General features: G+C 39.9%; 5 protein-coding genes across 8 annotated transcripts; 1 reads left to right on the plus strand and 4 right to left on the minus strand.

The window, feature by feature from the left end:
• Nucleotides 1–26,895: 26,895 nt before the first annotated feature.
• Nucleotides 26,896–28,861, minus strand: LOC139445004 (ADP-ribosylation factor 1-like). Its single transcript, XM_071226052.1, has one exon. The coding sequence runs from the start codon at nt 28,791–28,793 to the stop codon at nt 28,248–28,250; it is 546 nt and encodes a 181-aa protein (XP_071082153.1). The 5' UTR covers nt 28,794–28,861; the 3' UTR covers nt 26,896–28,247.
• A 47,640-nt stretch (nt 28,862–76,501) lies between these two features.
• Nucleotides 76,502–169,218, plus strand: LOC139444883 (synapsin-like). 4 transcript variants are annotated; one of them, XM_071225887.1, is made up of 13 exons: nt 76,502–76,902; nt 101,862–101,919; nt 107,921–108,012; nt 125,206–125,356; nt 126,286–126,390; nt 151,995–152,057; nt 156,253–156,395; nt 160,092–160,166; nt 160,872–160,974; nt 161,238–161,353; nt 162,619–162,753; nt 163,074–163,231; nt 163,594–169,218. In XM_071225887.1, the coding sequence occupies exons 1-13, from the start codon at nt 76,667–76,669 to the stop codon at nt 163,611–163,613; spliced, it is 1,455 nt and encodes a 484-aa protein (XP_071081988.1). In that variant the 5' UTR covers nt 76,502–76,666; the 3' UTR covers nt 163,614–169,218. The 4 variants fall into 4 exon arrangements, with proteins under 4 accessions (XP_071081988.1, XP_071081989.1, XP_071081986.1 ...); XM_071225888.1 differs by lacking the exon at nt 156,253–156,395 and adding an exon at nt 155,551–155,693 and having other exon boundaries at nt 126,286–126,375; XM_071225885.1 differs by lacking the exon at nt 156,253–156,395 and adding an exon at nt 155,551–155,693 and having other exon boundaries at nt 76,586–76,902.
• Nucleotides 135,615–143,349, minus strand: LOC139445357 (uncharacterized). Its single transcript, XM_071226489.1, has 5 exons — nt 143,222–143,349; nt 140,522–140,644; nt 139,783–139,874; nt 138,022–138,157; nt 135,615–137,047 (listed from the first exon to the last, which is right to left on the minus strand). The coding sequence occupies exons 2-5, from the start codon at nt 140,637–140,639 to the stop codon at nt 136,926–136,928; spliced, it is 468 nt and encodes a 155-aa protein (XP_071082590.1). The 5' UTR covers nt 140,640–140,644; nt 143,222–143,349; the 3' UTR covers nt 135,615–136,925.
• A 4,495-nt stretch (nt 169,219–173,713) lies between the features above and the next one.
• LOC139446316 (uncharacterized) lies at nt 173,714–197,577 on the minus strand. The gene is made up of 4 exons (XM_071227664.1): nt 197,500–197,577; nt 196,631–196,998; nt 194,966–195,083; nt 173,714–174,166 (listed from the first exon to the last, which is right to left on the minus strand). The coding sequence occupies exons 1-4, from the start codon at nt 197,500–197,502 to the stop codon at nt 173,714–173,716; spliced, it is 942 nt and encodes a 313-aa protein (XP_071083765.1). The 5' UTR covers nt 197,503–197,577.
• LOC139445582 (ninjurin-2-like) lies at nt 188,437–193,684 on the minus strand. Its single transcript, XM_071226739.1, has 2 exons — nt 193,374–193,684; nt 188,437–189,203 (listed from the first exon to the last, which is right to left on the minus strand). Exons 1-2 carry the CDS (start codon nt 193,413–193,415, stop codon nt 188,835–188,837), a joined length of 411 nt encoding a protein of 136 aa, XP_071082840.1. The 5' UTR covers nt 193,416–193,684; the 3' UTR covers nt 188,437–188,834.
• Nucleotides 197,578–222,491: the final 24,914 nt, after the last annotated feature.

Below are 222,491 nucleotides of genomic sequence, written 5' to 3' on the forward strand. Positions count from 1 at the left end.
AGCGCAAACGGTCATACCTAAAACAATTGTAAACTAGTTGCGTAATGGTTCATATATTATTTCCCCATGTATTATATATATTTCAGATGCAATTTAAAGCACATTGGGACGTGCGGAATTATACAGTATGACTGAACACATTTAACTGTGTCTTGGGTATATTTTTAGATGCAAGACGTATGTAAAATCAAAAATTATTTCTGAGGGATTCTTTGACGAAGAACTTGAAATCATACGCGCATTCTGGTTGGTTTGTCGTAGTTTCGCACATAACATTCATCGATAGGGGGACGAGTCTTGTTGCAGGTTACGGGAAGGGGCGAGTGGTGACGAATGTATGATTTGATGTTATCCACCACGCTGTCTACACATATTGGAAGTATGTCATTTAAAACTCGCTAAACCGGACAGTGAAATGGTCAGGTGGTGATAAGAGTCTGGAACAATAAATATTTCGTCAAACAATATCCTAGCACTACCCCCAACCCCAATTTATTAAGGTTGTTTGTTTGTTTGTTTGTTCGTTGTTTAAGGCCACACTCAGCAATATTAGAGCTCTATGACAGCGGTCTGTATATAATCGAGTCTGGACCAGACAATCCAGTGATTGACATCATGAGCATCGATCCACGCAATTGGGATACGATGACATGCATCAACCAAGTCAGCGAGCCTGACCACCCGATCCCGTTAGTCGCCTCTTACGACAAGCATAGTCGTCTTTTATGGCAAGCATGGGTTGCTGAAGACCTATTCTACCCCGGATCTTCACGGGTCTTTTATTAAGTGTTTGAGTATACAGATATATGTTGTCTGGACCCAAATAGAAAACCAGAATACCACACGTCTTTGCAAACAAGGCGTATAAAACGAACGGCAAAGTGTTTATTGATTATCAGTAATTTGTTTTTCATTTCATTACATCTACCAAACGCCCAGCGTGGGATCGATGTCAATCATTGGTATTTTATCTTGTCATTGATGTGCTAATATTTGATCACGTTTATTGCAAAACACTGATTCAGACCGATCAATCATGTGTTCCCAATGATTCTCCTGCTAATCAGATGATTGAGTCTGACGTTAACAAAGTTTAAATGTTTTTAAAGTGCGAAAAAAACCATGATCAGTTAATCGCAAGATAGGTATTAACGTAACGTTTAACATATTTAAAAGGATAACAAATCATCGCACTTGAAATTGTCCATTTTTTTATCGAATTGATCGACGCAGAGCCCTCAAGACAGAAAAAGAACTTACCTTAACTCCAAACAAACAGAGTAGTCCGAAGTTAAATATTTGTTCAGATGGTTATCATGACATCAAACATCATCATAAGTGTGTTGGTTGCACAACACTGAAGTCTGTACATACCCAGACTACCAACTCCAGGTAGACAGCGTTTAGTTTGCATTATCATGACTCTAGCCAGGTGTGCAAGCAGCAGGGGTCATCAGACGGAGCACACTGGAGGTACTTTACAGGGAGATAGCATCTCGGGGTATGTCAGCTCTATCATTATATACTTCAAGGAGGTAATCGGGTGGATCATCGCCTTGGTAGACTTGGTGCAAGACTCCTTATATATCACAAAGCTGGTGGAGTTATTTTAGGACTGAAAATATTCGAGGTGTAATGCCGATTTTAACTTTTGTTATTTCTATGTAGATTTCATTGATATTAGGCCGCTATCAGTCCTTTGCTGGCCTTCGGTCATTCTGGGAAGATTGGTTTGTTTGTTTGTTTGTTGTTTTACGCCGCACTCAGCAGAATTCCAGCTAAATGACGGCGGTCTGTAAATAATCGAATCTGGACCAGACAATCCAGTGATTGACATCATGAGCATCATTCCACGCAATTGGGATCGATGACATGCTTCAACCAAGTCAGCGAGCCTGACCACCCGATCCCGTTGGTCGCCTCTTACGACAAGCATGGGTTGCTGAAAACCTATTCTACCCCGGATCTTCACGAGTCGGGAAGATTGGTAGCCATTTAGATAAGCGTTAGCTCTTCACGCCGAAAGTCCGGGTTCAATTACGTGTGAAGCCGATTTTGGTATTCGCTGTCGTTTAATGTCTGGAATACTTCTTAACTTGCTGGAGAACCATCTTGGGTCGTTGGTAACACGACAATTGCTACTCTGCCTATGGTATATGTTGTGTGTTATAGTGCCCCATAGTGTGGCAACGTTTAAGGTGCGTGTTTTTGTTTGTTTTGTTTGATTGTTGATAAACGCCGCACTCAGCAATAATCGAGTCTGGACCAGACAATCCAGTGATTGACATCATGACCATCGATCCAAGCAATTGGGATACGATGACATGCACCAACTAAGTCAGCGAGCCTGACCACCCCATACCGTTAGTCGCCTTTTACGACTAACATAGTCACCTGGGTTGTTGAAGACCTATTCTAACCCGGATCTTCACGGGTAAAAGCTGCGTGTATTCTTTATTAAGAGGGTTATGTGGGAAGTCCTTTCTCACTCAAAATACAATACGTGGCAAAACGTATTATCAACATGGTGAAATAATTGGTAATGGTCATTCAGCACTAACAGAGGAATACCTCAGATATACCACAGAAACATTAGAAACTTCATACTATCACCGGTGAGGTGAGGTGAAATGGGGTTTTAACGTCGCGTCCAAGATTATTGCAGTTATATAGCGACGTGCATGTACGTGTGTGTGTGTTTGTGTGGCTGCTTGTACTAGTCCGGACTGATGCCGATTTATAGTGCTAGCTCACTGTGATGCCATGCCGCAGTTTAACATGAATATCCTACTCAGACACAGTATACTGACTCCGAGCCGACCTTGTCTTATCCCCTTAATGCCGAGCGCCAGACAGGGTAACAACAAGTACCATCTTTTAACGTCTTTTGGTATGACGCTGTCGGGGATCGAACCCCGGACCTTCCGCTCTCCGGGCGGACGCTCTACCACTAGACCACGGAGGCGGTCATACTATCACAGACACATAAGAGGTATAGCTCAGCTATATCACAGAAATACCAGGTGATTCAGCTTTATTAGCGAAACACATGTTATATCTCAGCAACGTCACTATTAAGAGGTATCTTAAGTATATAGCAGAAACACCGTATGTCTGTTTTAGCTAGATCATATAAACCTGGACATGCTGAGTAGTTTCCCTTAGCCGTTGCAGGATCTGCTGATCATGGATTTGCGTTTCGGATTTGAGCTCATAATGATGTTTGCTTTAACAGGACAATGACTTTGTTCTTCTACCGTATGCGTTGGGTCTACTCCCACATCCAGATGACACGTCATGATATAACTGAAATACTATTCAAAGTGAGTAAAATAAAATTCACTCACTCACAGAACAAAGGTTTAATCGTGAGTATAAGAAGCACAGAAATATCACCAACCATTTCACCAATCATATAAGAGGAGCGTCTAAATACAAACGACAAAACCCTTTCCATAATCATCAGAAATCTTTGTCGATCAGAGTCGATTGTAGATTCCGACTATTTGAGCTATCTTGACGACTCTGGAGCAAGTCTATGTGTGGTCGTCTGTCGGGTTTGTCGCGAGTCAAACTACGGCTACACAACACCGCGTCGCCATTGTCATAAAACGGTCTAGACGGAGTGTATACGAATAAATACACAGTTTCACTTCAATACACTGCCACTCAACGCAGGTCTACACGGGCACCTGCGTCAGTATGCAAAGGTCAGCTGTTTGATTGACAGGTCGTCTTTAGCCAATCAGTTTCACAATGACTGAGTGCTTCAGTGGAAAGTAAATGCCATTACTTTCATAATGACTACTTTTAGTGTTGTCGATATCTACTTATCCAAACACAACGCTGATTTATATGAAACTTCTTTTGTGTGGGTATAACAATTCACCGAATAGAATCCTCCTTTGTGTTGCGCTAGAATTTATTAACAACAGTTACCCCTTAAGGCATATGATAAAGGAACATACGACGGAAGGCATACCGCACACACGTGTGTTTACCCGTAAAGATCCGGGTAAGAGTAGTGCTTCAGCAACCCATGCTTGTCTTAAGAGGCGACTTAAGGAAGCGGGTGGTCAGGCTCGCTGACTTGCTTGATGCATGGCATCGTTTCCCAATTGCGTGGATTGATGTTCATGATATCAATCACTGAATTGTCTGGTCCAGATTCGATTGTTTGAAAACCGACGTCATGTAGCTGGACAATTGCTTAGTTTGGCGTTAAACACCAAACAAACACACACGTTTGCGTAATGGGTTCTGGGGTGCATATCGTAAGCAAGGTTGACCACGAGATGACTGCCTATTTGAGATAAAAAGTACAATCAGTAATTATGCTTGTGAATGTTCTTTCATACACAATCACCACTCTTCCTGCTGCATCACTGGTGCCTACAAATAATCCATTCAGTGCCAGCAAGCCAGTGGTTGATAGCATGAACATCTATACACGGCGTTATGACACACAATCAGCCTTGGGGCGGTCGGGTAGCCTGGTGGTTAAAGAGTTCGTTCGTCACCCCAAGACCCGGGTTCGATTCCCGACATGGGTACGATGTGTGAAGCCCATTTTTGATGTCCCACGCCATGATATTCTGGGATATTGCTAAAGGCGGCGTAGATCCATACTCACTCACTCACTCAGCCAGGTCACACACTGTTAACCATCCGATCCTCAATTCAGTCGACTCACAGAGAAACATAGGTAATGGGGACGTAATCTGCACGGAATCCCAACAAGGACAGTAGTTCTCTGACAACAGTACATTTATCTGACGACGGACAAGAAATAATTCTTACCAAGTGTTAAGAAATACGGAAGCTTCGTGTCTTCGTTTTCTAACTTGGTGCACAGGGTTGCACATTGGTCTAAGGCACTATTCGGTGTTGCATCTCTGTGATGCCAACTGGCTTGTCATGGGTTCGAATCCCACAATTAACTCCGTGTGTGGTCTATCGACTGCCAGCACCATACCCATTCTCGTGATAAACAATAATATCTTCGGCCAAATCTCTAGGTATATTGCCATACGACTTTGAAATTTTGTGATGCAAGCGGAGTAACACCGTATTCCCTTAGCATGTTCCATCGGCGTAAAACAAATCTCGCTCACTCACTACCTCCAGGTAAAGCTAACAGTATTTCAGGTATATATATAGATATATATATATATATATATATATATATATATATATATATATATATATATATATATATATATATATATTATTGAGTGCTAGCTTAAGGTGAAAGAAAGCCAACAGTAACATAGGTCATTTCATAAGTGTCGGATTACCAGCAAACATACATTTGTTTAGCGTTAAGGGGGTAAGGGTGACACTCACGACAGTCTTGACATTCTCATAAATAAGCATAAGAGACATGTCGAGAACACCGGGAAGAATTATCAGCCATTAATACGTAGTCCCCAGGACGTGTGGAGAAGATTTACCCCCTCCTCTCACGCCAGGGTGTTTGTGTTTTGGTTGTTTAACGCCGCACTCAATATTCCAGCTATATGACGGCGGTCTGTAAATAATCGACTCTGGGCCAGACAGTCCAGTGATTGACATCATGAGCATCAATCTATATATGCAATTGAGATACGTTGACATGCATCAACTAAATCACCGAGTCTGACCACCCGATCCCGATAATCGCCTCTTATAGCAAGCATGGGTTGCTGAAAACCTATTCTCAACACGGATATTCAGGGGTCTCACACGAGTGTGTAACTGTCTGTACAATAAGACTCCCTGGTGGAATGGGGCCTTGGATCCGAAACGTATCAAAGCATTAATGAGAGTTTGTGGCAAATATACACAACAACATGGAACTGTAGCTAAACGGGTAATTATATTAATTAAACGTGTCTATTGTGTACGTCGCCACGTCAAGAAGGTATTGACAGGTGATGATCTTGTCCAAGAAAGAGATTATCGTTAGTCGCCTCTCATGACAAGCATGGGTTGCTGAAGACCTATTGTAACCCGGATCTTCACGGGGCCAGGGTGTTCACGTGGAGGCAGGTACAGAGTTCCTTAGGCCGGTGTATAGCAAACTGTACCTGGAGTAAAATGTAAGCTTGAACTTCTTTCTAGAGCAGTAAAACCTCATAAATCCGGAAAATCGACTTTCCGGACAGTATCGTTGGCCAGATTGACAGAACTCCCTGTCCATGACTCGTTAATCTCAAGCGTTTTGATCCAGACATCCAGATAGGTGTAATTTGTATTAAATGGGGACAAAAGTACAAAGACATTCTGTTTTTGTCGTGAAGAACAATTTGTATTTTGATTATGTATATTCTTATTCTTTACAATTTTCAATGTATCATCTTCGTTCAAAAATATCTTACTGATAAAAACTACAAATCTGAGGAGAATGAGAATGTTTGCTGTTCATTAGCTGTGTACATATTTTCTTTGTTGGGCCCTCATAATAACAGTCAGATAATTATTTGATTCTTACATCTTCATATACTGGACACATTAAGATAATACGCGCACATGAAATTGAAATCTTTTTCCGTAATATTTGCTGTAAGGAGACATCGATGTTAAATTTAATTTAATTCACTATTTGCACGTTGCGTGCTCTTGAATTACATCTACTTGAACCCATTTAAATTATATTCTAAGGTAGCTAATTCTACCTTTGACTTAATGATAAAACTGTCAAATTGAGCACACAATGCCATTTAGACTGACTGACTGAGTATGTTTTTACGCCGCTTTTAGCAATATTCCAGCAATATCACGGCGGGGGACACCAGAAATGGGCTTCACACATTGTACCCATGTCGGGAATCGAACCCGGCTCTTCGGCGTGACGAGCGAACGCTTTAACCACCAGGCTACCCGACCGCCCCTGCCATTTAGAAAGCGGTAAAAAAAGTAATAAAATCTGTACTTTACGAAGAAAGTGATATCCAAGTTATAAAATTTGTTACAATTCTGTCACATTATTTTATTTGGCATTTTGTAATGCGAATGGGACACACAGAGGATGAGCCAAAGTGAAATAGTTTTTTTTTAAATTTTTGATGCGAAGCATGTGTGCGTGTGGTCTCCTCCCATTAGTAAGACAGCCCAGTTGTGAGACACCTTAAAACAACAAGGTCATACCTGGTTGCACATGTTAATCAGGTAATTAACCCCTATCATGAAAATGGACTTGTCTTATTATAGACAAAAGAAATGACTCAAGATGTTTGATACCCTCATTTACTTTATTTAATTCAACATTTTAATTCATCCATCCCTTAAAATCCATTAAAATCCAGTTAAAGTCCACCTGGAATGTCTCTGGGTTGAATGGTTGGTTCAGCAGTTGTTGGATGTGGACCTTCAACTGAGCAAAGAGGCGTTGGTAAGTTGTAGTCCGACGATCAGGCATCAATGCATAGACTAGGGGATAGGTAATGCTTCCTTTCCGTGCATGCAGTATGTAAAGCTGATTCCAAAGATCTGGGCAGGTGGAGAAAGTACCATCCATGTAGACAATGGAAGCTGACTGGAGGACTCTAAGCTGATCATCAGTTGCAAATACCAGTATCTTGTCTTCTTCACCGTCGGCAAAAAGCAGAAACCGCTCACCATCATGGGTCTCTCTCCAGGGTGCTGCAATGTCGACTTCAGCTCTGGTTTTATGGAGTTTCGGGATGGTGTGACTGCGGTGTCTGTACATGGCGCTGCCGGGTGACCTGAAGGAGGGAAATATAGCTGCAGCCTCCGGATCATGTCTCAAGACCTCGTCGTTGTAGAGGGCTGGCATAGGAGTGGTTGGTTCTTCTCTTGCTCTCTTTCTTAAGCTGCCAAGGATCTTGATTCTGCTGGTGTCTTCTGGTGGGTGGTTATGTACAGTGAAATTTCTAACCAAATTTCCAACTGTTGTACATTTGCCAATGCAGGTCTTAACGGCACATCGCCAATGAGTACCAGTTTGTCTTACTTTGTTCTTGTAGTGGAGATATCCCTTAAAGAGGACCTGGAGAGTACCTCTTTGACTGGTAATGAACTCAGCCTGCTGCAGACCTGCCATGATTGTGCATGAAATGTTCACTTACTTACTTACTTACTTTGGAGATTTAACGTGCGCTTTCCGACTGATGCGTATTTCGCACACGGGCCCGGCCAGGCCATTTAATGTGTTTCCGAAAGGGGCGAGGGTGGTCTGTGCAACCCAAGAGGGGGCTTTAGGGGTTGCTTATATAGAATTTGGGAATTTTGAGATTTGGAATAGATGCCGATGGGGTTGGGGAGGAGAACTAAGGGAGCTGGGTATGGTGGATGATTGTTTGTTTATGTGATTTTGATTTGGTAGATTATTATGGTTTTAGATGCGTTTTATTAGTTCCGTTTTGATTAAGAATACGCCTAAGGCCTTGAAGTTTTCTAGTTTATTTTGTGGGTTTAGTATTGCTTCTAGAGTGAGAGCCTTGTTTAGATTGAGGGTGGTTTGTAATGCGGTTCGATGTGTTAGGTAGTGTGTGCAGTGGATGAGTGCGTGTTCTGGGGTTTCTGGTTGTTTGCAGTGTGGGCAGTTACCTGTAGTGTGTTTTTTAAATTTTTTTAGGTGGTTATTTAGGTTGGTGTGTCCTGTTTGGAGTTTAGTGATTACTCTGTCGATTTTTTTTGATGGATGGAGAATTTTTGGTTTGGTTAGTGGTTTGCTGAGCACTCTTTTGATTTGGCTATTTGAGTTTAGATATAGGTTATGCCATTTTTTGGTGATTTTTTGTTTGTTTACACTTTTAATTTCTGATTTTGAGATGGGTAAGTTTAAGCTTATTTCTGGGATTTTGAGGGATAGTTTAGCTGCTTTATCGGCGTTTTCATTACCGTATATTCCTACGTGGGCGGGTATCCACAAGAAGGTTATTTGTTTGCCTGCTTTTGTTAGGTCGTTGGAGCTTTTAAGTATTTGATTTATTAATTTAGGTCGGTTTTTGGTATTTTTGTTTTGGAGGGCTTGTAGTCCACTTAGGGAGTCAGTAAGTATTAGGATTTTTTGGTTGTTTTTGGATTCTTGATTGTGGAGGGCTGAGGCCATGCCCATTAGTTCGGCCGTGAATATTGATTGGTTATTTGGGAGTCGGAAGGATTGTGTGGTTTTAGTTGGTTGTGTGGTATGGACTCCGAAACCCGTGTGTTTGGAGGTCGGATCTGAGGATCCGTCCGTGTAAATGTGACACCAATTTGGCCAATTTTTGTGTATATATGCTAGTGTGGTAGTTTTAGCTATGTTTGGGTCGGTTTGTTTATTTATTTGGCTAGCTAGTGTTGTGTCTATTTTGGGTATTTTAAGTTTAGGGGTGAAGATATTTGATTGTTTGCAGTTTTGTTTAAGATTTTTAATTTGGTGTTCATTTAGGTAGTTTGTTATTCTTTGGGATATTGGGGTAAGTAAGGGGTGTTTACGAGCTAGAGCTTGGTTTTTAGGGCTGATGTTTTGGTTTATTAAGTTTTGGATGAGAGGGTTTGATTGGGACGCGGCCCAGAAATTTAAGCTTAGCTGTTCCCTGCGTAGACTTAGTGGCATTTCTCCTGTTAAGGCCTGAAGTGAGGTGTAGGAGGTGCCATGTTGGGTGCGTGTAATGAGTTTGAGAGCCTGATATTGTATTGAGTCAAGTTTTTTAGATAGAGAGTTGTTTAGGGTGTTGTATATGGCGCAGCCGTAGTCTAGTTTTGATCTAATTAGTGATATATAGAGAGAGAGGAGAGTATCTTTGGAGGCTCCCCAGTTAGAGCCAGTTAGGCATCTTAGGGTGTTTAGGTCTTTACTGCATTTAGTTGTTAGGTTTTGGATGTGAGCATCCCAGGTGAGATGTTCATCGAAAATAAGTCCTAAGAATTTGGTTTGTTTTTGAAATTTGATTGTTTGATTGTTTAGCTGGAGGATTGGGGAGGCGGGTTTCATGTTTTTATGTTTGAATACTATTCCTGTTGTTTTTTCTGAGTTAAGGGAGAAGCCCCATTTGTCAGCCCATTGTTGTATTTTATTAAGAGATTTTTGGAGTAGATTTTTGGCCATTTTCATGCTTTTTGTGCGGATCCAGATGGCTCCATCATCCGCGAATTTTGATGTGTTTACTTTAGGGGATAGACCCTCGAATAGATCGTTTATCATTATATTGAAGAGGGTGGGGCTGAGGATACTGCCCAGTGGAGTGCCATTTTCTAGGGGACATTGGTCCGATAGAGTTTGGTCTATACACACGGTTATTTTACGATTGTTTAGGAAGTCCTGGATGTAGTTTATTATCTGACCTTTGAGTCCTATTTTTTTAAGTTTTTGTATTAGCCCATCGTGCCATACCATGTCGAAAGCTTTAGAGAAGTCTAAGAAGATGCCTGTGGTATATTGTTTATTTAGTTGTCCTGTCTTAATATCTTGTTCTAGTCGGGCGAGGTTATCTAGGGTTGAGCGGCCAGGAGTGAAACCGCTTTGATCTGGGTTTATGGTGTTATTTTGGGTTAAGTAATGTTGTAATCTATTTTTAGCCATTGATTCCATTACTTTACATAAGTTTGAAGTTAGGGATATTGGTCTATATGAGTTAGCTTGATTAGCTGGTTTATTAGGTTTAGGGATTGGTATGACTAGGGCCTGTTTCCAGGGAGTAGGAACCTGTCCGTTTAGGTAGATGAGATTGTATAGTTTGAGTAGTGCCTGGAGCAGTTTTAGGGGGAGTTTTTTAATTATTTGGTAAGAGGTTAGGTCTAATCCTGGGGCTGTGCCCTTTTTCCTGTTTTGGATTACGTAGAGGAGCTCCTCCATTGTGTAGGGTTGATTTATTTCTAGATTGTTATTGTTTGGTTCTTTTGTGGGTTTGTTTTCTGTTTTAAGTTTATCTTGGAATTTTTGGCTGAAGTTGCTGTTTCTGCTAACGGCCGAAAAGTGGTTGGCGAGATTATTTGCTTTTTGGGCGGGGTTGGTTGAGTTGTTAATGTTAGGGTTTTTTTTATGTCGTTTTAAGCCTCTAATGGCGTGGATTTTGCGCCAGACCGTTCTGGCATCTGTACGGTTATTTATACCTTCGCAGAATTTTTTCCAGTCTCTACTTTTGGCTATTTGGACTAGTTTTTGAACCTGGTGGTTTAGTTCGTGGGCTATGTTTAAATATTTGTAGTTGCGTTTTGCTTTATTGAAGGCTGATTTACGTTTTCGTCTAGTCTGTTCTATTTCCTCATTCCACCATGGTACCGTCGGTTTGCCTGTCTTAGATGTTTTGAAGGGGATGGAGGTTTTGGCTGCGTTTATTATATAGTCTGTTAGGTTTTTACAATAGGTTTCTGGATCATTATTTTCTATTTCGTTTAAGTTAGCTTCGTTGCAGATATTTTGGAATTGGTCCCAGTTAGCTTTGTTGTAATGGAATTTTGGTTCTTGGTTTTCTGTTTGGATTGGTACGTTTGTATTTCCTATGGTTATGTTTATGGGGAAGTGGTCGCTACCTAGCGGGACGTCGTGCACTTCCCATTGAGTGCTTTGGGCTAGATCTGCGGTGCATATGGTTAGGTCGATAGCCGACATTTTTTGGTTTATCTTATCGTACCTCGTGGGTTGGTTGCTATTAAGGAGTACTAGGTCGTTTGTTTCTATCCATTCGGAGATTAATTTGCCATGATTATCTATTTTATCATCTATGCTCCATGTAGGATGGTGAGCGTTAAAGTCTCCTAGGAATATAGTAGATTTATCGCTTATTTTGAGTAGTTTGTTTAGATCCTCAGGTTGGACTTTTTGTTCCGCCCAGTGGTAAATATTTATGATGTTTATGTTTCGGTTATTTAATGTGATTTTAATGCCGTTGGCTTCTAGGTTTGGCGTGTCTATTTTTATTTCTTCGTAATTTATATCTTCCCTGATACATATGATTAGTCCTCCTGCGGCTCTTCTTGTTTTCGGTTTAGCTCTGTCAGTTCTAACTGAGTTGTAGTTAGGTAGTGTGAATTTCGATTTTTTTGAGAATTTGGTTTCCTGTATACAAGCAATGTGAGGGCCTTTATTTAGTTTAAATTTAGTTTTTAGTTCATGGCCGTGGGAGGTGAGTCCGTTGGCGTTCCACTGAAAAATATTTAGTCCTTCCATTATTGGTTTCGGGTGATTGGTGATTTAGTTTTTAGTTTTTATTTTATTCGGTGAGTTCTTTTAGATGGAGGTTAAAGAGGAAGAAGGGAAGATCGGTTAATTTTAGATTGAAAGCTACTTTGTGGAAGGATTCCATACTAGCTTTTGGTGAGTTTTGACTATGCATATATGCTAGGAGTAAGGTGAGGTTATTTAGGTTTGGGGTGTTGGCTGGTTGGGAAGTTTGGTTTGTTTTAGTTGGAGTAGTGTCTATTGTTTCCTCAGTAGTGGAGAAATCTTCGTCATGGGTTGGATTAGGTTTAGCTGGTTGAGTTTCCATGGGGGAGGCATGTGATGTGGAGGGTTGTGAAGGTGTTGGCGGGATGGGTGTAGCTGATGTTTTCTTAGTGTTTGTGTTTTGTTGTTGTGCCTGCTTATGGGAGAGCGTTGTTGCCATATGGGCTGTAGGGTGCTTGGATGAGGGCCGTGTTGTGGTGGTCATTTTGAGGTTTGTTTTGCATGCGGGGGTTGATGTTTTGGGAGGGTTCGTGGTTGGTTGAGTGGCTGCTTGTGTGTGTGAGGTGGGTGTGGTTTCTCGGTAGGGGTCCCAGACAGAGCTGTCGGTTATGGGTGTGGTGTTTGTTTGTGGGATGGTGTTTGGGTGTGGTGTAGGGAGGAGTGGTTTAGATGCAGGTGTAGCAAATTTTCGTGTTTGGATTTTAGCCGTTTCTATGTTTATGTGTTTGTTGGCCTGCTGGGTGAGTGTGTGTCTGTGTGGGCATTGGTTTGAAAGTGAGGTGTGTTGGGTGGATTTGCAGTGGATGCACCAGGGTGTGCATGTGCCTGGGCAGTCTGTTTGTGCGCATTTTTTACATTTAGTTTTAGGGTAGGTGCATTGGGAAGCAGTGTGGTTGTATTTGAGGCACTTTGAACATTGCTTAACCTGCTTTATATAGGGTTTGACTTCTAAGTTGGTGTGGGCTCCGAAGGATATGTGTTTGGGGGCTTCAGGGAATTTAGCGGTTTTTTTAAAGTTGATTATGACAATGGAGGTTGGGACCGTTTTTCCGTTTCTAGTTGAGGTTATTCTGCGCGTGCTGGTGATTAGGGGTTGAGGGTTTTGGTCTTGGTTTATGTTAGCTTCTAGAGAGTATAATTGTAAGTCCTCAGTTGTTTCCCTTGGGTTAACCCTAATTACGCCTCGTGTATATTGTTGCCAATTAGGTGTTTGTTTGATTACCGTGACGTGGAATATTTGAGTTATTTTATTTGCTGCGTTGTAAGATTCTCGGTTAGGAAAGATTATCTGGTATCCTTTGTTGGCTTTTTTAATATTGTTGTAATTTATTTTTTGTCTTTTGAACCAAAGTCCTATTTTGTCTGCCGAAAGTTCTAGTGAGAGAGTGGTGCCTGAGCCTGCTGAGAAGAAGTAGAGGGCGAAGGTGGTGAGGAAGGCGGCCGGGGAGGGTGTTGGCGATGGAGGTGGAGTGGATGTGTCGAGTTTGCGTTTTTTGGTGTTTTGTGGTGGCGAGTTAGCTGGTTTGGTTGGGGTGGTGTATGTCGTGTTTTCGCCATACTCGGTCGGGACGATGTTTTCGAGTGACCTCCCAGAAGTGTTGTGCGCTTCCGCAGGCGTGGGTGAGTAAGGAGCTGGAATGTCTGCGAGTGTGGCGTTGCGGGTGTCAGTCATATTGTTTGGGTGTTGTGTTGGAGAGCGTGTGTTGTGGTGAGTGGTGGTGGAGTGTTTTGGGGAGGTGAGTTGGTTTGTTGTTTTTACTTGGTGATTTGTGTTTAGGAGGCGGAGGAGGTTGCGGTGGTTATTTGTTGTTGGTTTTAGTAGGAGGGTTTGGGAAATGGATTATTTATTGAAGATTAAGTTTGATTCTGGAAGGCTGGGATAAGGTGACACAAGTGGAAAGCGGGGATTAAGAGATATTAAGTCGAAGGAGTGGAGGTATGTGAGTGGTGGGCGTGGGTGGTGAGTAGGAAAGAGCGAGCGTTGTGTTTAGGAGAAGGGGGGATTAGGTGTTTTTTGTTTTTAGGAGTTGGACTAAGGGTGTGTTTGAGTGGTGGGCGTGGGTGTGAGTAGAAATGAGTGCGAGCTGTGTTAGGGAGATTGGGTAGGATAAGGTGTTGGTTATTTAGTGTTGTTGTTTTTTAAGGATTTAGGGGTTTTATGATTAATTCGGTGAGAGTGATTTTAAGAGTATGTGAATAAGGATAACGTGATAATTACCGATGATGGAGTTTCCTTGGCTGGCTATCAGGCAATGCTCTGTGCTGGCTTGGGAAGTGTTGCTCGCTGGGAGTACAAACTGCAACTGATTGTCTGGCCAAGACTCGTTTATTTTCAAACCGCTGTCCTGTAGCTGGAACACTGCTAGGTTCGGCGTTAAACAACAAACAAACAAACGATGAGAGTGATTTTAAGAGTATGTGAATAAGGCTGAAAGGATGAAATGTTCACAGACTAGGGGGAATTTATATGCGTAATAAGTAAGTTTTATCAAAACATGCATCTCAACTTTTTTAGTAAGCTCCTAACTAAGTTATTTCCTGAGAATATTCAAACAGAATTACTGGCCTACTCTTATTAATTAATCCGCTAATCATGGGCTGTGACCATTGTTAAGTGGGTAGACTGGCTGTGTCAGCTAATTAATCCCACCTACTCCACTGTCTTACAATGGGAGTCTCACTAATGGGATGTCTCACTAATGGGATGTAACCTGTCTCTTTACTAGTTCGGACTAATGCCGGTTTTGTAGTGCTAATATACCATCCCGTAGTTAAACATTGATACCTCACACTGACACAGTATATTTACTGACTCCCGAGCCAGATCCAGGCAGGGTAACAACAAGTACCATCTTTTTCAGGTCTCTTGGTATGACGCGGAAATGGGATCGAACCACCGATCTTCATTTTCACTGTGTAGTAGATTTTTTTAAATGTTGGGATGTCTTACTCTAGATCGGGTTCTATTTCTTCGTAATCTCATGGCTGGCTTGCTTGACACAAATCTTTACACGTATTTATGTATTTCATTTCTTTGTATGAACATAAGATCGACTTTTGCACACTTTTGCCAACCCATACTGACAACAGGACATTATTGTATGACATTTAATGCATTTAATGAAATGTATTTTATCATTTTTGTACTTTGTACCCCCACCCCACCCCTATCTATTTACCACTGTCACAACATTTTCAGTTTTGATCGCATGATATCCCCCATGATATCTGATCTAGATATCATACCATAGAGAGTCAAGGCCGATTAAATGGGTTGTATGTTAATGGATTTTATCTAGCCGTACAGCACTAACGTATTAGTCATCTAGGAAGAATGAGCAGACAAATGGCCGGCTCTCCACTCCGGCGCACCGTTTATATTTACATCCCTCAGCGCTACGGCATAAACACGGGGCACAATGATGGTTAGTGAAGCTTTGTTAATTTCAACAAATATCTGTGATTACCTGTCGTTGGGGAATAAGCCTGTTCAAGTTAGCTAGTTTTCTACAACGAACTGGTATGGTCGTTTAAGTACATGTGTCTGAATTTGGCAAAGAGACGTCCCTGTTCATAGCTGCATTGATGACTAAGAAACACATAAATGGAAGACGTAGATATGCCATCGAATTTGCTGAGTTCGTAGTTTTCCATGAATCAAAATAGTTAGACTACATAACTACTGTTATTTGGCAGAGCATTTTATTGTTTAACCAAAAAAGTACGAGAATCTGTACTTTACTAAGAAAGTGTATTCCCAAATAAGTTACAGTTGACCACTTTCTAAATGACACTGTGCATTAAATGATTGTAACTATATTACATTGTTTCTGTTGAGATTCGATAGGCGCTCATTGCATTATGTTTGGACAGCGATTAGTCGTCAGGAATGTCATACTATTTAATGTAAGCAGTCGTCAGGAAGTTACTATATTTAGATGCTAGTGCGGTGTTCAAACTTCCAATCCGGTATACCACGGACGGTTATAGTGTGTTATAGAAACATGTGGAATGATCTAGTACCGCTAGACTGGTGAGGCACTGTGTGGAAATTTTCAGTAGCTAGTTAGGCTGTATATATGGGGACAAGAGTCTGTTTATGCATCTCTGTCACACTTTTCAACTCATCAAGACCAGCTTTCGTGTGTGGATCACTCATCACCCCTAAAACCGTGCCAAGGCTTGTCTCGGAAGCTTGACCGCTGTCGCCGCTGGTTGAATATATATATTATTATCACTGACTTTTGCTATCACCATTGTATGGTTTTATTTGATACTGACCACTGCCATCATATTATGTATTGCCACTGAATATTGTTATACCACTCTATTGTGTAGCGCTATTGTAATTGCTGTGCAGTAATTTGTATTGATTTCAAATATTTGCATTCTTCGTGAATTTGTGTAATGCATTTGTTGATTGCATACCGTTTGTTTGTTGTTTGTTGGTTTCACACTACTTTCCTTTACATACAGTATTCTGGGTGAACATATTGTTTCAATTTGGGAATCGACTCGCAACACTACTAACACCCATCTTCCCAGGGCAAGACTGTCATCAAGCCATATCAAAAGCCTAGTGAAACTTGCCTCGGCGTTACATCCCCTCAATGTCAGAGAGAGAAAACGCAGGTACATCACTGGCCTAGGTCAACACGGCGCGCTTGTCTATCAACACGCGGCACGGCTCTATTGACACAATGAGAAGAATATACATGCATACCTAAGTACAAAATACAATGTTAACAAACTGTACAGTGATTACACCCAGTTGGGGGAAGCTGGAGTGTGGTATACTAGGAAAAGTAGGTTAACCTTGGAACTTTATTAACTAGCTAGGCTAACATATAGTCCCCGAAATAAAGTTATGTATAAGTTTAATAAAAATTATTCTACAAGGCAAGATTAACGGACCTTTAAGTTTGATTTCATCTTAGAGTTGAAAAGGGGATGGGTACAGACTGCTAAAGTTGAGTAGGTGTTGGAGAGTGTAATGGCGGTGAATGTTCTATGGTGAGGTGAGGTGAAATATAGCGACGTGCATGCACGTGTATGTGTGTGTGGCTCCTTTTACTAGTCCGGACTGATGCCGATTTATAGTGCTGGCACACTGAGATATCATGCCGCAGTTTAACATGAATACCCCACTCAGACACAGTATACTGACTCCGAGCCGACCAGTCCTTGTTTAGCCCCTTAATGCCGAGCGCCAGACAGGGTAACAACAAGTACCACCTTTTGACGTCTTTTGGTATGACGTGGCCGCGGATCGAACCCCTGACCTTCCCCTCACCGGGCGGACGCTCTACCACAAGACCACGGAGGCGGTCCTTGAATGTTTCATGAAATATGCCGGTATGCACTGTAGTCTGTGATTGAAACTAGTAAGGAGCTTACATGACAGGTTAATTAGCGACTACTTTTTATCAATTAGGAAGTAATGTGACAGTTCCAGTTTGTTAACGAAATGCTAATAACATATACCTTGAGAAAACCATAACCATTTAAAAATACGATCCTTTGAGCAGGTGCTTGTAGTCAGTGTACGACAGACTGGGTTGTATTGATCGTTTTTGCATAAAACCGGTCATCGTCTTGAAATGACAACACCGTGTTGAGGCCTGGGGTGTAGTCTGCCGGTATGCCTAGCTCAGATCTGAATTGAAAGGTGTGTTACTTTGTTCCTAATATGCAGACGGACGTGTGACAGTATCGTACGTGACTGTTTCAAGGAATAGTGTAGTGTCACGATCATGTTATTACGTAGAGTTCGAGATTTCGCGATATTATCACGCAGTGCGTTGTTTGACGATGGTGTTGGGTGCAAAGGTGGCCTAGTCGTCTAAGGCGCCGCAATTCGATGTGTAGTGTTGCGTCCCTTGGGCACGCCAGAAACTAATGATTTTAATCCCGGTTCGTCCCGATTATGTTTATAGGTGTATCAGCACCACACCCTTGCTCGTGGGTTTCACCAAAAGTGGTAAATGTCTAAGACCTGCATCACTTCGGGCTTTCCGCCCACATGAAGCTTACATGCCGTGATATAACTGGAATACTGTTCAAAGCGGCGTTAAACCAAACTCACTCACTTACTCTCTCTCTCTCTGACAAGAAGACCCGTGTGTACGACAGATTAGCACGGCGGGGAAGTCCAGCCTAGTTATAGTTAACCTTTGTTTGGATAGGATGGGATTTGACCCAGCCGTCTTAGGCGCCGCAAGTAGTTATGCAGAGTCATGTCCCATGGTTGTGCCTGAAACCTACGATCGTGGGTTCGAGTCCCGTTTCGCCCTAATCATGTTTTGTGCTTTGTTTCCTCAAAAGTGGTAAATTTTAAACCTTCATCACTTCACATCAAGCTGACAGGCCGTGACATAACTGGAATATTAAATCATCCGGCTAGCTAACTCCATCTCCCTACATAGGAGAATGAAACGTCGCTGCGAGAAAGACCTCTGAAGTGCCTGTCCTCTGATTACGCCCGATAGATGACATATTTTACGCCCGCCTCTCCACACTGTGACACTATCAGTTATCTCATCAATACTGCAGCTGAAGAGAAACTCTTTTCACAACCGGAGGTTCAGATAAAAGAACACATATTTCCATTCACCATTATAAGTAAGCAAGCATTCTCGTTTGTGAACGTTTATCACCTGTGACAAGTCCAAACCCTACAGTAAACATGCATGGTCGTATTATAGTAAAGCAAGAGTTGTCTCCCATGCACCCCTAATTTCCAAGCTCCTTCCCAGCGCGTGACACCTTTGTTACACTCTCGGTTGTAGAGAGCTCGGCGCCCGTGCTATCGCAGTGAGGTGCTTGACTACTTACATTGCCATACAACTTGAATCTTTTGTGAGCACATCGAATGTTGTTGTCCATATGGTCCGCTTCCGTGGTCTAGTGTCCGGAGAGGTCAGTGGTTCGATCCCTGGCCGCGTCACACCAAAAGACGTTAAAAGATGGTGCTGATTAGTTGTTAACTTGTCTGGCGCTCGGCATTAAGGGGCCAAAAACATGGACTGGTCGGCTCGGAGTCAGCATACTGTGTCTGAGTGGGGTATCCATGATAAACTTTGCACGGTGTCACTCTGGGCTAGTATTATAGTCCGAACTAGTACAAGCAGCCACACGCACTTGAACACACACGTGCTTACACATCGATACATATGTGTAATAAGCTGGAAAGCGATGTTAAACCCCATGTCACCTCATTTCACTGAAGTGGTAAACGTCTGAGACCTGCATCACTTCGGGCTTTCCTATCACATTAAGCTGACACGCCGTGATATAACTGGAATACTGTTACTAGGGGCGTCAAACCCAACTCACTCACTCACCTCTTGCCTCTATGGTTACTGTGAACGTACAGCGCACTTCTTGAGACATGGTGAGGTTAGGGGTTACTAAAAGCTCATCTGGAGTGTGCTGGTTCCCGTCTAGACATTGTAATCAGGGTCACGAATAAAACCTGAGACATTGCCTCTGTGTAATTAGAGTTATCAATAACTGTTAGATTACGGTACACTATAAAAATGAAACTGGGAGGCAAAGTGATGGTAGAGGTAAATATATCCGATCTGTCTGGACCAAGATGTGGCTTCCGGACTGGTCATGTAATCTAGAGGTGGGTAAACTGATTGTGAAATGAGAGGGGATCGCCAAAATTGGGAGGGAATGAAAAAATGACGGCCCCCATTTTTAATTTTATTTGTTTATAAATTTGAAGATTATTATTGGACTGGTAACTTATTACTGTGGGGATCATGATCGAATGTTGTATTTTTTATTATGTTTTGGGGGGAGAGGAGGCATGAAAATATCTTGCATAAAATTGGGGTTGGGGGCTGTCAGCAAAGTCCTGAGACCAAGGTCATAAAGGAAATACGACTTTAATAAACTTTATTTTTTAAAGTATCAGAAATATTATTATTTTGTATTATTGTTTAATGACAATATTTTTTTTGACCATTTTCAAAGAGGATCAGGACAAATGGGACCAATGCATGTCACTTGTCGTAACAGGCTATTAAATAGATTGGGTGACTTGGTAAATTGCATGTCATCGTATCCCCACTTGTGTGGATCGATGCTCATGATGTCAATCACTGGACTGTCTGCTCTAGATTCGATAACTTACAGACCGCCCTCATACAGCTGGAAAGAAACAAACACCACCCCATACCTAGTCACCATCATACAACTGGAATATTGATGAGTGTGGTGTTAAACAATAAACAAACAAACAAACACCACCCCATTCCTAGTCACCATCATACAACTGGAATATTGCTGATTGTGGTGTTAAACAACAAACAAACAAACAAACACCACCCCATTCCTAGTCACCATCATACAACTGGAATATTGCTGAGTGTGGTGATAAACAATAAACAAACAAACACCACCCCATTCCTAGTCACCATCATACAACTGGAATATTGCTGAGTGTGGTGATAAACAATAAACAAACAAACACCATCCCATTCCTAGTCACCATCATACAACTGGAATATTGCTGAGTGTGGCGTTCAACAATAAACAAACAAACACCATCCCATTCCTAGTCACCATCATACAACTGGAATATTGCTGATTGTGGTGATAAACAATAAACAAACAAACACCACCCAATACCTACTCACCATCATACAACTGGAATATTGCTGAGTGTGGCGATTAACAATAAACAAACAAACACCACCCAATTCCTACTCACCATCATACAACTGGAATATTGCTGAGTGTGGCATTCAACAATAAACAAACAAACAAACACCACCCCATACCTAGTCACCATCATACAGCTGGAATATTGCTGAGTGTGGCGTTCAACAATAAACAAACAAACAAACACCACACCATTCCTAGTCACCATCATACAACTGGAATACTGCTGAGTGTGGCGTTCAACAATAAACAAACAAACAAACACCACCCCATACCTAGTCACCATCATACAGCTGGAATACTGCTGAGTGTGGCGTTCAACAATAAACAAACAAACAAACACCACCCCATACCTAGTCACCATCATACAACTGGAATATTGCTGAGTGTGGCATTCAACAATAAACAAACAAACAAACACCACCCCATTCCTAGTCACCGTCATACAGCTGGAATAATGCTGAGTGCTGCCTAACAACAAACAAAATGGTCAGCTGTGGAATCCACACTGGATAAAATTTATAGTTAAAGAGCCATTAACATTGTTGTACCAGTAGTCAATTTGATAAATTATACAGAAATAATGGCCCCTGGATTCCAGCCCATTATTATTTATGTACATACACCAAACAGACTAATACAGAAACTCAAGCTGGCCTTTATAGAGTCACTTCAGCTGTCACTTGAGGATGTTATTTTGTCTCAAAAACATTATCAAATTTCTTTACCCGAAATATTGTGATGTATTAACCATTTTTAATTGTTAATTATCAACTACTTAGCCACATTTCCCTAATGTCTACTACTAATTATAAATAAACACGCAGTTGAGCCATGGAAACTTTTTTTCAGAAAATTAAAAGAATGTCCAAACGGTTTTCTGAAGTGAGTGGGTGAGTTGGGTTTAATGTAGCCATGAATTGAGGCAGGTCGGAGACATTAACAATTTTCTGGAAAATGTATATACTTTTACAGCAAATGTACATATTTATGAATCTGAATTTTTTTGTAAAAACACTTTCTGAAGGATATGTTTTTGTATAGATATATGTACCACGGGTCTATTGTGGTACCTTCTCAGACAACCATATGAACAGCACAAAGACCCAGAAATCCTGTTTAATAGATGACCATGTGCTTGAAAACTGCATTAATATTTTGCATGATGTATACATGTTTGCAGCTACATTAGTTTGTCTGGCTAGTATTTGTTTGGTTGTTTGTTTAATGCCACACTCATCAGTATTCCCCGGATCTTCACGGGTCAGGACATGATGAACCAAGTCACCTGATCTAGCTAGCTACCTCTTACAACCAGCATAGCTTGCTGGAACCTATTCTAACCCGGACACCCCATGAGGAAAATTAAGTTGCGAGTTCATCAAGCTATTGATAATGCAGCTACATGCTGATAATAATGACAAAGATGGCAGTCTCATCAAGCAACCTCCCTGTCACATGTCAATGCAACTATTCATGCCCGGGAATAACAGAAAACAATGAAAACACACATCTTTTTGTTGTTATTCAAACAGAATATTTGAATAGAATTCCTTCATCATGACAGTTGGCATATTCTAGAATACCCAATTGTACAGAATTGAGTTGTGGCATGTTGTATATTCAGTCATCCACTGATAGACAGGCTGCTGGTGTGTTGCTGCAGTCAAAGCTGTATAATCACTGATAATTAGACATGTAAAGAGTAAGGAAAGCTGAGGATATCTTTTTTCCCAGTGACTACTAGATCATTTCTGTTTGGAGTCTCTAAACTCATTGCACACACAAATAGGGTCAGCACACACACACAGATAAGCAGTATGCACACATGGATAGGGTCAGCACACACACACAGATAGTCAGTATGCACACACATATAGGGTCAACACACACAGATAGTATGCACACACAGATAGGGTCAACACACACACAGATAGTCAGTATGCACACACATATAGGGTCAACACACACAGATAGTATGCACACACAGATAGGGTCAACACACACACAGATAGTCAGTATGCACACACAGATGGAGTCAGCACACACACAGATATGGTCAGCATACACAGATAGTCAGTATGCACACACAGACATAGTCAGCATACACACATACCGGTAGATAGTCAGTATACACACACAGATAGTATGCACACACAGATAGGGTCAGTATACACACATAGATAGTATGCTCACACCGATAGGGTCAGTATACACACATAGATAGTATGCACACACAGATAGGGTCAGTATTCACACACAGATAGTATGCACACACAGATAGGGTCAGTATACACACATAGATAGTATGCACACACAGATAGGGTCAGTATATATACACAAATAGCATCAGGATGAATGGTTTATCTGGCCCAGACAATTATTTTCCGGCTTCTCTGATGTAGCTGGAATATTGATCAAGGTGTCAAAACAGGCGTCACACTGACAGTTAGCTGTGTACCAATATTTATATTATGCAGTTGGCTCCTGGAAACCGCAAAGGCAGCTCAACAATTTGCATTTTCAGTTCATATTCATTTCCAATATACATGCATCAATGGTTCGTCGCATATCAAATAGTTGTGGTTAGTCAGTTACCATGGTTCAGGGATGTGAGCAGGTTTATTCGAAAAAAGAGGAAAAGTCTAGGGGGGTCTGGGGGCATGCAACCCCAGAAATTTTGTAAACATTTGATTGCATTTTAAGCAATTCAGTGCAGTTTGGACAACATTCGCACTAAGAAATGTATTAAGTCATGGGCAAAAGTCAAATAAACAAGATGGCAGATGCAGTAAAATTTCGAAGTTAAATCAGTACTTTTTAAAAAAAGGGGATAGCTTTCGCGCACATGGCTACCCGCCAGGTCTGGGAGCAATACTGCCATAAACTTCAACCCCCATCCCCCAGACACAAGGACAACTGTCACAAGCGTGCAATGTCTGACCCTTTCCCCATGTTGAAGCATATTGAAAAAAACTTACCTTGTACTTACCTTTTGATGAAAAAAAACAAAAATCCATTGCAAACATAAGACATTAATACAATATATATCCCCTATGTTATGGGGTTTTGGACGCTGAAGAAACATTCATAGTTTTCTCGCTAATCACATGAACAACTGTAAAACATCTCATTGACTTACAGGCTTAAAGACAACTTTATCTTAAACACAAGCCATCAGCTGACTCTGAGTATTAACAATTTCTGTGTGACGCCACACCCCACGTTATAGTGCAAGTATTCGTGATAGAAAACGTATGATGTTCGAAAACCTATGCTGGTGAAAGCTCTGATCGAAAACAGGACAATAAGCGACGGTTGTCCGGTTTTCGATCATATTTTTCGGAGTGTTTTTTTTTAAAAATTTGATTAATTTTTTACGCGGAAGATGATTTTTTCCGAAGACTAAAGTTTTAAAAAACGCGATTTTCCGCGTTTTCGCGAAGATTTCACATCCTTGATGGTTACCCTATTCACCTTACACTTTACAGAATAATTTGGTTCTGCAACTGACTATATATTCACATAAATACAATGAAATTGCCAGTTCTGCCCTTTGGAATCATTTTAATCCTTTCAAATGTGTCAAATGAAACAGTGTTCAGTGTCTTATATTATTAAAATAGACCGGTACCCTGAATGAGGCCTCGCCACATTGATACCTACAAAATGTACAACCCATTCCACTTAAAGAAACTGGATTTCTCATTGGGTGGAATCAGACCATCGTGACATTGCTATGCCTGGCAAGACAGAAGGCCAGTGTTGAAGTGTTTCTTGGCCTTGTCCATCTCAACAGTTTAGGCCTACTTGAACATGTATCACCTTTTCCTCCTCGATTACAGGGCATAGGATAGTGAAACGTTGCCTGGACCATCCCTCTAACAGCCTCTCCTTCTGTCACTCCAACTGTTGGTGGTTCCAAGTCAAGTTCGGTTTCCATGGCAAACATATACAAAACCTACTTTTTGTCATTACTAGACAATGTTCACACAATGTGAACAATGAAGCTTATTTCCGAAACACAATTACGAGCTAATTTACTTTCCGAGTCAAGCCTGTATTTAGAACTGTTATATACACCTAAAACATTATTTCATTTTTTTTTTAAATCTCAAAATGCTTACTCATTTGGGGAAAAACCAATAGAGTGATGAATAGATTAGTGAAAAATTTAAGGTTACCCAATGAAAAACGTAATGACCCAATTAAATAGAAACCTTCGAGTAAAAAATCGATTGCTCAAAATGTTATCTAGAGCTCTAACATAAAAATAAAACAAATGACATGCTGACCACTAGAAGCTACACATACCATACAGCAATAAGTATCTCACAACAGTAAGAATCCCCAACCAACTTTTAGACCAATGTGAAAGTAATCTGTATCACTGCCCCATACTAAGCCCAAATATGACCTTCTTGACTTTAGTGTGTACAGCTAAGACTAGTTTAAAGAAAACAGCAGTGTAAAAGGGGTATCCCAAATATTTCAATGTTGTTGATAGGAAATCTGTGAGCACACAAAAGATGCCATAGCTCGAGTCATTCCTGCAAAACTTCAGCTTCATCATGTCAAAGGCCTTCTAGTATCAGAGATGTTCCAAAATGTTAACGTCAGATGGACCGCCAGACCAGTCATGTTTTAGCTCATCGGACTTTGTCAGGTGAACCATCAAAAGGAATTTCATACCTTTATGAAAATGTATCTACATGAGAAAGGAGTGGTGTATGTTGCTTTGAACAGTTTGTTTGTTTGTTGCTAAACGCAGCACTGGCAATATTCCAGCTATATGACGTCGGTCTGTAAATAATAGAGTCTGAACCAAACAATCAAGTGATTGACATCATGAGCATTGATCCACGCATTTGGGAAACGATGACATGCATCAACCCAGTCAGCGAGCCGTTAGTCACCTCTTACGACAAGCAGTCGCCTTTTATGGCAATCGTGGGTTGCTGAAGACCTATTCTACCCTGGATCTTTACTGGTCATACCCAAAAATTATGTACAAGAGAAAGGAGTGAGTGGTGTTTAATGTTGCTTTGAACATTATTTCAGTTTTATCATGGCGATTCAGCGTAATGCAAATGGAAAGCCTGAAGTGATGCAGGTTTTGGACGTTTACCACTTTTGTTATGGTGTTGACAGACCTACAGCCTCAATTGGGGTGAACTGGAATTCAAACCCTCGATCATGAATATAGTGCTGACAAAGCCAGTCCTCTAAATAGTGACCATATTGGTGGCCAAATGTGACTTAAATCAATGATTAGCGACCTAAATTTATCTATTTTTTGCCACTTGGCTACCTAAAGGTCAACATTGCTGGTGACAATATCTGTTTAGATATTTGTTGGCTCCTAAAATATTCATGTCAGGAGCTGCTTGGCTCCATAACAAAAAAAAACAAACCTAAAGGGCTGAATCCAAGAATCATGATATAGGTGAATCTGAGCGAGTGAGTGAGTAAGTTGGGTTTTAATGCCGCTTTTAACATTATTCCAGTTACATCACGGCGTGTCAGCTTAATGTGGGACGAAAGCCCGAAGTGATGCAGGTCTCAGACATTTACCACTTCGATGAAACCCACGAGCACGGGTATGGTGCTGACAAACCTAGAAACATAATCGGGGCAAACCGGGATTCGAACCCACAATCATAGGTTTCTGGCGTGTCCATGGGACGCAACTCTGCACAGTGAATCGTGGCACTTTAGAAGACAGGGCCACCCGTGGCCCCTAGGTGAATCCGAGATTCAAACCCACAGTTAATTGCAGAGCCACAATGTCAATGACTGGAACACTGATGACATAAGAAAAAGGCAGGGATTTATCTAGGATACCAAACTAAGTGACCCCGACAGGCAAATTGGGATATAACCAGATATTTTGTCCATAACAGAGTTTTCTTTTTAAGTCCTTATCTTTCTTATTTTCAGAAGTATTTTAACACTGCATTCAATAAAATCATGTAAAATTAAGCCTCTTCCTCATTTTTGGTTCTATAATCATTGGAATACGAGTCACCTGAACATTAGTTATGACAATACTTACAGGAAAAAGACCTTTTTAATTCTCATTTGAGCATTGTTACAGACAATTGCTGCTGAGTTTCGGCTGCATACGGGCCTCTGGGCAGGTCTAGATAAATCCCTGAAAAGGTTATTTTTCTAACAAAAAAGTAACATTGTCGCAAAAAGACAACACAGTACTGATTGTAATACTACGTACCATTTATTCCATGATTTCAGTCCTTCAAGTTCAAATATACACAATACTTTTGGATTTTCTAATTGAAACATCAGTTGGCTTTCATGATGCTTGGACTAGTTTCATAAACATTCATAAAAATCTGATTTCTAAAATAGTGATTTTTTTGGGGGGTATCATCAATGACATCAATGTGACTACCTGTAATTCTCTTATGCTACAAATGAATAAAAGAAATATATACATCTGCAAAGAGTTGTCCTTATTTCTCTGTTGTTTCGAGTCTGATACATATATACATATTGTGAGACACAGGCTTAATGAGATTCACTGCATACACCATGGAAATGGGCGATCTTTGGAAGCATGAGCATGTCCTGGGACATGTTGCCAGTCACACAAACGGTAGACAATGACTTCTTGATTTTTCAGGGTCTTGATTATATTAATTACTATTTCGCAGAGTACACACACTTACACAAGTTCCATACATTGTGCCTATTTTGTCAAACATGTTTCTCTAGTTGGCAAAGTAAGTGGAATGATAGGTAGAATCAGTTGAATAGATTGTATCATAATCTCAACTCAGGTATTATGATGAAACTGACAGGTAGCATAAATGCCATCATACCATTATCAAGCATCTTCTTTTTCCAAACAGCTGTACAGGACTGATGATTTTGATTGCGTAGACAAGCATTCCCTGAATTTAGGCAAGATGAATATCACAGGGCGAGATAACATTTTGACAGGGCATACTTCCAAATACAGGCTTGTAATAGAAATTCACCAATAGAATATGTAATTTGATTTGCAGATAACTTGGTGAAATGAATAAAACACTGACACCTAATCATCTAAGAACACACACGTGACCAATTTTGCAAAGATCGCCCATTACAAATATGATCACACACTACAACAGGTAAAGCGAGGTTGGAGGTGTGAGATGGACATCCGATCTGCTTTCAGAAAAGCGGTTTACTTTTAGCATGTTTAGATTCTAAATGTCCATGCAATAAATAACGATATTGTTTTCAGTTCTCTTGTCGTCTTGAAGTGTTGATCTTGACACCAGAAAAAGCTGATCTCATTGATTTGAGATTCTCAACATTCACATTGGCTTCCCATAGGGCTTCCACACATGTAAAAGACTAGGCCATATAGATCGTTCTTGATGAAAAGTTAAAGAAAGTGTGTGGTCCCCATATCTTCACCCCTGACAACACCATATACACATGTAAAATGAAACAACGTTGAAGCTTTTTCTTATTTCTTATTTTTCAACTTATTTGAAAGCCAATCAAGTCCCTCATATAATCCATCTCCACTTGTAGCACATGCTGACTGAGTGTACCATTCTCTGCCTTTCAAGGAGGGTAAGGCTAGCTTGTCTCTGATATCATTCACGGACATTGCATTAGGCAAATCTTGTTTGTTTGCAAAAACCAAAATGATAGCTTCCCTTAATTCATCTTCATTTACCATTCGGGTCAACTCCTCCTTCGCTTCGCCGATTCTCTCCCGATCGTTGCTGTCAACAACGAATATCAAACCTTGTGTATTCTGGAAATAATGCCTCCAAAGGGGTCTGATCTTGTCCTGACCGCCAACATCCCACACTGTGAAGCTGATATTCTTGTATTCAACTGTTTCCACGTTGAAGCCAATGGTTGGAATTGTAGTGACGATCTCACCGAGTTTCAGTTTATAAAGAATTGTTGTCTTTCCAGCTGCATCAAGACCGACCATCAATATTCGCATCTCTCTCTTTCCAAACAAGCCAGTGAACAATTTAAGGAAAGTATTTCCCATTTTGGAAACGTGGAATATGCTGGATGTAAATATATCTGCACAAAATGGCGAATTGGGAAGGCTATCCAATGACGTCACTGATACTATTCAACATGCAACTATTGTTATATGCCGTGCGGTACCTCATATAATGAAGTAAAATACAAATAGAGCCTAGTCTGTCAATAAACATTTTCTGGTGCAACAAAGTAATATAAAATCGAATACTCATAACACCAGCAGAAGATAATTTAGAGTGAAGAGGCATATATATTATTCCTAAGTGCGTGAACTATTAGATTTGCGATTGGATTACGCAGTTAAATTTGTTTACTTAATGGACAATGTTGTCGATGCGATCAACCAATCTTATAAACTTGATACGAATGTCTACTTGCTTAAAAACTATTGACAGCGTTCCCAATTTTTATTTATTTTATTTACATGATACGGAAACACACTCACCAAATAATCTTTATTTATCGGCGGTTACTGCACGTAGTTATACCAGTTGAGAGGGCAACGTGAGGCTCAGTGTTCAATGTGCAGAGTCGCGTCCCTTAGGCGTCCCAGAATCTTATGGTCGGTGGTTCGGATCCCCAATTAGAACCTTTCCCTTGCTCTTCAACCTCATGAAATCCCCCCCTTTCATATTAATTCTTATCAACAACATTAGGCTGACCATGGAAAGTTATGTGAAACAAGAAAACAATTCGGAGATACACACTCTGTCTTGTCAATGTTGAGCTGGACTACATGTAGATATGACCGCGCTAGATGGAATTTGGAACTGAACCGAAATGGGTACGACAATGACTGAAAAAGAATTAGTACTAATCTGTAAATATTAACTTCGGGGTGATGCGCCCGTCAAATCGTCTGTTCAATCAGAGAGCGTTTATTCTGATTACATAACTTCAGATTGACCACTCAGAATCGAGTTTTTTCAAAATTTGTGGAAGAATTCCTCTTGCACAACTTCCAATGAATATATCTATTGAGAACGGGCAACGTGTAGGCTCCCGCAGCGATATCACTACTCACTGACCTTGGAGTGAGTAAGAATGGTTTTACACCGCTTTTAGCAATATTCCAGCAATATCACGGCGAGGGACACCAGAAATGGGCTTCACACATTGTACCCATGTCGGTAATCGAACCCGGGTCTTCGGCGTGACGAGCGAACGCTTTAACCACTTGGCTACCCCACCGCCCCGATTGAGCTTAGAACCATATATAGCACTAGTCAAGAAAGTTCTTGTTTATTGTTAATCACCTTTCTCATACGTGAATGACATTTGTTAAACGATGAACATTTATACATATTCTATTGAATAAGCACTACAATCAAGAGGTTGCATTGGTGACAGCCGTATACAAAACTCGTATAGCAATGCAACAACTTAGTCGGTGATTTGTACCCGGGTTAGGATTTGTCTTCAGCAACCCATGCTTGTCGTAAGATGCGACTAAACTGATCGGATGGTCAGGCTTGCTGACTTGGTTGATGCATGTCATATATAAGCATAGATCAATGCTCATGATGTCAATCACTGGATTGTCTGGTCATAGATAAGCATAGATCAATGCTCATGATGTCAATCACTGGAGTGTCTGATCTGGACTCTATTGAATACAGCCCGCCGTCATACAGCTGGAATATTGCTGCGTGCGGCCTTAAACGACAAACAGTTGGTGATATCTTCACCATGAGCACCCGGTTGGTGAGACCATGAACAAAATTCTTTTGCTGATTATTTGTTTCTATCAAGTACCATGGTAACTTGTGTTCAAAAACAATACCCGTCCTTTTCAATCAGCGCTTGGGTATGACGGTGTACTGTCTGCTGGTATCGACAGTCAATTGGACACGGGGTGATTCCAGGGTAGAGAAGGGGCCTTCCACCAAGTATGTGCCTTAATGGGGACTATAAAACCTGGATCTCTATGTGTAAACTTGTCGTATGTATGTTGACGTACGCGGGGATACTTTCGCCAGCCTTGATTATATCGCTATGATATACCGTATTCGAGGTAATAAGCGCACAGGGCGCTCTCAAAATTAGAAATAGGGGGCTCTTATTAGAAAATAATTTTGGCGAAAGAGTTGGAAGATCGTAAATTTCGTGGTTTATGCTGACAGCCTGAAATGATACACACAAAAAAAGTTTGTGGGTATTATAAACGACAGACATATTTTTCCAGAATTTAATTGCCCGTAATTAAGGGTGCATATAACACACGAGTGCGTATTATACACGAATAAATAAGTCTTGTGTATACATTGATCAATCGGAAGGGTGCTAATTATGATTGTTCATTAGCCAATATATTTGGCTATCTTCACCGATAATTGCTTTCACAAACTGTGTAGGTCACTGCTACACAAAATAGGTTAGTAACGATATTTTATGCATCCTTAATCGCCACATAGTTCGCATCACTAAGTGCCATTTAACGTTCTTCTATCTTCTGAAAACAGTCGTAAGGGAAACAGAATGCAACAAGCTTGAACAGAGTTATTTCCCTTACCCTTACACGCTGTCCACGCCTTCTGTTGCTGATCATCATGATTGCTCAGTTTCGTTTACAGTGAAACGTGATAATGTTGATCGGCTTATTCGGACCACACCTACATAACGGTTTCGGATACTGTTGGAACATAACACTTGCAATGGGACCAAACACGTTTATATGCTCGTGGGAATTCAATGAACCATTTGCGAAATATTAATATCCCAAATGAATGTGAATATCGCAATTGTGAATCTAAACCAGGAGCATTTTGTCAACATCGGTTATCAGTTGGTAATGTCAGGATCGTTTCCTTGTGACAGAGACGTTTTTGAACACAATCAGTGGGTTACGCTCATATTTTGTTTGTTTGTTTTTCATGATAAATTGTGAAATATATTGACGAGTTGGTGATAATACATAACATGGTGTCTTTATTTTTGATTACAGTTTTCATGAAAACATAAACGTTTTAAATGCCATAGTCATAATTAGACATGAAAAACAAATTGGAGGTCGTCACCATTATGGCTAAGGGACGTTTTACTGCATTGAAGGGGAATATTTTTGACCCAGGAAAATGAACCCCAAAAAATAAAATCCCGCGATGTACAGAACGAAATCTCCCTTTATGCTGAGTAGACACCGATATGCAGAAAGGATACTTTCATAGGGATCAAATTTATATGGAACCGCTATTTTATGTAGAAAACACATTACTTGTAAATTTGCTTAACTTGGTGACTGAAGAATATGTACACATTCATGAACTCGACACTTCGTCTACTTTTCTATCAGTTGATATGTAATTTGACTGACATCGTACACATATATTTCTGTTTGAGACAGAATTAGTCAGCGTTTCCAAATATTCACCCTTTTCTCTGAATGGGAGCAAACACTTTTTTGGGATCCACGGCACTTTGAGTTAGAGTGAGTGAGTGAAAACGTCGCATCGGCATTATTTCAGCCATATATCGACGAGAACGAATTTTAATAACTACAAGCATCATATTTAAATACATCAAAACTATTTATTTATAGCGGGTTTTTTTGCTCATATGTATGCCCAGTAAACGATTTATATATATTCAATTTATTTAATTTAAATCACTTTTCCAGCATTTCTGTTTCCATTCAGGGTTTATTTTGGTCCCCAGCCACGGCTTAAGACGCGACCTAATGGATCGGGAGGTCAGGTTCGGTGACTGCGTGTCCTCGCGCCACGACTGTGTGAATCGTTGCTCATAATATCAATCACTGGATTGTGTGGTCCAGGCTCGATTATTTACAGGCTGGCGCCACATGGCTGAAATTCTCGTCTTTAACCAACGCACAAACAAATCTGTTGGCTGTATAGCCACTGCTGGAATTCAAAGGAAACACTATATAATTGCGTGGATCGATGCTCATGATTGTCTGGTCCAGACTCGATTATTTCCAGACCGCCGTCATATATCTTCAGGTGTATAAGTTTTCTTGTTTGTTTGTTACCGCCGCATTCAGGATTATAACAGCTATATTACGACAATTTGTAAATAATCGAGTCTGTACCAGACAATCCAGTGATAGACACCTTGCATCAACCAAGTCAGCGAACCTGACCACCCGATCCCGTCAGTTAAACTCCTTTGCCTTGGGAAGATGTCAACACTAAACCACTCCAATCTCTAGCTTTGCTCAACATGTCTGTGGATCGTGAGAGCAATTTGATTGGACGACTATTTCTAATATCATGCTATCCCTATCCTGTTCGCCGTCGAATGGTTTCCGGGTATATCACGACAGTATATGGATATAGTACCCTGGATAATCTGGAGAGGTTAGGGTTTAACGCCGCATCAAGATAAATGCACTTTTATAGCAACGTGCATGTACTTGTGTGTGTGGATGTTTGTACTAGTCCGGACTAATGCCGTTTTTATATAGTGCTAGCCCACTGAGATGCCATATCGCATTTTAACATGGATACTCCACTCAGACAAAGTATACTGACTACGAACCGACCAGTCCTTGTTTTATCCCATAAATGCTGAACACTTCAGTGTGCAATCACTAACGGCCAATATGTATAAAGATAACCTGTCCTTGGATTCATGGAGGGTACAGTCGTTACCAGGGCCCCATTCCTCAAAGCGATCTTAGCACTAGGTGATCGTAAGTCCCATACTTTAACATAGGCTTACGGTCATCGTAGTGCTAAGATCGCGTTGAGGAACGAGGCCCAGAACCTTCTATTTTTATTAGACAGCAACTCATCGGTGTCATTTTGAAGCAGGGGCCACAGGTGGCCTAATCGCCTATGGCTGTGCAGTGTTACTAGAAAACTATGATCATGGGTTCGAATCCTGGATCGTCCTGATAGTATTTCTAGATTTGTCAGCACCAACCTGTGATCATGGATGTCACCAAAGCTGCAAACGTCTAAGACCTACATCACTTTGGACTTGCCTCCCGCATCAAGCTGACACGCTGTTATTTAACCGAAATACTGTTCTAAGCGGCTCTAAATCCACCTCGTTCTCTTGTTAGGAAGACCCATGAAGATATTCAGCAACAAATGCTTGTCACAAGAAGCGACTATCGGGATCGGGTGGTCAGACTCATTGATTTTCTTGGTGTTCGTTGACTTGGTTGATGCATGTCATCACATCCCAATTGTGTGGGTCGATGCTCATGATGGCAATCACTGGGTTGTCTGGCCGAGACTCGATTATTTACAGACCGCCGTCATATAGCTTGACTAGTGCTGCGTACGGCGTTAAACACCACCAACAACAAAACAAACTTATATGGAACGTACCTTTAAAACACACTGAGAATGATTAGTTAACGATGCGTTCATAAAATCCTACGCATACGCGAAATGACTTGTGCTGATTCTTGTTCAGTCAACTTTAGACTGACTTCGATATCGATTGTCGGCGGTTTAAGAGCCTATCTCGTATTGATTGGCAACGTTCTTAGCTGGCAGTATTCCACCGACCCACGCGGAACAATAGTCGGAATTCGTTCTGGATGAAACTGGTATAACTCGTTTCAAAGTTTGCCGTTGACTTATCTGGAATTTTTGCTTAGTATTGAACAATGATCGATTACAGAGAGAGCGAGAGAGAGAGAGAGAGAGAGAGAGAGAGAGGGCTTTGGTCGTTCATAGCATAAGAGAGATTTATCGCCTACCGAGCAGATGCGTACCGTATACCCTATCTAACTGTACTTATACATCTGACTGACTGACTGACTGAGTATGGTTTTACGCCGCTTTTAGCAATATTCCAGCAATATCACGGCGGGGGACACCAGAAATGGGCTTCACACATTGTACCCATGTCGGGAATCGAACCCGGGTCTTCGGCGTGACGAGCGAACGCTAGGCTACCCGACCGCCCCCTTATACATCTGAACATATTATCTACAGTTTGTTGGTTTGTTGTTTAATGCTGCACTCATCAGTATTCCAGCTGTGAAATAATCGAGTCTGGACCAGAATATCCATTGATTGATATCATAAGCATCGATCCACGCTTTTAGGATACGATAACAAGCAACAGCCAAGTCAGAGAGCCTGACCACCCGATCCCGTTAGTCGCCTCTTACGACAAGTATATAGTCGCCTTTTACAGCAAGCATGGGTTGCTGAAGACCTATGCTACCCTGGATCTTCACGGGTATGTTATCTACAGTGAACGGCGGCTGGGGGGTGGGGGTCTCGTATTCCGGGTTGGAATTGGTCCACAGCAGCCCTTCTTGTAGGAAGAGGTGACATAATGGATCCAGGTGGTCAGACTCGGTTGATTGCGTGTCATCAATCCCCGTTGCGTGGATCGTTGCTCATGATATCAATCACTGGTTTGTTTGGTCCAAACATGCTTATATACAGCAACAAACTATTTAGTTTTAGATATATTGGCAGTAATATTTAGCCGTTAAATTTAATTTAATCAAATATTCAGTGTGAAGTCTATTTTATGGATACATGTATTACATCAGGCGAGTCTATTTCCTGTAGTCATTGAGTCATAGACAGTCTTGGGCACATAAACATATCTCGATATTCAGTGAGTGAATGTTATTTAACGCCACAGTCAGCAGTATGACAACTGTTTTACGACTGTCTGTAAATAGTATATTATTGAACTGACTACACAGTGATTGATAGAACGAACAACGGTCTAGCGTCGGTGTACGGTAAATACACCATCCCTTTGGACACCGTTGTGAACTGCCTCCGTGGTTATGTGGATAGAGCGTCTTCCCAGAAATCAGAAGGTCTGTGGTTCGATTCTCTGCCTGGGTGGGGTGGGGATACCCATATTAGGATGTGTCATGGTATATCAGTGGGTTTGTTCCAAACCTGCAGAAGTCTGGACTAGTACAACAAGTCACACACAAATGCATACACATGTCTATACGAGTGAAATAATCTTGATAGCCACTTCAAAAATAAAATGAAAATATTTTACAGAAAACACAGTTGTTAAATTATTTTCATAAAGTATAATAACAAGTAGCCCAGAGAATTTCTTCATTTTCATAAATTGCAGTAATCTAGACTTGACATATATACTGAACAACAAAAGTTCCTGTGACACTGAAAAAGATTTCATGCAAAGTTATGTTTTTTACCAAATCTGAAACAATTTCGGTTTGCAACAGAGAAAAAGACTCCTGTAAGTATTCAAATGGTTTAATTTGCCATACTGACTTCAGAAAATGCGTGATTTCATAAAAAAAACATGAACATGCCAAAATGTCAATTTACAAATCAATAGCGTGTGTGTCCACCTCTGGTTGCGATGCAAGCAACACATCTACGTCTCATGGAATGGACCGGGCGTCGCACAAAGTCCTGTGGGATATCTGTTCATATCTGCTTGAGCAAGTTTCGAAGTTCCTGGAGTGTCTGTGGAACACGTGGTTGACGTCGAAGGCGCCGATCCATCTCATCCCACATGGGCTCGATTGGTGAGAGGTCAGGGGAGCGAGCCGGCCAGGGGAAGATGATGGTTTTGTTGAAGAGAATCCTGAACAAGTTGAGCAATATGAGACCGGGCGTTGTCATGTTGAAAGGTAATGCCTGGGCCATGACGACGCAAAAACGGTAGAACAACAGGGCCGATGATCTCGTCGCGGTAGCGCTGTCCATTCAGATTTCCCTCTACCACTATCAAACGGGTCCTCTGTCTTGCTGTAATCCCACCCCATACCATAACGATGCCGCCTCCGAACCGATCTCCTTCCATGACACAATGATTGACGTAACGTTCACCTCGACGTCGGTACACTCGAATCCGTCCATCGCTGTGGCTGAGGTGAAAACGAGACTCGTCAGTAAATAGAACTTGTCCCCATTGCATGGCCGTCCAGCGTAGACGCTGTCTGCACCACTGTAAACGTGCTTGACGGCGGTTTCCTGTCAAAAAGGGATGTCTGGCGGGTCTTCTGGCAACAATCCCTGCACATCTAAGGCGACGACGTTCGTTTTGTGAAGATATTTGTCGAAGGCCAGGGATGCTTCTTGCAGTCACTGTTGCTGACTGGAATCGATTTCGTAGGTGTGGGGTGTTCGAATCCAGTTGTCTTGTCGAATATTGGTTACGCGTGGCCTGCCACTCCGAGGATGGTTGCCAACTTTGCCATAAACACCAAATGGTGTTTCTGTGGACGTTAAATTGTCTTGCAACATCACGTTGACTCGATCCTGCTTCAAGCATACCAATGGCTCGCAGACGCTCATTTCGGACAGGCGTGACATTTCGTAATGTTGAATAATTGCGTAATTTTGTTGTTTTTCTGAGTGGTTGTTGTCAGCACGATGCTAAACAATGCATATGGAATCCCGTTAACGCACATGTTTTTATACCCCTTCTCGTGTAGTGAAATGCATGGGGCTCGCATAAAAGTCAACTTTTGCATGGAATGCATACTTTTCTGTAGCAGTTGCGTTTTTGTGACTTGATTCCATACATGTACTACAATATTGAAAACCAAACTTTACTTGTCTGAAAAATACACTAAAATATTGGTGTCACAGGAACTTTTGTTGTTGAGTATATAATATCCTCAGATAGTGTGCACGTCATAAGAGTCCGTTTGTCATGCGACAACACGTAAGTCGTAAGACGATGCGTGCGTTATAAGACGGTGCTTACATAATACGGTAGTGCGTACGTCTTACGATGGTGCGTATAATGATGTCATTTAATGACATCATTGTCATTCGAGAATAGAGATAACATGTGTACTCCATAATTATACTGCCTCGAGGACAACTGGCGAATGTATCCGACTTATGAACCTTCAGCAATCCATGCTTGCCCTAAAAGGCGATTATGCTTGTCGTAAGAGGCGACTAACGGGACTACGGAACAACTGACCACGTGAGATCGGCCACTCACATGACCTTCAACGGAAGCTCAATTTTTGTCCCAACAGATAATGTATATTATTTTGTAGAAACAAATATATATATTTGGATTTCTTTTAAGGTCATACTGGTGCGTATTCACACTAACATCCAATTTATTTTCACAAGGCTTTGTGGGATAAAAAACGATTTTTTTACAAAGGTTACATAAAATACATGCTCGGGTATGCCGATTTCTAACACCTGATCTCGCGCCCATGTGTTCAGTCAAAAAGAACTCCGTCTTCTGGTCGTTTTAGGGATGTTTTCTTAAATGTAGGCATCCACGAACAGGAATCTGTAATCGTGATAGCCATGGTCTTGGATCGTGGTTGATACTAATGGAATATCGAACAAGCCCGTAATGTTCAACCAGACACTTTACATTGCATATTCCCAGTTGACGGATCTTTCCAAAACACCGCTGACGGCAATTCTTCAGTCTACATCTCTAACGCAATTGCATGCAACAACGATCTTGAATTATGAAGGGCTTTGGTCTAATTGTTTCGGAATCGATCTGCCACCCCTCTGGCGACAATGGATCTGTCCATGGATGGCAACAGTTCTGCATGAGCAATGGGCAGGGAGAAGGCTCCAATCCAAGACAGGGCTGGATCGGAGAGGAGCTTGCGTCAGGAAAAATCAATCTCTATCGTTTGAGCTGTGCCAAGGCAGCTGTCATCGGGGAAACGGACCGATTTGAGGTAAGCTCACATTTTCCTCACGTTCCACTCGTCAAACGTCGAGTTTTGTTCTAATTTACGCATTATCATGGTTGTGTGACTATAAAGGAAGATCCTTCCAACTGTTGTTCTTATGTTGAACTCGATTATTATGAAAATGACCCCAGAGCGGAGGGATATCCCGAATTGTCCGTTAGCATTCTACAGCGTTCTTCCATGCAATGCCCCTCGTGCAAACCACCCGACGGGAGTGTCATCAGCGCCGTGAAAGACCTCCATCGTCCACTGCGGCGCAATGTGTGGAAGGCTTTGCAGACCGTTTTCATCAATCGGCATGGGGTTGTATTGAATTTTAGGAGTACGAGAGGGGGGAACTGGTTACCATAGCAACAGATAAGTTATTGATTGGGGACTGCACTAGTGAATTCCTGCCATGGTCCGGTATCCTCCACCAACGACATTCGCTCAGTTTTGAACCATGCTGCTTACTCTCAGCTCCCCCAAGATCAATAACCTCGAGATTCCAGAGGATATCCTGTTAGGTCATTTGGATGCCTGTCGGTTATCAGATGTATGTGTTGTAGCCTATTCACGTCAACTCTAGACTGTCAGTACATGGGATGTGTCGTTACTCATCTCAGTACAGTGTATTCACAATTGGTTACTCACCACTAAACCAGTGGGAATCAGCCAAAGTGCAGGATATGTGTCATCAGATCAGGATATAAAACAATAATATATGCCATGAGAACAGAACCATTCTGAAATATTATATACCTTGAGACCAGAACCATTCTGAAATACCATGTACTTTGAGACCAGGACCATTCTGAAATATTATGTACCTTGAGACCAGGACCATTCTGAAATATTATGTACCTTGAGACCAGGACCATTCTGAAATATTATGTACCTTGAGACCAGGACCATTCTGAAATATTATGTACCTTGAGACCAGAACCATTCTGAAATACCATGTACCTTGAGACCAGGACCATTCTGAAATACCATGTACCTTGAGACCAGAACCATTCTGAAATACCATGTACCTTGAGACCAGGACCATTCTGAAATATTATGTACCTTGAGAACAGAACCATTCTGAAATATTATGTACAATGAGATCAGAACCTTATACAATTTTATGTACATTGAGACCAGAACCATTCTGAAATATTATGTACAATGAGACCACAACCATTCTGAAATATTATGTACAATGAGACCACAACCATTCAGAACGATCCTACAATGGTTTACGCCATGAGATCAAAACTATCCTACAGTAGTATATGCCATGAGGTCAAAGATATCCTTCAATGATATTCGCTATGAGGTCAGAGAAATCCTTCAATAGTATACGCCATGAGGTCAGAACTCTCCTTCAATAGTATACACCTTGACATCAAAACCCTTCCATCTTCCCAATTCAAGGAAGTTAATAGACTGTAAAAGTCTAGTTTTCACCCTTGACGAACTAGGCTGCAATTATGGAGTTACGTTTTGGCTAGGTTTCGCTTAATGAAATCAACACCCGGTTTCATAAAGTGCACTGCAGACTTCAGTTGATTGCAGGATTTGGAAAGCGTGTGTACCTCCAACGGGGCATCAACAGATATTTCCAAATCTTTTCATGTTTTGAATCAAGGTGATGACGTGATTTGATGCACTTCGTGAAATAAGACCCTTTATATTACAAAAACGATTGTTATTATCGATCAGATCGTCTTGACTGGGCGCCGCCATTTTGTTTGAAACAAATGCAAGTGATATGAGAGGTGGAATCTGATAGAAGGGATATAGAAGGGACATACGATCGAGGTGGCGCTACAATCAAGCCCAGAAATTCCAGCCTAGTTTGGCAAGGGTGAAAACTGGACTTTTACAGTCAGTTAACTCCCTTGCCTCGAGAAGATATAACCATCTTGCAATAATATACACCTTGAGATCAGAACTGTGACAGACTGCTACAGAACTTGGTCAATGACCCTTCAGATATTTTCTCCTTCAATTCTGGCCCCTGGGGCCCTTACCCTGTTATGGATGCAGCCAATGCTTCACTTGACACATTGGTCCAATCAATCTGTAGCTCTCCCCTTCTCTAATCAGGGGTCACTAGGGCCAATGGGATTCAACTGTTCTTTAATTCAGTGAGAAGGTTTGATGGCTCATTCAAGAACAAATCTCATTAACATCAAACCATTTGTTCAGATAGGATACCTTTCTGCAGGAAGATGTGACACACCCTATTTTGGTAGTTGTGCCAGCTGATTGCTGAATGGACTCTTAACCCCTGATTTAGGCCTATTAACCATCTTGATTTGGAAATTAACAAAAGACAAAAGCCATGCAGAACACAATTTTTTGCAGAATTGTAAACCCATTCGGGTGCAGATGCCATGGTGCTCTGAAACAGCAGGTGTATAAATATCCACAATTGTCACCTTTGGATTTCTCTAAATGTTTCTGGGGGTGATGCAGTAGCCTAATGGTCAAGGTATTCACTCTTCACGCTAAGGGTACAATTCCCCAAATGGGTACAATGTGTACATGTCTATTTCTGGTGTCCTTTCCCCGCAATATTGCTGGAATATTGCTAAAAGCAAAACAAACCCCAAACCCAATGCACTTTGAATGTTTCTCTAATATGTGATATTGTTAGGTTGGTCTAATTAATAACTCCCTGTTATTAGCTTTTGTTGTGTCACATCGTATACATTGTCACCACGGAATGGTCTGTGAAGCTTAAAATGTACCTTGGCAGCTATATCAAATATGTTTGATTTTAACCCTGTTATAACCCTGCCGTCCTGTGTTTGATAGTCAGGCCATACTATTTACATAAAATAAAACATAATAAGTACTTTTCTCTTTGTTCTGCCAACTGCAAACTTATATGCTATTCCGACAAGAAATACATTGGCATACCTTAAGTGAAAGTGTGGCACCAGAAGACCTGCTTCATAAGCACTGCATATGGCAAAATATTCCAAAAATTGGAAATGTCTTTCCAAATTTTTTATCAAACAAGAAAAAAAGGTCAGTCCTACTTGAACAATTTTTATACACATGTGCTTATGGATGATAATCTCAACTTATCAGAAGTTACGCATCGGATGTCATCCTTGCTCATCTTGGACCGGGGTCCAAGGGTGGCTAGGCGTTTAAGGCGCCGCGATTTGCTGTGCAGTGTTGCGTCCCTTTGGCACGCCAGAAACCTGGTTCGAATCATGGTTTGCCCCGATTATGTTTCTAGGTTTGTCAGCACCATACCCGTGCTTGTGGGTTTCAGCACAGTGGTAAACGTCTAAGACCAGCATCACTTGGGTCTTTCCTCCCACATTAAGCTGACACGCCGTGATATAACTGGAATACTGTTAAAAGCGGCGACAAACCCAACTCACTCACTCACTCACTCATTTTGGACCGCCTCCGTGGTCTACTGGTAGAGTGTCTGCCCGGAGAACGTCCGTCTGCGCCATACCACAAGACGTTAAAAGATGGTACTTGTTGTTACCTTGTCTGGCGCTCGGCATTAAGGGGCTAAAACAAGTACTGGTTGGCTAGGAGTCAGTATACTGTGTCTGAGTGGGGTATTAATGTTAAACTGCAGTATCTCAGTGGGCTATAAATTGGCATTATTCCGGACTAGTTCAAGCAGCCACACACACACAAGTACATGCACGTTGCTAAATAAGTCAGTAATCTTGGACACGACATTAAACCCAATTACACCTCACCTCAACCTCGCACATTTTGAACCTCATCAGAGCTACCAAATTGATCGAGGAGAAATTTTGTGATGGTGCAAAGGATCAAAGTGTGAAATTCACTTTGATCATAAGAGTAAGATGTCTGCCATACATAGGCAGGATATGCTCCCCCTTGAACACCCGGTATCATCAGTATTTGATAGTGATTCATAAACACATGGTCATTATATTGTCGGAAAAGTACAATGACTTTTAGTAGAGATTTCTTATGGGAATGCTGTCTGTCACTTTCATTTATATTTGTATTCCTGTGTTCTGAGATTTCTTATGTAAAGAGTTATGTTGCTGTTGTTTATTGAACACTGTTATTTATTGAACATATGTATTTCCGTGTGGCCAAATATCTAGACAGTTGTAGGCATTAATCAGCAGTAATCTGGAATGAGATTTTCAACCCCATTTAACCTCACCTCAAGATATTTTGTAAATCAATAGCAAGTCTAAGATTCAATAATGTCCTAAAGCATATTATTCACACTGGGATTCATTTCTCTGTTTTGAAAGTCTACACACAAAAAAAAGAATGTATGTGATCTTTGTTTCCAAGTTTCTTGACATTTGTTAATGTATTTTTCTTTTTTAGCTTTTTATATGCCAGACAGATATCACTTTGCAGAAATTACCAGATGAAACAATTTTAAGATTGCAGCCTTTTATTTCTTTGCTTTTCTGGCCCCTGGGAAGCGATTAACATTTAAGATCTGTAGGAATGTGCTCTCTTATCAAATGATACAGTTCAAAGAAAAGGATGAATGTTTTCTGTTGGATTTGCTTTCCCATTTATTTTGGGTTAAATATCTAGTGTGTTTAATCTTTGACCTACTGTGTTCACCCTGGGTATGATTAAGGAGATGGTAGGGATATGAACCACCAAACAAACAAATAAACATGTGTGGGTTGGGTCTATTTCCATCCACCATTGTCCATCCATCCATCAATCATGCCATCCATCCATCCATCATCCATCCAACCATCCATCCATCCATCCACCCACCTACCCATCCATCCATCCACCCACCTACCCATCCATCCATCCATCCATCCATCATGCCATCCATGAACCATCCATCCATTCATCCATCCATCCATCCACCCACCCATCCATCTAACCATCCATCCACCCATCCATCCATCTAACCATCCATCCACCCATCCATCCATCTAACCATCCATCCACCCATCCATCCATCTAACCATCCATCCACCCATCAACCCATCCATCCACCCACCCATCAACCCACCCACCCATCCACCCAACCATCCATCCATCAATCCATCCATCCATCCATCCACCCACCCATCCATCCACCCATCATTCCATCCACCCACCCATCAACCCATCCATCCATCATCCACCCATCCATCCATCCATCCATCCATTCATCCATCAATCATGCCATCCATCCATCCATCATCCATCCAACCATCCATCCATCCATCCACCCACCTACCCATCCATCCATCCACCCACCTACCCATCCATCCATCCATCCATCCATCATGCCATCCATGAACCATCCATCCATTCATCCATCCATCCATCCACCCATCCATCCATCTAACCATCCATCCACCCATCATTCCATCCACCCACCCATCAACCCATCCATCCATCATCCACCCATCCATCCATCCATCCATCCATTCATCCATCAACCCATCCATCCATCCATCAACCCATCCATCCATCCATCCAACACTGAACTTTGAAACTCTTCTTCCAAACCACAGAACAATCCCATGTCATATTTGTACAACATGTGAGAACTGGTATCATCACTATTTGAAAGCAATTCATAAGAACATGCTCATAAGATTTTTTATGAATATGAAGTTGTGTCGCTTTTATTCGCCTGTCCCTGGCTGACAAAAGAACACTTGTCTTATTATTTGCCCCAAATTGATATATTTCTGTCAAATGGTTGGAGAATGTTCATGACAAAGAATTTTATTTTGAAACAATCAAACTGGCTACTGGGGCTGTGTGAAATAGGGTTTGTGTAACTAACTGATTATCTGGATTTGTGTACCACTGCAGTTTTCATGCTTGATATATGCCCTATACTACTCAACACATGTTAAAGAATGTAACAAATGTTATATTTGGGATAACACTTTCTTAGTAAAGTACAGATTCCAGTACTTTTTGTGGTTGATTTCCATCCAGGATTCGAACCCACACTGCCAGAGTGGGGCACCTATTCGCGATCACACAAAGTCCCACTTTCTACATGGCATTGTGTATTTATGTTAAAGAACACCCACAGTTGGAAGAAGGCTGTGAGTGGCAATGGCCAACAGCCATGACAGCTTAACTATAGTCACATGAAAAAGTTGGGTGTTCTTTAACTTCTTTTGAGTAGTTTATGTTGGTTATCCTTCTGGCTTTTGAACAGCTAACTTTAAAGTTCTGTCCATAGCTACATATGAAAAATACGTACAAATAACTTCTGACCTAAATATTTTGAGATTATATTATTTGAATGTCAGCAAAATAGATATACATGTCATGATGATTTGTTAGACAAGGTCCCTGGTTGGTCGGACTGTAGTTGTATTATGCTAAAACATTGAAAATGAGCAAAGTTTGAAATGCTTTTATAGTTAAATATAAATTCATATGTGTGTATTAAATTTCATTCACACAAATCAAACTACAATCATTCATAAAAATGCTGGAATAACTGGTGTTTTGTGTTTATTCAATTGCTTATTTTAATGCTTTTATTTCGATCAATTCAGAATATTTTGGAATTATTTTAGTTAAGTATCATGGAAGCCAAAGAAAACAGTAAGTTATTCCGCTGCCTTTGACCGAATTTCTCATAGCGACTGTGCACGTATTCCGGCGCCGACCGCTGTCAGATCCGATGATATGTCTCCTCTTTCACATAGTAAATGCATTCAGTTCCACTACGGAAGCTATGCTATTAATATGCCTTCATTTTAATCTCATTCAACGCTTTTTAGTCAAATAGATAAGAGGGCCTTGTGGTTCAATTCTTCACTCAGGTACAATGGTGTCCCCCTGCCATGATATGCGTGGAATATGTTTAGAAGATGCGTGGAACTCAAATCACTCCCCTATACCACTATGTATAATGTATAACTTCCATACCTCTCGTACATTCAGCAGATCAAACGGCAACTGGTTTGTTAACATATGATCAATTTCTCATCCCAAATCATTCTTCCAACATTTTCGGTTTGTAAACAGTACCTAATCCCGCTACCCATGCTTGCCGTAAAAGGCGATTAATGGGATCGGGTGGTCGGGCTCGCTGATGCATGTCATCATATCCTAATTATTCCATACTCAATTATTTACTGGCTGCCATCATGTAGCTGGTATATTGCTTAGTGCGGCGTTTAACAAAAAAACAAACTTAAAAATCAGTGTCTTGAGTGTCAAAAGTGCAGCTCATCAGCATCATTATCATAGAGGTTAGTGATGTCATTTGAGTGTGTAATGGTAACCGATGATGACATCACAATGGTTTCCAAAGCATTGTGATGCAATTTCATTGTAGAGACATTGCCTAGGATGATAAATATAGTATATAGAATACTAAACAAGCGCCTGTGTAATACCAATTTTATGAATCAAGTAAATAGTTCTGGTATCTGATGAGTGAAAACAAATCAGATACCAGAACTGTTCATGAATTTCATAAAATTGGTATTGTACGGTAGCGAGTTTAGTATTTTATTTATTACTTACTGTTAATAACATTTTTAGAAATTTCACTGTCATGTGTGAATAGGTAGACAGATCTATGTGATCCACAGCATAACCCAATTAAATTTTAACATGATAATACTTCAAACATGTCAAAAGTTGAGACACATTTATTAAATACCTTACAAGGCCTACTTTTAGAAGTTTGGAATAGTTCCACAAATCTATCATAACCCTTATTCCATACTATGACATAGACTTATCGTCGCGTGCACCACAAAGTCACAATACCCTAAGACGTAATTTGTGGAATATTTTGCAAGATCCACCAGCTAAAAAAAGCCATGTGACGTCTTCCGTGCTGCAGGGTTACTGGGGTCATTGAGTGTGCATAAGCTCCTCTCAGTGATCTATCATCTCTACACGCAATTTCGTTGAATAAGCCAAGGATGTTGGGAGTTTTCAATATTAGTAAAACTTGTTCCATAGTATATAAGCATGCGCTTTGGTATGACACAATGGGTAATACAGCTGTATGTTTTTTAAACAGGTGATCTCTTCAAGGTCGAGTAATGAATATACTTTTCCCCATCAGCCTCAGAGTTGATGCAAGTTCCTGTAAATGATTTATGCAATGCCTTCCAGTGAATGCACAAGGAGACTCAGTGTATACTTCCAGGTGCTTTAAAGTCCCACGGGCTTATCTCGCAACAATCAAACATCTGATAGTCCACATCTCCATATGCATATGCTTTCCACATCTGGACTTTTGACAAATACATATGACAGCTGAGCATAAAATATGGTTATTCAGCCATTGAGAAATGTCCTGTATTTGAAATGGTGGTATTCAATTTACAAATGAAATGAATACACAAATACAAAATGTAGTCCATTCTGGAAAGTAATGAAAAGCATTCCCATTGAAAAACTGAAAAATCGTAGTTCTTGCTATAGGAGAGTAGTTCGGTTTATGGAAAAGGAGATCGTTTTAAGTGAAAGGAATAAAACAACAACCAGTGCCTTTGAAATTGAAATAAAAGTGACAAAAATATTTCCATAATCAAGAAATCATAAGAGTCCATTTTACGATTCTGACTGTCATGAGCATTCTTTTATGAATAACTATAAAATAGTGATGACACAAGGTCTTTGCAAAAAGGTAAGCATATCCTGTTGTACAGTGGCACCCATCACAAACACATGCAAAGGCAACTCAATTGTTCACCTGAAGAAACATGGGAACAACAGACATAATTTTGGTCTCTGGTCCAACAAATTTGGAAATGTCATCCAACAGTGGAACGTGTGCTGACTTGCCATGCAGCTGATCTAGATGCTCATTACTTCTGCATATCCGCAGACCGTGCCTCTATTAACAGTTTGTAGTAGACAATATCACTTCCAAGTGGCAGATATTTCACTGCATCAATGCTCCCAGGTTCAATCAATAACAAGGAGCTAATCTATTTCGGATAATGCAATGCTTAATCCACTCGTGTTGAAAAGGCCAGTCAATAGCGTCATTATGGCAGTGTGGTTATATTTAGAACTATACCAGCTGATCAGTAATTGCATGCTTAAACAGATATGGTGTCCTCTGCTTCACCGTCACATAGGATCAGTTTCATCAAAATGTTTTTCAATATGCCAAAAGGCAGTAAAAATTCTACAAGGTTAATGTCCTTGAAAAAGGTTGAAACATTAATGTCATGAATATAGGATGTTAAGATAATCATTTTTTCACTAAGCATTTGTCCTTTTGCTCACTTTGCAAAAGTTTGAGTACCGATAGCCTCATATCTAGGCCAAAAGAAATTGACATGGTTCTGATTATGAGGGGGCACAGGTGGCCCAGTCGTCTGAGGCACCCTTGATTCGCTGTGCAGAGTTGCATGCCTTGGGCATGCCAGAAACCTATGATTGTGGGTTTGAATCCCGGTTTGCCCTGATTATGTTTCTAGGTTTGTCATCACCATACCCGTGCTCATGGGTTTCACCAAAGTGGTAAACGTCTGAGACCTGCATCACTTTGGGCTTTCCTCCAAATATTATGCTGACATGCCGTGATATAACTGTAATACTGTTAAAAGCGGCGTTAAACCCAACTATCTCACTCTGATTAAAACTGACTGACCAGAATTAATGGTGATAACCCTCGCCCTTTCTCAATGCCACACTCACTGTTCCTGACAAAACACAGAGCACACAGGAATACATATATAAATGAAAGCACAAAAAGCATTCCAAAAAGAAATCTTTACTAAAAGCAGAGTCCATTGTGCAATTCCGACCATATTATATTATGAGCATGTGTTCATGAATCACTATAAAATAGTGATGATACCAGGGCCCACTTGCACAAAGCGATCTAAGCTCTAAGACTATTGTAAGCCTATGTTAAAGTATGGGAGTTTCGATCACCTTAGCGCTAAGATCGCTTTGTGCAAGTGGGCCCAGGTGTTCATGAAAAAGTGAGTGTATCCTGCCCCACCTGTGGCTCCCCATATAGATGTTAGATATAGATATATGTTTCAATGCAAGCTCTGTTGATCCAGTTGTTAAAGGCAATGCAACTAGTTCATCAGAGTGGTGTCCACGGTTCCACAAAGAGATATTAGCGCTACGACTGTGTTAAAGTGTGGGAGTTACGATCACCTTAGCGCTAAGATGGCTTTGTGGAATGGGGCCCAGGTCCTGCTGTTCATGGGTTCAAATCCAAATTCCGATCCTTGGGGGCTCCATACCTATTGTGCCTTTAGGGACATTAAGGTAACAGTGCACACCAATCTCATTTAAGTGCAGCTTTCATTCAAAACATTGCTGGGCCCATCTTTAGTTTACAAATTTTTTTCAAAACTTTGGGTAATAAATATTGTTAGATCCTTAAAAAACTCAAATTGTGTTTGGGTTAGGAGATGAAAAAAATAAAATCCAAATGATCGGGAATGTTTTGAGAAAAAACACAGGTCCAAAAAACTTCCATAATCCACAATTGCATGCTTTAGTCTGCACAGCTTATGGTGGTACCTTAGTCTGCACAGTCACTACAGCAGCGCCTTAGTCTACTACTGAATACAATTTAATACAATAATTGGTTGGAGCTTGTGGTAAGATATTCCTTAGGATTTTCCCTTTGATTGCAATGTGCTGGAGACTGTGATGTAGAAGGTGCGTGCCAAACAGTCTCCCTGTTCACTTGATCAAAGACAGGATACAAACCTACAGGGAACACATTTGTGTTGTGTTAAAGCATCAAATGCATAACCAATGCACATTACACATGATGACCTGTGAATGCACATCAATATTAGCAATGCACAGCCATCAGACTACTACCAATAATATTTGGTATGCAATAATGGTCTGGAGACATTTCTATGGAGCTTCATGTGAATGACGCTGTAATTGTGTTTATCAATATTTCAGTTGTATGTTGATGTCACACTGTAATATGTCGACATCGCAGGCAGCTTAGCTGTGTGACCAGATGATAATGGAGACTTCCATCATGCATAAGGATTTGTCTATGTGAAATGAAAAATTGATCAGATTGTAATCATTGTTGGTGATATTGAAACCAGATTATTGATTTGCACAAAGAGGGACACTTGATGTAATCTGTTCGGTGAGGATGAGCTCTACATCGTGGATCGGCAGATGGCCATCTTCTAGCCTTGTTCCCGTCTTCTGTGGTGTGGCTAAGTGCTTTGTCTGTGTTTGTACAGCACAAGGAGCCAGAATACCTGTCTCAATTTGAAGGACAATCCTTCAACTACCTTCTTGGGGTACAGACTGCCTCCTTAGTCTAGTGCATAGAAAGTCAACCTAGAGAACAGAGACGCGTGAAGATTTTTGGGTAGGGTAGGTCTTCAGCAACTCATACTTGCCGTAAAAGGCGACTATGCTTGTCGTTAAAGGCAACTAACAGGATCGGGTTGTCAGGCTCGCTGACTTGGTTGATGCATGTCATCGATCCCATTTGCGTGGATTGATGCTCATGATATTTTTCACTGGATTGTCTGGTCCAGACTCAATTATTTACAGACCGCGGTCATATAGCTGGAATATTGCTCAATGCGACGTTAAACAACAAACAAACAAACCTAGAGAACAGAAGGTTGGTGATTCAATTACCAGCCAAGCCATAAAGGATAGTACTTGTTTCCTTGCCTGGTGCTCTTCGTTATGGGGATAAAACAAGGACTGGTCAGCTTGGAGTCAGTATACTGTGTCTGAGTGTAATATCCATGTTAAACTGGGGTATGGTATATGAGTGTGTTAACACTATAAAACCAGCCACACACACACATACACCTGTGCATGTTGCTATATAAGTGCAGTAGTCTTAATTTGCATACTTATGTCTCAGTAATATGTGATCCTCACATACCAATCCCGACACTGACCAAGCGAATTAGTTCAGAAATTAGAACTTATGGTAGAACATCTGAGTTTTCATGCAATGCCTACATTAGCAAGAACACATCTTCCCGAGGCAAGGTATTACCTCACAACAAAAGTCCAGCTTTCACTCTTCCCGTTCTACGCTGGAATTTAGAGGCTCGATTGTAGTGCCACAAGTGACCATTACAAGTTATATCCCTTCTATATCCCTTCTATGTCCCTTCTATTGACCAATCGAATTCCACCTCTATCCTCTATCTTCCACCTCTATCTTCCACCTCTTCGGCGCGAAGAGCAAACGCTTTAACCACTAGGCTACCCGACCGCCCCGATTCACTTAAAGAGTCCATGACAAGACAATAAGACAAGAGAGGTATCAGAAGAAAATTGGCAGCTCCTGTTTTTCTTGGTTCTGCATTCTTCAAAATACTTGATCATCATTTATGTTACTCTTGCACATTTAGGGACAGGTCAGATCAAACTACAAACGGACATATTGAGTATCCTATTACTTTTTAATCAGTAATGGCTGGTCTAAAAAGACATTTCCTGTATTAAGAGTGATTAGCTAAATATGACCACCTGGCTTTACAGGATACTGTCTGTGACACTGAGATAATAGAGGCAGATGCTGGCTCATAATAGCTGTTCTAGTAGGAAAACAACATGCCTGTCAAGATAACCATCATTCTACAAAGAAGCTGTAATATTTCAAACAGTCTGAACAGTGAATTGATATCTTTGTTTGACACCAAGCTCATGATGCAAAACAAGAAGAAAAACAGTCGAAAAAATCTTTTTCATAATCATAAGAATCTCAGCTTAAAGAAGTCTATTGTACAATTCAGACTACATCATAATGAATTTATGAATCACTATGAAATAGCAATGATACCAGGTGTTCACACAAAAAGGTGAGCATATCTTGCCACACTTGTGGTACTATCACAAACACATGCAAAGGCAAGTCAATTGTTCAAGTGAACATATGGTGCAAATCAAAATATGAAATAACATCAGACGTAAGTTTTGTCACTAATGAGTCAAATTTGAAAATTGTTCCCCACATGTCTGCCATAAAAGATGTTGAAAGCTTTACTAAGGCCTTGAATGGTGTAAGTCAGAACATTTTACCCAACTGTGGCCGATACTGTAAGTCCTCCTTACTCGAAGCCTTGCCATCAGATTCTGTTGAATATTGCCAGTTGTTGTGTTAAGCAGCTTACTACTAAACACGCCTCAATACGTTTATATAAAAATCAATATTTGTACTTTCCTGTGCAGTATAAAGTTGTATTTCAACTAAAGTTTGAACTGCATCCAACTTTTGATCCTAGAGCTCATTGTTTTGCATAAATGCAATATTCAGGATCTTCTGTCTGCCAGGTTGTCCTGCAATGTTTAGACATGAATATATAACATGGCTTTACATGCCTGACTTTTCTTGCCTGTATTACAAACGTGTCACCCCATCTCAAGGGATCTATAATCAAGCCTCTAAAAGAAGCTTCCGTATTGATTAGTTGAAATATGATTTGAACAGGAACTTATTACTGAATAGTCAGAAATGTGCCAACTCAGCATATTCCGATGCAGGCCACGATTGTGAATAAATGGGTAGGACAGAAGAACAGAGTCAGTTGTGACATGACTTACATGCAGCCATCGGTACCTTGTCAAAATAAACGTGTCTGTCTTGCAATTTAGAGGCCAACAGTATTCGAGATCAATATCGTTTGCTTGGGCAGGATTTTCTACGTGGCGAGAGTTACAGAGTTGTACATTGATTGTATACTCTGAATAATGAAGGATTGGCTCAGATTGGAAGGGTCTGTGGAGGATACTAGCAATTGGAGTGAAATGCAAGAAATTAGGACCATCAAAATAAATGAAGAAGGCAAAATGTGGTTTTATTTGCCAGGTGTGAAAACTATCGATACGTAGTACCCATAGACAAGGTCATATAACCTGAGGACCTCTCTTGCTGTTTTATTTCACATGATACTGCAGCCGCCATAAAATTCAGTGATGGGATTCGAACCACAGACCATCAGATTCGAGGTCGGACACCTTATCCACATGACCAAAGAGGTTACCATATTCATTGCAATAAGTGTCCAGAGCATTAAGCTACCACTGTGTGTGCTTAGAAAATTGCCAAAGGGGGTGCTTTTTAAAAACAAATGAGTTAAATCTGATTTGAGATTAAGCAGATTAAACACTTTCAATAATAAGCAATTATGGCAATTATATACCTCTTCTGTGCTGCTGTTTTGTGTGAAATGAATATGTAACATAAACAAGAAAATATGGCCTGTCATGTAAATGTTCGGCCTTTGTTGGGTGCGCTTATCAGGATGACGTACAGATTGGTATGTTGGTCCTCTTATTGGAGTAGGACGCTTAATGCAGCAAATACGGTAACCTTGTGAGCATCCTGATAAGGTAAGGATGTCATTTGTGGGATGAATCCAGGTTCTGTCGCAATACTGGGACACATTTAGAAGAGGCAAGATCACATTTCCAATTTATTGAATTTAATTTCTATCTTGGTAAATATATAAACATGGAATTTAATTTACTGCTAGGTTACGAAGAAATCAGGTCTGGGGACAAAAGGAAACTCCAATGTGGCTGTCAGCAAAAAATTTAACATGTGACCAGAATTTGTCCCTCTGTATTAACGAAAAAATCTGCTGTGAGGTGAGCAGAACTATTGCTCTCATTTTCAGCAATATTCCACCACCTTCATTTCCAGGCTCATGTCTGAAATATTGCTGCTCTGAAGGTGTTGAAGACCTGTGATAATGCAGATTAAATTTGTGAGATATTGCTGATATGAGATGTTGCTGATCTGTGAGATGTTGCTGATGTGTGAAATGTTGCTGATCTGAGATATTGCTTATCTCTGGGATATTGCTTATCTGTGAGATATTGCTGATGTGTGAGATATTGCTGGTTTGTGAGATATTGCTGATGTGTGAGATATTGCTCATCTGTGAGATATTGCTGATTTGTGAGATAATTCTGATCTGTGAGATATTGCTGACCTGTGAGGTGTTGCTGATTTGTGAAATATGGCTGATCTGTGAGGTGTTGTTGATTTGATTGGAAAAGCAGGTCACTCCTTTGCTGGACAAGGAATAGCTGAAACTGAACACGACTTTCAATGGGCATCTTCACATTAAATACAAACTCATTTTCCAATGCCCATCTCTCATTTCTTCTTTTCACATTTTGATTGGCACGTAATCAAAATATTGCAGAATTACTGCGAGATTGAGTTTTCAAAACTAGAATTTCTAATTATATTTTTAATGAAATGTCAGTCACATCATTGATCCCCTAAGGCATTGGACATGTTTGCTCATAGCAATGTGTGTCTCCTCTAGTTGTATGTCTCCCCTAGATGTGTCTCCTCCAGTTGTGTGTCTCCCCTGGATGTGTCTCCTCTAGTTGTGTGTCTCCTCTAGTTGTGTCTCCTGTGGTTGTGTGTCTCCTCTAGTTGTGTGTCTCCCCTGGATGTGTCTCCTCTAGTTGTGTCTCTCCCCTAGATGTGTCTCCTCTAGTTGTGTGTCTCCCCTAGATGTTTCTCCTGTGGTTGTGTGTCTCCTCTAGTTGTGTGTCTCCCCTGGATGTGTCTCCTCTAGTTGTGTCTCTCCCCTAGATGTGTTTCCTCTAGTTGTGTGTCTCCTCTAGTTGTGTGTCTCCCCTAGATGTGTCTCCTGTGGTTGTGTGTCTCCTCTGGGCATGTGTCTCCCCTAGATGTGTCTCCTGTGGTTCTGTGTCTCCTCTGGGTGTGTCTCTCCCCTTGATGTGTCTCCTCTAGTTGTGTCTCTCCCCTAGATGTGTCTCCTCTAGTTGTGTCTCTCCTCTAGTTGTATCTCTCCCCTAGATGTGCCTCCTCTAGTTGTGTCTCTCCTCTAGTTGTATCTCTCCCCTAGATGTGTCTCCTCTAGTTGTGTCTCTCCTCTAGTTGTGTGTCTCCTCTGGGTGTGTCTCCTCTAGTTGTGTCTCTCCTCTAGTTGTGTGTCTCCTCTGGGTGTGTCTCCTCTAGTTGTGTCTCTCCTCTAGTTGTGTCTCTCCCCTGGATGTGTTTCCTCTAGTTGTGTGTCTCCTCTAGTTGTGTCTCTCCCCTAGATGTGTCTCCTCTAGGTGTGTATCTCCTCTGGATGTGTCTCCTCTAGTTGTGTGTCTCCTCCAAGTGTGGTCTCCTCTAGGTGTGTGTTATCTCTAGGTTTGACTCCTCTAGATGTGTCTCTCCCCTGTTGTATGTGAGAAAACAAATTCCATTTCATGTAATTTATTATCCTTCCCTGTGCGAAAATAGAGAACAATGCCAGTATGGTTGTCAGCAAAGATAGATTCATCAGCAGACACTGCAGAAAGCATCTGTTTCAATACATTATGAACATGATGCAATGCAAAGATTACCAGGAACCAGTCTCTGTATGAATGGCTGCATTATCACATCCTGCACATCCATTAGGGAAAGAGATACCTTAACATTTTCTTTCTAATTTTATCAAACACAGTTTTGTTTGTTCCATGAAACCGATTTCTTGTGATTGAAATCTAAACCTAGATTTGTGAGATACCTGAATGAGAAATAAATGTGGGTTTATACCTCATTCATCAATATTGCAGTTATTTTATGTAGACATGCAATGTAATCAGCCCTGAGGCACCTGGTGTTTGATGGTGCAAGCATCGATCCACAGACTGGTAGTCTGTCTCACACGCAGCAAGGTTATAGCCAACAGAAGGTCTTTCTCGGTGTTTGAGTGGGCTAGGGTGGAAGAGAGAGGTGCATTTGAGTGGAGAGGGGTGGGGTGTAGTGGAGTTAGGTAGAGAAAGGTGCAGTGGAGAGGGATGGGGTGGGGTGTAGTGGAGTTAGGTAGAGAAAGGCGCAGTGGAGTGGGATGGGGTGGGGTGTAGTGGAGTTAGGTAGAGAAAGGTGCAGTGGAGAGGGATGGGGTGGGGTGTAGTGGAGTTAGGTAGAGAAAGGTGCAGTGGAGAGGGATGGGGTGGGGTGCAATGGAGTTAGGTAGAGAAAGGTGCAGTGGAGAGGGATGGGGTGGGGTGCAGTGGAGTTAGGTAGAGAAAGGTGGAGGGGGATGGGGTGGGGTGCAATGGAGTTAGGTAGAGAAAGGTGCAGTGGAGAGGGATGGGGTGGGGTGTAGTGGAGTTAGGTAGAGAAAGGTGCAGTGGAGAGGGATGGGGTGGGGTGCAATGGAGTTAGGTAGAGAAAGGCGCAGTGGAGAGGGATGGGGTGGGGTGCAATGGAGTTAGGTAGAGAAAGGTGCAGTGGAGAGGGATGGGGTGGGGTGTAGTGGAGTTAGGTAGAGAAAGGTGCAGTGGAGAGGGATGGGGTGGGGTGCAATGGAGTTAGGTAGAGAAAGGTGCAGTGGAGAGGGATGGGGTGGGGTGCAGTGGAGTTAGGTAGAGAAAGGTGGAGGGGGATGGGGTGGGGTGCAATGGAGTTAGGTAGAGAAAGGTGCAGTGGAGAGGGATGGGGTGGGGTGTAGTGGAGTTAGGTAGAGAAAGGTGCAGTGGAGAGGGATGGGGTGGGGTGCAATGGAGTTAGGTAGAGAAAGGTGCAGTGGAGGGGGATGGGGTGGGGTGCAATGGAGTTAGGTAGAGAAAGGTGCAGTGGAGGGGGATGGGGTGGGGTGCAATGGAGTTAGGTGGAGAAAGGTGCAGTGGAGAGGGATGGGGTGGGGTGCAGTGGAGTTAGGTAGAGAAAGGTGGAGGGGGATGGGGTGGGGTGCAATGGAGTTAGGTAGAGAAAGGTGCAGTGGAGAGGGATGGGGTGGGGTGTAGTGGAGTTAGGTAGAGAAAGGTGCAGTGGAGAGGGATGGGGTGGGGTGTAGTGGAGTTAGGTAGAGAAAGGTGCAGTGGAGAGGGATGGGGTGGGGTGCAATGGAGTTAGGTAGAGAAAGGTGCAGTGGAGAGGGATGGGGTGGGGTGTAGTGGAGTTAGGTAGAGAAAGGCGCAGTGGAGGGGGATGGGTCGGGGTGCAGAGTCAGCTGACAGGAGAGGGGTAGGCTGTGGTGGGGAGGGGCAGGGTGCTGTAGGGTAGGGTGGATAGGATTGGATTTGGATGGGATGGGGTTGGGCAGGGTGGAGTATGGAGGAACGGGGTGGGGTGGAGTTAGGTAGAGTAGAGTGGAGAGGGGCAGGCTGGGGTGGAGTTATGTGGAGAGGAATAGAGAGGGTGGAGTAGGGCAGTTAGGAGTGGAGTCCGGCATGATGGGGTTTGGGCGGGGTTGGAGCTGAGGGGGAAAGGCTGAAGTCTGTGGGGTGGGGTGGAGAATGATTGGAGTGGAGCAATAAAAGAATGATGAAGTTTATTAGACATCCACTTTCCAAGATACCAAGATGAAGAGTTAGGATGCCATTGAGTTGTTCTTGTGTCCATGCCGTATCATTCAAAATGAAGTTGAGATAACTTAAGAAACAAATCTTGAAGTGTTATCATTGATTGGGATATGTCCCTTGTGTGTGAGGTGTTGATGTAAATATGTGAGTGAGTTAGTTGGGTTTAACGCCGCTTTTAACAGTATTACAGTTATATCGCAGCATGTCAGCTTAATGTGGGAGGAAAGCCCGAAGTGGTGCAGGTTTCAGACATTTACCACTTCGGTGAAACCCACCAGCACGGGTATGGTGCTGACAAACCTAGAAACATAATCGGGCCGAACCAGGATTCGAACCCACAATCATAGGTTTCTGGCGTGCCTAAGGGACGCAACTCTGCACAGCGAATCGCGGCGCCCTAGACGACTGGGTCACCAGTGCCCCCCTGTACATATGTACATAAAAGTGACAAAGCTGTTTCTTCAATCATGCAGAGTCCATTGTATGATTCTGACTAAATCATAAGCATGTGTTTATTAATCACTTTCAAATAGTAATGATACAAGGTGTTCACAAAAAGGTGAGCATATCCTGCCCTACCAGTGGCACCCATTACAAACACATGCAAAGGGAAGTCAATTGTTCACCTGAAAAACATGAGAACATATGCTACAAGTCAAACTGGGCAATTGCACCTGACATCATGTTTGTCAACGATGCATCGAATTTGGATTTCTGAATTCCATATTTTTTTCAAAAGATTTCTAATGCAATACAAAAGTATGTTTGTGTGAGACTGCATCAAGTTTACAGACTTTGAGATACAGGATACATTTTTGCTCCATTATAAAAGCTTTTAACACAGCCATAATATTGTCCACCTTAGCAGTCTGTAAAATAATGTAGTATTAAGTCATCTGACAGTATTTTGCAACACTTTATCAATTTGCTCATTAGAAACAAAGCTGTATCAGTCAATGTTGACGTTTCTGAAAATGTTTGTTGACAGAAATAAATCACACTCCAAATGTTGTAATGAATTGCCATTATGCTCTCCCAATCTGAGACATACAGCTTGTCAAACAACATCTTATTAACACTGGCTATCGGTAATGGATTTTGCCTTGGGTTTTTCATCCACAGGCTTGTTTACTTGGCCATAGCAAGGGAATACAATTAGAATTGATTGTTACCTAACAACTCTATTGATCGACGCTTTCCCCGATTGAATAAAGCAGCCAAACTCTCTGTTGATAATACTAATTCATTTCTCTGTTTTATGGATAGTTAACATGCTAACTGCCAACATTGTTGTTTGTCTAAGATCCAAAACCTGACCATTGTCATGGTGGCTTTCTTTCTCAGATATTATATGTACTGTGCTGTGTTGGAAGCCTATGCCATTTTTCATCTCTGAATCAACATCTTAATGATAATTTGAAATATATTGAATTATGAATTGATGTCCATTAAGAGAAGGTCAAATTGGAAGAATGCTGGAGGTTGATGATGTTGCTATGAATGTTCTTTGAAAGTTGGGCTAAACATAGGTTATATGGTATGAAATTGAAGCTTTATGGCTATGGATGTTCTTGGAAAGTAGAGCTAAACATAGGTTATATGGTATGAAATTGAAGCTTTATGGCTATGGATGTTCTTGGAAAGTAGAGCTAAACATAGGTTATATGGTATGAAACTGAATCTCTATGGCTATGAATGTTCTTGGAAAGTTGAGTAAACATAGGTTATATGGTATGAAACTGAAGCTTTATGGCTATGGATGTTCTTGGAAAGTTGAGCTAAACATAAGTTATATGGTATGAAACTGAATCTTTATGGCTATGGATGTTCTTGGAAAGTTGGGCTAAACATAGGTTATATGGTATGAAACTGAATCTTTATGGCTATGGATGTTCTTGGAAAGTTGAGCTAAACATAGGTTATATGGTATGCAACTGAATCTTTTTGGATGTTCTAGGAAAGATAAGCACACATGGGTCAAACAGAATGAAATTGGTGTATTTTGATGAGGCTATGGATAGTCTTGGAAAGCTGAACTTTGTGGTTAGTGATGTACGAGGGGTGTTCATTAAAGATTTCCCCTAAACCACTGAGGGTTATCATATTTGGTTGAAATTTCACATGTGTAATGATACATGTATCTATGGGTTATGTCTGAATTTGCAGCACCGAACTATAAATCTTACCACTTTTACAGGTGTTATGATCGAGTAGGGTGTGACAATGGAGCCAGTAGAATACTGAGCAGTGATTAGGTTTTTATATTTGAAAGGTCGCGCACCAAAAGAAACTTTCGATGAAATGAAAGCAACTGATGGGGAAGATGCCCCATCATATGATGTTGTTAAACACTGGCATCGCCAGTTCAAGTGTGGTCGGACATCTGTGGAAACAGCTGCTATTCCTGGTCGCCCCCATTCAGCCATTGATGAGGACACTATCCATCAAGTGGATACCGCCATTTGGCAGACCGACGTATAACTGTTCACCAGTTAGCACAAGATGTCAAGATCAATGGAAGCATGTGGAGTCACAACCCCCAAAGAAGGCACGTGTCCAACCCTCTGCAGGCAAGGTCATGCTCACGGTGTTTTGGGACCAGCACAGAGTAGTGATGATGGATTTCTTGGCAAAGGGTACCACAATTACAGGAGCTTATTATGCTTCACTGCTGCGGAAATTGCGGGACTCTATCAAGCTTAAGAGGCGTGGCATGCTGACCAAGGGTGTCCGTCTCCTGCAAGACAATGCTCCAGTACACAACTCTCATGTTGCCCATACAGAAGCGCGGTCCTGTGGCTATGAAATCCTTCCCCATCCTCCTTACTCTCCTGACCTTGCACCATCTGACTTCCACCTCTTTCCAACCATGAAGTCATTTTTGAAGGGAAATGTTTCACAGATGATGAAACACTGATTTCTGAAGTCAAGTCCTGGTTTGAGACGCAAAATGAGGGCTTTTACAAGCGAGGTCTCCATAGGTGCATAAAATGATTGGAGAAGTGTGTAACTCTTGGTGGTTCCTATGTTGAGAAAGACTAATACCTATGCCAAGTTTCATTCCACTAGGTCCATCGGAAGTGGGTCAGGGGAAATCTTTAATGAACACCCCTCGTATATAGCATTGCCTTTGTAGACCGCTGCTTACCCCAAACCAATTTATTTATATTCTTATTGTGAAAGACTTAGTTGGCTTTTGTTTTAGCACTGCATCAACAATATACAATTTGTTAAAAAACATATGGATGGTCTATGAACTTGAATGCTGCCCACACATGATTCTACAGGAGAGTCTCTTTATGTTTGAAATATCATGTCTTAATTTACAGGTATTTGTTATTTAGTCTTTGTAGTGTTAACAGAATGAGATTCATATTTCTGATATGAAAACATTTGTGATGAATTATGTCTCTCCTTAAACTAATGAATAAAAAATAAGTTGTGTAAAGCTAGAAAAAAAATAATCAAACTTTAGTGACTGTTTCAAACAGAATATTCTTAGGAATAATAAATAGAGCATCTTCCTTGAGTGCCTTTTGATATCAAATATGTAAATAACATTTTATTACTCCAAGGCTTGAGTAGTTTTAAAATTATATTGACTCATGTATATTTGATATAGAAAGATACACGGGTGAGATTCTATTTGTCATTATCCAAAATCATAATTCCAACTTTTTCTGTTTGTAAACAGAAAATAACCATTGAGTGTAAAAAGTATAGCTAACCTGAGCATTAGAGTGGCAGACAAATAAGTGATGTCATTTGATTGCGATGTCATGGCAACCGATTAACCGGTCTGCAAAGTAATTTGATCCACTTTCATCGTATCAGTATCTACTGTGGAAGCTGGTTGAATGATAATTTAACTCCTATTGAGACTTTCTGCTGCATATATTCAACACCATTTCTTTTGTAGGAACAAGCAAGTTAATTGGAAGACTAATGTGACCAAGTTAATTGCAGTTGTTATGAATATGTTATGCAGTTTGTTATGTCATATGCAGTGATCATTGCATCATTCTGACATGACCTTTCAGACGAGCGTTACATCAAAGTAGTTCGGCTTCTTAATTTGAATACTTATGGGAATTCTGGGTAGAAATGGTTTAATGTGAGCTATTCTTATTGTAAAGAAATGGAACTGGTGTCAAGTCGGTCATTGTGACATTTGGCCCTAATTGGTTCCATGTAACCTGTGCTTGTTATCACTGAATGGTATCATACGATGCTGGTGTGGACATTGCTCACTGTTCCAATCACTGGATTGTCTGGCCACAATTATTTACAGGCCATGATGTAGCTGGAGTATTGTTGACTTCAGCCAGCGTTCGAAATACCTGCCTGCCCGACCGTTCGAGACGGGTTGATTTCAACTCGGGCTGCCAGATTTTCAAATCCCACTGCCCGATGGTCGGGTTATATTTCATAGGTGAAAATATTCTAAATATTTCCCGATGATAAGCATTAATTCACATGTAAAGATGAATGATAACATGTAACCAAAAAGAAACCCCTTTAGCTTTTAGACAACCTAAAATTTAGGCCCTATTTATTGATAAGGATAGTTACATGATGTATTCTAGGATATTAAATACAAATCTGACCTAAAAAGTGTTTGCTATTTCTTTTCTTGCATTACTTCATGTTCAATGAATTCGATTTAAAGTTTTAATTAAATTATCCCGAGAAACATATGATTATAGTGGGCGGGCAGGTTTTGGTCAGGGCTGGCAAGCATTTCAGCTAGCCAGCCCTGTGGACTGGCGGAAATGTTTGGGAGTTTCATTCCCTGCTTCAGCATAAAAAACAACAACAAACAACCAGCTTACTAAGGTTCTGTACCAACAACATGTTTCTGTGTAATCCAGTCGCTTGCTATTGGACCGCCTCCATGGTCTAGTGGTAGAGCGTCAGCCCGGAGAGCGGAAGATCCGGGGTTCGATCCCCGCTGCGTCGTACCAAAATTACCCTGTCTGGCGCCCGGCATTAAGGGGCTAAAACAAGGACTGGGAGGCTCGGAGTCAGTATGCTGTGTCTGAGTGGGGTATTCATGTTACACGGTGGCATGGTATCTCAGGTTGCTAGCACTATAAATCGGCATCAGTCCGGACTAGTACAAGCAGCCACACACACACACACATGCATGCACGTCGCTATATAAGTGCAACAATCTTGGACACGACGTTAAACCTCATTTCACCTCACCTCTTGCTGTTAATATTTCACTTTGCTATACATTTGTGTTTAAACTGGCCAAAATAGACCAAAGGTTTACTAGATACGTGTTCTGTTAACATGATTAGTGCTAGTCAGGAAGCATCTGTTTTATGTGTCATTAAGATTTAAAGACAATATATACTGTGTCTTTTTAATGGTCTCCAAATAGGTCAGTACTTATTAATTCATGAGAGAATATCTGACCTTTTAACAGACAAGGGACAATGGACACTGCCATTTTATGAAAAAATGTTATGAACTTTGTAAAGAGTATCTATTTTGAGATTCCCCACTGTAGTTTTACAATAAAATATTCAACTCATCCATTCAGGGGGTAGGGTAGCCTAGTGGTTGTAGTGTTCATTTGTCAGGCCTCTAGGCAGAGGTTCAATTCCCCACATGGGTCCAATGTGAAGCCCATTTCTGGTATCTCCTGGCATGATATTTCTGCACATGCATTTATATCAATAATAGACAAAAACAGTCATCTGGGTGCAAGTTGTTGGCAAATATTTGTCGATATATCTTCGACAAAACTACAACCCAGAGTGAATTTCCTTTTTCTAAGAGGATATTTGCTATCTGTGACATGTTAACGTCAATGCAAGTTATCAGTGCTAATGAACTTAAGTTTTACATGATAAAAATGGCCTTGTTTTGCTGTAACAATAAGGAATATTTAAGTAAGGATTTTTTCCATGTGGGCATCGGTATTATTTGTTCAAGTATATTTACACTATAATATAACCTCACATTGTCTCCGACAAAAGTCCCTATCCTCAAACCACCTGTGATATATGACCAGTCCCTAGCCATGTGAGGCCAGTCCCTTAGCCATCAGTATTATTTGTTGAAGTGTATTTACAGGATAATATATATGGCCTGTAGGAAGAGGAAGCATCAGCACCAGGACAATCAGTGGAAGACCTCAAGGTGTTTATGAGCTTGGAGAGACAATTTCCAGTATGGTCTAGAAGTGAACAAGTTGATTGAATTGATCTGTGAACAAACACTGGAAGAGGGTGATAACAGTCTTACTCAGGCCATTTCCAGATCAATATACTGCTTTGCTCAGTTTCCTGCCAAATAATCTCTAACCCAAATCCTTCCCAAGTAATCTCTGACCCAGGTGAAGATGTGGAGGAATGGCAGCATATTCCGTGATGACCTTACCGAATGACCTTGAAATGGCGGCCTTAAATTTTCAAGAGTACTTGAAAGTAATTAATTAATTGAAGACTAGATGTTTGCTAGAATTCATGATGCTAACATAATGTGATTTTCATAAAGGCAGCTGTAGATTCTATTTTTGGTTTAGTGAATATATGTTGTTTCTTCAGATTCTGGTTCAAAGAGAATGTATAATAAGGATAATAGACTGAAATTTTGTCTTATTGGTCATCCTGTCCAATTTCAAAAGTTACAATGTTAGTAATTTTAAGGTTAACAAACACATACTATAATGTATTATTTTTGAGGATGTATGTTTTTCCTGTATTTCAAAAGTTGTCATACAATCACATTTTTTGTTCAAAACCAGTAAAATCTGATGGCAATATAACCTTGATGAGGTGAGAATAAATCCTTAGATCCTGGTGCATGTTTAAGATTAATCAATGATCATCTCATATAGCATCATAAGCCACTGAGACACATGAAAGCCATCATACTCCTATTATGCTATTAGATTGTCCTCGGAGATGGAGGTGATACTCAAATCTCGCTTGAATATAACCTTTTCAACTCGTTTTTCAAATTTGCAAGTCTGAAATGTCAAAATTAAACTGATTTATTCATGCCCTGTCTGGTACATAATGTTCTTCCCTTAATGAGAGTGTTTGAAAATATTGACTTATTTTTAGACCAATTAGAAAACTGATTACATGTCTTCAAATAGTTCACTCTGTTGGGGATTCTGATCCGGGGAATTTATTAATATTCTTAAAGGTGAAAGGTCAAATTCCTGTATGTTTTTCTTTCATCAAGGTTTTATTAGAACCTCGTGACAGTTTTGAGTTTTTGTCAGAATTTGAATAATGCCAGTAATTTTTCTTATGTCTTCTATGCCAAAATCATTGACATCGGCGACTTTTTTTCCATGGACTTCTACCAAATGGGAACAATTTGGCACATGCAATGAGGTCAAATATTAAGGTAACAAAATAGAAAAAGCTGTCTTACTTTTACACTTTCTCCCAAATTATTGATGCATTTATCTTTCAACTTAGTAAATGCCTTATCTTGGATGTGGTCCTGCTTTGAAACGGTTTTGGAACAGATTAGTAAAAGGTCAAAGTTTTTCTTAATATGTTTATATCATTATTTCTGAGGCATGGAATTCTCTGTATACATGGTAACAAATCCTATGACATGAAATCACATTGCATTATGTCAGAGGTAAAGGTCACCATAAGCTGTTTATGAATAGTAGTTATATGATTCATAAACTGTAACCCTAACTTATACATTTTGAGAAGTGGTAATTTTTGCATCTGAAGAAGATGTTTTGATTAAGGTCATTAAGCATTGTTTTTTTTTATTATTGCATTAAATGCAATCTCAAACTACCTCTGAATTTAAGAAAATAAAAACTTTGAACTTTGAATGAAATTTAACTGCTCAGGGGCCCCTAGTGAAGAACCCTAGATAAATACCTGACCAATTCTACTAATTGGGACTGTTTGTATCACATCATTGTTTTTGTAGTTGTTGTGTAGCGGCCATAAAATTTTCGTGTCCCATTATGGGATTTGAACCACCGATCATCTGATCTGAGGTCAGAAGCCTCATTCACATGACCAAAGAGGTTAACCCCATCAGCAGGCTGACCAGGTAAGGATGTCATCTGTGGGATGACTCCACGTCCTGCTACATACTTCCCCGTCAACAGAAGGCACGTCCCTGGCCGCATAGTAGGGTACTGAGACTTTTTTTGCTCAAATTTAATATGAACGTGCTCAGCCCCACGTTGGGCGCCAAGGTAGTGGCCATAAAATTTCCGAGTCCTGTGATGTGATTCAAACCACTGACCTTCTGATCAGAGGTCGGGTGCCTTGTCCACATGACCAAAAGAGGTTAACCCTGTCAGCAAGCTGACAAAGTAAGAATGTCATCTATCAGATGACTCCACGTCCTGCTACAGTGGTATTATACAGTTTTAGGTTACATTTCCTTATAATAATTAATGATATGTGTACACAGAAATATTTTTGACAGAAAAGATATTGTATGAAGAAAGCAGTATGGTACATTTATGTACGGCTTTCATACCATTGGTGTTTAAAGTATTTTCTTGTTAGACATTCATATTTACTGCAGAATAACAAAAAGTGAAACTTGTCTTACATTAGTACATTTGAGTCACATTGTTTACACAATTTTATTTCTATTGGTATATTTATGCATCTGACTGTTCAATCATTAAACAATCTGAACTACATCTAACTGGGCCAGTGAGATTGGGAACTTTTTCAGATTTATGTCAAAGAGATATCTTTGGGTATTTTGAGAATATAGATCCATAAGTCTTTGGCTATTTGTTTTTGATATTTATATTGATAATTGAGGACATCACGAAAGCTGCTAAGGCTGTGAAATATGCTTTGATTTGGAGAATGACATCTTCCTGAAGTCTGTAAATAGCTACAAAATGCTGGAACAGTGCATTCTTGCAAAAACATCTGTGTATATTCCAAAGTTTAGCTAAAACAGTTAATGACATAACAATCAGGGCTGTGTTAAGGGAACAATGTATTCTTTGCAACAGTTGGCTAATAACAACATATCTAAAGCATAGACCCTACCAGAAGTACCAGTTGTAGAGTTAAAAATTCTTGCTCGTCTGAAGTTAATGATAACAAAAAAGTTTTGCTGAATGAAAGTCAACTCAAAGGAGATTTTCTTTTTTCAAATTATTGTTTTACCCACTGATCAAGTAGCAGAAGTCCCTTGACATGGGGGAATTAGCTTTTTGCTCCCAATTGTAATTTCAAGAAAGCCATAGGCTTTAAAAGTAATTTTCTTGGAACATTTGAAACCCAAGGGACTAAAAGATTGAACCACTCATGTCGTTTTCAACTGATACAGTTCTTTGTTAAGATCCTTTCCTGCTGTTTTCCAAACATTAATAGTCATATGTGCAGTGTCATGGATTTAGGGAAGATTTCCATAGGAGGAAATGTGTTAATATTTTCATTCTTTCCATCATTTGAATCAACTGAGTTGAAGCCAAGCAGTGTCCTGATGTTGCACTGCACTCAGACGGAAGAACATGACTTATGATCCTATGTTGGCCAGGAAATTACAGTTTAGGGAATCTCGAAGTATTAGGCAGTTGCATTAGTGATATAGAATTACACACAATTGAAATGAAGGTGTGTCAAGAGTTCAAAGACACACATAGGTCAACCATCAGCACATCCAAAGACAAACACAATGATCAACCATCATCTGACACAAACTTGATGGTCAACCATCAGCACATCCAAAGACAAACACAATGATCAACCATGACCTGACACAAACTTGATGGTCAACCATCAGCACATCCAAAGACAAACACAATGATCAACCATCATCTGACACAAACTTGATGGTCAACCATCAGCACATCCAAAAACAAACACAATGATCAACCATGACCTGACACAAACTTGATGGTCAACCATCAGCACATCCAAAGACAAACACAATGATCAACCATCATCTGACACAAACTTGATGGTCAACCATCAGCACATCCAAAAACAAACACAATGATCAACCATGACCTGACACAAACTTGATGGTCAACCATCAGCACATCCAAAGACAAACACAATGATCAACCATCATCTGACACAAACTTGATGGTCAACCATCAGCACATCCAAAAACAAACACAATGATCAACCATGACCTGACACAAACTTGATGGTCAACCATCAGCACATCCAAAGACAAACACAATGATCAACCATCATCTGACACAAACTTGATGGTCAACCATCAGCACATCCAAAGACAAACACAATGATCAACCATGACCTGACACAAAATTGATGGTCAACCATCAGCACATAAAGACAAACACAATGATCAACCAAGACCTGAGACAAACTTGATGGTCAACCATCAGCACATCCAAAGACAAACACAATGATCAACCATGACCTGACACAAAATTGATGGTCAACCATCAGCACATCCAAAGACAAACACACTGATCAACCATCACCTGAGACAAACTTGATGGTCAACCATCAGCACATCCAAAGACAAACACAATGATCAACCATGACCTGAGACAAACTTGATGGTCAACCATCAGCACATCCAAAGACAAACACAATGATCAACCATCACCTGAGACAAACTTGATGGTCAACCATCAGCACATTCAAAGACAAACACAATGATCAACCATCATCTGACACAAACTTGATGGTCAACCATCAGCACATCCAAAGACAAACACAATGATCAACCATGACCTGAGACAAACTTGATGGTCAACCATCAGCACATCCAAAGACAAACACAATGATCAACCAAGACCTGAGACAAACTTGATGGTCAACCATCAGCACATCCAAAGACAAACACAATGATCAACCATCACCTGACACAAACTTGATGGTCAACCATCAGCACCTCCAAAGACAAACACAATGATCAACCATTACCAGACACAAACTTGATGGTCAACCATCAGCACATCCAAAGACAAACACAATGATCAACCAAGACCTGAGACAAACTTGATGGTCAACCATCAGCACATCCAAAGACAAACACAATGATCAACCATCACCAGACACAAACTTGATGGTCAACCATCAGCACATCCAAAGACAAACACAATGATCAACCATCAACCAAGAAAGACAAATAAATCAAAAGAGAAACAGGACAATCTACCCATCAACCCACATCAATTCAACCATCTTTCTACCACTGACAAATATGACTTAGAAATCATCTGATGAAGTTTCAAGAATTAACCAAGAAACGCCCACACAGAAAATTACTGAGGATGTCCTACATGAATGTGATATAAGTGATCCTCATATAATTTCTGAGAAAGTGTAGTCCCAAACATAAAATGTTACATTTGACCTCTTGCTAGAAAGCATGGTCAGTTCATAGCTTTGGTTGTGTGAACTGTGCACATGTCAGAGGGGTACACAAAGTACATGATCTAGACTACCAGTTGTCATATTTTCATCATTGTGAAAGCCTCGGTGGCTGAGTGGGTTAGGTCACTGACTTTGTGTGCTGGTGGTCAGGTGCCTCACTCTGGGAGTGTGGGTTCGAATCCAGGATGGGACTCCACGACAAAAGTACCAAAATTTGTATTTTACTAAGAAAGTGTAATACCAAATAAAACATGTTAAATTTCAGCCCGATTCATATACTTCTGTTCTACCATCATCTTAGTGCTTTCAAAGACTGTTTCAAGAACATGTGAAAGGTCCATTGTGCAACACATTTATCTCAGCAAGACATTGATACATCCGTGAAAAGGGAATACACAGTCTATTTGAGGCACATCACCTCCACCATGCCAGTGTTGATGAAATGCATGGCAAGTGTTCACACAGTTGATCATGTTTAATGTACAACAGCAGCCTCACCATGTCAAGGGACTTGCTTATCTACATCCTCTCTCTGGGACTGGAATCCAACAGATGCTTGCTAATTGATTTTTATGTGCTGAAGAGAAGTGAGAGAAGAATATGAAGAGCTTCTACTTCTTCATCCTTTTTAGCATTACCAGAGTTCATCAGAAAATGGGGGGCACGGGTGGCCCAGTCGTTTAAGGCGCCGCAATTCGCTGTGCAGAGTTGCGTCCCTTGGACACGCCAGAAACCTATGATTGTGAGTTCGAATACCGGAACGCCCCAATTTTGTTTCTAGGTTTGTCAGCACCATACCCGTGCTCGTGGGTTTCACCAAAGTGGTAAACGTCTGCGACCTGCATCACTCTGGGCTTTCCTCCCACATTAAGCTGACAAGCCATGATATAACTGGAATACTGTTAAGAGCAGTGTTAAACCAAACTCACTCACTCACTACTCGTATGATAAGAGACTTTCTCTGATAAGGTTTAAGGTTTATGCCTAGTGACTCCATGTAAAATCAATGAGCCCTTACTGTGCATTTTATTGTGAGTGCAAAACAATGTAGTATATCATGTTGAAAACCTTTTAGCTGTACAAGACCTTTGGCATAAAGAGGTTCAGAGGTGTATTGGATCTCCAAGTTCTATTTTACATGTTTGCATCCTTGGAGGGGAGAAATGGCACACTGAGTTCCTACTTGTCAAGTCAAGCCTGTGATTTGTGGGGAATTTATTGATTTTTCTCCCCTCCAACTGTGACTGGACTCTTCCTGAGCTAGAATATGTGTACTATGAAGACTGAACATGCTGTGAACCTTTGAATCATTAATACAGCCTCATTTATCAATGGCATGCTGTGTTGCTATTTGTCAAAAGGCCATTGGACAGTAGTAGGAGTCATTTGACCAATGGCCAGACAATCGCTTCCTAGCTAAGACAGTTGGCTTCAGGAGCTATTCATGACTTCAAATGTTCAGGATTTATGTCCGCCTTCGTTGAAGACTGAAGGATTTCGGGATTAATTAAGTGAAGGTATTATTCTTAGCCAGAGGGAATTTTTATTGAATTGACAGAGAAAGTGATGGATACCACAGTCCAAAAATTCTAGTGGTGGCATTCTATTCTAAGCGTGCCTCTGGCAGATAGGATAGTGGAATCCCTGCAACGTGGAAGGCATTATGGAGTCAAGTAAAGCTGTATTATACATCACCTGACTCTGAATGAAAGAGAATTTTAGGACATGCTGTGATCCACAGATACAGGCCTTTTATTAGGATTTTGCATTTCATTTTACAATAATTGTGCAATTTCTTTGAAAATGTGTCACCAAAATATCACAGTCACACTGTTATCCTACATTTACTATTAGTATGCCCGATCGTCTGTAAAATCTCTGAATCAATTAAGGTATAGTATGCTTCAGAAAGGGGATTGGGGAGGGGGGAGCTATATCGTTTAGGAATCTCATTTGTTTTATGATGATGATGATGATGATGATGATGAACTTTAGTTGATGATGATACCTATGCTGCTTGATGTATACTACTCCAAAGAACTTGAAGAACACCCAATTATTTCATATTACTATAGTTCGTCTCTCATGCCACGGTACCCACATTTTGTCATTTCATTGATCGTTACTGAGTAAAATGTCAGATGTCCAGGGTTTTCACTCTCTAAGGTTTCACTCGATCCTATATCACTGTAAGCACAAGATATGGGCATAACACATATTACCTATATTGGGAGTTGAACCCTGGTTTTGTCATGACAAGCATCCACTTTACCAACAAGGCTACCACCACCCCTCACTACAAAAAGTGCAATGAATACAAATCCATGCAATCAACATTTTACATATAGACAGGTTCTTGGCTGTGTGCTTCATCACCTTTAGACAGCCTCATCGCTCCAGTGGATAGAGCATCTGACCAGAGAGCTGAAGGTCAGTGTTTAGAACGCAGGCCACTTCATATCAAACATCCTTAAAAATGAAACTTGTTGTTACCCTTCCTGGCACTCACATTAACAGGATGAAAAGACTTGACAGAATGAAGTATACTGTGTCTGAGTGGGGTATTCATGTTAAACTATTCATGTCTACTACTACAAAACTAGACTGCCATTAGGACAGTTCTGTCGGTGACATTGTTTGTCGTTCTGTTTTATGTTTACAATCAATTAGATAATTGGGACAGTGAAATGAACCTTCCTTCCTCAGATGTTGGTTTACTTTAGATTGAAGAAGAAAGCTTATTTCAGTCTCACTTGTTTTGCATGAACATATACCACAGTGTATGCATACTCATTAAGTAACAAATAAAACAACCAATCGCTCAGCGATTTATGAGAGACATTAATTGTAAAATACAAAATGTGCTAAAATGTACATATATACAGATATAAATGTCAAGGCAGGTTCTAGCAGTGTGAGAGATAAGATCAGGGTGGGCTAAAATATGGTTAGATATTACTGTTTGTTAAAATGTCAAAATCTGGCCACATTTCCATGCTAGCCTTGATGAGATCCCTGCGATGATCTGTTTAAGGAGGACATGTTGAGAGAACATGGTTTTCATCTTCAATGGTATTTATAAGTTAAAACACAATATCTTCTCTAAATGAATGTTTTCATATCGCCCGGTTTCAATTTGTAAGGGTGCCACTCCACATCTAAACTTGGCCATAGCACTTCTATGTGCTTTTGGTATGCGGCAGCTGGCATAACTCCCTGTTGTATAGCTTTCAATTCGGAGATATCCGGTGTTTTAGTAGATCTATACTTCCTCTGAATGTGGGCCTACATCTGCAACCCCCCAACCAGCTAGTAAGTGGTCCATAATTAAGTAATGTTGACAAACACTTCTAACGATCGTAAAGCATAACACTCTGTTCGTATTGATGGTTATGTTTCAATAAATAGAATAACTTGTGCAGTTTTAATGATACCCGAGTGACAGACAAAACAGTTTATGGCTTTCTCATCACCATGTTATTCTTGGATACGGAACTAAACAGAATAATAAATAAGCTCCAATTGGATGGGCCCAGGTGGTCTGCTAGCACTATAAGACCGGCAATAGTCTGGACTAGTACAAGCAGCCACACATACACACGTTACACTTACACTCCAATTGGGTGGGGCCAGGTGGTCCACTAGCACTACGAGACTGTCATTAGTCTGGACAAGTACAAGCAGCCACACATACACACGTTACACTTACACTCCAATTGGATGGGGCCAGGTGGTCCGCTAGCACTATAAGACCGGCAATAGTCTGGACAAGTACAAGCAGCCACACATACACACGTTACACTTACACTCCAATTGGGTGGGGCCAGGTGGTCCGCTAGCACTATAAGACCGGCAATAGTCTGGACTAATACAAGCAGCCACACATACACACGTGCATACATTTCACTATATGAGAGAATGCAATGTTATACTCCATTTCATCTTTAACACCTTGAGATGATTCTATTCTGATGAACCTGTTTTAGTGGACATTATCCGCTGGATTTCCATATGTTTTAAGCCAGAAATCATTGAACTGAAGGTATCCAATGGCAATGAACCAAAAGTGGGATTTCAGTAGCCAAACTCCATTTCCAAATTGCACCAGGCAGGGGGGATGTATCATCTCTGGATGAGGCTTGTTTGGAATTTGTTTCCTGAGCCGCACCTTGAGTTTTTAATTGATAGTGACGGTTGGGGAGTGAACATCCGTATCAGCTTATTATGGCCGCTCCATTGGCTTGTTGAGATATATGTAAATAAAGGCAACGAAACGTGTTCAATAATCGTAAGAAATCCTCGAGTCCATTGTATAAGTCGGACTACATCAGAGGCATGTGTCCATGAATCATTAATGAAGCCCTATCTGTGACATTGTACATATATATATCCTGGTATTCTGCTTGTGTTGAGGCTGTCATATAATTCTTGACAACAAGGTAGGATTCAGTGGGAATTTACATGAATATTGTCATTCTGGTGCTAGTGAATGGACATAGAGGAAAAGAATGGTGACATTATGATCTGTCACTGTGTGCTTCACATACACATTGATTGGCAGTATGACAAATGCATGCGAATCACACTTTCACACGTTGACATGACCTTCCCTTGGGATCTATTGCTACTGGCAATTCATACTGAGTTTGTATTGCTGGGTATTGTCTGTTGGTCTCCTGCTGGGATCTGTTTGTGACAATCTTTATCATTTGTTCTTCCATTACCCCTAGGGATCCACATTTACCGTATAGTCTGTCACTGATGCATAGTTAGTCTATTGGTTGGTCTGGAGTGACCATTATGGTCATTGGCATGTGAAGGTCATGTGAAGGTCATGTGAAGGTCGGTATTATGACATTGACCCATTACCCTTGGGGATCCAGCGGCACCGTTGGTGTAGACTCAGTTTGTTGGTTGGCCTGGAGTGACCATTATAATATTGGCTTGTGAAGGTCATGTAAATTTATGTCCCATAAATTTATCAATGTTGAAACATAGGCTGGTCTGCTGCCAGTGTCACATAAATTACTGCTGGGAAACATAAGAGGAACATGTGCACATAATATTGAAGTACCCACAGTTTGATGACGTGAAGCCCAAGAAAGCATGACAAATTACACATGACAGGGATTAGTGATGTAGTATTGCAAATAGACTTGAGAGGAATTGAGTGTGAACAAAGATCGATTTTGGGTGGACAGGAATTAAAATATGTTTGACATGCACTTGGTGTATGAGGACATAAATATTAGGTTGCATTTTGCAAAAATAGGTTGCTCTGGTGCATGTTTCATATAGCAAACTCAAACCCTGCAATACAATATTTACTCTCTAATTAAGCTTTCAATTTTATGATGTTCAAGGACACTTGCGATAAGATGGAGATGTATGCCATGTGCTCATATTCACTGAAAAGGTAATTAGGGTAATTATGCTGATTACGGCAACTGATGGAAGATGTAACATTATCGTTCATGAATTATATAAACCTGATATTAGCTGGAAAATTAGGTTTACAGGGTGCTTGTGCTTAAAAATTGATTGGTATTGATCAATGAGGAGTCTTTGTTCATCGTAGAAGAATAAGCGCATGATTAAGCGTGAAGGATAGATTCTGAATAATATTAGTCAATCACGAAATTACTGTGAGCATGACATTTGTGCAAAAATAGTGAGTGTTCCTTGTTCACATTAATAAAGTGGTGCATTGTTGTCTTGACATATTGGAGTTTATTACCCATAGGGTTAGAAATAACCAAATTCACGAAAATCGTATGTGCACTAGTGCAAATATTAATTCACGTGCGCCAGTGGATTCTTTACGTCACCCAGATGGCCGAGATGGCATTGTTGACATCATTCTAATCTTATAGTGACATAATGTTGGCATGACGTCATACTAGAAATGACATCACATGTGAAGGATGTTGATGTCATTCGACAATTATTGTTTTCTAAGAGTGCATTTTTTTAGAATTTATTCCGTTTGCATGAGAGTCAAACTAATTTTACGAAACTTGTGTAAGAGTTTATGTATTACCCTCGCTCTCACTCGGGAAATACAAGAATTCTGACACTTTTTTCACATAATCAGTGTGGTGCATCATATAATAATCTCTATATATACAGTAGGACATGGATATAACAAACTACAAAGGACTGGAGAAATCAATTCGATATATACGTTGTTCGTTATATATGCTTTCACCATCTTGGATAATAATAAGAATCAAAATATGTACAAGGAGATGTGTAGCTGCTATAGTCAGTGATTTTGCTGACGCATTCATGAAACTGCATTGTCGAGATCAGACAAAATATCAAATAATTGCTGATTGTGTTGTTTCGCCTCGATTGTGTTTATTTGCCGCTGATTGTGTGTAGCCAATTGTCAGTGACGCTTGACACTGAGTGAGATTTCTCAATTTGCTATACGCATCATTAATTAGTGGTATTTGGGCTTGCCGGGGATCAGATATCACTTGGCTATGAATGGTTGTTCGCTGTGGAGAGTTTGTTATGTACGTAAATTTTATATGATAATATAGAGGAGATAAATCGGTGATCTTGTAACAGTTTGTTCTATCCGTTTATTCACTCTATCCATATTTGTAATATCTGTGTTCTACTGTATTGTCATGCCAGACATTGATCATCTTCCTGAGGAAACAGTTAACGGATTGTAAAAGTCCAGTTTCCATCCTTGCAAAACTAGGCTGGAATTTCATGGCTTGATCGTAGCACCACCATGTCCCTCCTATTGACCAATCAGATTCCACCACTCATATCACTTGCATTTGCTTCAAACAAAATGGCAGGACTCCAGTCAAGATGATATGATTGATAATCAAGATCTTGATTGCAATAAAACGGATCTTACCTCATGAAGTGCGTCAAAACACTTGAGCACCTTGATTAAAAGCATCAAAAGATTTGGAAAATATTTGTTGATTCCAAGTTGATGGTACACATACTCTGCAAAACCTGCAAACAACCCAAATCTGCATGGCTGTCGTCATGGTGTTTATGAACCAGATGTCAATTTCATTACGCGATTTTGATTGGACTATGCATAGACTCATTAGTCCAGACAACATTTAACTCCATAATTCAAGCCAAGTTCAGCAAGGGGGGAAACTGGACTTTCAGAGTCAGTTAACTCCTTGGCCTCTTCTGGAAGATGGATATTGATTGACTCCACTATATCAATATATCGTTTGACTCAACTATATCAATATTTCGTTTGACTCCACGATATCAATACATTATTTCACTCCACAATATATCGTTTGACTTCATGATATCATTAATTGTTTGAGACAATGTGCTAAATGGCCCCAGCAGAATCCTTAACATTACTACGGCCTCACATCAGCAGTCTGCTCAGCCTCATACTATAGATAACAAGACATATAGTCATGGTCCCCTAGGACTTGAGGTAACGAGGTATCATTGACAAGATTTTGTCTGTGTCGATATCCGGAAACAGAGGAGATTGAATTGTACCTGGATGTGACGAGGTACATCTGTTATATAAGAGTTGGTGTAATTCGAGATTGAGATGGAGACTGTTCAGCAATGTCTTGTATATGTGACCATTTATCATGATTTGCTTTCACAGATTGAGTGAGATGTGTGAGTGAGCCTGCATATCCTCCTTAGATGCGGAATAGGACAGTCATCATCTGAACATTCCGTGAGCCAAGTGAAGCGGCAGCACTACTGTCAGACTGTCCGTGAGGGGACCTGAGTGGGAGATACCTCAATAACACTCGTTCAGGTATGTCTCGTCATTCAATCTTACCTGCTCGTTCAGGTATGTCTTGTCATTCAATCCTACCTGCCAGGCAAAATAAAACCTTGCAGTGTTTTGACAATTCTTTTTAGAGTAATGTTTTGATAATGTTCGTAATTTCTTTATCAAATGCAGTTTTCAAGTGTGTACTTTCAGTTTATGATCAATATTTCAATCTAAGAGTTTGCAAAGAAAGTATTGTGTTCACTTTTTTTGGTGACTGTCTGCAGGGATGCCCAAGCACTCTACTGATTCTTACCAGTGACCCTGTAAGAAGTGGTCTTCAAAAACCCATACTTGTATTAAGAGGCGATTAACGGGATCGGGTGGTCAGCCTCAAAGATTTGGTTCATTCGTGAAATTGTATCCCAGTTGCATAAGTCGATTCTCTTGATGTCAATCACTTGATTGTCTGATCCAGACTCCATTATTTACAGACCGCCTTCACATTGCTGAGTGCAGTGTTAAACAAACACACAAACAAACACATACCATTTGTGATTTGTTTGGTTCAGGCACTTACACTTTTTTCACGATCTGTAATCCACTTGATACCCGTTCCCCACCTCCTTCAAACTCACATACAAACCCATTTGAGAACTACCATACCCTAGATACTATACGCAGCACTTGAACCTTGTATGAGAAGATCAGTGAAACGTTTAGTCAGACTTTTATGCTCGCAACTTATGAACAAGATACAAAACATTTACCCTTCATTTTATATAAACATCATGTTTATTTCAGAACTACACCCTCCAACACATGAGGCAGGATTAACTAGAGGAAACCACCCTCACCTACACTCTAAGGTCACTTCTGTCACCAAGGTCGTGACAGTATTACAGATCTGTGGGTTTTTTTCTCCAACCGCCAAAATTTCGTTCAACACGTTTAAAGATAATTTCTCCACGGGCATGAACTTCCTGAAAAGGAGGTTCAGCTCGGGAGATCTACAAGGAGAACTACGGGATGAGGACTTCATACCTCCCGTGGCACCCCGGAAAGGCCCCTCGCCAAGTGCCCCAAGCTCGCCCTCAAAGACAACATCAGCGCCTGGTATTGGAAGGGGTTTTTTCTCGGCAAATAAACCTACATACAACCGTGATAGGTGCAAGACCCTGCTTGTCATTGATGACTGTCATACAGATTGGTGAGTAGAAGGCAGAGTTGTGTCCCTTAGATGTGCTAGGATCTGATGATCATTGGTTCATTGGCAGATGGTAATGACCTGCAGCATTATTGACTTGACAACATTAAGCTGACATGCTGTCATAGAACTGTTAAGCTGTTCAACACAGTGTTAAAACATTGTTAAACTTTATTGTATTTTTCCTGTTCTCACATTAGGCCTTATGCAGCCAACCAAAATGACACTGAAATTCGAAAAGATAACAAGACTTTTGACAACTTTTGGAGTGGGTGACTTGTACAGTTAGGTAAAATGAAAAAAAAATTGGCCCTGTAATATGTATAAAAAAAAATTATCCCAACAAAAAAAACCAATCAATTACCTTTCGTTATCTTGTCATGTTAAAACTTGCTTGATTTTCGTTCATTAGCAGCAATACTAATCTGGAAAATCATTTTTATGAATTTATTACCAAATTTGAATTTTAGGCCAATTTTTGTTGTAAATCAACTAATTAAAGGAAAGGCTGTAGGTAAGACCAATATTCTTTTAACATTGGCATGCGAGTCTGAGAACGAATTATGCTTTACTTATTTTGTAGAATTTTCATTTAAAACCTATTCATTCAAAAGTTTCTTTTGAGGAAAATGGATTAAGTGACCAGTGATGGAGACACAATACAGGATAATGACATTAAATCTTAATCTAACGGTAGTAAGTTTGAATGTGTTTTATTTGGTTTGTAGTTAACAAGCAGTCAATATTATGTTTGTGCATAAATGAATAAAAAATTCAAGTCAAAATAGAGAATTAATAGGATTTTGATAATTTATTTCATCATTTAAATATAACTGGTACATCCAACAAGATGTTAAATTAGCACTGTTGATGGAGGAAATGAAATGTGAAACCTGTTACTGATATCAAATCTTTATTCTGGCATCTTTGTTCTGTATACACGATGCTGACTAAGACATTGTTGTAAGAAACATTATTAATCTGCTAAAAATGTAACTATTCAAGTAGTTTTGTTTGTACTTTATTCTTCTTGTACTGTAAATATGATAGTTTCACTACTACTGTATAAGAAATGCATCCTTTGAGTCGAGCAAACAGGAAAAGTGACATACATCAACCAAATCACTGAGCCTGACCACCCAATCTTGTTCATCACCTCTTGTGACAAGAATTTGACCAATTCTAACCCGGATCTTCATGGGTAGTCAGGGTGTGAATTCATCATGGGGAGACACAGGTTTATTTCTCCGTGGATTCAACATGCAAAGTTTCTTCTTCTCATCCCCCAGATCCTGGTTAAGAGCATCAGTAAACCGTTATAACACAGCTGGTGTAAAACTTGACAAAAAGTTTCACGATTTGCTATCAGGAAGAACTAAGACCTTTAATGACTGCATGTTAAACAGACCATGTGTCTTTAATACAGATCAGCTTCCCAACAAGCTCTGACATGCTAGCGTCAGTGACACCCAAGGAGCCCCTAATGCATTTAGAGTGGCCCTGGCTTGGAGAGAGACCCTGCCGGTTCTAATGTGTCCTGTCACCGACCTCAATGTTCCTCAACATCACTCAATTAACCGAGGATGCAGTGACACTCTGCAGGCTGGCTCTATTTAATTGGATATTGATGAAACAATAAGAGAGCTGTATTTTTAACGTTACAAGGCAGACGTCCTGTTTGATCCTTGTCATAATATTCTCTAAACCATTAGGATTTGTATTGGCTCGACTGGTCGTGGATGGTTGAGGTAAAATTGCCATGCATTGTCTGTCATCATTCTGTACGTCATTCTACCCATTTTTTATTTTTGTATGTTTATTGGTGGGCTCCTAACCTAATTAATTTGGGTCTCAAACGTATAATTAGGGCCCTGGGTGGGTCTCAAAGTGGTGTCACATCTCTAGAGCCTGTAAGCCATTCTAATCAACGTTTCTCCTGTAGTCAACTAGCCAGAAGAGATACTGTTTTCCTTATCATCTTACCATTCATTGGTCAATTGACATGGGCAATAGCTTCAGGTTTATACGTTCAATTTTAACACAGTAGATTGCCTTTTACTTACAAATATTTTTTTATTCCAATAATGTGACATAATAACAGTCAAAATACCAAACTCCTTGGTAAGTGTGGAGCCGGTTTGGTGCACAGCGCACAGGTGGCAAATCAGGTGCAGGTCAGCAGCTTGACTCCTTAGAGTTTCTAGGTTTTCGGTCCTGCCCCACACTGAAGCACATGTGTCACATTAGAATATACCTCGGGGGCACGTGTGGCCCAGTCGTCTTAGGCGCCGCTATTCGCTGTTCAGAGTTCCGTCCCTTGGGCACACCAGAAACCTATAATTGTGGGTTCGAATGCCTGTTGGCCCCGATTATATTTCTAGGTTTGTCAGCACCATACCCCTGCTCTCGGGTTTTACCGAACTGGTAAACGTCTGAGACCTGCATCACTTCGGGCTTTCCTCCCACATGAAGCTGACACCCTGCGATATAACTGGAATACTGTTAAAAGCGGCGTAAAACCAAACTGACTGACTCACTAGAGTATGCCTCTGGTCACTCAGCGGTGAATAGGCACCTGGTGGAATGAGATGGTAATGTGAGTGTTAATCTTTGAGCACCTCCCCGGCTTCTTGGATTGTGTACTCCCCAGGGAGCTGAGAATGCACACTGATCCAGTGGCTGGGGTGATAAAAAGATCTATCTTGGTCAAAGTGGTTTGGAGTAAGAATAGGTCACCAGCAGCCTGTGCTGATCGTAAGTGGCGACTAAATAGATCGGGTGGTTAGCCTCGGTGACTTGGTTGATTGCAAACAAACTCAAGATACAGCTGTATGGATGTTTGGTATGGAGATCCACATGTCTTCTGATCGCTGCACACATGATTTTGTCGAAATTAATTAAAACAATATTAAAAGGAATTTTGAATAAAATTAATGAAATAAGTTACAAACATAAGTCTAGATATACAATGAACACTTTTTATAGCAAGACAGTGTAATTACATAATTAATTTGCGTAATTCAGTATGGATTCATTGACATGGTATTTCTGGTGTTACGTGCTCACGGTAATATCTTTCCGTGGGGAAAAAAACATCCAAACACATTATTTTGTTTATAATGCGCACCCCCTTCTACACAGCTGTGTGCAGAGTTGCATCCCTTGGGGACGCCAGAAACCAATTATGTTTCTAGGTTTGTCAGCACCCTCCAGTGCTCGTGGGTTTCACCGAAGTGGTAAACCTCTGAGACCCGCATCACTTAGGGCTTTCCTCCCACCAAGCTGACACGCCACGATATAACTGGAATACTGTTAAAAGCGACATTAAACCCAACTCACTCACTCACTCCCTCATTATCCACGACTTTAACAATGTGAACACGAAGTCAGAGACAGTTCCAATATCCATCTTTGAACTCTGCCTGCCAAGATTCCTGGTCTTGACAGCGGCTGCAAGTCAAATAGAGTTTTCTTTCATTCTGTCATGCAGGTTTCAGACGAGTGGCTCATCATGTATGCATAGCATCGGGTATTTGTGGTTCGATCAATGTGATACCTGGCATGAGGTTACCGAATAGGGTAGAGTGTCCACGATATCTGTACACGCTGCGACATGTGTCTCCACGCCATGGTGTTACATCGTGGTAGTTGACTCACACAGAAGCTAATTGGCGCAAAGCTTCCTTGTTCCAAGCTTGGATTCATGCCTTGATGTACCATGTACTGATAGTAGACATTGATTACCGTATTCAACGTAATAAGCGCCCTGCTCTAATAAGTGCCCATGGCAATAATTGCTAACATATTGACTAGTGAACAATCCCAATTAGCACCCCTTCCGATTGATCAATGTACGCAAGACTTATTTATTCGCTTATAATACGCACTCGTGTGTTATATGCACCCTTAATAATGGGCAATGAAATTCTGGAAAAATATATATGTCGTACATAAACATTTCAGGCTGTCAGCATAAACCACGAAATTTATCTTTCAACTCTGTTTTTTTCCACCAAATTAATATTCTAATAAGAGCCCCATATTTCTAATTTTGAGAGCGCCCTGGGCGCTTATTACGTCGAATACGATAAGCCAAATTGTATTCTATTTTTGTATAATGGCTCACACAGGAAGAGATTTATTTCTTGTTTTATGAGATGCAGGAGGGAAATAAACATATTGTTTTGTTGAATTTTTTTTCTCATAGTGTTTTATTTCTTTCCACATGAATACAGATTCGAAGCAGACATTTCCCTATTCACAAGGTAGTAATTCTTGAATAACGATACATCCTCAGAGGATGTAATATATTCAAGAGTTATATTCACCACATATTTTCTGTTTCACAACATATCACAGTATTTCTGTTCTTGCAGGGTAATTGGGTGTGATGCTGTTATCAACTGACATTATTAACGGCTCTGTCCAGGAGGTTAAAGTATCGTAAAATTATTGTCCCCCTGTGTGACATCATAATCGATGTAACTATCATCAATCAGGGTTTTTAAGCCGACTCATTGCTGAGTATATTTTAATATATCGGTCAGTATTGTACACAACCACCAGTAGCTAAAGTGAAGACTAAATCCTGCTTGGTTAGCAGGAAGCAGAGGCACTCAGCCCCTATGATCCCCAGCGAGGTGGCCTAGCTTTGGTTACTGGTGGCCTATGGCCCATGTTTTAAAACTGTAAAAAATGATATGTTTCATAAATTGTTTTTAACTATAACTTTGCATAAATGACACAATTGAAAATATAAGAAATTGGTATTGTTGCTATATGGCTGAAATAACATTTAATTTTAACTCACTCACTCACTCTTGCAGGGTGATTTATGGTTCCAGACCAATTACCCATAGTGAATATTGAGGCATTCACTGGTCACTGGCCCTGCATTCAGTTTTGAAGCCCTTTGGTGAAATATTGCTAAAAACAGCATAAAACCAAGTCCCTCACCCACTCAGATCAAACACCGGAGACATAATACTACAGAATAGGACACACCGAGACACTGTGAGTCGAGAGACCAGCCTCGACCTTCTCCACAGGATGCGTTGCAGCTTTCTGCGATAGATTTAAGTAAGATATCGTGGTCGACAGGGACTTGGATTGCATTTGTGGTACAAGCATTGTGTTATAGTGTCCACGAGGGAGATAATATTGATTGTACGAGTTAGGACCCTGTTGTGGATTCCGGCTCCCCATTACTGAGTAGTGAGAGGAAATAGGGCACACATCAACTTAGCATTGTGGGATTGATATTTGTCCTACTAATGAATTCCTGACATCAAGTGTGAAATATTTTGTAGTTGGAGTAAGTCTTGTAACATTGTTTCCTGATGGTAACAACCTTTTTTGCAATTGTGCAGAATCAGCAGAAAAGGACAGTAGGCGTTTCTCATATGCTTAAAGCTCAGTCAAATGTAATTGGTGACCTGACCCTATCCCAGGAGGTCGACCTTCTTGTCTGGCTGATATTTTGTAGAGGCAGACCAGTGAAACCAATTGATGCCATTGTCTGGTTGTGGTTGGTTTCATTGACAATTTCTCTCTGTGATCTTTCAACATATGAACTAATGATGTAGAGACTCCTTTAGTTCTCCATTATTGTTAGATAGCCTGATACGGGTACTGCTCCCAGCAATCAAAGATCCTGGTTTATTGTCAAAGGAACATGTATCTCTTGAGGAACCTAGTCAACAGCAAAAGATTTTTAGTGTCAAAGCCATAAGGATCAATATCAATACCACAGATGTTTTGTAAATGGAAATAATATGTGAAGAGTTGTCTATGGCGGGTAGTAACAAGATGTCTGGAGGGGCGTTGGAGAGTGGGTGATATGATTGCGGTGTGCTTGTTCATTGTAAATATGGAGAGCCAAGTGGAATACAGGGATCTTACAGAATGTCTGAAAGGATGTTTGTCAGATTGGATCTTGAAAGACAAGTTGGGTTTATTTTCGGCATGGAATGGTCTGGGGCTTGCAGGAACAAGCCACCTTCACTTTGACTAGCTGATCTCACATAATCACTACTTGACTTGCTCCTTGAGTGCCAACACTTGGGATGCTTCAAATTTCCTGTTAACTGTGAATCAAATATTTGACTTTTTAACCAAGTTTATGACCAATCAAAATAGGTATATCATTAAAATTAGACTTAAAATATTATTCTTTATGATATATATTTTTAATCTGAGCCAGTGTTGACTTTTTAGACTTATTAACCAAGTTGATGACCAATCAAAATAGGTATATCATTAAAATTAGACTTATAATATTATTCTTTATGATATATATTTTGAATCTGAGCCAAATTTTCACCAAATTACAGACAAATAGATGGTTAAAACTTCTTTTTAGTCAAACACAGCTCTTTTAATTTTTTTTTTGGTAGTTCAGATCAATTGACCAGATGGAAAAAAATAATATGAAACTATGTACATTGAGCACCAGGCAACATAAACAGGTAGAGCAACAAAAGTCAGAAAAGATCCTCCATTCCCTGCCCAAAGATGAAATGATGGTCGTACATCAAGAAATTCACAGAGGCTGCCAGTTGCTGCAGAGTCTTGCAAGGAAATGGTGTGAAGAGTCTTCATATCTCTATGCTGAGAGAGACCCGTGGAGATCCGGGGTAGGATAGGTCTTCAGCAACCCATGCTTGCCGTAAAAGGCGACTATGCTTGTCGTAAAAGGCGACTAACGGGATCGGGTGGTCAGGCTCGGTGACTTGGTTGATACATGTTGTCATATCCCAATTGCGTGGATCGATGCTCATGATGTCAATCACTGGATTGTCTGGTCCAGATTTGACTATTTTCAGACTGCCGTCATATAACTGGAATATTGCTGAGTAAGGCGTAAGCAAAAAAACAACCAACCAAAGTCAAAACATGAGAACTGTGGTAATAAAGATATGTGCTACAACTGCTTCAGACAAGTGGGCACTGAAGTAGACACGGATATGTCACGATCACTTCTTCTTCCTGATTTGATAGTGATTCAGAAACACATGCTTGTGACATTGTCGTGATGTCAATCACTGGATTGTCTGGTCCAGACTTGATTATTAACAGACTGCTGTTGTACAGCTGGAATATTGCTGAGCATGGCATTAAACAAACAAACAAACCAATGCTGAGAGGAGGCAATCTGCCCTACATATGCCCATGACATTACATGTCTGATGTCAGAGTATATGGTCTTACTCCCACCTCCACACAGAGAGACTTCACTGGCGTGGCAGCCACCCTGTATGTGCCTCCAGTGTATGGTGAGGTGAGGTGAAATTGGGTTTAACGTCGCGTCCAAGATTATTGCACTTATATATCGACATGCATGCATGTGTGTGCGTGTGTGGCTGCTTGTACTAGTCTGATGCCGATTTATAGTGCTAGCCCACTGAGATACCGTGCCGAAGTTTAACATAATTACCCCACTCAGACACAGTATACTGACCAGTCCCTGTTTTAGCCCCTTAATGCCGAGCGCCAGACAGGGTAACAACAAGTACCATCTTTTAACGTCTTTGGTATAACGCTCCGAACCCCAGGTCTTCCACTCTCCGGGCGGACGCTCTATTACTAGACCACGGAGGCGGTCCTCCAGTGTATGGGGCCCGGAAGGACATGTATATTGATCCATCAGCTTGGCCAGTGATGCATGACATTCCTAGATGGGATACATCTGTAATTCACTCAGAGAATCCTTCTCCTGAACATACTGGAAGAGTTGTAGAGCCTTTGAGGTCGGGTGCAGCAGTCTAATTGAGGAACTGGCCTGGATGAAGATTGTGTAGGGATGTATGATATACTCTCATCGTGGGCAGATGACAGGCAGTGTTATCTCAATGTGGATTTACTGCCTCACTGACGTTAACTTGATCCTTGAGATGTAGAACATTACCTATACACCTCATATCTTATTGTCTGTGGTGTTAAGATGTGTGGTATGACATGATTACAGTTTAAACTGCTGTGTGATAGTATGAGGTTTAATAGAAGAGTGAATCACCAGTCTTGAATGTGTGAAGCTCATTTCTGGTGGCCAAGCCGTGATATTGCTGGAATATTGTTAAAAGTAGCAGGTATTAAATTAGTAAGTAAGTAAGTCTTTATTCAGTAAGTAGTGTAGGCCATTGTCCTGTTCTACATCAAAGTGTATACAACAATGAGAGCGATATCATCTTCCTGAGGCAAGGGAGTTAACTGACTATAAAAGTCCAGTTTCCACCCCTGCCAAACTAGGCTGGTATTATGGAGTTACATTTTGGCTGGACTAACGAGTCTATGCATTTCGGTCGACTGCAGGATTTGCAAAGCATGTGCACCGCTAGCTCGTTGTCAACAGATATTTTCTAAATCTTTTCATGTTTTTAATCAAGGTGCTCACGTGATTTGGTGCACTTTGCGATGTAAGACTCGTTTTATCACAAGTTAGATCTTGATTATCGATCAGATCGTCTTGACTAAGCGCCACCGTTTTGTTTGAAGCAAATGCAAGTGATACGAGAGGTTGAATCTGATTGGTCAATAGGAGAGGTATAGAAAGGACATAACTCGTAATAGCCACTGGTGGCGCTACGATCGAGCCAAGGAATTCCAGCCAAGTTCGGCAAGGGTGGAAACTGGACTTTTAAAATCAGTTAACTCTCTTGGCTCATGAAGATGGAGAGATATATACATGTAACAAGACAAGTATTCATATAAACAAAGATCTAAGGCCCAGAGATTTGTAGACATAAGTGGCTAAGTATTTCAGAGTAGGTACATTTATTGAAGACTTTACCATGTTAAACTAATGTTAGGATGGATTGACACTGAATTTCTGATGAATGTACTTATATCTCAGATTATTACCGGTATAAACATTGCATATTAGAATAAAATTATATTTATCCTCCATATGTTGACGTTTGCAGATTTAACACAATCTGTCTTCTTTAGGCACTTTAATATATCTGCTGGTCTCAATTCTGAGCTGGTGATTGTAAAAGGCAAAATAGCAGTGATTAAATTATATGAATGGATCACTGAAAATCAGTGATGACACCAGGTGATCACAGAAAGGGTGTCCATGTCCTGCCCAACTGGTGTATATAAAAACAAATTGAATAATTTTAAATAATTTGAATTTGAAATTTTGAATTTGTTTATATTTTAATTTTAGGTATTTAAAAAAAATTAGAAAGAAAGTGGGGTCCATCTTCAGCACATCTGTTCACATGCCACTTTATTAAAAAAACTGCAAAAATTTGCACATGCAGTGGACTCTGCAGTTTGAAACACTAATCAAAAATGTATATTAAGGAGGGGACATTTGGTTCTGTGTGGCTTTTCTTCTGTTTAGATGAACAAAATTCTAACTGGAGTGGTAGAGAAATGAAGCCGAGTTGTTTTAGAAACCTGTCATCTGATTGGCTCCAGAACCCATGCATCTTTCACTATCACTGGACAGTCAAAGTTAAGTCAGGGTTCACCTAACTTGACCTCTTGTGGAAGGTTTGTGAGAAATGATCTAATTATTATGAGATTCTTCTTATTAGTGAAGAAAATTAAGAAAACAAATTATGGGAAAAGTAAATTTTTCAAAAAAATATGATTATGCTGTGCCTGTCTGGAACTGGCAGACAATATATCCAACACTGTGGTCAATGATTAGTTTTAACTATTGGCCAATTATCACAGAAAAATAATTGTCTTTTACACTTTTGACTAATTCCTAAGACTAATATACCAAATGCTGAATTTTCCGGGTAATTGATGTACCGGGTAATTTGCAATCCTTCCATGTAAGGGAAGACAGAAGTCAGGTTACCCGTCATTTTCCAAATGTCACTGCAACTTTATGTTTACTTTTTGATTAAAACAACAAATATCATTTGAGACAATGCCAAGAAAAAGGAGAAATTATGGAGGTATGATGAATGAAAGTAAGGCATAATCTGACATTTTCTTCTATTAATGTCAGACTTGAAGTCACAGATCAATAAAAGGGGCTCTTAAATATGTGCTGGTGTGACTAACGACACGTTGCATGGGTCCGCATCTACAGGAGAGATTGGGAACTGCCAGTTATTTGACAAGCACCATGCCAAGATGTGGGTAGGGTAGAATTAAGGTGCAATTACGGCTAAGAAATATTCATCTGTGAAAAACTAGGTCGACCATTTCTGTACATGCTTGAACATTTCATCTTTTTAGGAAATTTGAAACTATTTCATATTTCTGTTGCTATGGTTACTTAAATATATGAGGAATATAACAATATCCTTGTCAAATATTGTTATGAAATAATACAATGTTTCATGTGTATTTGAACATTTTTTTCTTTGGAATAAAACTGGACCTATATTTCATACTTTTGTTGCTATGGTTACTTAAATATATGAGAAATATCAAAAATTTCCTTGTCAATTATAGTCAGGAAACAATACAGTATTTTGAAGACATGAGTAATCATTGATATTTTAAAAAGCAATATCACAGTGTGTTTTTCAAAATGATTTCATTCATTAGGCTACAGTAAATTAAGATTTTCATCCATTTTGAAAAAAACAATTGTGCATGAGGCATTTTATTTTAATGTTTATATTTTCCAAACAGACTGCTCAGGAAATCTGTGAACAGAAACTGTCAGTGAATGTGACTCACATGAAGTGAGAATGTTTGGTAGGATGTTTGTGATTTTGTGTATTTTATCAAGTAAGGAAAGGAGGTGTTGCACAAAGCTATTTTCTCCATATGTTACTAAGCAGGTACAATAAATAAAGATTATTTAAGGTGCAGTTTCATTAAAATCAGACCTCAGTTCTCGCTACTGCTTAACAAAGATCTGAGGACATCCCATTAGGGGTCACATCAGAACGACCTTTCATCCCACCAATCAGAGCACTGCTTACCAGATTATGAAAGTGACAGTCGGAATGTGATTTCTAATCATGCAACCTCGAAAACTTTAAATCCATTTCAGGGTTATGTCACAATAAGGTTCGAATTACATCAACAATGCCCTATGGATGACGGTTTATGATTTTTATGAACTCTGTTATTTTCTAACCCTATGGGTAATAAAGGATGTGACGCAGGGTACTTGTGTCCAATCACTTCAAAACATGAATGCTTGCCTTAAAAGGCGACTATGCTTGTCGTAAAAGGCGACTAACGGGATCGGATGGTCAGGCTCGCTGACTTGGTTGATGCAGGCCATCGTATCCCAGTTACGTGGATGATGTCAATCACTGGATTGTCTGGTCCAGACTCGATTATTTACAGACCGCCGTCATATAGCTAGAATACTTCTGAGTGCAGCGTTAAGCAACAAACCAAACCAAAAGTACTAAGAGGACCATTGTTCAAATGTTGGAGCGAGTGGTTTATTCCCCCTTTTATCAGTATTCCGGTTATATACAACAGACAAAAAATATGGCAACTGATGAAGGTGTAATGTTGATAAACATCTGAAAAATTAATTTTGGGTGTGCTGATCAATATCTGGTGCTTCAGCAACCAATGCATGAGAACAAATTGAACACATGAGAACTGTGTTAATAAAGATATGTGCTGCAACTGCTTCAGACAAGTGGGCACTGAAGTAGACACGGATATGTCACGATGACTTCTCCCTGATTCGATAGTGATTCAGAAACACGTGCTTGTGACATTGTCGGAATTGTGCAATGGACTCCGCTTTAGTGGAGAGTTCTTGTGGTCATGGAAGTGTTTTTTCCCACTTTTATTTGCACATGGCACAGCAATAACAGGATGCACTTTTCATGAAAATATAGTAAATTTAGCAATGGTCCTATTTTGTGGTCACAAGGATTGTATAGCTTCTCATTACACATTTCTTGGCTGACACACATTTCCTGGCTCACACACAGTTCTTCGCTGGCACACATTTCTTGGCTCACACACAGTTCTTGGCTGACACACATTTTTTGGCTCACACACATTTCTTGGCTGACACACATTTCTAAGCTGACACACATTTCTCAGCTGACACACATTTCTAAGCTGACACACGTTTCTCAGCTACCACACATTTCTTGGCTCACACACATTTCTTGGCTCACACACATTTCTCAGCTGTCACACATTTCTTGGCTCACACACATTTCTCAGCTACAACACATTTCTTGGCTCACACTCATTTCTTGGCTGACATACATTTCTCAGCTGACACACATTTCTAAGCTGACACACGTTTCTCAGCTACCACACATTTCTTGGCTCACACTCATTTCTTGGCTCACACACATTTCTCAGCTACCACACATTTCTTGGCTTACACTCATTTCTTGGCTGACATACATTTCTAAGCTGACACACATTTCTTGGCTCACACACATTTCTTGGCTCACACACATTTCTCAGCTGTCACACATTTCTTGGCTCACACACATTTCTCAGCTACCACACATTTCTTGGCTCACACTCATTTCTTGGCTGACATACATTTCTAAGCTGACACACATTTCTTGGCTGACACACATTTCTTGGCTCACACTCATTTCTTGGCTGACATACATTTCTAAGCTGACACACATTTCTCAGCTGTCACACATTTCTTGGCTCACACACATTTCTCAGCTACCACACATTTCTTGGCTCACACTCATTTCTTGGCTGACACACATTTCTCAGCTGTCACTCATTTCTTGGCTGACACACATTTCTCAGCTGTCACACATTTCTTGGCTCACACTCATTTCTTGGCTGACACACATTTCTCAGCTGTCACACATTTCTTGGCTCACACACATTTCTCAGCTACCACACATTTCTTGGCTCACACTCATTTCTTGGCTGACACACATTTCTAAGCTGACACACATTTCTCAGCTACCACACATTTCTTGGCTCACACACATTTCTTGGCTCACACACATTTCTCAGCTGTCACACATTTCTTGGCTCACACTCATTTCTTGGCTGACACACATTTCTAAGCTGACACACATTTCTCAGCTGACACACATTTCTCAGCTACCACACATTTCTTGGCTCACACACATTTCTTGGCTGACACACATTTCTCAGCTGTCACACATTTCTTGGCTCACACTCATTTCTTGGCTCACACACATTTCTCAGCTACCACACATTTCTTGGCTCACACACATTTCTTGGCTCACACACATTTCTCAGCTACCACACATTTCTTGGCTCACACTCATTTCTTGGCTGACACACATTTCTAAGCTGACACACATTTCTCAGCTGACACACATTTCTCAGCTACCACACATTTCTTGGCTCACACACATTTCTTGGCTCACACACATTTCTCAGCTGTCACACATTTCTTGGCTCACACACATTTCTCAGCTACCACACATTTCTTGGCTCACACTCATTTCTTGGCTGACATACATTTCTCAACTACCACACATTTCTTGGCTGACACACATTTCTTGGCTCACACTCATTTCTTGGCTGACACACATTTCTCAGCTACCACACATTTCTTGGCTCACACTCATTTCTTGGCTTACATACATTTCTCAGCTCACACACATTTCTCAGCTACCACACATTTCTTGGCTGACACACATTTCTCAGCTACCACACATTTCTTGGCTGACACACATTTCTTGGCTCACACACATTTCTCAGCTATCGCACATTTCTTGGCTGACACACATTTCTTGGCTGACACACATTTCTCAGCTACTACACATTTCTTGGCTCACACTCATTTCTTGGCTGACACACATTTCTTGGCTGACACACATTTCTTGGCTGACACACATTTCTCAGCTACCACACATTTCTCAGCTACCACACATTTCTTGGCTCACACACATTTCTCAGCTACCACACATTTCTTGGCTGACACACATTTCTCAGCTACCACACATTTCTTGGCTGACACACATTTCTTGGCTCACACACATTTCTCAGCTATCGCACATTTCTTGGCTGACACACATTTCTCAGCTACTACACATTTCTTGGCTCACACTCATTTCTTGGCTGACACACATTTCTTGGCTGACACACATTTCTTGGCTGACACACATTTCTCAGCTATCACACATTTCTTGGCTCACACTCATTTCTTGGCTGACACACATTTCTTGGCTGACACACATTTCTTGGCTGACACACATTTCTCAGCTACCACACATTTCTCAGCTATCACACATTTCTTGGCTCACACTCATTTCTTGGCTGACACACATTTCTTTGCTCACACACATTTCTTGGCTCACACACATTTATCAGCTACCACCCATTTCTTGGCTCACACTCATTTCTTGGCTGACACACATTTCTCAGCTATCACACATTTCTAAGCTGACACACATTTCTCAGCTATCACACATTTCTTGGCTCACACTCATTTCTTGGCTGACACACATTTCTCAGCTACCACACATTTCTTGGCTGACACACATTTCTTGGCTGACACACATTTCTCAGCTATCACACATTTCTTGGCTGACACACATTTCTCAGCTATCACACATTTCTTATCTCACACTCATTTCTAAGCTGACACACATTTCTCAGCTACCACCCTGATTTCTTGGCTTACATTCATTTCTTGGCTGACACACATTTCTTGGCTCACACACATTTCTTGGCTGACACACATTTCTCAGCTACCACACATTTCTTGGCTCACACTCATTTCTTGGCTGACACACATTTCTTGGCTGACACACATTTCTCAGCTATCACACATTTCTTGACTGACACACATTTCTTGGCTCACACACATATCTTGGCTGACACACACATTTCTTTGCTCACACACATTTTTTGGCTGTCACCCAATTCTCAGCTATCACACATTTCTTGGCAACAATGCATATTTGCTTGCATGAGCTTCATGCCATAGATACAGACACTATTGTTCTACACATGTAATAACTTGGTGCAAGTAAATGAAAGAATTATTAACCTAGGGTTGATAGATATGTTACAAAAAAGCACCTGTCACTAGTACTGAGGGGAGTTTCTTGTTAGATATTCTGTTGTATTTCTTAGGATTGTGAAAGGATGTGAAAGACATGCAGAGAATGTTTCCAAATTTGATGCATCGGAGCTCCAAAACCATTAAATAGTTCTTGTTGAAACTTTCTATGTCGATTAGTCTAGTTGGGAATTGGCGCCTTTTGATAATTTGGGATTTTTATTCCTTTTATTTTGTTTTGTTTTCATGATATTTCATGATGAAAACAAATTGTTTTCTGTTTCCGGGGCAGAACTCCAAAAATATATGTTGTTGAAACTTGCAGTATAGATCAGTCCAGTGGTGGACTGATGCCTTTTGATGATTTGAGATATTTCTTTCTTTATTAATTTATGTTTCAATGACAACCAGATGGACTTTACTGAAAATTAGAGTAGTGCTCATTTCCAGAGCAGAAAATACTGAACAGCAGTATTTATTTTCTTCACAGAACTATATGTATCCAATGGCAGTTAACTAAATGTTGGGTATAAGTAGCCAAACTCCATTCCCAAATTGCACCAGACCCGGGGTATATGTCATCTCTTGATGACTCTTGTTAAAATTTGTCCGATTTTTTTCCTTTTTCCATACAAATGACCTCTCACCTTTTGTTTTGGTACATGACTTTGGAACCATGCAAGTATGCAGGAACCTAACCATGCATTGTGTTGTAAACCAGAGTGAGTAATTTAAATGGCAGTACCACAGCTAACTACTCGACTTGCAGAGGATGACTAAAAAAGAAAGAATCGTTTCTGGTCAAATGCCAGAAGTTAGAACAAATGAAAGCTCTATATATCTTCCTCAAGGACAACATATATGGGCGATTACTGCCTGTGCTGCTGACACAAAGCCAGACAATGGAGCATACATCACTAGAAATGTGGCGCCCTGTTTCACGAGGCCCATCCTCAGACACACACCGGAATATTCCTGTCTCAGCTTAATGTGCATGACGGGACCGGGGAATCGCTTTCATCTCCATGCATTTGTAGATAACAGCATAGGATGCCGGCGGAGGGATCACGTGTCAGGCTTTATGTCACCTTCATTAGTTGTATTCTGTTGTATAATGTTAGGGTGACCTTCATCAGTTGCATTCTGTTGTATAATGTTAGGGTGACCTTCATTAGTTGTATACTGTTGTATAATGTTAGGGTGACCTTCATCAGTTGTATACCGTTGTATAATTTTAGGATGACCTTCATCAGTTTTATAATGTTGGGATGGCCTTCATTAGTTTTATACTGTTGTATAATGTTGGGGTGACCTTCATTTGCTGTATAATGTTAGGGTGACCTTCATCAGTTTTATAATGTTGGGATGGCCTTCATTAGTTGTATAATGTTGGGATGGCCTTCATTAGTTGTATAATGTTAGGGTGACCTTCATCAGTTTTATAATGTTGGGATGGCCTTCATTAGTTGTATAATGTTGGGGTGACCTTCAATAATTGTATAATGTTGGGGTGACCTTCATTTGCTGTATAATGTTAGGGTGACCTTCATTAGTTTTATAATGTTGGGATGGCCTTCATTAGTTGTATACTGTTGTATAATGTTGGGGTGACCTTCAATAGTTGTATACTGTTTTATAATGTTAGGGTGACCTTCATCAGTTGTATAATGTTGGAATGGCCTTCATCAGTTGTATACTGTTGTATAATGTTGGGGTGACCTTCATTCTTTGTTTACTGTTCCTTTGGAGGTAATCACAAGACTGTTGCTATGGATGCACTGATCTGAAATCAGAGGAATGTGCTGAAAATGTTGGGATTACGCACCACCTTTCTTCATTCTTTGCATGAATGCATGATGTTTGTAGTTGTTCTGCAGAAGATCATGGGGACCTTGAATAACTGAAAAAGTTCTGATGCAACTGTAAGATTTAATATTCATTTATTCAGAACATGGGCGTGTGAGCAATTAGGTCAGGACTTGGTGATTTATTTTGGTTGCCTGAACTTTTCGTGCAAATGAGTGAGCGGGCTTTTATGCAGCATTTATTGTAGCAATAGGACCTTCTTCCCACATCACAATGGTGCAGAGGTGGAAATCTAAGCAATCGTCTCCTAACCCTTGAAGAACTAGGTTTCCTAATTTTGCCTTTCTCATTTCGCTATTGGGTCGTGAGGGACCCAGTGGCCTACATTCCTGTGGAGTTATGTCCCATTAGATCCTTTTTTTGCAATTTTGAATCTGAGTTTTGCCCTGTTTATGATCCTTCATCTGTCTGCTCCATACCAATGTTCATTGGATCCACCAAAGTGGAACAATTCTGTGACCTGCAACAATTTAGACTTTTCCCCCCATATTAAGCTCACACAATGGAATATTCATCAAAGTTGTGTTAACTCACGCATCCATCTTTCAACTGTAATATGATATTGATGTCTTATTTGACAATAACGCGGAACCATCATCTCAGGTTCTGCTTCACAAATCATATGTAGAAAAGACAGCACAGAGATACCTTTCTGTTAACAAGAGCTATCCTACTAAAGGAGCAGTCACCAGCCGAAAGTGAGTGAGTTTTGGTTTTACGCCGCTTTTAGCAATATTCCAGCAATATCACGGCGGGGGACACCAGAAATGGGCTTCACACATTGTACCCAGTTTAGGAATCAAACCCGGGTCTTTGGCGTGACGAGTGAACGCTTCAACCACTATAAGGCTACCCGACCGCCCCACCAGCCAAAAGACAACATCCTTTCTCACTCCCAGGAGCTCCTTCAGCTGCAGCTTAGGAAGATGCCCCATCTTCATCATCTTATTATGCCTAATGCCTAAAAATCTCCTTAGAGACTCAGCCGAGAGTTTCAAAACTGACTAAAATTGCCATTTCTTATAAATTATCTCTTAAATTTCAATTCAGTTAACTTGAAGATATTTGACTTTGTTCAAATAGGAATGACCTTGACCAATCAATATGTTGGCAGCTTTGCAAATTGATTCTCAGAAATCGTCAGTTTTAGACGCTTTGAATGGCATTTCTACAACTCTGTTAATGTTGGTCATGCATTTTGTTATGGCAGAGTTGCGCATTTGATTGGTCATGGCGCTCTACCGAGAGCTGTTTATTACCGGATGACATTTAGATCCTGGTCCTAGATCACATGGGATGAAGTTCAGGCCTGTGGTTAATCATGGTCATCTTCGAGGGCATCAGATAACCTAGTTCCAGTTTTAAGCATGAACCAGAAAAGATCTAACGAATCAAACAAATTGATTAAGTGTGCTTAGTTTGACTTTCAATTCTTTTTCTCCCTCCCCTGTGCAAAAAAGATCACTATTCTTCATTTACAACCCTGATAACCTTTGCTACATGCAGTATTCAAGAGGTGCTGTGAAATGTCAGCACTTAGACCAGACTCATCTTATTTGTTTGAGGATTTTTGTAGTGGAATGTTTTTTTTAAGTGTTATCTATTAAAAATGTTGGATTTTTGGTTTTGGTTTGGTTTGTTGTTTAACGCCGCACTCAGCAATATTCCAGCTATATGACGGCGGTCTGTAAATAATCAAGTCTGGACCAGACAATCCAGTGATTGATATCATGAGCATCGATCCACGCAATTGGGATCCATGACCTGCATCAACCAAGTCAGCGAGCCTGACCACCCGATCCCGTTAGTCGCCTTGTACGACAGGCATAGTCACCTTTTACGGCAAGCATGGGTTGCTGAAGACCTATTCTACCCCGGATCTAATATACAACAGACAAAAAATATGGCAACTGATGAAGGTGTAATGTTGATAAACATCTGTAAAATTAATTTTGGGTGTGCTGATCAATATCTGGTGCTTCAGCAACCAATGCATGCTGTAAGAGGCGACTAACGGGATTGAGGGTCAGACTCACTGACTTGGTTGATGCATGTCATTGTATTTCCAATTGTGTGGATCGATGCTCATGGTACGTGTCAATCACTGGATTGTCTGGTCCAGACTCGATTATTTACAGACTACCATCATATAGCTGGAATATTGTTGAATGCGGAGTTAAACAACAAACAAACAAATCCCCATGTTGGGCGATACATGCACAACACCATGATGACATACTGTTGATAAACTTTTGTCTGGGTGCCCTTGGTCTGGCACCTGAAGAGCTATCCAAAGCTGTAGAATCTACCGACTCTCCCATCTCACAGATGCTCTATTGTCAGGGGGGCTTAGCAGGCCAGACCATTGTCCGTATGCCTTCTTGTCAGAGATAATTGGTGACCTGGGCACGATGTGGTCTGGCATTATCATGTTGATGTTCACAATTACTGCCGATAGTTCTAGCAAATGGAATAACAGGATGCAAAATTTCATCAACATATCGCTGGCCAGTTTGCCTGTGATGTGTGATAGCACATGACACAACCGCCCCCATCCCGATCATGGTCAAGAATTGTTGACCTGGCATACTGCTCACCTCTATGTCGGCATCAACATTTTCGCCCTTTGTGAATCAGAGGCAAAATCTTCATTCATCTGTAAACATGGTGTAATGCCTTTGGTTCACAGCCTGTCCCTGGTGTTGCCCAACCCACCCCAATCTTTGCCGCCTGGGGTAAGCTAAGGTCACACCCTTCACAGAATCTTGCTTTCAGGCGGGCTGCATAGAGCCGTTTTATAATGGCTGAAATTTGCCTTCTGTTATTGTATGGAACTATCTGTTGATAACATGAGCAGATTTGAATCTATTGCAAAATGCAATTAATGTAATGAGACGATGTTGTCCAGGTGTTTTGGTTTTTTTGGTCTCATTGCTTCCACGCCCATTTGGCGGTACTTGTCACGCTGGCGAAAAATTACACTTTTCATTTGCAGAACATTCAGGCAACTTGGGATATTGATGTCCCCCCTCCATTGTACCCACAATTTGCCATCTTGTCTTGTTCACTGAGATACTGCCTCAGAGTCATTTTCAAGCGTGTACCCCCATGGGCACACACTTTAACGCTTCTGTGTGCACATGAATCACATGCTTTTCACTCATGATGTGAAATTTCATTGGGATTAGATGTTGCTTCCAGATGCAATGCTATGGTAAATGTTGAAGTCAGTGATAGCTCAATTCAAATACAGTTCCCTTATTTTTGGTTGGTAGTATTATCACAACATGTCAACTAGATGTGGGAGGAAAGCCTGAAGTGATGCAGGTCTAACTCGTTTAGCACCTCAGTGAACCCCATGAGCACAGGTATGGTGCTGAGAAACCTAGAATCATAATCCAGATGCACAGGGATTCAAACCCTGACAATCGTAGGTTTCTGGTGTGCCCAAGGGATGCAACTCTGTGGACACCCAGACACCGTCAAGTGTTGGAAGAGATAGGCAGGAAAACACCAGTAAGGTGTGATTCCATCATGCCGGGTTGAACCATTTGAATGTGGGGGTGCCCTCAACTTACATACCAAAAGTGGACTCATCTTTTTTTCATTTCTTTTTATATGAGTTCTTGTTGATGAAGGATAAAATTACACATCCATTAATGTTATTAATTTCCCTACCCTGTTATTAGATATTGGACATTAAACATCACAAAATGGCAGTTTGCCCCCAAACAAATTTATTAGCATAAGTATCTCAGCTTACAATATAGGTGATGAAATGCGAATACATAAAAAGTTCTCCCTGAAGGGAATAACTGCAGCATATAAAACATTCCAGGGTTAGAGTGAGTGAGTGAGTGAGTTGGGTTTAACGCCGCTTTTATCAGTATTCCAGTTATATCATGGCGTGTCAGCTTAATGTGGGAGGGAAGCCTGAAGTGATGCAGGTCTCAGACGTTTACCACTTCGGTGAAACCCACGAGCACGGGTATGGTGCTGACAAACCTAGAAACATAATTGGGGCGAACCGGGATTCGAACCCACAATCATAGGTTTCTGGTGTGCCCAAGGGACGCAACTCTGCACAGCGAATCGCGGTGCCTCAGACGACTGGGCCACCCGTGCCCCCTTCCAGGGTTAGAAATTGTGAGTGCAGATGGTATGTTTAAGACCTGTGGATACCGGAATTAAAAAAGGTATCAATCTCAATGTGAAGAAAGGACGCAAACTGTTTTTAACTATACAGCTACTGAATATCTAGCCTCGGTGAATGACATTTACAGAGTTCAAAGATGGATCAAAAGAATTCTTCTCATTGGCACACTAAAATGTGATAGGGCACATCTAAACTTCCTAGTGTACCCTGTGGCACACTAGAGCATTAGTGTCCCCTGTGGCACACTAGAACATTAGTGTCCCCTGTGGCACACAAGAACATTAGTGTCCCCTGTGGCACACTAGAACATTAGTGTCCCCTGTGGCACACTAGAACATTAGTGTCCCCTGTGGCACACTAGAACATTAGTGTCCCCTGTGGCAAACTAGAGCATTAGTGTCCCCTGTGGCACACTAGAACATTTGTGTCCCCTGTGGCACACAGGAACATTAGTGTCCCCTGTGGCACACTAGAACATTAGTGTCCCCTGTGGCACACTAGAACATTAGTGTCCCCTGTGGCACACTAGAACATTAGTGTCCCCTGTGGCACACTAGAGCATTAGTGTCCCCTGTGGCACGCTAGAACAGTGTCCCCTGTGGCACACTAGAACATTAGTGTCCCCTGTGGCACACTAGAACATTAGTGTCCCCTGTGGCACACTAGAGCATTAGTGTCCCCTGTGGCACACTAGAACATTAGTGTCCCCTGTGGCACACTAGAACATTAGTGTCCCCTGTGGCACACTAGAACATTAGTGTCCCCTGTGGCACACTAGAGCATTAGTGTCCCCTGTGGCACACTAGAGCATTAGTGTCCCCTGTGGCACACTAGAGCATTAGTGTCCCCTGTGGCACACTAGAACATTAGTGTCCCCTGTGGCACACTAGAGCATTAGTGTCCCCTGTGGCACACTAGAACATTAGTGTCCCCTGTGGCACACTAGAACATTACATATTGCTATCCCTGCACTTGTTACCTTGAATAGAGAATAATATCGCACTGTATGAAGTTTGCTCAATCTATAGATCTCTGTTCAATGATGAGTTAAGCATCAAATTAAACCAGTTTTGATGTCGTAAAAATATTGAGTTTAATTATAGCATATTTTTCAACAGAATGTGCAAATAACATTTAGGCCATTGAAAAACATGCAAATCTGATATTTCACCTTGGACACTAAAATCATTTTTTTATACTACTCCATGACCTGAGTGAGTGAGTGAGTGAGTTTTGTTTAACGCCGCTTTTAACAGTATTCCAGTTCTATCGCAGCATGTCAGCTTAATGTGGGAGAAAGCCCGAAGTGATGCAGGTCTCAGACTTTTACCACTTCGGTGAAACCCATGAGCACGGGTATGGTGCTGACAAACCTAGAAACATAATCGGGGCGAACCGGGATTCGAACCCACAATCATAGGTTTCTGGCGTGCCCAAGGGACGCAACTCTGCACAGCGAATTGCGGCGCCTTAGACGACTGGGCCACCCGTGCCCCCTCCATGACCTGAGATAAGTACACGTTTACAAACCTGTTCACCTTTCCTGGCACGGAACATGTGTGAAGTGTCAATGGGAAGGTGGTGTGGAAGACTGTTTAGAGTCAAACGTTCCTATTGATCTTCAGGATGCAAATGAGTCGTTACCGTAACTACCTCGATCTCCTCTGAGAGACATATTTATGTCAAGTCTCCATGGAAATAGATTGAGGAAAGAAGAAGGGATGTTTTTTGTTTGATATTGATTCTTTCATTTCATGTCGAGACGATTCATCACCAGCCCGGTGGATTTAATCCAATAGCACCTAGAATTATGGGACATTTGTAGAACCCTGCCCTGTTTTACTTATTTATCTGAAAGGAGGTTTGAGCAATGCAGCTGAAATAGGAAAGTGGAAATACTGGCTTTGCAATGTGATTGTCAAGGCCATGAATGTTTCATAAGATAGAGTTTCAACAAGTACACTCTTTCTTCACTGTTGACATATGCAGTACTTAACACGCACGTTGAGCAATGATGTAAAGATATGTGTTCCCAAGACTCGTTAGCTGATCTTAGATGTTCCAAAGTACTCTATATACTTACTAAATATTCACCTGATGAAGGAGCAAGAAGCTCTGAAATGTACAAAGAATAAAAGAAGTTGCTATCCATCGAAAAGTGTCATGTATTCATGTTCTCCCAACTTCTAAATGCCTATCAAAGACTTTATTCAATCTTTAAGTTTACACAGATGCTGATTTATGGTACCAGCACACTGAGATTCCATGTCACAGTTTCACATGAATACCCCCCTCAGACACAGTATACTGACTCTGAGCCGACCAGTCCTTCTTTTAGACCCTTAATGCCGAGCGTCAGGCAGGGTAACAACAAGTACCATCTTTTAACGTCTTTTGGTATGACACAGCCAGGGATCAAACCCCGGACCTTCTGCTCTCCGGGCAGACGCTCTACCACTAGACCACAAAGGTGGTCCTATTTGAAAGAAGATGATACATTAAATATTTATAAAACTCCAAAGTGTACATCCATTAAGATCCAGTATACAAATGGTCTCCATTACAAAGTTTCCTGCTACATAATGTCATTGTACTATTGGTGTCATGGCCACAAGTATGAAATAAACCTGTCTGTACTTAGCACACTTTGGAGACACCAATCTATAACCTAGTAATTGCATATTTTATTAAGACAATTGGACAACTGTTTATTTTCTGTAAAATAGGTTCATGTTAGAGACAAGATGTTCGTCAACAAGACTGACACAGTGATTGAGTGTAGAAAGTCAGTAATGAATGGTCTGAACTTTGATTGCATTTATTATCAGAATAGAAATATCAGTGAAAATTCAACCTGCTAAGTACATCTAAGAATTTATCATATGCATTCTTTCAAAATGTGTTGAGCATCAGACACTCTTTATTGTCTTCGGGGGGGCACTGGGGGCTCTAAGGAGCCACAATTCCCTGTGCAGAGTGCCAGAAACCTATGATTGTGGGTTCAAATCCTCATTGGCCCTGATTACGTTTCTAGGTTTATCAGCACCATACCCATGCTCTTGGGTTTCACGTCTAAACGTCTAAGACCTGCATCACTTCGGGCTATCCTCCCACATGAAGGTGACATGCCGTGATATAACTGGAATACTGTTACAAGCGGCGTTAAACCCAACTCACTCTCACGCACTCACTATATATACAACCCTGATATACTCTCCTTCACCACCCTGGTCATTTTCTGCAACATTAAGGTTGCAAGATATACAGTTATTGTCAAACTTTGTAAAAATGACTTTATAGATATATATGCCTTCAAATCATAATTACCTTGAATTGATGTGGTGTGATGCAAATCTTTTTCTCATTGTAACAGATACTAGATATTCTTAATATTTCTTTCTGCTGTGATTAAAATCTTTAGCTCTTTGAAGTAATAGTGTAATAAATATTTTGACATTAACTTGTCTCGTCTACACTGAAGCAAGATGAGTCTGGCAATCCAGTCTGGATAATATTGGGAATGTCGATTTATCTGCAGAAGGAAATTAATTGCTCTGTTTACCCATGATTGGTTAATCCTGATTGTTGTTATTTTGGATGATTGCACATAAGGAATGACATATCTGGATTTATGATAATTTAATGTATTACATTCTTTTAAAGTGTTTGCATTATTATCACTGCAAAGATTCTGTTTGTTCGTTTGTTGTTTAACACCTCACTCAGCAATATTCCAGCTATATGATGGTAGTCTGTAAATAATCAAAACTGGACCAGACAATCTAATGATTGATATCATGAGCATCAATCCATGCAAATGGGATACGATGACATGCATCAACCAAGTCAGCGAGTCTGACCACCCGATCCCGTTAGTCGCCTCTTATGACAAGCATAGTCACCTTTTACAGCAAGCATGGGTTGCTGAAGACCTGTTCTACCCCGGATGTTCACAGGTCTCACTGCAAAGAATTCACATTATAACTGATGCTTTAATCAGTGACATTTGTTTTGCAGGTCAAAATACTTTCGAGGTAAAAAGATATTTGGAGACTGGGATATACGAGTAGAACAGGTGAGTGTGTTATGTTATTGGCTTTTTTAGTTTAGACCAAACCAGTTTATTTTCCTATTTTGCCTTAATTAAGACTATCCTTTTGAAAAATATAAAATAAATAATAAAGTGGTTTGATTGAAAACATGCATCATTTCTAGATGTTATGTTTTGGAAACTATTCTCCTATCAACCCTCTCAGCATTTAGTTTGCCCCCTGCATCTTTTCAAACTGAACAAGAAAGTCATAAAACAAGAAAACAAATTGTTGTGCATTATATTCATAGTTGTCTACTCACTTAATCTAACTGGGTATCACAGTTGATTCATGGCTATCACTATTTTCGCCCAAAGCTATCCTTATTTATAGTAACTGGCTATCATGGATGATTCATACATACCTGTAGTATATAGTCCATGGCTATCCTTATTTATGGTAACTGTCTGTCATGGATCATTCATAGATACCTGTAGTATATAGTCCATGGCTATCCTTATTTATGGTAACTGGCTATCATGGATCATTCATAGATACCTGTAGTATATAGTCCATGGCTATCCTTATTTATGGTAACTGGCTGTCATGGATGATTCATAGATACCTGTAGTATTTAGTCCATGGCTATCCTTATTTATGGTAACTGGCTGTCATGGATGATTCATAGATACCTGTAGTATATAGTCCATGGCTATCCTTATTTATGGTAACTGGCTGTCATGGTATCTCAGTGGACTAAAACTGGAAAATGTCAGATACAAACAGCCACAATTTATTCTTCTCAAGGATGAGAATAACATGGTTAACCTGGACCTTCCCTCTCAACCCTGAGAGCATGTAATATAATATATATGTCATCACTGGTAGATAACACCGGTTGAGTCACAGAAGGGATTGTGGTAGCTGCGCATGTAACATGCTTAAAACCTGTGTAATATGTGATATTGGTCGTGCCTTTAGGAAAGGTGCTAAATAGTTTACATATGGCAAAAAATAATTATGTTATTAAATGCATCTGTCATTAATTCTGTCTTGTTACTGTTCCATTTTTTGAAGACTGAAATTAGATTTGAATCAAGCCATTCAAACCAGATTTATATTACGTTATGACCTTTTTTTCGTTTTGTTTGGTTTACAGATCCTCCAATACAAAATGCTGAGCAAAAGAGAATTTTTGATATTAGAATAATCATTTTTTTAAATATTTTTATCACTGCCACCCGAAAAACATGTGTTTTAAAATATAAAAATATGGCGAGAATCCTGCTATGCAGTTATATAACGACTTTGCCATCAATGCTTGCTACGTTGCAGAAGGAGTTTCTTGGGCAGTGACTTACATGACAAGATAGTGTTGGCAGTATGGGGTAGACACTTCAGTCACATCCCAGTACTATGCCTATGACAGAATATTTTATTTAAGGAGTAAATGATGAGTGGGAGTTGTTTAATGTACATTTAAACACTGCAGGGAGAATAAACTATGAGGCGTGCAGAGAGTCATATATATACTCTTCAAAAAAAGAAACTTGACTTAGATGTAAAACCACTTTTTGCCAAATATCTAAAATAATTACATTAAATGAGAACCAAATTAGTCAAACAGAAAGATGATGTGTCTATAATTCGTGAAAACACATGCAAAGCACATAAACGTAGCGTTTGGGGATCAATTTTACAGCTTCATCCAAACGCAACCGCCTGTAAAAAACGTGCAGCACAGGATCCTGCATTTAGGCATGCAGGCCCCCCTGCTGAATGGGTATAAAAATCCACATCAACGGCTGTTCATACAGTCCTAATAACGGCAGTAGAGGCGGTGACAGAATGCAGCTCAATGGAACCATGCCATTGGGAGATTACAAGCTGGAGCAACTCAGCAAGAAGTGGCCAGGCACTTTGGCATATCCAGACAGACAATCTCCGCACTGTGGACCCGAAACAACAACACCAACAGAGTTGACGACAAACCAAGGTCAGGAAGACAAAGGGTGACAACCTAAGCACAAGATTGATATATCCGGCTGCGACACTTCCGAGACCACACTACCACAGCCACATCTACAACCACAAAGATCCCTTGGGTATGCAGAATAACAGATCAAACAGTACGCAACAGACTGAGGGAGGCTGGACTTTTTGCACGAAGACCTGTTCGAAGTCATGTAGTGACCCCACGTCATCTGGCGGTCCGTCTGCTTTGGTGCCAACAGAGGGTTAGATGGGCACGTGCAAGGTGGAGAAATGTACTGTTTACTGACAAGTCCCGTTTCCTACTCACACGTGCTGATGGGGGCGCACGTGTCTACAGACGTTGGGGTGAACGTTACGCCCCCAACTGTGTGCTGCAGGTTGTCCCATTTGGCGGCGGGAGTGTCATGGTATGGGCCGGAATTCATCACGGTGGTAGGACACCTCTCGTGCATGTGGCAGGTGCATTGACAGGTGTGCGTTACAGAGACTTGATCCCACAGCCTTACGTTCTTCCTCACGTCAACGTTCATGGCGGACAGTTCCAGCAGGACAACGCTCGACCGCATATGGCACATGTTTGTCAGGACTTCTTACAGCACAACAACATCAAGACATTACCTTGGCCAGCCCGGTCACCAGATTAGTCCCCGATTGAGCATCTGTGGGACGAGTTGGATCGATGCGTTCGCAGAAGGAATCCACCGCCCAAAACACTTCCGGCGCTTCTTGATGCACTTCAGCATGAATGGCAGCACATCCAACAGCATGTTATTGACAACTTGAGCAGTGATTGATGCACGTGTTGGGCACAACCAATACTGACATTTTCTGTACCCCTGTGACATTAATTGTATCATGTACGTGTCTCTGTCTAGGTGACATGATTAATGTTTTGATGTGTACATTGATCTTCAAACAGTGTTTCAATTATGGTTTCTCTGTCCTATTTTGAAACAATCGCATTATATTACATTTTGAAAGTCAGTGTCAAGTTTCTTTTTTTTAAGAGTATATATGCAGACTCTTTGAGGATTTAAATATAATGTACAAGCTTTAAAAATATTTAACTGTATTTGAACAATGATGAGTCCCTGAATACAATCCAAATTTCGCGTCGATTATCTGTACCTTTTCTCCCTATGCCAATTGTCATTTCCCTCCCACTTTTGAGTGCAGTCATTCAGCCATTGCATTTATCTATGTTGCCCATCTACATCCAAGGGGAACAACTCACTAGACACTTCCCTCTCAAAAATAATGTTGTCTAATTGACGACGTCATCAAGTTGCAAACGCATGTTCAAATTGCCAGAAATGACATCATGATAGAACAATGTGTTATCGTTAAATAAACCACGCTTTGTTCTTTATTTTTTTATTTATTTTTTAAATTTTATGAAAATTTAATAATGAATGTATTTTGGCCTTACTGAAAGATTCTCTTAGACTTCATCCGTTAAAAACATTTCCCAAGGATTTATCTGAATGTCTGAGCCTTAAGTGCAAACTGTGTAAATATTCATATGGGCATTCAAACCTAAATCACATGAAAAAAACCAATATGACAGTTGGAAGCGGATGAACAGACGATGTCACTTAGAATGACACTGATGCATATCCGGGGCAGTCGGGTAGCCTAGTGGTTAAAGCGTTCGCTCGTCACACCGAGGACCCTGGTTCAGTTCCCGACATGGGTACAATGTGTGAAGCCCATTTCTGGTGTCCCTCCTCGTGATATTGCAGGAATGTTGCTAAAAGCGGCGTAAAACCCAACTCAAACACTCACCCCTAATCATAAATCATTGCTGAAAGCAGAGCCCATTGTACTGTTCCAACTATATCAAATCAGTTAATGGCAATATTTGATTTTGTCGCAACTATTTATTGACTGAACTTGTAATGGTGAGGGAAATTTCAATCCATTGTTATACTTGGTACTGAATATTGAATATTCACATTTAGCCTCAGATGATATAGAATTGTATTGACAAATATATGCAGAAGAATATGGTATTAACTATGGGTGACTAGCAATGACATCTTTACTATCAACAGAACACTGTTGTGATACCATGAACAATATAGGCACTGCAATAGTTACTAATTGTGCTAATTTGAAGAGGTGAGGTGAGGTGAAAATGGGTTTAATGTCACGTCCAAGATTATTGCACTTATATTGCGACGTGCATGCACATATGTGTGTGTGTGTGTTTGTGTGGCTGCTTGTACTAGTCTGGACTGATGCCGATTTGTAGTACTAGCCCACTGAGATACCATGCCACAGTTTAACATGAATACCCCACTCAGACACAGTACACTGACTCCGAGACGACTAGTCCTTGTTTTAGCCCCCTAATGCCAAGCGCCAGACAGGGTAACAACAAGTACCATCTTTTAACGTCTTTTGATATGACGCGGCCGGGGATCGAACCCTGGACTTTCTGCTCTCCGGGCAGACGCTCTTTCCGCTAGACCACAGAGGCGGTAGCTAAGTAGTTTGAAGAGTACTTTACTTCGATAGTGAAGGACAGCATTGGTGTTAACTGTTGCTATTTCATACTTGACTGGTGTTTTGTCATCAAGCATGGACAGTTGTGTTGCATCAATAATTTTTATCAATCATTACACTCGTAGTATATATAGAGAATCTCACCCGAGTGTCTTTTGATATAAAAAAATATATCAACACAAGTTAATAAAAGTGGAAAAACTCTGAGGCTTGCTGAGATTTTATTTGTCATCCAACATCATTCTTCCAACTTTTTCAGTTTGTAGACAGTGATAAGCAGTGTCTTAAGTGAAAAAAGTACTGCTCACAGCATTAGTAGCAGAGCCATTAGTGATGTCATTTGATTGTGATGTCACGGTAACAAATGACATCACAATCAATGGTCTGCAAAGCATTGTGATGCAATTTCATTGCAGCAATATCTACCATGGAGATCTCCTGTTTTGGATGAAAAATATTCCCTAGCCATCATTCTTTTACTCAGACGTGAATTGTATTTTATTGTGTACCACACTGATCTGTTCCTGTCTAGCTCCATATCATATTGTGAAACAATCCTTGCTACAATCCTATTAAAAGTGCATGTGAAAATTCTGAATTTCCATAATCTCTAAAGTTATAATAAGGTATTTGAATTAACACATCACTTTCTAATGAAAATGATTTTCAGATCATTAATATGATGTGTCTTGTAAAGAGGAGATGATAAGCTGATGGATGAATAATACAGGCTTTCCTTGCTTAAATAGACAACCTCTTTCAGTTTAACATTAGTTTCCAATAGTGATAGCCTGAGCATGAATAATTAAGGTAAACATCACAGCTGAGTTAATGGCAGCCATCAAGATTGTGCGTTGTGCAGAAAGGAAATTTAGTTGTGACATGTAGGTCACATGTTCCTCTTAGTCTTCCAGCCTTTGGGTATTACTTGATGGCTACCTTAAACTCTGAATAGGACACACCTATTTCTTTTCTTGTGTGTCAAAAGTGAAAGGAGTTGTCTTTTTTATGTATAAATGCTGTAATTGTTTGTATGCTTGTTATTGTATTGCAAGATTTTTTGGGGCATGAGTGGCCTAGGCGTCTAAGGTACAGCAATTCACTGTGCAGAGTTGTGTCCCTTGGGAATGCCAGAAACCTAAGAATGTTGGTGTGAATCCCGGTTTCCGGTTTGTGTTTCTAGGTTTGTTAGCACCATACCTGTGCTCATGTGTTTTGCCAAAAATGTAAATGTCTGGGACCTGCATCACTTCGGGCTTTCCTCCTACATTAAGCTGACACGAGGTGATGTAACTGGAATAATGTTAAAAGCAGCCTTACACCCAGCTCTCTCATTTACACATGCAAAGATTTGTGATTAGTAATAAATCAACTTCAAGGAGGACAATATACTTATTTGCATATTGATAAGGTCATCAAAAAAATCCACAAATATTGGTCTGTTTGTGGCATTAATGATTTATATTGTGCAGTTTCTCATATCTGAACTTGCTGCATCGACAATGTTATTGCTGCATTCAAGCGTGTTTTCTTCATTTGCAGGCTGAATTTGCTGAAATAAACCTTGCTGCCTACACTGACTCAGGATGTATGGTTGATATTCAAGTCAACAGAAATGGGACTAAAGTTGTCAGGTAGGCCACGCCAGCACCAAGGGGTACCGATCTGTGAAACAAGACGATGGGCAGATCACATGCCACATTAACCTGTCTGCCAGGGACATACTGGAACACTGCTTTTAAGCACAGATGAGGTCGAAGAAATGTCATTGCATGATTCAGTACTCTATTTGATAAGGTGGTGCGCGTAAATTTATTATTGGACAGTGTTTGATTTCTAAAAAAACAAAGAATACTTTGCAAAAACCTTATTTTATGAGATCGTTTGCAAATATCTATTCTCCAAACCTTTGTGGTTGAAATAAAAATAAGAATTATATTATATTATCTTCAATTATTTTTTATATTTTTCAAATTCTCTATTTTTCATTTGGCTTTTTTGTGACGTGTTACTAGAATGTTAAAATTATATTGCATTTACATTTGAATAAAGCCACACAAAGCTCAGAGTACCATTAATTCCCCACATGGGTACAATGTGTGAAGCCCATTTTAGGCATCCCCTGCCTTGATATTGCTGGAACACTGCTGAGAGCGGCATAATAGACATGCTGACTTTAGAAATTCTAAGGTCATGAAAGCAAATAATGTGTGATTAAAGATAACACAAATTCGACATGGACAATAATTCAGTATTAAATCATCCCGACCCAGGTTGAACTTGATGCTCCCAACATGGAGTGTAGCCTTACAGTAAGGTGAATCTGATTATATGTGTTGATGAGGCAGCCACTTTGAAAAATAGTAACTCTATATCCGGATAGTGTAATTACTATTACTCTCTATTATCACTATCATCAAGAGTGAGTGAGTGAGTGAGTATGGTTTTACGCCGCTTTTAGCAATATTCCAGCAATATCATGGCAGGGGACACCAGAAATGGGTTTCACGCATTGTATCCATGTTGGGAATCGAACCCGGGCCTTCGGCGTGATGAGTGAACGCTTTATCCACTAGGCTACCCAATCGCTCCACTATCATTAAGAAATTAAGTAGTTTGTGAGTTTGTGTTTACATGAATTTGACTGAAATCAGAGAAATAAGGCTCAGACATTTGACTTAGTAGTCATTATTCTGTTACAATAAAATATGAGGTCATTCAACAAAGGTTGCATATAATATTCTGAGAACTGAAAAGGTTATAAACAACATTTTATCAAATTGTCAGGTAATATGTCTTTTATACAAAATAATAGTTTGAAACATCTTCACGTATTATATATTAGCTGAGCTGCATCTTAGGCAAGCCAGAAATCTAGACTGTGAGTTTGAATCCCAGTTTGTCCTAATTATGTTTCTAGGTTTGGCAGCAGAACACATTTTGTAGCAAACTTCTGGTCATGTTGCCCTCATCATGAAGATTATTTATTTAACGTGAACTGTTTTGACGTGATGGTTTCTTAAATGTGTAAATTGAATTTTAGATGATCAATAATGGCTGAAGATGTGTTAACCCCATCATCCATACAGACATATCACGTGTGGTCTTCGAGAAATTGTGTTTCTCGTTTAGTGGATGAATACCAAGATATTATAATTCCTTAACAGGAGGAATATTTTTAATTGTAAACACATATTTCTATTATTATGAAAACTTACCTTGTATATGAATTCTGCTTTATTTGTAAAACAAAATACCAAAGTATTACATTTATTACCCAAACTATCACAGTATATTGTGAAAAATATTAATAGTTTTGCAAAAGGGCAACCCACCATTGTTAACAGATAAAAATAGATTAATCAGAATAGTTGGCTAAAATAATTTGTTTCCTGTCTGGATCAAAAAGCTGTTGCAGCACAGCTACACACAGGATACAGTCTTGGAAGCATCATGTCAGTCGTGACGCACTTTCATGACATCATTTGGGAAATGCTTGACACTGATCAGAACTTGGTGTGAGAATTTAATTGCATCCACACAAAACAGTGATATTACAATGTTTGGCATACATCACTGGACCCATGAAGATCTGGGTTAGAATAGGTCTCCAGTAACCCATGCTCGCCGTAAAATGCGACTACGCTTGACATAAGAGGTGACTAAAGGGATCAGGTGGTCAGGCTTGCTGACTTGGTTGATGCATGTCATCGTATCCCAATTTTAAGGATTGATGCTTATGATGTCAATCACTGGACTGTCGTCATATAGCGGGAATATTGCTGGGTGCTTCGTTTAACAACAAGTAAATAAACACACAAAAACATGGTTAAAGTGTGAATTTGGCTTTTCAAGATGAAAAGTTTCATCTGTTTACTCCAACCCCAACAAGGGTTAATCTACAGGAGCTAGACTATTCCAGCAGAAAGGTTTCATGTGTTTACTCCAGCTCCAGCAAGGGTTAATCTACAGGAGCTAGACAATTCCAGCAGAAAGGTTTCATCTGTTTACTTCAACCCCAACAAGGGTTAATTACTGCAGGTAGACAATTACAGGAGAATAGTTTCATGTGTTTACTCCAGCTCCAACAAGGGTTAATCTACAGGAGCCAGACAATTCCAGCAGAAAGGTTTCATGTGTTTACTCCAGCTCCAACAAGGGTTAATCTACAGGAGGTAGACTATTCCAGCAGAAAGGTTTCATGTGTTTACTCCAGCTCCAACAAGGGTTAATCTACAGGAGGTAGACAATTCCAGCAGAAAGGTTTCATGTGTTTACTCCAGCTCCAACAAGGGTTAATCTACAGGAGCCAGACAATTCCAGCAGAAATGTTTCATGTGTTTACTCCAGCTCCAACAAGGGTTAATCTACAGGAGGTAGACTATTCCAGCAGAAAGGTTTCATGTGTTTACTCCAGCTCCAACAAGGGTTAATCTACAGGAGGTAGACAATTCCAGCAGAAAGGTTTCATGTGTTTACTCCAGCTCCAACAAGGGTTAATCTACAGGAGCCAGACAATTCCAGCAGAAAGGTTTCATGTGTTTACTCCAGCTCCAACAAGGGTTAATCTACAGGAGCTAGACTATTCCAGCAGAAAGGTTTCATGTGTTTACTCCAGCTCCAACAAGGGTTAATCTACAGGAGCTAGACTATTCCAGCAGAAAGGTTTCATGTGTTTACTCCAGCTCCAGCAAGGGTTAATCTACAGGAGCTAGACAATTCCAGCAGAAAGGTTTCATCTGTTTACTTCAACCCCAACAAGGGTTAATTACTGCAGGTAGACAATTACAGGAGAATAGTTTCATGTGTTTACTCCAGCTCCAGCAAGGGTTAATGTACAGTAGGTAGACTATTCCAGCAGAAAGGTTTCATGTGTTTACTCCAGGTCCAACAAGGGTTAATCTACAGGAGCTAGACTATTCCAGCAGAAAGGTTTCATGTGTTTACTCCAGGTCCAACAAGGGTTAATCTACAGGAGCTAGACTATTCCAGCAGAAAGGTTTCATGTGTTTACTCCAGGTCCAACAAGGGTTAATCTACAGGAGCTAGACTATTCCAGCAGAAAGGTTTCATGTGTTTACTCCAGGTCCAACAAGGGTTAATCTACAGGAGCTAGACTATTCCAGCAGAAAGGTTTCATGTGTTTACTCCAGCTCCAGCAAGGGTTAATGTACAGTAGGTAGACTATTCCAGCAGAAAGGTTTCATGTGTTTACTCCAGCTCCAACAAGGGTTAATCTACAGGAGGTAGACTACTCCAGCAGAAAGGTTTCATGTGTTTACTCCAGACCCAACAAGGGTTAATCTACAGGAGCTAGACTATTCCAGCAGAAAGGTTTCATGTGTTTACTCCAGACCCAACAAGGGTTAATCTACAGGAGCTAGACCATTCCAGCAGAAAGATTTCATCTGTTTACTCCAACCCCAACAAGGGTTAATCTACAGGAGCTAGACTATTCCAGCAGAAAGGTTTCATGTGTTTACTCCAGGTCCAACAAGGGTTAATCTACAGGAGCTAGACTATTCCAGCAGAAAGGTTTCATGTGTTTACTCCAGGTCCAACAAGGGTTAATCTACAGGAGCTAGACTATTCCAGCAGAAAGGTTTCATGTGTTTACTCCAGGTCCAACAAGGGTTAATCTACAGGAGCTAGACTATTCCAGCAGAAAGGTTTCATGTGTTTACTCCAGCTCCAGCAAGGGTTAATGTACAGTAGGTAGACTATTCCAGCAGAAAGGTTTCATGTGTTTACTCCAGCTCCAACAAGGGTTAATCTACAGGAGGTAGACTACTCCAGCAGAAAGGTTTCATGTGTTTACTCCAGACCCAACAAGGGTTAATCCACAGGAGCTAGACTATTCCAGCAGAAAGGTTTCATGTGTTTACTCCAGACCCAACAAGGGTTAATCTACAGGAGCTAGACCATTCCAGCAGAAAGATTTCATCTGTTTACTCCAACCCCAACAAGGGTTAATCTACAGGAGCTAGACCATTCCAGCAGAAAGATTTCATCTGTTTACTCCAACCCCAACAAGGGTTAATCTACAGGAGCTAGACTATTCCAGCAAAAAGGTTTCATGTGTTTACTCCAGGTCCAACAAGGGTTAATCTACAGGAGCTAGACTATTCCAGCAGAAAGGTTTCATGTGTTTACTCCAGACCCAACAAGGGTTAATCTACAGGAGCTAGACTATTCCAGCAGAAAGGTTTCATGTGTTTACTCCAACCCCAACAAGGGTTAATCTACAGGAGCTAGACCATTCCAGCAGAAAGATTTCATCTGTTTACTCCAACCCCAACAAGGGTTAATCTACAGGAGCTAGACTATTCCAGCAGAAAGGTTTCATGTGTTTACTCTAACCCCTATAAGGGTTAATCTACAGGAGCTTAACTATTCCAGCAGAAAGGTTTCATCTGTTTACTCCAGCTCCAACAAGGGTTAATCTGCAGGAGCTAGACTATTCCAGCAGAAATGTTTCATCTGTTTACTCCAGCTCCAACAAGGGTTAATCTACAGGAGGTAGACTATTCCAGCAGAAAGGTTTCATGTGTTTACGCCAACCCCAACAAGGGTTAATTACTGCAGGTAGACAATTACAGGAGAATAGTTTCATGTGTTTACGCCGGCTCCAACAATGGTTAATGGAGCCAGACAATTCCAGCAGAAAGGTTTCATCTGTTTACTCCAACCCCAACAAGGGTTAATTACTGCAGGTAGACAATTACAGGAGAATAGTTTCATGTGTTTACGCCGGCTCCAACAAGGGTTAATTACTGCAGGTAGACAATTACAGGAGAATAGTTTCATGTGTTTACTCCAGCTCCAGCAAGGGTTAATCTACAGGAGCTAGACTATTCCAGCAGAAAGGTTTCATCTGTTTACTCTAACCCCTATAAGGGTTAATGTACAGGAGGTAGACTATTCCAGCAGAAGGATTTCATGTGTTTACTCCAACCCCAACAAGGGTTAATTACTGCAGGTAGACAATTACAGGAGAATAGTTTCATGTGTTTACGCCGGCTCCAACAAGGGTTAATGGAGCCAGACAATTCCAGCAGAAAGGTTTCATCTGTTTACTCCAACCCCAACAAGGGTTAATTACTGCAGGTAGACAATTACAGGAGAATAGTTTCATGTGTTTACGCCAGCTCCAACAAGGGTTAATCTACAGGAGCCAGACAATTCCAGCAGAAAGGTTTCATCTGTTTACTCCAGCTCCAACAAGGGTCAATCTACAGGAGCTAGACTATTCCAGCAGAAGGCTTTTATGTGTTTACTCCAACCCCAACAAGGGTTAATCTACAGGCGCTAGACTACTCCAGCAGAAAGGTTTCATGTGTTAACTTCAACCCCAACAAGGGTTAATCTACAGGAGCTAGACTATTCCAGCAGAAAGGTTTCATGTGTTAACTTCAACCCCAACAAGGGTTAATCTACAGGAGCTAGACTATTCCAGCAGAAAGATTTCATGTGTTTACTCCAACCCCAACAAGGGTTAATCTACAGGAGCTAGACTACTCCAGCAGAAAGGTTTCATGTGGTTGTTCCTCACACAACAAGGGTTAATGTACAAGAGTTAGACTATTTAAACAGAAAGGTTTCATTTGCTTGTTCCAGCTCTTTGGAAAATCAATAAAAGATGAAAGAAGAGATTAAATTTTCAAAGGTTGATTATCACTCAATGAATTGAAGGCCAGGGCCAGGTCATCACCTGGTTCAGTATTTTCAAAGTGTAACTATAGGATAGAACCTGAAATTTTAAGATAGCGTGTTTCGGTATGTATATTCTGTGTAGGAAATACCAGAAAAGGAGATGTTTTACTGCTAGAGGAATCGCACCATATAGAAGTTGAAGCGTCAGGCTGTGATCTCAAGGGGTAGAAAGATTGATGGCAGTCCTTTGAATTATTCGTAAATAGGTCCTGAAAAGCTAGGAAGGGAAATATCTCTCAAGGGCAATGGTTAGCAGCAATCTGAATTTCATTTAGAATAGTGGACTTTTGTCTCGGTCTATTTTGCTGGTTACCATGGGCGTTGATAGCCAGGACGTTAGGATAATATGGTCAAGGCAAGTTTGGTCGTCTCACAAAAGCAAAAGATGCCTTGAGTCTTTTTCGTTAAAGTAGATTGGTTATGCAAGAGATTGTATCAGTGTTTATGGTACCACTGAGGGATTCGGTCCAATGATTGATCCTTCTTTGATCATCTGAAGCATATAAATATTTATATCCAGATAAATGTACTGCAGGCTATTTAAGAAGATAAGCCTACTGTGTTGGAGATAGAGAGCTATGTTTGGATGGTTTCTTGGAAATGGGTAGGGTCATCGCTAGTGGTGGAAAGTATTGTAGTTTACTAAACAATGTGTTATTGTGATTTGAAACCTCTGATGACCAATCTAAATTAATATTCTAAAAAATGATATGTACATGATACTGTATTCTACTGGTTATGAGAAACAATGTGTTATTGTGATTTGAAACCTCTGACTAAAAAGTGTTATGTACATGATATTGTATTCTACTGGTTTAATGAGAAACAATGTGTTATTGTGATTTGAAACCTCTGATGACCAATCAAAATTGGTATTCTAAAAAGTGATACTGTATTCTACTGGTTATGAGAAACAATCTGTTATTGGGATTTGAAACCTCTAAAGACCAATCCAAATTAATATTCTAAAAAGTGATGTGTACATGATACTGTATTCTACTGGTTATGAGAAACAATCTGTTATTGGGATTTGAAACCTCTGACTAAAAAGTGATATGGACATGAAACTGTATTCTACTGAGAACAAGAGAAATCAGTTTGTTACATGCATTGTTCATTATATACGTTTATTCGCTCAAAAACGTCTGCCATTTTGGCTTAAACAAAACTCAATACATACACATCCCGCATCTACTGGTGATTCACTTAAAAAGTACCCAGTGATACACCTTCAAAACATTTTGATGCTATGGTCGGAAGAACTTGTATCTGAAATTATCATTTTATCAGAATAATATATTCCAATATCATGTTATTTTAGTTACAGCTTTCACTATATATATAAAATAATAGGAACCATTAGCGTAGCACTTTAGTACAGGATATTTTTATGAATGGAACAATTTGACCAGTCACCGTAGGGACTTCCTGCACTACATGTATTTCAATTTTGAAAATGTCATGTTGACATTTAATAGTCAAACTGCCTCAAATATGACTTTTAACTGGTCAAAGTATGGCATTTATGATATATGTATCCATTTTCTTGCAACTTAAGTTTGTTTCAAGGCATCAATAACAGTAATCTGACCGTGGTTGCTGTAAATAATGGTGAGTTGTGCGATCTACGGATCACTTCCAGACATGATTCGTAAATGAAATTTAGTCGTTTTACAGACAAGATAAGTCCACTTACATGGACAGGTTAGAGTAACAAAATGCAAGTTTAACAAGGTTGAATCGTCACCAGTGATTGTGTTGATTCGCGTCTGATTGCATACAGCCAATAGTCAGTGACACTTGCCACTGAGTGAGATTTCTCAGTACGCTATACATGTCATTAATTAGTGGTAGATAGGCTTGTCAGTGATCGGATATCAGTTTGCCATATACGTTAGTTCGCCAATATATTCGCGAATATATAGGAGAAAAATCAGGGATTTTTTAACAGTTTGTTGTCTCCGTTTGTTCGCTCTAACTGTGTTCATTATATCTGTGTTCTACTGTATAGGACAAATATATATATATAACAGGAGTTTTAATTGGGATGCTGACATATGACATAAGCATCCGAAGTATAATATCAATTTCTATATTTCTTTATTTGTTTGTTTGCTTATTCATTCATTCATCTCTTTATTTCAAAATTATATTTATTTATATGCTTATGAGATTAAGAAAGTATGTTGTTTAAATTTCAATTATATACTTCCTTTTTCAACCATGGCCTTGAATGGTTTTTGAAAAATTTATCAATAATCCAGTGATCCAGAAAGAGTCACCAGTGGAGCCTATCCATACTTTACATTTTTATATCAATAACTTTACTTTATCCAGAATAGGTCTTCAGCAACCCATGCTTCCTGTAAAACATGACTTACTAATGCTTGTCGTAAGACGCGACTAACGGGATCGGTTGGTCAGGCTCGCTGACTTGGTTGATGCATGTCATCGTATCCCAATTGCGTAGATTGATGCTCATGTTATCAATCACTGGATTGTCTGGTCAAGACTCGATTATTTAAAGACCACCATCAAATAGCTGAAATATTGCTGAGTGCTGCGTTAAACAACAAACAAACAAACAAACAACATAATAAGAAAAACACATGTATGTAACAAGTATTAAATGATGTTTATTTCATTTCATGTAAAGTTACAATTTAAGGAAGGACTAGTCTGTCATACAGACCCTGAAACAAATATATCCAATACGGCCCAAGTCTATAATGTTTGGCAAGTCTAGATTAAAATGAAGAAAGTCTCTAAGGCTCCATTGAGCTGTATTTTATAACCATAATTTAACAACTGTTTTCTCCGTAAAATATGTTCATTTCAGAGACTAGATGTTAGTCTAGGGAAGGAAGGATAGGAAGAATAATGAAGATAGGTTTCCTATTGCAATCAGCACAAACCAGACATGACAAGCTTATAAAGCATTCTGTTGTGAGTCCCACGTGTGTCCAGCCATCAGTGTCTGGTGGTGACTGTGAGGCGGGAGAGGGATGCCACCCACCCCCGCATCTTTACATTAGTGTGGAATGTCACAACACTCCACAGACAGACCGAATTAGTTCAACAGATATGACAGGCAACAATAATAAAACATTTACATACAAAGTGTCCTGTCATCTAGCCTTAATAGGCTTATGAGACACTGACGATAAATTACATTATGTACATACACATGTATAGACATGCTAGAAGTTGAAATAGAATACAGTGACTTCATCGTCAATACTGTGCAATAGGTGCGCCAGCTAGCCTGAGGTGGCCCAGTGACAGCAGAGTGCATGGCTCTGCAGAGTGTCAGGGGCGGTCGGGTAGCCTAGTGGTTAAAGCGTTCGCTCATCACGCCGAAGACCCGGGTTCGATTCCCGACATGGGTACAATGTGTGAAGCCCATTTCTAGTGTCCCCCTCCATGATATTGGTGGAATGTTGCTAAAAGCGGAGTAAATCCATACTCGCTCACACTGCAGAGTATGTGTCAAGATGGAATCCCATGCTGACTCACGGCCCTTTGCATTGTGTGTGCTGAGATGGTAAATGTGTGGGTTTGACTGTTAATCATCATGCTGGGGCACTCCTGTGAGACTCTGTAGTATGGCTCATGCATTAGGCGAGAGAATAAAGACAAAAAGGCTTGTGGAGAATATAAGGAATTTTAATAAATAACAAAATAAGAAATTTAGAAATTCAACAATCACCCAGAAGAGAGCCTGTTAACTGTCTATGATTAACTGAATATATACCTATCCCTCAGCCCACTTAGTGCTAAACCTACCTCTCCCCCAAGGGGGTACGGGTGGCCCAGTCGTCTAAGGCGCCGCGATTTGCTGTGCAGAGTTGCGTCCCTTGGGCATGCCAGAAACCTATGATTGTGGGTTTGAATCCCGGTTCGCCCCGATTATGTTTCTAGGTTTTTCAGCACCATACCCGTGCTCGTGGGTTTCACCGAAGTGGTAAACGTCAAAGACCTGCATCACTTCGGGCTTTCCTCCCACATTACGCTGACATGCCGCGATATGACTGGAATACTATTAAGAGCGGCGTTAAACTCATTCACTCTCCCCAAGGAAACTCTAAACAAACTATATTAAAGAAATATGCTATTCTGCTTACATGCTAATTTCTCCCCCACCAAGCTGCATAACAACCTATTCTTCAACTAAATATAGAGGCGTCTGGTTGGTGAAGAGTCTGTGTAAATTATCCCCGTACTAGAGGATTACTCATCAGGAAACCGCTCAGAAGACACTGAATGCTGCAGTACTAGGTCCTAATATACCACTAGGCTGACCCATTGGCCAGTAACACTGTTCGCTACCAACCAGGATGTTCCTACTATTTTGTGCTTGACGCATAAGTCGTGGCGAAACATAAAACATGATAAACATGTGACTCAAGCACTGAAGTAGGAAAACGCCCACCACCAAACAACCAACGGGAACTATATACGTCCAAAACATGTTTTAAGAGAGACAACTGACTACAAGATACATACAACTTCAAGACATAATTATAAGAAATTTATAGGGTGATTCTTATAGATCTAAAAAAAAAGCCACCCAATGAAAAAGCTCATCCTCCATCACCCATGAGTACAGCTGGCTGCCTTGTTGTGTTGTTGCTATTTTTTACCAATGAATCAAGCCCCAGCCTGCTATTGACAAGAGGGAAACCAACAAATTCTCTGATCAATGACTGCTCATATTACATCGCACGAACAGAAGTATTACTTGTGCAACATCTGCTACAGTCTTGCAGCCACCTTGTCTACATAGGAACAGTTGGGTTCGCCCATAGTTCATTCACGGGGTAGGGCTTCCCTGAGTTTTAGATGGCCTCATTTAATTGCCTGTATTCATGGGTGATGGTGTGTCAATGTGTCAGCTGAATGTGGTATGAAAATTTGCGTGCACTGTAATGTGCTGATGATCCAAGGATCTTAATTGGGGTGGATCTGAACCACGTTGACCACGTCCTGAAACTCTCCTCCTAGAGTTCTGTGCAGTCAATGTGGTACCCGTACCTCTGCCACAGGCCAGCACGATATGAAGATGCGTCACATCCTACACAGTCCATTTTACAGATTTTGTCATACCTCGTTTAAGAATCTTACAATTCCATTGGTTAATCCGTATCATGTGATGAAAGAATACATTTCAATGTCGACCCCCAAATCATGTGACTGACACTAACCTCGAATAATGACACGTCACATGATCAGTATGGACCTGTCACGTGATGAATATTGAGTCATCTGCTAGAAAACAAAATGGTGCCTTTTATGAACAGCTAAGTTACTGTAAGGAAACAGAGGATGGTTTAAAGACTTCATAAACTTTGAAGTGAATTTCGGTATAAAAAGATGAATGATTACTCTTGACGGGGTAAATATGCAAAAACAAGGACCCTCTGACCCAAGGCCTTCTGCAGTCTGACCAGACCTCCACAGGGGTTGGGTCCTTGGGTCTTTGTTTGCATATATTGACCATATTGATTGCTTTTTAGCTGTTTCATTTAATTTTTTTAGATGAACAGATATCATAAAATGGTTAACTTTGAATGAGAAAATATCCTAAAATTTGAAAAACTTTTTCCATTTACATATTTATCCTTTGTTTACATTGGTTGTACGGCTCCACGTGCAGTCATCAAAGCTCTACAGAGAGCTAGTGATATGGTCACTTGTCATACCCTCACTGTCGCAGTTATAGTAGCATCCCTAAATAATTATGCTAAAACAATCTGTAAGTCTCACAGAAAGGCTTGCTATAGGCCAATATGCTTTGATATCAGAATAACTGTGTTTGTTTACAAAGAAGATAAAAGTCTACTTATGTGATATGCAAATTAGCTTGTAGCAATGGTGTAGTGCGAAGCCATCACTGTGCTGGGGTGGATCACACAATGAGTAATGTCTTCACTCGCTGAATACTCTATGCAACTGGACCTTGTCAGTATGAGGCATCATCAGAATTAATTAATCACAATGTATATAATAATAAACTTGAACGCCAGAAAATAATCAATCTCGATTATCCAATGAAACAGATTCTATTGGGAGTAATTATTATAACGGCAAAATGGTAGTGAAAGTTATATGAAAGGATCGCTGAAAATCAGTGATGACACATATGTTTCCTAAAAGGGTAAGCATGTATAATAAATGCCAAAGTGGTTTGTTGTCAGGAAAATAGTACCAATATCAAACTGTAAATATACGAAAAAGTTTTTCTCAATCAGTCTCCATGTTACATGTATATTTATTTCTTGACTGTCCTTAGTACGTTCCCTCCCCAACCAGGCCCTATTCACCAGTAGTTATCCTGTGATTTGAAACATTTATACTTTAATAGTGTTACCGCTTTATATAACAATCACTTCTCCCTGTCAGTGTAACACATAACAATATCACAATTGATAATTCAAGTGTTCAAGTATTGTGTTCTTATTAAAAGTAAGTAAATGACACACGAGAACTTAACCGAGTGAATGAGATGGGTTTTACTCTGCTTTTAGCAATATTCCAGCAATATCACGGGGGACACCAGAAATGGGCTTCACAGATTGTACCCATGTGGGGAATCGAACCCTGTCCTTCGGCATGACGGGTGAACGCTTTAACCACTAGGCTACCCCACCACTCCAGAATTAAAAGGAATGGAATATTGGAGTGCATAATCCCCAATCTCCTAAATCTGTAATCAACGTCTCTATGAATGGTGTGAGTTAGATATAATGATATGTTGAGCAGTATTTTGGTTATATCATGTCACGTCAGCTTAGTATGGTAAGAAATAAAAGTGATGAAACCATTTCCATATTCATTACAACTCTGCTTAAAGCTAAACACCCTGAAGTGACACAGGTAAAGACGTTTACCAATTTTGGGAAAATTCATGAGCAGAGGAATAATGTTGACAACTATTTATCTTTCAATCTGATGTTCCGTTTTGGTACAGATGCTAGTATCTTCATAGATACATCTACTAAAATACCACTTACAGAGATATATCATAAGATTCTGGCACACCAAAGGGATGCAACTCTGCATGTCAAATGGTAAACCATTAGACAGCAGGGTCATCTGTGCCATGTATTATGTATTTTGTCAGAATGGAAAACGGCACCAAGAAACAGAATGGAACTCAAGCACAAAATTCTCAGTTACCGCAATCTGGTACCCCCTGCAGCCCCTCGTCAAAGTTGGTCATTGGAGGATTTGTCTATTATTCAGCAGCCACCGCATCATATTAATTAGCTTCCCAAGAGTCTCCTCCTCACTCAGCATACATCCTCCCCACTCTCCCCCAGGTGTCTGACTTAGTTAGTAGATGTCGCTGACATGCTTTGATCGCCCTCCATTAGGGCCGTCATGTCGTCCTCGGTCAGCTTAATGGACAGTAATGTAGTGTATAATTTGGTAACATCTAGAAGATAGGTCAGATTTAATCTTATCTTCATAATAGAAGGAGACATAAAATCATTACTATTTGGAGCCATTTCATTAGCATTTTTACTTGATTAGACAATAGAAGCCACAAAATACTTTCAATAATCCAGAGAAATCTATGTTGTATGATTCCGACTTTATCATAAGCATGTGTCCATGAATCAGTATCCAATAGTGAAGACGCCAGGTGATCGGGAAGCTGTCCTTTGATGTGCTTATCTTGGTGATGTGAGTTGCATCTATAATCTACAATCAAGGTTGTTAAAATGTTAATGAATTTTAGTTGTTTATTCTGTCAAATGCACTAAGGTGGTGACCCGTGAAGATTCCGGAGCAGAATAGGTCTTCAGCAACCCATACTTGCTAAAAAAGGCGACTATGCTTGTCGTAAGACGTATGATGTGCCTGTTGCGATTAAGTGAATTGCCTATACGGAGTAATCTGGGCAGAAGAGAGGATATTGATTCTTCACAACGCTTTTGTCGGCTATGTAACAATGGTTGTATTGAGGACGAACTCCATTTGGTGTTTGTCTGCCCGTTTTACGCAACATTAAGACAAAAGTATATTCCTGTAAGATTCTATAACAATCCATGTATTAAGACTTTTAGTAATCTCTTAAATAGCAAAAATGACTGTATACTCAGAAATGTAGCTAAGTATGTGAAGGAAGCCCTATCATTACGTACCAAGTCCTAATATTATACCCTTAAGATTGTTTGCAATGTAAATTGTCTCAATTGTATATTACTATATATAACTGAAATGTACATGGGCCTATGGCCTCCCATACATGAATAAACACACGTACTAACGGGATCGGGTGGTCAGGCGCGCTGAGTTGGTTGATACATGTCATCGATCCCAATTGCGTGGATTGATGGTCATGATGTCAATCACTGGATTGTCTGGTCCAGACTTGTTTATTTTACAGACCACTGTCATATACCCCCCGGTAGCTGGAATATTGCTGAGTGCAGCGTTTAACAACAAACCAACACAACCCAACTAAGATGGTATAAAAATCTTATATGCTTGGATATGAGGTGATTGCTAAAGGTAGCCATAATATCAGTGCATAATTATTCAAATGGATGATCACTGTTGTAGTGTCTGTGGTAAGATTAAGATATACCTTCACTCAAAATGTCCTCACCCGCAAAGGACAACCTCAAAGATTGATATCTGATTTTGGATGTTATTAAAATTTAATGCAATTATTTTCATAGAAGCTGGTAATGGAATTGTCAGCAAATTACCCTAACTGGTTTCTAATGATCTGGTTTTCATATCTGATGAATAATTTAGATGTTATCAAAGTATTATAAGTTGTAGCAGGATCACGAGGGGTCCCGCTTATAAAACCTAATGAGGAATACATAAAACCCCATGTACCCTGAGTAGTCCTGCTACAAGGAATGTATCTTACCGAATGTTTAAATATGACATTCTAAAATAATTCAAACAAACTCAACATTGATGGAAAACAGCTTTTCAATTGAGATGATGTTAGCTTGTGCTATGTCATGTGACTTCATGGGAAAAAGTGTGCGGCTTTTTGCTTTGAAGCAGGGCATAAGGGATTTATTCTGCCTCTCAGAAATCCGTGTGCAGTCTGTGTTGCTCGTGGCGGGGTATAAAAGATTTATTTCCCCTTTGAGAAATGTATTCCCCTCCAAGGCGGGATAGATAGTATTTTATCAAGATCACTTGGACCAGTCAACAAGGAGGTATGATAAATTATGATTATTTTCATAAAAGCTGGTAATGGAAATGTCAGAAAATTACACTTACTGGTTTCTAATGATCTAGTTTTTCATAATGTAAAACCTAGGAGTGCTTGGAGCCAGTACGCACCACATCTGCAGGGGACAGGGGACCCAATTTCATGGTTAATCACATTAGACGCATATGATCAGAGGGGACACAGGGCCTCATTGTGGTGACACATGGTCCAGTGTATAGTGCACAGGTCACAAACCAGGTGAAATTAAGCAAAATTGGTTGGGGAGAATCCTTGGATTGGTGACTGTTTGGCAACTTGGCTCCTGAGAGTTTCTAGGGATTCGGTTCTGCCCCACACTGAAGCACATGTAACAAATGTGGTGTCTCCTTGGGCAAGTGACTTTGTTTGAAATGTGCCTCTGTTCACCCAGCAGTGAATTTGTACCCAGTAGGATTAGATGGTAATGTGGCTGTTAACCTTCTAGATCCTCACATGCAGCTAGGGTTGTATACTCCCTTGGCAGTTGAAAATGAAAAATTGAGTGCTCACTGATCTATTTTTACCGGGGTATTAATACAGCTTTTAAGGTATACATTGCATATGAAGTTATGAGTTTTACAAGCGACTATTATCATTATTATCATTGCTTATCGGTCATTTTATGGTACAAGTTGTAGATGTAGAAACAGTGCCCTCCCCACCACTGACTGGTTCAATTCATTGTCACATGGTTTCACATAGTGTTTCCAAATTTGACAGGTGACAGCCTTGTTATCACGTCCCAAATTGAATAAATTGAATAACATCTTGAAATATCAAATTAGTATCTTGAATTTTCAAGAAAAAAATAAAATAACAAATTGCCCTAAAAGGCTTCCGTACAAATTTGTTCATGGTGTTGAAATAAATATTGGCAATTCTTTTATATGAAAAAAAAGTTCATTCTAGGAAATATTTAAGAATCTTCTTCTCAGGCACCACAAAGTCCATGTATCTCAAACTGTGATGTGATGTGTAGCAGCAAAAACTTCCTAGAAAAAAAGTATACATTTGAAAGTTTCATTTAACTTTAAATTACAACTACAAATTACGTTATTAAAACATTACTAGGCAGAAAAACAGTCGCAGAAAAACTGCAGTTTTAAGGTCCAAAACATAACTATGCTTCCCGTATCAAACATATCACCATCCAACAATTTTGTTTTCTTGTTTGTGTCATTTATAGCCGGGGCGGTCGGGTAGCCTAGTGGTTAAAGCGTTAGCTCGTCACACCGAAGACCCGGGTTCGATTCCCAACATGGGTACAATGTGTGAAGCCCATTTCTGGTGTCCCCCGCCATGATATTGCTGGAATATTGCTAAAAGTGGCGTAAAACCTCACTCACTCACTCATTTATAGCCACCATAAAAAATGGGTGTATACTTTCTTTTGCACTGCAGTGTAATTGGATTGAGACCTGTCCATGACTTTGTTGATGTTACTGAAAGGAGATATCTATCTCTGAAACTGCTTGACCAAATGAGTTGATACTTACATGAATGTTTGTCATACTCTCAAATAGACAACATTGCAAGACGAATGAACAGCTGCACTCACCTTACTTGATCAGGCTACAGATTTCACCACCTTGACTTACCCTTGTGATCAACTGATACTAAGAAACCAACTCACAGAAATGAACATCTGGTCTTCAGTCTGCCCCCAAAGTCCTATGCATCTATGTCCATGGTCATATTGGACTTTTCCTCTTACTTAAAGTTGATACACTGTGAAATAACTGACATGCTTTTCAAAACTGAGTTGAACACAACTCACTCACTCTTGTTACAAACACATCAAACATCCTCTCACGGAGACAATGAGTTCTTTGGGAGAAAAAAAGCTACCGTATCTGATTGTCAAATAGTTCTGTTTTTATATTTCCAGATCATTCAAACCCGACTTCCTGCTAGTGAGACAACATGTCCGAGATGCACATGAGGACTGGAGGAACCTGTTGCTAGGCTTCCAATATGGCGGAGTGCCTAGTGTTAATGCCCTTCACTCTCAGTACCAGTTCTTGGACAAGCCATGGGTGGTACGTAATTCAGGAGGGAGGGCCCCCTCTAACTTCCAAAGATGACCTGTCTTTGTCAACTTGCTGATGGCGTGTTATCTTTTGTAATAGTTTTGGTTGGAATGTCAGGATATGCCACATCAGTTTGTCTGTGTTTTTGACAGGTTATTTGACGAGAGTGTCACTTTCTGCCCTCCAGTATTTACAAACTCTGGGATCTCATTTGAAAGTCCTCATGAAAAGCATTGGTTTGAGTAATTATAAATGCTTCGATTAGTGCTATCACAAAACATCTAGGCTCTCCTTGAATGTCCAGACTTTTTCAGTTGAAACAGAATCCAAAGCATTGCGTCGTTATGATATTCAGGATCTCCTTGAATGTCCAGACTTGAGTTGAGAATCAAAAGCAATACTATCCGTCGTTATGTTATTCATGATATCCTTGAATGTCAAGACTTGAGTTCAGAATCAAAGGCAATACTATCTATCATTATGATATTCAGGATCTCCTAGAATGTTCAGACTCAGAGTTGAAACAGAATCATTGCTTTGTTTCATGTGGCAATTTAATGTTTCAAACAAATTAATCATCCTTAAGTTGAGAATAAGATAGCACAGACACTATGATGTCTCTTCAAAGCACTTCTATTTAAGTATCAAAAGAGAAAGAAGTTGGTATGGTTTGATCATGTTTGTAAATGAAGATTATTGACACTAATAATTCTTCACCATTACTTTCGGTTTTATAAGGAGAAGTTCTTACCAATGAATTGCTATGTATATGACTATATTTTCTGAAAATGTCAGTCATGGGAAGTGATCAGTAAAGCCTTGGACCAAATGTCTATGACCAGCCTCTTTTCTTCGACCCTCACAAAGTTGACATGCCACGATATAGAGGAAATACTATTCAGAGCCGTGTAAAACAACTCACCCCATCTCCATTTCAGTTTGCCCATTTGATAATGATACAGAAAAGGCTGGGAAAGGAGATGTTTCCACTGATTGAGCAAGCTTACTACCCTAACCACAAGGAAATGGTGAGTAACCTCTGGGTGAGTTTCACATCTTCTCCTTCTCTTCTCTAAAACAGCAGGGGCTGCAGAACCACCTCCCTCTGTCTCCCACCACCACACATACTGCACAGCAGCTGTGACACCAACTTTGTCAGGAGGGTACCGTTCGTACGGCAAGAGTAACAGTCAGTGGTCATGTTTACCTGAAAATGTTAAGCTGTGACTTGGTTGAAATGTTTTTAGTATTAGGCCACACCTTTTTTACTTGTTTTACTGATGCGCTGACCATAAATGTTGTTGAATTGGAAAAAAATAATTTCCTAATTTGTTCTCTTTTTTTATCCTGCTGATAGCATATTGCACCAAAAAATATTTTCTAAAGAAGTACCCATTGAACATGGGCGTCAAAATTGTTCTTTTCCCTGAAGTTGATAGGATGTATAGATGCACAACAGTATACCGGCTTCATTCATCAGGTTTGCATCGCTTAAAGCAACAGCTGATTTAATGTTTAATTCATTGTATATAACACTTTCATAAGATAGTTGATCATCAAGTTTGTGCTATTTCTGCATATCCTGAACTGCTGAACTATGAGCAGAGCTGATGTTTCTGCACAAACTGGTGTTGTAGTTGCAGCCTATGTTTGTGCAGTGGTGTGGTGGACTGAGGCTGATGGCTGCTGCAGCTCTCACTCAAATTACATCCACAACCCCAAGAGAGCTTACTTCCGTAACTGTTCGTGTTTCATTAAATACGACTCTATGCAGTCGCAAACAGACCCTCATTCAGATTAATACTTTTGTATATTCAATGATGTTTAAAACAAAATATGTTATTTAGAAGATTGAATTTCATTCCTCTTTTTTACTCACTAGAACCAATGGTTTGTGTGAGCTAATGTCATGGCCTCTTGTCCAATGCCTGTCTCTTCATTGTCAGCCCGTGGTGAACTTTACAATGCCCGCATGTCCTCTAGCCTGATGCTGTCTGTGGCTCAGTCAAACTTAGGAGGCTATACAAGGCTATACAAGGCTATACAGACTTCAGAAAGCCATGGAATTGGCAGCCTACTTTGATAAGGCCTTTGATTTGAATCTACCTTGAAAAGGTCTTAAAATGATGTAAAATGTTTTGCAAAGACCTTGATTGGTCAACAATTGTTAATCATTAATTATTGTTTGAATTATGTTTCCTTTAAATAATATGTAATGACATCGTTTAACAAGAGATTAACTGCTACTCAAACAATAACACTGGTAATTGACCTTGAGATGTCCATATTGCCTTGAAAAGGCCTAAAAAAGGCCTTAAATTGGTGGCTCAAGTTTTGTATGAACCATGCCATATCCAGGAGGCTAACTAAGACAGTCATTTCAGGATTTAACACTTTGTGATTTACATTAAATTGATTCAAATGCAAATCAGAGGCTTGCTAGCTTAAAAAGTCAGCCAATGTATTGTTTGTAGTTTATGCGTCATGGCAACTCTTGTCAAAGTACACTGGCAGTGGGGAAAAAGGTCAGTGACATATTTCTTACTGTATGTTTCCGTCTGTCTGATGGGGCATGTGTGTAGATTCTTCAGTCCTATATTTTAGGTGGTCAGACTCTTTGACTTGGTTGATATTAAATCATGGCAACCATGGCAACATGGATCATTGCTCATAGTATCAATCTCTGGATTGCCTGGTCCAGACTCAGTTATTGTTTGTTCTGCTGTCACACAGCTGGAATAAGTATACACCGCTGTCAGACAGCTGGAATATGTATACACTGCTGTCACACAGCTGGAATATGTATACACCGCTTCCACACAGCTGGAATATGTATACACTGCTCTCAGACAGCTGGAATATGTATACACCGCTGTCACACAGCTGGAATAAGTATACACTGCTGTCACACAGCTGGAATATGTATACACCGCTTCCACACAGCTGGAATATGTATACACTGCTCTCAGACAGCTGGAATATGTATACACCGCTGTCATACAGCTGGAATAAGTATACACTGCTGTCACACACCTGGAATATGTATACACTGCTCTCAGACAGCTGGAATAAGTATACACTGCTGTCACACAGCTGGAATATGTATACACCGCTTCCACACAGCTGGAATATGTATACACTGCTCTCAGACAGCTGGAATATGTATACACCGCTGTCACACAGCTGGAATAAGTATACACCGCTGTCACACAGCTGGAATATGTATACACTGCTGTCGCAAGCTCCATCGTTCATACAGTTTGGCCCTCACTCTATGAAGGTTCAATAATACTCCAATGAATTGACATAAGGTGAAAGTCAACACTTACCGGGGTAATTGATGGTCTCTAGGTATTGATATTGGTACCAATACTTTGATATATTCGTTAATAACTTGTCAGTATGTGGTTGTTCTTTAATAATCATTTGGAATATGCTATCACTGTCTGGGTAATATCTAATAAAGTTGACTGTCCTAGACTGTAGGTGAGCTACAGAGCACCAAGGGCCTTTTTTCCCAAGTTTATTTATTTACATATTAAGATGATATAGTATATTGTTTCACTGTTATAGGCTGTTATATCCTTGCATGATACCATGATGTACCATATTTTCTTGAGTATAGTGCGCACCCGAGTATAATGCGCTACACCCTCAAGCAGATTCAGTATTTTAGAAAAAAATTATCGAATATTATGTGCAGAAAAAAATTACAACGTATCCCTTCAGCGAATTCCGTTAAACGAACGGGTGATGAGAAACTTGGTCAGTACAAATTTGAAATTAGAGCCTTGTGTATTTTCTCATAAACTAAGCCAGAAACAGCAATCAGCTGTACACACGTTTTCTTGGAATCTACCGGTGATTCGGTCAAGACACAACCTATGATATAACTTTACAGGATTTTAATGCAAGGATCGGCAAAAATTGTATCTGAAACTATTTATTTTTATCAGGAATGATATATTCCAATATTTTGTTATTTTACTTGCAGCTTTGACTCAATATGTTTAAAATAATTATAACCCTAAGCGAAGCAGCTGATCGCTATTGCCTGTTATCATTTGTCACATGGAACCAGTTTGATCAGTCACCGTCAAGGCTCCCGCGCACGTGATCACAAGAACTGCGTGTTGACATAGAATCGTCAAACTATAACAAGTATGACTTTTAATGAGTCAAAGTATGGCATTTATGATATATGTATCCATTCTCTGTCAACTAAAGTTCGTTTCAAGGCGTCAATAGCGGTAATCTGATCGTGGTTGCTGTTAATAATGGTGAGTTGTGCAATCTTCCGATAGCTTCACACATGATTTTGCCAAAATTAATTAATAACAATATTAATTAATAACAATATTAAAAGGAATTTTTAATAAAATATATTAAATAAGTTACAAACATAAGTCCAGATATACAAAGAACACTTTTTATAGCCAGACTGTGTAATTACATGATTAATTTGCGTACTTCAGTATGGATTTGTTGACATGGTATTTCCGGTGTTATGTGCTCAGAGCAATGTCTTCCTTTGGGGGACAAAAAACATCAAAACTCATAATTGCTTGTATAATGCGCACCCCCTTCTACACAGCTGTGTTGGTTTTTTTAAAAAGTGTGCAATATACTCAAGAAAATATGGTAATCAAGTATTTCCCTATGGTGTCATATCCTTGCATGATACCTTAATGTAATCAATATTATTCCCTATTGTGTCATATTGACTGACATAGCCTTGCATGATACCATGATGTAATCAATATTATTTCCCTATCATATCATATCGACTGACATATCCTTGCATGATACCATAATGTAATCAAGATTATTTCTCTATTGTGTTATATTGACTGACATATCCTTGCATGATACCATGATATAACAAAAGTATTTCTCTTTCATGTCATAGTATCTGACATATCCTTTCATGATACCATGATGTAATCAATATTATTTCCCTATCATGTCATATTGACTGACATACCCTTCCATGATACCATAATGTAATCAAGATTATTTCTCTATTGTGTTATATTGACTGACATATCCTTGCATGATACAATGATATAACAAAAGTATTTCTCTATCCTGTCATATTATCTGACATTTCCTTGCATGATACCATGATGGAATCAATATTATTTCCCTATCATGTCATATTGACTGTCATACCCTTGCATGATACCATGATATAACAAGATTATTTCCCTGCCGTGTCATACTGACTGACATATCCTAGCATGATATCATTATATACCACAGTTATGTCCTTATCATGTCATGTTGACTGACATAGCCTTACATGATATAATGATATACCAATGGATTATTAGCTAATGTATTTTTGCATGATATCACATGAGTCCCAGGCCATTTCCCTTTTCATGCTATGTAGAATGATGATATGTGATATACCAAGGTTATTTCCATATTGGCTGATATCTCATTGCATGGCATCATGATAGCAAGGTTATTTATTTATCTATAGGTTGATATAACCTTGCATGATGCCAAAACATACTTTGCTATCATGTAATATAGGCTGAGATCCACTCATGGTTCCATAATACCATGATTATATCCTGGTCATGTAATATTATAAGGCTTGCATGATACAATGGTCTATTAAGAATATTACTCTATTATGATAACCTTGCATGATATCAAGATGTTTTTTCCTATGATGAAATAAAGGCTTATATATGCTTGTGTGATACCAAAACTTATAACTTCTGTATCATGCACTGCTGGTTGATACATCTCAGCATGATGTCAAGATGATCTCTCTAACCTGTAATATTTAAGCTGGTACATCCATGCATGACAACAAGATTATTTGACGATCATGCATTATGACCCGATATATCCATGCATGATGCTATGCTTATCTCACTGTCATGCATTATGGACAGAATATATCCTTGCTTGATACAAAGATTATTTCTCTATCAGGATTTATGGACAGATGTATCCTTGCATGACACTAAGATTATTTCTCTATCATGCATTATGGACAGATATATTCTTACACGTTACTAAGAATATTTCTCTATCATGCATTCTGGACAGATATATCCTTACTTTATACAGAGATTATTTTTCTATCATGCAGTATGGACTGATATATCCTTGCATGATACTAAGATTATTTCTCTCTGATGCATTATGGACAGATATATCCTTGCATGATACTAAGAATATTCCTCTATCATACATTTGTGACAGATATATGCTTGCATGATACTAAAAATATTCCTCTATCATGCATTATGGACATATATATCCTTGCATGATACTAAGAATATTCCTCTACATCATGCAATATGGACAGATATATCCTTGCATGATAATAAGAAGATTCCTCTATCATACATTTGTGACAGATATATGCTTGCATGATACTATGAATATTCCTCTATCATGCATTATGGACAGATACATGCTTCCATGATACTAAGAATATTCCTCTATCATTCAATATTGACAGAATATATGCTTGCTTAATATATATATTTTTTTCTCTATCAAGATTTATAGACAAATATATCCTTGCATGATACCAAGATTAATTCTCTAAAATGTTAACCTTGCATGATGCCATGAATTCATTATTAAGTAATATGACACTACATGACATATTGTTTTCATATTTCTTATGATTTGTAGTTCCCATGTTTTTGTCCAACATTGTTACCAGAAAAGCTCTCTTGGGATTGTGTTTTAATTGTAATATATCATCACCGGAGTTATTAAAGATTTAACAAACTTGAATGTTACGTAACTGTTTGGAGTTGAGAAGCAGTGAAACAACCATTGTTTTGGCAAATCATTCCTACTCGTACCTCACAATTGATGTGTTTTGTGACAGTCTAAACTATGGCACACCTGGTGATTTGTCTGTTATGAAATCATCCATTTATAGCATGTTTTCACACACACAGACAACAGAATTGGTTTGTTTATATTTTTTCGTATTTTTAGTATTTATGATTTCATATCCAATATTTAAGTGTCAATCATTCCTACTTTCAAGTGGCATCAGAAAAAGGGAGATAACTCTGTCATGAATAGTTTCACTTTGGATTAGAACAATTTTGTTGCTTGGTATGAATGTGAACTAGCTTTATGGTTACTTAATGTTAGATATTTGTTGATATTGTGATTTGATAGTTTTTATCCTGCTTGTTTACAACTCATTATGCTATGATTAGGAGATAAATATTGTTGTGTGTTTTCAGTTTAACGGTTTCAAACGTAGATTCAATACCTGTAAATTTCATTCAAAATCAAACGTAATAGCATGAGGTTTTGAATTTGAAATAGTTGCTTGTATCAAATCTATGTTTGAAACCTCTACATTGAAAACACACCAGATTTACCTCCCTTCTACCATGACAAAATGACCAAATAAATGCGAACTCTTTAGCTATAGCAAAAATGATCAGTGATATGGCATCGGTTGAGCCTATTATTTTCAGAAGTTTGAAAGGGCAAATTCAGGGATCATGGAAGAACGATTTTAATCTGTATAAATGTTTTGCTTTTTATCCCCAAAATATAACTTTCACCATAACACTTGAACAACTTCAAAAAGACACAATAAATTTGCATAGTCAGGTATCTTGTAAGCATTATTCAAACTGACATCCCAAGAGAAAAGAATGTGACCTTTGTGATGTTTTGTTCTAAACTAGACACCACTATCATAAAGTCATAAAGTTCTAAGGAAAGGCAGACTAAGCATTGTGACAAAATGTAATAATGTAACACCAAATGCCAAGCTGTGTTGATGATACTGAATTTTACAATACTTTCTCTATGTATTTGTTCTTCAAGTTTTCCGTCTGAAATATATTGTTACACGTGATGTAAAGAACGTATGATCCACAACATGTTAATTAGCAATATCATCGGTATTTAAACTTTAAACAGTGCTTCTGAATATATATTTTCTTTCGCAGTTAATGCGGTCATCAGCAAGATCGTTGTCTAAATTTAATGTAGATTTGATACCTCTGGCAAAACATTCAGAATGCAGGATTCTAAAATGTCATGGTAGAATGTTTATGTGGCTGATTGTTTATTGTCACGACACTTGTCGTTTTATGCTTTTCTATTCTAACTACGCAATTTTTGCCTTTTTCACTTTTATTACATGTTTGATATTTTTATGCCAGTTTTCATATGATCTTTTATATTTACTTTTATGATAATCCTTATTTATTATACATAGGATGTACATCTAAAGGTCATACTGTCACATAAGAGTAGCAGTTCTAGAAATGTGGTGATTGTCACCTTTTCCTATGTTCGTAATGTTAGCTCTGGCAACTCGGTGAAATACCACAAGATCCATTAGTCACCATTTCAGATGTTATACGGGGGCACGGGTGGCCCAGTCGTCTAAGGCACCGCGATTCGCTGTGCAGAGTTGCGTCCCTTGGGCACGCCAGAAACCTATGATTGTGGGTTCGAATCCCAGTTCGCCCTGATTATGTTTCTAGGTTTGTCAGCACCATACCCGTGCTCGTGGGTTTCACCGAAGTGGTAAACGTCTGAGACCTGCATCACTTCGGGCTTTCCTCCCACATTAAGCTGACACACCGCGATATAACTGGAATACTGTTAAAAGCGGCGTTAAACCCAACTCACTCACTCACTCACTAACTCAGATGTTATACACCATAAAACTTGTTGCAAACTTCAAAATTAATTTCTCCAGTGTTACATATAACAAACTTATCAGATTAATAAACAACTAACAAGAACTAAAATAAATAAACACCTGAATGCTCTTGTTAATTTACATTGTCATTTTATGTTGACAAAAATATAAATTGCTGATAAGTGTTGTTAAATCGCAGGATGGAATGAATAATGTCCTTGAAAGATCAAATTTCTAGATAGGAGTGGGTTTCAGTAATAAGGCCATTGTCCCACAAACATAATATTCATTTAGAGTTACATTTAAGTGGTAAATGACTTGACCGCTTTTATACTAACTGTTTTCTTAGCTTGTATTTTTCTAGACTAAACAACACACCAAGATAAGGTATTGTTACTGTTACATGTTAGTTGCTGATTAAATTTAGAGTTACTTGGGCACTTTGTGTAAGAGAATGGCAACATGTTTTTTCTAAGAGAGGTAAAATATGGACAGGTTAACAGAAAATGATGGTACTTGTTGCTGTGAATGGCACTATGCATTAAGGGGATAAAACAAGGACTGGTTGGTTCGGAGTCAGGATGCAGTATCTCAGTGTCTATGTCATGTTGTTAGGAAATTTATGATTATATCAAAGTTTGTTTGTTGTTTCATACCGCACTCAGCATTATTGCAGCTACAGTCAAATCTCGTGAATCTGACAATCGGCTTATTCGACACAAATGATGTGAACAAATTCACTCATTAATCAGTCTCGTTAATCCGACACAGTGATCAGCATACTCCGTGGTCATCTGCCTGCGAGTACACAGCCCCATGTTTTGTTGCGAGACTAGTGGGCGAGTAGCTGCATACTGTATTTCAATGGCTGCAGTGGTTAAACTTTAGTGGTTGCATGATTAGAAAACATATTCCACTGACAATGTAACACAACAATATGAATATTTCATTTTTCATTTTCCAACGTGTTCGTATCATTATCTATGATGTAGTTGTCCAATTTTCGATCACGAACGTTTATACTACCTAATTTCCTTTATCCGACATACTCGTTAATCCGACATAATCATATGCAACCAACAATGTCGGATTAACGGGACTTGACTGTATATAATTGTCATTATACAAATGAATTTGGACTAGACACACCAGAGATTGACATCAAGCTAACAGGTCCACATTATTTTGATTCAATGACTTGCAAACAAACTATTCGATAACCTTAAACCCCTTTTTGCCCCACCTCACCTCCACAATAGTGTATTGGGATATAAATGTACCGTGGATAGAGTACAGCAATACATTTTATATCATGTAGTTCATATATCAAGGGGGCGGTCGGGTAGCCTAGTGGTCAAAGCGTTTGCTCGTCACGCCGAAGACCCGGGTTTGATTGGGTACAATTAAATTTGCAAAACGTACGTAATAGCTATTGGCGATTTCATCTGTGGATTATATATTATAGCTGTGGATTACATGTATTGTTACATGTAAAGATTGTGGAGCTTATGAAGAACGATAAACTTAGAACATTCAATTGAAAACTTATTATCGGAAGTAGTATCATGCATAACATTTTTTTTAATAATGACAACATTGGTGTAAAATAATAACTTTATTGATAATTTATAACAATAATGGCTCTAGTCGTGGCAACTTCCAAACTTTCGGGAAGTTGTAATCTATCGGACCGTCACTCAGGCGATGTTTCTGACAGATCATGATTGGGAAAATACTATCATGAAAGTGTATCCCCTGGATAAGCCGACCCCTTTCTACAGAATCTTTTTTCTGGTCCTCAAAATTCGGCTTATACGCAGTCATATATGATATTGTACAATATGTCAAGCACACATTTTCATGTATTTACATTAATTATAGTTTCCACATAAGATCACACTTTATTCTTGTTTTCAGATTATTTTTAAACAAATGGCGTGTCAAAACAAAATATGATATTGTATTCAACATATTAAATACCCAGGGCACATAAACATGTCTAATTATTGGTGCTAAAGACTACTTTATATAATTTTGATAAGGTTAAAATTCTAATTGTCATAGTTTTGATCAAACCTTATCAAACCTTGTCAAGTGAAGATCTTGATCTGTTTTGTTTATAAAAGATGCTTGGATGTGTTTTCAAAACGTTCCAGTGGATGGGAACATGATGCTTAAAATGTCATGCATGACAAAACTACCTTAGTCGTATCAGACCAACTGATCATTAAAACATTAGAATGTGTTTATTTGTTTATGAAAAAACATTTTTTTATAATTAGAGAAATAAAGTGATCAACTAATTTAATTAAAATGTCAAAAAGAAGTGTTTTTTCTCCATTGTTCCAAATATTTGTTTCCATGGAGCCATAAAACCAAGAAATGTAAACAAATATGGCCTTTTGTGTGTAGTCAGCAGCCATTATCTCGAAGAACCTTGCACTTACATGCCCATGGCAAATTCTGGCTTATGATTGGCTAATCATTGATATGTTGCTCTGTCCAATCAAAGCCAGCATGCTCGGTCATGACAGACTTTTGTGACATGACACATGACAGGAGTCATGGTAACCAAGTATGTCCTTTGTTCATATATTACTCATTCACAAAGCAAGGGGATTTTACATCATGATAAGCAGTCCATTAATCATATAAAACACTTCATATGTAACCAAATCAAACCAAACAGCCAACACATCAACATTTTCACAAAGTCACCAAGTGTGGATTGGTTGGCACAATGTCATCACTGCACAGCAAGTCAGTTCACCATTTGGACCAGTCCAGGTTTTTCTGTCTTAACATTGGCTACAAAGCTATGATGCCATTCACACACATCGTTTGTGATGAAACAGTGGTACTTGAATTGATTTTGATTGGCTATGCAAACATTTCTTGTTTCCGATTGGCTGATCAGCATGTCAGGTTTGGAAACTTTCGGATCATGCGTCTTTGAGGCTTGGGTATCCATCTCCATGAGTGGGCGATGTGACTACACAGCTGAGTCCATAATGTACCATCTTCCCTGACTTCTCCTGCAATAGGAAAATATTCAAATAAACATAGAGAAACTCATTGACCCTCTTATGGATTCCAGGATGGAATAGGTCCAAAGGAACATAAGAGGTCATAATATATCAGGTGATAAAGCTCAATGAATGCTTGATTGCAATATCAACTTGATTGACTGTTCCAGACTGTTGTTTACAGTCTGCTGTCATAATTAGGTGAAATATTGCTGGCATGAAAAAATGATGAGACAGCTAAATTTGTCAAACATATCAATGACTCAGTGCTATTTTTTTAAATAAAAAAATATTATTTTTTTTAGGGATTTAGGAAATGGTCTTTGTTATGGGGATGGGGATGGGGGGGGGGGGGGGGGGGGGTGTAGGGTCATGAAATATGTTGCATAAAATGGGGGGTTACATCAAATCAAAGAAGTATACTCCATCCTCTATTTTCCAGGGTGTTATATCCTCATAACATAATGATTAATACCCTGGACCCATTCATCATAGCTTGTTTCAGAAGTATAGGGGGGCACGGGGGGCCCAGTCGTCTGTGCTGATTCGCTGTGCAGAGTTGCATCCCTTGGGCACGCCAGAAACCTATGATTGTGGGTTTGAATCCCGGTTCGCCCTGATTATGTTTCTAGGTTTGTCAGCACCATACCCGTGCTCGTGGGTTTCACTGAAGTGGTAAACATCTAAGACCTGCATCACTTCGGGCCTTCCTCCCACATTAAGCTGACACGCCGTGATATAACTAGAATACTGTTAAAAGCGTCGTTAAACCCAACTACTCACTCACTCACTCAGAAGTATAGCGAATAGGACCACAGTATTTATCATACCAGAATGAAGATTTAACATTGGATAATTAACTTCTTATTTTGTAAAATATGTTTTGTTATCTATTAACATCACATGGTCTAAGCTATGAGCATGATGAGATTGGAACACATTGCAGTCATGGCAACTAGTATCAAATAATAAGACGACTTTACCTGTGATGAAGATTGGCCTGTGTGTCTGTCTATGTTGTTGGCCATATGATGGTCTACCAGGGTTTATACCACAGAGTCCGTCACTCTCCCAGGAGCTCACTGTGATCTCAGTCTCATTAGCCAGGAAACGTGGCATCTATGTCATAAACATTGATGTTCTTTATACAAGAAATGAGACATGAGAGTCACACCATATTTAGAGAATAACATCAGAGACTTATGGAACTATGGATCATCAGTTGGGGTGAATTAATTTTGACTGTTCTGAGCCATGAAAATACTTTCAACAAATGAACGAGTAACGAATGAGTAAATGAATAAATAAATTCCACCATTTTACCTTTACAAGATCATTGTTCATGATCATGGGGGGTACTGAATGATGGATAGACTAGGTTTCGGGTAGATGAGTGGTAGGTTGGCTGGGACGAGTCCAATTTACTACCCAGGTACCCATCCCCCTATTACCGGACCCTACCCAGCCACCCACTGTTGATCGCTGTTGAGTCAAGAGATAGGTAAAAACTCTGAGATTGGGAAAAGTTTGACCGTAGATCTGGCAGGGATTTAGAAACACATATAAAACGATCTGGTCATGCATACCCTGATGTTTACTGCATGAAGTTTTATCTATTTTTCAAACATATATCGTATTCTACGTAATAAGCGCCCCGCTCTAATAAGCGCCCACGGCGATATTTGCTAATATATTGGCACGTTAGCAATCCCAATTGGCGCCCTTTCCGATTGATCAAGGTAAACAAGGCTTATTCATTCGTGTATAATACGCACTCATGTGTTATATGCACCATTAATATGGGCAATTAAATTCTGGAAAATATATATCTGCCGTACATAAACATTTTTCAGGCTGTCAGCATAAACCATGAAATTTATCTTTCAACTCCAAGAACCCCCAATTTCTCATTTTGAGAGCGCCCTAGGCGCTTATAACGTCGAATAAGATACATATCAGAAGGAATGCGTGCATGGTCAGAAAGAAATGGGAACATTAGTGACTTGTAGTGTGACCATAGAGTTTTAGATAAGTTTTGTCATTAAACAATCTATGATGTGACTAACCAGGGTAGTCCTGTGGGTACTTAAAACTTAAATGAAAATAATCTAAGCAACAAGCAGTGACAGAATATTGACAAACAGATTGTTTTCAACATTCCAGTAATTGATTGGACTGCTGTCACAGCTGTATCGGGAGTGATGGGGGTAACAGACACGTCAGTTATACCAGGTATCACAGTAACTAAAGGGAGACAACTTTCAATGACAACTTTCTCAGTTACTACCAAATCAGAAGGACTTCTTTGAGAGTCATTTAGAGTGATTGAGTATGGTTTTACGCTGCTTTTAGCAATATTCCAGCAATATCATGGTGGGGGACACCAGAAATGGGCTTCACACATTGTACCCATGTCGGGAATCGAACCCAGGTCTTCGGTGTGACAAGCTAATGCTTTAACCACTAGGCTACCCGACCGCCCCGCGATTTTCTGTGCAGAGTTGCGTCGCTTGGGCACGCCAGAAACCTATGATTGTGGGTTCGAATCCCGGTTCGCCCCAAATTGGGTTTCTAGGTTTGTCAGCACCATACCCGTGCTGGTGGGTTTCACCGAAGTGATAAACGTCTGAGACCTGCATCACTTCGGGCTTTCCTCCCACATTAAGTTGACACGCCGTGATATAACTGGAATAATGTTAAAAGCTCACTCATCCTTACTGAAAACAGAAGCAGTGAGTTCTCACCTTGTATGAGTGAAGGATATTAAGGGTGAAGGTCGACTTGGCAGCTTCTAGATCATTGTCAGTGGTCCAGTTGGAAGGAATTGCCTTCACCGCTGAAACAATATAGCCAGGCTTTAAATCTCACTATATCCTACTCAGGAAAATGAAGAGTTTTTGGGCTCCTTTTGTATAATATTTTTATTAAGATAAGTTAGCAACTTTCTTTTCTGTAAGATATGTTTATTTCAGAGACTAGGTGTAAGTCTACCCACTATGTTGCCCACTATATACTATTGTCAATATGGGATAAGACATGGCCCTGATCTCTCATGCTTGTTATTAGGGTACTTATTACCGCAATGGATGTTTGATGGTCTGTTTGATGGAGTATTTAATTTTTTAAAGTTTTTTTTAAAATCAAATTGATTAAGAACACAAAATGTCTTGTTTGAAAGGCATTACTTAGAAGTTGACAGATGCCAAAGTAGACACAATTTATGAAAAAATACTTCTTTCATACTGTAAAGGCGACATTTCGGTATAGATCCTTTTACCGTTGTCAAGCATGACTAAATGAGGTACACAGTACAGAATATATACCAGTATAGTAGGTGAAGGATTAACAGTAGAGGATTAACAGTAACAACAATAGCATACATGAGTGGGTAATGACAACAGAAGGATAATACTGTATAGTATAATACTATAATACAGGGGTATGCAGGGCAGCACACTATGCAGAGTAGTTCCTATTCCTTACCAAAGTCGGCTTGACAGTAGAACTCCCTAAGAGATAGGAATTCGCACATGCATCCTTCAGTTTCCATGACAACTGACAGCATTGCCATCACGAACAATACAGCTGGTGAAAACTCCATTTTTGCTGAAAATAGAGGACAAAAAATACACAAACTTATCACAAAATTCCCACACTCATTTAAGAATAATATAGAAAAACACTCACTCACTCACTCACTCACTCACTCACTCACTCCTATCATGACAAGGAGCATTATGGATACAACTAATTTATTACACAGACATAATGTTTCAGGGCTGCCTCTTGCCTCTTCATCAGATAATTAGATACATGTAAGTGAAGCCAGTGATAATGAGATACATGTAAGTGAAGCCAATGATAATGAGATACATGTTAGTGAAGCCAGTGATAATGAGATACATGTAAGTGAAGCCAGTGATAATTAGATACATGTAAGTGAAGCCAGTGATAATTAGATACATGTAAGTGAAGCCAATGATAATCAGATACATGTAAGTGAAGCCAGTGATAATTAGATACATGTAAGTGAAGCCAGTGATAATTAGATACATGTAAGTGAAGCCAGTGATAATCAGATACATGTAAGTGAAGCCAGTGATAATTAGATACATGTAAGTGAAGCCAGTGATAATTAGATACATGTAAGTGAAGCCAATGATAATCAGATACATGTAAGTGAAGCCAGTGATAATTAGATACATGTAAGTGAAGCCAGTGATAATTAGATACATGTAAGTGAAGCCAGTGATAATCAGATACATGTAAGTGAAGCCAGTGATAATTAGATACATGTAAGTGAAGCCAATGATAATGAGATACATGTAAGTGAAGCCAGTGATAATTAGATACATGTAAGTGAAGCCAGTGATAATTAGATACATGTAAGTGAAGCCAGTGATAATTAGATACATGTAAGTGAAGCCAGTGATAATGAGATACATGTAAGTGAAGCCAGTGATAATTAGATACATGTAAGTGAAGCCAATGATAATGAGATACATGTAAGTGAAGCCAGTGATAATTAGATACATGTAAGTGAAGCCAGTGATAATCAGATACATGTAAGTGAAGCCAGTGATAATGAGATACATGTAAGTGAAGCCAGTGATAATGAGATACATGTAAGTGAAGCCAGTGATAATGAGATACATGTAAGTGAAGCCAGTGATAATGAGATACATGTAAGTGAAGCCAGTGATAATGAGATACATGTAAGTGAAGCCAGTGATAATGAGATACATGTAAGTGAAGCCAGTGATAATGAGATACATGTAAGTAAAGCCAATGATAATGAGATACATGTAAGTGAAGCCAATGATAATGAGATACATGTAAGTAAAGCCAGTGATAATGAGATACATGTAAGTGAAGCCAGTGATAATGAGATACATGTAAGTGAAGCCAGTGATAATGAGATACATGTAAGTGAAGCCAGTGATAATGAGATACATGTAAGTGAAGCCAGTGATAATGAGATACATGTAAGTGAAGCCAGTGATAATCAGATACATTTAAGTGAAGCCAGTGATAATGAGATACATGTAAGTGAAGCCAGTGATAATGAGATACATGTAAGTGAAGCCAGTGATAATGAGATACATGTAAGTGAAGCCAGTGATAATCAGATACATGTAAGTGAAGCCAGTGATAATTAGATAATGTAAGTGAAGCCAGTGATAATTAGATACATGTTAGTGAAGCCAGTGATAATGAGATACATGTAAGTGAAGCCAGTGATAATTAGATACATGTAAGTGAAGCCAGTGATAATCAGATACATGTAAGTGAAGCCAGTGATAATTAGATACATGTAAGTGAAGCCAATGATAATCAGATACATGTAAGTGAAGCCAGTGATAATTAGATAATGTAAGTGAAGCCAGTAGCAACGTTAATGCTGACAGATTAATATGTCATGTGTTCATATGTATGTCCATCTCATTCCAAGGGGTGATTAAGAGGTTTTGATATCTATGAATGAATTTTTTTTTTAACCAATACCATTGTAAATAACTTCCTAACTGTACGCATGATAGCCTGGAAGCTTTCGCGATACACAATATCAATTAATGAAAACAACAACAACATGATTACAGTAGGGAAGCAAGTATGGAGGTATAGAAGGGACAATTCCCATCTAAACATTTTTATTGCAGGAAAAGCCACACGGCTAGAAAATACATCAACCAAGACTAATTATCTAAAACAGAAATCACACAAAAAAAGTTTACAACCCAAGACTGAATGTTCAACATTAGCTTTCAGTAAAGGATATGTTATACCATATTTTCTTGAGTAAAGTGCGCACTTTTTTCCAACAGAAATACCATGTCAACAAATCCGTACGCAATGTAATCTTGTAATTACACTGTTTGGTTATAAAACGTGTTCATTGTACATCTGGACTTTGTTTATAACTTATTTCATTAATTTAATTTAAAATTCCATTTAATATTGTTTTTATTAATTTCGTCAAAATCGGGTGTGAAGCGGTCAGATTACCACTAATGGCGCCTTGAAACGAACTTTAGTTGACAGAGAATGGATACATATATCATGATAGCCATACTTTGACTCATCAAAAGTCATATTTGTTGTAGTTTGAGGATTCTATATCAACATGTAGTTCTCGGTAATTTCAAGGAAGTAAATGGACATGGTTAGACTTATCCTACATACCTTCTGTTGAGTGAGTGTCCTGGTTCCACTACTAACTCATGAAATCATGTCTCCGTATTTATAAACCTGGCATAGATGGCAGCACTTCCTGGGTCACACTGCCGCCCACCTTCCCTGCCTTTCCATTGTGTACATCACATATTTGCGTATGTGGTATTTGAGTGGGGGATGTGATTGGCTGTGAAGTCTCGGAAATGTCTAAGTGCATATAAGGAGGGTTCAGAGGAAGGGGGCGATGTACTTTAGCAATAACTCTTACATTTATGAAATGTCTAAAAATGATAATAAAGATGATGATGAAATTTTTATTAAACAAATATTTTTAATAGCACTTGGTATATAGGTAATATGAATCTATAACTTTTATTTCGAGCTGTGATTTAAATCAGGACAGAGATTTGATGTCTTCCATGGATTCAGGGGCGGTCGGGTAGCCTAGTGGTTAAAGCGTTCGCTCGTCACGCCGAAGACCCGGGTTCGATTCCCGACATGGGTACCATGTGTGAAGCCCATTACTGGTGTCCCCCGCTGTGATATTGCTGGAATATTGCTAAAAGCGGCGTAAAACCAAACTCACTCACTCACTCACTTCCATGGATTCTCAAATTTTCTGGCAGTCATCACCTCAAAAGATTCATAGCCAATTCCTTTTCAGTTTCCACTTGGAGATATCCAACAGGATCTGAAGAATCTCTTGAGAAAAGAAAGAATTCAGACAGGTTTTACTTCATGTTTTATGAATAAGTCTATATGAAATTACAAATAAACATGATGTTTTTAATAAATAAAGTAGATAATACACTGTAATAAAAAAATATAAGAGGTTCATCAGACGTCTGTTCACAATAATTCTGTTTTCATTCTCAAATAAAGTAAGCTTCTATTCAAAAGGTATTTTCAAGGTAACATTTTGATTTTAATGTAAATCGACTCTGATGAGCAGTCAAAACACAAGTTCAGCTCACCTTGCTTAATCTAGGAAGATAGCTTATTTCATGGCAAGATATCTGTCATCTGTAGTCATAACACATTTTCCATGTCTTCTTTAGAACTACCAGATTATTTTGAGTTTGAATTTTTTGTAGGTGTTCCCTACCCACAAGTGGTAATGTTTGCTCCAGACATTCCTTCTTGCCATTATGTTGGGCTATCTTTTCCGTATAATTGGCATATCGGGTCACGAAGTCAAGAAAAAGAAGAAAAAATCGTCTGGCATCATCTGTTATTTGTGTGATTTCAGTTTACCTTAAGGCCAGACAAAAACAAGTGTTTTCAAAAGAGCCTACCTATTATATTGCATTTGCAAGAAATTGTTATAGAAAAAGCTGTTTTGGGTGGATATTTGGTGTTTATTGACATATTTTCGTTTATTATTTCAGGGTTTTTTAAAAGGAATTTTACATGTATTCAACTAAGACAATATTTTTATTATTTTTATTTTGCAAACTTATTTTGCAAAGTAATTTATATATTTACATCATCAACTGATCTATGATTTTAATTAGATCTGCTGTAAATCTCGTACCACATTGTAGAGCCACTGAGTGAATGCGGACGGACATCACATGGCATCAGGTCAAGTGACATGATGTGCCTGGTGGTGTTGCTGTATTTCACGTCAAGACTGACAACAGCAGTTTCCTGGCCATTGTTTTGTCTGTCATGATAGGATGGGGGTATTAACATCATAAGTCTGTGATAATAGGAAGGAGTAATCAACCTCGTAAGTCTGTGATGATGAGTTGTAGTATTTAACATTGTAAGTCTGTGATGATGAGATGGGGTTAAGAACATTGTAAGTCTGTGATGAGGAGATGGAGTTAAAAACATTGTAAGTCTGAGATGATGAGATGGAGTTAAAAACATAAGTCTGTGATAATGAGATGGGGTTAAAAACATTGTAAGTCTGTGATGATGAGATGGGGTTAAAAACATTGTAAGTCTGTGATGAAGAGTTGTAGTATTTAACATTGTAAGTCTGTGATGATAGGAAGGAGTAATCAACATCGTAAGTCTGTGATGATGAGATAGAGTTATGAACATTGTAAGTCTGTGATGATGAGTTGTAGTATTTAACATCGTAAGTCTTTTGATGATGAGATGGAGTTATGAACATTGTAAGTCTGTGATGATGAGTTGTAGTATTTAACATCGTAAGTCTGTGATGATAGGAAGGAGTAATCAACATCGTAAGTCTGTGATGATGAGATGGAGTTATGAACATTGTAAATCTGTGATGATGAGTTGTAGTAATCAACATTGTAAGTCTGTGATGATGAGATGGAGTAATCAACATTGTAAGTCTGTGAGGATGAGATGGAGTTATAAACATTCTAAGGCTTGGGAGAAAAATTTCTAAACCTTTATGAATATTTGTACCATAGATATTTCAGTATACAGTTAAAAAGGGTTTATGTAATATATATTACAGATTAACCTGTAATCTAAGCACAACTAAAGATCTATCCATTGCATGACCGCTATTTGATCACGTTATTATTATATCCTGATACATTACCATGGACAGTGCATGTTATGCTTAACTCCCTAGGATGGTAAAAGTATTAAATGCTTAGACTTTTTCTAACATTGCTTTTAGCAGCACTAACTTTTTGTCCAGATAACATATGTTGCCAGTTTACTATCTGACAGACTAATACAGCAGCCATGCGAATACCTGCTCATTCTCATTCTAATCATACAGCTTTCAGAGTCAGAAAGTTTGATATTTTATGAGTGCTTCCAGCATAGCTGAACTTTGCACTCAAAACTTGTTTGAAGATATTTTTGCCTTTCAAAGAAGCACTAGGTCGGGGTCAGTTTGCAGAAATATCATCATTCAAGTAATTCACACACCAGTTTCTTGTGTGATTTCTAAAATTTGACTAAATGATTTATTCAGTGTCTCAGTTTCACTCATAACAATATCTGGAGCATGACTGGCAAATGGTTCCAGATCTAGGCCTAGGCAAGCAATTACCATGGCCTGTTCTAGTACAAGCAGTATGACAGAACACAATTTATTATTAGAAACAATATCAAAGGTCAACCTAACCATCAATCTTTATAAAAAAAATTTCATGGGGGCGTAAAAGGCAAAAAAGTGCTGAAAATGAAATGACAGGGTCATTTAAAGATAGTGATGTAATACAGGTGTTTGGTATAATGGTAAGCATGTCCTGCTCTACCAGCAGAACCCACCACTCACACAATGTGCATAAGAATGTTAGTGTTTGTTCCTCGCCTGACACTGCACAGGTGAACTCCTGCAGTATGACAGTGGACTGTAAATTATCAAGTTTTGACCAGACAATAGTGATGGACCAGACGACCACTGACACAATAGCATGTTTACTAATTTAGGTAAAAATATTAAAAAAACAATGTTAATTATGAATTGTGTCTTCTGCTTACAATTAAAAAGAAACACATAAGACACATGCTTTTGGTGGAAGTTGTGGAAGACTATCAAGTCTGTCAAATAATCTGTCAATAACATCATCAGTGATTAAAAATGAGAAACATGTTTCACCGAAAACAAATTCTCCTTGAAACCTAGTAGGAACATTACTTAAATTGTTTCACATCAACAGAAACCAATGTGTTGGGGAGTACATCTGTGTACTGTCAATCTTGAAATTAACGCGAGCGTGAATTAAATGCGAAAAATGCGAGTGGTCTTTGCCCGCAATATTGAACATCGCATATATATCAACAGTAAGACATTTTGGATAGCACAAATACCAACTTAGACATACGCTGAAAACAAAACTATGTATTCCACATCACTGTTTATTCAGCAGCACTTGTAACAAGTATATAAACAATGTCATTCAAACACTAATTACATCCTGGGAATTGTCACTGCTGGGTTGAAGATAAGCGTTCTACTCACGTATGTCATCACTGATCACACCTGCAAGTCTAGACAGACAGTACTCTACTCAGCGCTAATAAGCGGTGCTATCAGGTGTGTGATTGGATTAATGTAAGGTTGGATTAAGGTGAGGATTCTCCTGTAAACCTGACAGGACATTTTCTTTAGATATTAATCCACTGATGCTTGAGAGGAGGGGGATGTTGCATTCATATTGAGTCGCATTTTTGGCTAGGGGCCAGCGGTCGCATTCTTTTGGAGACGCATTAATTTTACGTTTTACAGTATATGAGCAGTGGAGTGTGGGGGGATGAACCCACCCAAGGCATTACCACACACACAGCCTAGAGACAGATGGAGGGAGAGAAAGCAGGGAGTGTCTTGGGTGTTCTTCTCAAATATCAGTGTAGCAGTAAAATGGGCTCAAGTCTGTACTGTGTTTGAATCAGTTTGTAGAATACCAAACATATTCAGATGAAAATTATGTGTACCAAAACTGTTGAAAGTATATATGCTTTACTGATATGTATTTGTGGATAATTCTAAATCGAACTAAGGGACTGGTAATTCATTATGGGGGGTTGGGGGTTGAGACTAGTCATGGGACTGTATCATACTTTGCCGATCTCCTCCCCTTTCTATGTAACATTCTTTCATGCCAATACACGTAACATGTTTCCGTGACCCTATAAGATATGACCAGTCTCTAAAAATGTTATTTGAAAAAAAAAGAATTGTGTCATTTTTCATCCTCCTGCCCTCCCACGAAAGGAACCCTTATAAATAATTAACACTCTTTCACTGTGTTATTTTTTTTCATGACACCCCCCTACCCCCAATTCCTTCACTGAAGCCAAGGTGGACATTATTGTCTGTTAACATTTACACTACTGTAAATAAGACTATCTGAAATCACATTCCAAAACATGTGTTTGACATTGAGTCATTAATGTTACTTCTTTCCTCAATATCAAAGGGACATGGGTGACCCGGTTGTCTAGGGCACCGCATTTCGCGATGCAGAGTCGTGCCCCTTTGTGCCCACAAGAAACCTATGATTATGGGTTTGAATCCCAGTTCTCCTTGGTGATGTTTCTAGGTTTGTCAGCACCATACCTTTGCTTGTGGGTTTCACCAAAGTGGTAAACATCTGAGACCTGCATCACTTCGGGCTTTCCTCTAGCATCAAACTGACACACCATTATACCCAACACACTCATTCACTGTTCACTATAAAAAAAGAGAAATATAGACAAAGATAGGAAATCTTAGCCCTGAAACATTGTTACAAACAATAAAAGAGATGTTATCCATAAAAGCTTCATGTTTCATGTTCTTACAAGTTCTAAATGCCCGTCAAAGACGAGAAGCAAGGATCTTCAGACAGTATTAGTAGGAACGATATCAGCAGCCACTGCCGGAGCCAGACCTGGCACGTACACACATTCCACGTCACTTCACTCCTCCACTAGTGTGGGAACATGTAGTATGTAGGAACATGCATGTAGTATGTAGGGACATACATAGAGGATATACGCATATAACTGCTGTGGCAGGAAATGACGACAACTTAGCATATCTTATTTAACATCGCAGTGTTTAGAATATCACTTATCTGTGCAGTAATATTATATTACTTAGAATAGTGGGTACAATACAATTTATAGCATCAGGATTCTTGTCATTTTGTGACTTGCAGTAATACACCACATATATATATGACTTAAATGATTCAATATTCTATTCAAATATTATTGTATTTGCTTTCTACTCTTGATTTTTATTGGCCATATTCTTTCAAAATAATATTGACCAAGTAAGTATTCTTGGTGCTAATGAGTAATTTATAAGACACACACAGCAATTATTGTTGATAATATACAGACATCATTGTTGATGTCATACAGACACTATTGTTGATGTCATACAGACACTATTGTTGATGTCATAAGGATACTATTGTTGATGTAATACAGACACCATTGTTGATGTCATATAGACACCATTGTTGATGTCATACAGACAATATTGTTGCTGTAATACCTACAATATTGTTGATGTAATACAGACGATATTGTTGATGTCATACAGACACTATTGTTGATGTCACACAGACACCATTGCTGATGTCATGCAGACACTATTGTTGATGTCACACAGACACCATTGTTGATGTCACACAGACACCATTGCTGATGTAATACAGACGATATTGTTGATGTCATACAGACACCATTGTTGATGTCATACAGAAACCATTGCTGATGTCACACAGACACCATTGCTGATGTCACACAGACACCATTGTTGATGTCATGCAGACACCATTGTTGATGTCATGCAGACACCATTGCTGATGTTCCACAGAAACCATTGTTGATGTAATACAGACGATATTGTTGATGTCATATAGACACCATTGTTGATGTCATACAGACACCATTGCTGATGTCATGCAGACACTATTGTTGATGTCACACAGACACAATTGTTGATGTCACACAGACACCATTGCTGATGTCACACAGACACCATTGTTGATGTCACACAGACACCATTGCTGATGTCATGCAGACACCATTGTTGATGTCATACAGACACCATTGCTGATGTCCCACAGAAACCATTGCTGATGTCATGCAGACACCATTGTTGATGTCATGCGGATGTCATTGCTGATATCATGCAGACACCATTGTTGATGTCATACAGACACTATTGTTGATGTCACACAGACACCATTGCTGATGTCATGCAGACACCATTGCTGATGTCACACAGACACCATTGCTGATGTCACACAGACACCATTGCTGATGTCACACAGACACCACTGTTGATGTCACACAGACACCATTGCTGATGTCACACAGACACCATTGCTGATGTCATGCAGACACCATTGTTGATGTCATACAGACACCATTGCTGATGTCCCACAGAAACCATTGTTGATGTCATGCAGATGCCATTGCTGATGTCACACAGACACCAATGTTGATGTCATGCAGACACCATTGTTGATGTCATGCAGATGCCATTGCTGATATCATGCAGGCACCATTGTTGATGTCATACAGACACTATTGTTGATGTCATACAGACACCATTGTTGATGTCATGCAGACACCATTGTTAATGTCATGCAGATGCCACTGCTGATGTAATAAGACACAATGTGTTATGACATCACAGTAGTGTATGATGCCACATCCTATCACTGTTAACTAATTTTAAAGTCTTGATAATGAAGACATTGTTTCATCTTACACACACAATACTATCGGTACATCATTGTTCAAAGATACTGTCACATGGGGCTTCTGGCTTGAATAACAATCCATGCTTGTTTTAAGAGTTGACTAAACTGATCGGGCGGTCAGGCTCTTAGAGCGGAATGATTATACACCACTGCAGTCATATACAGTCGATCCCCTTTATCTCGAATCTTGCAGGACTTCAAGATATCAGGACTTTTGAGTAAACGAGACATGAGTAGCAATATTATAGATCAAAGCAATGCGATTGCATACACAAGAAATTAAGAACTTGTGTCTGTGATGACAAATTAAAATGTATTTCACGGCAATGTTTAATAACAATTCTGACAGGTTATGTACAATATACATGTACCTTTTGAGGCATAGCAGCAATCACTATTTAATCTGTCCACTTGACAATGTATTGCAATGTGCTGAATTAAACAAGCAAACAAACAAACAAACAAACAAACATCGACGTTGCCATTGCTAAGATTGCTTCAATATGTCCTAGTTAAGATTTATCCTGTTTTGTTGAAGGAAACATCTCACCAGTGTGCATTTGTTCACAGTCTACTAAAATGATTTGAAAACGTATTCCAGTATTCCAAAAAAGAAAATAGAAAGCACATCAAGTGTGCAAAAATAAGTTTTATGGAATACACTATTGAATAAATTTGATTAATTTCCAAATCATGGTCATTCTATATAGTATGAATAAGTTGAACATTTTATATTTTTTATATAACAGTTAAGAAATTATGACATCTTTATAGTTATCACTGCATAGAGATTGCCCTTGTTTCTACCCAGGCTGATGCTTGGCATTAAGGGCTAAAACAAGGATTGGTTGGCTCGGAGTCGGTATACTGTGTCTGAGTGGGGTGTTCATGTTAACCTGTGGCAGGGTATCTCAGTGGACTAGCACTATAAGTCCAGACGACACTCACACAGGTGTATGCTCGTTGCAATGTAAGTGCAATAATCTTGAATGCAGTGTTGAACCCCACTTCACCACACCCCACAGTTACCACTGAGCAGTGATAGTAGTCACTACAATATAAGATACTATAAAGGGACCTACAGTATATGCTTATATTTACATATATTCACTGTTTCCACCTTCAATAAATGTCATTAGGGACTGACCAATTGATATCTGTGTGTGTGTTGGGTGTGTGTGTGTTGGGTGTGTGTGTGTTGGGGGCGTGTGTGTTGGGGGCGTGTGTGTTGGGTGTGTGTGTGTGTTGGGGGCGTGTGTGTTTGGGGGGTGGGGGTGGGGGCAGGAGGGTGGTGAGTGTTTGGATTTTGTATTGAGACTTCATACTTTTCAGCTGATGATGCAAAACCAGATATTATTTTAGTTATGTTATACTTTGAACTTAAATAAAAAAATTGAAACCTACTATAAATTTGGTGGCAGACAATTTCGCTTTTTTTAAGCATAATTATTTTTTTCAATCATTTTTTGAAAGTTTCTTTTTTTCCATAAAATCCATGCACCCATATCAATTGGTCAGCTCCTTCTGTTATTCAACGTTTGTATATGGATTAAGCACACCAATAACCATGTTTCTTTCTTCCAGATAAACATCCTGTTATTGGGGATGTTTTTATCCTCTTTTTTATGTTTCAGCTTATAACTCCAAAGTTCCCGGTGGTTGTGAAAATAGGCCACGCCCACTCCGGCCTGGGGAAGGTGAGATAAAACAGAAGGATCTTGTCTTTGCAACTCAATTTTTTAATCTTTTTCCTTAATCTTTAAAGACAGAAAAAAAACACTGTTCCATTATTTAAATTGGTATTTTTTGTCTGTTAACTGTGAAGTTGGTATTCTATAAAGGTACTGAAGTAATATAGATATATATATTGGGGTGGGCGGGTAGCCTAGTGGTTAAAGCGTTCGCTCGTCATGCCGAAGACCCGGGTTCGATTCCCGACATGGGTAATGTGTGAAGTCCATTTCTGGTGTCCCCCGCCGTGATATTGCTGGAATATTGCTGAAAGCGGCGTAAAGGCATACACACTCACTCACTAATATAAATAATACGACAGCATGCTGTAAACTTTGAAATCAGATATTTTATGAGGAGTACACACCAAATTCATTTACCTTTTTATTCAATTTTTTCATGTGATTAATCTACGATCAATAATCTCTAGTACTCAACTTTTGCTAGGGCTGTTCTGAGTGTCCTAAGTGCCTGGAGATGTTGACATATCAATAGATTTCAATGATGTCATTTGATTGACACATTTTCAATTTCATTTCAAGTCATCTAAGGTGTCACAAATCTCTGTGCAGAGTTGCTTCCCTTTGGAAATGCCAGATACATATGACCAATCATGTTTCTAGGTTTGTCTGCACCATACACATGGGTTTCACAAAAGTTGTAACATTTGCGACCTTCATTGGGCTTTCTTCCCACATCAAGCTGACATGCTGTGATATGACTGAAATACTGTTTAACTCAGCATTAATCCGGGGCGGTCGGGTAGCCTAGTGGTCAATGTGTAAAGCCCTTTTCTGATTTCCCCCGCCGTGATATTGCTGGATTATTGCTAAAAGCGGCGTAAAACCATACTCACGTCACGTCAATTATTGGGCCACTATGTTGGATGAAGTTAGTGGCTGATTGGTTATGTTGATATCTATTTAGGGAGAAATAAACTTCCAGGCAAAAAATGTATACACTTCAAATTTGGATTTGACCAAAATATTACAATCATTATCAAAACGTTTCTCGGCTGAAAACAGGCACTCACTCACTCACTCACCAACATTAATCCAACTCTCTCTCACTCATGACAATAAACACAAGTACACATTTTTATTTAGTTGTTCACTAAATCTGTAACAGTTTGAATGTCTGGGTATCTCAATCATTCAAACTGTTACAGATTTAGTGAACAGCTAATTAAAAATGTGTTCTTGTGTTTATTGTCATGAGTGAGAGGGAGTTGAATGTCTCAGTATCTCAATCAACCCGTAAAGATCCAGGGTAGAATAGATCTTCAGCAACCCATGCTTGTCGTAAAAGGTAACCATGCTTGTCGTAACAGGTGACTAACGGGATCGGGTACTCAGACTCGGTGACTTGGTTGATGCATGTCATCGATCCCAATTGCGTGTATCAATGCTCATGATATCAATCACTGGATTATCTGGTCCAGACTTGATTATTTACAGACTGCCGTCATATAGCTGGAATATTGCTGAGTGCGGCGTTAAACAACAAATAAACAAAACAAATAAACAGTATCTCGATCATAAGTTGGGACTTATATACAATAAAGAAAGGACTTATATACAATAAAGAAATCAAGGTAAGAGTCTTGCCCTCCTACATTTCAGACTATAACTATAGCGTGAAGATTGATTAGGAAAACTAAATTTGACATGCTTCCTATTGATTGTAAGAGCAGTTGAACATGGAACGTGTAATAGAATCCAATCAAACCAATATCAATAATCAATAACTATCAAATAAATCAGGTGTCTTTTCGGAAATTGCTTTCAATTTGTACCCATGATAGCTGAAAAGCCAAAAGTCATGAATTATTAAAAACGTGTATTATATCATAACCTGAATCAATCACTCATTAAGTATGAAGAAAATGTCATTCGTTTACAATGATTCAATTCACTGAAGTGTTAAACGTCTAAGACCTGCATCACTTCGGGCTTTCCTCCCACATTAAGCTGACATGCCGCGATATAACTGTAATACTATTAAAAGTGGCGTAAAACCCAACTCACTCACTCACTCACAATGATTCAACCTTGTATTTGAACTCAAATTTTCTCATTTCTATTTTAAGTGAATGTTTTTCAGCAAAAAATTATGTGCACAATGTATATGAGAAATGCATGAAAAGCATGTTGGAACAATACTTTCTGACCCAGTTATGAATAATATTTTCTTTCTGTCCTGTTAATCACTGTTGCAGCAGTTTCTGAGGTCATTTTGCTGTCAAATTTTCTCAGCTTATCTTGTATAAAGATGTGACAAAGTTAAACTGATGCTCTATGGTTGACCATGTTTACAAGGTATTTTGACTAAAGACGGGAGCTGTGGTATTTTCATCCTTGTGTACAATGTATCACAAAGTAGAAACGATATATGGATAACCACTTCTTTGATATACTGTCACAGCAACATTTCTGTATAGATCCCTATACCATTATCAAGGGGGGCACGGGTGGCCCAGTCATCTAAGGCGCCGCAATTTGCTGTGCAGAGTTGCGTCCATTGGCCACGCCAGAAACCTATGATCGTGGGTTCGAATCCCGATTCGCCCCGATTATGTTTCTAGGTTTGTCAGCACCATACCCGTGCTCGTGGGTTTCACCGAAGTGGTAAGCGTCTGAGACCTGCATCACCTCGGGCTTTCCTCCCACATTAAGCTGACACGCCGTGATATAACTGGAATAATGTTAAAAGGGGCGTTAAACCCAACTCACTCACTCACTCATCCTTACTGAAAGCAGAAGTAGTGAGTTCTCACCCACATACTCACTCACTCAAGCAGTCACCCAATAAATGTCTAGGAAACAATAGAATGCACCAATGAAGCAGACCTTATTCAACATTTTAATGACATGCTGCCTCTGAAACCATCTTTGTGACACAGGAAGTGTCTTTGCATCATATATATTTCGTAATCACAAATCACAAGGTATTTTTGTCCACTCGTGTTCAGTAACTACAAGAATGAAAGGCCAGTTGTCTAGGTGATCAAAAGTTTGGACTCTCTTGGTTTTTCAAGCTTGAAAATTGAATTCAGGATGGACCAAAACTATTTTTTATATTTTTCAGAATTTGTTGTTGAATATGCCAAAAGTTGGGAAGCAAAAAGTGAAAAGAACAAAAATTGTCAGGGTCAATTTAAGGTTAAATTCTTTTGACAGTTATCAGAAAAATGCAATAACAACATATATCTGGAATATTGCCGAGTGCGACATTAAAAAACAACAAAAAACACACACAGAAATAAAAATAATATTAGAATGAAAAAACTTAGAAATCCAGGATATTACTTTTGGTATATAAATGTGATAAATGTTCATTATTGGGTACACAAGGGGGATATAGTTAAAGTTGTTATGAAGAAGACTCGAAAGTAATCAATGACATTATTGACAGTTGTCAAGCCTTTTTTTAACCAATCACTGCTCTGTTATTGCCTAGGTGAAGATAGACTCTCCTCATTCATTTCAAGATATAGCAAGCGTGGTGGCGGTCACTAGATCATATGCCACTACTGAGCAGTTTATTGAAGGCAAATACGATATCCATGTTCAGAAAATTGGAAACAATTACAAAGCCTACTTGTGAGTCCTCTAGTGTGTGTTTCCATGGCTGTTTTTTATCACCACCAGATGTAATCGATGGAAGAATCAAGTGTCCATTCATTGAACTCTAATATGAAAAATTAATGTTTCCAAAATTTGGACAATTGAGGTTTGTAAATTTGTAAAACTATTTGAAATAGGCATGATAGGATTCTTGGCACTTCCATCTGTCTTTTTGATCCGATTGGTGCACCTTTGTGACATAAGTTGTTCAGTCAATGGGGATATGTGATGGGCTGATAAGGCCATATGACTTCCACCTTATCCTCAAAATGACATGATATTTTTTTTTAATTCTCGGACCTTTGGGATGTCAATAATTTTAAACTGAAATTTATGAAAAAAAAAAAAAAAAATTATTATTTTTTGGCGGGGGGGATTAAACCAGCATTGAAAATCATGACATTTGTAAAGAACGGCCTGTTACTTTTAAAATGACATCACATATCCCAAGAGCTTTTCCCAAGTTTTGCATGGGTGCATGGGATTTTGTTCCATTATTTTGCCTTTTACATCCATATGCCTTCTCTCTGCTCAGGTTAGACTAGGCAGCCATTATGATTTTCAAGACATAGCAGGGGTGGTAGCAGTTACCTCCTGTTATTCCACAACCGAACCCTACATTGACAGCAAATACGACCTTCACATTCAGAAGATAGGCAATAAGTACAAGGCATTCATGTAAGTCACATGACTGTTTGACCTAGTTCCATGGTGAAAGGGTATGACCTTTATGTAACCTTGACCCTAAATGACCTTGTTTTGATATTAATGCACCATGTATGGGCTTTAACTGAAAGTGTATTTTGTTTCTGGTTATTTTTGCATGAAAGTATGGCATGGTTTCTTTGATTTCAAAGCACTAAGGGGAATATTAAGGGGGAAAATTACATTTATTAATTTGGAATCAGAGTATGTAACCAATGTGCGTGTAGATTTCAGTGTGTTGCATAGAGATACATGGCAAAGTAAATCTGTCACTTTTTTTGAAAATATATAATCAAACTCAATCATCTTCCATGCAGTAAAGGGGAATAACACTGTTCTAAAGGGGAATAACCCCTGCTGTGTCAAATAAATATGTGTTTTGTCATATTTCAATGAGATTTGTAATCAAATTGTAAATTTGTCATTTCTTTTCGTAATAATTCTCTCATGTTTTTCTGTATTTCGAATATATAGACAATTTGATCAGTTTTATCTTCAAATGATTTATTCATTAGCACAAAGTATTTGAAAAGTGATTAAAAATCTCATTCTGCATTAATTTTAACGAGATTTTTCAAATCGGGTACATGTAAGCGTTGATACTTTAATGTAATGCTGGTAATACTACAGTGTGAAAAAACTTGTTATTGTTACGTTATTTCAGTTCAAGAACTTTACATTTTGCTCTAGAGTTTTTTATTTGTTTACATATGTGTAATGAGGTGTCCTTTTCGGGGTTGTATTACTATATGCAGACTAAAAGCTGCCGGTCCTTCCTTCCTGGTATGAACGCGAAAGATGCATGATATTTATGACAAGGGTCAAGGTCGGGTCACCATTCTAGCTGCCTGTTAGTGGTGTCGTACCTGAATGCACGGTGTAGCAGTAGTTCACGTAGCGTTGTTGGACAGATTACCGTCATTGTGGCGCCTCTAGACTAGACGAAGATGTTTGTCAGTAAAACACTTAGCTTCCTGTACTAATGAAAACATTCTCTGTCCATCTGAATGATTGGTGGCTTGTATTTGTTATAGCTATTGTTAAGGTAGGAATGTAACAAGTGTTCTGGTATGTGTCTGTTATGACCTTTGAACAACTTGTTTTCTTATCATGGGTGTGGGGCACGGGTGGCCCAGTCGTCTAAGGCGCCGCGATTCGCTGTGCAGAGTTGCGTCCCCTGGACACGCCAGAAACCTATGGTTGTGGGTTCAAATCCCGGTTCACCCCGATTATGTTTCTAGGTTTGTCAGCACCATACCCGTGCTCGTGGGTTTCACCGAAGTGGTAAACGTCTAAGACCTGCATCACTTCTGGCTTTCCTCCCACATTAAGCTGACACGCCGTGATATAACTGGAATACTGTTAAAAGGGGCGTTAAACCCAACTCACTCACTCACTCACTCACTTATCATGGGTGTGGTAATGTTTTAATGTGACCTGGATCTGTGTTCAGGTTACTAAATACAAACATGTTTCAAATTTTATCAAATGCATGCCACATGTGTAAGTGCATGAACCTTTTATGCGAAATCCTGAAATATGTAATAGCTGTTTACTATATTCACTCTAGCTGTTAAAGGATTTCGGGGCAGAATATCCCCAGCATCTTATTTGCATTTGTGTGGGATCCTGTGGCCAAAGAGGCCCCCCACACCCTATGATTTCCTCTCTGTAGGATTTTCGGTCAGAATAGGTCCCCAAAACCTTGAATGAATGTGGGATTCTCAGTCAGAGTAGGTTCCCAACACCAAATGTTCAATGTCTCTCTGTGGGGTTCTCGGTCAAAATAGGTCCCCAACACCCTATGTGTTCCTCTCTGTGGGATTCTCAGTCAAAATAGGTCCCCCAACACCCAATGTTCGATGTCTCTCTGTTGGATTATCAGGCAAAATTTACTTTATTCACTCTAGCTGTTAAAGGATTTCGGGGCAGAATATCCCCAGCATCTTATTTGCATTTGTGTGGGATCCTGTGGCCAAAGAGGTCCCCAACACCCTATGTTTTCCTCTTTGTGGGATACTCGGTCAGAATAGGTCCCCAACACCCTATGTGTTCCTCTCTGTGGGATACTCGGTCAGAATAGGTCCCCATCAACCTATGTTTTCCTCTCTGTGGGATACTCGTTCAGAATAGGTCCCCAACACTCTATGTTTTGCTCTCTGTAGGATACTCTGTCAGAATAGGTCCCCATCAACCTATGTTTTCATCTCTGTAGGATACTCGGTCAGAATAGGTCCCCATCAACCTATGTTTTCCTCTCTGTGGGATACTCAGTCAAAATAGGTCCCCATCAACCTATGTTTTCCTCTCTATAGGATACTCAGGTTGAATAGGCCTCCAGCATCCCATGTTTGGTGCTGACTACTGAAGATCATATGGCCATGCTATTTGTTGCTCCGTGTCATTTGCATCTGACTTAAAATGAAGAAAATAGAGCAGGGTATACAGCACAATACAATCAAAACATAATATAAACAGGATATAATCCAGGATGGCTGTTGTAAAACTTTGCCCAGTTGACTAAGCCACAGTTCACTGTAATGTGTTCCATCCCTTTTACCATACCATGTCCCAACTTGAGTGTAAAAAGTACAGCTAACCAGCTTCGGTGGCAGAGAGACCAGTGATGTCATTTGATTGTGACATCATGGAAACTGATGATGTCACAATGGCCTGCAAAGCATTGTTATGTAATTTCATTATTGTAATATGTCCTAGTGATCTCACCCAAGCAATATCTCCTGTGGATGGTAAATGACAATTGCAGATGTCATTAATGACATGACAAGGCTTTGGCAGAGGTCATTATCTATATTAAATTGTAAGGTAGATGTTTGTGTACAAATAGAGTTTGTAAGGGCTCTTTCTTGAGCAGAGGCAATAGTATATTGCTGCTGTTGTTTGTTTGTTTGTTTATGTGTGATGTCACTTCTTTTAGTTTATGCATCATCATCATCATCATCATCATCATCATCATCATATAGTCTTGCTCTGTATTAATATACCACTGCACATGCTTTGAATCCATTTAAATGTCGATGTATTTGCCTGACTTTTTTTTAATCTCAGTTCATCTCTTCACTCATTCTACCCTGATTGATTTGACATTATCAATATTACCTATACAATAATGTATACAATAATACATGTTATAACATTTTATCATATAATGTCATCTGTTGTGACATTTAATGTTGGATGCCTTTACAATAGTGTTTTGAATAATATTGATTCATTACCTATCATATTTCATGTTTGCTTATTTCAAGAACTGTCAGTTAGTGTTGAAATTATCTATAGAATTTAAACAATATAGCATAACAATATAGCATCATTCTTATGTATGTGTTACACATGTTTTACCATTGTATACTTCACTGCAGATAACTCCAATGAGAATTAGAGGGAGAGATAGCACAATGGAGAGTGTGTCTACTTGTCAGGCAGTGGGCATGGGTTTGAGCCAATGCATCATTAAAACTGGTGAAGCCAATATTTTGTATCCTCTAGCTGCAAGAGTGCTGACATGGCAAAATGCCCACCTCACTGCCTCACTGTAAACAGTGTGTAGTACAGGTTGCCCAGCTACACTGTGAGTGATGGTTTCCCTGTGCCCAGTTTTGTTCTGCTGAGCACTGCTGCCACTAACCTAGTTGTTCCTGACTGCAGGAGGAAGTCAATATCAGGGAACTGGAAGGCTAACACAGGATCAGCCATGTTAGAACAGATCGCCATGAATGAGAGGTAAGGGTCATGTCATGTGAAGGGTAAAACACGCTCCCAAGGGTTTGTTTGATGTGTGAACATTAGCGAGAGGTAGCAGTGCTACACCTATTATGCTATACCTGTACATTTAACAAATATAATTAGTAGAACCTATGCAGCCTCCACCATTATCTTCAGTCTTCTATAGCAAAGTAGATGCAGACTCTTGCAGTATGTAAGGCTGGATATATGGGTACATTAATGTATATGTTCTCTGCAAAGATTCAAGGCTTGGGTACATTAATGTATATGTTCTCTGCATAGATTCAAGGCTTGGGTACATTAATGTATATGTTCTCTGCTTAGATTCAAGGCTTGGGTACATTAATGTATATGTTCTCTGCATAGATTCAAGGCTTGGGTACATTAATGTATATGTTCTCTGCTTAGATTCAAGGCTTTGGTACATTAATGTATATGTTCTCTGCATAGATTCAAGGCTTGGGTACATTAATGTACATGTTCTCTGCTTAGATTCAAGGCTTGGGTACATTAATGTATATGTTCTCTGCTTAGATTCAATGATTGAGTACATTAATGTATATGTTCTCTGCATAGATTCAAGGCTTGGGTGCATTAATGTATATGTTCTCTGCTTAGATTCAATGATTGAGTACATTAATGTATATGTTCTCTGCATAGATTCAAGGCTTGGGTGCATTAATGTATATGTTCTCTGCTTAGATTCAAGATATGGGCAGACGAATGTGCAGAAATGTTTGGAGGGCTTGACATGGTGGCTGTGGAAGCAATACAAGGCAAGGATGGGAAAGAGTACATCATTGAGGTGAGTTGAATGTGTCTGGTTAATGTGATGAGATTAGCATGGTGAGTTTAGTGAATGTACTTAGGCTTCTACAGGTAAGACTTCAGTATACCATTAAGAAACCTTTACATCATTGTCAAAGGGCGTTATTCAGTACTGACATTTGGGCATTTAAGGATAATCAAAACGATCTATGCTTTGTATGTTAGACTAAATTGGGTACTGGGATACTTTGTGGATTACATATCCTGTGTGGATTGTGTTCATCATATGTATCGCTGCAGGTGAATGGATCATCCATGACGCTGCTGGGAGAGACGCAGGAGGAGGACCGCAGACACATAGCCGAGCTGGTTCTCGGCAAGATGCAGATCTATTGTCGACCCACTCCAACAATGAGGTTAGTCCCTGAGGAGGGAGAGGAGGAAGGGTCACAGAGCCAGGGTGGAGGGAGGGGATGTTGAAACCAGGGAGGGAGATGCCAGGGAGGAGGGAGGCGATGAGAGGGCCAAGGAGGAGATAGGGGACAAGAGGGTCAGGGAGGGAGGTGTCAGGGTGGAAGGAGGCGACGAGAGGGCCAAGGAGGAGATGGGGGCCAAGGGGGCAGGGACGGAGGTGCCAGGGAGGAAGGAGTCGATGAGAGGGCCAAGGAGGAGATATAGGACAAGGGGCCCAGGGAGGGAGGTGTCAGGGTGGAAGGAGGCGACGAGAGGGCTAAGGAGGAGATACAGAACAAGGGTGCAGGGAGGAGGAAGGCGACGAGAGGGCCAAGGAGGAGATAGAGGACAAGGGGCCCAGGAAGGGAGGAGCCAGGGAGGAGGGAGGCGACGAGAGGGCCAAGGAGGAGATAGGGAACAAGGGGGCAGGGAGGGAGGAGCCAGGGAGGAGGGAGGCGACGAGAGGGCTAAGGAGGAGATAGGGGCCAGGGAGGAGGGAGGGGACACTGGAGCCTGGAATGGAGGTGCCAGGGAGGAGGGAGATGACAAGCGGGCCAAAGAGGAGATAGAGGACAAGGGGGCAGGGAGGGAGGTGCCAAGGAGGAGGGTGACGAGAAGAAGGCCAAGGAGGAAATAGAGGACAAGGAGGCAGGGAGGGAATGATGGAAGAGAGGGCTAGAGAAGAGGGAGGAGGGAAGTGCAGGAGGGGGCAGGGAGGAATTACGAGATGAGTGGCCCAGGGAGGGGATAGGGTAACAAAGCCAAGGATGTATGGGGTGAGAGGGCCAGAGAGGAGTGAAAGGGTCAGGGAAGAGGGAGAGGATAATAAAGGAGAGGAGGAGGGATTGGACGAGAGGGCCAAGAAGGGATGAGATAGCTGGAGAGAAGGGACTGCCAAAACGATGTCCTCACAAGAGGTTTGCTGTTTCCATTGTTACAATGCACTGTGAGAACAATGAGCAATTGCACCCTAGTTATAAGTAATATTTGTGCAATATCATAGCCGAGGACACAAGCCCTATGCTTAACATGTTATATAAGCCCCTGAGGGGAACTGACCCCAGCCATCTCAGTTGGAAAGTTCTTACATGCATCACAGTCCAATGTTATCTTGGCTAGGGTAGAAAATTGGTTGTGATAGATTTCACTTTATCCATTGAATCATATTCTATATTATTTGGATGATTTTGTTGTGGACACATCATGTCTGTGTATTCTGTGTTGCCAGCAAGACGTCAAGTACAGGAGGATTAATGCACTATGCCATGAACGGCAGCCAGGACCGCATGGGTCCCAACCAACCGATGTCACAGCAACAACAGCAGATGCAACAGAATCAGATGTCCCAGATGGCAGGCAACAAGTGAGTGGTAACCATAGGGAAACTGACAGTATCTTTGTCATCAATTTCTGTATGCAAAGTAGTTTCCATATTGTTGACATTTTGAACATTTTCAAAAATTATTTCATTTGGTAAAGAGGCTTCAGGAAGTTTGAATCATGTTGGACAAACAACACTTTTCTATTTATGATCTAGATCAGCAATGAACACTGTTCCTACATACATAAATACAATGCCTAGCTCCTAGCTATTTACAGCATCGGACCTTCACTGAAAACTGGCATAAAACTATAAGGTCTGGTCTCCCACTATCTACCCTCATGTTACCTGTGTCCATTCAGCCCACAGGGGAATCCTGCCAATGCTAGAGGACCAGGAATGATGCCAATCGGAGGTCAAGGTCAGACGGGCCCCTCACCCATGCCCCTGCCCCAGGTCGGACGCAACCAGAGCATGGATGAAGAGGACACCATGAAGAATTTGAGGAAGACATTTGCAGGTGGGCCGTGTTCAGGTTCAGCTTCATGACCTAAGGGGAGGTAACTCCAGTACTTTGGATGAGTTCTTTGGAAAAGAAACAGATACTATCACTTGTTTATTGGAAACTTAAATCAGAAATTTTATTCAGCAATTTGACCACAGAATCAGGACCTTGATCAAAACAGTGTGTGTTGTGATGGGACTATCATAGCTCCATAGTTTAACACAGACGTCTGACTGTCGAAGAATTAGAAATACCCTGTGAATGAGATCCTGTCATGTCCTTCTCTGAAGAGAGGAAGCACTCTCAAAGGAACTGATCTTTGAAGTGTTTATGCAGATTTAGATGTATTTCATTTTCCTGTGTTTCTATATTGACAGGAATCTTCGGTGACATGTAAGAAAAACACCTAGTATTACATGGAAGTATGTCAGAAGTCCATCGGGCATACATGAAGCAAGGCCCTAGACATCAACTGTGTCACATTTATGCTGCAACAGTTCTGCAACAGTGCTGCGACAGAGCTACACCTAAACTGCAACATGACTACAACAGTGCTGAAATAGGTTTGTAACAGGGGTGTAACAAAGCTGTGAAATGGCTCTGGTAGCCCTACAACATCCCTCCCTATAGCAGTGCTGAAACATTAGTGCTGAAGTGCTGATGTACACCAGAACAGCTCTGTAATAGCACTGCTCCAGAACCGTCACAGTCCTGCAATACCGCTGCATCCCAACCTGCAGAATCCCGTCTTCAGTATAACAGTTGTGTTAGACTAGCATATATTACAGATATCATGTAGTCATTTAGTCAAGGGATATCTTCAAAGGTTTTATCTTTTCAAATATGTTTTTCATCTAGAACCCTTGTGCTCACTTCATGATGATGCAAACAAACTGTGGTCAGTTTCCACTTATGTTGATGAATTCAAAGGCGTGAGATGAAAATATTTATTTGAAAACTGAACTTTGGGGAACCCATGAACCACGAGCTGATTGTGTAGTGTAGGACCTCTACTGTTTTGAAATTGTTGAAAGATGTAATCTATACTTTGGGACTGTCTCAGTCTTTGTAGAATTGATCAATATATGTCAACATTCCATATGGATTAATCTACTCTGCCACTTTTACTGGGTTTCTCCCAATCTTGCTGTTTCTCTACTGTAACCTGTTACAGCTTATTTGTTACAGAATTCAAATTCTAAATCGCATCTTTGAAGGAAATTATCCTTTTGCCTGTAAATATAAAACCAAGGGTTCCAGCTATGCTACATCTTGTATGTTCTTTCCCGGTATACGGGAATGCTGTTGTAAATGTCACGCAATAGTGGGTGATTCCATTGTGATAGTCACGTGATATTATCGCGATAATGCATCAAAAGTGTCGCAATAATAACAAGATAGTGCCGCATTAATGGCAGAAATTTGTTGGGAAAGTACTTATGAAATGTATGCATGTAGCTAATCAAACACTGTGGTAGATGATCATGTGATACCATTCAACCTATAAATAGGATTTTGTTGATTCCTCAAAGCTCAAGTTAGCTCAAATATATTTACAATACGTCAGTTTAGCCAACATCACCAGCATGTATGGATGGCTTATTTATACTTGTGGATGTATCCGTTAGAGGAATACATTCTTGATCAAGGTGCTTCAACTGAGGTTAATTTGAACTAGAATTGTTATGTCTTCACTGTGAGAGTTTATATTAAGATGTGCTGAAGTAGGTCGACATATTGTGTAGGCGTACACTAGCTCCAGATATGTGTAGATGCTGCCAGTGTTGTACATGACGCTGGTGAGAACCAGTTAATACTAAAACCACACCCTACCTGGGACATATCTCATGTTTTGCAGTAGGAAATGGAGGTTCATATTTCTTTGAGTCATTGTGATTTCTTCTTTGTAAAATCTTATTTATTCTTAAGACTCATCAAGTTAATGTAACGTCTTGTTCTATGGATTTTTCTTAAACATTAAATACGCCGAGTGGCAGGAGATAAACATACTGGTTTGAGAAATTATCTAATACCTTCTGTAGATGAGGCACATCCCTGAAACAAGGAAATTGCTACGGTAGCTTTATGTCCAAAAAAATGTGAAGAGTCTTCTCTATTGCGGTAAATTAAAGAAGTTGTTATCTATAAATTGCGTCAAACTCTAAGAAATGCCTATCAAATAGGAGTCTTCTGCCAAACCTTATATGATAGAAACAGTCACTGTGCTGAAAGCTAATAAAATTGATCATTTTAGGAATATAAATATTATTGATACTGGTATTATTTTATATTTTGACTGCTGATTAAAATTCAATTTATGATTTTTATATTGGTCAGTTTTGTGACATATTGAACAATGTCAATATGGTTTAAGAGTATCATGTATCTATAATCACATTAATTAACAGTTCTAGTTTCTTGTCTGATAGCCATGGTGTAGACATATACCATTATTTGATTAAATTTGATCTTATGTTAAGCACTGACCAATTAACTACTCAGAAATTGCCCATATTATTAAACATGTTGATAACAGTAGATCAGGGGAGCTAACTCTTGAACCACCATGCTGTAGTAGGATAATTAGTAAAGGACAGTGTGTTGAAGGGTTCAAACCTACCAAATGACAAATATCATTTATGAAATAAACTTGTTCTTTTTTATTTACATTAGTATACTGTACTGATCCCAGCAGTGTATATAAACAGATGCCAATCTTTGCTCATAGATCTTATGTAGAAGTTGACTAGGGATAGATATATGCAACATAGATACTTCAATTATTTGCATTCAAAGTTGTATATTATGATTCCAGATATTTTGTATATATTTGTGTGGTCATGTGCATTTTATTTCATATGTCATCTTTTCATAATCAAATAACATGATGATTTCTTATCTCCTTATGTAGTTGTAGACAGCAGAGGGTGTAACAGTAAAAGCTGATGTGAGATTAAATACCATTGGTGTTATTATCACACTACGTAGGTGTTGTCATTTTAATAATACATGTGTAATTTAGCAGTAATTTGTATTCATTTCCCATTTTTAGTGGAACCTTTGCAATAAAATATTTGTTTCCAAATGTTTAGTGAAATCAAAAATTTCTAAACTCTCGCTACATGTGTAGGTCCCTTTAGAGAAATTGTTTACTTGAGAATAAATTTTCTTATTTATCTCCGTATCAGTAATCAACATCCTAAGGTTTAAAGAGGTTAGTTCCAGCATTAGCATGAAAATTTGCCTATTTGCTTTCAAATTTGAAAATGTTTCCTCACCTTTTTCATAACTTTTTTTTTTTAAGTGTAAAACTGAAATTAAACACCTTAATGCAGACTTTCATCACTGAACCATATGTACAGAGCATTAGAAACCGTATAGCCAAATTGGCTGATAATATTTTGGTAATAAAACAAAAATGAAATACAGAAATGTATTACAATACAAATAATAATCAGCATGTGTAAACAGTGTTACAGGTGTTAACTGCAAGTTTCATTTTCATCCTACATCTCCATAAAGTTCAAGGTCAGTAGCCACAGATAACTCTAACCCAGTACCACTTCCCCATCCATAATGCATCAAACATATCTGCTGCTGGAAACAAACCAAATGTGTATATGAAGATACACCAACATATAGAGTAACATACAAGCACTGGAGAAATAACTTCAATATATTTCTGTATCATTTAGTTACAACTTTTTTGCAAATAACTTGAAAATCTATTTATGAACTGAATTTGAAGGCTTGGTTGTGTTATATCACTATTTATGTCTTATTAAATGTTAGATAACTGAATAAGGTGATTACCCTACGACATTTGCGCCTCTAGATATTTGATTTTCTAGCTGTCCAGTTGACAAGGGATGCAAACATGGGACCAATTTTCATTTGAACTTTGTGTAAATAAGGAAAGTTGGTGTCAACGATTGACGATAATGATAAATGTTCTGTTTGGGTGTCGTGTGTAATTTTAATAACTGAATGTGTTAATGCTTTTTATAGCTCAATGTATGCATAAGTACTTTAATAGTGATTGAGTGCTTTTTTATTGTGTTAATGCATCAAAAATTTGCTTTAAAAGTGTTCCCTAGTGTCATTTGTGCGATGTTCCCTAGTCTCCTCCTAGAGTATGCAAAGCATTCCACTTGAAGTGTTCCTGGAACGCAGGGTGTTCCTGCAATGCAAGGTGTTCCTACAATGCTGTAGTGCCATATATTCACAGCATTAGTTACGATTGTAGCTTCCAGATGTAGTTTTAGATTAAATCAGACAGGATTATCCCAAGTTTGATTGATCTGTTTCCTCCAGATTAAGCCCTATGACACCATTTTTTTGTTGCAGTTGATTCTGAGCCAAGAATTCACTGGCTATTCTGAACATTCATTTTAATGAGGAAAAAACAGACACAACTATAGTTAATTATGCAAATTATTGGGATTATATATCAACTATGACATGGTGTAATTCGGAAAAAATCACTTGAATCTTTTGATTAGGAAGTAGAATCAACTCAGCCTTTTGGGTCTCGTTGATTCTATTTCTGGAATCAAGAGATTCTCATGACTTCTCCGTTACATATATAGTATATGTCTCATCAAAGACACTGCACTGTGCTGATTGACTATCTGTAATAATGTTTAGGGTTGACATGATACAGAGTGTGTGTTTGCAGTTATACGCTTTCAACATATTCTTTTCCCATCACAATCCATCATCAGTTCTTCAGGGGTATGCATTCACCATGTTGCTGGTGTCTATAGATCTGTGAAGTATTGAGGAAGGTCAGTCACAATCACATTGAATATACCGTATTCGATGTAATAAGCGCCCAGGGCGCTCTCAAAATTAGGAATAGGGGGCTCTTATTAGAATAAAATTTTGGTGAGAAAAAAATACAGAGTTGAAAGATCGTAAATTTCATGATTTATGGTGACAGCCTAAAAAGAAACAAAAGAAAAGTCTGTGCGTATTATACACGACAGATATATTTTCCAGAATTTAATTGCCCATAATTAAGTGTGCATATAACACACGAGTGCATATTATACACGAATAAATAAGTGTTCATTGATCAATCGGAAGGGGTGCTAATTGGGATTGTTCACTAGCCAATATATTAGCAAATATTGCCATGGGCCCTTATTAGAGCGGGGCAGTTATTACGTCGAATACGGTATTTCAAAACTTAAAGAAAAAATGAATAGGATATTCATGGTGTTCGATTCAGCACATCGCAATTCAAATTTACTTTATTGGAGATGTGTGTCCTGCTCTGTTGTTTGGAGGATTCTATCTAGTGTTTTCACAGCTTGATAGAGCGAACCTTTTGTACATAACTTGTTATCATTGTTGCTTTGTTATTGTAAAATATATACATATCTAAAGTTTGTATAATTATTTTGTTTGTTTTGGATTATCATACTTTTGTTATGTATATGTTTACTGTTTTACAATCAGAAAACAATCTGAATAAACAAGGTCACACAATAGATTGAATATAATATACATATCTGTGATGAGACATTCCTGAAACAGATACTTATCCATCGTGGGACAACATGTACAAGAACGGTACGGAAACTGGAAAAAGCATTTACATTCCCTTCAAAGGTAAAAAAATCAGCAAGTAATTGATATCAAATATATGATGTCCTTGTTATTTTTAATTTGTATGCTGTTTACATAAAATATGTTTCATAGAACTTCTTATCTCAGATGTAATTCCTTTTGTTTAAATATTTACAGTATTGTTTAGATTTATGCATTTTCCATTCACTTTAAAGGTAAACACAGACAACTGTGTGTAGGTTTAGAACATTCCCTGTGAAGAAATGTGATGTGCTACAATGTGTTTCAATGCTATACGGTATAAGGAGTTTGAAGGTGTCAAGTTTCATTACTTATTTGTTGTCATACAGCTGGAATATTGCTGAGTGTGGCATTATACAGCAAACAAACAACACAAAACCACATCACCTCCTCTCAACTCAACATCACCCACACTATTAACTGTCCTGTCTATACAAGTGTAGTGGCCATTAAATTTCCGAGTCCCGTGAGGGGATTGGAACCACGGACCTTCTGATCCGAGGTTGGACGCCTTGTCCACATGACCAAAGAGGTTAACCCTGTCAGCAAGCTGACAAGGTAAGGATGTCATCTATGGGATGACTCCACGCCCTGCTACACAAGCATTCACACATGTCAGCCACAAAAGATTACACTACTAACTGTCCTGTCTATACAGGCATTCACTTGGCACCCACATTGGATCACACTACTAACTGTCCTGTCTATACAGGCATTCATATGTCAGCCACAAGAGATTACACTACTAACTGTCCTACCTATACACACATTCATGCGTGTCATGATAAACTCAAGTTTGATTACATCAATTACAATAAGCACACATAGGGAAGATGCAGATTAACAAGAGATGAATATTGTCATCATTTATTGAAGCTAGTCCTTTTATCACATTGGCATTGTCCAGGCCAAACTACTTATTCCATGTATATTTGGTGTTTCCTATGTGATAACATCCTAAGATGTTGGTGTTCAGTGATGTTCACATAGTGACTCTCACACAGCTTTATGATCAAACATTGTATACTTTTACTGAGAGAATGTTAGCCCTTGAAACTTTGATGAAGGTCACATCTTAGGACTACTAGACACTGGGACTGTCCTGCTCAATAACAATGTGGTACACTACTATATCATAAACATGTCCTGCCTCACTGGTGACTCTGGTCACAAATACATGCAAGGCAAGTCAAGTGTTGACCTGTTCAAACACAGAACATTAATCAAAATTGGGAATTGCATTGGATATCATTTTGGTCACTAATGCCTCAGATTTGGAAGTGTCCCCCAATTGTCTACAATTTTGAAATATTTACTAAGACCTTGTATGCTGCAACTACTTAATAGTATTATTCTTAATGTGTTTCAAAGTTTATTTCGAGTCCCAATATAAAACCAAAAATGAATTTACAATAACATTATAAGGTGTCCAAAGTAAATTAGAGGTTGGATTTACATTCTTGTGCTAATATTTTGACAAAATAGTTTGACCAACGGCAACATTTTACAGCTGGGTTGAAACAGTGATGAAAAGAATATGCATGGATCACTGAAGGTTTGAGGGGCGGTCGGGTAGCCTAGTGGTTAAAGCGTTCGCTCGTCAAGCTGAAGACCAAGGTTCGATTCCCGACATGGATACCATGTGTGAAGGCCCATTTCTGGTGTCCCCCGCCGTGATATCGCTGGAATATTGCTAAAAGCGGCGTAAAACCCCACTCACTCACTCATTGAAGGTTTGTGATGACACCAGGTGTTCAATAGTATGGGAATGCTTACAGGGTAGGCTTACAGTGTAAGGTCATGAGAGATGTGCGAGGGCATGACATAAGTGCATGACATCATGACATCACTCTCAGTGTATGATCACTGTTACTGTTCTCCATGTGATCAATGTTGGCTTATAGTCTCCCACCATTATTTGTATATAATAGGTTTACGACGAGCTCACAGTGCCACTGGTGCAAGGATGTTGTGTTTTTGAGTTTTATGCTAGACTGTTACACAAAGCAGCCGTTTCTGTTACCAAGTGTGTTGAACTTGAAATGACAAATATTTACCAAGTAAAGATCCAACGTGGAGATCAATAGCAAATGTGAACACAGCCATAATATTGGTGAACCAACACCACACTGAGATTAACATGGGGCTCCCATGCCTGTTTATGTTGAGAATGTATTTGTTTACGATTTGTACGTACCTACCTATTAGTATTTACGACTTTATTTAACATTCCACTTTCAATTAGTTAGCGATTTCAAAATCAATGTTTTATTTTGATTAAAAGTTTTAAATCATAGTGACAGTATTACAATTTAGATACACACATTTTATTAGTTCTGAATGGAATTATTCCATATTTTGCTTTGTACTAGAGATCAAGTAGAGTTGTATATGTTGTGTCCAAGAGAGCATATGTGTTCTATGTTAGGCATTCACGTTGTTGGGGCTCTCTCTATGCCCTCCAAGGCGAGCAGGTTCGCCAATATACTGTATCTTCACTACCATCGCTGAAAATATTTGCCATGGAAAGAGGTTAAGACGTTGACACCGAATACGGAAAATAAATCATTTCTTCTTATTCTTTCATTTTGTGTTTTCAATTAGTCAGTCAATTGTGTCTTCTTTTGATGATCTCAATTTCGTAGCCGTTACCTCGTGTTAATGTTAGACTTTACATCCCCCTAATATCGGTCTGCATCAACAAGACAATATTATGTTTGATCTACACGTGGATGAACTTGTTAATTGAACACACGAACGTAATCATATAGAGAGAAGCAGTTTATTTACATGCACTGTTTGACAGATGGCAGTCACTGCTGCCTGGTGTAAGGTACACAAGTGAGGGTGGAGTGCGTGAGTTTGGTTCTACGCCATTTGTAATATAAGCAACAGTCTAGCCTTGTCTCGATGGAGACGTCAACAATTGGCCTCACTCATTGTACTCTCCTGGTAATCTAACAACGCGTTAACCAAGAATTACCGATTTTTAAGATAATTGTTGTTGTTATCAGAATGGCCATTAAAGCATTTAGGCGCAGAAGCAGCTTCTTGGAAGGGGTGGGGGTAGATGCACATTTTTAAAAAAAAAAAAAAAGAAGCGTGAACTAAAATAAATTGAAAGGAAATAATTCGGGAAACAACTTCCGATTGTTATCCCAAATATTGTCAGTGAAGTTTCATAATTGTTGAAAACAAACCATAAAATAACTTGGGGGAGGGGGGGGGGGGGGGACCAGTTAATTATCATGATTGAAAACTGTGAGATTCTGGAAGTATGTATAACGTCAATCACGTATCTCAAAGGTACTGATGATCTGGGAGCACTGCAAGGGTTAAAGGTTCGGATAATATATTATGAGTCGAACATAGCATTTGTGTTTAACACACGTCGTCCCAACAGGATTTGACCAGGGAAAGCAGCTGCTTCCACATCATGTGCGTTCGGTTATATTCAACTTTATCTGTTATTTGTAAATTCACCACAATACCTCTTTGACCATAAGCGCGTACACGTAAAATGCATTTCAACGAAGCTGCTATTAACACCATCACACGTTTCTGAAATATAACACCATTGCACAAATAGGCGCCCACCATTTTGGTTGATATATACAGTACATTGTGTGCTCATGCATAGAAGATCCGCATACACTATGTTCTAATACGGAGAATGAAACAAGGCAGTACCAGGTAGTGAAATAATCGCTGGATCAGTTTGGAAACGTCTCTCCGCTTGTGATTATCAAGAAAGTGATGACTGCTAATCACTTCATCTGCTGTGTTCAGACGAATTATACGCTTGGATTCATTATTCAAATATACGCCCCGTGGACTCTGAAATCCCAAATCCCTATTTTTAAAATATAACATTCTTTCGTCCAACTTATATCTAAGTAAAATATTGAATTCTGGAACAATAACAAGTTTCCTTTGTGCTTTGAACTGCAAAATTGTAAGAGAAACACTGATAACATATAATATGAAGAAGAAACACAAGGCTGCAATTAAGACTTGCTGTATATAATGAATATTCAATCATAATGTATTCCAAATAATTTCAATTTGTTTCAGTTACATCTATCAGTAAAGGGACGTTATGCTCCATCATTTTGCATTGTGGCATGCTTAAGCCCACCCAAGCAGTACTTGCGAGTATGCCAAGTGTGTTTAACCTGTTGTCCTTATGAATATGGTATAACAAGTTGTTTTAAAACTTGTCTGGGTGGGTTTGAATTGACTAGGCAGCGCTTCATGGGAGGATTTCCATTCTCTGTCTGGGCTGCGTGTAGAGGGGGCAAGGGCCCTGAGATGACGATGAGCCTAATCAGCCTGACTGTGCCAGGATCACCCAGACCCCCTTTGCTGCATTTTTGTATTTTAATCTGTACATCATCATCATCACCATAATAATAATAGTGCTTCTTATATAGGCTAAAGGCCACACATGTGTATGCTCAAAGCATATGTATATATACGTGTTGTTAGTATTGCTGCATGGCTTAACGATACAAAACTCGTATCGTAGGAATTTTTGCTTTCCACTAAGTGTCATGGATGGCTCTATCCACAAATATAACATGCGGACATGAAGGTAGTTAATGTATAGAACCAAGCGTTCACACAGATCTGTACAATATTTGTGCCTCATAGAGAGCTAGCCCAACAACAAAAATAGGTCCAAACGAAACGCTCTGAAGTGTTGGTTGCCGAAGGTTCCATGTAAGTTGCTGTGTCATAGACACAGCGACGAGAAACGCGCTAACACGGTTACCACATGGTCGATCCTTGACTTCTGAAGACTTCGATAAAGATGGCCATTTGAAAACTCCAACCCCGCAACATTGTTGGTGTTTATAACGTTTGTGTCAATACATGTTGGTTTGGGAATCAAGACGTCCGTCAGGCCATCATTTGTGCCCCGGATGTGACTTGTCCAAAGATGCTCTCGAGGTCCATTTCTTGAGTTGTCGCTGACGGCACGTTCGTATACACTAACTCGTGTCCCGACACCTTTATCCCGAACGCTGAGATGAAGACGTTGATTACCGTGATAAAGAGAATCATTGCCACGCTGATATTGTTCATCACTATTGCCCGTTTCTGTGCCTCGCCCGTCCGCGCTTCCATATTGCCGAGGATGATGATGATGACGCCGACGCATATTTGCAACGTCACCGACAACCCAATGAGTACCAACTGTGGTACGTATAGGACGTCGCGGTGACTATCCGGCGTCTGTAACAACGCCTTCAGCTGGGAACCGTTGGCGAGGAGAAGAGCGATGTCCAGCATGCCTTGCGCGACCGTCTTTCGGGTTGTGTAGGTCCTTGAGGCGAACACAGCCTGCCCGGACTGGAAGAGGAGAAAAACAGACATATTAGAAGGAAATAGTAAGTATGGTCTTACGTCGCCTTAGCAATAGTCCAGCAATTTCACGGAGAGAAAGAGAGAGAAAGAGAGAGACACAGAGAGAGAGAGAGAGAGAGAGAGAGAGAGAGAGAGAGAGAGAGAGAGAGGGAGGGAGAGAGAGAGGGAGAGAGAATCGTTATAAATGTACAAAACGGGCACTATGCCACGCAATGAGTTCAATAACCAAGCTATCTGGGCCCTAATGACACGCAATCAGCCCAGTAACCAAGCTATCTGGGGACTATGACACGTAATCAATCAAGTAACCAAGCTACCTGGGCACTTTGTCACGCGATCAGTCCAATAACAAAGCTATCTGGGCACAACGACACGCGATCAGTCCAGAAACCAAGTTATCTGGGCACTATGACACGCAATCAGTCAAGTAACCAAGCTATCTGGGCACTATGACACGCAATCAGTCAAGTTACCAACTATCTGGGCACTATGACACGCAATCAGTCAAGTAACCAAGCTATCTGGGCACTATGACACGCAATCAGTCAAGTTACCAACTATCTGGGCACTATGACACGCAATCAGTCCAGTAACCAAGTCAATGGGCACTACGACACACAATCAGTCCAGAAACCAAGCTATCTGGGCACTATGCCACGCGATCAGTCCTGTAACGATGAGTTGACAACCCGATCTTAATTGTAACATATTTTATTTTGAGAATTAAGATTCACAACCACCTAACGCCACTTCCCCCTTGATTGTGTTGGTATTAGTTAATACGTCAATATATTGATTAAACATTTGTCTCATCCATCGCAGGACATGCATATCCCAATCGTGCTAATACCATCTACAACCGGACAAACAGTCCTCATGTCATCTCACCTTTTATATTTTGTAACGTTTGTTCTTTCTAAATATTTCTTTTCTCTGTCTAAACATTTAACATTCAAACAGAGCGTGGATCATATGACTGGATGCCGGACACTCCAAATATTAATATCGTTTGAGAATGTGACAGGAAATCAGCTTCTTTCCATACGTTCTTTAAAACAGGTACCACGAGAAACTATTTTTTATACATAAACGTTTATTAGTCGACAACAGGTGAGCAGAGTTCTCAAATACTTTGGCGAAAGATCAAAGGCAGAGGATATGGTTCATCCGACAGTCAACTCTATTTTTTAGGTAATATTACAATCCACTGACATAACCGTCGACCCTCAGGTAAACCCCCTTTCCTCTTCTAGGCTTGCACACTCGAAGATCTTTAAAATTCCGTAAACAGACACAAAGGATTTCAGGGTGTCCAAAAAATCTGAAGGATAAACATTTAAGAACGATTGGTCACTGTGGATTACTGCTCAGGCCACCAGCCAGTGCTTATTCCTTTGGCCACGGGTGCTAAGCCCCTACCATCTGTCACTAGCCATCAGATCAATGCTTAAAACATCCGTCACTTAAGATCAGTGCTTATTCCACGCTCACGCTCACACAAGATCAATGTTAATCCTGCCCCACACTGAAGAACGTGTAGCACATGCGGTGTATCCTTGGGCATTATGCCTCTGTTCACCTAGTAGTGAATGCATACCCGGTAGGGTATTTGTTTGTTTATTTGTAGGTTGTGGAACAGTGGATCAGGACTGCCATCTGACGTAATCAATGTTGGTTGGTTGGTTGTTTAACGCCGCACTCAGCAACATTCCAGCTTTACGACGGCGGTCTGTAAATAATCGAGTCTGGACCAGACAATCAAGTGATTGACACCATAAGCATCGATCCACGCAATTGGGTTGCGTGCATGCATCAACCAAGTCAGTGAGCTAGACCACCCGTTAGTCGCCTCTTCCGACAAGCATAGTCGCGTTTTACGGCAAGCATGGGTTGCTGAAGACCTATATAATTCTACCCCGGATCGTAACGGGTAGCATACCCGGTAGGATGAGATGGTAATGTGACTGTTAACCTTCCAGCGGCTCGCAGGGGGCTTAGGTTGTATGATCCCCAGGAAGCTGAGAATGCAAAAAGCGATGCATCCCGACCCATTGACCGGGGTAAAATAATGCAACTATTTGAGCATACATTGCATATTGAGTTATGGGATTTACAGACGGCCTATTATTACTGTACAATAATAACTACGCGATAAATCACAAATAATAATGAAGAACGAGGCGTGGATTATTTCACGATAAAACATTCTATCATGACGTCACTTCTGGAGATTCGAACATACAACTTGTTTACGTCGTAATTTGAACGACGTTATATTTCAGAGGGTAATGAGTTGTTCTCCGGCGATGTAGCTGGGCAACGCAGATAAACGCAATGGCCGGACGATCGCATCCAAAAATAGGCGATGTATGGCTATCGGTTTTTGAAGAAAAAGTACAGATAATCTCCTGGAGAATTGTGAGAATATTCAGGAAATACAAAACTTAGCCTCCCTGTTCATAAAATGGACTTGTCCGACATTGCCCAGGTCGGATTGCACTCAGGATGCTTTCATTATTCAAATACGGCTAAATATTGTTTTATAGCTTGTACATTTTATAAATATCCTCAAAGAGGCTGTGCTTAATGTTCCTATCACATATAAGAAATATACGACTCGTGGTCGTTGTTTGTTGTGCAATAAAACGCTGCAGGGGGAATAAACTACTTGGAGCTGCGCTATGTCATCGATGAGTAATCGTCGCTGCTTCAACAATCAGTTTGTAAAGACATTGTTAACCGCGTCGCTCTGAGAGCACTGGCGGTTATAAATCTCCACTATTACGTTCAATAGAGCAAAATAACCACTACATCGTATCTCCTACGAGGGCTGGTCAGAAAGTTCTAAGCTTCACAAACAAAATCAACAATTGTGAAAGTGTTTTGTGTTTTTTTCAACTTAATCTCCCTGCGTTTTAATACACTATCATATCGATAGTGAAGCTATTAAATTATAGTCAGGAAGAAGTTTTATGAACACACATTCACGGCAGCTTTGAGGTCATCGTTGCTGTCATAGCACTTTCCACGATGGTGTTCTTTTAGTTTGTGAAACAGGTGGAAATCACTTGGTATGGAGGGTGGGGAACTCGTCGACCCTACACTGTGGCACAGCAGCCTTTGCAAGTCGAGAGGTGTGAGAAGAGGAATTGTCATGAACTCCAGCTTTTCTTTGATAGCATCTCTCAGGAGATGAAGCAGATCAAACGTTTTGACTCGGGATCATAGTGGTAGACCCATGTTTCATCACCCAATACTAATTTCTTTTTGAATTTGACGAAATCGTCCTCAATTAGCTCTAAGTTTTCTCTGGCAGTGTCAGTTCGTTTTTCCTTAAGATCAGAATTTAGAAACTTTTGCACCCAACGAGCAGATATTTGATTCATCTGTAAATGTTCATGAACAATATTTTTCAATGGATCTATGGCTTATACCTGTGTTCAGTGATGGTTAAATGTCTATCTGACTGCAAAAGTGTCCTTGATTGAATTTTCACTGATGGAAGTAGAGGGACGTTCTGAGCTAGGGTCATCATCAAGGCTTGTTCTCCCAGCCCTAAATATAACTGCCCAACGTTTAACAGGGGAATAGGTGAGGTGACATGTGGTTCAATGTCGCGTTCAATATTACTGCACTCATATGTAATATAGTTACAGCCGGCATTTCTACCAGAATTGTCATCCCCTGATATTCTATATAAAAAGAGACCCGTGAAGATCCCGGGATGGAATAGGTCTTCAGCAACCCATTCTTGCCACAAAAGGTTGCTATGCTTGTCGTAAGAGGCGACTAACGGAATCGGGTGTTCAGGCTCGCTGTTTTGGTTGATGCATGTCATCGTATCCCAGTTGCGTGGATCGATGCTCATGATATTAATCACTGGATTGTCTGGTCCAGACTCGATTATTAACAGACCGCCGTCATATAGCTGGACTGTTGCTGAGTGTGGCGTTAAAGAACAAACCAACCAACCAACTATATAGAAATAAAATTGACACTATCAAGAAAAAACTGATGATCATTCAGATTAACTGTCGAGACATCTGTCGTTTCCTTGAAATTCTTCTGCATTCAAGTTTTAGTTTTTTGAGGGGGAACTGCTCTTACTTATTTATCCAGAATTTGTTTTGCTACTTGTTTTTAACTGGGATTAATTCAATACAGCTCTTACACATTGGGTTTTATACAACAACACGTCGGCATGATATTAAGAAAGGTAGGTTTGCAATGTGGTGGTAGTTTACGATAGTTTCGTAATCCTTCATGTTCAAAAATTACATTTGACGTTTAAGCAAATGGGTCTAAAAAAATAGCACTAAAAAATTGTGTCAGAAATGGGCAAGAAAATCCCAAACTGTCGTGTTTTAAAGAGCATATGGTTGTAGCATACGATGCCATACCATACGATTGCAACATCAGCGCTAAGGTTAACACGTGACGGTTGCTTTGTGAAACGGGCGGAACTTCAGACAAAGGTAACCTTAATTCTAACCTTCAGGTTAACCTTAGCTGATGTTGTTTTGTGTAATGGGGCCTTGGCTATCGGTCATGTGCAATCGTTCCAAGAATAGCTAATATGATATAGTAATAATACTAACATGAAGGGTCCCTACCCCCGTTCCTACGGGCCTGATAAAATAAGCGGTGTATATTATGAGTGTATTGGTTTAAATGGAGTGGTTAATACTTTTAACTGAAACTAATCTCCCCATAAGAAAGTTTGCACAGTTGCCATTAAAACATCACGTACAAGTATCGGTAATTTACGGGCTGTGGGGAGGAGACACGAAGACAACCAGACCTGAATTGCTCGCAATCTGCCAAAAGTCTCCTTAACTATTTCACAAAAGCCTGGTGTTAGACAGTGCAAACGTTAGGAGAGGGCTTGACTGAAAATACTTAAGGCCAGAGTCAGGGGACACGTTACAAACACGCCGCCGTGCCAAAATATAAAACCGTCCTTCTCCACGTGCAGGTGTACATCCAGCTCTTTCAGCGATGAACTCAATGTTCTTCAAGGCAAGCAGTACTTTGATCGTAGTTTAAGCAATGGGTCCCATTCATGAACACATGCTCATGATATTGTCGGACTAGTACAATATACTGATTTTAACAGATATTTTTTTATGATTATTGATTTAAAGATTGTGTCGCTTTTATTCAAAAGGGTAAATCAAAGCGACAAAACGCTTTCCATAATCATAAGAAATCTTTGCTAAAATCAGAGTCGATTGTTCGATTCCAACTGTATCATGAGCATGTGTTTATGAATCACTATCAAATAGTGATGATACCAGGTGTTCGCGATGAATGAATTCATTTTGAGCCCCAAAGGTAACTCACGTTGCAACGTAATGAAATTCAAAGAAACATTCATATGTGCACGTACATTTTCTCTGTGTGTGATTTAATGTGTGTATACATGTGCGAGTGAGCGAGAGTGGATTGTGCGTCCATGTGGATTTACCTTGTCTTAGAAGAACAACGAGTGCGCGAACTTTACATTTATATATTCTGGGGTGACGTCAGAAGTATCTTCTCAGTTTGCTTTGCAATCCTTTGCATTTTTTTATAAACTGTCCTCGTAAAGCGCCAGTTTTGTTTCTGAGTTGGGAACTATGAAAACATCCTAAAAGCTGCAACATCCCTTTTTTATAAATTCCTCATTTCTTGTTTTACCAGTTTTACCTAGTTTCACGAAACATGTGACAAGTCTTATCAACATCCCGTATAACAGGGATGCTGGAACAAATGTTTCCTTTTTTCTCTACGTGATTTCGATTTTCGTCAACACTGTTTGTGGCTGAATTTTCACGATTCCAACAGGATCCCCGGGATGATGTTAGCCAATAACACAACATTCTCTGCAGCAAGTGACACATGCTGAAGAAGGCAGAGTCTGACGTATCAACAGAATCAATACGTTACTCTCTATAGAGAAGGCCATGTTTATTTACAATGGGACACTGGGAGAGAAAAAAACCGTTGGTGATGTCATATTTACAAACACATTCGTTTGATGATGGTGTAAAACAACGATCTAGATTTTCTGGCGCGTCGGTCAAACATCTCCTAGGACATGAAGTAGAAATGTGTGATGTCAAAGCAGTTGGCGGATTGGTCACAAAGATTTCGATGTTGATATAATTTTCGTGGATACCAGAGAAGTACGTTTTGGTCCCTATCATTGTTTTATATTTTGTTTCAAATAACAACGTCAATGTTAATAATGTTAGGGTTAATAAATCCTATAATCTGTCAGTAGGATAGCCATGCAAAAGAGACAGTTAGGGTACATGATTTATAACCTCAACGCCAGCTTTTAATAAAATAAAATCGGCAAAATTCATTCCCTAATCATAAAAATAAGAGCGACAAAACTTTATTCATAAGAAATCTCTGCCAAAAGCAGAGTCGATTGTACGATTCTGACTATATCATGATCATGTGTTTATGAATCACTATCAAATAGTGATGATACCAAAGGTGAGCGTATCCTGTCCCACCGGCGGCACCCGTCACAAACACATGCAAAGGCAAATCAAATGTTCATCTTAAAAAACACAGGAACATATAGTCAAAATAGGGAACTTCATCGTACATAATTTTTGTCACTGATGCGTCAACTTTGGATATGTCCTCCACATGTCTACCATAAACTTTTTGAAAGCTTTACTGAGGCCTTGACTGTTGTAATCTTGATCAAACATCTTCTCAGCAAGAGGCTTATGAGAATCAGTGAACTGAAATGAAATTGGGTTTAACGTCGCGTCCAAGATTATTGCACTTATATAGCGACGTGCATGCACGTGTGTGGGCTGCTTGTCCAGACTGATGCCGATTTATAGAGCTAGCACACTGAGATACCATGCCGCAGTTTAACATGAATACCCCACTCAGACACAGTATCAATCTTAATTGAATATTTATCATACTCGATTAAGATACATGAAAACCAGTTAAATTATGATTTATACAGAATAGAGGTAAAATGTGATCCAACATGTCAATGTGGTGATCCATGTGAAAACGCATATCATTATTTATTAAAGTGTCCATCGTACGTCCACCAAAGAAAAACTATGTTAATAATAATTCGGGACATTTTACAGAACGCCGTGAACAAAAATGCTAAATTAGATTTAAATTTGATGTTAAACGGAAATGAATGTTTGTCCATTATCGAAAATCAACACATCTTTAAAGCAGTGCAAATGTTTATAAGTCATACAAAGCGATTTGGGTAACACTTGAATGTACATATACTAGTCTCTCTCTTTTGTACATTTCTTGTTATCTTTACACTCATCTTCTTTTCTGTTTTCCTTGTATATGATTTACTGTACAAGCTTTGTAAATACCATGGAGAGGGAGTCCTAAGTTGGATAACTTGTTCCCAATCCATTTCAATCTGAATAAAATATGTTTAAATCAAAATCACAGTATACTGACTCCGAGGCGAGCAGTCCTTGCTTGAGCCTCTTAATGCCGAGCGCCCGACAGGGTAACAATAAGTACCACCTTTTAATGTTTTGGTATGACGCAGTCGGGGATCGAGCCCCTAGCGAACACCCTACCACTAGGCCACAGAGGCGGTCGTTTTTGAATCACTATCAAATAGAGATGATGTTCGTCAAAGCAAAGAGCATTTGTTCATAAGATGAAGGAGATATTTGATGTTTCAACTCATGTATGTGAGCTGCAGGTTGTAATGATGGTTTCTACAATTGGCATTTAAAATTCTAAATCGTCGACATAAATGAGTATATGTTTATGAATCACTATCAAAATACTGATGATACCAGGTGTTCACGAAATGGTAAGTGTATCCTGGCAACCGTCACAAATACAAACACAAATAATTAGTTCTAAAGGTATACCGAATATATAATTATGTACCGTTTGTTAATCAACAGTCGAGGAGCCAAACCGTCTTATCTCCATCTTAATTGGCTTTCACGACCAGCATGAGGTACGTGACTTGTGTTGTTATCCATGGGCTTACACCACAAAACAAGAAGTCAGATTAACGCGAAACGATTGGACGTAATAACTCTTTCCGCAGCTTTCTGCTGAAGAAAATAACACTACCTTAGATTAGTTTTCTGTCTCATAAATATAAGAAAACCTGGGTATATAGAAGGGGGAGTTTGGTGTTAGGCCGCTTTGAGTAATATCCCAGAAATATGGCGCGTGACACAAAGCGGGGGTTTCATATGAACCGAATTTCTGTTGAAAACATAAAACTACCTGAGTTAGTGAGTATGGTTTTACGCCGCTTTTAGCAATATTATAGAAATATCACGGCGGGGGACACCAGAAATGGGCTTCACACATTGTACCCATGTCGGGAATCGAACCCGGGTTTTTGGCGTGACGAGCGAACGCTTTAACCACTAGGCTACCCGACCGCCCCAAAAACTACCTGAAAATGGGTTTCTCTCTAAAAAAACATGTTATATTGGGAATATGGATGAGTGAAGTTGGTTAAACGTCTCTTTGAGCTATATCCCAGAAATATCATGACAAAGTGGGGGTTTCACATATTGAATCCATGAGCGGAATTGAATCCAGGGCGCGCCAAGCATAAGGCTACCCCTTTACATCATAGGATACATACACAATTGGAACACACATGTACTCAACAATAAGGCCCCTCACAGACTGATATTTCCAAATATTCATCACTGTCATTTTATTTCTCTGGGTTTAAGAGTCTGGTGGTCTACCTGGCGGGAATCGAACCCACCTCTGGTGTTACGATAGACATTGTAACCACAAGGAACGTGCTGGAATATACACGATGCTTATAATTCCCTGGAATACAGCAACCCTCATGATTCACGTTCACCAGAAATGATGGAGACGAGTGAGACCGCCTCATCTTCTTCATATTTAAATGGGCGGTCGGGTAGCCTGGTGGTTAAAAGCGTTCGCTCGTCACGCCGAAGTAAGACCCGGGTTCGATTCCCGACATGGGTACAAGGTGTTAAGCCCATTTCTGGTGTCCCCCGCCGTGATATTGCTGGAATATTGCTAAAAGCGGCGTAAAATCAAACTCACTCACACTCACTCATTTTTAAATCTACGCAAAAAAATGTCGCTCTTAACAAGCCTCGAGCAATATGCCTGCATCTCCAGCCCTTGTGTCTACATTTCACAACTTTTGAGGTACTATCGAGCATGCACGTTCTATGGAGATTTCAAAGAAAGTCATACGACTCTTGCTCTTAAGCTGTTTGATCAAGGTTACAACATTCAAGGCTCAGTAAAGCTTACCTAAAAAGTTGATGATGGATATGTGGAGGACATTTCTAAATATGACGCACTGACAAGAATTATGCCCGATGCAATTCCCTGTGTTGACTTGTACTTTATGTTCTTGTGTTTTTTAGATGAGCATTTGACTTGCCTTTGCATGTGTTTGTGACGGATGCCACCGGTGGGGAAGGGTACGCTCACCTTTTCGCACTATTTGATAGTGATTCATAAATATGCTCATGATATAGTCTCAATCGAACAATTGATTCTGCGTTTGGCAGAGCTCTCTCATTTATGTGGTAATGGTTTTGTCGCATATATTTTCAGGGCAACACATAGTCTCAATGCTTGTGGTAAGAACCGACTAATTTGCGAATGGGGTGGTTTAATATAAACCTGGCAGACGGTGCACCACCGTAGCCAGCGATGTGGATCTTTGCTGATACTATCATCCATATACTAGTATTTGCCTGGTACAGACATATCACTGTTCAACGTGATAAGCTAGTAGCTGGATTATTGATGGCGTCATCAACGCCAGAGAATAACCAGTCTCGATTACCCAACAGAACAAATGCCATTGGTCGTAAAAGGCAAACTAGCGGAGGACTTTATAGGAATGGAGCACTGAAAATCTAAAGTCAAAAGGGATAGAAAATTCAATGATATAAATGATTTCATTGGATTTATCAAAAAGGACAAGATCAGGTTTGTTGGCGTGGATTCCAAAGAATTTTTTATTTATCGTTTTCCATGACGCCCTTTACATATTCTGAGCCGTACCATGGATGGGTTTCTGTGATAAAACCACAAGCATGGCGAAGACGGTAATAAAATGATCGAGCCATTCCATCATGTCGCTTAAGAAAGTGTGTTTGTGCCAAAAGCTGGGCATCCACTGACAATGTGTTGGACAGTTTTATTAAATTCATTGCATGATCTACACTTCATATCTACAGTTTGATGCAAAATCACGCATTGACGGATTCGAGTGGGAAGTGACTGGTCCTGAGCAGCAAACAGAAAGCTTTCTGTTTCACTTTTCAGGAGAGCTGACTTATTCCAAGCGAAGGACTCTCCAGGGTTGTCCCACTTCTCAACACACTGCGCACAAACGCAATGCATTAGTCGTTCAGAAAGCCTCCCCTTGAGAAAGCCTCTCTGGGCCAAATTGATATGGCAATTCGCTTGGTTAACCTTCATATCTGTACCGTCCACCAGTACAGAACCATCCACACAATGATGGCGTAAATGCCAAAATAGCTGTGAAAATTATACGAACGGTTTAGTGTCCTATCTATGTGGTAGATATCTAATGACGTGAAATTAACATCGATATCGTATAAATCTTGGAGCACGAAATCAAGTAAAGCTAATCCGCAGTAGAGATTTCTTAATCGTTCAGGATCAACACACACACATCAAGTGGTGACGGCGAATGTGAGTCCCTCTGCTGTGTTCACAGGTGACACGCCTCGGGCAAGACAATAAGACTTTTGACGTTTATGAGATTTTGACCAAAAACCTTTATCTTAAAGCATGTTACATTAAGTAAGCTTGATGTCGATTAAAGTTGAAATGTGTCTAGTACCTGGTTTTTTTTCTTTGATGATACACTATATCACAATATAACAATTTATACCATGTATATACTAGTATACAAATACATATTTTTATCATATTGTCTTCTTAGCAGTTACAGAATAATTTGCTTACCGTATTCGACTTTCGTCTGTTGGAGGTACCCATTTCTACGTTTCGCTCTGGAGCCATCGCAAGTTTAAGTGATAATGGTGGCTCGACCACGAGGAATAAACCCCCAAAACATGATAGTTTAGTGATTAAACGTCACCCTCTTCAACCTAAACAACTTCAAATCAATGAAATCAGCAGCTCAGGTGTTTTCGTCATTCAAAGGGACACAACTGCTGAAGGTAAAATATTTACCTTTCGCTTCAAACTGAATCAACAAGTGCAAGCACACAGTGGCTTTGTTTAGACTATTGAAGACATCCCGATAAACACATGAGTAAAGAGAGACTCAACATGAAAACCATATTGTATCACGCGACGCGACAACATGTAAAGATGTTAAAATGTGATCACAAAACACACAGAAATTCGGCAAAACCGCAACACGTTAGGATGGCTTTGGAAGGCTCAAGGCGTACATTGTCAACCTTGCATTATATCTAGGAAAAAAATAAAGGATATTTATCTACACGACATGAGACCCTGAGATTGTTTTGGTTAGATTTTCCTGATGCAAACAAGAGTATGATAACAAGAGTATGATTGCACTTAATTACTTTATGTATCGTTTCGCTAGAATTGTTGAGCTTGCAAATTTTCTCATATGTGAATAAATAGCACATCATTTGGAATATATCATCGACATTCGCTTAAATGTAAACCAACTAGAAATCAAATAAGGACAGGGCCCCGTTTGATTTAGCAAAAGTTTATAAAAGTTTATGCAAAATATACTATGAAACGCTGGGTTAAACTTTTACATGTAGGTTGCAACTTGAAGATAGTGAAGAGAACTTGATGAAAGTTGTAAAATCATCAAGATGAATAATATTGAAATGCGATGGCAATGGGAATTCTATTTACAGAAACTAAAGATTGAAGCAAATATCTGAAAATCGAAACTGTAATTGGCAACGGCGTCTAAATTAAGCATTGTCTCAACATTAAAGTGTATTTGAAAATATGTATCGGGAAGTGGTAATTAGATCGTGTTTGAAATAACAACCTCTAAGACATTCTGCGTCAGCAAAACTGAGTTTGGTCTGTTTAGATTTCTCACTGGTGAGGATAGGTGAGAAAGGCTTTAACGTTGCGTTCAAGGTCATATATATAGCAAGCCTCATCTCCTATGCTATAATGGATGTAGTACCCAGAGTAAAAAAATTAAAACCAATTCAAAATTCATAGAAAACAGATGAGCTGAGGTTAATTTGTGCTATGTCACGGGACTCTCGTAGACTTGGAAAAAGCGTGAGGGTTTTTGCTACGAAGTGGGGTTTAAGGGATTTATTCTCCCCCTCTGAAATCCACGGGCAGCCTGTCGTCTTCGTGGTGGCGTGTACGGGATTCATTCTCCCGCATTCTCCCGCACAGAAATGTGTTACATATTATTTTGTGACGATCATGTGAAGCAATCAGATCGCATCATTCTGACATGGAGGTTTGAAAAAGATCTATTTCAAACTAATAAGTTGAGGAAGGACGGAGTCAATTTCCAAATCAGCCATATGCTGTCAACAGCATGAATCACAAGGAATATACAATGCTAAAAAATATATTATTTCTTTATTAAGTTTTATGAAAGAATATTATAAAATCGGAACACTACGTAGATAGACATTTTACATTTTGATTCTTCGCTGTTTCCAGTGTTCAGTGTTAAAGGAGGCATGGGCACAATTGAGAAGATGAGTGAGTGAGTTGGGATTCAACAGTATTCAAGTTATAGTGAGTGAGTGAGTGAAAATTTAAAGTCACATCGGCAGTATTTCAGCCATATCGTGATTATCAAATGTTATACAAAAGAAATACAATTAAACTTTAAAATCAACAAAGGACAGTTAAATAACTAGAATATCACAAATTATTATCTAAAACTAGCATGTAACCATAAAAACAAATCACTATATATATAACAATACATTATTCCAGTTATATCAGCATAATGTGGGAAAGCCCGCCGTGATGCAGGTCTCAGACATTTACCACTTTGGTGAAACCCACAAGCACGGGTTTGGTGCTGACAAAGGTAAAAACATAATCGGGGCGAACCGGGATTCGAACCCACAATCATAGGTTTCTGGCGTGCCCAAAAGACGCAACTTTGCTCGGCCAATTGCGTCGCCGTAGACGACTGGGCCAACCGTGATCTGGCTTACTTTTAATCTACATCTAAATATTCACGAAGGTATCAAGATATTATTACATAATCATTGTCTTTTATATGACATATGGACATACACAGAATTTAAAGAAGCGTTCTTCTTCTAAACGATTATGACAGTTTGCTCGGGGGAAGGAAAGGTATGCATTCTTAAATTGCTATAGGAATTACGTATGATTACAATGACAGAACACGTTTGTTCTTAGTTGCAGATTACTCGTGAAGAGAAAACGAATATGAGTGAGTGAGTCGGGTTTAACGCTGCTTTTAACAGTATTCCAGTTATATCGGGGCGTGTCAGCTTAATATGGGAGGAAAGCCCGAAGCGATGCAGGTCTCAGACGTTAACCACTTCGTTGAAACCCACGAGCACGGGTATGGTGCTGACAAACGTAGAAACATAATTGGGGCGAACCGGGATTCGAACCCACAATCATAGGTTTCTGGCGTACCCAAGGGACGCTACTCTGCACAGCGAATTGCGGCTCCTTAGACGACTTGGCCACCCGGACCCCAACGAATATATGCATGCAAGGTTGTATGTCTATGTGTTTGAAAATATATAACGTAAACGCCAGACAATAAATAGTCTCGATTATCCGCTGAAACAGATTCCATTGGGGGTAAAAGGAATAAAATGTGGTGAAAATGGTAACTGATCACTGCAAATAAGTGGTGACACAAAGTTTTCGCGAAAAGGATATTAAGTACGTCCTGCTTTATCGGTAACAACCGCCGCTCACACATTTGCAAAAATGTGTTTGTTTGTTCCCTAACGCCGCACAGTAATACGTCTTCCATACGACGGCGGCCTGTAAACGATCAAGCTTGACAAGACAATCACGTGACACACTAGCGCATTTACTGATGTTGTTGAAACGATATGCTACTTTTCAAAAACAATCACTGCATATTACCTGATATATGATTCTCTAGAAAGCTAAAACATACCTCTATATATCACGAGGCCCAGTGATGTCCGGCCAGGGATGCTAATCACAAGGATAAGTGACTGAGTAAATGTGGGTATGGTGGAGTAAGATATCATTTTACCTATATTCGAAACAAATTTGGTTATTCAAAGTGAAGACCACACCATTTAAATCACTTCAAGATAAAGGCTTGAAAAGTATATAATATTTATACTTATAATCGCATTTAACAATTATTGCAAACACTTAAAATGCTTAATTACAATGCTACGTGTTTTGTGAACTGAACTGAACGATTAAATTGTATTTAATTTTATAATGCTTGTACCTATGATGAGGTCCTTATATTTTTCTCCATGAAATCATATCCAACAGAAAATCAACAATCTTCGTAGATTGTTCCGTCCCCCTTTCCGATGTGTCATTCATACGTACACTATCGATATGCTGATTCGTCATGATCATTATTTGAAACACATTAACTTAAATTAACATAAAATCATTGTACCTGAATGTTCCAAAATTTGCTACATGTGTATGTGTTTTAAACCGGCGTTGTATATTTGATACCAAACGCCGTAATAAACACATTCACTACGGTAATGAACATGATGAGGGCCACCGAGGCATTGTTCAAGGAGTTGGCCTTCTTCTGTTCCTCCTCAGTCTTCACCTCCATGGTTCCCAGGACAAAGATGAGGATGCCAGTGATGATCTGCAGCGCGATGGACACCGCCAACAACGACAACGTAGTGTAGAAGAAGCTGTTACGGGCGTCGCCTTCAGGCAGATCCAGCAATGCCTTCAGTTGGGTTGCGTTAGCCATGAGAAGGGCGAAGTCAAGGAGCCCTTCTGCCACCGTCTTCCTCGTAGCGTAGGCTCGCGTTGTGTAGCCGGGCGGGACATGACCGATCTGAAGACACATTGAGTTTGTGTTAGACATCAGTTTCAATTTCATTAAAATCAAACCTTATAGTCCTCGACAGTTGAAATAGAATCACGAAATATCGCGATGACTAACTAGCGAAGACAGTTGTAAGTCCGCTTATGTTCATAAAGTTAAAACAAGTATTTCAGCCGGTAAGGATTACAACTTAAAATAAAGGATATTTATCTACACGACATGAGACTCTGAGATTGTCGAAGTAGTCGATTCCTCTTTCAATATAAATGAGTGTGATTGCACTAAATAATTTATGTATTCTTTCGCTAGAATTGTTGAGCTTGCAAATTTTCTCACATGTGAATAAATAGCATATCATTTGGAATATATCATCGACATTCGCTTAAATGTAAACCAACTCGAAATAAAAAAAGAACATAGTCCTGTTTGATTTAGCAAAAGAATATAAATGTTTATGCAAAATATACTATGAAACGCTGGGTTAAACTTTTAGGCTGCAACTTGAAGATAGTGAAGAGAACTTGATGAAAGTTGTAAAATCATCAAGATGAATAATATTGAAATGCGATGGCAATGGGAATTTTATTTACAGAAACTAAAGATTGAAGCAAATATCTGAAAATCGAAACTGTAATTGGCAACGGCGTCTAAATTAAGTATTGTCTCAACATTAAAGTGTATTTGAAAATATGTATCGGAAAGTAGTAATTAGATCGTGTTTAAAATAGCAATCCCTATATGACATTCAGCGTCAGCAAAACTGAGTTTGGTCTGTTTAGATTTCTCACTGGTGAGGATAGGTGAAATAGGCTTTAACGTCGCGTTCAAGATGATTGCACTTATATATAGCGATGAATATTACACACGTAATGTTAAAAAGTGCAAAGTGGGCTTTTCAAGAAATGTTCATATTTTAAAGCGATTAACACCATCATTGAGTTTTGATTCATTGAGTTATTACTAAAATACTTTTACCTCCTTGAGTGAGTTTGATTTATCGCTGCTATCAACAGTATTCACGGCGTTTCACTTTAATGAGAAAGACAAGTCCAAAGTGATCTATGTCGAAGACGTTCACAACCTATAAATAATCATTAATGAAAGTACGGCGAGGGACTAATTATTCACGGCGAATCTGATATCCGAGCCCCTTCACAAATCACGTTCAGTCTTCGCAGGGTTAAGGGACGTAACTCTGCCCGACGATGTTGCGGTTCCTATAATACTGGGTCACTCACGTTGTTACGGTATAGGTTGGTATATAGGAGTAGCCTCGCCTCTTCGTTATGTTTGCTTTCAAATGTGTTTCACTTTATCAAACCCCAGGTTAAATAAGTACAAAGTCGACTCTTACATCTCAAGTCCACAGTAAACAGATGTATGTTATTAGTTCAACAGATCTATCAGAAGGGGCCTGTAATCGTGATCTACAGCCTACAAATGACGTCATGTACCCACACAATCAGGAAATATATCACTGTAGACAGGTCAATATGTGCGTTGTACACCTTAGTTACATAACAACCACGGTATGATACTATTGAGTGCTTAACACATGCGGGGAACTATAATCTATGACGTTCTGCTGTAAAAACCAGACGTCCTTTGCACATACGACCTTATGGACGTAAGCCGCTGAAAACAGTTTGTCAATTGTGAACTAATCTCATTCAACTTGTAAGACACACCATTAGTTCGCTACTAAATCGCTCACTTTCAACAACACAATTGCACAAAAGTTGACAATGGTCTACATTACATTGTGCAAGAGTTGGTTGGTTGGTTGGTTGGTTGGTTGTTTAACACCACACTCAGCAATATTCCAGCTATATTACGGCGGTCTGTAAATAATCGAGTCTGGACCAGACAATCCAGTGATTGACATCATGAGCATCGATCCACGCAATTGGGATGGATGACATGTATCAACCAAGTCAGCGAGCCTGACCACCCGATCCCGTTAGTCGCCTTTTACGACAAGCATAGTCACCTTTTACGGCAAGCATGGGTTGCCGAAGACCTATTCTACCCCAGAATCTTCACGGGTCTGTTCAAGAGTTGCGTCCCTTAGCCGTGCACCGATCCTCTGTTCGTGGGCTCAGATCCTAGGTTTTCCTTACAATCCTCAATCAGCACCATGACCAAATACAAAGTGCTAGATGTGTACGCCCTGCGTTAAACTAAACTCACTCACAACAACTGACATACACGGGGAGCAAAAAAACTATACCTCTGTTGATTGTTTCATATGTTTGATTTTCAATTGGAAATATCGTTAGTTAGCGATAGCATATCCACCCAAAACATACTGTACTGGCGCTTAGTCAGCACTCAAAGAATATTTCTGGTATCATTTTATTGAATATATTTTGATCTAAACAAATTAAAATAAAAACTGATGATGGGTGTCTTGGATATCTTATCTGTGTCAATAAATGTTGTTTTTTCGGCACAAATGTTCTACATTTCAAACATGGTAGCGGTCATGTGGTTACAAATTAATTTCTTGTAACAATCTTCATTGAAACAATTTATTTTTACACAAAATTACCGAGCCACAGATTACTTTTTACAAACTGCTGCGGGGATGTTTAAATAGACATAATCAAACGAAACAACAGTCCTTTCAACTTTCAAATACAGAAAAAACTAACTCTTTCTTTTGCCCCCAGTTTTTGACAAAGACTTTCGGCTTAACCAATTGCGTGTATGAGGAATTCACAGGAGTCTTTAGACAAGGACCTTTGTTACCGCTGCGCAGGGATAGGAAGAGGGTTCGTTATAGTCGGTATGCAGCTACGACTATATCCATTTCAATTTCTCACACAAAACAAGGGAATATGAATATGAAGTTTAACTCAAGCTTCGGGTATAATGGTGATCGGATATCGTTAAAAAATGGTCAAATACACAATTCTCTTCCACTGACTTAACCACCTGGGCCAAAAATAAGCTGATCTGTTTCATATTTACATCTATGGAAACTGATTCAGAGTGGCATGTGTTTGTTTGCTTGTTGTTGTTTAACGCCGCACTCAGCATTATTACAGCTATATGACGGCGGTCTGTAACTAATAATCGAATCTGGAGCAGACAATCCAGTGACTGATATCATGAGCATCGATCCATGCAATTGGGATGGATGACATGCATCAACCAAGTCAGCGAGCCTGACCACCCGATCCCGTTAGTCGCCTCTTATGACAAGCATAGTCGCCTTTTACAGCATGCATGGGTTGCTCAGAGTGACAAAAACATATCCACAAGAATGTATGGCAAGAGGGGATTGGCTGGCTATTTGACCACCATTGAACGATATCTGATTTGCGATGTACCCGAATCCTGAGTCCAACTTCCTTTTTTTTATTTTGCCAACCCAAGAAGACATTCCTATTCATTTGGCAAAAGAAGCAGATCAGCAAGAAGGGGAGCACAGTTGTTGCCCATTGGGATGCCTAGGTCTTACCTAAATGTCCTATCCCCAAATATCAAATAGTTGGTATCTGTCAGGAAGTCCAGCATCTCAGATATTATTTTTTAGGTACTTCTACTCTTTTACTTCGCTACTAAAATATACATTACTGTAAACGTCTGGGTTAAAAGCGGGAATGTGTACATAGATCATCATTCTCGTGCTTTTTTTTATAGAGTCCCGTCCGGGATTCGAACCCACACTGCCAGTTTGTGTGCTGGCGATTAGGTGCCTCACTCTGGTAGTGTGGGTTCAAATCCCGGACGGTACTCAATCCAAAATAAGTACGACAATCTGTATTTTACAAAGAAAGTGTCATCCCAAATATAACATTTGTTACATTTGACCACTTTCTAAATGTCATTGTGTGTTCATAGGTCATGCCCGATAATGCAAATCGTAAAATTAATAAGAGCCGGAAATTAATGTCAGGTTAACTGCACATTATGGAAACAATGACATAAATAACAAGGCTACCTATAAACAAAGTAATTGTTGCATTGGATTTAGTATACCAGTATTACCCACTGCTACCTTGTGAACTATTTTACAAATCACGTTCTTTCTCGTGTCAGCAGTATCAAATCTCTTTGTCTTGAGGTAAAATGTAACAAGGGTAATTTTTATGTTGACAATGAATTCCATTTTAGCCTGTTTAGATATTACAGAGTGTGAATCCCCTAGTTCCCGCTGTAGTGTTGACATACCTTCGGGGTGCCCTGCGAATCCTCTGTTCCCACTGTTGCCATTATGAAATCATAAGATTATCATCTAAATTCCGGACAGGTTTTCGTCCAAAGTGAACCTCTCCAACTGACTTCTTGACTTTGAATTATTCTCAGAGGCGCAATATTTCAGGCATTCAACCAAGTTGTAGAATCACACGAGAGAAACCCTATTTCAGATCAATAAGACAGACATTTCACAGATAAACTCCCGGTCCTACGAGCTGACATCACAGATTGTTACCGCCTGTCGCTAAATACAAGCCTGCTAAATTTACACATTACACGCCATGTAAAACTACAACTCAAACCCGTCGACAACGGGCGAGATAAAACTGTAAATCTAGGGTGGACGAAACCACTGTACACCCGTCAGTATATTACTGATAACAAGGCTGCTCGGACGGACACATTCCATAGGCTTGCAGGACAAATTGTGGTCATAAATTTCTCCCTTATCAGGCCAAGTGTTGTCTTCTTCATCGATCTGGGCGGCGCGGTGGTGTATTTTTGTGTCTTACATTGTCATGTGTCATGCTTGTACTGAAGGTGAGGTAAACACGACCGTCACGTGATAGACATTTGGGGTTGCGCGTCATCTATCGAGGCTATGCTGTCACTGAAGGTGACATTTACAATGTCATCCCAAGGAAGTTACAACAAAACAAAAAGACATAAAACAGTTATGTGTTAATCCAACGTGCAGCCATCATGGAATAGACAGCGTTTTTGTAACAGGATCGATGGGTAAACGGATGTTCCGTGTAAAGGACTTTAAAGTCTCACAATCGACCAGTATCATTATCGCCATAACCATACTAACTGCATTAAGCTTACCAAAACGTTAGATTGCTATTGGTACTGAATGTGAAATTGCCCTAAAACTCCTGTCGCTCTTTTGAAGACAAACAAGCACGTGATATCATGGAATAGAAAGTCTATGATGGTACAGTAGAACATGGATATAACGAACTACGTACAAGGACCGGATAAATCAGTTCGTTGTATACGTTGCTCGTTATATACGTTTTCGCTCGGAAACGTCCACCATCTTGGATAAAACTAAACACAATCGACATCATTGCAGCATTGACTTGTATAAGAAGTGATCACCTCAAAGCATTCAATTGATAACATTTCATAACATTCATTCAATAATATATAATTCATAACAGTTTTAGAACATTGTTGATCAAATACATGTCCATATAGCATTTCACGATTTTCATAGGGGAGACGTTTCGTCGGTGATTTTGCTCTGACTGCATTTGTGAAACCGCCTAGTTAAATCGCAATCGCAAAATTATCAAATGATGTCATCTCTGTTGTTTTTAGCATGTTCAGGAAAATCTTGATTTGGTTGGTTGGTTTGTTGTTTTACGCCGCACTCAGCAATATTCCAGCTATATGACGGCGGTCTGTAAATAATCGAGTCTGGACCAGACAATCCAGTGATTGATATCATGAGCATCGATCCACGCAATTGGGATCGATGACATGCATCCACCAAGTCAGCGAGCCTGACCACCTGATCCCGTTAGTCGCCTTTTACGACAAGTATAGTCGCCTTTTACGGCAAGCATGAAAATCTTGAGTGTTTCAAGAGCCTTATTGGCATCGGCAAAGGAGGTTGTGGCTGGTTCCACACAGTCGATCCTGTTTTCATCATCTGAATCTGCTTTCAACAATCGACTGGACAATGTACGTTACTTACCTGTACGGTTTCATTTGTCCTTATTGCGGGTTGAGCTACTATGATGAAAAGACGCTGTCGTGAAAATGATAAATCTTAAACATACTGATGGAAATTAGATAAAGGGAACATTTAGTTTTAGACACATAAAATGATATGCTATCATGGCTTCCCAGCCTTGTCCACCAAATACACCTTGGAAAAAATGCACACAAAAAGCATATCCACCTTTGATTCTCCCTTGTGCTGAATTTGTATACACGCTATTTGAAATGTACTGACAGTAGAGGTTATATTCCTATATGATGTATTGTTCCCTTATTCGTTTCCATCAGTAAATATACCACTGAAGGTAATTCATTGTAATATGTGCTCACAGGTAGCATATTTCTTTAGACCGCACTCAGAAAAAATACAATGGAGTCTGGACCGGACACAAGTCACCAAGACATGAGCATCGATCCACGCATTTGGGATCGATGACATGTATCAACCAAGTCAGCGAGTCTGACCACCCGATCCCGTTAGTCGCCTCTTACGACAAGCATAGCCGCCTTTTACGGCAGGTATGGGTTGCTGAAGACCTGTTCTACCTCGGATCTTCATGGGTCCTAATATGTTAAATGTTGAAGTGATCGAGGAAGCGGACACCAGTTCACATTTTATAGTTTATTAAGCGCTTTTAAATACACATATACACATTCAAACAAGTACAAAAGATGTAGTTATTATGAAATGATATAATCACTCACGTTCGCAATAAATCGTTTAATACTGTGATATAAATTGACATAAAAAATTTATGTGTACATATTTCATCATCCATAACATTTAACACACAGACTGATGACAAACATTACATGCCTGAAAGTTGAATGAATGTTAAAATATGATATGTTCCATCAGTGTATTGGACATGACCATTTATAGGATTTTATCAATGGATAATTACTATCGTGAGATGGCTATACGAACATATACTAACACATACACCATATTACTTATGGAGAATGATGTATAGTGAGTGAGTGGGTTGGGTTTAACGCCGCTTTTAACATTATTCCAGTCATATCGCGGCGTGTCAGCTTAATGTGGGAGGAAAGCCCGAAGTGATACAGGTTCCAGACGTTTACCGCTTCGGTGAAACCCACGAGCACGGGTATGGTGCTGACAAACCTAGAAACATAATTGGGGCGAACCAGGATTCGAACCCGCAATCATAGGTTTCTGGCGTGCCCAAGGGACGCAACTCTGCACAGCGAATCGCGGAGCCTCAGACGACTGGGCCACCAGTGCCCCCGAGAATGATGTATAATCATATATGGTTGATATGCATATGTGACAAGGTGTCAGTGGCTGGTAAATATATTTCGTGTTACAAAGACAACAATATTGACGAGTTCAGAAATCAGTATCTTTTGGATTTGATCTGATATACACTTTGTAATCGTGATGTTATTTCACCTAGAACTGAACGAAGAGATCAACACGCTTCACGCACTGTGTCATGACATGAGATGCCTCCTCTGTATTACAGAAGGCGTGCTAGTCAGAAATATCCTCTGTAAAATTGATCCCGAACCCTGTAATGAAGGTATTGATGAAAGCTATGGTAGCAATGAGACCGATTGATACATTGCTGAGAGTTTTAGCACGCCCCTCTTCCTCCTCACCATCGGACACTATAGTTCCCATGACGAACATGATGACTCCCGTCACTAACTGCAGCAACAGGGACAGCCCAAGCATCACCACCAGCGGCCAGAACGTCCACGTCCTCAGCTCAAACGGGACCTCAAGGACTGACCTCAACTGAGACGTGTTGGCCAACAACAGGGCTAGGTCAAGGAAACCCTCTGCCACAGTCTTTTTTGCTGAGTACGACTTGGAGGCCAGGTTTGGCGGAACGTCCGTCTGAAATACATGAACATTCTTGCTGTGAAATATGATGTTCAACATTGATTTAATCCTTAACACCTTATTACTGTGATCAATAGACTAATAGTGACAAAATAGGTAAGAGCAAATGTAAATTTATATGACAACCTGTTTTTTTTGCAACCAGGTCTGTCTGAAATGCCGTAAACAAGGGGTATATTTAAGTTGTCCCAACATATATGCACAAGTAATATTAATAGTAAACGTCAACGCCTGATAATAACCAGTATCGATTATATGCCGAAACAGATCCAATGGGCGTAAAAGGCAAATAATGATAAACAAATTATACTCCTTACACACTTCAGTATTATTGTCATAAACGTTGCGTATGACGAAACTACACCGACGGTTTTATTCTGTTTCAACTAATTCTAATCCTTCATGCGTTAGGGGTCTACTTAATCAAATTTCTGCAGCTGTTACTGAAACAAACTCATGTCTACTGGTTAATTTAACGTAGCCACTTCTACCTACCATTCTGCTGTCGGGTCCAGTTTATACGAGTCCTGTTGTAGTTTGATATCGATCGACAGCCACATAGTAGGACTTTTCACATGACGTGGGGAGTCACTCTTTGGTAACCTAGATTGCCAAACGCAGGGAACGAGATCCGTCACTAACGTTTCTTTCGATAAGAGCTACAGTGATATTTACGAGGCTATAAAAATAGACTGACGGGTATAACGCATTGAAAACTGATAAGCTTTGTGACCCAAATAAAACCAAAAAAAGAGTATCTATGTAGAAAGTTACACCCAGGCGCGTCAAAACTTTCGGTTTAACTCACTACATGTATGATGATAGGGGTTCGAAATCCCTCTCATGGAATAGAAACGTGTATCGCCCTACCTGAAAATGTGAAACGCCCATACATGAAAGCATATTGAGTGAGTGTGGAGTGAGGCCGCTTGAACAGTATTTTAATTAATATTAATTACGACGTGTCAGTTTCATGTGAGAAGAGAGTTACACCCAGTGTGTTGGGATCAGGGCCGCTTATCCGAGAGACTTCATGCTCCATAGCAACAAGAATAAAAGAACTCAAGACATATGTTTAAACATCTGACAAGGAATCTGCCCTTCCGGCGGAACATCTCCTCGAACATCCTGAACACCATATTCCCTGGCAACAGACCAGGATTCTCCATACCAACCTCAGTCACTGGAAAAATAAAAAAAACCCATAAAGGAACTATTGATATCCAAAGAAAGATATCCATTAACAGAGACCATGGCATCTACCTACCCAGTTTACTGCACTGTGCTTTAATCATACCATCAACCACAAATAGACATCTTGATTATCCACCGCCCTAACGAAGTTGGCGGGGGATATAGAAATGGGTTCCCTCCGTGTGTGTGTGTGTGTGTGTGTGTGTGTGTGTGTGTGTGTGTGCGTGCGTGCGTGCGTGCGTGCGTGCGTGCGTGCGTGTGTGCGTCCCGATATCGTTTCCGGAGCATAACTCAGAAACCGTTAAATATTTCTCTATGAAACTTTGCATGTCTATCAGACTCATGCTGAACTGGTGCCTTTTGCTATTTAGGAATTTTATAATTTTTTAATTTTTTTCGTCTCCATGGCAACAAGTTGGACTTAGGTTCTATAAGGGTGCTGTTCGTTCCCGGAGCGTAACTCAAACACCGTTGAATAATTTCCAACAAAACTTTGCATGTATACCAGACACATACTGAACTGGTGCCTCTTGCTATTTAGGAATTTTAGATATTTTTATTTTTCACGTTTCCATGGCAATAAGTTGGACTTAGGTTCTACAGGGGTGGTGTTCGTTTCCAAAGCGTAACTAAAAAACCGTTAAATACTTTCTTACAAAACTTTGCATGACTACCAGGCACATATTGAACTGGTGCCTTTTGATAGATAGCACTTTTAGAAATTGTTATTGTTTTTGTTTCCATGACAACAAGTTGGATTTAAGTTTTAATATAGGATTGGTTTACTTAAGGAGTATAACAAATAAACTGTTAAATATTTCCTTGCCAAACATTGCATGTCTATATATAAAGCGCATACTGAACTAGTGCCATTTGATATTAAGGAGTTTTAGAAATGTTTATTTTAGTATTTCCATTGCAGCTATTTTCACATGGGCTAAGAGAAATGTTGGGTCATTTACCTGGTTTGGGACCATAACATGTGAACATGGGCGGGGGATATAGATGGCTTTGTCAACTATACGCTTGTTGTCTTCTTGTTAGTGTCACCATAGTCAGCTCATGCTTATTACACGTATCCTTACATTACACCTGCATTTTACTTAACTGGGATTTCTGTTAATCTGTTTCGGTAATACTTTTTCACTCATATATGAAAACAATTCTAAGAAGACTCCTGTAGATTTCATGTTGGTAAAAATGCTATTTGGGGCAAAGTTTGGTTTAATGAGAGAAGACAAAAGAAGTTACAAGTGTAGTACTTTACTCCTGCTCTGTTTCCTTTTCAGCCAAATACAAGTTTCACCCACCATGCCTAACTCGGTCCTGGGACGCAATAAAGGTTATGGCGGCGGCGACGGCAAGTAATTTTCAACCTTAACATGTCCAGTCTAAAGGGAAGAACTTTACCCAACTGATTTTCTTTTATACTCATTAAAGAATTGTGATATCTTCAGCTGCTACAAAATATTTTGGTTTGTTGTGTTATGTTGTAATAAAATTGAGGCGTGTGTGGCCCTTTTTATTTCACTGGCGAGTACACATCATGCACTGATTTTTGGTAACGATGATATTTTCTGAAATCTCCCAATGACAAACATCTTGCACTGATGTTATTATTGTGATATTTGTGACCGAACTTAATTTATATGAGGGCAAATCTTTTGCAATACAAATAATAATGTTTACGAATGAGTGAGTGAGTTGGCTTTAACGCCGCTTTTAATAGTGTTCAAGTTATATCACGGCATGTCATCTTGATGTGAGAGGAAAGCCTGAAGTGATGCAGGTCGCAGACGTTTACCACTTTGGTGAAACCCACGAGCACGGGTATGGTGCTGACAAACCTAGAAACATAAAGGGGGCGAACAGATATTCGAACCCACACTCATATGTTTCTGGCATCCCCAAGGGATGCAACACTGCACAGCGAACTGCGGCGCCTAAGACGTCTGGGCCACCTGTGGCCCTTAATGTTTATGAAATTGTTAGGGACATGTTTGATGGCGAACATTCAATATTTTCATTGTTTGTTTGTCTGTTGTTGAACACCGCACTCAGCAATATTCGAGCTATATGACAGCGCTCTGTAAATAATCTAGTCTGGACCAGACAATCCAGTGATTGGCATCATTAGCATCAATCCACGGAATTGGGATCGATGACAAGCGTTAATGTTGAACCACATCATATATCAGGGTTGTGTTCTTTCTACGTGTAACTTGTCAGAGGCATAAATATTGTAAACAAAAACATTTGCAGCCATTGACAGTTGTGAGGTGTCAGTAATCACGATGTGGGTCAAGTTCTACCACATCCCAGTTCCCAGTGGAGAGGTATTTATTTTGAATTTGTATTATTTACTTGGTGTTACTGCTAACTACTAAGAATCACACATATAAAATAAATAGCAGCATGTTTAAACCTGTCATCCCTGCAATGCGATTTGGCATATTCGATTTCAAAGAAATGACCTGTCCAGCTGATTTCCAAGAAATGACTTGGAGGGTCATAACAGTGCACAACAGGTTGCGATGAAATTAAAATATACATCTTTGGACTCAGTTTGGAGGGTTGTTTGACAACCTCTTTTTGAAAAACTTTGTTTTGAACCCTTATTTTGAACTAGTCAAGACAATGGGTATTTTAATGTTGAACTTTACTAATATTTGTTACATTTGTAACTACATGTGACCCCTTTGAAGAATGTTCTAAGGTAGCGACTTTTGTCGCCTGTGTAGTTTCGCGTTGCAAAAGGGAACCGTTTTCAAAGCCCTCTTGCTGTCATGCTAGAATTGAGATAAACCTTCTGTGATTTGAAATTTGATGTAGTCCCACTGCAGAGTAGATACTTCTTATTTATATATTTGAAACCTCGCTCTAAAGCTATCAGTTTAAAATTTTTAAAAAAAAGGTATCTCCTCCACAGTGGGACTACATCGAGTGTCAAAACACAGTAGGTTTATGTCCCAAGTGAAGTATTAGTATGGTGGAGAAAATGAAAAGTTTGGGACACAACAAGGGACAAAAACAACAATGCCCAGATGTATGCTGGTATTCAACCCTTTGAGAAATATTGAGAAGGATTGCGTGGATTAAAGGGCAAATAGACTCTGGCTAGTTAATGTGATCAACCGATTGCTAGAACCACCGGTCTAGGTAAAGTAAGGGTCGAAGTGGTGTGTTGTGCAAAAGGTTTGGTTTGGTTTGGTTTGGTTTGTTGTTTTACGCCACACAATATTCCAGCTTTATGACGGCGGTCTGTAAAATAATCGAGTCTGGACCAGACAATCCAGTGATTGATATCATGAGCATCGATCCACGCAAATGGGATCGATGACATGCATCAACCAAGTCAGCGAGCCTGACCACCCGATCCCGTTAGTCGCCTTTCACGACAAGCATAGTCGCCTTTTACGGCAAGCATGGGTTGCTGAAGACCTATTCCACCCCGGATCTTCACGGGCCTTGTGCAAGAGGAACACATGTCCCTGGTTCCAGTGCCCTGAACCACCAGACTCCCATTCTCCACTGACACAGGTTCTGAGGATACATTTACCGACGTGGGTTCTGCGGACACATTCTACCCCGGGTCCCCAAAGGGACTCAAACTACAGAAATAGGCATATGTGTATGGATCAAAAGGTTGTTTGGTCTCTGACATGACATTCTTTTAATGATTTATTTGGTAATTTACATGTTAAGATATAATAGTAAGGAGCCTAGAGATTTCCCTCATTTCAGACTGAAGAAATCTAGACTTGCATAATATTGTTATGACTTATTTGTGTATGAAAAGTAAATTCATTTACGATAGTTGACATGGTAGTTGTCATGTACCCAAATACTAGTTGTGTGAACAGAATAAAATCTAGAATAATATAGAATACTACATACACCCTCATTAATATTAGAACTTAACAATATGATAATCAGAGTGAGTGAGTGTGTATGGTTTTATGCCGCTTTTAGCAATATCCGAGCAATATCACGGCGTGGGACACCAAAAATGGGCTTCACACATTGTACCCATGTCGGGAATCGAACCCGGGTCTTTGGCGTGACTAGTGAACGCTTTAACTAGTAGGCTACCCGACCGCCCCTGTTAATCAAAAGATAAGAAAGGACAAGGATGTATAGAGAATGACTAGAGAGGGCTTCAATGCATATCCATTTTGAAGTTCTAGTTCTTAATATGACATATTTCATTAGTTGCAGTGTTTGTTATAACGGTTGGTTGCTGGTTTTTTGTTTAACGCCGCACTCAGCAGTATTCAAGCTATATGACGACGGTCCGTAAATAATCGAGTCTGGACCAGACATTCCAGTGATTTATATCATGAACATCGATCCACGCAATGGGCGATCTTTTTGTTCCAAAGGGCAATAACTCTCCTTTTGAAATGATATAAGCGACGGTCCAAACTGTCGCTTCCGGTCTGGTTCCCGGATCAATGCGCGCTGCGACAACTACTGACATGTAGAGACGGAGCCAAGCTAAAGAGTTGTCCTCTTGCACCTTCGTTCAAAAACGGTCGTTTACAACTGAATATTTTTAACTAGCACATATTTCGTAGTGATTAATAGTTTATAATATCAACATTCTTTGAGTCTTCAACTACAAGACGAATTGTCACTCTGGAATATAGCGGGAAAAACGTCATTAAAAATGGTATATTGCCACGGTATTTTCTACGTCAGAAAACAGCGAGGCATTCTGTCAGTCTGGGCTTACATATTGCATCGATGAAATAATGCAAACTCATTTTATTTATCAGCCTTTGTGTTATTTCCCACAACAATTCAAGCATTCAAATCACAACAAATACTACCATGGACTTCAATTTATTAAAATTAGTGATACGCCAACATTTGCAGCACGCAGACATCTTTGACAGGCCTTTACCAATGATCTATATAGTAAGTTTACATCCGTGCCTTTATAAATAATTTCAGAAGAAATAACGTTCAATATAATAAGACAACTGATTTTAAATGTTACTTTTTATATCAAAATTATAGTTGCATCTGAATATTTAAATTTATTTTATTTTTTTAGAAATAGGCCAATTGAACATCTATCATGCATCTTTTAAGCACTCAGTTACTCAGTTGCAATATACATACCACTCATCATACTTTGAAATAAGAGATTTACCCATATTATTCTGCCCCTATAACACGTGTCCCACTATTAAGCGCTTTGAGTCATCACAGGTGTTAATTCATTCATCCATCATTTCTTACAGAATTCTGATACTTATGCTCTTAAAATAGTAGTAAATTACAGAGATTTGTCCCAACAAACAACAAATCATACTAGCTACCCCACAAAATATGTATGATGTATAAATAGATCTAAATCATAGTTTTATCTTCTTGTTTTAGTAACATAATATTTATTTTAATGTTGACAAATTATTTCCCATACAAACCCACACACTACCCTGTTGTATCTATGTATCCTGATTTTCATTCAACAGTACTTCAAGACACCTGTAGTATTAAGTATATTTTGTAGATATTATTATCATCTAGCAAATATGAATTTAGAAAGTTTATCATCAAATCTTCTGATGGTTAAATAAATGCAAATTTAACCCCACAGTCATTCCACGTAGATAAATGGATTTATTTGTGTTATTTGTTTTTTAATATAACAGATTATACTTACATATGTTACAGTCAGTGTCTATAATCAGGCCCAATATGTATTTTGACTAAAAATTTCAGCCAATATGCATATTGACTGATTCACTCAAGCAAGGTATATATTCTTTCTTAAATTTTCATTAATTTATTATTGCCTGAAAAATAGGACCGGATTTTAGACAGACTGGCTGAAATGAATTAGACTGCATAATTTAATCTCCTCAATTTAATTTGGATCTATTTTGATCTTATCAAGATCAAAGTAACTTATTTAAGAAATTAAAAATGTTTTCAGAATGAATTGATTGATTCTCCAAACCTGAAAGACTACCAGAGTCCCTTTTTTATGTTACTTATCTTTACTGGCATAATATTCAGTTCAGAAACAGATGACTGCTAAACAGTCATGCATGTGTAATCAAATACTAGTACACATGCACAAGTGTGCCAAGATATTAAATAGAATAAGAGTCATTGTGCAATGCAGATATCTTTTGGTGTGAAGAGAAAAAAGAATAACATTAATAATTTGTTTATGTTGGAATTTGAAACATCAGATTAGAACAAGGAAACATAAAAAGAAAGGCCTAATGAAGTTAAGAATCAGTTTTAACTGTGTCACAATCATATGATTATTGTCAATGCAAACTGGATGTAGACACTGCATTGTTAATACAATCAACATTATAGAGATTGACAATTAGTATGAATATATTGTTTTATTTTATAAAAATTGTAGTTGGTACAAATACTCTTGAATATGTATTTTAACTGAAATATATAGGGTCCTCTGTGTCTGAAATTTTTCTTTCTACTTTGTAAAATTCAAAAAAGGCCAAAATAATACATATCTTTCATTGATCATATTGAAATATGATCATGGTAGTATTTGGCAACAAACAGCCACCGTTCATACATAAAATCCTTTTCTACAACATGCACCAATTAACCCTTAAATATCAAAACAGATTTCAGTTATTTCCATTTCTTTTATTTTGAACATTGTATCATGATATCTAGTTGATGACGTAATTTTACAGTGCCTGTTACTCTTACAATTTCTTGAGAACATTTCTCATTGCTCTCTGTTACATATCTGACAAATCCTTACATGTGTTGCTGTCAATATTCACAACACTGAGGCAACGTTGCATGAAACCTTCACATTTCGCGTACCGTATCGCTTCACCGCTGTACTTACTGAAATGCATGCATATGATGTAGCCTGCTCGGCGATGCTACAACATAAATATAGGAGGAACGTATACAAATCTACTTAATTTTTAAAAGTGTGATATTCATACATCAAGGGCAACACTTTAGTACCGACTGCAAAACGTCAACAAAGCGACCTGGGATGAACGATCAGCTGATCTCACTGCATCGCTTCGAACGCCTATCTAGGGGTTAACTATACAATATAATCAGTCGTGGTCATCCCTGATGTATCATTAAATCAAAGAACATTTGTTTCCGGACATGGCAATAGATAAATCATTTTTTAGGCGAAAAGATATACTGTCCACACATAAGCGTGACTGATGCCGACAGAGGTGAAGGTTATACTAGTTAACTGTCTATAGGCGTCATAGTAACATGTAGTGCTCGTATCGCGCATACCACATGCGCCGTCATTTTAAGGTTGGACCGTCCGGGTCAGCTCACCTAGCGGGTTAGTGAAGGGAAGATAAATTGAAAAAGATCGCCCATTGGGATCGATGACATGCATCAACCAAGTCAGCGAGCCTGACCACCCAATCCCGTTAGTCGCCTCTTACGACAAGCATAGGCGCCTTTTACAGCAAGCATGGGTTGAGCTGATTGTCAATTGCCTCAATCACTAGGAATCGTGACCAATATTCAATAGATTTTGAAGGACGTTAGGCACCATCATTATCATTTGGTTTGCTGGTTGGTTTGTTGTTTAACGCCGCACTCAGCAATATTCCAGCTATATGACGGCGGTCTGTAAATAATCGAGTCTGGACCAGACAATCCAGTGATTAATGTCATAAGCATCGATCCACCCAATTGGGATCGATGACATGTATCAACCAAGTCAGCGAGCCTGACCACCCGATCCCGTTAGTCGCCTTTTACGACAAGCGTAGTCACCTTTTACGACAAGCATGGGTTGCTTAAGACCTATTCTACCCCGGAATCTTCACGGGTCTTGGCAGCATGCGGTGTGTGTCTACATATACAATAAATACCATTGGAGTTTAGCTAGACTTCACCATGACGAACTTAAAGTAAAACTCTTTTAAGCTTGAAAATTGTGAAAGTATTGAGAAAATAGGGAATTGCATCAGATATCATTTTGGTGCATTGATGCATCATATTTGGAAATATAAGAAAGAACATACTCGAATTTACCCCTGAAGTTGTGTAATGTAGTCATACAGTATTGTGTACAGTTTGTTATCACCCTGAATCTTTATGCACAGATGTATAATGAAACAGAGGAGAAGAGAAAGAGTTACACTTCCCTCTAGCAATAACAGGCCGTAATGTGATGTCCTCATGATAACGCACACCTGTTAAGATGCTCTGTATATGAAAAGAGATTTTCTTTGCCCCACATCATGACACTTCCACAACGGTCGATTTACGTTGGTTGATTGAGCCCCAGGTGACCTAAAGACATGATGATATATTTTTCAAAATGAATCCATTTTTATACGCATTTGCCAACAACGTTGGAGGGATTTTATCCCAGTTCCGTATACGTCCGCTCGGCTGTACAAAACGTTCTCCACAGCTGCTATGGCATCATAGTCGTAATGAGTCTTCGAGTCGTAATGAGTTCCAGCTGGAGGTCTCTTTATGTTTGGGAACAGATGGAAGTCTCGCAGAGCCAGATACGAATAAGATGGCTGCTGGAGGAGTTCAAAGCTATAACTCATGGATTTTAGCCATGGCCATCACTGATTTGTGAATTTTGTCGGTGCCTCAAAATTCTCCGTTTATTGTCTGACCTTTTGAAAGATAACGCCTTCTGCATCCCAGAACGCAGAGGCCATACCCTTTCCAGCTGATGGGACAGCCTTCAGTTACATACCACTGTTTTGATTGTTGTTTGGACTTAGGCTTGAAGTGGTGAACCCAGGTTTCATCCATAGCCACACATTTTTGCAAGAACCTTTCTGGATCAGCTTCAAAGAAAGGTAGATTATCACAAGGTATGTTGTGCCTGATGCTTTTAAGACAAGATGGCAAGCTTTGGAACCCCGCCAATTGATACTTTCTTCATTGCCAGTTTCTGTGATAATCGAATGTTCTCTCTCCAGGGAAATGCCTACTGAACTAACAATATGATACATTCTCTGGATCATTCCTGGTTTTGCTAAGTGACATGCCTTCCAGTGAGTGAGTGAGTTAAAGCTTTACGTCACATCGGCAATATTTCAGCCATATCGTGACGAGAAATTATACTTTTTAATACATTTATTTTACATGAATTAAAACCTGTCATCGATGGACAGTAAAATTACTAGAATATCACAGATTAATATTTAAAACTAGCATACAACTATAAAAAGATATCACTATATATAACGGTACAATATAAAAAAGGGCTATAGATCGCCAGCAGCTGAAGGTAGATCACCATGCTAGCGTCCATGGGGACATACAGTGCTTTTGCAACCTGCATGGATCCCAGCCGGATTTACATCATCCCTTCCCAAATCTAGCCAGAATAAACGAACATATATACTACGAATAAAATAGGGAAGAAATAAACATACTTTGAAAGACGTGGCCTTACATACCCTCTCAGGGGGACAATAATTTTACACTTCTTTAACCCCCTTCGAGGATATAGCCACTAACAATCTCAGTTACTGATTAATTCTACCAATTATAAAAGTTATTTATTTATTTCCAAATATAACAATCAAAATTTATGAATTAATTCGATTTCCTTTAAAAAAACAATAATTAAATGACTATTTACCTGATACAAAAGATCCTTCCAGGAATGCGGTCGTTCACAAGGCTCTTCCTGTCCCATGTAAACTCTGCTGCCAACCTTACAGTTACATAGGAGTGAGTGAGTATGGTTTTACGCCGCTTTAAGCAATATTCCAGCAATATCACGGCGAGGGACACCAGAAATGGGCTTCACACACTGTACCCATGTCGGGAATCGAACCCGGGACTTCAGCGTGACGAGCGAGTGCTTTAACCACTAGGCTACCCGACCGCCCCAGTTACAGAGGAGGGACCATCCTTCCCACTTGTTGTACTTGTATCTTCATGGATGACTTTAGGTTGGTTGGTTGGTTTGTTGTTTAACGCCACACTCAGCAATATTACAGCTATATGGCAGCGGTCTGTAAATAATCGAGTCTGGACCAGACAATCCAGTGATTAATATCATGAGCATCGATCCACGAAATTGGGATGAATGACATGCATCAACCAAGTCAGCGAGCCTGACCACCCTATCCCGTTAGTCGCCTTTTACGACAAGCAAAGTCACCTTTTACGGCAAGTATGGGTTGCTGAAGACCTATTCTAACCCGGAATCTTCACGGGTCGATGACTTTAGGTGCTGAGCCCTTATTCTGAAAGTACTTGATCGTTGCACGTTCCTCAAGTATGTCCATTTTCCAATGATCACAGACCCCTGCTTTTTTCCGGACTTGTCACAGCACAATAAATAGCTCAATTAACTCTAGTTTGTGTGATGTACTTCTTTCACAACATGTTATGTCCACGACAAAAGATAGCACTATTATACAATTCCCTCTTTGTGAGGCTCAGAACTCCTCAATGACACGACCCGTGAAGATTCCGGGGTAGAATAGGTCTTCAGCAACCCATGCTTGCCGTAAAAGGCGACTATGCTTGTCGTAAAAAGCGACTAACGGGATCGGGTGGTCAGGCTCGCTGACTTGGTTGATGCATGTCATCGATCCCATTTGCGTGGATCGATGCTCATGATATCAATCACTGGATTGTCTGGTCCAGACTCGATTATTCACAGACCGCCGTCATATAGCTGGAATATTGCTGAGTGTGGCGTTAAACAACAAACCAACCAACCAACCAACCTCAATGACCCTTCGTACTCTACGCAATACCCGGTATATCGCTCACTCGCCGCTGCTAACGTAGTCAGTCATCTTTCTTTAAATAAAAGCAACAGACTACATGTATATCTTAAGTACGAAGAATTAAACGAGATCACTAAACCTCATTTGCGCCATCGTTGTGGAAGCCACTGATGATGTAATCGACACCACTGCAGTCGCTGAAGTTGATTACGTTGAGGTGAAATAAGACCAACGTAAGGCCTTCCTACGGATAATTTGAGCAACAGTTTTTGTTTCATTGATCGAAGGTGAAGGACACGGAAGTTTTGTTTGTTTGTTGTTTTAAGCGGCACTCAGCAATATTCCAGCTATATGACGGTAGTCTGTAAATAATCGAGTCTGGACCAGACAATCCAGTGATTAATATCATGGGAATCGATCCACGCAATTGGGATCGATGACATGCATCAACCAAGTCAGCGAACCTGGCCACCCAATCCCGTTAGTCGCCTCTTACGACAAGCAAAGTCGCCCTTTACAGCAAGCATGGGTTGCTGAAGACCTATTCTACCCCGGATCTTCTCGGGTCAACATGCCTCTGATGTTGGTCTTAAAATTATCATTATTTCACAGCAGTCTTCCAACACTGAATATTTTTTTTAATTTGAAGTTTACACGATGTACGGCTTTTACACTGGACGAGAGGTCGGTCACATGACCGCGAAATTGACGTTCATAAGTGTATGAACGACACAATTTGACGTTCATACGTTTTTCACGAGACCGTGTTCTTGAAATAACGTAAACACTGACGGACTACTTCCACATTCCCGGGCAAACCCCTGGGAATTCCCTAGCACGAAAACACACATAAGTGTTCTTTCTGATCACTTAGAACCTTTGTTCTTGGTCTCAGCGTTTCAGTTTACATTGAGAAATGTCAGAGAGCGTGACTGCATGATTGTTCACGAATATCCTCGCTACGGTCCATCCTAATGAACAAACGAAGAAATGCACACCTAAACTATCGTAGTATCGACTCGATTCGTGTCTAGGCTGACACACTGACCGTCTCCAGCAATCTATGAATTTACTTAAGTGTCTATTTGACGCATCTTTATTCACCTTTCAATGATCGGCCAGTTGATCAATGATGACTAACACATGTAACCGCCACAGGTTCATTAACAACTTCGGAAGTCTTTCCCGTCACGTTTATCGTGTCGGCCATTTTGACGTCTTGTACTTGATGTAAATGTAGTACGACGCGCTGTCATTGTGACTGACTTACTGAGGTAGCTCTTTACAGACCTTTCTCATCTAATGGAGATATGATTTGAACATGTGCTGCGTAAGATGTTTCTGAAGAGCAAGTTGTGCATTCATACGCACGTGTCACCTCTCTTTTTGAGGAACTATTTTACTCCGCGATATAGCTGGTTGCTGTATGGCTATCAGTGTAAACATGAAGTCACACGTACTAAATAAAATTGTGTTTAGACCTTGGCCTACATCCTTTGAGGTAAGAAATTGTCGCAAGCTCCGACGTTCATACAGTTTGGCCCTCACTCTATGAACGTTCATACTCCAATGAACTCACACAAAGTGAAGGTCAATTCTTAAATGTTGCTTTACGACGCACTACACAGTTTTCCAGCTACAGGATCAGCTGTGGATCAAACAATCCAATAGAACATTGCTGAGTGCGGCGTTAAATAACAAGCAAACAAATCGGAGTCCTGTTGCATATTAATATGTTTGGTAACATACATGTACCTACTCGCCATCAGAAAGTATAAGGGTAACGTGCAATGTTATTTGAGGTAAATGAAATTTATTACAACACAAGACAACAACAAAATACAAGGTAGCAGCTGTGACATCACAAAGGTTTGATGTGAATACGATACATCATTGGGGTAAGGTTCTTCATTTGTTTCGAGGGGACTTGTTAAGGTTGGAAATTACCCGCCCTTACCAGCTTGGATTACGTCCTAAGGCGGAGCGAGGCATTGGTGAATGGAACTTGTTATAAGCTGTAAATGAAATAAAACTGCAAATACAGATAAGTTCTTTCATATGTATTTAAGCATCAAAACACTCTAAGGGCTCAGTCACACATTCAGGATTTTAACTGCCGTCCTTGAGAGGACCATTGCCGATTAAAATGTGTCCGATCAAGATCCTGCGATTCGTGACGGGAAATTCACAAACAATCAGATATTGTTCAGGAAGCGTCCCGATTCAGCCGTTTCCAGCCGAATTCGTCCCGTTCACCCGTACTCAATCCGAATCTGATCCGATTTGTATCTTCCGCATGGTAAAAAACGACCGAATCTGTCCCGACGGCGTGCCGACCAGACAATAAACCGACAAAGACGGTTCGCATTCGGCAAGATCTGGACACGCAATCTGGACTCAGACACTGTCCAGATAACACAGGACATTGTTATGATTTTGATCCGATACAGCAGAATCTGTCACGACAAAGTCACGATTGCAATCCGACTAGACAAAATCGGCTGAGTTTACCGAATGTTACGGGACGCACCATACTGTCGGGAGTGTTTGGCCGACATCTCTGGACCTTTCCCGATCCGTAGGACTCTGACTGCGTTCAGACAATGATAAGACATTCCAGACCATTGAGGAAAGTAATCCGACTTTTTCTTTTCTCGTGTGGTAGCGCTGTCCGATCTCAAACGGGAGCCATAAACGGCATTGTGTGAACCTGGCCTTAACAGTATGATTCCCATTTATAACACTTCCTCGCTATTACGTACTCGCGAACATGACAAGGGGTTGTCTGGTCCAGACTCGCTTATTTACAAGTCGGCGTCATATAGCGGGAACAACGTTAAGGGATAAACAATAGCAGACCTTTCTCGTCTGTTATTCACACTCGTACCAGTCATGCGCATTTTGTGTCCCACATGCTACACAAAGTTTTCTGTGTTTGTTGTTTAACGCCGCACTCAGCAATATCCCAGCGGATAAGGCGGCGGTCTGTAAATAATCGAGTCTGGACCAGACAATACAGTGATTGACATAACGGGCATCGATCAATTGGGATACGCTGACATGCATCAACCATTTCAGCGAGCTTGACAACCCAATCCTATTGGTCGCTTCTTACGACAAGCATAGTCGCCTTTTAGGGCAAGCACGGGTTTCTGAAGACGTAATCTAACCCGGATCTTCACGGGTCGCTAACCAAAGAATATCTTGGCTGAAACAACATCACACAGTTTGACAAGACTACTACACCAACAACGATGTCCTTACTCACGATTGCAGAGTTTGTCGTAAAATGGTACCAGGCCCACCAAACGATTTACGAAAAATATAACAGGGGCGGGAGAATACACCCATGTTTAAATCATACGATCGTCACACTGCTGTGCTATTGCTGGAATAATCTGGAAGCGGCAGAAGAGAATACTCACTCACTCAAGAATAAAACTGCGACAATGGTACTTACGATTGCACCGTTGGACAAGTCTCGAAGGGTACACGCATCGCTTAGCACGCAGACTTAGGATCTGATTTCGGGGACATATCTCTTGACGAGGAATGTAGAAACGACAGCGGATGAATGAGGCAAGATTCTCCACTTGCCTGCTGATGATTTCAAACGGTTTCGTGCAATTGATGTTTAGCAGTGGACCTGTTTCATTAACGATGGCCCCGACCATAGACACGGCGGAGACTACAACAGCCACCCAAAGAAACTTCATCTTGACAGAAGGAGGGCAGTGAATACTTGTTCGAGCAGCTGAGCTTTATATTGCGTTTTGCCACATTTTGTTATCTTTCACCTCATGGATTATTAGGTTCGAATTATGCAAAAGGAAATTCGAAATTTCTGGTGACGATTTAATGCTATGTTTAATAGATCGATAAATGATATGAATAAATCTCCCTTCAGGCACCCCCGTGGCTACATTTGTACATAAAAATAGTTTCAGGTCGATTAGCTTTTGACATTAAAAACCCACCCAACCCGACTAGTCCTTCTTTTGTTAGGAAGGGGTAGAAATAGAAATAGAAGGGGTCTTGACCATACTTGTCATAAGAGGCGACTGACGGGATCGGGTGGTCAGGCTCGTTGACTTGGTTGATACATGTCATCGATCCCAATTGCGTGGATCGATGCTCATGATATCAACCACTGGATTGTCTGGTCCAGACTCGATTATTTACAGACCAGACCGAGGTCATATAGCTGGAATATTGCTGAGTGCGTTAAACCACTAACAAACCAAACAAACCTTAGTCCTGTAGCTCCATCCCTTGGTGTCTACATTTCACAACGTTTGCTGTACAGTCGAGCATGCTGTTTCCACAAGATTTCCAAAAGTGTCACACACCTCTTGCTCAGAAGTTGTTTGATCAAGGTCACAATGAATAGGCATCATTAAATCTTTCAAATAGTTTTATGGTGGACATGCGGGGACATTTCCAAATTTGTGCCAAAAATGATGTCAGATGCTCTTCCCTAGTTTGACTTGAACTGTATGTCCCCGTGTTTTTGAAGGTGAACAATTGACTCGCCTTTGCATGTGATTGCGACGGGTGTCACCGGCTGAGCAGGATATACTAACCTTTTCGCGAACAGGTATCATAAACACATGCCCATGGTATGGTCGGAATCGTAAGTCTGTGTTTGGCAGAGATTTCTTTTGAATAATGGACAGGGGATTCGGGACGTCATGACCAACAGATAACGTCAACAGCATCACGTTACTACACAGTTTTGAGATTTTTCACGATGACAGGCATCAACCAAGTCAACAAGCCTTACCAACCGATCCCGTTAATCGCCTCTTACGACAAGCAAAATCGCCTTCTACGGCAAGCGTGGGTTGCTGAAGACCTATTCTAACCCGGATCTTCACTGGTTCTACCAACACGTGCTTGCCGTCCAAGAATGATCGCTTCTCATTAAATTGATTACCAGAGTGTCTGGTCCAGACTCTCGATATTTCTTGGCCATGTATACCTACCATACCATTGCATTCAGAGGGACCCGTGAAGATCCGGGGTAGAATAGGTCTTCAGCAACCCATGCTTGCCGTAAAAGGCGACTATGCTTGTCGTAAAAGGCGACTAACGGGATCGGGTGGTCAGGCTCGCTGACTTGGTTGATGCATGTCAACGATCCCAATTGCGTGGATCGATACTCATGATGTTAATCACTGGATTGTCTGGTCCAGACTCGATTATTTACAGACCGCCGTCATATAGCTGGAATATTGCTGAGTGCGGCGTAAAACAACAAAACAACCAACAACCAACCAAGAATGAATGAGAGAAAGAATGAGTTGAATGGCTTGCCAAATATACTTTTGTAGAAAAGAATACTTATTACAGCAGGAATATGTGAGCGCTGCTGTACCACATACAATAATTTTACTGTACGACGCGGGTATAATAAGAGTTAGCGTTCTTGTTTGAAGCAGTTCTCGTGTTCATACGCAAATGTAGAAACATTAGAGACCACCTCGCGTTATTCCGGGATAAGCCGAATAGCGACTCGTTACCATTGACCGACTGGGTTCCCTCTAAGCGCAAAAGTGTATAGTTAAGAGTAAAGTGTCACATTTGTACTTTATCAATTATCGAATTATTATCCATTCGCAATAAAATATGTTGAATGGCACCAACATTTCTTCGACTGGTTCGAGTCACGAGGGGAAACCGGGTTGGAACATATGTCTTGCAACCTATGCTAGTCGTAAGGGGGCGACTTAATGGACCGGTTGCGCGTGTCATCGTACTACTGAAGCGGTGGGGTAGCTTAGTGGTTAAAGCGTTCGCTCGTCACGCCGAAGTCCGGGTTTGATTCTGCACATGGGTACAATGTGTGAAGCCCATTTCTGGTGATATTGCTAGACTATTGCTAGAAGCGACGTAAAACCATACCCACTCACTAAATCCTGGCAAATGATACCAATCACTGGATTATTTTGCCCAAATTCCAGCAGCGGCCACCTGGTCCTTTGTATGCCAAGGTCGATACGGGATATTGTTCTGCCTGAGGATGATTTACTATATATGCCAGGCACGTATCTAAGTCGCAAACTCCTTAACGCTTGACCTGGCACATCTTCGTGTTCTTCGCTCAAAGATAAGGTCGCTCGTCATGCTACATTTACGAATATAGATATAAATAATAACGCTGTGACTAACGACAAACGTTCCTCTCAAAGCATATTTGCTCATTTGAAGTGATAAATGTTCTCTGCAGGGAAACAAAATCTCCATATCCTAAACTATTCAACTTCTTGTTGGATACCAATGGTTTAAAGGCATAAATCCGCTGGTCTCAGGGTTGAATCCAAAATAGGTCCCGATCATGCCTTGGTGGTAACCTTCAATTTACGACTTGGCTTTCCTCACACATTAAGTCGAGACGACTTGATATACCTAGATTCGCTTGTCTAGCCGAAGAGCCGGGTTTTATTCCCGACATGGGTACAATGTGTGAAGCCCATTTCTGGTGTCCCCCGCCGTGTTATTGCTGGAATATTGCTAAAAGCGGCGTAAAACCATACTCACATACTTTGATCTTCCCGTGGCAGGGGAGTTAACTAAGAAGAAAAGTCCAGTTTCCACCCTTGCCGAACGAAGCTGGAATTATGGAGGTATATTGTGACTGGACTAACGAGTCTATGCATTGTCCTATCAAAATCGCGTAACGAAATCATCATCCGGTTCATAAACTGCCATGCAGATTTCGGTCGATTGCAGGATTTGCAATGCACGTGTACCGTCAACTTTGCGTCAACAGATATTTTTTCAAATCTCTTCATGTTTTATAATTCAGGTGACCACATGATTTGATGCACCTCGCGAAGTAAGACCCGTTTTATTACAATTTGGATCTTTATTGTCGATAAGATCGTCTTCATTTTGTTTAGAATCTGATTGGTCATTAGGAGGAGACATTGACGGAAGATAACTCGTAATAGCCACTGCTGGCACAACGATCGAGCCCAGAAATTCCAGCCTTGTTACAGTCAGTTAATTCCCTTGCCTCGGGAAGATGCTTCACAGTGGGATGGCCTTGTTTTTAAACCGCTCGCTTCTCACGACCGAAGGTTAGGTTCAATTCCTCACATCGGTAAACTGAACTCAATTCTGGTGCCACTCGCTGATATTAATGGAATATTGCTAAACGGTGTAAAACCACCCATTCACTCACTCAAGTTCATCAACCCAAACTCAATCGCTCTGTCATTCAGGACAGTAGTCGATACTGATTGTACCAACAATACGCCATGCAATCGAGGATAGGTTTACACAATGTTTGTTTGTTTGTTTGTTGTTTAACACCGCACTCAGCAATGTTCAAGGTTTACACAAAAATAGTAAAAAGAAATTTTGAGACATGCCCTTAAGGGATAGAGGTAAAATGGTAACATATTCGGCCAGAAGCCGGACACTATTGTTGATGGCCACAGTGATGGTGTTTTCCAGTGTTAGACCCACACCCACCATTATTTGAGATTCGACCTCGAGACTAAGCCATGTCTACCATGAAAGTCTACACAAGATATGTGGCCGTAAGCTGCATTTGTATTTCATATTGTCGTTACTGCCTTCCGATATACGGAAACGTGCAATCATGACGAATTTTGCTCTACCTACCTACCTACCCATTGATTCAAGTACGTATACTGTCGAAAAGCGTACATATGTAACCCAGAAGGTAAAACAAATTGTAATTTGCATGTGGTACCTACAAAATCAGGAATGAGACTATGGCACATTCAGTTTAAATATTTACGTAATATAAAAGTAGAAAGCAAACATATTATGAAATAAAAACTAGTAATATGTGTTCATATCAATGTGACTTCCTGACACATGTGTTATTTTTTTCAAGGATAAAGGGGCATTACGTTGGCACTAAACTAGTGGTACACATGTTTCACGTCAATCGTTCGTACTGTCCAAAAGTGCTAATACCTCGCTACACGGAAACTGGGTCAACGTTTCCTGCATAGCGATTTCATGTGGGCCGCCCTGACTCTCTCGACAGACAGATCTCGTTACACGGAAAGGTGATAACTGGTTCAACAAAGCTGATATCCAGCAAATACTGCGTTGATCTTCCCTTTCACATGTGTGAGTGTGAATGTTGTGTTATGTCTTGCCGCGGACCCTTTACAGTTAGCCAAGATAGTCTCAACAAGGTTGAGGTCACAATGTCTGAGTGGCGTACGTAAGATAACGTGACCGTGTTGTGCCGTCAGCACATATGTCTTGTACTTAACTGGATTCCTATTCAGGCGAATTTTCTCGATGCCTTTTTACTTTCGTTTCAGATGGTTGGAAGTCGACATATATTCCTGCAAGGTCATTATTATTGACCTTCAGCAACCCATACTTGCCGTAAAAAGCGACTATGGTTGTCGTAAGAGGCGACTAACGCGATCGGGTGGTCAGGCTCGCTGACTTGGTTGATGCATGTCATTCATCCCAATTTCGTGTATCGATGCCCATGATATTAATAACTGGATTGTCTGGTCCAGACTCGATTATTTACAGACTGCCGTCATATGACTGGACTATTGCTGAGTGTGGCGTTGAACAACAAACAAACCAACCAACATGGTTGGCATAGCAGTGTCTGGTTCCCCACGTTACAGTGACCTCACAGACGGGATGGAATATTTGTCAATGAAAACTGCTCGGTCAACGCCACGCGCCGTGTATGGAAATCGCATCCCGAGGAGGGCAGTATTTAATGCACTCTGGCAAACATTAATTGTGTCTTTCATTTCCTCCCGAGTTCAAGTCGAGGGTATCTTCTTGCTCATAAAGCTTGTACACTATACGCCCTGTATCAAAGCTAATATCATTTCACGTACCGGTTTTGTTTTTGAGACCACCCCTCTACCTTTTTTGTTTTATTTATCATACCGTAGACCTGTTGGTGTGAAATGAAAAGCCCATAGCTTGAACAGTTCGGTAATACACCCTATCTAAACTAATACTAATAATGTAAATGGTTTCCCTCTGTCTCTAAGAACTTGTATACATGTCCTTGTACAGACTCCGTTCCGTGTACCGTGGCTGTGGATCATCAAGTGTAACATGCATCACTGGAGCAGTGTTGACAAAACAAATGCAGCCTCATTTTAGTATTTTAGAAGATGCACATCTAGAATTTTATCCACATTTTTTTGCGTGTGGATTAAATGTTTTATGAAGACTACATTATTATCATTACAACGGAGTCACCTGTGCATATTTCTATAGTCTGTTTCAGACTGCCATCATTGGAATAAATCTGAACTTTATCGAATGTTTCTACTGTAAAATTGTCGATGGGACTCTTTGTGACTGAAATACTTCAGACCACAGGTAGGTCGATCGGTAGTTATTCGATATTTCAATAGCAACTGTCTGTGAATAATTCTACACTTTTGAACGGACAAAAAGCAATTGTTAGCATTTCCGACGATACTTTAGAGGACAGAGCGCACTCCCTCTTGTTATTGTGCCGAATAATACAATCATATTTAGTGTAATAATTTACATTTAGGAATGTTTCAACAAATATTTTCATAATTATTTATGTATTTCGTTTGTGCGCATATCATTGGCATCAGAGGGATCTGCTTGGCATCAGAGGGATCTGCTTGGCATCAGAGGGATCTGCTTGGCATCAGGGGATCTGCTTGGCATCAGGGGATCTGCTTGGCATCAGGGGATCTGCTTGGCATCAGGGGGATCTGCTTAGCATCAGGGGATCTGCTTGGCACCAGGGGGATCTGCTTTGCATCAGGGGGATCTGCTTGGCATCAGGGGGATCTGCTTAGCATCTGGGGGATCTGCTTGGCATCAGAGGGATCTGCTTGGCATCATGGGATCTGCTTGGCATCATGGGATCTGCTTGGCATCTGGGGGATCACCTTGGCATCAGAGGGGTCTGCTTGGCATCAGGGGATCTGTTTGGCATCAGGGGATCTGCTTAGCTTCGGGGGATCAGGGGTTAACTTGTCATCAGAGGGACCTGCTTGGCATCAGGGGTTTACTTGGCATCAGAGGGATCTCTTTGGCATCAGGGGTTTACTTGGCATCAGAGGGATCTGCTTGGCATCAGAGGTTTACTTGGCATCAGAGGGATCTGTTTGGCATCAGGAGATCTGCTTGGCATCTAGGGGACAATTTTGGCATTGGAGGGGATTTGTCGACGTCAGAGGGATCTGGCTGACATTAGATGGGACAAGTTGGCGTTTGAGGGGATAGATCGGCGTTATAGGGGACTTGTTGACGTCAGAGGGAAATGGTTGACGTCAGAGTTATCTGATTGGAGTCAGAGGGGCCGTGTGGGCGTCTAAATAAACTGCTTGGCATATGTGAAATAACCTAAAACAATTGTGTGCATCATTGTGACATTATTAAACTGGTCACACTGATCTTGTACGCGTCATTGTGCATGATCAGATCCTGTTGAGTGTCCACTTATAGCATATTATACGCTTTGTGAGTCCTTTCGTAGCAAACGTGTTGGTTTGTTAGTGTTGTTTATACGTCCAGTGTTGCGCTCTTGACATGAGCTGACTTGCATTTGTCAAGTGCTTCTTGTATCCCCTGCACTCATTCACCGTGGAGACAGCAGCTTATCTCTCTGGAAGCCTGTCGACAGTAACCTTTCACTTAGCGACTGCGCATGAATCATAGAGATATATCAGTCATTAGGAATATGTGATTCCGAAACTCGATATTATGTGTCAATTAAGGTAAATGAGGAAATAAACTGGTCTCGTTGTAACAGGAACGATAGGCCGTGGAAAATGTCGTCTTGTCGCCTTGTCGCGCTTTAATTTTGACACTTTTTGCTTGTTTTTGTAAGGACGACAATGCGACAACGTGACAATGGCCCTTTTTGGATTCTATAATACGCTGAAAAATTACTATTCTCATGGCCGCCATTAGCACCTATGAAGGCAAACGGCCGAAATGAACACCAAAGCGACTGTTGAAGTGATTGACACTACCTGCGACCCAGCAATATGTCGTATCCCATCAGGTGAACATAGCTTCAACCGTCCATACAAACAACTAAATAAAAATTTACGAAATATAAATGTGTAGGTTAGTTTATTATCATGTAGCGCAAGTGTTATGAAAGTGGATCCTGGTAGGTTTAGGTTGATATCAGAAACCAATAATAAGTGTCCGAGCGGCCTCGGGATGGACACTGGTCAGGGGACACAGTGGACAGATTCATGGACGTTTAGGACTGGTAAGACTGTCGTAAGCCTATGTTAAAGTATGGGAGTTACGATTATCTTAGCACTAAGATCGCTTTGTGGAACAGGGCCCTGGACGTTACGGATGAAGTTGTGAAACTGGTCGACCATCAGTACACAGGGAAGTACTATGTGTTACAGTGTTATATCTTACTATGTTGTACGCATGTTCTGTCCTGTATTAAGTGAGTGAGTGTACAAAGTTGGCACTCTTTCGGCATGTAAATAATCTGGATCCTGTCTAACACAGCGTCTTTTGTCGGTCCAAATCCCGGTCAAATTCCTTACCCTCTCAATGATTCCAATCCCAATACACAGAAAGTTGTATAGTCGAAAATACAAGTGGTGAGATGAGGTGAAATGGGGCTTAACGTCGCGTCCAAGAATATTGCACTTATATAGCGACGTGGATGCACGTGTGTGTGTGTGTGTGTGTGTGTGTGTGTTTGTTTGTGTGTGTGTGTGTGTGTTTGTGCTTGTACTAGTCCGCACAGATGCCGATTTATAGCGCTAGCCTACTGAGATCCCATGCCACAGTTTATGATGAATACCCCACTCAGAAACAGTATACTGTCTCTGAGTCGACCAGTACTTGTTCTAGCCCTTAATGCTGAGCGCCAGACAGGGTAACAACAAGTACCATCTTTTAACGTCTTTTGGTATGACGCGGCCGGGGATCGAACCCCGGACCTTCCGCTTCCCCACTGGACCACGGAGGCGGTCCGAAAATTCAAGTACACATATTTGAAGGCAAGTATCTCAGGAAGCGAATCATGTTGCAGTTTCTCGTGGGATTATGATTTGTGTACATTATGGCAGGGTTGTCAGTAAGGTATGTTCCGATTCAGGGATATATTAGGGGAAAACTATGGAAAAGCCCGCAGCTCTGTGTAACGACAAGTCAGTGTCAAAATCGTTCATAGGGAGCAGCACAGAGATACGCATTCGAGACCAACTCGTCCCATTCCGGGACAAACCGAATGTATACTCGTGCTCCTCTCGAAGGTTTCCATACTGGCGTATAAACACGAGAACATTCGTGACCAACTCGTCCCATTCCGGGACAAACCGAATGTAGACTCGTGCTCCTCTCGAAGGTTTTCATACTGGCGTATAAACACGAGAACATTCGTGACCAACTCGTCCCATTCCGGGACAAACCGAATGTAGACTCGTGCTCCCCTCGAAGATATTCATACTGGCATATGAACACGGGATTTGTGACCAACTCGTCCCATTCCGGGACAAACCGAATGTAGACTCGTGCTCCTCTCGAAGTTTTCCATTACTAGCGTATGAACACGAGAACATTCGTGACCAACTCGTCCCATTCCGGGACAAGCCGAATGTAGACTCGTGCCCCTCTCGAAGATATTCATACTGGCATATGAACACGGAACATTCGTGACCAACGTGTTCCATGCGAGACAAGCCGATTGTAGATTACGGAAACATTCGAGTGATGACGAATGAGAGATACGGAAACCGAAGCCCACCACGTACCACTTCACACATGCCAGACATTACAGACCACGTTGTACCAGCGGGTGAGAGGTGTCTCACATAGGCCAGGTTATCGCACTACGACGTTGTTATCGTTCAGATAATTAGCCTTGCTTGTTGACCTATAGATTGTGAAGAAAAAACACTGGAGTCACTTCTTTGTAAAAGTATCAGTCACACCTGTTTTCTACATGTATACACTGAATATCTGAAACCAGTTAAATGTGACATTTCTTTACTTCTAAATCAAGATGATGAATCTTTCACTCTTTTTCTTCACACCTTTTGGGCCGGTAGCCAAGATAGACAATCTTTCGCTCGTCACGCCGACGGCCCGGGTTCGATTCCATTTCTGGTGTCCCCCGTCGTGATATTGCTGAAATATTGCTGACAGCGACGTAAAATAAAAATCACTAACTCAATCAACCCGTTTACAATCGTTTAATGCCAAAATCCAATAGTCACTGTCGCAAAAAGGCGCCCCAGGTGAGGTGAGGTGAAATTGGGTTTAACGTCGCGCTCAAGATTATTGCACTTATACAGCGACGTGCATGCATGTGTGTATGTATGTGTGCGTGCGTGCGTGCGTGCGTGTGCGTGTGCGTGCGTGCGTGCGTGCGTGCGCTAATCCGGACCGATGTCGATTTATAGTGCTAGGACACTGAGATACCATGCCGATGTTTAACTCGCCGATGCCCACTCAGACACAGTATACTGACCCCGAGACTAACAGTCCTTGTTTTAGCCCCTAAATGCCGAGCGCCAGACAGGGTAACAACAAGTACCATCTATTAACATCTTTTGGTATGACGCGGCCGGGGATCGA

Source organism: Haliotis cracherodii, unplaced genomic scaffold, assembly GCF_022045235.1.
Source record: "Haliotis cracherodii isolate W230 unplaced genomic scaffold, xgHalCrac1.p SCAF_6, whole genome shotgun sequence".
Taxonomy (NCBI): Eukaryota; Metazoa; Mollusca; class Gastropoda; order Lepetellida; family Haliotidae; genus Haliotis; species Haliotis cracherodii.

Bases quoted from the DNA above. Each gene is read 5' to 3' on its own strand.
- LOC139445582 (XM_071226739.1), bottom strand. From the start codon at position 193,415: ATGGCAACAGTGGGAACAGAGGATTCGCAGGGCACCCCGAAG. The intron at 189,204-193,373 runs GTATGTCAACAC...ATGTGTCTTCAG, and splicing joins ATTCGCAGGGCACCCCGAAG to ATCGGTCATGTCCCGCCCGG.
- LOC139446316 (XM_071227664.1), bottom strand. The intron at 195,084-196,630 runs GCACGCCTTCTG...TACATTGTCCAG, and splicing joins ACAGAGGATATTTCTGACTA to TCGATTGTTGAAAGCAGATT. The intron at 174,167-194,965 runs GTAAAAGGCGAC...CTCCTCTTCCAG, and splicing joins TCAAGATTTTCATGCTTGCC to TCCGGGCAGGCTGTGTTCGC.
- LOC139445357 (XM_071226489.1), bottom strand. From the start codon at position 140,639: ATGGAGTTTTCACCAGCTGTATTGTTCGTGATGGCAATGCTGTCAGTT. The intron at 139,875-140,521 runs GTAAGGAATAGG...ATATTGTTTCAG, and splicing joins CTACTGTCAAGCCGACTTTG to CGGTGAAGGCAATTCCTTCC. The intron at 138,158-139,782 runs GTGAGAACTCAC...TTTATGACATAG, and splicing joins ATATCCTTCACTCATACAAG to ATGCCACGTTTCCTGGCTAA.
- LOC139444883 (XM_071225887.1), top strand. From the start codon at position 76,667: ATGAACTTCCTGAAAAGGAGGTTCAGCTCGGGAGATCTACAAGGAGAA. The intron at 101,920-107,920 runs GTGAGTGTGTTA...CTTCATTTGCAG, and splicing joins GGGATATACGAGTAGAACAG to GCTGAATTTGCTGAAATAAA. The intron at 152,058-156,252 runs GTGAGATAAAAC...CTCTCTGCTCAG, and splicing joins CCCACTCCGGCCTGGGGAAG to GTTAGACTAGGCAGCCATTA.
- LOC139445004 (XM_071226052.1), bottom strand. From the start codon at position 28,793: ATGGGAAATACTTTCCTTAAATTGTTCACTGGCTTGTTTGGAAAGAGA.